Source organism: Pongo abelii, chromosome 17 (genome assembly GCF_028885655.2).
Source record: "Pongo abelii isolate AG06213 chromosome 17, NHGRI_mPonAbe1-v2.0_pri, whole genome shotgun sequence".
NCBI classification, from domain to species: Eukaryota; Metazoa; Chordata; class Mammalia; order Primates; family Hominidae; genus Pongo; species Pongo abelii.
In genome coordinates, this window is record NC_072002.2 from 46,100,303 (window position 1) to 46,302,470 (window position 202,168).

The 202,168-nt window shown below is 40.4% G+C and overlaps 1 protein-coding gene and 3 pseudogenes across 9 annotated transcripts; 3 read left to right on the forward strand and 1 right to left on the reverse strand.

The window, feature by feature from the left end:
• Positions 1-8,160: 8,160 nt before the first annotated feature.
• Positions 8,161-129,233, reverse strand: TRAPPC8 (trafficking protein particle complex subunit 8). 9 transcript variants are annotated; one of them, XM_054537765.2, is made up of 30 exons: positions 127,699-129,233; positions 116,553-116,747; positions 103,086-103,175; positions 101,783-101,957; positions 99,131-99,284; positions 95,417-95,510; positions 94,497-94,753; positions 94,049-94,164; positions 93,206-93,356; positions 86,491-86,591; positions 83,330-83,435; positions 76,311-76,442; positions 60,125-60,349; positions 59,079-59,187; positions 56,584-56,778; positions 56,030-56,160; positions 53,070-53,144; positions 52,517-52,643; positions 50,274-50,428; positions 43,178-43,620; positions 41,336-41,483; positions 39,522-39,618; positions 38,262-38,330; positions 38,113-38,171; positions 35,228-35,401; positions 32,379-32,480; positions 25,008-25,153; positions 17,756-17,845; positions 16,555-16,673; positions 8,161-8,294 (listed from the first exon to the last, which is right to left on the reverse strand). In XM_054537765.2, exons 1-30 carry the CDS (start codon positions 127,853-127,855, stop codon positions 8,284-8,286), a joined length of 4,203 nt encoding a protein of 1,400 aa, XP_054393740.2. In that variant the 5' UTR covers positions 127,856-129,233; the 3' UTR covers positions 8,161-8,283. The 9 variants fall into 9 exon arrangements, with proteins under 9 accessions (XP_054393740.2, XP_054393739.2, XP_054393742.2 ...); XM_054537764.2 differs by having other exon boundaries at positions 94,497-94,756; XM_054537767.2 differs by lacking the exon at positions 16,555-16,673.
• Positions 122,625-122,717, forward strand: LOC112129976 (U6 spliceosomal RNA; annotated as a pseudogene).
• Positions 129,234-143,435: 14,202 nt separating the features above from the next.
• LOC100458864 (6-phosphogluconate dehydrogenase, decarboxylating-like) lies at positions 143,436-144,941 on the forward strand (annotated as a pseudogene).
• A 3,349-nt stretch (positions 144,942-148,290) lies between these two features.
• On the forward strand, positions 148,291-157,728 carry LOC100459227 (epsin-2-like; annotated as a pseudogene).
• The last annotated feature ends 44,440 nt before the right edge of the window (positions 157,729-202,168 follow it).

Below are 202,168 nucleotides of genomic sequence, written 5' to 3' on the forward strand. Positions count from 1 at the left end.
AGCTCTTTTTGTGGATCACTAACTAAATATACACATATGTGTATTTTAATGTTATAAACTAGGAAGTACCACACACACATGACATTTTCTAATGCACAAATGGAGAACATGTAATTTTAAATCCCACCCCTACAATCACTTAAAAGTCAATATAAATCAGAGTTTAATTTTTTCAATTAAGATCAGCTTTTCTTTCTTTTTAAAAATGGTATGTTTCCTATCATACCATTCCATCCCAGAAAAAGATAAAAGAAATAATTAAAAATACTAAAAAATAAGAGAGTTGTGATATCCCTGTCATAAATAAGGGACTAAAGGTAAAACTGATTTTCCTGCAAAGAGTTAAAAATCCTTTATAATATCACACCATCTCATAAGGGGGAAGGGTTACACTAAATATAGAACATCTTGAATGCCTGCAAAGCCAAAATGGCGAATAATAAAAAGGAAATAAGCTGTGAATCAGGTGTCAGCCTCCTCAAAGAGAAAAGTTTGTGTGAATATTGGGAACCCTAGAATTGCTTTATCAGTCATCTGAGGACATCCAGACTTCAGAACAATTGTCTTGATCTGCAAAGAATTTCTGCTTATCATCAGACAGTTGTGGTGTAACACCAAGAAATAAATGTCTAGCACAGACTTTCTGTTTATGATGTTACAGTAGAGGATGTATATAAAAATGGTTTCTAAGGCTATCCTTACTCCTTGGTCGTTGGCTAGCAATCTTAACAATTTCTTGATATGCACTTTTTTTCCTTTAAGATTTTACTCTAAGGATAATTTTCCAAGTGGGTTGCATTTTGAAATTGTTTTGCTACTCTTAACATTACTCAAAAAAAAGCTTCTCAGATGTGCAAAGGTATTTTCAAGGGATATAATGGCTGCTTTCTGTTGGGAGATAATTCTCCATGAATCTCTTGCATTTCTGCATCTCTTGTGAGCCAAAGCATTAACTTCCATTTTGTTTCAGACTACCTTTTCCTGGATGTTTGTGTCAGCCTTGGAGGATTGAGATCTGTCTCTGTCTAAAACTGAGAGTTGGTTGCTTCCTGTCCAGTATAACAAAGCTAATATATCCCCCTACAGTGAAGGTCAGGCAGGTTTGCTTGCAGCTGTCTATAATAGATATTTTATAAATATTTTAGAAACCAAAGTTTGAATCTATGTTGCCCCACAATCAACCAGTGAAAGCCCATTGAGACAAATGGAACAATGAAGACTGAAATTTAAACTTTTGTTTCAATGTGGAAATTTTGCTATTTGGGCAATTTCATTCGTTTAGAAAACAGACTGTAGTTGGTGTCCTTGTTAACCCTAAGTCTTCACTTAATTCTTATTCAGTACTGCAGCTTATAGTATTAGCTGTGCTTTGGGGCCTTAAGGAATTGGCCACAGTCGGGACAAAGCAGCATGAAAAAAGCTGTGGCCAAAGAGAAGCCTGTTACCTGCCAATGGCCAGGGGTGACCCTAGAAGCCAGCACAGCCACTGCCCAGACAAGAACAACCAGGACGGCTGTGAGTATCCTGGTGGATGATGAGGGGAACCTGGTCAAAGACTAGACTTCTTTTTTTTTTTTTTTTGAGACGAAGTCTCACTCTCTTGCCCAGGCTGGAGTGCAGTGGCACGATCTCGGCTCACTGCAATCTCTGCCTCCCGCATTCAAGCAATTCTTCCGCCTCAGCATCCTGAGTACCTAGGACTACAGGCACGCACCACCACGCCTGGCTAATTTTTTGTATTTTTAGTAGAGATGGGGTGTCACTGTGTTAGCCAGGATGGTCTCGATCTCCTGACCTTGTGATCCACCCACCTCGGCCTCTCAAAGTGCTAGGATTACAGGGGTGAGCCACTGTGCCCGGCCCAAAGACTAGACATCTAAAAAATCCTCTGGACCGGGTGTGGTGGCTCACTCTTGTAATCCCAGCACTTTGGGAGGCCAAGGTGGGCAGATCACTAGGTCAGGAGTTCGAGACCAGCCTGAACAACATGGTGAAACCCCATCTCTACTAAAAATACAAAAATTAGCCAGGTGTGGTGACGCACACCTCTAGTTCCAGATACTCGGGAGGCTGAGGCAGGAGAATCGCTTGAACCCAGGAAGGGGAGGTTGCAGTGAGCTGAGATCACACCACTGCACTCCAGCCAGGGTGACAGAGTGAGACTCTGTCTCAAAAAAAAAAAAAAAAAAAAAAAAAAACACTCTGGGACAAATGCCCATCAACGATAGACTGGATAAAGAAAATGTGGCATATATACACCATGGAATACTATACAGCCATAAAAACGAATGAGTTCGTGTCCTTTGCAGGGATATAGATGAAGCTGAAAACCATCATTCTCAGCAAACTAACACAGGAACAGAAAACCAAACACTGCATGTTCTCACTCATAAGTGGGAGTTGAACAATGAGAACACATGGACACAGGGAGGGGAACAAATCCCTGTGTAGACTCCACAATCATCGGGACCATGGGCTTCTACTAAATTGTTGCTCTGTCATCAACACATGGCTTCCACCTTGTGGAAGATTCCCAGTAATGGGAGGTCTCTCAAGAACTCACAAAACATTCCCTGGTGCCCAGAGACCATCAATGCCAGGTTATCACAGTACCGGTGAGGTAAGGTATTCCTACACCCTTGCTACTCCTACTTAGGTACTTTTACCAAATTCTGGAAGATTCAGAGTCAGCCAAGTATATTGAGACAGGAAGGAGAAGCACACAGTAGAAAAATGGAGAAGTTGGCCATCTTCCTCCCAAACTGAAAGCTTCCCAGGAGAGAAGCCAATGTTAGCTTTATGAAATTGAGAATGCTGGTTATTAAACCTTCTTGGAAAATTTAATTACTGAAATTGAGGCTGTTCTTGAGATTTAAAGTGACCAGAGGGCATTGGTCAAAAGAGTTATGGTACCCGATATTTCGTTCATCAGTTCATTTCTTCTATTCAATTCAACAAGAATTTCTAGTATGTGTCCTGCATTGTTCTAAGTATTAAGGAATGATATGAAAGAAACAAATCTCACAGTTGATGTGCACAAGCCCCAAGTTTACAATCAAAATAAAGCCTAGAATCTTGAACAGAATTGGTAACTTAAAATAGTGCAGTGGTTGCTGTAGAGTGTTGACCTTAAACAAAGAGATTCAAGAAATATGGTTAAATGTAGCGTTTAGTCAAGCACAAATTTTAAGGATAGCCATCCAGGAACACAGATTCCAAAGAATGGAAGCCAGTGCTCCAAAGTGGAAAAGTTTTGGGGGTCATTTATATAAATAAGGTCTGGGAAGCTTAACAATGTTTCGACATTTTCCACACAAGGCTGGCACACAGTTACAGTCATCTGATTAATTGAGGTGGTGTTCTTTTTGGGAAAGGTATATTTAACATTCCACATTGAGGATATAACAGTCATGGAGTCTTCTGCACCATCTGATCTGAGTTAGATGCAAAATAATAAAGCAGGAAAGGCTAGCCATCATCAGGAGGGGAAGGTCTTATGTCTGTCGCCATTTAGTCTTTCCTAATTTATTTGCAGAACAAGAACAACGAGAAAGAATGAATCTCTAATCTGAGAAGCAGAAATTGCAGCCAATGCATGTGCTCAGACCACACAGTCACATTTCCTTTAAGGCTCAACATAATTTTTAGGCTTCTAAAAATTATAGTTAAGTTTGAATTATTCAGGTTTCATACAGCCATTTGAAACCACATCTATTAGAGGGACTTACAGAGGGACTTACAGAGTGCAAATGGAATTTAAGTAAATCATGTTTTAAAATGATACATTTTTTGAGAACTTATTACTGTCAGTCACTGAGCTAAGAAATTTATGGAATTAGGTCAGCCGATCGTCAAAATGACCCATTGAAATAGGAATTATTGTTGCTACACTATACAGATGAAAAAACTCAGATGGCTGGTTAAGTTACTGTCCCAAAGTCTTATATTTGGTAAGGAGTAAAACCATGGATTGAAAGCCGGGTAGTGTGATTTAGGAACCTTTCAATACTAGCTCTTCCAAGGCAGTCTTGTTTGCAGCGATGACAGCCCGTATTAGTCTGTTTTCACACTGCTGTAAAGAAATACCCAAGACTGGGTAAATTATAAAGGAAAGAGGTTTAATTGACTCACAGTTCTTCATGGCTGGGGAGGCCTCAGGAAACTTACAGTCATGGTGGAAGGTGAAGGGGAAGCAAGGCAACTTCTTCACAAGGCAACAGGAGGGAGAATGAACACAGGAGGAACTACCGAACACTTATAAAACCATCAGATCTTATGGGAACTCACTCACTATCACAAGAACAGCATGGGGGAAACTGCCCCTGTGATTCAATCACCTCCACCTGCTCTCTCCCTTGACACATGGGGATTATGGGGGTTACAATTCAAGATGAGATTTTAGGTGGGGACACAGCCAAACTATATTACAGCCTGTTATACGCAAGTAAACTCATACATCCAAAAACGTATCATTGTTTAGAAAAATTACAACCTACCTTTAAATACTTAAAATATTCAAATACTTTCTATAAACTTGATACATCAATCTTGATATCGATTTTGAAATTTAAAGGTACCAGAATATGCCCCACAAAAAATATACCACTTTGACAAGAATTATTTTGAGTTACAGGCAACTGAGAACCAGTAGATGCAGGAAAGGCTTTTTACTTCCCCCTATCTAAAAGGAAAGTATAAAATTTTCCTTTTTATAAAGGATATTTATATTTATAAAGGAAATTTCCATTGTAAAGATGTCTCCATACCAAGAAGAGAGGCTCCTGGAGACAACTCTTACCACCTGATATGGTTTGGCTGTGTCCCCACACAAATCTCATCTTGAATTGTAGTTCCCATAATCCCTGTGTGTCATGGGAGGGACGAGGTGGGAGGCAGTCTAATCATGGGGGTGGTTCCTCTCATGCTCTTCTCCTGATAGTGAGTGAGTTCACGGGAGACCTGATGGTTGTATAAGGGGCTTTCCCCCCTTTTGCTCAGCACTTCTCCTGCTGCCGCCATGTGAAGAACGACGTGTTTCCTTCCCCTACCACCATGATTGTAAGTTTCCTGAGGCCTCCCCAGCCACGCTGAACTGTGAGTCAATTAGACCTCTTTCCTTTATTAATTACCCAGTCTCAGGTATGTCTTTGTTAGCAGCAGGAGAACGAACTAATACACCACCTGAGAGGCTCTTCTCAGCATGACAAAACAACTTTTAGTTACCATGCATTTCCTTCACTCTCCTTCCCAGAACTTGCACCTAACTCCAGCCCAAATCCCCCTTTCTTTTGTTTAGCCTAAAATGGTATAAAAGTTTCAATCATCTGGCCACCTCCTCAGGCCACATTTTTTCTTTGTGAACTCCTCCAAACTCTGCTATGTGTTACCTCATATAATGCTAATTTCAACATTTTAAAGGCAAAGGGTATGGACAACATTGATGCAAACTTGCACTCCTAGTGCCCTCTAGTGGATATAGTTGGTTTCAGGTATCACTTGCTAGGTTTTAGTAAAACTTTCCATAAAAAGGAAAGCTCTGTCACTATACTCTGTCCTCTCTCCTTTCTCTTCCTCTATTTTTTGGTCTTGTCCATGTTCCCAAGATACACTGACAATGTTACTCAGTGTTAATGCTAATAAAACTCTATTTACAAAACAGGTGTTTACTTAGAAAAATAGCCGTACCCATTTATTTGTGTCTGGTGGTTTTTGTGCTGAAACAAAAGAGCTGAGTAGTTGCAACAAAGACTGTATGACCTGCAAGCCCTAAAATATGTATTATCTGTCATTTTACAAAAAAAGTTCACTAACCTCTAATCGTGGGACATATCACTAGTTCTGAAAGATGCTTTGGCTAGGAAAGGCTATTCCCTAGTTGAATATGTTTGGGAAATCCTCCATTAACATATTAAGCAGTAAAGAAACCTCTTTAATTTTAATTCTATATTTATTTACTTAGTTTACTCTGGGAATTCTTTTTTTCACCTAAGACCTATTAATATCGTATTCAATGAAACATATTTTGGGAAATATTACTTTATAATATTGTGTTTTCTTGGAGTCAACAATTCTGTTTTTCACAATAGAAGAATTGCTTTCTAAAGAATAGCACTACGCTTAGCCTTCATTTATTATATAACAATATTTTAAAAATTCATTTTCAGCCGGGCACGGTGGCTCACACCTGTAATCCCAGCACTTTGGGAGGCTGAGGCAGGCGGATCACCTGAGGCCAGGAGTTTGAGACCAGCCTGGCCAACATGGTGAAACTGTCTGTACTAAAAACACAAAAATTAACCAGGTGTGGTAGCTCACGCTTGTAATCCCAGCTACTTGGGAGGCTGAGGCAAGAGAATAGCTTGAACCCTGGAGGCAGAAGTTGCAGTGAGCCGAGATCACACCACTGCACTCCAGCCTGGGCAACAAGAGTAAAACTCTGCTTGAAAAAAAAAAAAGAAAAAAAAAATTCATTTAATCATGTAACTCTGGAATTTTTTTTTCTATTACACTGCTGTTTCTTTGTTGTCTTCCACTTTTTTTTTTTTTTTTTTTGGAGACAGTCTTGCCCTGTTGCCCAGGCTGGAGTGCAGTGGCATGATCTCAGCTCACTGCAGCCTCTGCCTCCCGAGTTCCAGTGATTCTCCTGCCTCAGCCTCCTGGGCAGCTGGGATTACAGGCGCATGCCACCACGCCCAGCTAATTTTTGTATTTTTAGTAGAGACGGGGTTTCACCATGTTGGCCAGACTGGTCTCAAACTACTGACCTCAGATGATCCACCTGCCTTGGCCTCCCAAAGCACTGGGATTACAGGCATGAGCCACCATGACTGGCCTTTTGTCTTCTTTATTCATTCATTTAGTTTTTCAGCATAGTGAATTTTTAAATGCTTAATTATGCACCTCAAATATTCAGAAGAAAATGCACTTTTAAAATGATTTTCCATGATTTTTAACGCAGGATTCCACAAAATATGGAAATTAAAAAAGAGTAGGAGTAGAAACTAGCCCTCCTTTTTAATGGAAATTTCATACTGTGCCAAAACTAGCCAGTTCACCTTTTAACAAATAATTAGGCCTGTTGAGGGTTGAGTAAAGCAAAGTGAGTTTACAAAGGAGACTGAGGTAGGGCACGATGGCTCATGCCTGTAATCCCAACACTTTGGGAGTCTGAGGTGGGTGTATTATTTGAGGCCAGGAGTTCGAAACCAGCCTGGCCTAAATGGTGAAACCCCATCTCCACCAAAAATGCAAAAATTAGCCGACGTGGTGGCACATGCCTGTGAGAGAGGAGGTAAAAAGAAACTAGTTAGGCAGATAGGGCAAAGAGTCCTCAGCAGAACTTCCCTTCTAACAAAAAGCAGCCCAAGAAATCACTTCTCTTCTAACAAAGAGCAGCCTGGAAGATTGGGCTGCAAATAAAGATAAGGAAGCAGCTCCGGCAAAGAAGGGGAGCTTCCTGGGTAATCAGCAAGCTTCACTTACATACGGTGGGTCCCAGTAAGCACATTCCTTTCCTTTTTTGGACATACTCAGATAAGAAAGCTGGAAGTTTGCATGGAGTATGCCTGCCCCCTGCACTGATAGGTAGGGGTACCTGGTGCCAGGCATGTCAACCATGGGGGCTTCACCTCCCCCTTTTTTTTAAGCACATGCACAGTAGGAAAGAGATAAGCAACATGGAGTAGCTCAGGCCAAGGACCCACCTACATAATAAAAGGTTAGGGTGGAGCTACCAGAAATTCATGCCTTATGCAAATGAGATGCCCAGCTCTCATCAGTTTCTTATACAAGCTTTTACATTCAACTGTAGAAGCAGCAACAATTTTCGGGACTCCTCTCTGCAGCAGAGAGCTGTTCTCTTTCTTTTGCATATTAAACTTCTGCTCTAACCTCACCCTTGGTTTGTCCATGTCCTTGATTTCCTCAGCCATGAGACCAAGAACTTCGGGTGCCACCCCAGGCAATGAGGCCATTTCACCTGTAGTCCCAGCTACTCTGGAAGCTGAGGTGGGAGGATTGCTTGAGCCCGGGAGGTTGAGGTTGCAGTGAGCCAAGATCATGCCACTACACTCCAGCCTCAGCACAAGAGCAAAACCCTATCTTGAAAAAAAAAAAAGGAGACTGAAAGGAGTATCAGGAATGTTAGAGGAAAACCAGAAGTGTGTCCATCACACTTTTATTTCCATGCTTCCATAGAATCTTCAGTTAACAATCATGGAAAATCATCTTCAAAGTGCCTTTTCTGTGTCTGTTGTGACAGCCAAGATCAGAGTGTCCCTTTTTTCATTTGGAATCTGGAGAAAAACAGAGAAGGCAGGGCTGAACAATTTTACTGGCAACTCATTTTTGTAAGAAAAAAATAATCTTGCAATAAAGCAGGGTGGAGGTAAATATTCAGCATCAATTTCTATATCTGCTAATCTTGGTTGGCTGAAAAGTAGCGAAGGCTAAAATTAGTTGTATATATAAGTTTTGATCATAAGATAAATTACTAGAACACAGTATTACTACAGTACCATCTTGCAAATAGTTGGTCAAGAAACTCCTTTTAAAAATCAGTTTAACCAGGCATGGTGGTGCATGCCTGTAGTCCTAGCTACTTGGGAGGCTAAAGTGGGATGATCACTTGAGCCCAGTAGTTGAAGACCAGCCTTGCAATGTAACAAGACCCTGTCTTAATATATTTTTAAAAATAAGTTTAGAAACCAGACTAGGTATGTATAGAAAATAATACAAGAAAAAAAGGAAGAAAGAAGAAAAATTGTCTGAATCATGTTATGGAGCAGACAAAATATGTAACCAAAGATATACCCATAAAAATTTTAAAACTGATACTTAAGGAAGCAATTCGCTTTACATAACAAGAGTACAAGGCAGAGATATAAGATCACAGAGACAAGATGATAATAATGACATGAAAAAAGTGAAAAATAAAAATATAACCAGTGTACATAACCCTGGGTGGTTATTTAGGCTTTGAAAAACACAGGTCAGGCCATATTCTAGAAGTGGCTACCAAAAGACTTTCAAATATCAGCTGTCTCAATAGCATTAGTGAGTTTATTAATCAACATTGTTGACAAAAAGAAAAGCAAACTCTGTAAAATATTTAAAGCAGTTTATTTCCAGCTAATATGCGTGACTGTGGCCTAGGGAATAGTCTCGGGAGGTCCTGAGAAAGGGTGCCGGAGGCAGTAGGGTTACAGTTTGGTTTTATACATTTTGGGGAGACAGAAGTTACAGGCAAAGACATAAATCAATACATGGAATACATAAATTATATATACATTGATTCAGCCCAGAAAGGCAGAACATCTTGAAGTGGGGGCCTCACAGGTTATAGGTGGATTCAAAGATTTTCTGATTGACAATTGGTTGAAGGAGTTAAGCTTTGTCTAAAGATTTGAAGTCAGTAGGAAGAAATAGTTAAGATAAGGAGGACTGTGGAAGCCAACGTTCTTTTATGTAGATAGAGCCTCCAGGCAGCTGACTTCAGACAGAATAGATGATAAATGTCTCTTTTCAGACCTTAAAATGTGTCAGGCTCTTAGTTAATCTCTCCTATATCTGAGAAAGGCCTGGCTGTAATAATGAAGATTTTCTATGGATGCAAACTTCCCCTACAAAAGACACCATTGCAGGGCCATTTAAAAATATGTCAAAGAAATATATTTTGAAGTAAAATGTTTTTATTTCCCTCATGGTCTGCTGTCATGGGATGCTATACCAGTCAGATTGCAATTTGGTATCGTATCGCCAGAGGCTGTTTTGTCAGTCTTGTGATATCTAATTTAATGTTAATGCTGGTCAGCTTTGTCTGAACTCCAAAAGAGAGGAGGTATAACAAGGTGTGTTTGACTTCCCTTCCTGTCATGGCTTGGAATTTAGTTTTTCAGGATTTTGTGGGATCCCCTTGGCCAAGCCTAGAAGTCTGTTCAGTCGGTTGGGGGCTCAGGATTTTATTTTTGATTTACAACTTTAAGGAGATTTGAGTGGTGTTCAAACTAGGTGTTTTGACTAGAGATATTGTACAAACCCCTACATGCTTGGATGAAGTGGCTTAAGAATCTAGTTAGGGGCCAGGTGCAGTGGCTCATGCCTGTAATTCCAGCACTTAGGGAGGCTGAGGCAGATGGATCAATTGAGGCCAGGAGTTTGAGACCAACCTGGCCAACATGGTGAAACCCTGTCTCTATTAAAAATGCAAAAATTAGCCAGGCTTGGTGGTACGCACCTGTAGTCCCAGCTACTTGGGAGGCTAAGGTGGGAGGACCTCGTGAGCCCAGGAGGCGAAGGATGCAGTGAGGCAAGATCACGGCACTGCACTCCTCTGGGTGACACAGTGAGACCCTGTCTTTAAAAAAAAAAAATCTAGTTAGGCCAGTAGCCCATACCTGTCAGAGGAACTCCAACCAGAGAGACTCCATTTTGAGTGAGGGCTAGGAAAATGAGGCTGAGACTGGCTAGGACGCATTCTCAGAAAAAATAGGCATTCCTAGCCTCTAGATATTTACAGCTAAGGGAGCAAATTAATAATGTTTACTAAAACAGACCCAGACTTGGGAATGTCCCGATATCCTGATGTCTGGAGAACAAAGACATTCCTAATTTTGCTTTAAAGATGATAATATTGATTCTTGCAAAATATAGTAATTAAGAAAATTAATTCTTTAACACAAACCCTTGTAGCAGAATACATCTCCCCATATATACAAGCATTGTACCTAGGGTGGATGTGTTCCTCCTCTTACTTTCGGGAACATCCTACTCTATCTATGTATGGAGTAGCTGTCCTTTCACTTTACTTTCTTAACAAACTCCCTTTTGCTTTGCACTGTGGACTTGCCCTGAATTCTTTCTTGGGTGAGATCCAAGAATCCTCTCTTGGGGTCTGGATCGGAACCCTTTTCCTGTAACATACCCATTGGAATGGCATGCTCCACCCAAGGCTAAAATTCAGTCCTGGTTCTGGTCACTAAGCTATCAGAGGGTTCTGTCCCTTGATTCCTTGTTGTCCATCATATCCGAATTGAGTGACCCCTTCTGCCAAAAGGTAGGGAATTGGAACTTCCCCAAGCATCTAAGTAATCATATGATTGCCTTGTTAATATGAAATAGTTGTATATGTGGCCAAATTCATCGTGACATACTAGTGGGTAGACGGCCTGAGAGGAGGAGAGCTGTAGTGGATGTGAATACACATCCCAGTGTTAGTGATACAGCTCTTATGAGTGGAGGAACACCAGGGTTCTTGTCTCATGCGAATTAGATGAAATGACACAGACACACGTGGTTTTTAAGGATTGAAGAGTTTAATTGGCAAGAAAGAAGGGAGAAGACAGAGGGAAGAAGCTCCCCCGTGTAGAGACAGAGGGAGGGGGACTCCAAAGCTGAGAGAGGAGACCCCAAGTGTGGTGGATACCAGCCAGTTATATGAGGAGGCTGGAGGAGGCAGTGTCTGATTTGCATAGGGCTCAAGGGATTGGTTTGACCAGGCATGTCATTCATGTAGCCCACAAAAACTGGCCCTCCCACCCTAGCCTTTTAATATGCAATTGAAGGGTGCCATGATGTTCTACACACATGGGGATATGTGGGGGTGGCCATATTGCCAGGCATATGTGGGAGCAAGGGCAAGAGAACAATGGTGGGAATCACCATGTTTGGGTGGATCCAGTTTCTAATGGACTGCATTTGCATATCAAAGGTTGGCAGCCCAGCTGTAAGGCCTGGGGCTTTCCGGCTAGACGAGAAACGTTTCTGGAGCTACCGCTTTCCGGCTAGACGAGAAACGTTTCTGGAGCTACTTTAAAAGAAACAACTTTTGGGGCTGGGGGAGGGATAGCATTAGGAGAAATACCTAATGTAAATGATGAGTTGATGGGTGCAGTTAACCAACATGGTACATGTATGCCTATGTAACAAACCTGCACATTGTGCACATGTACCTTAGAACTTAAAGTATAATAATAAAAAAAGAAATAACTTTCCAAGGACCCCTTTTCCTATCTGCCTAAAATAATTTCTTAATAACTCCTACCGCATGAGGCTCAGAATATGATACCCCGAAATATGGCGCTTTGACATGTTGAACTAAAGAAGCAGCCTCAAGGTCTTTCTACCTCCCACCTCCACACTGACTCTACCTCAACCCTATTTCTCCTAAAGCACAGGATAAGGTTTTTCTGATAGTCCTTTATCTACCTTAAGACTGGACTCACCAGAGGGATTGCCCCCTCTTCCCTCTCTGAAATCTCATTTTCTGTCTCAGAAAAGACTGAGGAATGAAACCACACCTGGAAAGACTTTTTCACAAGATAATGTTTGTCACGCGCGTCCGTGTGAAGAGATCACCAAACAGGTTTTGTGTGAAGCAACAAGGCTGTTTATTTCACCTGGGTGCAGGCGGGCTGAGTCCGAAAAAGGAGTCAGTGAAGGGAGATGGTGGGGGGGCAGTTTTAAGGGATTTGGAAAATTACAGTCAAAGGGGTTGAGAGTTAAAGTTGTTCTCTGGCAGGCAAGGGTGGGGGTCACAAGGCGCTCAGTGGCGGACCTTTTGAGCCAGGATGAGCCAGGAGAAGGAATTTCACAAGGTAATGTCGTCAGTTAAGGCAGGAACCAGCCATTTTCACTTCTTTTGTGATTCTTCAGTTGCTTCAGGCCACCTGGATGTATATGTGCAGGTCACAGGGGACATGATGGCTTAGCTTGGGCTCAGAGGCCTGAAAATGTTTGCCTCTTGGGCTCATTGAAATTCCAGAGAATCATTTACAAGTTACTGCCTCCAGGTCCATTCATTCCCACTAATAATCATTTACTACTCCTTAAAATCGCCACAACTCCATCTCCCTTTCCTCTATGAAGAAGTGTATAGTAGCATCTGCATCTCACTGGGTTACTGGGAAATCGTTCTCATGTGACTCCCCTGTGCTTAAGCAGGTTAAATAAGTTTCACATGCCTTCTTCTATGATCAGCTTATTGTCAGTTTATTTTCAGTGAACCTTTTGAAGGCAGAGGGGAAGCTTTCCCTTGGCCCCTACATTTTGGTGCCCAGAACAGACCCAGTTTATCCCATTGTCCCCATAATTGTAATTGTTAATATTGCCCTCTTTTACTCTCAAAATGTCTCTTTTGGGATGAAAACTTATGTGGTCATCCTCTCTATAACTCTCATCTACCTATACCTAGTAGAGACTACATGTATCTGCCCAAAAGAACCTAGTAATTGTGAATGGCAAAACAGGCCAACCAACACCAAAAGCTTGGTAAGAAAGAGTTCATAGTTCTGATCAAAAGCCAAGAAACAGTAAAACTGATAGGCAGGCTGGGATTGTCAGCCCTAGCCGTATCAAGTGTTTAACCTAACTGAACAAATGCGCTACTAGAAACTCAATTTTCATTTCAATATCCCTGAAGTAGAAAAGCAGTCTTTGAACAAATCGCCATATCTTAGGGGCATGTGTTTAAAACACTGGCCTAGCTACCGAGAACTTTTAAAGATTGACATTTCCATGATGTGCCTGACAATTTAATCGACCTTATAAAGTGCTTCTCAGGCTTCCTGGGACAATGTTTCCCAAAGTGTACTATGCAGATCCTTTCTTCAGAACCGGGGCTTGTTAAAATCCCAAGATTTAAAAACAACAAACGAAAACAAAAGGAAATTACAACAAAAACAAAGTTTCATCCCCAAACCAGACCAACAAAATTGGGTTCAGAAGGTAGAACCTCTGGTATTATACATTTTTAGTAACTACCTAATGATTATGCTCCTCCTACATTTTGAGAACCACTGCTCCACTAGGTTCTAAAAGCTGGAAGATTCCATAAGATACCTTAGTTCTTGACCAGCTGCAACGTAGATGTCGGAACATTTCTCATGGTCTACGCCCAGAGGTATCCTGATGAATGTTTATCAAATTATTCTCCAGGGGAAAAAAATCTTTTAAACTGCTAAAGTTTGTGTAGCATACGCTTTACAAGTAACAATAAAATATGCAATACTCTTTATTGTAAATTCCAAAAAGCCAATTGATTCTGAGTAGTTTCTTTTTATTTATTTTTTTTTTTTGAGGCAGAGTCTCGCTCTTTCGCCCAGGCTGGAGTGCAGTGGCGCGATCTCGGCTCACTGCAAGCTCCGCCTCCTGGGTTCACGCCATTCTCCTGCCTCAGCCTCCCGAGTAGCTGGGACTACAGGTGCCCGCCACCGCGTCTGGCTAATTTTTTTGCATTTTTGGTAGAGACGGGGTTTCACCGTGTTAGCCAGGATGGTCTCAATCTCCTGACCTCGTGATCTGCCCGCCTCGGCCTCCCAAAGTGCTGGGATTACAGGCGTGAGCCACCGCACCCGGCCTCTCAGAGTAGTTTCTTTGATTTTTGCTGAGCTCTTGTATAGAAAACCAACCTATGTTGCAATTGATAAGCGAGAATAATTTTAGTATGAATGCTGGTTGATATTTTTGTTTACATTAACAAGGAAGAGGAAGTGAGAAAACACATGTTGGATCTTCACTAGTTCATCAGTGATACAGGCAACTTCTTTGTTGAACTGGGTAACACTTTTCAGATACTGCAGGAATGTTTTCCTAAACTATTTGTGCTACTCGTTACAGCTACAAATATGCAACATTTTAAATATGCATCACTAACATTTGCTCCATCACTTTCTTAGGTCTAGCGTAGACAACAAAAATAAGTAAGTCAAGCCCTGGTGTGTAGCATTTGCCAGTTTTCCTGAGGTAAACATTCTACTATCATTGATTTCAAGCTACCAGCAAGTCACTGAATGCAGGGTTGGCAAGAGATGAGCAGAAACACCATTATGTAGTATTTCCAGGATACAGATGCAATAGACATAAATAATCCTGAGTAATATTTAGGAAGTAATTTTGAGTGCTTTATTACCTTTATTTTTAATATATTGTTGTAGGTTTATATGGTTTCATTTTTTTATTAGTGTCTAACAATCGGTTCAATTTAATATTCAGCTGAGTGGTTTAAATATGAGATACCACTGTGATTATGCCTCCTTCTCATGCTTGTCTTTCCTCCTCAGACTTTTTTATAAGCTCATGGCCCTAAACTCTCAAGAAGGAAATGAGTGTCCTTAGAATGTGACCTTCCTCTCCAACTTGTCCCACACCTGCTAAGACACAGAGTGGAAGGAGCTGAGAAGCCAGAGACCCACTTAAGATCCAGAAGCATAAGCAGCAGTTGCAGAGAGGCACACAGACTAGCCAGCCCTCTCTCAAGAAGAGTTGTTCCAAGTGCAGGTTTGGAATCTTCAGTCTGAAAACGGGCTCTTTTGATCTCTCCCCACTTTGGTGCAGTCTGCTCTGATTAGTGCGGAGATTGAGACTGGAACAATCCATGGTAGCTGTCAACGGCACAAGGACCCCATCTGCTCCAGACTTGGCTGAGCTGGCTCTTGTACTCCCTGCCACTCACTCCTACACCCTGTCTTCCCTCCTTCTCCAATGACAAGAGATATTCATTTGAAACACCCTTGCTCCCATTTCTCTATCTGCAGCAGGGCTGAATTGAAATTTCTTATGTCCAAATGCCCATTCTCTGAATAAAAAGATATTTTGAAACCAGACTTTCTAATCAGCAGATACTAATACGCTATACAGTGAATAGCATGTCTTTATTCTATTTACAGTACATTTGTTATAAATATAATACATTTTTGAAAAGCTTATTTTTAATTAACTTGAGATTTATATTTTAAACAGATCAACTCAATTGTTAACGTTATATAATAAAGAATATGGTAATTTTAATGACAAAAATCGTATTGTGAAATAGTGCACTCTATACTGAGATGAATCAGGGGAAAAAAGTCAAAACTCCTTTCAAAACTATATTCAAAGCATCAGAAAAAAATTTTTTTCTTTTTACAAAGTTATGTATAAGTCATAGGGACCACCAGATACTGAAATATGAAGACTCTATGACCAAAGTTCAAAACTGATTTTAAGGAACTGTGTGAAGCAAGACAGGAAAATTTGTATTTAACACTCTATGGAACTTCACAGTAAAGCTGGAATTTAGAGACTAATGGCTTAACAGAAGTACTGCCAACAAGGCCTTTCCTTTCTCAGAATCATCTAATATTCATATACCATTGACAAGTTGTAACAGCAGACTTAGACTTTGTGTTTTCTTAAGATGGGGCTTAATAAGGTGCACAGATATGCTGATATCCTGTATTATGAGCATGTAAATTATTCTCAGGGTTTAAAGAAATACAGAAAAAGAATATAAGTATTCTCAGTCCAACGTGCTTTGCATCATCAACAAAATGACAAGTCAAAGTATTTTGCAGGGATCAGATATCAATCAACCTCCATAACAAGTTAGGTATATCAAATACTGCTGTAAAACCCATCCAGCAAAAACTGATTATTGTGGATTTCAGTACAAATTTCCAAGTTGTCACACATTATTGATGATGATCAGGGCAGGCATGGAATTCTGCTGACTTGTTTCAAACACTGTTACTTGGTCCGATAACTTGGCAAATACCCTAGGAGTTCCAAGGTTATAAACACCTGTATGAACAAAGCACGCTTTCAGCTGCAGACTGTGAATCTCCTGGCTTTTAAGTTGAAGTTTATACTGTGTTTGTCCAAGCCACGTGAATGATCCATGGATTTCCAGTGCTTCTGGACTAAGGGAGGAGGAAAATGTAAGTTGCAGGATTTTTTTCTTTTTAATTTTTTTCCCAAAGTCACATTAACATATCCCTTTCAGCTGGGTGCGGTGGCTCACGCCTGTAATCCCAGCACTTTGGGAGGCCGAGGCAGGTGGATCACCTGAGGTCAGGAGTTCAAGACCAGCCTACCAACATAATGAAGCCCCATCTCTACTAAAAATACAAAATTAGCCAGGTGTGGTGGTGCATGCCTGTAATCCCAGCTACTCAGGAGGCTGCGGCAGGAGAATCGCTTGAACCTGGGAGGCGGAGGTTGCAGTGAGCTGAGATTGCACCATTGCACTCCAGCCCATGAGAGAGCAAGACTCCATCTCAAGAAGAAAACAAACATCCCTTTCATCTAACAATTCTATTTCTAAAAATTATTTTATGAAGCCAACTGTTTATTAATAATAGCAACATCATTACTATAACAGCTAACATTTATTATTTAATAGTTACTATTTTCTAGGCACAATGCTAAGAGTGGATTATTTCATTTAATGCCCATAAGAGTTAGTATATGTTGGAACTTGATTTCAAACTCCTTAGCCATATATAAGTGTCTGTACATGAATGCTTTATAATATTGAAACTGTTTATAATATTGAAAAATGGAAAACAACCCAGTACCCAATAAAGTCTTAATAAATTTATGATACACAAAATCACATATATAGGTGTGTGTTTGGATTTCAGAGAACTGTCCCAGATCCTGTTTGGGGTGTTATACAAAAATATTAAGTATACGCTTTATAGTATTTTTCCAAAAATTCTAAAATTTCTGAATTCCCAAAAGCATCTGGCTCTAGGAGTATCTGATGTGGGATTGTGGATCTGGATTTTTTTTGTTGTTAAGTACTATTTTATAATCAAGAAAAAAAAAATCTTTAATATTTAAAACCTCTGTAACACATCTGTAAGCCTTCTATATTACCAAACAAAAAAACAGGACAAGCTTGGGTAACTTTCTTATCCATGTTAGGTAATTATTTGCATAATTTCAAAATATTAAATTGCTCCCAAATCAAATAACCTTGCACTAAACAAATCTTTACCTTGTTGTTTTATGCCGAAGATCAACTATGACATCTACATCAGCCTTAGAACAATTGGAAAGTAAAAGAGTGACTGGTACTAAACAAAGGCTATGGAAGAAACATAAACAAAAAAGTTATATATTTTTTTCTTCTTAAAAGCAATTTTCCTGAAAATAACACTTAAGAATATGTAACAGAGCATAAGCTCCTTAAAAACAATCAGATTCAAGAAGGAAAAAGCTCAAGTTCCAAAATCACTCAAGACAAATTATATTGTAAATAAAAAATATATTAATACAATGACAATATTAAATATCAGAATATATACATTCACAGAACTATTTTATTTTCATTACAGTTCATCTTCTAAAAACAACTAAAATGTTTCTAGATATTTCACAAAATGAAAAACAAAATCTCAACTTAGATCAATGAAGAAAAAGTAAACCATGAAAATGCCAACAACTAATACTGTTGTCTTTGTGCTTATTAAAAATTACTTAATTTTGAGAACTTGGCCTAGACTGACATTTGTTTTTCTATCAAATTTGCACAACATCATGTTTTGAAGAATATGATAATGATTTCTATATAGTTATGAGGAAATTCCTTTCGAGTGGATACATTTTGCTCAAGTAGCCTAGTTTCTGATACCATGTTATAACTAATAAATTACTAAAGCATAGGAAAAAAGACAGGCAGTGATAGAAGAGGACATGTGAATAGAGTGGTACAGATTTCAAATCAAGAATGCAAGAAATAAATATAACATATGTACAAATGAAGCAGGGTTATATACTATTATCTACCTTTTACTCTATAAACACAAAGATAGTAAAGAAGAAAAAATAGTAACCGTATAAGTTCATACACATTAACTTTTAAATTCTGCCCAAATAATATATTTTATACTTTCAGAAACTTTATATCTTCTTACTGAGAAATACTTTTTAAACAATACTTAAACGTCACAGGTTTCCCTAAACAAAAACTAAGATGATTTAAAAAACATACCAGGTTGTACTGGTGCTATGCCCTAACTTCCCCCACAAACTTCTCATGTGGCAAGAAGGGCAACAAAGACTACTGGGTAGGTGTCCAGTCAGTCTGAAGCATCTCATTAAATTAAGTTCCAACTGCATAATTTGTAGCCCAAAGTAAAAATTCAGGAACTTATGCTATTCTGTTCCCATTTGATCCTCAAATGTCAAATTCTTTGTACCTTATCCAAATGCTTCTAGTAGAGGAAGAAATGTGAACATCTGGATATCTCCTGGTCCAAAGTGAAACTCATCATCTTCATTCCAGTGAAGAGCACCCCCATCTACCCCAGCAAACTGTAAGTTATCATACTGATTCCTCCTAACACTCACTAACCTCCACTCCCAATGTTCTTCACAAATTCCTGCCAATTCTCTCACCCACACATCTCTGGAACCTGGTTACTTCACTATATCTCATTTTTCTTACAAGTTCAAGTCTCATGTCTCATTTTACTGCAAGAGCCTCTTAATTAGCACCACGATGCAATCTATTATTTAATCATGTTTCTCACACTTGAGTATGCACCAGAAATACCTGGCAAGCTTGTTAAAAAAAACCTGCTGGGCCTAATCTCAGAGATTCTGATTCCATAGGTCTTCGGTGTGGCCCAAAAATTGCATTTCTAGGCTGGGCATGGGGGCTTGTGCTTGTAATCCCAGCATTTTGGGAGACCGAGGCGGGCGGATCACGAGGTCAGGAGATCGAGATAATCCTGGCTAACATGGTGAAACCCCATCTTTACTAAGAATACAAAAATTAGCCGGGCGTGGTGGCAGATGCCTATAGTCCCAGTTACTCGGGAGGCTGAGGCAGAAGAATGGCACGAACCCGGGAGGTGGAGCTTGCACTCGAGCCTGGGCGACAGAGCGAGACTCCATCTCAATTTAAAAAAAAAAAAAGAAAAAAAAAGAAAAAGAAAAAGAAGAAATTACATTTCTAAGTTCCCAGATGATACTAATACTAATACTCCTGGTCTGGGACCACATTTTGGTTGTTGTTGTTGTTGTTTATTTATTTATTCTTTGAGATGGAGTTTTGCTCTTGTTGCCCAGGCTGGAGTGCAGTGGCACGATCTTGGCTCACTGTACCCTCTGCTTCCCAGGTTCAAGCTATTCTGCCTCAGCCTCCCAAGTCGCTGGGATTACAGGCGCTCGCCACCACACCCAGCTAATTTTTTTTATTGTTTAGTAGAGATGGGGTTTCACCATGTTGACTAGGCTGGTCTTGAACTCCTGGTCTCAGGTGATCCGCCCGCCTTGGCCTCCCAAAGTGCTGGGATTACAGGTGTGTGCCACTGGGTCCGGTCTTGGGACCACATTTTGAAAACTGCTTTACACAATAGTTTTTCTAAAATGCTAATCTAATGAACCACAAACAGGGCTGAGAAATCAAAGTTCTGACAACTATTCTCCCACCACTGCACCCAATGAAAAAGCTGGGCTCTAGAGTCAGACTGCTACCTGTACCTCAGTTTTCTCAACTGTGAACTCCAAAGAATAATAATTGATTCTACCTCTTGGGTTTGTTGTGATGATTAGGTAAAACATGTTAAGTGCTGAGAATGGTGACTAGTACATGTTCAAAAGCTCCATAAACATTATTTAATATAACAATTTATGCTCATGGCAGCTAAACATAGTATGATTTTATCTTTGTTATCTCCTGTCACCTATTCTTTCTTCTATTCTCATACCTCTACTGCTCTGTGTCCCACTACCATGACCAAACCTCCTACTGTCCCATTTCCTCACATTTCTACTTGTTTTCTGAAACCCCCATTAAATTAAGAATGCTTCCCTGTATCCTCCATCTCTTCTCTTTGTGTTTCTACATCTACCTTTAACTGTATCGTCCTCTCAACAATAGATGCTGTATTTCTTCCAACATCTTCCATACCTTGGGGTGGCTGATGTAGTTCTTAATGATTTCTTCCTACTACCCCTCCTGTAAAGATGCCTCCACTCTTTCATCATAAACTACCTTAAGGTTTGTATTCTTTTTTCTGTTCCCATTCTAACAAACTAACACAGTGACAGTAACTCGGTACAGTGAGAATTCTTTGGGGAAAGGGGAAGAAATGGATATTTTGAAATATTTGAGGTAAAGATGAAGCACGTGTAGTTTGAACATCTGCTTCACCTCCCATTAGTGAATTCATCTGCTGTATCAATCAAGCAGAAGCATACACCTAGTAAGACACTACTCTCTGGCTACCCTCTTCTGTACTATCTGTTGGCATAATTTTAAAAATGTCAGGGAAGTTTGTTTTCTTCCTTCAACTCCAAGTCTTGTCATCATTTTGGACAACTTCACTGTCTAGGTATATGACCTATTCAACACCTTCCCAAATCCTGGACCTATCATCTCCATAATCTTCAGTACTATTCACAACTCAGCCACACAACTTCCATGACCAAACCATGAAATTTTTTCCCATCACATTAGACAACTATCCCTAACATAATACTCGGTCACCCCACTCTGACCACCATCTCCCATCTCTCTAGCTTTCTCAATTATACTCTCTCATCTGTTTTTGAGTTTTACACGGACACCCAATCACTTGATCCTTCATTTCAATGGTTCTCAACCTTGGTTACTGTGGTAACTGTGAGTACTGCTTAGCAGTTATTCACTCCCACTGTGGGACTGTGAATCATCCTTGTTGATTATGGAAGTGAGGCTATTTGGTCAATGAAATATTAACATCTTCTGATGCAAGCAAAAGTCTTAAATGTGCTTTTGCAATTTGGCTCACTTGTTATACTCCGGAGACATGCCACCAGAACATATTCTAGGTAGCAGCTGCTCCTTTGGACTGGGCCCAAAATATATGTGGCACAGACGGGAACCCAAGTTTCTTCAGGTGCCAAATCCAAACAGCACACAGACCAAAGCACAGCTTCAGCCAAATTATCAACTGGCAGACCCATGAGTATGGAAATAAATGCTTTGTTATAAGCTACTGATTTCTGAAATGGTCTGTTATGAAGCATTATTGTGGCAACAATGACTAATAGAGATGGACATGGGTATTATCTGAAGACATTGTAAAACTAGAGATGCCTGTACCCTGCTTCCAGAGAATCTGATTGAATCAGCCCAAGCATTGGAAATTTCAGAAATTCCCAAGTGATTCTAACGTGCAGCCAAGGAGAAAACTGCCACATTTTATCCTTGAACCTGCCTTGTTTTCACATACTTCCATGCCGAGTTTTCATTTTGGAATGCTTCATTTAACCCACTCTTCTACTTTAGTTTGATCAAAAGTTTCCTGTTACACATAGATTCTATAGGGTTTTTAACCCCTAAGTAGAATGATGTAGAGAACTCCTAAACATCCTAGCCTCTAAATGCGGCAAAGGTTTAACCACTAAGGTTAAAAAGAAGCACCAAGGATATTCAGAAAGTACATGAAGCAGAACAGGTTTAATAAACAGAGCTGAAGTAGAAGATTGGGTTAAAATGAATCACAGAATCAAAAGTTTCAATAAGGATAAAACACAAACATTTTTATTTTCACTTATGGTTGCATATTAGGATCACCTGGAGAATTTAAGAAAATCCAGATGCCAACCCCTACTCTGGGCCAATCGAACTGGAACCTCTGGGGGTAGGACTGAATGAAGCATCTTTCAGTATTTTTTTTTTTTTTTTTTTTTTGAGACAGAGTCTCGCTCTGTTGCCCAGGCTGGAGTGCAGTGGCACGATCTCAGCTCACTGCAAGCTCCACCTCCTGGATTCATGCCATTCTCCTGCCTCAGCCTCCCAAGTAGCTGCGACTACAGGTGCCCACCACCACGCCTGGCTAATTTTTTTGTATTTTTAGTAGAGATGGGGTTTCACCGTGTTAGCCAGGATGGTCTTGATCTCCTGACCTCGTGATCCGCCCGCCTCGGCCTCCCAAAGTGTTGGGATTACGGGCGTGAGCCACCACGCCCAGCCTATCCTTGAGTATTTCTTACATTTCCCCAGGTGAACCCTGCACACATCTGTATCAGAGAAAGGAACAAAGAATGAGTACTGGGCAACATTAAGACCATGACAAAGACTTAAGACCACAAGTATTTAAAAAATAACTTAGTATAAAATTTTTTAAAGATCCAACAAGAGTAAGTGCTGGTGAAGGTATCAAGCAGAAGGAATTCGCATATGCTGCTATTGGAATATGCAAATTAGTAAAACCACTTTGGAAAAGTTCCTATGTAAAAAAAAAAAAAAAAAAAAAAAGGCAAGCACATATGTACAAGGAAAGGTGTAGAATATTCACAGCAGAATTCAAAATAGTTCAAATCAGAAACTATTCTACAGATGAGCGTGGTGGCTCACGCCTGTGATCCCAGCACTTTGGGAGGCTGAGGCAATCTGCCTGAGCCCAGGAATTTGAGACCAGCCTGGCCAACATGGTGAAACCTCATCTCTACTAAAAATACCAAATTTGGCTGAGCTGATGGTACATGGTGCATGCCTGTAATCCCAGCTACTCAAAGGCTGAGGCACGAGAATCACTTGAACCTGGGAGGCAGAGTTTGCAGTGAGCCAAGATCGTATCACTGCACTCCAGCCTGGGTGACAGTGTGTGACTCTGTCTCAGAAAAATTTAAAAAAAGAAAAAGAAGAAGAAGAAAAAAATAAATAAAATATTTTAAAAGTCCATTAACACTTAAGTAGGTAAACTAATTTTGGTATATCCAAACATACTCACAAGCAATGAAAATCAATTCTACAGGTTCCTGCAATGGTTGACTCTTACTAACATAGTATTAAATGAAAGAAGCTAGACATACAAATATACTCTATAATTCTACTTATACAAAGATTATAGAGATAATTATTTAGGTGTTACCTTTGTTAAAAAAAAAAAATCACTTTAAAAAAAAAAAAAGAGAGACAGGGTCTTGCTGTTTTGCCCAGGCTAGAGTGCAATGGTGCAAACATAGCTGACTGTAGCCTCAAACTAATGGGCTCAAGCGATCCTCCTGCCTCAGCCTCCCAAGTAGCTGGAACTACAGGTGGGTACCACCATGCCCAGCTCTAAGTTACTTTTTAAAATATTTTTTCTCTTAAAGTCACTGTCAAGGTCTTAATTTTGCCCAGTACTCCTTCTATGCATCCTCAGCTAGCATCTTCTCAGTAGCTATCCTAAAATTTCACTTTTTTCAAATTCTCTACCCTTTACTCTTATCTCCTAGATTAATTAGCTAACCTTGCTCTTATAACTACCCCCTAAAATGGAGGCCCTACATAACGTGTAAGAAGGTCCCTTCTTTAGCGCAAAGCAAATCCTGTCATTCTTCAGTGCATGTATCTTATCTTTCCATCTACTAAGGATTTTGTTACTTTCCCTGTATCTCATCATTTTCTTCAAGATCACAAACATGCCTATATCTTAACTAGTAAGAACAGATACTCCCTGATCCCTTTCCATAGCCCAGTTTCTTGAAAGGATGGTCAATGCAGTATCTTTACTTTCTTACCTCCTATTCGCTTCTCAACCTATGATGTCATACTGTTCTACCCCCTATACAGTGGCATTTTTCTCAAAAATCATGAATGATCTCCTTACTGTCAGATCCAATGACCTTTTGGCCCATTTACTATTTGAACTTTCTGTAGCATCTTAAACTATTAACCACTTCTCTTGAACTATTCTCACTCAACCTTTGAGATAGTTTCTTTTTATTGGTCTTTTCTTCCTAATTTTTTAATTAGTTCTTTTTCTTCAGTTTTCTTCATAGGCTTCTTTTTCCTTAGCTTCTTTCTCAGATGTCACTGTTCCACAGGTCACCATCCTCTTTCTGTCCTATTCCATCCTATCCCCATCCCCATCCCCATCCAGGGTGTTTTCACCAAAATTCATACCTTCAATTATTACTTAGATTGTTTCTAATAGGCTTCTCTCCATCTTTTATTTGCAAAACTGGCAACCTTTTGAAGTGTTGCCTGATTCAGGACTTCTTATTTTTAGAATTTTAGAGGTTTATATATTCCAGCTATTTACCAAAATTACAAATGTATCACATTTGCCATGAAGTTTACTTAATAAATCTTAAATAACTGATATTGTCTAAACTTGAACTGTTTAGTTCAAGTATTCTATAGACTCAAAAACATTCTAAATTTCCTCTTCAGTATTTGGGTTAATGTCGCTGCCAAAAGAAAAGAAAGAAACAAATACATGTGCCAGTGTGTTGTAGAAAATTTTGGTAACCAATAGAGCTCAAACCTTTTTTGATGAAATGGATGATTAAATGATTCTGGGTAGTGAAGACTCGTTTTAATGAGACTAGAAAGCTGCTCTACTGATGGCCTTGAGGAAACTGTAATGTTTTCTGGCCTGAAAAATTTCAATAGTTCCATTTCTGGTGGCTCCTGAGAAAAGAAAGAAAAAACATATGACAATAAAAACACTGCCTTGTTTAAAAAAAAAAAAAAAGCATAGTGTATACATACAAAAGTTAAAATCAGCAGAGATAACATAATGCATGAACAGTACTCTTCTGCTGTTAAGCTAATAGCTGCTATCATTTGCAGTATAATCTAGGATAAAAAAATCAGTATCTGGAATCATTTATTCATTCCTCACTTATTACCTGTTGGAGTTAGACTTGAATCTCAGTAGCTTTACGTATTAGCTCTGTGATCTTGGATAAGTTACTTAATACTTTAATAATTTCTTCATATGTAAAAAGAAGTTCATGACAATAATAACTTCAAAGGTTGTTGTGATTCCCATCTGATAATACTGCACAGGACTTAGGACTGCAGACATTCGATTGCATAGCACCTGTTTTAATAGCTGAAAATCTAAAACTGTTTAATATTTCATTCTGAAAATATCCTGCTGCATTGTATAGATTATAGTGCTTCAACTATACTAGCTAAAGGTTAAAATGCACGTAAAAAGTATTAACATAGCTATTTGTCAGGCACATTATGACTATTTCAATAATCATTATCACCTAATGAAAACAGAGGTCAGGCAGGGTGGCTCACGCCTGTAATCCCAGCACTTTGGGAGGCTGAGGCGGGCAGATCACTTGAGGCCAGGAGTTGGAGACTAGCCTGGCCAACATGGTGAAACCCTGTCTACTAAAACTATACAAATTAGCCAGGCGTGGGGGTACACACCTGTAATCCTAGCTACTCAGGAGGCTGAGGCAGGAGAATCACTTGAACCCAGGAGGCGGAGGTTGTAGTGAGCCCAGATTGCACCACTGCACTCCAACCTGGGCAACAGAATGAGGCTCTGCCTCAAAATAAATAGAGAGACAGAGGGAGGGAGGGAGGCAGGGAGTAGGGGAGGGTGAGAGAGAGAGAAAGATGAACGTAGAGAAACATCCCCATTTCTACTATTATTTTCTTTCTTGGTTATTTTTTTTTTCTCTATTTTCCCTCACCACCCAGGAGAATATTTGATTTATAATTTTCTGATAGCCGAGTTTGATTCTGATCTATACCAGCAATTGGCAAACCATAGCCCATGGGCTAAATCCAGCCTGCATCCTGTTTTTGTAAAGTTTTATTGAAACGCAGCCACATCCATTTGTTAACATACTGTCTATGGCTGCTTCTGGACTTCAATGACAGAAATGAGGAGTATTATGACACAGTCAATCTGGTGAGCAAATCCTAAAATACTTCCTGGCCTTTTTCAGTATAAGTTTGCTGACCCCTTATCCACACAGTTGCAAAAGCAAGAGCTAAATTTGCTGGAAATATAATAAAAGCTGGCACTGGTTCCAGATTCACCCCATTAACAAGTAACAAATTAACCATATTATATTCAAGTAACACCCCATGGCTACTGGTAAAACAAAAAAAAAAAGACAAATTTTAAAAAACACAAACAAAAAAAGATTATAACCTAGTCAGCGGTAATAGACAAGCATATAATCATATGGCCAGAAATTTCATTTCCAGAAATCTATCCCACAAAATATGTAAAAAGCAAAATATTTGAAACTGGTATGATATACAAATGTATGAAAATTGACCAAAAATATCATATAGTCAAATAAAGTTCAACAGCATGTTAAAAATACATATATTCCAATGCTTATATTTGCATAAGCATGGAACATTTCTGGAATAGAAAAGGAACTTGATTATGGGTAACTTCAAAAAGTAGCCCTGAGGAGAGAAAAGAAAATCAGAATTTGCTTTCTCATTTGTATATTTGATTTTTTGTTTTAAATTTTTTATCTTTCCAATTGACAGCTTGTGGATATTTTACTTTTTGCAATAAAAATTACTACTTTTATAATAAAAATTTTAAAAAATCAGATAAACCAGAGCATATAAAAGGGAACAGAAATGTGATTAAGGGGAAACCAGAGAAAGAAACTATCTGATACAATGTAATAGCCTTCACATGTGGGATGTAGGTGGAAGTATTTGCATGTTTAAAAAGAGGAAAATTAATTCAGAAACGTTAAAAAAAACTGAAGATCTTTTTTAAGTGGCAGAGATTATATACAAATACAGTTCTATTTTGAACTACTGTGCTATACTGCTTTGGCAATTAAATTTTCCTTCTTCTAATCATATGACTTAAAATTATAATTTTATATGCCTGCTGTTGCCTAAACAGAGGATTCAGATCATGAGGACTTCTACCTATACCTCACAAGTTTGTAATTTTAAGTACTGATGTGAACCAACACTTGACAAATACCAAATACCTTATGAATGGTATCTATTATTGTTACTTACCTATGTGGATTACTTTATCCCCCAGTATCAGATAACTTTCTCTAGCTGAATGTTTTTAAAATTTATTTAAAAAAATAAACTATCTCAGACTTGTTTTCTTTAAGAGACAGGGTCTTGCTATGTTGCCCAAGCTGGTCTTGAACTCCTGGCCTCAAGCAATCCTCCCACCTCAGTCTTCTATGCAGCTGGGACTAAAGGCATGTACCACCACACTCAGCTTCTTTCAGACTTTAGGGAAATTTAGATTGGCCAATTAGAGATTCAAATACAAGACTAGTATACCCTTGGTACACAATCATCTTGGTGTATGTATGGGCTAGCTGCCAGCTTTTCACAGGATTCAAAATATAACACTTATATTGGTGATTTTACCTTTGTCCAAGGTCTGTCATTTGGCCTTATAGACTCAGGTATTTAATCTCACTATTTTCTCAGAGTTAAGTAATGGTGAGATGTTAATCACTACAACACAGTTAATGTGGATGAATGCCAATGTATAGTGATAAATATAATTTGCTACCAACTGACCAATGTGCACAGGGTGTCTGTTGGTAGCTTACTCAGGAAGCAAAGTTTCAGAACACTGATTGTGAGGCATGAAATCAGACAAGGGATATTAGTGAGGTAACATAAATGTTGACTGGCATCAGGCTGATCACCTGCACAATGAAGATGTAACTACAGAGACACCAAATACTAATGTGGGTAAGCAGAACCTACTTATCCCATGACAATGGTTGGATGAATATTGGCAATGTCTTTTTTTATTCTATAATTTTGTAACTGACTGACTCCCCTACTGATGGACAGTTTCTTTCTTTACTTATACAGGATGAGCAGCCCAAATCCAAAGATACAAAATCTGAAACGCTCTGAAATCAGAAATGCTGCAAAATCCAAAAAATTTTGAGTGTTGACATGACACTCACAGGAAATGCTCTTTAGACCATTTTGGATTTCAGATTTTCAGACTAGGGATGCTCACCTAGCAGGTATATGATGCAAATATTCCAAAATCCAAAACACTCTGGGTCCCAGCATTTCAGAGAAGGGATACTCAATCTCTTATTTTCTCTCAGGCTGAATTCAGTTTGTGTATGACTAGGAATGCTCTTTCAAATCTTGCATATTTCTGCTCTGATCCATTACATAGATTTTTTTTTTTATGTGAATGAATCATTTTATGAAAAGAAAAAGATCTAAAGGTGCAATATATTTTCAAGGCAAAAAAATTCATGTACAAAATAGTAAGATAAAAAGTAGAAAGATTTTCCTTTTATAAATTCTTAAGGAAAAATGTTTCTAAAACACTTTAAACTTATGGGTTGTATATTAATCTGCAACATAATCAATTTAGCAGGCTCTTATATTTAAAAATAACAAGAGAAATTATAATTCCTTTCTTTTTATAATTATAACAACCATTCAATGAAACCTGTAGTTTATTAAACAATATCACCTCTTCTTTTTTCTTTTTCTGTTAAAATTTTACCATTCATTATGTGAGCTGAATGAATGTTCACATGAACTTCCTATGTAGTAAATGCATAACGTAAGCACACATGTAAGTTCTGGAAATAGAATATTTGCTAAAGGAAATAGATTTTGTTGTTACATTGGTAAAATAATTTTGTGCATAGCATTCCTTATATTTATCCTTTGTAAGGCAGAACAAAAATTAAAAGATGCTGATTATAGAACTGCAATGTTGAAAGTTGCAATCTTAAAACTTACTGTGTACTATCTATTTGTGTGCAAACTATTAGTATGATTGAGCCACTCATATCTGGTTAAAATATTTTTGGTTTCTTAATGCAGTGGAATGAATTTGGTAACTCAGCATTCTTTATTCATTTATTTAATAATTACCAAGTACTTATTATGTGGTAGCACTATCCCAAGAGGTTGTAGTAAAATAGTAAATAAAGCAAACAAATTCAACCTCAATAAATAAGTCTACCTGGGGGATAGATGGAACAATGTGAAAACTGATAAATTACAAATCCTCAATCAACAGATTTCTATTTTCTCTCAGACAATTTTAAAACTGAAAATTATTATGAAATATTATATCTGTACTTATTTCACAGAGTTTCATTTGTAAAATGGGTGTAATTCTACCTGCCTTGCTTACAGAGTATGAGGACCAAAGGAGAATAAAAGCCACTTTGTAACCTGCAAGAAACACAAATTCAATATGCTCTCAATCAGTTTGGGTACATTTCCTTACTTTCTGGCACCATAAAATCTTCTGGCTCATCTTGCATTTTCTCTGCCCCAGCCCTAAAAACAACCATTTTTCCAAGGAACCCTGGCTCCTTTTATTGGAGAATAATAAGTTTTAAGGTGAAATTTTTGTTGCGAATAAAAAAACCTACAAGTATACCAAACAATATGGATAAATTTCACAAACATAGAAGTTGAATAAAAGAAGCCGAGGTATATACTGTATGACTATTTACATAAATTCAAAAGAAGTAGTTATGCTTTTGACTTGTAAGTCAGAAAGAAGTGACTATAAGTTTGGTCTGGAAGAGAAAGATTTCTGATTGGAAAGGAACAAACGCAGAACTTCTGGGGTGCTGGTTAGGTTCTATTTCTTGATCTGGGTCCTGGTTTGGAGTGTTCCTCAGTTTATGAAAATCAAATAAGCTATTTACTTTTCTGTACTTATAGTACACTTCAGTAAAAAGTTCAAAAATGTATTATTGTTTAATATATTCAAGTCACCAAAAAAATACAAGCTATTTATTTGAGACTTCTAAATTATACTGAATACATTTCTATATACCACCTGTCAGGAGGAAAGCACGTGAACAATGGCCTTAAAAGAATACCTGCAACCTTGCAGTGAGCCGAGATTGTGCCACTGCACTCAAGCCTGGTGACAGAGTGAGACTCTGTCTCAAAAAAAAAAAAAAGAAAGAAACCATTTATACCACCTCAAATTATCTCCGCACAAATTGCTTACTATTATGAAAGGAAAAACAGTAACTTGACTGTGAAGAAACATGGCACCACCTTAAATGATCCAACACTGATAATGAGGCAAATTAACATCATGCACTTTCTTATGCAACACATCACTTAGTATAAACTTAATCTAATCATGAGGAGACATGAGAAAAACCCAAAGAGGTATTATTCTAGAAAACAGGCCAGGCGCGGTGGCTCACGCCTGTAATCCCAGCACTTTGGGAGGCTGAGGCGGGCGGATCACGAGGTCAGGAGATCGAGACCATCCTGGCTAACATGGTAAAACCCCGTTTCTACTAAAAATACAAAAAAAATTAGCCGGGTGAGGTGGTGGGTGGCCACTGCACTCCAGCCTGGCAACAGCGAGACTCCATCTCAAAAAAAAAAAAAAAAAAAAACAACTGGCCCAAGCTCTTCAAAAATGTCAATGTCATAATCAACAAATAAAGGCTAAGAAACTGTTTCAGATTAAAAGAGACTGAAGAGATATAACAACTGAATGCAAAGCATGATCCTGAACTGGATCCTGGCTAGAAAAGAGCAAATAGTTACATGGATGGAATTAAAACCTTTGACAGCATTTGAATATGGATTGTATATAAGAGTACTGCATCAATGTTAAATTTCCTGAATGTGATAATGTTGTAGTTTTTTTTTTTTTTTAAATGTAAGAGATTTGTCTTTCTTCTTAGGAATACTCAATGAAGTATTATATTTAGGAACAGAGTGACAGGATGCCTGCAATTTACTTGGGAGTAATTAAGAATGATTAAGGGAAAAAAATTAATACATATGTAAATAACAACAAAGCAAATAATACAAAATGTCAACCACTAGTAACCTTAATGAATGTTATAAGGGAGTCTTTTACACTATTCTTGAAAGTTTTCTGTAAGTTTGAAAATTATTTCAAAATAAAAAGTTGTCAAAACTAATGGGAGGGGTTGCCTTCAGGTCCACAGTGAAATAAAAAAAAATAATGGAGGTGGGGCCCTGAAAATTAAGATCTGTTATTTAAAAACAAAATACAGGGCCATTGTTTGAATTACTAGACTAAATGTGCTTATATTTTATTCATATTTACTATGAAAATTTTTCAGTAAGATTAAGTATTATTTTAGGAAAAATAAGAAAGCACACTCAATGCTATCAGCAGCTGCTACACAACTCCAGAGGCCACCTTTTACATATTACAATATACCCTTGGAGCTCTGCAATGATATCCTGTTATAACAAATAAGAAAATATAGAGATATAGTTTCTCTACTCTTAAGAAAATCAATTCTTTTCATACCTATGAATTCTGGATTCAATATGGAATGTATGTGAGGAAACCCCAAAAACCATAACTGCATCTTAATACTCTGATAAAGGTGCTAATGAATTTTAAAATCAATTTATGTTCACTTTTAACTTTAATCATTCTTCTGTCACCAACACCCAACCCAAATACCAATATAAAAACCTGAACATGGCGGTGCATGGTAGCTCACACCTATAATCTCAGCACTTTGGGAGGCCAAGGCAGGAGGATCACTTGAGCCCAGGAGTTCGAGACAAGCCTGGGCAACATGGTGAAACTCCATCTTTACAAAAAAACACAAAAATTAGCCAGGTGTGGTGGCACACACCTATAGTCTCAGCTACTCAAGAGGCTGAGGCCAGAGGATCACCTGAGCCCGGGGAGATCAAGGCTACAGTGAGCCATGATTGTGCCACTGCACACCAGCCTGGGTGACAGAATGAGATCCAGTCTCAAAAAACAACAACAACAACAACAACAAAAAAAACAAAAAACAAAACCTGAACAAACCAGACCCCTTCAAAAACACAAAAGCCAACCAACCAAACAACAAAAAAACCCCACAAGTTCACCAGAAAGCTCCAAAGCAAACTATGTTATCACCTGTTTCTGAGGATATGAAAAGGCTTCTTTTCCTATAGTGCGAAGAATAACATGATGTTGACCTTCCAAAATAAGCTGTTTACTGTCTTCCACAACGTATGCCTAAAAAATGCAAAGTACAAAAACGTTACCGTGCTTGACAGTAACCTCTAAAGTAACCAACCCAATACTTGATAGAAAGTGGAAATATTATGGCCAATGTCTATCAATTATTGACACTCCTGGCAATGTCACCATTTCTACTTTTAGTTATTCATTCAATCAATAAAATATCTGTCCAAAAAACAAATCTTTTCACCTCAATATAACACAGTTGGCCTGGATATTTGAGAGCGATACATCATGAAATCCTTTCCAACATTCTTTAGAATTCTTAAGAAACTACTTTAAAAGAACTGTGCTATAACACAAGCTGTTTTCTTTACTGAACTACCAATATACAGCTAAAAGGCTTATTCTTACAGTCTAGCTTCTGAAATGTCCTAGGGTTTATCACATAGCTGAGCAAAATCACTGAGTACAATCATAAATCCTGTAAGTGGAAATGTTATGTTTGTAAATATAAATATATATGCTTTAAAAAAGGCTTTTTTCTTCCAATATAGTGAGCTGACTTTATCTATATTAAAATACTTGTTCCAGTTTATAACTCTTCTCTCTCTTGAGTTGCTTCTGTGCTGGGGAAAATATAATCTATAAATGGCTCTGATCTACTGTCATTATCACATTATGTGCAAACACAAAGGCTTAATTTTCTTGACAGGCCCAATATTTTTACTATAAGGTTCAAAAAACATAAAATTACTCAGTCAAAATGCTATCAAAGTTTCTTCTTATTTACTTTCAATTTCTGTACTTATAATGGACTACTGACAGTTTGCCATCCACAGAACAAACTTTGAGTAGTGCTGCAGTAAGGCATAGGATGGCGCAGGACCTGCTCAGCATCTATATTTGCAAAACCCAGAAAGTCAGGAGAAGTTAAACACCTGATAGGGTAATGTTTAATCAAGAAGGAATAAGAGCTGACAGATAAGGGTCTGAGACTTGTCAGGTGTCTTTTCTGATGATGTTACGGCATTGAGCGACAGTCACCCATAGCCATGGCTAATTCTACAATGCATCCTCCTGCTTGCGCAAAACCTTAGATTTTTAAAACTAACCTTTATTTTTTGATTAAAATTGTTTAGGAGTTGTATTATGTCCCTTTTTCAACTACTTTTTTTTTCACAAAAATGTTCAAGCTCTTGGTTTTCTCCTGAATCATATTTTATCCAAGAGTCCTATGCTTCCTGTGCATCTTACTCTACAACTTTAATGACTTTTCAAGTTTTCTTTAATCTAATGAATCATTTTTACATTATCCAGAACTCTAACTAAAACAAACAAATCTACCACTTTCTCCATTGAGTAAATTATAAACTTACCAAGGTACTAGCCGCTACCAAACTTAATAATCCATTATTTAATGTATTCAAACTTCCATTTCCCAGCCAAGGAGCATCACAATCTTAGATAACTTTCTTCTTTATGGGATTAGTGATACTAGCAGTGGGCCTTAGGTTCAAGGCCATTTCTTAAAAGATAACACTTTTCCCCTCATCAAAGAATACCACGCACTTAACAATGAGTACAAAATACATTACACAAAACCTTGTCTCAGAAATATTATGGATTGCTACATGGCATAAACCTGTTGAATGAAGACACAAATGCCAAAGATCTTTACACACTTATATAATATGATTCTAAAGTTCAGAAGAATTTGATTTTGCCAATAACGTATAACTGATCTTTTTAACATAAAATGACTTCTATAATCAACAAAAGTATCAATTTACTTAGTAGATTTCATTTGAAACATGCAAAGTCAGCTTGGTTTCAAAAAAATGTTTATTTAAAAACATGCTTAAAAAAAAAACACTTCATAAAAACTTCTGAGTCAATTTAAAATACATGTATTGATCACCTAGTATGAACATGTCTCTTGTATCAAACAACACAAAATCAAAACCTTGTCACAAAGTTCAGGTGATTATTCTTGGACAAGATCCTTAATTTTACTGCAGAATCATTTTTAAAAATAGGTAGTACATGCATATGATACAAAAGGGTGTAATGTAAGAATTAAGACTCCTTTGCAGTATAGCTCAGTTAACTTTAGGGAATACTAATGTCTAAATAATCTCATTCTGTTCGCCATGTGTGAACTTTATTTGGATCTGATTTTTTTTTTTAACAGGGTAAAATAGTATATTTAAATAAGCTGGAAAAAACTGAACACAGACCATCAATTAGATAATTAAGAATTATTAATTTGGTGGGGAAAGATAATACTGTGCAGTTATATTAAACAAAAAAGTCTTCATCTGTTAAAAGTACATACAGAAGCATTTACAGATGAAATATGTCATTTTAAAAATACTACAGCAAAAAAATTAACAATAAAAGAGAAGAGAAGGTAAATGGATTATATGAAATATGAATAACAAAAAATTAATGGTTTTTGGAGCCAAGGTAGTGGATTTCCAGAGGTTCATGGTGCTATTTTTCCCTCTGTAGAATGTTTGGAAATGCCCCAAACAGTTTAATAACACCTGCTTTCAGAGCTTATCATGTCTACAATATTCTCAGTAACACACAGAAATAACAGTAACACAGAAGAATGTTATCTAATTTGAATGAATTCTTTTTTTAGGCCAAAAAAAAAAATGTAACTGTTAAAGTTTCAATATTGAAACTAGAAAAGATAAGCATAAAAAATATAAATAGTAATATACGTTTGTGCTTCAGCTTAAGACTCAAGTATCTACAAGTGAGGCTTGCTGAAATAATTTAGTAGCACATACCTTCCATAATATGACAATATTCAAATCTACCTCACTGCATTTTTGAATCAATCTCACAGCATCCTCTGTTGACTGTTTTTCTGTATGCACAGGCAAGTGAGCTTGTGGTTTTTTCAATTCAGAAGATAAACTTCGATAAAAGAAATCTGCACATGGGCTTGCTGAACTTATTATCTGTTAAAAGAAAATCACTTGTGTTCATAAATGCTTTTAATTATGTTGTCAAAATTTATTTTGTATAACTCAGTTTTAATTAAATATATCCTGCCAAAATTTATATTTCTATACCTTATATATACCCAAAATACTTATTCAATAATTCTTGTCAATGTAATTGAATACAGGGAGGCCACTTGAACATTCAAAGATTTGGTACAAATTACCCTAAATCTTTTTTTTTTTTTTTTTTTTTTTGATACAGGGTCTTACTCTGTCATCCAGGCTGGAGTGCAGTGGTGCAATCTCAGCTCACTGCAACCTCTACCTCCTGGGCCCAAGCAATGTTCCCAGCTCAGCCTCCCGAGTAGCTAGGTTACAGGTGCGTGCCACCACTCCCACCCAATTTTTGTAGAGACAGGGTTTTGCCAGTTTTGCCATGTTACCCAGGGTGGTCTTGAACTACTGAGCTCAAGCGTTCGCCTGCCTCGGCCTCCCAAAATGCTGGGATTGCAGGTGTGAGACACTGCACCCAGCTGCAAGTTACCCTGAATCTTAAAGCCGTCACCCCAAAATAATTAAACTACGCTCCCATAACATTAGCTTCGACCTTCCAAGTATCTAGGGAGAATGAATGGGTATCACCAAGAAAATAAAAATAAAATGTTGAAAATCCGTATTTTAAAATGACAGAAATATTTCTCATTTAAATCCCAGGCAATATCCAATGAAGCAGAATGCAAATAGAATTATTAGCATTAACTTGGCTTTCATGCTTAAACAATTAAAGTATGAGATAAGAATTTTAAATGGACTCAATTACAGGATTTCCCTTAACTAATGAATATTATGCCACATAATAACATCTTTATATTTACAGTTTCCTGTATTACAGGCTATGTATATATCATGTAGATGTTAAACTTCAAGTTAATTATTAAATAAGTATTAAATATGAATAAATGTATACATTTTCTCCTTATGAGTGAACTTCTTGTAAAACACTGTCCCCGTAGTTTTCTCATTAATCTGCAGTGCTTGGCAAGTTCTATTTATTCAACCAGGTTCATCAAAATGAAAAATGTGTTTCTTTCTGCTTTCACCAGTGCTCTTACACTAAATTATTTAACAACAAATACAATAAAAATTACAATACAAGAGTCCTGCTGATGTTTCTGGGATTTTAAGTTTTTAAAGAAATTTAAAAAAAAATAACTAAAGTCTTGAAAACTAAATTTAACCATTCAGGAAGCACAGTATCTCTGAAAGTAATGCATATTTTGAAATTACTGAGCTTTTGAAACTTGGAGATATTTCTAAATAGCTGTTTCCTCAAATGGTAAAAAGATAATGATGAGTCAGATGAAAGCAAATGATAAAAGAAGTACAAAAATATAAGGATGTTTAGAATTATGGAGGAGACAAGCAGAAAGAATAAATCATCCCACTAATAGCACACAATTATATGAACTTTTACACCCCAGATTCAGCATTTTTCAAAGCAGGTCACTACTTCAGATTATCTTCAGGGATAGCTTAAAATGCATACTCCCAAAGTCCACCCAAGATATAATCAGAGCTTTAGAGGTAGGGGAGGTAAAGCCTGTATTTTTACAAAACCTAGGTCCAATTATGGTCTGCAGGCTAACAATGTCAACCTCACCTAGGAGCTTATAACAATTTAGAACCTCAGGTTCTACCCAAGACCTGTGGAATCAGAATTTGCATATTAACAAGATTTCTGATAATTTACATGGACACATTTTGAAACTTTGAATACCACTGTTCTAGGAGGCTCTTTTTTTTTTTTTTTTTTTTTAAAGAGACAGGGTCTTGTCTTGGTCTCTGACACCCAGTCTGGTCTTGAACTCCTGGCCTCAAGCAATCCTCCTGCCTCAGCCTCCCAAAGTGCTGGAATTACAGGCATGAGCCACCACATCTGGCCCTCTACGTAACTCTTATACATAATTAGGATGGAATATCACTGCCCTAGAGAGTAATAGCTTTAAAATCACAAGGAGTCTTATGTATCTACCTTATTATCTGGGTCTCAGAATATGATATGATATGATACAGTATACCAAAATTCAGAGGGTTATTGTCTATATATCCCATTGTGACCACTTTCCCTAATAGAAAAGCTCCCTCATATAATCTTGCTTTTTTAAAAAAAAATCCCAAGAACTATACTTATTTCATATGATATTTTCAAAAGAAAGTTAATGTTAAATAACTACTTAAAATGGTATAGTCCATAAGCATTTTTGGTTTGTTTTGGGGACTGAAGGCAGGTTGCAAAACTCAATAAAGTTCAGATGTTTATCCTCCAAAGAGTCTGAGGAGGCTGGGTGCAGTGACTCACACCTGTAATTCTAGCACTTTGGGAGGTCGAGGCAGGCAGATCACTTGAGCTCAGGAGCTGGAGACAAGCCTGGGCAACACAGTGAGACCCTGGTCTCTATAAAAAATAAAAAAAAACTAGCCAGGTGTGATGGTTGATGCCTGTAGTCCCAGCTACTCGGGAGGCTGAAGTGGGAGGATCACTTGATCCTGGGAGGTCGAGGCTGCAGTTAGCTGTGATCACGCCACCGTACTCCTGGGTGACAGAGCAAGACCTTGTCTCCCCCCAAAAAAAAGTTTGGGAATTACTGCAATAAGCCTTGACAAAAATACCCAGATATGCCATAACTATGACTTAACATCAAACACTACTATGCTTACTTGCATACCTGTTCATTTCCAAAGATGATATCTGCAAAGGTATATTTTTCAGAGGATTGTGTGGCCGCTAAAAAACAGGGGAAAACAAACTAATCATATCATTGGCATAAAATATAAAATGACAATTTAGTAAAGTGTAAAAGTAAAGTGAATTTACCTTCTTTTTTCTCACATCTTACTGCCTTAACGCAAAATTTTCCCTTCTCCCTACTGGCAAGTTTGGCTTCTAGGAAGAAAAAGGGAAATTTCAAAGATGTTTCTCAGTTCATCACATGATAAAACCCAATTCATTATTTAGACTTCCTTGGTCAAAATGGAAAATAATTCATAATTATAAATAATGTTTAATGAAGAACATCTTTGTTTTTACCTCAATGAAGTGACCTCTTAAAAAGGATAAATTTCAATTTTCTCAAAATACATATCCATGTGTGCACATGTATATATATATGTATTCATATATGCGACATTTCAGATAAACAGAAAGTTTGAAAGATCAGAACACAGGGACTGGAAAGCCTGTAATCCTGCCACTCTACCATTTCTTCATTTCTTTTCAGTATGTTTCATATGCATGATTTATACCAATATTACTATATGAACACACTCTGCTATGTTTTCCCACAATTGCAGGCACTTTTAAAATGGTACTTTAAGTACATTTCTGGTACACATTCTTTTGTTTGAATGTTATATAAACATGACAATTCACAGAAAAGCCAGTCAGTACGTAGGTATGGCTATTCACAGATAAACTCACCAGTGGTAAAGGAAACAAAGAGAAAATTCCATATTCTAGTCTATTTATTTTTGTACCAGTTAAGTTTTTTTTTTGTTTGTTTTGTTTTGTTTTTTGAGACAGAGTCTTACTCTGTTGCCCAGGCTGGATGCAGTGGCATGATCTCAGCTCACTGCACCCTCTGCCTCCCAGTTTCAGGCAATTCTCCTGCCTCAGCCTCCTGAGTAGCTGGGATTACAGGCGCCTGCCACCACGCCCAGCTAATTTTTGTAACTTTAGTAGACACAGGGTTTCACCATGTTGGCCAGGCTGGTTTCAAACTGCTGACCTCAAGTGATCCGCCCGCCTCAGCCTCCCAAAGTGCAGGAATTACAGGCGTGAGCCACCACGCCCAGTCCTGGTTGAATTTTTGACAGTAATCATGTACCCAAGCACTGATTTTACAATAAAAAACAAAAAGAAGAAAATATAAGTATAAAAGATGTGGGAGGGAATTAAAAAAATGGGAAAGACTGGATCAAGATAGGTAATTTGATTTACAGTTACGTAAACTAATGAAATCACAATTTAATGCTTAAAAAAGTTAATCCTAATAATCTTAAGACATTCTGGTACTATTCTGGAAAACCAAGTAATGAAGTTTCAACATTTATTATGTAGCAGGAAAAACATACAAACCTTTGTTTTCAGAAAGATTTACAGATTTCTGTAACTTCCAGTGTTTGCTACTACTTGATACTTGCACTATATGGAATTCCTTAACGCCTGCTTCACTCTGTCAAAAAAAAAAAAAAGATAGGAGAGTCATTCAGGATTTAGAAGCACTAAATCAGAATGTTCCGATGAGAACAAAATTCAGACACTGCTACCAAAGTCAATGTCAATTAACATAAGATGCAATTACAATATACATTTCCAAAAACTTAACTTATTTAAATCCCTTTCTAAACACTTTCAGAGACATCAACATTTTGTCCAAGAAGTATTTTTGACTATAATGCATACTCAGTGGTAAATTTTAAAATACTGAAAGCCACTGAGTTATTAAAGCCTATCACAATGAGCTATTAGTAGTATTTAAAAGATAAAAAATTGTCAATTTTTAATCAAAATTATGGCATTTTCTTTTTATTTCTCTACTCTTTCTGAGATATCTCATCCTTATGAGGCAAAAAAACAAGCAACAAAAACTCACATAACAGAATCCTAATATATGGTCAGTACACATGAAATTATTTAAGTAGCATGTATTTTTTTAATTCTCCTGAATAAAAGCTAATCTGAAATTATTAAAATATTCTCTCTTACTATAAAAATATTGATTTTTGGGGGGAGATCACCAAAGTACAGCACATTAGCCCTAAATATCCTAGAAAGCAGACACCTTACAAATTTATGAAGTTAAAAGTAAAGAACATTACAGAATTAAGTAACATTTCAAATAAGTACATGAACTGAATCAATCTAATGCTAAGAGTCCTATTTCAAACATGAGAGATCACACTCTCATCTTTGAGAATATTCATTTTTGGCCAGACACGGTGGCTCATGTCTGTAATCCCAGCACTTGGGGAGGACGAGGTGGGCGGATGACGAGGTCAGGAGATCGAGACCATCCTGGCTAACACGGTGAAACCCTGTCTCTACTAAAAATACAAAAAAATTAGCCAGGCGTGGTGGGCGCCTGTGGTCCCAGCTACTGGGGAGGCTGAGGCAGGAGAATGGCATGAACCCGGGAGGTGGAGCTTGCAGTGAGCAGAGATCGTGCCACTGCACTCCAGTCTGGGCAACAGAGCAAGACTCCATCTCAAAAAAAAAAAAAAGAATATTCATTTTTACAGCCTGGCCAACATGGCGAAACCGTCTCTACTAAAAATACAAAAAATGAGCCAGGCGTGGTGGCATGTGCCTGTAATCCCAGCTACTTGGGAGGCTGAGGCACAAGAACCACTTGAACCCAGGAGGTGGAGGTTGCAGTGAGCAACCCGGGTGACAGAATGAGAACCTGTCTATAAAGAAAAAAGAAAAAAAAATATTCATTTTTATATTAGAGTGCATAAACAGGAATAGCAATATTTCAGAAATTTACTATATAAAGGAAATGGCACCGCTAGAAATGTGCAAGTGAAGATTACCAAGTTAATATTGAATGTGATATATTAACAGAACCTCACAATTTAGTAACACCAATGGATCTCAATGGTGAGACCTAGAAAGCATTTTATGAGATCTTTTAGAATGAATTAATGGAACTATATAGCATATCAGTGTGTACCATATTAATATCAGAAGATCTTTTTATTTGAAGAGAGACTAAGGGATAAAATCACAAATCTAATGAAGAATTAAGATGATTTCATACTATTCTACATGAACATTCCTAAAATCCCTAGCTTATGCTGTCTTGTAAAGGAAAACAAAAACCACTACTAAAAACAAGGGAAACACTTCAAATATAATTAAAAACAAAATTCAGTTTTAAACCAACTTACAGTATTGGTATTTTCCACATCCACAAAGACTAGTATATTGCCTCCTCTGCCTTCTTCATTTTCAAGAGAATTACTTCTGCAGACAGTGGCCCGTACATTTAAAGACCGACTGGTACAAATAATTGCAGTGTGTCTTAATATTCTGTGCCTGAAGTTAAAAAAAAAAAAAAAGCACATTTAATCTCAGAGTCTCTATGTTATAATTATCTAATTCCAAATAAAGATTTTAAAAACTGATCACTCTCAGGACCATTTATACTCTAAAAATCCACAGAATACATTAAGTAAAATTACATAGTTAGCCTAACTTCAGTTCAATTCTTTCTATCCAATTTGGAAGGAAACTACTAGTCTCCCTAAGTTTTTGCCCTGCTTATCAAATTCATCTGTGTAACACATAAAAATAATCTTCATATGGTAATGTTCTGATTGTGCTTCTTTTTTTTTTTGAGACGGAGTCTTGCTTTGTCACCCAGGTGGGAGTGCAGTGGGGTGATCTCAGCTCACTGCAACCTCTGCCTCCCAGATCAAGCAATTCTTATGCCTCAGTCTCCTGAGTAGCTAGGATTACAGGCGTGTACCACCACACCCTATAATTTTTGTATTTTTAGTAGAGATGGGGTTTCACCATATTCATCATCTTCATCATATGGTGTCTGCTTTCTAGGATATTTAGGGTTAATGTGCTGTACTTTGGTGGTCTCCCCCCAAAAATCAATCATATTCACCATCTTCATCAGCCATATTGGTCAGGCTGGTCTCGAACTCCTGACCTTAAGTGATCCGCCCACCTCAGCCTCCCAAAGTGCTGGGATTATAGGTGTGAGCCACTGCGCCCAGCCTTGCTTCTAATAGTGGTTCTGAAGCTACTGAATGACTACCAAATAAAGTTCAAACTTTAACCTGGTATTCAAAACTCCTCACCATATATAAGCTTTACATTTCAAAGGTTTCTTCCTCTTTACTTCTTTTACAAAAATTTTACAGTGTGGCTGAACTAACTACATTCAGTTTATGTTCTCTAATCTGTAAATCTTTACAAATTAAATATATACAGCCACTCTCTGGAATAATACCCACTACTCTCTTGCATATCCCTCCCTTGATATTCAAATGCTAAAATCTTTTTTTTTTTTTTTTTGTTTGAGACAGAGCCTTGCTCTGTTACCCAAGCTGGAGGACAACGGTATAATCATGCCTCTCTGAAGCCTTGACTTCCTGGGCTCAAGATAATCTCCTGCCTCAGCCTCCCAAGTTATTCCTAGTTAATTTTGTAAAAATGACAATGGAGGTATCAAAAGAAAATATTCTGTTGAACAAAATATAGGTCATAGATCCGGGATGAGCCAGTTAGCTTTGATTTCTTCAGTGATCATCTATTGTAACACCATCATAATCATCTCTTCTGTAAATATGTACTGTTTTTCATACATTCTTGTGGGGCAAGGTGGAACACTAGGGAAAAGGTGAAACAAAACAATTTTCTTAAAAAAGGATGACTGAGACATCCAGGCAGGTTGTCTTCATACACAAATGACGCCCTATTTTAATACATGGTACCTGTTAATTTCATTATCATGTGATAGCTCTGTCCACAGTACTTAATCGTATCAAACAATTGAGAAGTTTACAGAGAGAAGCAACCAAAAAATGTGTGCCATTAAATTTTATTTTTCCATTTTTGGGTACCTAGAACTTACAGTTCTATTTGAGACAATTTCAGATATAAATATCCTGCGTAATCTGGAAAGGAGTAATTTCTTAACGTTAGTAAATATCAAAATGTTTATCTGAATATGTGCATATACATTGAACATAGATGTTAAATTTTATAATACTAACCGTATTTTTGGCTGCTTTTTCACACTTTCATAGTAAAACAAAAAGTTAATTTCATGGACACCTTCTTCATCAGGCCCACGTAACCACATTGGCAGCTGCACTGAGGCTCCGGGTAGAAGAACAGTGTCAGGAAGGGGAACAGGAATCACCTCTGGTTGACTTCCTGTGCCAATCCCAAAGTCTACAGAAGAAGCTGATGATATGAGTGCTGTACACACAGAGGTAGCATCTGTCACAACAGTCTTGTAAGCACTACAATTCTCAGAAGCTGAGGGACTTAGTGGTGTTAGAACAGCAGTATTACCACCAAAAGTAAAGAACTCTGGACGTTTAGAAACAACCTTCAATCCAGTAAGTGGACATTTGCTGACATTGACAAATTCTACATATGCTTTTCGGATTTCTCCACAGAGAAGCCCTGTAGGAAAATGTATAAAGAACACCTGCATTGGAGGGAAAAAATATTATTATTTGTCTGTGAAAAGTTTTGAACCTCAAATGAATAACACTTTAAGATGCTTTTTTTTTTTTTTTTTTTTTTACTAAAGGTTTACAAGTATTTCATTAATTCTTTGGTATCTCCCTGAATATGTGGCAGTTAATGACTCCATTTTAGAAAATATGATGAGACAGAAGAATGTTACTCTGCCATTCAGTAGTGATTCTAGACTTATGAATTAAAGGTATACCATCAGTACACAAGAGGGCTAACACGTCAAAACTTTCACAACTTGGTAGATTATGGACCAGAAAAGTTGAAAATAATTTAACATGGCTATATGAAGTAAATATCAGTTTTATAACCCTTATAACTGTCAACTAAAGAAGCAGCTCAACTACTTATGTCTATATCATCAAGATGAAAAGATATGCTAGATTTACCACGGGTTTTAAAGTGAAAGAATGGGCAGATCTATGATTCCATATCCATAATTTTAAAATCCAAAAAACTCCAACCTCAGGCTTTTAGTAACTCATGTGGGGGCAAAACCTGACCTAATAGAGGCTTTTTATAGTCTTTCCCATTTAGTGTGATATTAATATAGTTCATGCAAGAAATATTAATGTGTTTGATTACTAGGTGCTGCCACAAAGCAATGGGGTTTACATAACTTCACACACACACTTCTAAAAAAAATTTTTAAATTGATTTCCAACACACATGTGGCCTCAATATTTCAGATGAGGGATTGTGGACTTGTGCTTAAAGAGATGGAAATTTGGGCTAATGAAATCATACAGTAAGTTATCTGCATTTAAAAGATCTTTAAGTATACTGGCTGGGCACAGTGGCTGATGCCTGTAATCCCAACACTTTGGGAGGCCAGAGTTGGTGGATCCCAGAGTTGGTGGATCCCTTGAGCTCAGGAGTTCAAAACCAGCCTGGGCAACATGGTGAAACCCTGTTTCTACCAAAACTACAAAAAATGAGCCACACATCTGTGGTTCCAGCTATTGGGGAGGCTGTGGTGGGAGGACTGCTTGAGCCCAGGAAGCAGAGGTTGCAGTGAGCCAAGATCGTGCCACTGCACTCCAGCCTGGGTGACAGAGTGAGACCACATCTCAAAAAACAAACAAACAAACAAAAAACAGATATTTAAATGTCACAACTACACTAACATCTAAGCAAGCAGGAAGATAAAGGTAACAATATGAGTGAAATGTTCTAATAAAGTTATAGCTGGCAGTCACTTCATGAAATTCCAGTGAAAATATGTTTTTGAATCTAAATGTGAGTGGGACTTCATTATGGCCATATTCTTAAAAAGAAAAAAAATCAGATGAAATTTGGGGACATTAGAAGCTTTAAAAATAAATGAGAAAACAAGGGATTAATGTAGAAATCCCGCACATAGATTTAATAGGATAAAAAAATAAGCTAGACATAGCATTATACTGAAGACACTGACTCTCTGTACTGATTAGTCAGTGTCAAGCTTATAGTCGAGCTAAAACTTGTGGAGGAATTATTAATTTTGTTATTACATCCAACACAGCTGCATTAATAAAAAGTGAAATAGAGTATTTAGTGTGTAAAAACACACTAAAATACATACAGACACCTAGATACCATCAAGAAGGTTACAGCATTGGTAAAATGGTAACAGTGATAGAACACATAAAAAGACCAGTGGTACCAACTATGTATAGGATCACATGTACCTTCAGAACACAGGTTTACTAAATATACTATTTTGACTCTTTAAGAAGAACAAGGCTGGGGGCAGTGGCTCACGCCTGTAATCCCAGCACTTTGGGAGGTGGGCAGATCACGAGGTCAGGAGTTTGAGACCAGCCTGACCAACATGGTGAAGCCCCGTCTCTACTAAAAATGCAAAAATTAGCCAGGCATGGTGGTGCGCACCTGTAATCCCAGCTACTCAGGAGGCTGAGGCAAGAGAATTACTTGAACCTGGGAGGTGGAGGTTGCAGTGAGCCAAGGTTGCGCCACTGCACTCCAGCCTGGGTGACAGAGCAAGACTCCGTCTCAAAAAAAAAAAAAAAAAAGAACAAGTACATTTAGCCTTTACTTCAAATGCTCAGTTGCTGAAAGTCCTTTTAAATCGTTGATATTTGTGATAGCGTCAAATATAAATGGAAAACAAGACCAAGAACTCACTACCTCACTTCTAATTTATCCTAAAGATATACATGTATGAGTACAAAATGACATGCTTAGGATTATTCATTGTGGCTTTGCCTGTAACAGAAAATGACTAGACACAAATCAAATGGTCTAGTTGAATGATACATACATATAATAGTGCTTGTACAGTAAGAAATTAAAGGAGTTTGCTCTTTTCTCTGCTTCTCTACATGTTAAAATTATTCCTAACAGAAACAATTGTATTTAAAAAAAGATTTAGGGGGAAAGATTTCTAATCCACATAGCTCACTGTTTTGAGTTCAGTATGCTATACACACAGTAGTATGCAAATGACTCTTATTTTTATCTTCTCTCAATGAGCTACAGTAACTTTCATTCTCACCCTTGTTTGATAAATATATATTGTTACAGATTATTTCATCATACAGTATAGATGGGTAACTACTTCTACTATTCCCTTAAACATCTCAAATTCCATAAAATATTTCTGACATATTAGGCACAGGAATATTCTATTAATTTTTTCACTAGTTTTCATGTCTTCCATTGTCTGTCCAAATATAATAAGTGGTCTATTAGCTGACTTCCATCATAATCATACTACCTTGTTGAACTAACCAACTTCCCTATTCTCTTACTAGAAAATACTGAGTGATGTTTATGGAACTGAACATCAGTGGCTTTAGGCTTTCTATAATGCCCATCATATTCTCCTTTCAAGAGTCACTATCTATTCCCAAACTTGTTCACATAAATTAAGTATTGTGTAAACTGCTTTCATCTGTAGCTGAAAGTATAGCTTTTATCTGTAGATTAAAATCTAGACATACATAGTGTTTAGATTACTTGACAAACTGTCTAGATTCTCACTCTGAAGAAACCAAAACTGGAAACTTAAAGTGCAACTTATGGATGTAGTTTAATGCATGAAACAAGATGAAACTCCTACCAGGAAACCCATACCAGCACTCATAGAAAAGGTCTCTGCTATAAACCTACCCCCCTAGAAATGGTGAATAAATGTACATCAGTATGTTTTAAATTAAGGTAAAATGTTTAGGGTATGGATCTACTGATTTTTTTGTTTTTCACTTTACAAATTTTGTTTCATCAACCAAACACCATTTTTGTTATGTAGAATAAGAGGCCCTCTGCTCTAAAATACCCTCTTCAAGAACTGCCTCTATAACAAAATTTTTCTAAAATTGTGATATGCAAGAAGCAAAGTTAAATACAGACCTAGCAATATCAAAAACCAGATGAATGTAAATATAAAGACTGTTAAGTTCAACAGAGTTAAAAATCCAAGAAGATATCTGGTTTAAGCTTCCTTCCTAAGTGAAAAAACTTTCACTTAGAAAATGAAGGCCAGATAATTAGGGATGAGGCTTAAACAATGTAAAAGTAAACCTCTATTCATAGGAATATGTTATTTGAGAAGCACTGCATTTAAAAACCATCTGTACATTTAACAATCTTAATAACTGAAGAATATTTAAATGATATGGCTTATTGAAAATCATAGGTGCTGGGCACGGTTGCTCATGCCTATAATCGCAGCACTTTGGGAAGCAGAGGTGGGTGGATCGCTTGAGCTTAGGAGTTTGAGACCAGCCTGGGCATCGTAGTGAAACCCGTCCCTACAAAAAAACACAAAAAAATTAGCGAGGTGTGGTGGCATCCACCTGTAGTCCCAGCTATTCAGGAAGAACACTTGAGTCCAGGAAGCCAAGGCTGCAGTGATCAGAGATCATACCACACACTTCAGCCTGGGTGACAGAGCGATCCTGTCTCCAGAAAAAAAAAAAGGGGGGGGGGGGTGGGGGAGGAGAGAAAAAAATCATAAGCTAGCAGCTAGCAGAATCATTAAAAACAGTATATTTTGGTGTCTTACACTGATTTATTTTGACTACATAGATCAGAATCTTCCCATCTGAAAGTAAGCTCTAACAAATTTTTACATATGTAATTCCAAACAAAATGTTCATTTGTTCAAGACTTTTAAACAATAATGGTGAATAGCCCTAAAATAACATTTGAATCCTGACTCATTTCAATTCATCATCAGCTTTTTAACTCCTAGGCTTTACCAATGCAATTCTAATCAAAATTATTATTGTGGGAACTTGAAAAGCTTGGACGAAAATGCCACAAGCATTAAGAAAAATGAAGAAAAATTAAAGATTATAAAAGGGACTTGGCTTGCCAGATTTAAAAAAAAATGATAAAGCAACAGTATAGTACTGACACAGAAAGAAATAAGGAAATATTATCAAACATATAGGCTGCATCTAAAAGAGAACCTGGTATGGATACTTTCAGAATATTAATATAATAGAAAGATGGCATAATGAGTTGCCCACATTCTATTAATGGTACTGGAACTAAAAAACAAAGTTTGAGCCTTATCTCTTGACAACCAGAAACTGGCACATGGGTAAGTCCATAAGTTTTTTTTATTGCCCTACAAAATTCTTTACAGGCATCACAATTAAGCAAGGGTTAAATGCGGACAGAATATGGGTAGTTCAGCAATACCCACCTCTCAGCACACACCACCCATCACCATTTTCATGAGTATGTTACCTATGTCACCACTACACGTATAGGATTACTACCATAAAAATCATCCAGTAAGAAGAAAGGAAATAACATCCAATTAAAAGAGTTCCCAGCACTTTGGGAGGCCAAGGTGGGCGGATTACAAGGTCAGGAGATTGAGACCATCCTGGCTAACACAGTGAAACCCCGTCTCTACTAAAAATACAAAAAATTAGCCGGTGCATGCTGGCACCTGTAGTCCCAGCTACTCAGGAGAATGAGGCAGGAGAATTGCTTGAACCTGGGAGACAGAGGTTGCAGTGAGCCGAGATCCTGCCACTGCACTTCAGCCTGGGTGACAGAGCAAGACTAGGTCTCAAAAAAAAAAAAAAAGAGTATAAGCAGGCAATCATATGGACACATGGAGGGGAAAAAAATCATACGGACAAAAAACACTGATCAACCCTATCAGTTATCAGAGAAATGTAAATAAAAACATCATTTTTCAATCTGATTTGCAAACATTAAAAAACAAAAACTGATGTTATCCAGAATGGCACAGATGTGAGGCAACAGGCACTCTCACGCTGAAGAAAAGTGCAATTTACTATAGCTTTGCTGAAGGTTATTTTGTAGTGTATTGCAAAATTTAAAATTTATATATCTCTCCACCCAGTAATTCCATTTTTAAAGTTTAGTCAAATCTAGAACATGGACCAAATATATACATGATATTTACTGCAGAATTGTCTGTATTGATGAAAAACTAGAAGTAAACCCATTAAGAGCAAGAAAATATATTACAGTATATCCAAATAAAAGAATACCATATGTAACGGTTAAAAAGAAGACTGAGTTAAGCCGTTAAGGACAAAAAGCAAGTACAGGATAAAACATGTGTAGTATGATTGCATCTATAATTATTAAAACTATATATAAGTGCACAATGCAAAGTCTGGAAAGATAAACAGCAATTTGGTATCACTGGCACTTTTGGAGGTATGTTGCTATCCTTGTAAACCCTCTACTAGAATAACTTGAGGATGTGGGAGGAAGGGCCTTTTTCACCCTTACATTACAATGACCCTACCACCTTTGCCCTGCTCCTCAGGTATAAGCCTGATCCAAAGTGGAACACATCTTTCTTCTAGAAACTTGAAATCTGAAGTGGCTCAAAGACTGAAAGTTGCTGGACTAGGGTTATATCAAAAGCAATGCTTTCTAGAGGCTTAAAAACATTTGCTCTTAAACTCCCTGGAGCTTCTGCCACTTCTTGTTCTATAATACTTTAGTATTATACTAAAGTATTACAGAACATATTATAATACTTTATTATAATGTTATTATAATATGTTCTATAAAATATAAAAATATATATTTATATTATATATTATACAATATATATGTTCTATAAAATATTATAATACTTTAGTATTACAGAACAAGATCCTTCAACTAAATAATACATTTCTCTTTCTCTGGCTATACTACCTAGCAACAGTTTCTATCTTTTGCAACTTTTAATTTGTATGGTATAAAAGTAGGATAGGAAGAAGGTAAAAATAAGAAGGTGAAGAAATACTGCTTTTTATTCAGATGCTTCTATATTGCTTAAGTTTTTTTATAAGCATTCATTCACAAATTATTTTTTATAACTTATGAAAAAGAGTCACTCATTTTTAAAATCCAGAGTGGTTTTTTTTAGAAGTATTTTTCCCAATTTCTATTAATATTTTGAGGGTTATATTTTATAGCCTGGCTATGACTTAATGGCAATTTGCATGATTGCCTTACATTGTGAATTAAATATATTTAACACTAGCTTAATAATAATTTAAAAGTATAGTTCAATGTAATATCAAAAACCTCAGAGCCTAAAATTAATTTACCCGAAATATTTGCTCATATAGATAAATTAAGTCCATGAAATTTTAAAAAGTGAAATACCTCCAACAGTGGCATTTCTTCTGTGATTATGGGATCTAAACGTCGATCAGGGCCATATTTAACAGATGTTTTCTCTTCTTTTGTGTTGTTAAGTCGAGGACCTTGAATTTCTAAATCCTGCTTCCCTCGAACTGACATACTCAAGGAATATTTTCCTGAAATAAAAAATAATCAATGCCCTAAAATAATTTGGTATGTTAACTGACATCAATTTAACTTGAATATGTGAATATTGTAAGTTTCAGATTATTTCTAGAAAAATCCTAGACAATTTTGATTAACATGATTAATCAAAGAATTTAGTATATTTTCATTCCACGTTTAACACCAACTAAGGTATGCTACTTAATTTCTCACTTGGTTTTAGATTTACTTTGCAAAAAAAGACTACACATTACTCAATAGGAAGCCCTCTGAAATCTGTATTTAACCATGTGCCTATTAACTAACAAAACCTGAGAGAGTAACTATCTTAGGTCCAACAATTTAATTTAGGCCATGAGAACGGGTATCTATTCACAAAGAAAAGAAGTGGAAAACAATGAAAAGGTCAACTTTTTACTTTTACTGATATTCAAATATATACACTAATTTGAATTATGTCTGGAATATAAATAACTGAATCTTCTCAAGAGACTGCACAAAGAAAATTAAATAGTTTTCTCAAAATTAAACTTATTTAATATTCATGTGAAATTTTTCCCAAAAGCCTCCATGTAGTGCATGTATGTGTGAAAAAATAGTGCATGTATGTGTGAAAAAAGCTAGAGTATACAACTATCTTTCTTGCAGGACTACTTAAAGCCTTTAATGTGCTGAAGGTCACTGTAATAATCTCAAGCCAGATATAAAATGTATTGATTCCCACACTTCATGTGACCCAAATCCTTATTAGCATTTTACATAATAATGAGCTACACTAAATCACGAAAACTCTGCTTAGAAGATAGGATTTTAACAGTTAATTCAGAGTCTCTTCCCATTAATATTATACAATAACATATAAAGTATTTTAATGCATATATTTGGTGCCTTAAATAAAACAACTACCTATATTTTACTGACAACCATAAATTTGTGTACTAGATTAAGATCCTGGTTACATACAAGTGGGAAAAGAAAGGAGATTCAAAAAGCTCTTAATATCCAGTTATCTTGCTTTAAAAATGCAATAAATTAGCATTTTAAAATTATAAATAATTTAAATTATAAATGATATAAATTATAAATAAACCTTGTCTGGTACTTGTCAACCAAAAAATACAAATACAGTACTAAAATGCAGAATACCTTACTCAATTTTAGTGCAAATTTTTTTCTTTAGTAAAATGTTTTTAGTTTCTATGGATTCATTTCACTTATTTTTCTTAAATGGTGTACTGAATTATCCTAGATACTCAGGCAAGTATATTTAATTGAAAGTTAAAAGAACCAACAAATTTTCCAAGTGTTTCCACTTTCTCAATGTTAATAATCAGCTTTTGTAAATGTTAAATTCATGTTTGTCAAGACTATTCAACTTAATTTGTTGTAAAATAAGACATATCTATTTAAATGAGCCAGAAGTAGGAAGTTTCATGGTAAACTCCCTCTCCTAGCATCTTTTTAACTTAAACTCAAATAACTACATACAGTAATTACATGGTAATGTTAAATCTTGAAGGGTTCCCTGAGTTTAAAAAACAAAGAAAACTATGTTAAATGCACATATCGTGTAGTTTTACTCTTCAAAAATGTGTAGAATATACTGTATAGTGGACCAAGAATATCAGATTAACACTAAAGCCCTACTCTTTCTTTCAAGACAGAATATACAACTTAAGGTATTTAATATCCAGTGATGTGAAAACATAGGTCTTTAATTTGTTCCATGTTTTATAAAAAGGAAATATTCAAAAAATAGAACATATTAAGATGGTTTTTATATTGGCAGCAGACAATCAATGGTTAGAATTTATTTGGTTAGAATTTACTAAATTTGGATCAGTAACAGAAAAAAATACATACAGTCTAAAAATTAACAAAAGAAAATATATCAGAAGGGAATCAAGTTGTTTATTTTTGATGCTAGAGATGATGTTAGAGGTTAAAATAATCTAAATTTGTCATTCTTACATCTGGCTAAATGTCTTTACTTAACAATACATTAAACCTATTTAGAAAATACCTCATTTTTGTTCATTTTATTCTATGGAATGATTTAAGAAAGTTTTCTAATTGTTTACCAATGCTATAGCCTTTACCTGTGTGACATCCGGGAAGAACACCAATGCCATCTACTGTCATAGAGCCCTGAATAGTGCCAAGATTATAAACAACTCCCAGAATATGCAGCTCCCCTATGTGATGGGGAAAGAGCTTTAGTCTTGCCTGTGGAGATATTTAAGTCACTCTTATTATGCTTTCATAATATCTTAAATAGCACAATACCTAATTCCATAATGTTGCAAAAACATAAACTCATGACCTGAACTTTTAAAATGCCAATTAATTTATGAAAAGCATCTTCTTCAAAAGAAAATCTCTAAATTTAACAATTATAGGCCTAAACCCTCAATAATAACTTTTCATAAAAAGCATATCAAGAAGAAAGCAACAGGCTTCTCAGGAAACTAACAAATCAAAGACCACTGCAAACCACCAATTTCCTCCTGAGCAATTCCTATTTCCTAATCTTCCAAATTTTAGTTCTTAAGAAAACTAGAATATAAAATAAACTGAATAAAGATTATTTAAAAATTTGTTTTCACCTTACTTTCAGAAAGGCATAAAGCAGAGAAATAATAAAATAATTACCACTTTTGATTCTTCGCCATTAATTAAGAATTCTGAAATAACTTCAGTTCCAATCATTTCAGGTTCACTTGTAATCTAAAAAATAAATTTCATAAATTATACATTCTAATGAACAAAGTATCAGATTACTAACACTCCTATATATCAATACTTCAAAACAATAACACTAAAGTCTGCATTTACTTGGTTTTTACCACATGCTAAGCTCTACACAAAGTGTTTTTATTTCCACACCTAGAGTAGACCCAGGCTGCAGTAGGCACTCAATATATATTTTTTTCATTTTGTTCAGTCCAACTCAACTGAGAAGGATAAGCAATCGGTTCAAAGATGCCACTATCCACACGCCTGTAATCCAAGCTACTCAAGAGGCTGAGGCAGGAGAACCGCTTGAACCCGGGAGGTGGAGGTTGCAGTGAGTCAAGATGGTGCCACTGCACTCCAGCCTGGGTGACAGAGCGAGACTCTGTTTCAAAACAGGGGAGCATATCAAAGATGCCGCCACCAAGATAATAAAACCCTGAGAGAAAATACCTAGCTGCTCATAGTCAACAATGGCCAAATGGTCATTTAATTTAATCTTACAATAACAGCAAATTTCTTCTTTTGCTCTGACCAGCCTCTTTTTCAAAATTGGTCAATCACATAGAAAAGGTAATGGTGGGCTAAGCATGATAAAGAAAGACAGGTAGACAATAAGAGCAGTGGGAGAGAGGGGAAAAAGGCCTGTTTCCCCCAAAGCAATGACATTTCTCTGGTCATGTAGCAAAGCAGAGCTAATTGGCTCATACTGGAGATAAACCTGATCCTCATAAACACTATTATATACTTTTACCATGACATTATTTAGCACAAGAAACAAAAAACTCCCTACATTCCAGTTCAGTATCTTAGTCCATCACCATCTTAGTCCATTTTCTTCATTTCTTAGTCATGAAAAAATCCAAAGAGTTTGAAATTTATAGAAAAATATTATTTTAAGAAATACTTCATCATACAAATGAAAATATTTACTTAACTTTAAACCTCCTTTAAAATCTCCCATATTGAACAGACTAATACACTTAAAAAGCTAATAAATCTTTTTAAAAAACGTTTCCAAGTTTAACTGCTCATACTCTTCTAATGAGTATTCCAGGCACCCAAAAGACTAGAAAAATTGCAGAAGTTGCTAAAATTCAAGTCAGAATACAGCCTGGGAAATCTTATTCAAATTATTAACAATGAATATAAATAATACAAAATATCTTCAACAAATTTAACCAGCAAGACTTATTTATTTAATTTTATTGTTTGTTTACTTGTTTTATGGTTTTTTTTGAGACAAGATCTTGCTCTGTCTCCCAGGCTGGAGTACAATGGCATGACCTCAGCTCACTGCAGCATGTTCCCAGACTCAAGCAATCCTCCCACCTCAGCCTCCCAGGTAGCTGGGACTATAGATGTGTACCACCACATCTGGCTAATTTTTAAATTTTTGTAGAGATGGGGGTTTCACTGTGTTGCCTAAGCTAGAGCAAGACTTAAAATAAGGCAATCTTGAAAAAATCAAAACACTTGAGCACCAAAATGCTGGGGTATTTCCCAGTTCCAAAATCCTTTTTTTTTTTTTTTTTTTGCCACATTATTAAAGCATTTAGCAAGGGAGTATAAAAAAAGCAAGTTATATAATAGATACTGGTGAATAAACTAATAAATTAAAGTTATTTCATTTATAGTCAGGTGGGTATTAATAAAGAAACTATTTGGCCACATCATTTCTGCTTCAAAATTAAGTATCTTAGATACATAAAGGACTTATTAGACATGGAAATGAAAAGAAAAAAATATAAATGAAGTTTCGAATAGGCAATTCACAAAAGAGGAAAAACAAAGAGTTTCAACTTTACCAGCAATCAATGACATGGAAAATAAAACAGTTAAGATGGCATTTTAAAAATATCAAATCAACAAAGTTTTTAAGTAATACTGCTTACTGTCATAAAGATGAGACACCCAAACCCATATGCTGCTTAGTAAGAAGCTCATTGGTATGAACTTTTATGAAACCAGCAGGGCACTACAATACTTTTCCCTAAAATCTTCACTTCATGCCCTAGAATCTTCCCCACAAAAATAATCTAAAGGTAAAAAGCCATGCACAAAAAAGTGCACCGCGTATTGCCGTGACAGTCAACAAATGGAAACTTGCCAAAAAAACTATCAAAGATAGTAAAATAGCTTATGAATCACCCATGTGATGGCATATTATGCAAAAATAAAATATTAAGACACTTTGATATCAGAATATGCCTATAAAACAACACAGAATATAAAAAGCAACATACACAGTATGAAGGAATCCCAAATATGTGGGAAAAACATACAAATGAAAATAACTGGAAGGCCGGGCACGGTGGCTCATGCCTGTAATCCCAGTACTTTGGGAGGCTGAGGCGGGAGGATCACGAGGTCAGGGCAGGAGTTCAAGACCAGCTTGGACAACATGGCGAAACCCCGTCCCTACCAAAAATACAAAAATTAGCTGGGCATGGTGGGTAAGCCTGTAATCCCAGCTACTCAGGAAGCTGAGGCAGGAGAATCGCTTGAACCTGGGAGGCAGACGTTGCAGTGAGCCGAGATTGTGCCATTGCACTCCAGCCTGGGCAACAGCGCGAGACTCTGTCTCAAAAAAAAAAAAAAAAAAAAAAAAAAGAAAAACAAAATGACTGGAAAGATACACAGCAAAATGTTAAAGTGGTTATTTCTAAATATTATGAAGACAGATGGTTTCACTTCTATTCCTTATGTTTTTCTGTATTTTCAATTTTCAAAAATAAGTACATATCATAATTTTTATAACTAAGGAAAAATAAACCAAAAAGAAGTATAGCTCACTGAACAGAGTACACTGAAATGTTACTACAGCATTTGTTAGGCTGTAACTGAAACATAATTACAAATACCTTTTAATAACTTACTAGTTGTTTAACTTCTTCATTATCCTTTCCACTGAAATCTTTAGGATGAAACTTCCAAAGCAATGACAAATCAGTCAACAAAAGTGGAACTTTCAAAGGGTTTCTAAAAGCCACTTCCACTGTAATTGGTTCTATTAAAAAAAAGGCCTAAATTAATAACTTTAATAAATATCACACCTCATTCTCAGCTTCGATTTTCTAAGTGCATCTTGCTTTCATAGCTCTGCATTTCTGCCTAGACTGTCCTTTATTACCTTATAAATGTTCACGTATTCAGGATTCAGTTGTAATACTACATTACCTCCTTGAAAAGACTTCCCCAATTTCTCTGTACTAAAGAATGCCATTCCCTCTTCTATATTCCAACATCACATTGCAAATAGTTGTAGAAGAGTCCCCCTTGTCTGGTTTTATAAATGCAGCTCAGTAAATTATGAGTTCCTAATTTATTTTTGCCTCCCCAGCACTAATTATGTGTGCCAAACAACAAATTATCTTCATCATGCTGTAAGCAAAACAAATAAAAAAAAGAAATAAAAATCCAAGTATATCACCTGCTACAACTGCAAGTGGAAATCTTGAATTATCTGAGTAACTGTTCAAACAGTATTGTGTGGGATGAAAATTGGATGGAATTACTCCTTTGTTAACCACAGAAACAACTTGTTCCTCAAGTTCTCGCCACTGCTGAGAGGATTCAGAATCATATTCTTGATCAAGACTTACATGAGTAGCTGCTTGTTTTTCACCTAAAAAAAATTTGTAACAACACGTTTATGAAGACTTGCCCTCAAATAAAACATATTTTAAATAGATATAAGGTACAGAAATAAAAAAATATATATATACATTCACTCTTGCCTATTTCTAATTCTGAGTGAAAAATATCCTCTCATTAATCCTAGCTTATCTGGATTTTGCTTATAATAATGATGTTCTTTTCCTCCTGACTCTGAAAGAATGTATTTTCCCTAGTGTCCACAAGCAATTTTTATATAAAACATTTCAAATATACAGAAAAGGCATGGAGACTAATATAACAAATATTTGTATACTAAAATTTAACAAATGTCAACTTTCGCCTATGATCCCAAATATTTTTTATAAAACAAACATCACAGGTAGAGTCAATGTCCTCTCTGCACCACCCTCAATCTTATTACTCTCCTTCGCCCCGACTGGCATCACTTCTTCTCAGAGGTATTCCAAAGTTAAAGTGTATCATTTTCATCCACGATCTTACCACATAAGTATATTTTAAAAATGCATAAAATTAGTTTTTATGTTTGAAACTTGTACTGTAATTGACTCTTCACTCAGCATCAAGTTGTGGGAAATGTAGAATTAGCATGAATTCTCATGTACTGCAGCATGAATCCATTACGTGAATATACAAAAGTATATCAATTAATCCTCTATTAGGAACTCTATTTCTTTCACTCTTGCTATTACAAACAATGCTACTATGAATATGACAATTTTTTAAAAAAAATACTAAATCATATCTCAAGGAGAAACATATTGATTAAATTCAAATAAAAGAATGTTTAGAATGACAAAGTTTAACAGCCATCAAGAGCTTTAAAATATATGCATTTATATAAAATATATTTGTATAGATTTAGGGGGTACAAGTAATGTTTTGTTATATAGACATATTTTCCTGGTGGCAAAGTCTGGGCTTTTAGTGTAGCCATAACCCAAATAGTATACATTGTACCCATAAGTAATTTCTCATCCTTCACTCCCTACCCTCCCAAGTCTCAATGTCTATGTGTACACATTATTTAGCTCCAACCCCAGTTATCAATGGGAGCATGTAGTATTTGACTGTTTCTGAGTTATTTAATGTAAGATAATGAAGAGCTTAATATATTTATACTTTTGTTCCATTATTGCCATCCTAGGGCTCAATCCTAAAGAAATCATCCTGCATTCTAAAGAAAGTCTTACAAGAACAGCAGAACATTGGTAACTGTTCTCTACCTCTATGTACATTTGAAAATTTCCATAAGACATTTAAAAAACAAATTTTATCTACAAAGATGTCCATCACAATACGTTTTGTTTTTTGTTTTTTTGTTTTTTTTTTTTTGAGACAGTCTTGCTGGAGTGCAGTGGCGAGATCTCGGCTACTGCAACCTCCGCCTCCTGGGTTCAAGTGATTCTCCTGATTCAGCCTCCTGAGTAGCTGGGACTACAGGCCCGTGCCACCACACCCAGCTAGTTTTTTGTATTTTTAGTAGAGACAGGGTTTCACCATGTTGGCCAGGATGGTCTCAATCTCTTGACCTCATGATCTGCCCGTCTCGGCCTCCCAAAGTGCTGGGATTACAGGTGTGAGCCACCACACCCGGCCACAATATAATTTTATATAAGCAAAAGATGGAAACAGTATATATATATCAAGTGGATGTTAAAGTACTTTATAAGCACTGAATAGAATATCTTACTAACATTAAAAGTTTATGAAGATTATATAATAACAAAAGCATTCTTTATGTGAGAAAAGCTGTCGTAATTACAACTGTTTTGTTTTCATTCTTTTTAGTTTTTAAAGCTGGAAAGAAAAACACCAAAATAGTAGTTATCTTCAGGTGCAGGACAGAAGAAGTAATAGAGAGCTATTCATTTTCTCTCTTTTTTTTTTTGAGACAAAAGTTTCACTCTGTCGCCCAGGCTGGAGTTCGGTGTCATGCATGATCTCAGCTCACTGCAACCTCCACCTCCCGGGTTCACGCCATTCTCTTATCTCACCCTCTTGAGTTGCTGGGACTACAAGCATGTGCCACCATGCCCAGCTAATTTTTTGTATTTTTAGTACAGACGGGGTTTCACCATGTGAGCCAGGATGGTCTCGATCTCCTGACCTCGTGATCTGCCGGTCTCAGCCTCCCAAAGTGCTGGGATTACAGGCACGAGCCAACCGCGCCCAGCTGAGCTATTAATTTTCAAATATTCAACCACACATCGTTTTTTAAATGGAGAAAGGAAAAGAAGTTCTTTAAAGTTGTCATTAGGTAATTAGGCTAAATAAAACTTTACTAACCGTCTGCTGGTCGTCTGTCATGGCCAAAAAAAACCCGTGTTGCTGAACTGTTAATATATGGTAAAGGAAGCTGTGGCAAAGGACCATCTGGTGACAGCTGACTTACACTCTGAGAGAAATATAAAAGGGAAAAAAAGAAGCAGTTTTTGTGAAAATTGTATTTTTATTTGTTTCCTCGTTTCTTAATACACAAGGCATTAAAAATATGTTAAGCAAGAATATTAAGATATACAATTACTAGTTTTATTTCACATATCGGTCATAAAATTTTACAACTCAGAAGCACTTCAGATATTTATTTTGTCTCAAAAGAATCTTACTGAAGTTACTCAGCTAATTACCTGGATGTTAAATATGCAAAACTTATTTTAGTAAGCGTTTTACTTCTTATGACTCATTATAGCATCCTATCTGCCAAAATTCTAACCCATATAATTTCAAATTAATAAAGTCTAGACCCTAAGGGTAGTTATTTTCTGCACGACAGATATAATATGCACTATTCATAGACCTTGGGAAAAAATTTACAACTTCCCATTTTTTCCATAAAACAATGCTTTACATGTTTATCTGCTTGCCTCAGTGAAACAGTCCTTCTTCCTGTTAATTTTTCTCCATTGCACCATAATAGCCTACTTTCCACAGATCCATACCCCCTCATCTTTCACAAGGAAAAGAACATAGAATGTCCATCTCCAAAGGATGGTAAAGAGAACCCACTTAAAACCAACTGTAAAATCAGTTGTTGAGTCTATAAAAGCATGATGAATAAAGAATCCAGAAAACCCATGGAATCCTTTTTTTTTTTAAGATTCTAAGACCAGCCACAAATCAAGTGTTCATTGTAATATTAAAATTCTCTTTTCAAGAACTGTGGAAGGGGCGATGTAACCAAGATCTATAGCCAAGAAGCCTAGCCTGCCACAGCTTTTTTATGACTGATAACTACATATATTCTAATAAAACTATCCTAAGATATGGTAATAAATACTTTCACACTAAAATACAGTTTTAATATCTACTCATGAATGAAAATAAGCATTCACCTTGTAAACATAAAGATATTCTCTGAGGAAAGCCCCCTGTTGAGCAGCAGATTGTTTACTTTCATTGATTAAAATATGCCTAAAAGCAGACACAGCATTATCCAGCTGTCTAAGAGTATAGGACTGGCGCCCAATAGTGAAATTAATGTGATCCTCTGCAAGAGACCAGCCTTTTCCTTTGTAAACTTGCATAGCTTGACAATAACAGCGTAAAGCATGCTTTTTCTGTAAGAAAATAAACAAAATAATGTATTATACTCCAAATTTGTTTGAACTAGAAAAAACAAATGCAAACACACACATAGAAACAATTAAGTAACTGGTTCTACCTCTAAGGGAGACTGGGATAATGAAAAAAATAAAACTAACATTTATGATAATCCCTTCGCAATTATATATGGAATGATATAGATTAAGTTACCTGAGCCAGTGTGTGTGTGTGTGTGTGCGTGTGTTAGAGAGGAGTAGGGTACCTAAAGGAGGAAAAGGGAGACCAGACTGCTTTGACATTTACCCACTACTTCTCTGAGCCACAATTTCAAAACGTCAACTTCAGAGGAAAGAGCTTACTTCTCAACTTGACTGTATCTACCTTAAATTTCTTTCTGGAAAAAGGCAAGGAATATGTAAACAAACTTCAACATCTAAAATGGTCAGATTTCACTAATATTATGATGAAAAAAATGTTCTCATACTTTAACTAGAAGCATGCTATGTCTCCAAAGAGTTTCTCCATATTAAGTAAAACAACAAACACATTTATCAAAGTTTTTTCTTGCCTACGATCAGAGACCTACATTGAATGTATGTGGCCACATATGCCAGAGTACACATATGCCACAGTATTCCACAGTACAAAGTCTAATAATATATAAACTTTTTTTTCTATATTAAAAATTCACATACTGGACCAACCATGCTGATCCCAGCCTGCCTGCCTGCCTGCCAGAACTCACTGGCCAGTGTTGTGACCACTGAAAGGTTATGCCTCACGCAGTTCAAATAAAGCAGTGGGCTAGGACAGCAGCACAGTAAACACTGCCTGGGCAAGACATGACGGGGTTCTCTGCCAGCATCAGGTGCTACCACAGACTCCTTTTCAAGGTGCTGTTGGCAAGTGTCGGGGCATGCTTCCTGGTATTCAGTGCATTTACTGCAGGACTTAAGAAGAGCAAGAGATTAATAATATACCAGAATGATATACAAGATGTGTGTTCAAAATAGAAAATTGCAAGGAATGCCAAAATCTTATGAGTATTGCAGTAAGAATGCAATATTTGTGGCAATAAACATCATCAATGTAAAAAATCAAAAGAGGTACACAGAAAGACAGATCCTGCATGTTCTCACTCATACGTGGGAGCTAAAAAAGTGGATTTCATGAAAATAGAGAGTGGACTGGTGGTTACCAAAGGCCAGGGAGAGTGGGTGATGGAGAATGAAGTTGATTAATGGGTACAAATACATGGTTTGATAGAAGAAATAAGACCTAGTGTTAGACAGATCAGCAGGGTGACTATAGTTTACAACAATCTATTCTACATTTCAAAATAGAGAATTTGAATGGCTCTAAGGTGATGGATATCCCAAGTTCATTGATTTGATCTTTATAAATTATATGAATGTACGAAATTATCACGTATACCCCGAACTATGTATGTTTATTATGTATCAATTTTTTTAAAAGGAGAGTATTTTCTTCAAGATCGCTTACAGCTGGGAGGGGTGGCTCACGCCTGTAATCCCAGCACTTTGGGAGGCTGAGGCGGGCAGATCATGAGGTCAGGAGATCGAGACCATCCTGGCTAACATGGTGAAACCTCATCTCTACTAAAAATAGAAAAAATTAGCCGGGCATGGTGGCGGGCGCCTGAAGTCCCAGCTACTCAGGAGGCTGAGGCAAGAGAATGGCGTAAACCTAGGAGGCGGAGGTTGCAGTAAGCCAAGACTGTGCCACTGCACTCCAGCCTGGGTGACAGGGCGAGACTCCATCTCAAAAAAAAAAAAAAAAAAGATCACTTACTAGGGACCTCAGATGCCAGTTCTCCTCAGAAAGATCAAAGTAACTAATGATCCAAACAGAAAACTAAGAAAAGACAGCCAGGATCTGATGAAGAACCCATGGAAAGAAACTAGAGTGCAGGAAAGAAAAACAACAAGAGTTTAGCAGGGATCGAGTGCTGAGGAACACAAAACCCCATGGAAAGGGTAAGTGGGAGTAATTCTCTGCTGCCCTCACCCCTCTAACCATCTATTCACCATCCAACTGATGTGAGTCCCTCTGCCCTCATGATCCAGGACAACACTAACAGTGGCAGTTTGAGAAAGTCCCAGGGACAAGGATGTGGGTGGCCAGCTCACACAGGCATGCCCGCCCTCCTTTCAGGCCTGAACTGAGACAGGACATACCACTGCCCTGCCCAGGAAATCTCTGCTCTTGACTCACCACTGCACCACCAGATCCCTAACATATTCACAACTGCTGTGACATTAGCAAGTTTAGGAGACCAGTGGGTCCCCAGAGAAGGTGTGAGACCCATGGAGATGTAACCCTTAATTTAGGCTGCCCCTAAGGGAAGGGGGGACTGCAGCCTGCCAAAGCCCCACCTTGAGACAAAGGTAATGCAAGCAAGCAACAATCGCTGAAGTGGGCAGCCCCAGCGGCTGGAAATGAACATGAAGAGGGGCTCATTTCCCACCCACCCCATCCACTGTGTGGACAAAGGAGAGGTTCTCTCTGCTGGGAGCTGGCAGATGTCTTCTTGGGGAAAGCACTTTTCATGCTTTTTGTGGTGGCTCCATCCCAGCTAAAAGTGAGCCTGGCCGGGCGCGGTGGCTCACGCCTGTAATCCCAGCACTTTGGGAGGCCAAGGCGGGCGGATCACAGGGTCAGGAGATCGAGACCATACTGGCTAACACGGTGAAACCCCGTCTCTACTAAAAATACAAAAAATTAGCCGGGTGAGGTGGCGGGCACCTGTGGTCCCAGCTACTCAGGAGGCTGAGGCAGGAGAATGGCGTGAACCCCGGGGGGCGGAGCCTGCAGTGAGCCAAGATCGCGCCACTGCACTCCAGCCTGGGAAACAGCGAGACTCCGTCTCAAAAAAAAAAAAAAAAAAAAAAGAAAGAGGCCACGGCCAGGCGTGGTGGCTCACACCTATAATCCCAGGCACTTTGGGAGGCCGAGGCGGGTGGATCACCTGAGGTTGGGAGTTCAAAACCAGCCTGACCAACATGGTGAAACCCTGTCTCTACTAAAAACACAAAATTAGCCAGGCGTGGTGGCGCATGCCTGTAATCCCAGCTACTCGGGAGGCTGAGGCAGGAGAATCGCTTGAATCCAGGAGGCAGAGGTCGCAGTGAGCCGAGATCGCACCATTGCACTCCAGCCTGGGTAACAAGTGGAAAACTCTGTCTCAAAAAAAAAAAAAGTGACCCCATGCCAACTGGGCTTGCAGGAAGGGCAAGGCCCAATTCCCCTTCCCTATAGAGAAGCATCCGGGCAACAGAAGGTGGACAAGCTGCAATGTTGTTTACTCTGTACTAGAAGAAGAAGTTCCGCCCTGAGCCCATTTTGGTGGCACTGCCCATTTTGGTGGAAGTGTACTCTGGCCAAGCCTAATGGACAAAGTCTACATGAACTGATGGTTGTGAGCCCTCTGACAGGGGCGTGATAAGGAAGCTTCTGCCTGCTCAGGATGAGTAACTGGTGCACCCCCTCCCAAAAACGATCAAATAATCTACAAAGTAAATATTATCAGACTAACAACAGACTTCTCAGAAGAAACCTTACAAACAAAAAGAGATTTGGGGCCTGTTTTTACCCTTTTTAATGACAAACAAAAACAAAAACAAAAAAACTGCTAGCCAAGAACTTTACAGCCTGCCAAACTAAGCTTCATAATTGAAGGAAAAAATAGTCTTTCCCAGACAAGAAAAGGCTAAAGAAATTTGTCACCACCCGACCAGCTCTACAAGAAATGCTCAAAGGAGTTCTAAACATGGAAACAAAAGGATGATATCTGCTACCATAAAGATACATGTAAGTACAAAGTTCAAAGATCCTATAAGGCAGTTATACAATTGGGACTACAAAGCAACTAACAACATTATGACAAGTACAAAACCTCACTTATCAATATTAACTTTGAACAAAAATAGCTTAATTGTTCCACTCAAAACACAAGATCCAAGCATATGCTATCTACAAGAGACCTATCTTCTGTAATGAGACCCATAGGCTCCAAGTAAACAGGTGGAGAAAGATCAATCACGCAAATGGAAAACAAAAAAGAGCAGGGCTTGTTATTCTTGTTATCAAATAAAATGGACTTTAAACCAACGACAGAAAAAAAAAGACAAGAGTTCAATTCTACAAGAAGATTTAACTAGCCTAAACATATACACACTCAATACCAGAGCATCCAAATTTATAAACAAATACTACTAGACTGAAGAAAAGACAAATAGCCATACAGTAATACTGGGGAACTTCAACACCCCACTGACAACACTAGACAGATCATCGAGGAAGAAAACAAAGGAACTCTGGAATTAAATTGGACTCTTGACCAAATGGACCTAATAGACATCTATGGAACATTCCAACTGACGACCACAGAATATACATTTTTCTTATCTGTGCATGGAACATTCTCTGAAGTTGACCATACACTGGGTCACAAAGCAAGTCTCAAAAAATTTTAAAAAGTCAAAATCATTATCAAGGATCTTCTCAGACCGTAGTGGAATAAAATTAGAAGCCAATACCAGGAAGAACTCTCAAAACCATACGAGTACATGGAAACTAAACAACTTGGTATTGAATGACTTTAGGGTAAACAATGAAATGAAGGCAGAAATTCAAAAAAATTTTGAAACAAATGAACATAGAGACACAACATATCGATACCTCTCGGATACAGCAAAAGCAGTGTGAAGAGGAAAGTTTACAGCACTAAATGCTTACATCAAAAAGACAGATCTCAAATTAATAATGTCACACCTAAAGGAAACAGAAACAAGAACAAACCAAGCCCAAGCTGGCAAAAGAAAAGAAATAAAGATCAGAGCAGATCTTTATTCTTTAAATGAAATTGAGACCAAAGAAATCATACAAAGAATCAACAAAATAAAAAGTTATTTGAAAACACAAACAAAATTGATGAGACTACTAGGCAAGATTCAGCAAGAAAAAGAAGAGATGATTTTAATAAGCACAATCAGATATGACAAAGGTGACATCACAACTGATACCACAGAAATACAAAAGATCCTCAGAGACTACTATGAACCCCTATACACACAAACTAGAAAACCTAGAGGAAATGGGTTAATTCCCAGAATCATACAATCTCCCAAGACTGAACCAGGAAGCAATTCTTGAATAGGTCATTAAGTAGTTACAAAATTCCATCAGTAATTAAAAAAAAAAAATCAACAACCAAATGAAGCCCAAGATCAGCTGGATTCAAAGCCAAATTCTACCATAAGCACAAAGAAGAGCTGATACCAATTTTACTGAAACTACTCAAAAAAAATTTTATATATATATATATATATATATATATATATATATAAAGGAAGAAAGATTCCTCCTTAACTAATATCATCCTGATATCAAAATCTGGGAAGGACATACACACAAAAAGAAAACAAGTCAATACCCATGATGAACACAGATGCAAAAATCATCAATAAAATACTAGCAAACCAAATCCAGCTGGACATCAAAAAGTCAAATTAATTGCAATCCAATGGGTTTTATTCCAGAAATACAAGGATGGTTCAATATTTGCAAATCAATAAATGTTACTCACCACACAAAGAGAATTAAAAACCATACGATCATCTCAATAGATACAGAAAAAGCATTCAATAAAGTCCAAAATCCCTTCATGATAAAAACCCTTAACAAACTAAGCACTGTAAGAAACATACCTAAAAATAATAAGACCCATATATGACAAACTCACAGCCAACATCATATTGAATGGGGAAAAGTTGAAAGCATTCCCCCTAAGAAGTGGAACAAGACAAGGATGTACACTCTGCACTCACACCACTTCTATTCAACATAGTACTAGAAGTCCTAGCCATAGCAATCAGGCAAGAGAAAGAAGAAAAAGCATCCAAATAGGAAAAGAGGAAGTGAAATGATCTTTGTTCAATGATGACAAGATCCTATACCTAGAAAACCTAAAGATTCCTCCTAAAGACAGTAGTCTTTAGGATAAGTGACTTCAGTAGTTTCATGATACAAATTTAATGCACAAAAATCAGTTGTGTTTCTATACAGTAATAAAACTCAAGATGAGAACCAAATAAGAACTCAATCCCATTTACAACTGCCACACACACACAAAATAAAATACCTGGAATACATTTAACCAAGGAGGTAAAAGAGAACCACAAAACACTGATAAAAGAAAGTACAGACACAAACAAACGAACAAAAAAAATCCCATGCTCACAGATAAGGAAAAATCAATATAGTTAAAATAACTATATTGCCCAAAGCAATCTACAGATTCAACAAACTACCTATCAAATAAATAATGTCATTTTCCACAGAATTAGAAAAAACTATTCTAAAATTCATATGGAACCAAAAAAGAGCCTGAGTAGCCAACAAAGTCCTAAGCAAAAACAAAGCCCAAGGCACCACATTCCCCAACTTTAAACAACACTACAAGGCTGTAGTAACCAAAACAGCATAGTACTGGTACAAAAAATAGACACATGAACAATGGAACAGAATACAGAACTCAGAAATAAAGCAGCATACCTGCAACCAAAAGATCTTTAACAAAGTCTGCAAAACTAAGCAATGGGGAAAAGGACTCACTATTCAATAAATGGTGCTGGGATAACTAGGCTAACCATATTCAGAAGAATGAAACTAGACCCCTACCTATTACCATATACAAAAACTTAACTGGAGATGGATTAAAGACTTAAAGATAAGACCTCAAAGTATAAAAAAATCCTAGAAGAAAACCCAGGAAATACCCTTCTGGACATCAGCCTTGGCAAAAAATTTATGAGCAAGTCCTCAAAAGCAATGGCAACAAAAACAAAAATTGACAACTGGTACCTAATTAAACTAAAAAGCTTCTGCACAGCAAAAGAAACTATTAGCAGAATAAATAACCTCCAAAATGTGAGAAAATACTTGCAAACTACACGTCCAACAAAGGACTAATATCCAGAATCTAAAAGTAACTTAAATCAAGAAAAAAACCAAAATAATCCCGTTAAAAAGTGGGCAAAGGACATAAGGTACTTCTCAAAAGATACACAAGCGGCCATGAAAAATATGAAAAAATACTGAACATCACTAATCATTAGAGAAATGTAAATCGAAACAATGAGATACCATCTCATACCAGTTTAGAATGGCTATTTTAAAAGGCTATGGAGAAAAGAGAACAGTTATACACTGTTGGTGGGAATGTAAGTTAGTTCAGCCAGTGTGGAAAGCAATTTGGAGGTTTCTCCAACAGATAAAAGAGAACTACCATTCAACTCAGTAATCCCATTACTAGGTATGTACCCAAAGAAAAGTAAATTGTTCTACCAAAAAGACACCTCTATTCTTATGTTCATCACAGCACTATTCACAGTAGTAAAAACATGGAATCAACCTATGGTGCCCATCAATGGTGGACTGTATAAAGAAAAAGTGGTACATACACACCATGGAATATGACACGGCCATAAAAAAGAATGGTATCATATCCTTTGCAGCAACATGGATGGAGCTAGAGGCCATTATCATAAGTGAAATAAATCAGAAATAGAGAATCAAATAGGCATGCTCTCACTTATAAGTGAGAGCTAAACAATGGGCATGCATGGACATAAAGAGGAAATAATAGACACTGGGCACACCAAAAGGGGAGAAAGAGGAAGGGAAGGAAGTGAGGGTTGAAAAACAATCTACTGGATAATATATTCACTATCTGGGTGATGGGTTAGTTCTCTGAAGCCCAAATCACAGCATTACACAATATACTCATGCAGCAAACCCAGACTTGGACCTCCTGAATTTGTAATTATTTTTATTTTTATTTTTTTCGAGACAGAGTCTCGCTCTGTCACCCAGGTTGGAGTGAAGTGGCACAATCTCGGCCTACTGCAACCTCTGCCTCCTGGGTTCAAGCGATTCTCCTGCCTCAGCCTCCCAAGTAGCTGGGATTACAGGTGCACGCTATCACACCTGGCTAATTTTTGTATTTTTAATAGAGATGGTGTTTCACCATGTTGGCCAGGTTGGTCTCGAACTCCTGAACTCGTGATCCACCCACCTCAGCCTCCCAAAGTGCTGGGATTACAGGCATGAGCCACCGTGCCTGGCCTCTGTAATTATTGTTTTAAAAGAGAGGTACAGCCGGGCGCAGTGGCTCACACCTGTAATCCCAGTACTTTGGGAGGCTAAGGTGGGTGGATCACGGGTTCAGGAGTTTGAGACCAGCCTGGCCAACATGGTGAAACCCCATCTCTATTAAAAATACAAAAATTAGCCAGGCGTGGTAGCGTGCGCCTGTAATCTCAGCCACTTGGGAGGCTGAGGCAGGAGAATCGCTTGAACCCAGGAGACGGAGGTTGAAGTGAGCTGAGATCATGCCACTGCACTCCAGCCTGGGCGACAGAGCAAGAATCCGTCTCAGAAAAAAAAAAAAAAAAGAGAGAGGTACAGACCACCTCTTAGTGCCAGCAGCAGTATGTCTGACAGAAAAGATGACCAAAAAAGAAGGGATGGGAAATTGATGCTGACCGAACACACTATAAAAGTACACCCTGTAGAAAACCAAAAAAGCAGCAAAAACACCAAAGCAGTTATCCAATGTCAGCCACCACAAAAAGAAGACAGACAGTAGGGTGGGTAGCACCCACTGTAACAGCTAGAAGACTTCCCACATCTCTACATCAAAATAAATTTCCAAAGAAAAAGGTCCAAGTTCCAGTTCAGTCAATCACAATTCATGGAGATAGCTTTCCTCCAGATCTGGCTCTGAACTCACCAGTTGGCCATCACTGCCCAACTAATGAAAGAAGTGAACACTGAAGAAGACGCTACATCAAAAGGATCAAATGTTTTCAAAAAAGAAAAGAGGACTGCAAAGTTGAAGGCTGATTTTTAATAACAGGTATCTCAAATAGAGACAAATTAACCAGACAGAAGAAACCCAAAAGTGGTAACAGTTCTAAAAACCTAAAAGTTTTTAGAGCTGCAGTTTAAAAACCAAGAGGAACTCCTGAAACAAGCAAGCACCTGCTTTGTTCAAAGGCAAGAAGTATATGAACTCAGTAATAATAATGACTGTAAAAACCAGTTGGGAGGTCAAGTGTGGTGACTTACACCTGTAATCCGAGCACTTTGGGAGGCTGAGGCAGGTGGATCGCCTGAGGTCAGGAGTTCAAGACCAGCCTGGCCAACATGGTGAAACCCCATCTCTATTAAAAATACAAAAATTAGCTGGGCTTGGTGGCAGACACCTGTAATCCCAGCTACTCGAGAGGCTGAGGCAGGAGAATCGCTTGAACCTGGGAGGCGGAGGTTGCAGTGAGCCAAGATGGAGCCACTTCACTGCAGCCTGGGCAAAAGAGAGAAACTCTGCCAAAAAAACAAAAACAAAAAACAAAACCAGATGGGAGTTTCCAGAGCATTCGCATATGGAGTCATGGATAGAGTTAGAGGCTTTGTTATTATCTTGTAACTAGAAGCTATTTTATGAAATTTAATTTCGATGCGGTCATCCCTCTTTATACCACTGCACTGGCCTGAATGGAAATACCAGCGTGTGCTAAAACTGCATGTGAGCATATAATGAATGTATGTGTATTTATGTGTGTGTATATATTTATGATGTATGCACAGTTTTACACAACTGGTTTGTTCTGTAGTGATACAGTTTGGTATTCTCTTCTTCTGGCTATTGCTGCACCCTATCACAAGCATAAGCAGCTATTTGGCATAAATTACTTATCACTGCCACTCTCTGAACTCAGACAACTTCCATCCTAAAAAATGGGATTTGGTACCAAGTAAAGGCTTTTTTCTTCACTCATCTTTTGTTTCAAAATGTACTAGTTTCCACTGTCCTCCATACGTGCCTTATAGTATTGTCAGAATTGTCTTTGAGGGGTTTTTTTAAAGAAATATTTTCTTGGCTGGGTGTTGTAGCTCATGGTTGCAATCCTAGCACTTTGGGGGGCCAAGGTGGGATGATCTCTTGAAGCCACGAGTTTGAGACCAGTCTGGGCAACACAGTGAGACTCCATTTCTTAAAAGAATTAAGTTTTTTTGTTTTGTTTGTTTGTTTTTTTTGAGATGAGCCTCACTGTGTAGCCCAGGCTGGAGTGCAGTGGCGCAATCTCAGCTCACTGCTGCAAGCTCCGCCTCCCAGGTTCACGCCATTCTCCTGCCTCAGCCTCCCGAGTAGCTGGGACTATAGGCACCCACCACCACGCCCGGCTAACTTTTTTTTTTTGTATTTTTAGTAGAGACGGGGTTTCACTGTGTTAGCCAGGATGGTCTCGATCTCCTGACCTCGTGATCCGCCTGCCTCAGCCTCCCAAAGTGCTGGGATTACAGGTGTGAGCCACCACACCCAGCCAAAATTAAATAAGTTTTTTTAAAAAAGAAATACTTTATTAAGTGATAAATAAAAATAGTCTGCCACTGGACGGCACAAAATGAGAACACAGGATGTCTTCTGTATATTCCTACAAACATACCGAATTTGAATCTCATCATGAAAATAGCAGAGACATGTAACTTGGGACAATCTACAAAAATAATTGGACTGTAACCTTCATGAGTGTTTAAGTCATGAAGTCAAACGATCCTTTGACTAAAAAAGAACAAAACATCCTATGCCCTTTGATAAAGGACATGCATGGGATGACTGTCAAAATCTGAATGGGGTCTGAGGATTACACAGTAGCTCTGTATCAATGCCAATTTTTTTTACTTTGATGGTTATGCTATGGTTATGTAAGGGAAAGTTCTTGTTTCTAGAAAATAAGAAATACGGGCCAGGCACGGTGGCTCACGCCTATAATCCCAGCACTTTGGGAGGCTGAGGTGGGCAGATCACCTGAGGTCAGGAGTTTGAGACCAACCTGGCCAACATGGAGAAACCCTGTCTCTACTAAAAATACAAAAAAAATTAGCCAGGTGTAGGTGGTAATCCCAGCTACTCGGGAGGCTAAGGCGGAAGAATTGCTTGAACCTGGGAGGCGGAGGTTGCAGTGAGCTGAGATCGCACCATTGCACTCCAGCCTGGGCAACAGGAGCAAAACTCCGTCTCAAAAAAAAGAAAAATAAGAAAATAAGAAATATGTCCTAAGGTATTTGAGGATAATACAGCAAGAGATAAACCACTTAACACTCAAATGGCAAAAAGAAAAATTTCTGAACAGTGCTTGCAACTTTTCTATAAACTTGAGATAGTTTCCAAATTATTATTATTATTATTATTATTATTTTGAGATGGAGTTTTGCTCTTGTTGCCCAGGCTGCATTGCAATGGTGCAATCTTGGGTCACCGCAACCTCTACCTCCTGGGTTCAAGTAATTCTCCTGCCTCAGCCTCCCGAGTAACTGGGATTACAGGCATGCGCCACCATGCCTGGCTCATTTTTTTTGTATTTTTAGTAGAGACAGGGTTTCTCCATGTTGGTCAGACTGGTCTCGAACTCCTGACCTCAGGTGATCAGCCCACCTTGGCCTCCCAAAGTGCTGGGATTACAGGTGTGAGCCAATACACCCGGCATGTTTCCAAATTAATTTTTAAGTGATGTTTCTTGGGGGGGGAAAGAAAAAAAAAAAGCAACCCTATTTTAGCATTTAGTAAAGGAACACAGTATTAAAAACTGATAGATATAGAAAAAGAGTTGAATGTGTGTGTCTGTGTGTTCAAGTGGATTTTCGAATGTGTTCAAGTGGATTTTTGAAGATCTTTTTGGAAAAGAAATTTAAATGAGGTAAAAAGGTTTGAGTCAGCTTTTTATAGTAAGAACAGAAAGAAAGGTTGTCTAATCACATACACTCTTCCCCAGCGTTTTTTGTTTTTTTTGTTTTTTACTGACTAAACTTTCATGCCACTTCTTTTTAAAATGCACTTTACTTTCTGATATTCTTAATGAAAAATAATTGAACTATAAACAACTTCTGGGGTGCTGAGTGCAATGGCTCACGCCTGTAATCTCAGTACTTTGGGAGGCTGAGGCGAGTGGATCACGAGGTCAGGAGTTTGAGACCAGCTTGGCCAACATGGTGAAACCACGTCTCTACTAAAAATACAAAAAGTAGCCAGGAGTGGTGGCATGTACCTGTAGTCCCAGCTACTCAGGAGGCCGAGGCAGGAGAATCACTTGAACCTGGGAGGTGGAGGTTGCAGTGAGCCAAGATTGCACCACTGCACTCCAGCCTGGGTGACACACACACACACATACAGACACACTTCTAGGGCAAGATAAACAATTCAGCATGAATTCTCAAATAGAGGACTAAGAGAAACAGCATTACTCTATAACTTCTTCTGTCATTCTCACTCATCCCTACCAATACAACCCTGTTTTGAATTCAAATGTCATGAAAAGGCGGTGCTTGTCATCAAAAAGCTTATCCACCACAATCAAGCTGGCTTCATCCCTAGGATGCAAGGCTGGTTCAACATATGCAAATCAATAAAGGTAATGTATCACATAAACAGAACTAAAGAGAAAAACCACATGATTATCTCAATAGATGCAGAAACATTTTTGATAAAATTCAACATCTCTTCATGTTAAAAACTCTCAATAAACTGGGTATCGAAGGAACATACCTCAAAATAGTAAGAGCTGGCTGGGCGTGGTGACTCACGCCTGTAATCCCAGCACTTTGGGAGGCCAAGGCGGACGGATCACCTGAGGTCAGGAGTTCAAGACCAGCCTGGCCAACGTGGTGAAACCCCATCTCTACTAAAAATACAAAAAATTACCCGGGTGTGATGGCAGGTGCCCGTAACCCCAGCTACTTGGAAGGCTGAGGCAGGACAACTGCTTGAACCCGGAAGGCGGAGGTTGCGGTGAGCTGAGATCACGCCATTGCACTCCAGCCTGGGCAACAGGAACGAAACTCCATCTCAAAAAAAAAAATAGTAAGAGCCATTTACGACAAACCCACAGCCAGTATCATACTGCATGGACAAAAGGTGGAAGTATTCCCCCTGAAAACCAGCACAAGACAAGGATGCCCTCTCTCACCACTGCTATTCAACATAGTATTGGAAGTTCTGGCCAGGGCAATCAAGCAAGAGAAAGAAATAAACTGTATTCAAATATGAAGAGAGGAAGTCAAATTGTCTTTGTCTGCAAATGACACGATCCTATGTCTAGAAAACCCCATTGTCTCAGCCCAAAACCTTCTTAAGCTGATAAGCAACTTCAGCAAAATCTCAGGATACAAAATCAATGTGCAAAAATCACAAGCATTCCTACGCACCAACAACAGACAAGCAGAGAGCCAACCAAAAAGTGGGCAAAGAACATGAACAGACACTTCTCAAAAGAAGACATTTATGTAGCCAAAAAACATGAAAAAAAGAAAGCTCAACATCACTGATCATTAGAGAAATGCAAATCAAAACCACAATGAGACAACATTTCATGGCAGTCAGAATGGTGATTATCAAAAGGTCAAAGCTGGGTGCGGTGGCTCACGCCTGTAATCTCAGCACTTTGGGAGGCCGAGGAAGGTGGACCACCTGAGGTTGGGAATTCAAGACTAGCTTGACTAACATGGAGAAACCTCATCTCTACTAAAAATACAATATTAGCCAGGCGTGGTGATGCATGCCTGTAATCCCAGCTACTCGGGAGGCTGAGGCAGGAGAATTCTGTTTTATGGTACACGTATGTTCACTGCAGCACTATTCACAATAGCAGAGACATGGAATCAACCCAAATGCCCATCAATGATAGACTGAATAAAGAAAACGTGGTACATACATACACACCATGGAATACTATGCAGCCATAAAAAGGAAAGAGATCATGTCCTTTGCAGGGACATGGAGGAAGCTGGAAGCCATCCCAGCAAACTAACACAGGAAGAGAAAACCGAACACTGCATGTTCTCACTTGTAAGTGGGAGCTAAACAATGAGAACACATGGACACAGTCCAACACACACTGGGGCCTGTTGAGGGGTAGGGTGGGGAGAGGGAAAGCATCAGGAAAAAGAGTTAATGAATGCTGGGCTTAATACCTAGGTGATGCGTTGATGGGTGCAGCAAACCACCATGGCACACGTTTACCTATGTAACAAACCTGCACATCCTGCACATGTACACTGGAACTTAAACATTTTTAAAAAACAATAAAAAATTGGTGCTTCTCAGAAACAACTAGGCCTCAGTCAGAATTATATGTGTTCTATGCACCCTAACTTCCAAGGAAGAGACTGTTCTCGACGAACTTCAATTAGATATATATTGTATTGGCTTATCTAGTAGATCTTAATTTATAGTCATATTCTCAGATTTCCACAAACTGGACTGTTTTGTGAAAGAGCTATCTTGGGTTCAGAGTGTACAGAGTGGTCATGGAATAGCAAACCCAGCTACCTTGAATCATTAACTTCACAGGGTTATGTACTACAGTAAGAGATGGTTATGAAGCCAGATAGCAAATGTATCTCAACCTACCACAAAGGTAGGTAGCATTTTTAACTTGTTAAGTATTTCCTAGAAGCAATATGCTCTATAATTTGGGAAGGCAGATACAAGTAGCTGTTTCTAGTTCCAATGACATTACCATTCTCACAAATGAAACCATTCACAAAAGTGGACAAAGATGTAGAAAAATGATGACTTATTTTCAATAGGAGACAATAGACTATTCCTAATGGGACATATATTTTCTTTCAAGCAAAGGAAACCTCCTGCTTAATACATTTTGTCGTTTTTTGAACAGAAACCTTTTAACCAGAGATACACAGTGCTGTAACATGTTTCAGATGCACTTGCATTTACCATTGAAGAAAAGCCATGAAAAGTAGTAATAGTTATTTATTTAAGTTTTTCCCATGTTAGAGCCTGAGAAATTCGAATTCATGGAGTGTATCAATTATTATAAAGACGTTTAATTTTATATTAAGATTTGAAAGGTTTTTTAATGAACATTAAGCAAGTCCACATATTTTCTAACTTTCCACAGGTTCCAAAAACAGAGGAAGGAACCCAATTTTGAAATGTTGGTTTTAAAAAATTACAATATTTTTACATGAAATTGAGAGTAATTTCTGAATATCTTTACTTCTTTGTACCTTTGAAATAATGTACATTGTGTAAAACACTGGGATGCTTTGGTTAGCACAGACTTACAAAAATTAAGGATGTTCATAGTTACATTTCATACTTAGTAAATTCATATTAACTAAATTTTTAAAAGATCCTCATATGCCCCTAATAGATCAAAAGCTCCTTAAGAGGTAAGACCATGTTGACTTTATGGGTGTATGTTCAGCTCCTAGTACAGTCTCTGAAATATAGAGATGGTTTAATGGTTGTTTAATCCAAGTTTCCATTTATATTTATGGTAAATCACCATCTCCCTACTGCTATCCTCAGCCTCCAAGAAAGCTAGCTCTCTCCGACTAATGGTTCTAGGACAACTGGGGCCGGATAAATCTCTCTAAATCAGTAAACATCCCAGCAACTCAACTGCTTCAAGAGACAACAGACAGAAGATGTCTATACATTAAGTATTTAGTCAATAGCATGATAAAGCACTCTGAAACAGAAAAAGCAGGATTTTTTTAAAAAGTACTTTGAAAGAGAACAGAAGATCAGAGCTGAAATAGGGAGAATTCATTACTGCTTGAATGCATACAATCTATCCGGCCTTTCACAAATGTGATTTAGTTTAACCTAACCAAAATTTGGATAAAATTACAAATTTTATAAATAAAAAAACCCCAAGGCTCAGAGAAGTAGCTTGACCAAAGTTGTGAGTAGAAGATCAAAATTTATAGCCAGATTTGTCTAAATCCAAATCTCATGCCCTTACCAATATATTACCTCAGAACAAAATTTAGTTTTTAAGATCCTTTTGAAATAATAAAAATGGACAAACGACACACATTTCTAAAATAAATAGCAACTTTTCATAGTAAAGCAAATGCACTCACCTGCCCTGCTTTACTAAATCGATGGCCTGCCAATATCATATGAAATGCGTATTTTCTAACCATGGGACTTTTCATGTTTATAAAGCAATGTGCTGCCTGTTCCAAAAGAAGTGCACTTCGAAGATCAGAATCCTAGTGAATGTTTAAAAGAGAAAAAGGTTAGTTTCACCAAGTTAAAAGTAAATAGATAACTAGTGGAAAAAACATTTAATTTCTTAATATATAGCATATCCAATGTTTAACTTAAGAGTATATGGGGGCAAAGATCAAGGGGCAAACCAATCTTGATTTTTCCAATAAACACAAAATTCTTTTAAGCTTTGAAAACATCTTCTACCATGAAATACTTAGCTTTTCATAAAAGCCAAACGTCTGGTTATGATATGTGCCATGTACAAAATCTGTGAATAATTGCAATCCTTTCTCAAATGGCAAAAAAGTATGTAAACTACAAATTTAATACAGGTATACCAATAAAAAATAAACCAGAAAACATTTACACCAATCGAATTTCCTCTGAAAATTGACTTGTTAGCATATTTTCATCCACCCAAGAAAACATGTACATAGATTATGAAATATTCTAATCTACTACTTCATTCTCTGTGAAATTTTACTGTATTTAAAGGAATCCTCAACTTTTGCTATAATTCCAGAGGGCCAAATCGACTGCATTTCATTAAAAAGTTCAGAAGGCTTCAAAGATTTTCTTTTCACCTGTTATTATTACATTAATAAAGAATACAACTCAAGTAAGTTTCCACTTCAACTGAACCTTACAGTACAGCACCTACAAAACCACATGCTACATTACGTCACTGCCCTTAAGATAAATCTTTTGACTGAAAGAGTCATCACTTTACAGATAACTGAGAAAGTACTGAAGGTTGCTGATTAAATATCAACAACATTTTCACCAAAACTTTCTCCAGGTTTTTAGCTGTTCTCAAGCTGAACTTACCATGCCCTTCCATGTGTTCTGCTGCCATTATTTTCCCCAGGGAAAGTTGAAAACAGAAAACATTGACTTTAAATGCGATAATTTCAACAAATTATAGTTACATCAAAAGTGTTCACAGACCATTGATTATCATAAACTATCTCTGCGTCAATCATAGAATTATACTAGAGCTGAAACAGACTCGAGGAAATCATCTAGAAAGCATTCAGTAAATGGCAGCTATTATCTATTTCACCCTCCTCCTGACAAAAACTAAATGATTAGATGATTGCTCTAGTAATTAAGATCCAAAAGCTAGTAAGTAAAAAAGTCAGAAATATGTAATTAATGAGTGGTTCTTAAAAACGGGTTTGTGTCAGAAATACTTAGGGGAGCTTGGGAGCCTATTTTATTTTTTAGAAAAATGTTTTCTTTTTAAAAATTATTAATACAAACTGATTTTTTTAAAAAGAATATGTGTTTGAAGAAAAAAGTGAACATCTTTCTTTCCTAGCCCATGCTTCATGTCATTTGCCAGAGTAATTATTCTTTACAGCTTAGTAGTATTGTCATTTGTCACCCCTCCTGTATATGTATGTGCATGTGTTTACATGCCTAATACATATGGATTTTTAAAAATACACATATATTTTGATACATAAGTGGTATTTATATGGAGTACCTTGCTTTTTTCATGTATGTAATGGACATCTTTCTAAGACATCTACATCTATCTCATTTATTTTAAAGCTACACTGTATTCCATTATATAAATGTACCCTAACTTACCAATTGATTGTTTCATATTTTGTTACTACATAAAATGATTTGATAACTATCTTTATAGAAACATTTGAATAATTGTTCAAATATTTTTAATAGAGAAATTTCTGGAAGTAGAACTGTGGAGTTAATGAAAGCTATGCACATACTACTTCAGATTCTAATCAATATAGCCAAACTGCTACAAAAAAAGTAGCAACAATACACACTCCCATCAACAAAGAATAAGAGTATATGTGTTCCACTCTACTCAGCCAAAAATCTTTAAAATTTTTAGCTAATAAAATAAAAATGACACCCAGGAGCTCACACCTGTAATTCCAGAACTTTGGGAGGTGAAGGTGGGGGATCGTCTGAGCCAAAGCGTTCAAGACCAGCCTGGGCAACAAAACGAGACCCCCGTCTCTACAAAAATTAGCTGGGCATGATGGTGAGTGTGGTCCTAGCTACTTGGGAGGCTGAGGCAGGAGAATCACCTGAACCTGGGAGGCTGCGGCTGCAGTGAGCCATGAATGCACCACTGCACTCCAGCCTTGGTGAACAAATGACGCCCTGTCTCAAAATAGGGGAAAAAAAAAAACACAACAGCTTGTTCCTTAACATACATTTCATAGTAGGGCTGTTAATCTTTTCATATGTTTAGGGGATTTTGTAATTTTCCTGTGAATTGCCTGTTTATGCTCTTTTGTGAATGGTTCGTTGCGATTTTCTGCTTTGTAAGAGCCCTTTGTATACTCTTAATATTGGTCCTTTGTGATATATTTTGCAAATAGTATTTTCCAGTTTTGAGATGAAAGAGTTTATTCTTTTGCAGGGAAGCACACTCTTTGCCTTTATAGTGTCCAGATATTACATCAAACTAAGAAATGATGTTATCATTCCACGACTTTAAAAAGTGCTCTCCTAGTATTTGCTTCTAGGGGGGTGTGTGTGTGTGTGTGCGCGTGTGCGCCTGTGTGTGTGTTACTCTGGTTTCATTTTTTATTATAGTTTAATCAAGCCATAATATATTAAAACACAATGAAGAAGCTAAGATTCCAACCCAAACAACTGGTTAGATATCACAATACCATTTTGTGAATAAGTTAGCTTTCTCCACTGATTTTAAATGATACCTTAATCATATGCAGTATTTAAATTCTCATTCCAGCCCATTAATATGTCTATTCTTATCACTGTATAGAGTTTTACTTTCTGTAGCCTTATATTTTAATATCCATATATTTTAAGATCTAAAATAGGTAATTCTCCCTAATGATTGTTTCTATTTCAGAATTTCACTTAGGCCTCAACAGAGTTCAGTTTTTTAAGTGCTGTAATTTCTTAAGTCTATTCTTAGCACAACACGCATATGCATGCATACATACACACACATGAAAAAATAAAATATAATATACACACACACACTTTTTTATTGCCTATGAAGCTTCACTAAACTGCAAAACCTGGATGGGCAGCAATCCTGGACATTCTAATAAGCTAAGAATATCCCCTGAGAATATTTAATGGTTTGCAAATGATTCTAACGCACAATCCAGTTAAAAACCAAAATGAGAAACCCTTAGCATTCCCAAATTTAACACTCAAGAACTGACCAACTGAAGGCAGATGTGGAAGTCCATGGCCTGTATTAATTTGGCTGAAACAAAATTTTGACTCTTGCATGTGGAGAATCAGTTTCTAGACTGACTGAGAATCAGTTTCTAGAGCTGAATACCGTGTTTTCATATCTTAGTCCAGCTTTATTCTTCATTGGACCCTGATTCTTATTGTGACACCCAAAGTGGTAAAAACATTGTTTTGAGAGGAGGAAAATTGCCCTGAAAAGAATGACAACTGGTATCAGTGTTGATGGAAGAGAAATAAAAGGATTTTTACAAAGTGATGGTTTTATCCAGAAAGCAAAGGCTTTAAATGAATTGAAAGATAAAATTTTAATACAGTGGTGTATTTCATACTATCAAATAACAAGTTTTGTTTATGTTCTGTAAGAAACTAAGAAAAAAAAATCTGTTGATAGCACTTCAACAAGAACTCCGGCCTATGAAAATTCTCCACAACCAAGAGATAATTTTAACAAAAGATAAAAAGACAACAATAACTTAAAATATGAGGGTATGTACAGGAAAAAAAAAATCACCTGAGGTAGAGGCCTCAATAAACATTTCAATAAAAACACACTTGATAAAGCCACCAGTTGCAGCTAATTAACTGAATCAAACATCAAACAAAAGATGGCTCTAAGCTTTTAAGATTTCATCTCTGCATAATTGTGAAGTTAACAGGAAAGGTGCTATCAGCTGATAAATTTCCCATAAGACCAGTTACTCCCAAGCTGAAGAAACTTACAAAAAACTGTATTAGCATCCCTAGAAACTGATTTTTCATATTTAAAATAGTAACAGAAAAAATGGGTTATAAGACCAGAATAAGTGTTCAACACAGAAACAGACACAAGCAGGTATGTCTTAAGCACCAAATTCATATATATCCTATGTGGTGATAAATGTTGCATGTTTTATCATTAAACTGGGTTTGCTCTGCCATTCTGAGAATCCCAGGGCATAAAACAAAAAATATGATCCACTTGACCAAAAATTTGCAGTACACAAAGTCAAAGCAAAGCTCCTCCTTTTGCCTAGGCCTCATTAACTATCTTTTGCTATGACGGTATTAGCAAAAATCTAGGGAACACAGTTCAGGAATGTCAAGAGTATGTAACTCAAATCTCCAGCTTCAAAACCAGTGTACATCTCTTGATATTATACAGCCTTTCTAGTTAACAAAGTACATACAATAAATTCAAATTGTTGGTAAAGATTTAACATAATTTATAAACATTATGCCTAATAATCATTAGTTTCCAAGTTATCTCAAAGAAATTTATGAACGGTATAGCAGAAAAGGCCATTAAGAATCACAATTTCTGGGTATGCGCAGCACCACCTGCCCCCTCTCCCCACCACATGGCAGCAAATAACAATGATACATTTTCTAGACTTTCATGATAAAACAAATCATCCAGATTTGAGAAAGAAAAGTGAAAACAAAGAGTTGGAAAGAAGAGAAAAATGACAAAAAATAACACAGTTATAATGCAGACAGGAGAACTTGCTCTGAAGAAATTTTATTCACATATGTGGCTAGGATGGCATATTGAAATCATTTAAGCAAGGAAGAAAAAAAGGAATTTTATTGAAGCTCCTGAACCATAAATTCTTTTTACATTCACTGATAATCCTTAGGTTGAAAAACACAGCAACACATTCAAATCCAAGTTAAGATTATTTATTATAATAGAGAACATCAAAATACTCAAAAGCCTATATTCAGCTCTACAAATAGTTTGTCTGTTATCTGTTCATATTTATTAGTCAATGTCCATGCAATAACAATTATTAAACATTTTAAATATCACTTCTGAACCTGACTAGTTAGACCTTACAGAAACTTTTGTAGAAGAATTAATGGTTCAGTTACAACAAACACTTGTAGAGCATCTAATCCATGTGCCAAGGCCAGTGTTAGGCAACAGGAATAAAAACAGAAGGCAACACGGTTTCCTGCCCTCAAGAAGCTAACAGCTTAAGAAGCTTAAACATAATTTCCAATATACTATAATATGACAAGTCAGGTTTTACAGCATTGTATGAGAGAGCAGAACAGAGACACTTAGGACAAACAGGTGTATTAGGAAAGACTATCTGAAGTACACAACTGATATCATGACTAGTAAATTAGGCGAAGCAAGAGGAAAAAGGCCGCAGTCCCAAAGAAAAAATATTAAGAATGAGAACTAGAACAGTAGGAGAAGTTTAAGAAAAACCAACAACAAAAGAAAGAGAGAGAAGTAAACTATTTGGAGATACAAAAAGAAAATATATTTTTAAAGATTAAAATTTTTTAAATTAAATAAATAATGTTTAAGAGCTTGAAAACAAAAATTACTCCCACTCCCACCCCCAGCTCCATTCTGCACTGGATTACAGACAGGATACTAGAATACAGGAATATCTCAAGCCATTTCTGCCTTGAGCAAATAGAGGGCTAGTTAGTGATAACATAATTTAAGATCATGATATATCAGGTAAAAAATTTTATGGGTTTATTTATATGTTAATTTAAGACGCCTTGGAAACACGCAAGTAGATAAATCTTTGTTGTTGTTGTTGAGACAGAGTCTCGCTCTGTCGCCCAGGCTGGAGTGCAGTGGCGTAATCTCAGCTCACTGCAACCTCCACCTGGTGTTCAAGCAATTCTCCTGCCTCAGCCTCCTGAGTAGCTGAGATTACAGGTGTGCACCACCATGCCTGGCTAATTTTTGTATTTTTAGTAGAGACGGGATTACACTATGTTGGCCAGGCTGGTCTCAAACTCCTGACCTCAGGTGATCTGCCCGCCTCGGCCTCCCAGAATGCTAGGATTACAGGCATGAGCCATCATGCCTGGCCGCAAGTAGATAAATCTTAAAGACAGTTGGCCATACAAATCTAAAGCTCAAGGAAAGGTCAGGGTTGAAGACAGATTTGAAAGTGAAAAAGCATGGCTGTGAACAAGATCATCCCCAAAATGTAAAGAGTTAAAAAGTGCACTGGTGCAAGGATTAAAATCCTAGGATAATTTAACATTTAAGGAGCAAACAAAGGAGGTGTTTGATTTTGTTCCTTCGTTCTTCAGTATTCATCTAAAAAATGTGTTATTAACAGTAATTATAAAGGAATTACTACCGTTCTGCAATGTTAACTCAATAATGTTTGTTGTAAAATCTTCAACAACTATAAATGAATTACTTTTTTCTCTTTTAAAATATTCACAATATAGGTTTTTTAAATGTTTAAGATGATTTTCTTAAAAAGTTCATGCTAGTTGAAAGTAAAACTAAAAATTCCTCAGTGATTAATCTTTTAAAATCAGCTTTATCTCCCTAGCAAGCAGACTCAGATAACAAAATATGAATAAAAAATAAACTATCATTTTATATTAGGAAAAATGCACATGCATATTGTTTTCAATATTCTTATTCAAAGGACAAAACGTACTAAGTCACAGAGTATGCTCAATACATGTCTGTAGTTAATAATGAAATGTAGGCTTAAAATATGTAAATAAATTTAATTTATAAAACATTACATTTAAAATTAACTCAACAAAAAACTAAAATAGCCATGTTGCAAATTCCCAAACACAGATTTCCCTAGCTAATTTTATGTTTTGTAAAGCCTTTCAAGAAAAAAGATACGTCTTTTTAAAAAAAAGAACAATGCTAATTAAAGCAAATACTACACAGTTTCAGTACCTCACTGGTCAACCGTATTAGGAGAGCTGCAGCCTCTGAATATTTGCTTTGGCTTTTTAAAAGTTCAGCACTAAGCAACACACATCTTTCAGCCAACACCATATTCCTATAGAAAAAAGGACAAGAAGATAAAATCAGCACAATAATACCTTAGCACATCAAAGTAAATGTGTTCAGCAAAAGATTCCAATTACAGTTTTAGAGGATAGTTGCAGGGAGATGGTTCCAGGACCCTCCAGGATACTAAAATCCAAGGTTTATGAAGTTCCTTATATAAAATTGCATAGCATTTGCATATTAAGCCATACACATCCTCTCATATAATTCAAATAATCTCTACATTACTTATAATACCTACTACAATGTAAATACTATGTAAATCATTGTTAGTTTATTTTTTATTTGTATTTTTAATTTTTGTATTATTATTTATTGTTGGTTTTTTCCCAAATATTTTTAATCTGCAATTAGTTGAATCTGCAGATGCAGAACCTGCAGATACATAGGGCTGACTGTAAAAAGAAGAAAAGAAATCTATGTCCTTGTTTTGCACCTACCAAAAAGGTTTTTTAAAAAAATCTTCAAAGACTTCTTATAACTCATCAAAACTTTTCATTATCATGTAATTTGGCAGTAAGAATACAATGCAAAGTCATATCTCCTGCATGCAAAAAAGCTAGACCTGGTTCCAGAACCTATTTAACAAAGTCTGCTTTGAACAGAAAAATATAAACATGTCACACATTATTTCTTTCTCCTTCCTTATGCAAATTCTGGTTGTGTTTCATTTTGCTGGCTACTTTGAGAAATATTTAGGTATTTTCCCCCTGGTAGTACCATTAAGATATTTCTGCTGGAGATGGCATACAGCCAGTGTTGTCTAATTGATTCCTGATCCAATTTTATTTTTGTAAAAACACAATCAGTTGATTTTGTGGACTACTATATCAGTAATCTAGAATTAGATTATCCATTTTAGAAAAGAATAAAAACAAATGAAAACATTCTTACTATGAAATTACAAGATGGAATCCTATTGCTGGCAAACAGCAGCACAAGTTTTTCTTTTTACTTTCTAATCCTTATAGAATCAAAAATATCACTTGGCTTTAAAATTATTAATATAGCTAAAGCTTGCTAACTTGAACTTACTTTGGAAACCCATTCTAAACAATGAATAGTATTTATTTTAGAAACACAATTTACTCCTTTCAAAAATTCAAAAATTACTACACTGACTTGTCATAAACTTTCTACAAATCATACCTTTTCTTGGAGGTTAGATATTTATGAATACCTAAGACTGTTTTGATGAACACAGAAGACTAACTCCTAAATACTAGCAACTACTTACATAACAGGTTCAGTTCTTAAAGATTTGTCTTTGGTAAATTTTATAAACTTCCTTAAATCTTAACACTTATTTTACTTATTTATGTTTGATTCCTAAACCATTTATCCCATATGGTCAATTACTTCAGTTTCCTCATCTGTAAAATGAGGATAACAATAGCATGCATGATTTCAGAGGTTTGTTGTTAAGACTAAATGAGCATATAGATTTCTTCCGCATGGTGGCGAATGCTGAACACTCAAAAAATGTTTATTATTATCTTATTAATGATGTTGTTCTGTTCTAACCATGTTACCATTATGATGACTACTTTTACTTCAACATTATAGGGGTCTTACAGGGGTCAAAATTGCCTCTATATCTGTGTTCCAGTGCATCTATTCTGAAACAACAGATAAGTCGGATTAATCTTTCCGAAAAATAACTTTTATTATGTCAACTCTCTACTCAAATATTCGGTAATTTTCCATTTACTACTACGTAAGTCTTCACTGCAGCTTAATAAAAATAATACATGGGCCTGGCACGGTGACTCGCACCTGTAATCCCAGCACTTTGGGAGGCCAAGGCAGGCAGATCATGAGGTCAGGAGTTCGAGACCAGCCTGGCCAAAATAGTGAAACACCTTCTCTATTAAAAATACAAAAAATTAGCTGGGCATGGTGGCGGATGCCTGTAATCCCAGCTACCTGGAAGGCCGAGACGGGAGAATCGCTTGAACCCAGCAGGTGGAGGCAGCAATGAGCTGAGATCACACCATTGCACTCCAGCCGGGCAACAGGGCAAGACTCTGCCTCAAAAAAAACAAAACAAAACAAACAAACAAAAAAAACCATGAGCTGGGCATGGTGGCTCATGCCTGTAATACCAGCACTTTGGGAGGCCGAGGTGGGTGAATCTCTTGAGGTCAAGCGTTCGAGACCAGCCTGGCAAACATGGTGAAACCCTGTCTCTACTAAAAATACAAAATAGCCAGGCATGGTGGCGCGCACCTGTAATCCCAGCTACTCCAAAGGCTGACACAGGAGAATCACTCAAACCCAGGAGGCAGAGGTTACAGTGAGCCAAGATTGTGCCACTGCACTCCAGCCTGGGCGACAGAGCAAGACTCCGTCTCAAAAAAAACAAAACCAAAAACAAAAATAATACATGAGAGTAAAGGTTACTCACACAGATTTATCTCAAACCTCCTTTCCAAATTTATCATCCAGTACTTTCCCTATACAGAAACCTTCCAACCTAGCCCGGGCTTTCTTCTCTTTAGCCAATAATGCACATCTAAAACATTATGCCTGCCAATCACAATTCCTGATACGTCTTCATGGTTATCAAGTCCTAACAACCTCTCTTTCAAGGTCTATCCATCAAGTATCCCATGAAATCTCCCCTGACCACTGGGGACCAGCTCATAGTCTCCTTATAGGTGGTGAGTTTTCACTTTTATAGGGTTTCAACAGAAAGCACTATGAATACAATATTGTTTAACTATTTGTGTTTTGCCTATTTAACAAAGAAAATGCAAAATGACTAACTGCTAACTTGACAGCAGTTTAAAGTTAGAAATGTCCCCACAATACAAATTATCTTCAATGTAACGTATAATCTCAACATTACATAACACATTCCTAACCACCAATCCAAACAAAATAGAAAAGAAAAAGGTATAATAAAACATTAACTTTTTAAAAATTACCTCAACTTGTCTCTGACTATATTAACTTGATTTGGGAGTTTAGGAATGGAAAAAAAAAAAAAGAACAAACTGACCTCTAACTGGATACAATATAAATCTTATATAGTCACCTACTTGCAGATATCTCTGTATGTCTGAATTGCTGTATCCATGTAATGAGCAGGATATGGCCTAGGTGCTCCTGGTTGAAGAAAAGCGGACACTGCTGCCATTTCCTAAAATAAAAGACATAGTTTACATATTTCAAAAGAAGAAACAGTCTTACAGTTTAGACGGGAAACTAAAAGTTGGAATGAAATTTTTAACTGGATACACATGTATAAACTTCATAGCCTAATGCAGACTTGAAAAACACATTTATAGCCCGGTCACTCATCAGAGAAGATGGGTGATCTGACTCTGGAAGGACTGAAGTCAGAGAGGTCAAAAGAGCACCTAGAATTCAAGTAAGTAATGAGTAAGAGTCCTATAGAAACCTCCAAGTAGCACTGTTTTACTTGGCTCTTGTGAGCAAAGATTGCAGTACCTTCAATTAAGGCCTTTAAAACATATCCTTAAAGACTAGGGGATCCTTGGCCACCTGGTCTCAGAGAAATCATGAGAGTAACAGCCATTTCTTTATTGTATTTATATTACTCTCTTCCTACTTTCCAATTCCTGAACACCCTCTAATGACCACTGTTTTGGGATATGTTTTTCCTGAAAGAACATGGGGAATACAGAGATCAAAAGGGAGATGCTTCCATTACAGGTAAAGTTAGATCGGATAAGATTTAGCAGTTAAACTCCAGGAATACGAAGAATGAATTCTGGTGTCCAGACAATTACGAAAGGCTCAGGCAAATATAAAGGGCACCATTGGCTACATGGGGAGCAAAGACTGCCTCCTAAGATTTGTTTAGACCCCAGGGAGGTCTTCACTTTTGCCTAAACTCAGATTTGCCATGGAAATTCCAAAGAGAGCAGACATTTGGATTTGTCCTCCTTTGGGCGTCTACCTGAATGTTGTGTGGCAGTGTGAGTGGGTGCACGTACATACAATGTGCTTATGAGTGAATGTTTGGTCAGGCCTAGTGGTTAGGTGTGTTGTCCATCGCTTTTATTTTGTCCAGATTTTTTAATCTTCTGTTTTCTAGAGCTACTCATGTTTCCCCTTCCTCTTTGTCACTGTAGTATTTGACAGTTATCTTTTCCCATCAAAAATATGCTGAACTGGCCAGGTGTGGTGACGCACGCCTGTAATCCCAGCACTTTGGGAGACTGAGGCGGATGGACCACTTGACATCAGGAGTTCAAGAACAGCCTTGCGAACATGGTGAAACACTGTCGCTAATAAAAATACAAAAATTCCTGAACACCCTCAACAGCCGGAAGTGGTGACAGGCGCCTGTAATCCCAGCTACTCAGGAGGCTGAGGCAGGAGAATCACTTGAACCCGGGAAGCGGGGGTTGCATTGAGCCGAGATAGTGCCACTGCACTCTGGCCTGGGTGACAGAGTGAGATTTGGTCTCAAAAAACAAACAAACAAACAACAACAACAACAAAAAAAATATGCTGACCCTACACTGGTCCGAGCAACCTCTTGGTCACAGCAAGAGGTTATTTCTGTTAAGCAGCATCTTACCCCACCGTGTTCTCCCAGATATTCTGCCTAACAGCTTTAAGTGGGAGGTTGAATAGTCAGTTTATCTAAGCCATCTATTTTTCCAAACTAGCTTGAAAGGTATTTCCATTTATGTTTACTCCATGGGCCTCTGATATGCTGAGATGTAACACAGTTTTGGTTGTGGTATCATCTGTTATAGAAACAAAGGGAAAAAAGGTTGGCTAGGCCCAACATAACCAGCATGTTAGGTTGCCACTGGAGATGGGGGAGTCAGTCTCCACTTTGCACAGTTGGGGCTTTTCTCCTCTAACCCATTTGCTGGGTTTTCTGTTTGAAAATAGCCCCTACTGGCCGGGCGCGGTGGCTCATGCCTGTAATCCCAGCACTTTGGGAGGCCGAGGTGGGCGGATCACGATGTCAGGATATCGAGACCATCCTGGCTAACACAGTGAAACCCCATCTCTACTAAAAATACAAAAAATTAGCCGGGCAAGGTGGCGGGCGCCTGTAGTCCCAGCTACTCGGGAGGCTGAGGCAGAAGAATGGCGTGAACCCTGGGGGGCGGAGCCTGCAGTGAGCAGAGATCGTGCCACTGCACTCCAGCCTGGGCGACAGCAAGACTCGTCTCAAAAAACAAAAAAAAGAAAAAAAAGAAAATAGCCCCTACTCCTCTCCAGTGTCCTGCAGAGAGGCAGAGAGAGGGAGAGAGAGGGAGAGAGAGAGAGGGAGAGAGAGAGAGGGAGAGAGGGAGAGAGAGAGAGGGAGAGAGAGAGAGGGAGGGAGGGAGAGAGAGAGAGAGGGAGGGAGGGAGGGAGGGAGGGAGGGAGAGAGAGAGAGAGACAGAGAGAGAGACAGAGAGAGAGAGAGAGAGAGAGAGAGAGAGAAAGAGACAGAGAGAGAGAGTTTTCCCTGTGACACTGGAAGTGGCAACAATTTTCCACCCAGAGAGAGGGTTTGGCCCACAATGCTCCAGGAATGAATTTCCAAGTATTTGCTAGTGGAAAAGGAGCAGAGGCTACGACAAGAATGATTTAGTGTTGTACTTTCAGAAGAATTATCTACTACAGAAATATAAGTAATACATTTATATAAGCTTTCAATCTTAAAATTTTCTAGTCAATATCTGAAGTCTTCCATTCAATATTTACATGAGATTTTCAAAAAAACCTAGTAAACACTTTGGGTTATGGTGTATATATACTACCAGATTAGCCTAGCTTAAGATTTCTACTATCACCCTCCTCCCTGTTCTTCCCTAACCTTCAATAAGTAGAGAACAGAACAATGATGGATCACAAAGAAAAAAAATAAAGTACATCTCTTTCCAATTTATTGGCAACAATATAAAATCAGAGCTCACAACGGCTTGCCTTATCAATATATTCTGCCAATTACAAACTCTAGTTTATATCCACTATCTTATAGAAGGTGCAAAGACCATTTTTCTTAAACCTATTATTACTGTCAATTTCCTAGATCATATTTCATTTTAAAACCTCATTCTGGATGGGCATGGTGGCTCACACCTGTAATCCCAGCACTTTGGGAGGCTGAGGCAGGAGGATTACTTGAGCCCAGGAATTCAAGACCAGCCTGGGCAACATACTGAGATCTGTATTAAAAAAAAAAAAGCCTCATTCTACTGGCAATGCCTAGGACTTTAGTTAATAATTCAAATAATATACGGTGGTTAAAGGATTTAGAAATGAAGATTAAGCACGGTGCCACATGCCTGTAACCCCAGCACTTTGGGAGGCCAAGGCAGGGAGAATGCTTGAGCTCACGAGTTCAAGACAATCCTGGACAACATGGCGAAATGCCATCTCTACAAAAAATATAAAAATTAGCCACACGTGGTGGTGCACGCCTGTAGTCCCAGCTACTGTGGGGGGCTGAGGTAGGAGGATCAGTTGAGCCCAGGAGGTGGAGGCTGCATAAACTGTGATCGCACCACTGCACTCCAGCCTGGGCAACAGAGCAAGACCTTGCCTCCAAAAAAAAAAAAAAAGAACCTAAGTTTTAATGAAAATGGCTCACGCCTGTAATCCCAACACTTTGAGAGACCGAGGTGGGTGGATCACCTGAAGTCTGGAGTTTGAGACCAGCCTGACCAACATGGAGAAACCCTGTCTCTACTAAAAATACAAAATTAGCCAGATGTGGTGGCACATGCCTGTAATGTCAGCTACTCGGGAGGCTGAGACGGGGGAATAGCAGGACGGGAAAGCCATAATTCACTTTTAAGACAAACAAATATACTTCTCTGCAACATTTTTTAAAATAGAAGAAAAAACAAATAATGATTTGAGAACTGAAATATGATTAAAGCCTTTAACCTGATAGTTCCATGAATGACAATATGAACCATATCTATTTTAGAATGCCTCTGTATCCTCAGCACTCAGCAGTATCTGCTCTAAAATTCATTGAAGGAGCTAAATAAAAATACATAATATCCATGTGACAAAATATGGTACAGCTCTAAAACATGTTTTCTTGGCCAGGCCCAGTGGATCACGCCTGTAATTCTATCACTTTGGGAGGCTGAGGCAGGCGGATCCCTTGAGGTCAGGAGCTTGAGATCAGCCTGGCCAACTTGGTGAAACCCCATCTCTACTAAAAATTCAAAAATCAGCTGGCCGTGGTGGCACATGCTTGTAATCCCAGCTACTTTGAAGGCTGAGGCAGGAGGATCACTTGAACCCAGGAGGTGGAGGATGCAGTGAGCTGAGATCAAGCCACTGCACTCCAGCCTGGGCAACAGAGTGAGACTCCATCTCAAAAAAAAAAAGTCTTCAAGCATTCCTATTACTGGTTTTGCTGTGATATTTATTTATTTTGCCTTTGTAGTTACTATGACTAAATATCTTCTACAGTTTTCATCTAAAAAGGCATACGATCTAGTCTATTCTACTACAACACATTTTTATCTTATTAGTTAACGTGAATGGTAAGGGAAGTGATATCAGTTCAAATTAAATTTTTATTTATTCATACATAATTTTTCTTAGGCAAGGGAATCAAAAATAGCAGTATTATAAACTTATATCCTTCAGTAGGAAAGGAAAAAGCCCTGAGCTCAGCTGCTGCACAGAAAGGCGCTCTTTCAGCTGCTAAAAACTGAATGCCTACACTTTGGTGCATATGGACTCTGTCTCCAGAGGAGTACACCACCAGCCTTGCACAGCTCTGGGCTCAGGGCAGGCTGTACTTTCTTCTATGATCAGCTTCATGGCAGCTCCACTGGTTAAGAACTCTTCTTGCTCACCCCCATCTCTATAAAAAAATTATTTTTTATATTCCCTGAGGTATCCTCAGCCATGCTAAGCTGCCTATCTAGATTATTTAGGTAATCTTCCAAAGTACCGTTTAATGTTTTTGTTTGTGCTCTGGTTACAAAGATGAACAGGTTTCAAGAAGACTATCCCAGTCCAACTTTTCTCAGAAGCCCATTATTTTTAGGGTAGCTTTTAAAGGCTACGGTGATTTTCAGGTGCACAAATATCATCTAAGAGTAAATATGCCTTTATTTTCCAGTGCTATATTATTTTCTCTCAAATAGCTACTAATACTTCCAGTTGAATGGCTTAAATGTAGTTTTTATCAAACATTCTACTTGCAGCTACATTAAATAAAATTTTATCATTACAAATGCATACCTAGGTTATAAGGTATTAATAATAACATGAAGTATTTGTGATTCCATATGAGCTTAAATTGGATGACTATAATGAGCCATCAGAGAATATTTAGCCAAGGAAAATTCACTTATGTTTTCAAACACTTCTCATGAACATAGCATATCTTCCATTTCTATGAAAAGTTTTTAAAAACTTGGTTGGCCGGGCACAGTAGATTGCCTGAGGTCAGGAATTCGAGACCAGCCTGGGCAACACAGCAAAATCCTGTCTATACTAAAAATATGGGGGAAAAAAAAAAAATTAGATGGGTATGGTGGGGCGTGCCTGTAATCCCAGCTACTCAGGAGACTTAAGCACAAGAATCGCTTGAACTCGGGAGGTGGAGGTTGCTGTGAGCTGAAACTCTGTCTCCAGAAAAAAAAAAAAAAAAAAAAAAAAAAAAAAGGTGGCTGACTTTTTTCATTAAAAAATTAGAGAACCAGAAAGCAATAGTAATACAATTTTGCTATTCTGGCTTCCATTTTTAAGTTACTAATTTTATATATGCACAGTATTAAAATAAATGCAAAAAAATGCCAGTTATTAAACAAGTATCTGTCAGCCTGTGAATATTTTCCAGTTAAAAAAAGTATCTACACAATTACCAATGAATTATTCTTATACATTTTTTTCTTCACTTTTGTTTATAAGCTTACATGTCTTTTAAAAGATTAAATAAAAAGTAACTGCTAATTTTACTCTTTTCTGAACACATAAAGCAGATAATCTTACACATATATTTGTGGTAACTTTTCAAAAACATTAAAAGGTTTTAGGCAACAAGTATAGAAAATTCTTTGGAAATACCTTGCTTCGTAATCAATTACAAAACTAACACAACCGATACTTACTGACAGCTTATTATATATAAGGCATTATGCTAAGTGCATGCCTTATACCTTATCTGATCCTATACCATTAGGATTTGCATATTTTACAGGTCAGAAAACTGTGGCTTAGAGATATTCAATAACTTGCCTAAGATGAGAGAGTGTCTCACACCAAAGTACATGTTCTTGATGTATGAAGTCATACATCAAGCAACTTAAAAATGTTTGTCAAGGTTTAAAAAAACTTCTTAAAAAATTTTTGTATTTTAAATATATTAGAAAATGAAATTCAATTCTGAAAGCTGATGCAAAAGTTAGAAAGTACTAATCAAGAAAGAAACCCTAATACATGACCATTTTTTAATTACCTAGTTTTTTGGGTTTGTTTTTAAGAAATAAGATTTTTCAATTTATTTTTAAAGACGCAATCTTACTATGTTGCTCAGGCTGCTCTCAAACTCTTGGGCTCAAGCAATTCTACTGCCTCAGCCTCCCAAGCAGCTGGGACTACAGGCATGTGCCACCATACCCAGCTAATCAACTAGTCTGAGGGAAATCCATCAACGCAGCATTAAGGAATTAACAATCTATAAAGCACTATATGCTCTTTGAGTACAACTTTATCCCTAAGGATTCTGTTTGCCACCCAGAGAAATTTCTAAATAATTTATGGTAGCAGAATTAAGGAATTATAATACCATAGAATACCAACCAAGGCACCAGCTGCATAAAGCATTGCTTGATCATTAAGAAAATCTTTCTTTGCAGTATGATAGCAACTGTAAGCCAAATCATAATGCTGCACCAAAAAACATAAGTCAGCCATTTTCCTGATTTGAAGTTCTGGTGCTTCCGGTGGATACCTGTAAATACAAAAGAAAATAATTTATAATTTATTACCCCCAAACCATTAAAATTATAAAATATATTAACAAGCTGCCATGTTCTTCTAGAATATGAAGAAAACTAATGCTGTTTTAAAGAAATTCTACCTCCAACAAGAGTGTCAGTTCTCAAAAATACCTGGAAACAGAAAGTTCCTTGTTTTATTATTTACAGCCCTGAGAATGTCTCAATGGCAGGCAAACATTTTCTCCATGGTCAAATAATGAAGGAAATGGTTAATTCCAAGTGACTCACGTTTATATACAACCAGGAGAAAGATTAAAATCCAAAATGGATTAATTATATTTTTCTCTTAAAATGGTTTTCTGTATAAAGCAAAATTTACTAAATGTGTCCCTTGTCTTAGAATCATCAGGCCATTACATTTTAGATATAGAATGGTTACTAATGAATACCTACTCTAACTTCATTGTTTTACAAATAAGGAAACAGACCAAATGTGACTTTCCCATTTGTTTTTAGATGTCCAATTACTTAGTTTTTAAAAAATTAATATGATTTACTTAAGTCACTCTTCTTATCTACCTGAATTTTCACCAATAAGAAACTAAGAAATTAAAGAGATAGTTATCTTCTGCAGGATATCATACAATCAAATACTAGTCAGAGTTAAACAGAGGAAAAACAAAAATGATAACACTTTACTCACAGCAAGCCAGATGTATTTTTCAGCTCATTAATGCTCTTTTCTGGAACTTTACTGCCACTAAACCATTTTTTAGTTGCAGAAAATAGAGATCGACTCAAACCTTTTCTTGATATTAGCTTTAAAAAAGAGATTAAATATGTTGACAAATATAGAGAATTTAGTATTTTTCTTTTACATAAAAAATTTTTAACTAAAAAGCTTTAATAGCAAATGTTCATTTTAACAAAACTGATTTAAAGAAAACTGTCCAATATGCTGGCAAAATCCTAGTGAAAATGAATAAGCCTCTTCTAGAGTTGAACAGAATTTCATCACCGATAGTAATTTTGGGAAGTCTTAATATTGGCCTATCTTAAAACGAAAATAAAACTTCAAATACGTTTAATAATTCTTAAATTTACTATTTACTTAAATTTTTAAAATACTAATCCAAAAAATCAAAGCTTACCTGATCGTTTAATTGCCTAATTGTTTTCTCTATATGTGGCAAAAGGCCCCGAAATGTGAACTCTTGTATAAACTGTCGAATTCTATCATGATCAGTAAGTGTTAAACATGCACCATGAATTATTCCAGTATTTCCTTTCTTTGTTTCATGTAACGATGAAGCAGATCTTATATGACCTGGGCCATCAATACTGTTAGAAGGGTCACTGGATTGCTCCAACTGAAGTGGGTGAGCTCTAAAGTTATTTGGTAAGCCATCTACTGAAAAAGAGATTATTTCTTTTACTCTCAGAATGCAACAGAAAAGAGTGATAATACTACCATACTGCTAAAGAAAAAAAAAAGCAGAATGTTAAAATCCTTTATCTTTTGGTATAGGTAAATGTCTAAGATAAAACAGCAGTAACATCCCCCAGCCCCAAAATTAATGAGCTTGAGTTAATATTTGTTTTGGTACCTGTATTAGTAATTTTAAAATTGGTATAAACCAGGAAATGAAGAAAAATACTTTATTTTAAATAATATAAAGAATGACTTTGAAATAGTACAACTAAGCCATAAGAAAAAATATAACAAAAAAAATTTGTTATCATTACAAAAACCGTAATTTAAAATCAGAAATAAAGCTCTCAAAATCATGTAAATTTTTAAATAATTAATGCTGTGCATCATGTCTTCTCTTGCTTTCTACAAAATATTTTAAAAGAAATCTATACACTACTCATATAAAACAAATTTTTAAGTGTCAAAAACAATCAAACTCAAGTGGCTCAGTAAAATCTTCAGAAGAAAAACTAACCTGCCCATTATCTTTCTGTATTATGAAAATTTCCCCCATCTTTTATCTATAAAGGCTAGCATGATCTGACAACAGTGCATATTTTCAATCAAAAGAGAAACTTAGAGAAAATATATCAAGACCTTTGACTTCGTTATCTAATCCATCCAATGAAAGCAAGTTATTATCAGAATTCTTATTTGAAGTTATAGTACAAGGGCCATCTTCATATGATTCCTATCAAAATAAAATTTAAAAAGCATTAGCAGTTATACTTAATCATACTATCAAATCCATCAACAACTATGGTTACTCTGCTAACTGTTGGCCTCATTTATTTGCTACAGTGAGCATTTTCTCGTCCTCCAAATTCATAACTTCTTCCATGGATCTTATTCTATCACTCCAACTCACACCTACTATATTCTTAAATCCCCTTTCACACTCAAGCTACTATCCTAATTCTTCTTAATTCAAATTATCTCTCAGGATATCTACTTATATATGATATGTATATACACGAGTGTTCATATAAGCACACACATATGCTTATGCATCTTAAGTAAGGAATAATGGCAAGAGAGATGGACTACTAGAGTCAGACGGGGAAAGAAGAGAGGCACAGATATGAAATTCTTTGGGTCACAGTGTAAGCAGGTTGGAGTGAATTCTGAATATACTGAAGTGTTTTAGAAAAATATCTAACGCAACGTTTATTTGTGCAAAGGAACTGGTTTCTCACTTAACAAAAAAACACTTAAACTAAAAATACCCAGACTACTCTACAAGACCAGTAAATATGACGTATTATTCTGAGTGTCACGCTTTGAGGGAATTTACATAAACTAGAACTCAAGAAGAAAGTGACCAGGACAAGAAAATCCGAAGCCACTCCTTGAGAAAGAGTTGCAGAAACTAGGCATATTTAGACTGGAAAAATATAAAAGAGGACATGAGAATTATCCTTCTATATTTTGAAAGTTGTCTTAATGGAAAACTGACATAGTCACTCCCAAAGGATCAAGCGTACAAGCAAAAGTCAAGAATTTTTGGTTGATCCTCAAGCAAAATGAGAGAATTTTTGAGTGATCAGACATGCAATAGGTCACTTAATAAGAATACAGTGAGTACTGTCAATAGATGCAGTCATTCGTAAGTTTAAAAGAAATTAAAGCATTAGATCAAGCATTGGATGTAAAACCTCTAAACTATTCTCCAACTTAGAGCTTCTAGAATGCTAAGGCATAGATTTCTGATTATTTCTGCCTTCTGTTAAAAGTTCTCATACTGGACAATCTTCTTTATGTTCCCCTTCACAACCTTAGGTGACTGAACTCTAAAGTGAATTTTTTTCAGTACTGTTCTTATTCTTAGAATGGCCCCTAAAAGACCATTTTTAAAAATAAAGTTCCTTCACATCCAACTGGTACTTCTTTGCTTTTCCCCAGAATTATCTTAAAGAATGTCAGTAATTACCTCAATACTAAAATCAGTAAAATACCATGATAGCACTACATCTAGATTTAAAGATTCCATTTATGAGACAGAAAACTAAAGCAAATAAACAGATTAAACAATACTTATATTAGAAGATCGAAAATTACATAAGCTTTATAATTGATTTTTAAAATGTCACACGAAGAGTGCATAATATAGTTTAATTGAACAATATAAATATATTTTCCATTTACTTAAGAATTCCTAGGCCAGGCGCTGTGGCTTACACCTGTAATATCAACACTCTGGGAGGCTGAGGCGTGCAGATCACTTGAGGTCAGGAGTTCAAGACCAGCCTAGCCAACAGGGTGAAACCCCGTCTCGACTAAAAATGAATCGCTTGAACCCAGGAGGTGGAGGTTGCAGTGAGCCGAGATCTTGCCACTGCACTCCAGCCTGGGCAACAGAGTGAGACTCCGTCTCAAAAAAAAAAAAAAAAAAAAAGAATTTCTGGCCGGGTGTGGTGGCTCATGCCTGTAGCCCCAGCACTTTGGGAGGCTGAGGCAGGGAGATAACTTGAGGTCAGGAGTTCGAGAACAGTCTGGACAACATGGTGAAACCCCATCTCTACTAAAAATACAAAAATTAGCCAGGTGTGGTGGCAGGCGCCTGTAATCCCAGCTACTCAGGAAGCTGAGGCATAAGAATCATTTGAATCCGGGAGGCAGAGGTTGCAGTGAGCCAAGATCATGCCACTGCACTCTGGCCTGGGCAACAGAAAAGACTCCATCTCAAAAAAAAAAAAAAAAAAAGAATTTCTTCTAGGCTGGCATGATGGCTCACACCTGTAATCCCAGCACTTTGGGAGACCAAGGCCTGGATGACAGAGCGAGACCCTGTCTCAAAAAAAAAAAAAAAAAAAAAAAAAATTCTTCTAAACAAAAAACAGTGACTCTTGATTATCTGAACTAAGCATAGGAACTTGGCATTTGACTACTACCAAGTGGCATACTATTGTACCTTAGAAGTCTGACAAAACATCAAACGCCCATCAACTTAAGCCAACAGGACAATCAATCTTATTCTAGAACTCGAGGTTAAGAAAGGGGTAATTAAAAAACAGTAACTCCTGAGAGTACATAAAGAAGGGAAATCAACGGAAGGTTGGAGGGAAATGCCCACCCACCTAAAAAGTATGAGTTCCCGAAGGTGGCTATAAAAGCATGTTGAAAAGGTACAAAAGAGGCTGGGCATGGTGGCTCATGCCTATAATCCTAGCACTTTTGGAGTCTGAGGCGGGCAGCTCACCTGAGGTCAAGAGTTCGAGACCAGCCTGACCAATATGGTGAAACCCTCTCTCTACTAAAAATACAAAAATTAGCTGGGCGTGGTGGTGTGCGCCTATAGTCCCACCTACTTGGGAGGCTGAGAGAGCAGAACTGCTTGAACATGGGAAGTGGAGGGTTGCAGTGAGCCAAGATCGCGCCATTGCACCCCAGCCTGGGCAACAGAGCGAGACTCTGTCTCCAAAAAAAAATTAGCCGGGCGTGGTGGTAGGTGGTGGATGCCTTTAATCCCAGTTACTCAGGAGGCTGAGACAGGAGAATCGCTTGAACCCAGGAGGTGGAGGCTGCAGTGAGCTGAGATTGTGCCACTGCACTCCAGCCTTGGAGACAGAGCGAGACTCTGTTTCAAAAAAAAAAAAAAAAAAAAAAAAAAGAAAGAAAAAGAAAAGAAAAATGAGGAAGCAACCCCAGAGCATGTAGATAATAAAGAATTGACTGTAGGCATTCATAATGAATTAAACAGACAAGTCAGAAATTCTATTCTGCACATCTAGCCTATCTAATTCAATTCTTAACGTGTAATTCACTTTTAATCTTTTAAGAAAGAGATCAGGCCAGGCGCGGTGGCTCACACCTGTAACCCTAACACTTTGGGAAGTTAAGGTGGGCAGATCACTTGAGGTCAGGAGTTCGAGATCAGCCTGGCCAATATGGTGAAACCTCACCTCTACTAAAAATACAAAAATTTGCCTGGCATGGTGGCATGTGCCTGTAATCCCATGTACTTGGGAGGCTGAGGCAGGGGAACCACTTAAACCTGAGAGGCGGAGGTTGCAGTGAGCTGAGATCACACCACTGCACTCCAGCCTGGACGACATAGCAAGACTCTGTCTCAAAAAAAAAAAGAAAATGATCAATTCACACTGATAGTACACACCTGAAAAGAGTGCACATAAGGGATCACTGTAGTTAGTTAAAAACAGCTTTTAAACCACTGACCTAAGAGCTCACCTCTGACAGATCAAAACTGACCAGATTCCACACAATTAATATGAATAATTATACTAGTTAAACCAAAATGTAAAAACTGAAGTATAGTTTTTGTGGTTTGCTTCATTTATTTTTTACATATACCTGGTTTTGAATACTATTTTTCTGGAGATACTGACTCCAAGGATCTGGTATCTGTTCATCTGATGCTCGATTAGATGTTCGAGAATTAATTTTAAGTAAATAGCAACCCTGAGTTCCATATTTCTGTTTCATTTCTTCATAAATTGATTCAGCTCTAAAACAGAAAATGGAAAAAAATCTGAAGTAAAAGAGGAGTAGGCCTTAGGCAATAATAGATACTAAAGTAGTACAAAAATAACATTAAAATAATCCCCCAAAAAGGCAGAATAGAAAATTAGGACAGAATAACCTAAAAGCTAAAACAAAAATCATGATGGCAATTGAAATTTAGCTAGCTTAGATACCACCTTAAAGCAGTTACCAAAGAGTGTTCCGTGGAATAAAATTCTGCAAGATAATCCTCTACGTTATTCAAAGAGAGAGCTCTGGTGGTCAAACTAGATCGGGGGGGAACTACAGTAAACAAAACAAGTGTTTTGACCTGGCGTGGTGGCCATAATCCCAGAACTTTGGAAGGCCAAGGTGGGAAGATCACTTCAAGTCAGGAGTTAGAGACCCTCCCAGGCAACATAGGGAAACCCTATCTCTACCAAAATTAAAATTAACCAGAAATGGTGGCACACACCTGTGGTCCCAGCTGCCCAGGAGGCTGAGGTGGGAAGACTGCTTGAGCCCAGGCACTGCACTCTAGCCTAGGCAACAGAGTGAGACCCGCATCTCAAAAAAAAAAAAAAGGAGGAAAAGCAAGAAAAAAAAAAAAAACCTGGAAAACTAACCACATTCAAATGCAAATACTAATACTATGTAAGCAACAAGCCTAGCAAACAACAAACTAATATTGCGCACTAAAAAATTATGGCTGGATAAGTAAAATAGTTATAGAAAATTTGTATAAATGCAGATGCATGTGTGTGTGTACACACACTCAAGGACAATAAAGCAAACTCCTGCTTACCTTACTAATAATACTGCTAAACCTAAGAACCATTCATCTGATACTTGAATTACTACCTTATATATCCTAGTTACAACCGTTCAATACGGAAGACACACTCCAAATTCAACTGACAGAAACTAATTCTAATAGTCATTTCAAATTTTTTCTATTAATATAGTAGTACACTTTATCCAACAGGCTACAGACATTTCAAAATATCCTAAAGATTAGTAATCTTCAAAGTAATTAATTGGATCTACAGAGGACAATTTAATAAAAAGATGGTGGTCCATGCTCAGGACAAGGCGGGTAATGATTATTAAACTACATTTCCTCAGTGGCACTAGCGCATCAGAATAGTTTCAGACAAAACATTAATCTGCTCCACACCTTGAACCAAAAGCCAAAATAAGCTCCAAAGCCATGCAAGTAAAATTAGTCTTTATCCTATTTTTCAAGAATTTGTTTTATTTTTAAAGACAATCTATTCACACATCCCAAATACAAAAGGACTACTGCAAACAACAAATCATGAACATTAAAGGGAACAATTAAAAAATGTTTCAATATTTCTAAGGCTATGAAAAATACCAAGGCTATAAATATGAAGTCACAAGAGAATGGACAGTGAAAAAGTGCCTGTAAGGAAGTCAGGCCATGAAAAGTGAGAGGAAAACTGGGAAGCAGAAAAGAACAAAGAAAGAGAAATAATTTTATATAAAACCAGAAAAAACAGCTAAGATCTACAGTTGTGAAATGACAAGTGTTTTTGTACAGACTGGGTAAGCATATGAAATCGTTAACATAAGGCCAGGCGCGGTGGCTCATGCCTGTAATCCTACCACTTTGGGAGGCCAAGGTGGGCAGATCACCTGAGGTCAGGAGTTCCAGAGCAGCCTGGCCTACATGGTGAAACCCTATCTCTACTAAAAATACAAAAATTAGCCAGGCGTGGTGTCATGTGCCTGTAATCCCAGCTACCCAGGAGGCTGAGGCAGGAGAATCGCTGGAACTCAGGAAGCACAGAGGCTGCAGGGAGCCAAGATCGTGCTACTGCACTCCAGCCCGGGTGACAGAGTGAAACCCCGTCAAAAAAAAAAAAAAGGAGGGGGCCAGGCACAGTGGCTCCCGCCTGTAATCCCAGCACTTTGGGAGGCCGAGGCGGGCGGATTACCTGAGGTCAAGAGTTCAAGACCAGCCTGGACAATATGGTGAAACCCCATCTCTATTAAAAATACAAAAATTAAGCCGGGCACGGTGGCTCACGCCTGTAATCCCAGCGCTTTGGGAGGCCGAGGTGGGCGGATCACGAGGTCAGGAGATCGAGACCATGGTGAGTCTCTACTAAAAAAAACACAAAAAATTAGCCGGGTGCGGTGGCAGGCGACTGTAGTCCCAGCTACTCAGGAGGCTGAGGCAGGAGAATGGCGTGAACCCAGGAAGCAGAGCTTGCAGTGAGCTGAGATCGCGCCACTGCACTCCAGCCTGGGTGACAGGGCAAGACCTCGTCTCACCAAAAAAAAAGAAATCTAACATAAAATAACTTGACTGTTGAATATAATGCCAGGATAAAACATAAATGCTTTATTAATAAAATTCACATTAAACTTTTACATTCTTGTATCAAAAATAAATCCAAAATGTAAACAAGCTATCTCCAAATTAATGTCAAATCATTTAACTAGAAAAAATTTAAAATTAAAATAAAAACTTACCTCTGTTCATCTCCTGCACTTACATCATGTAAAAGTACATAGTATTTAAGTGTATTTGGTATAAACCACTTGGGGTAGGAATAATCACTGTTGTGCTGAATTCGATGCTGTTCTTGTGACAACTTTGAAAACTGTTCCACAGGTTCAGCTTCACTAGATGACGCTACCAACATACCTTGTAAACCATATTATTAAGGTAATTATCGCTTATTACTCAATGATAAATATTGTCCTATTGAGATAAACAGTTTTTTGTTTTTTGTTTTTTTTGTTTTTTTGAGACAAAGTCTCACTCTGTAGCCCAGGCTGGAGAGCAGTGGCGTGATCTCAACTCACCCCAACCTCCGCCTCCCAGGTTCAAGCGATTCTCCTGCCTCAGCCTCCAGAGTAGCTGGGATTACAGGCGCGAGCCACTGCACCCAGCTAACTTTTTATATTTTTAGTAAAGATGGGGTTTCACCATGTTGGCTAGGCTGGTCTTGAACTCCTGACCTCAGGTAATCCGCCCGCCTCAGCCTCCCAAAGTGCTAGGATTATAGGCATGAGCCACCGCGCCCAGCGGTATTTTCACAGCAAAAAAAAAAAAATCCAATTTCATAAGTTTTAATTGCAAGCACAAAATAATTTCTCCAACACTCCAAATAATTCAATACTCCAGATAATTCTAACAGATTTTTTTGTTGAGAGTTTTTTGGGCCATTAATATATATATATAAAAAGGAAACTCATAAAAATAAAAATGGACAACTGTACAACTTCAACAGAATGAATTCTGCTGCATCTTGCTTCTCTCCATTCCATCTCACTGCAGTTACAAATTTCATCCTACCTCTTAACTTTTGTCAGTAACCGCATTAAGAAAAACTAAGCCACAATCATCAAAAAAGAATACCCATTAAAAAATTACTAAAAATATCAAAAATTATTTTTCATGAGTCTTAGGATAAGCAGTCAATTCTGAGGCAATCAGCAAAAGCAGTTAACATTGTTTACATTTTCTTTCTAAAATGGCTAAAAAACTTATTAAGCATGAAATATTCAAGCTAGGGGGCTAAAGAAAAATAAGCAAGCCCTCTGTACTCTTATTTTATAATCAAAAACTAAATTGATTAAAAAATTGTTATAGCAGTCCTGTATCTAGGAGGCCATTTAACAAAATAACAAGACTCCATGTATTGTCAATCAATAAAAAATAATTTCTCTATTCTCTATATCTTCAACAATTTTGCCTTCATTAACTATTTCTGAGATTAATAATTTCCATAATATTTGATTTCAGGAGAACATAAATGTCAAAGGATACATGCTAAATAGTGGTTCAGAAATTCATGATCCGATGCTGGCATCGACTGAAGAAAGGTTTCTCTGTAAGATTCAAACCATGGAGTAGTGGCTAAAATTAACAATATACAAAACAGTTAAAATTATTCAACAGAATCAGTTTACAACAGACAAAATTTCAAGTCCATATTCCTAAAAGGTATTAAAAAAAATTTCTAACAGTAAACAAGCATTTTTCACCTGTGCTTTCAGATGTACGTGTGTGTATATAAAAACTGTGTATAGGGCCTGGCGCGGTGGCTCAGGCCTGTAATCCCAGCACTTTGGGAGGCCAAGGTGGGTGGATCACGTGAGGTCAGGAGTTCGAGACCAGCCTGGTCAACATGGCGAAATCTCGTGTCTCTACTAAAAATACAAAAATTAGCCGGGCATGGTGGCACGTAACTGTAATCCCAGTTACTCAGGAGGCTGAGGCAGTAGAATTGCTTGAACCCGGGAGGTGGGGGTTGCAGTGAGCCGAAATCATACCACTGCACTCCAGCCTGGGTGACAGAATGAGACTCCGTCTCAAAATAATAATAATAATAATAATAAACTGAGTATATATGTACACACACCTTTTAAGCCATTCACAAGAATATATTCACACAAGAATATATTCATATATTCACACAAGAATATATTCATATATTCATGAGTATATATATTTGCAAAAATAAAACCGAATTATTCTCAAACCTAGTGTTCCCACAACCTACTTACCTATTAATGCTCTAAATATTACCTACATGAGTAAAAAGACTATTTCTTTAGAACTCAAGTTCTGTGACCCTGCCACTAGTCACACTGCCATAAGTAGGTCTTTTTCAGAAATAACACTTAGCGTAGAGGTTCTCAACTGAGCATGATTTTGACCCCTAGGAAACAACTGGCAACGTCTCAAGATATTTTTCGTTATCGGTTCTGGGGTAGGTGGCTTATGCTACTGGCATCAAAGAGGTCAGGAATAATGCAAAACATCTCACAAGACAAGACAAGACAGCCCCCACAATAAAGAATTATCTAGTTCAAAATGTAAACGGTGGTATGGTTGATAAATCTTACTTTGTAATTTGATTACTTGAATATGACAGTAACAAAGCCTCTTAAATGAAATTTCGAAGTACACTTACTTTACAATCAAATACAAAGAAGTGTATTTTCATTGTTTGTATAAATGTATATAATGTGATTCTTAAAAAGTCAACTCTCTCTTGTTCCACATCAAGTATTTTGTATCACAACTATTCTTTTTATTTGAACTTACGTAAAACTTAGTGGTTTCACTAGGTTTTAAGCAGATTATCTATATCACAGTTTTACTAAAAGGACTCCATTCCTATGCTCATTTATGCTGACATATCAAATCTTATATTCCTTTTGCTTTCATCTTAACCACTGAAAACAGCAAATATATTATTTCTGCTTATATTATAATACTATATTAAACAACTGGAAGGGCTGAAAACAAACCCATTCATCTTAACCAAATAGCATTCTAACCTGGTGCCAAATATACAGGTATTTTAACTCCAGCAAATGCCTCATGAGAATGACCCATATATTACATATAGTCTGATTAGGAGAGCAACTACTATCACGATTTCATGTTCATTGTTATAAAAAAGGAAACGGGCAGGGCATGGTGTTTCACACCTATAATCCTAACACTTTGGAGGCTGGGTGCGGTGGCTCACGCCTGTAGTCCCAGCACTATGGGAGGTCAAGGCAGGCGGATCACTTAAGGTCAGGAGTTCGAGACCAGCCTGGCCAACATGGTGAAACCCCATCTCTACTAAAAACACAAAAATTAGCCAGGCATGGTGGCACCCTCGTGTAATCCCAGCTACTTGCGGGGCTGAGGCAGGAGAATCACTTGAACCCAGGAGGTGGAGGTTGCTGTGAGCTGAGATGGTGTCACTGTACTCCAGCCTGGGCGATAGAGTGAGACTCAGTCTCAAAATAAATAAATAAATAAATAATAATAATAATAATAATAATAATAATCCTAACACTTTGGGAGGCTGAGGTGAGTGGACTGCTTGAGCCCAGGAGTTTGAGACCAGCCTGGGATACATGGCGAAACCCCATCTCTACTAAAAAAAATACAAAAAATTAGCCAGGTATTGTGATGCATGCGTGTAGTCCCAGCTACTAGAGAGGCTGAGGTGGGAGGATCACCTGAGCCCAGGAAGTCAAGGCTGCAGTTAGATGAGAACGTGCCACTGCACTCCAGCCTGGGTGACAGGAGTGAGACCCTGTCTCAAAAAATATAAAATAAAATCAAAATAAAAGAGGAAAACATTCCCATAAAACATTACAATCTACATTTAAAAAAAAGGCAAAATTGGAGAATAAATGAAACACACTAGTATCTGTTACAATAGGAAACTAATCTTGTCGCCCACCACGAACACCTACCCTTCTCCCCAACTCAGTCAAAATAAGTCTACCTGGAAATTTAATGTATATTTAGTACCAATGATAAGAAAATAAGAAATACATAATGAAAATTTTGGTTAAATAGAAAGGGATCTCCACATATACAAGGAAATTACTATCTCCACCTTTTAAAATTATTTTTTCTATTTACTTTGTTGCTTCAATGTTTCCTGAATTAAACAAATGACAGATAAATTATAGTCATATGAAATTGGGTTTGTTTCATGGTGGAGGTGGAAAGTTCTGAACAAAGCAGATCTTCCAAAATAGCTCTTCTTAGCAACACTATCTGTAATGACACTGAAAGACTAGAAAACACACGCGCTCATCAGGAGAAAACTGATGAACAACAGTTCATGATGGACAACAAATGTCTCATGAGAATGACCCATATATTCTACACAGTCTAATTATTAGAAGAGTTACTACTGTAACAATTTCTTGTTCATGTAATCCCAGCTGCTTCATGTTCATTCTTATAAAAGAGGAACTAGGACTGAGGCAGTGGCTCATGCCTGTAATCCTAGCACTTTGGGAGGCTAAGGCAGGCAGATCGATTGAGCTCAGGAATTTGAGACTAGCTAGGCAACATGGTGAAACCCCATCTCTACTAAAAAAAATAGAAAAAAATGGCTGGGCACAGTGGCTCACACCTGTAATCCCAACACTTTGGGAGGCCGAGGCAGGCGGATCACCTGACGTCAGGAGTTCGAAACCAGCCTTGACCAACATGGTAGAACCCTGTCTCTACTAAAAATGCAAAAATTAGCTGGGCATCGTGGCATCTGCCTGTAATCCCAGCTACTAGGGAGACTGAGGCAGGAGAATCGCTTGAACCCAGGAGACGGAGATTGCAGTGAGCCGAGATTGCGCCACTGCACTCCAGCCTGGGCAACATGTTAGAGCGAAACTCCGTCTCAAAAAAAAAAAAAAAAAAATTAGCTGGGCATTGTGGTGCACGTCTTTAGTCCCAGCATTCTCTTGAGGTGTAGTTAAATAAATTATGGCCCATCCATTAAAAAGATACATTAGCAGCTGTAAAAGAAAGGGGAAAAATCTCTACATATTACAATGAAGTGCTCTTCCAGATATATTAAGTGAAAAAAGCGACAGCAGAAAAGTATGCATTTTTGTGCAAGAAAAGGAAAATATGAAGAGCCATACCTATATTTGCTTATAGTTTCAAAGAGAAGTAAAAGAATAAATCTACTACATTTAATTATCTATACAAGAGAGAAGAGAAAGAAAGGAGATAAGAAAGGAGAGGGATCTACCAAGTCCTGTGAATAAAGAGATCTTTAGGCCAGGCGCAGTGGCTCACGCCTGTAATCCCAACACTTTGGGAGGCCGAGGCAGGCGGATTACCTGAGGTGGGGAGTTCCAGACCAGCCTGACCAACGTGGAGAAACTCTGTCTCTACTAAAAATACAAAATTATCTGGGTGGGCGGGGTGACGCATGCCTCTAATCCCAGCTACTTGGGAGGCTGAGGCAAGAAAATCACTTGAACTCGGGAGGTGGAGGTTGCAGTGAGCTGAGATCGCGCCATTGCACTACTCCAGCCTGGATGACACAGTGAGACTCCGTCTCAAAAAGAAAAAAGTTATCTTTCAGATTTGATTTGGCCAGAAAAGCCTCTAGTCCGCATTGTCAGCCTCGGAGGCTTCTGCAATGTATAATGTAGCTTTCTCATCTCACCTTCTGGAAAACAGAATGTGATTAAATATTTCATTTATTACGCTTCGATTTTCTTGTATCTGGGTTCTACTCTTAGGATGAGATTATCCAATTACATATATATTTAGAGGAAGAAATGAAGGGGAAATTCAAAATGTTTATGGTGCTTTCTTACTGTCTGAAAATTGAATAAAATCAAATTTATCAGCTGTTCCCCCTAATTACACAAAAGATCTTTTGAGAACTATATTACATGAGTGCTTCTGCCTCTTTAAGACAAAAGAAGAATGTAACCCAAAACTGTCATTTTTTCTTAAAGTTCATCATAAAAGTACTAAAAGAGTAACTGTAATTAGATTTTTATTGCATTTAAGTAAAGTAAGGTCTATGTGTTTGAGGGGAAAAAAAAGAAGGGACATGAATAGAGGACAAGCCTTCTCTGTATCTTGCTTTATATAGTTTTGAGTTTGAAACTATGTGAATGTACACATAATTAAAAATAAATTAAAAAGCAAAATACATACACATTCAGACATACACAGACATACTCTTAAATTTAAATAACTTTCTAAATACTAGTAGTAACTGGTAGCTTGTGGCTGGGTGTGGTGGCTCATGCCTGTAATCCCAGCACTTTCGGAGGCTGAGGTGGAGGGATCACTTGAGCCCAGGAGTTGGAGACCAGCCTGGGAAACATAGCAAACCCTGTCTCTACAAAAAGTACAAAAATTAGTCGGGAGTGGGACATGAGGCTATAGTGCTGGCTACTCGAGAGGCTGAGGTGGGAAGATCGCTTGAACCCAGGAGGTCAAAGCTGCAGTGAGCCAAGATGGTGCCACTGCACTCCAGCCTGGGCGACGACAGAGCAAGACCCTGTCTCAAAACGAATAAACAAAAAACAAAAAATTTTCTTGCACTTATCTTGGATAAAAATCACTATTTTCCTCATACCCCTTTCCATCTCTACATGTTCTTTGTTTGGAATTGAAATAGCAACCATGTTTTCCTAAAGTTTTCTGGCCATGTTCAGGGGCTCACGCCTGTAATCCCAGCACTTTGGGAGGCCGAGGCAGGCAGATCACTTGAGCCCAGGAGTTCGAGATCAGCCTGGGCAACATGAGAAAACCTCATCTCTACAAAAAATGCAAAATTAACCGGGCATGGTAGCCCACACCTGTAGTCCCTGCTACTCGGGAGGCTGAGGTAGGAGGATCGCTTGAGCCCAGGAGGCAGAGGTTGCAGTAAGCCAAGACAGAGCCACTGAACTCCAGCATGGGTGACATAATGAGACCCTGCCTCAAAACAAAACAAAACAAAAACATGCAGAATGTACTGTTTTGGTAAGGAAGGGTAATATGGTCTTCCTTTCTTTTAAAATAAGATGCAGCCCAAAATATACCATTCAAAGACTATGCTTGGATTTAACAGATAATGCTGTAAGAGTAGACAGGATAATGGATGATAAAATAGATAACAAAAGTTGAAAAAGCATCATTAGACCTTCCTCATTTTAGAAAAATTAGACATGTCAATTGGGACAAATACAAAACAGTACCTAAGTAGGAAAAAAAGACAATAGATACGAAGTAGGTGAGAAAAATCTAGAAAACTGAAACCATCACAAGAAATCCCTGTATATAACAAAGACTTTCAGCTCCATCAATGTGTCTTTCCAATTACTGTACCAAGGAATAGTAGCTTTAAATGACCGATCTGAAGAAAACACGGCACTGTTAAGCTTATGAGGTAAATATCTAACGTCTATGTCTTTAACAGAATGAATGACAAGTATGCTGACTCACATTAATGGTGAAAATTAGAAGCATACATCTGAATATATAAGAATTAATACCTTATTAAAATGGATAAAATCACTTTTCTATGATCTCCAAAGAGTATTATTCTGTTATAATGAAATTTTACTAAAATTAACATAGTACTTCATCATATCTCATTCTCAGTCTTCATGGCCAACATAAAAATAAAGCTGAAAGGAAGTGCCTTTCAGTAAAAGGGAAAGAAGCTAAAAAAAAAAAAAAAAAACTGTTTTCTTCTGGTGTGTAGTTTAACCTACTTAAGCCCAGGAGTTCGAGACCAGCCTGGGCAACCTAGTGAGACCCTATCTCTAGTTCTAAAAATAATAAGGCCGGGTGTGGTGGCTCATGCCTGTAATCCCAGCACTTTAGGAGGCTGAGGTGGGTAGATCACCTGATGTCAGGAGTTTGAGACCAGCCTGGCCAACATGGTGAAACCTCATCTCTACTATAAATACAAAAAATTAGCCAGGCGTGGTGGCGGGTGCTTGTAATCCCAGCTACTTGGGAGGCTGAGGCAGGAGAATTGCTTGAACTTGGGAGGCGGAGGTTGCAGTGAGCTGAGGTCGCACCATTGCACTCCAGCCTGGGCAACAAGAGCGAGAATCCGTCTCAAAAAAAAAAAAATACAAAAATTAGCTGGGCGTCGTGGTGGGCACCTGTAATCCCAGCTACTTGGGAGGCTGAGGTAGGGAGAACTGCTTGAACTAGGAGGCAGAGGTTGCAGTGAGCCAAGATCGTGCCAGTGCACTCCAGCCTGGGCGAAAGAGCAAGACTCTGTCCCTCCCCACCGGAAAAAAAAAAAAAAAGCTGGGAGTGGTGGCTCACACCTGTAATCCCAGCACTTTGGGAGGCCAAGGCAGGTGGATCACTTGAGTCCAGGAGTTCAAGACCAGCCTGGCCAACATCATGAAACTCTGTCTCCACTAAAAATACAAATAATAATAATAATTTTTTTTAATATGCCTGAAGCAGGAGAATCGCTTGAACCCGGGACGTGGAGGTTGCAGTGAGCCAAGATCGCACCACTGCACTCCAGCCTGGGCAACAAGAGCGAAACTCCGTCTCAAAAAAAAAAATCTGCCTGAAGAGTTAAGCTATAGTAATTGCCTCCACCTGCTTTTAAATGCAAATAGCAATCAATCCTCCCATATGAGGAGATGTTGAGAATGCAAGTAATATAATTAGATAAAACCATTTCCCACAACCAAATAACTATGTTGTTCCTATAAATGATCTGCCAAACCACTTTAATAGAAAAAAAAGGCCCAGGACACAGCCAGAGAGCAGATTTCAGAATCCTTCTCTGGATAAACTAAATGGCCTCAAAGAAAAAAACTATAAGTAATAAAAATTGGGCAACCCTTAAACCTATTCTTAGCCTTACCACCCAATAAAGAAGTCTACTAACTGATAAGCTTTCTTATACTCAGTTGGGGTTTTAATGCCTCAATTTGAAATAGAAAATAATGCATGGTCTAATCAAACATTTGAGGTTAAGTGTCCAACATGAAAAAAATCAAAACAAATAAAAATAATACGAATGAAAAAAAAGGCACAGGATAGAAGAAAACTTAAAAAAAAGCCAACAACAATTTATTAATATCTTCAGAGTTAAGATACTATAAAACCTTAATAGCATGGCATAATAAAGGAAAATCTAGAGAAGAAAATAGCTCCAAAAAAACCCCAAAAAGACACCAAACATTAAAACTTCAATAGAAGGATCAGAAGATAAAGTCAAGGATATTCATACCCAGAAAAATAAAACAAAAAGACAGAGATGGACAATTTTAGAAAAAAAGAACATTAGAGGATCAACTAAGGAAGTTCTACATCCAACTAACAGTAGTTTCAGAAAGAACAGAGGAAAACAATAGGGGAGAAATTAACAAAGAAAGAATACAAGACAGTTTCTCAGGGCTAAAAAGTGCATAACCAGACTGTCAAAAGAAGCTGCTCAGTAAAATAAGTGAAAAAGGAGTTATAAACCCCAACATGAAATTTCAAAATAGCAGAGATAGAGACCTTCAAAAACTTCTAAAAGCTGGAGGGCTGGGGGTAATACATATAATGGCTTCTAGCTTTTTTAAGAGCAATGCTTGAAGCTAAAAGAAAGTGGATCAATTCTGAGGGAAATGATTTATAACTAACAATGTACACAGTCAAACCATCAATCAAGTATATAAAATAAGAACATTTTCCAACACTCATTCCTCAAAAATTTTATTTTCCATGTACCCTTTCTCAGGAAGCTACTAGAGATGTCCTTCACCATATTAAGGAAATACACAAAAAATATATATAAAGGAAATACTACAGAGAAGTGAAGGGAAGGAAATCCTCAGGATGACAGCTGTGGAGTGGGCCTTGGACAGCAACCAGTCCAACATAAAATTGAACACCATTTCCCAGTTTTTATTTCATTATAGTCTCTGTGTTTTAGAGCTTTTTTCTAATCAATCCTTTCCCCCGATTAAAGTATTTTTTAAAATAACACCACAATTGTATTGTGTATCTATTTATGCATGGAGACCCTTTGGAGAGCCACAGACCATTGTAATAGCTAAGATTTTTTTGTCCCCCAAGGACCAATTTTTACCACATAGGAATATCATCCTTAATGAGAATGTATGCAGTAACAATAGAGATTTCTTGAAGGAGCTATTGATAAATGGGTTATTTGACAAATTAATCTCTCGAGTAGAAAATACAATTTAAAAAGTCTGAGAAAATAGCAATAGACACAAAGAACTGAGCAAGACTTTTGTTTTGGTTTTTTTTTTTGAGACAGAGTTTCGCTCCTGTTGTCCAAGCAGGAATGCAATGGCGGGATCTCGGCTTACTGCAACCTCCGCCTCCCAGGTTCAAGCAGCTGGGATTACAGGAGCGTGCCACCACACCCAGCTGATTTTTTGTATTTTTAGTAGAAACAGGGTTTCACCATTTTAGCCAGGCTGGTTTCGAACTCCTGACCTCAGGTGATTCAGCCTCCCAAAGTGCTGGGATTACAGGCGTGAGCCACCACAAGATGTTTTTAAAAAGACAATTACTAACTCCTGAAAACACAAAATACTGTATCAGAAAGCCCAATAATTGGCTAAGCAGTGAAGAAGTGAATGACATTTAGTCATATTATAAGCAGTGAATATTAACCAAAAACTATGAGATGGAGTGGAAAGGACGAAGAGTAATTAAGCCAAATCCTTATCAATGATAATGAGAAGTCAATAAATAAAATTTATTTAAATTTAAAACTTATTACACCATAGACAGCCATATAAAAATATTACTTAGAAGCACATAATCAATACCTGAGGAAAAGACTACAGAAATTGGTGGGGCAAGGTACAGATCACTGTTGTTTTTTCCTTTAAGTCTTTTTATCATTATGTCTATGTACACGTATCATTTTGATAAATTTATTTTTCTTTTGAGGCAGGGTCTTGCTCTGTCACCCAGGTTGGAGTGCAGTTGCGCAATCACAGCTTTTTGCACCCTTGACCTCGCAAGCTCAAGCAATCTTCTCACCTCAGCCTCCTGAGCAGCTGGGACTACAGGCATACACCACCACACCCAACTAATTTTTTTTTTGAGACTCACTCTGTTGCCCAGGCTGGAGGGCAGTGGCGTGATCTCAGCTGACTGCAACCTCTGCCTCCCAGGTTCAAGCGATTCTCCTGCCACAGCCTTCCGAGTAGCTGGGACTACAGGTGCCCGCTGCTGGCTAATTTTTGTATTTTTAGTAGAGACAGGGTTTCACTGTGTTGGCCAGGCTGATATGGAACTCCTGACCCCAAGTGATCCACCCTTCTCAGCCTCCCAAAGTGCTGGGATTACAGGCGTGAGCCACCATGCCCAGCCACCAGCTGATTTTTAAAAAAAAAATTTCCTTCAGATGGGGTCTGAATATGTTACCCAGGCTGGTCTTGAACTCCTGGCCTCAAGTGATCCTCCCACCTCAGCTTCCCAAAGTGCTGGGATTACAGGCCTGAGCGACTATGCCTGGCCTTAATAAATTGAAAGTAACAGGTATATGGGCTTTGGAGGTTAGCAAAATATTTGCAATATGAAAAAGATACTTTTGGTCAGCATCTGAACTCATTCCTGTCATCTCAGCACTCTGAGGGGCGGGAGAACTGCTTGAGGCCAGGGGTTTGAGACCAGCCTAGGCAACATAGCAAATGAATGGACCTGGTCACTCATGCCTGTAATCCCAGCACTCTGGGAGGCCAAAGCAGGCAGATCACTTGAGGTCAGGAGTTTCAGACGAGCGTGGCCAACATGGTGAAACCCTGTCTCTTATTAAAAATACAAAAATTAGCCGGGTGTGGTGGTGCACACCTGCAGTCCCAGAAACTCAGGAGGCTGAGGCAGAAGAATCGTGTGAACCCAGGAGGAAGAGACTGCAGTGAGCCAAGATCGTGCCACTACACTCCAGCCTGGGCAACAGAGTAAGACTCTGACTCAAAAAATAAAATAAAATTAAATTAAAATTAAATAAAATAAAAAACATACAGGCCAGGCACAGTGGCTCACAACTGTAATCCCAGCACTTTGGGAGGCCAAGGTAGGAGGATCGCTTGAGGCCAGAAGTTCAAGACCAGCCTGCTAATAAACACAGCGAGACCTTATCTCTACACACACACACACACACAAAAATTTTAATCAACCAAGCATAGTAGACACCTATAGTCCCAGCTACTCAGGAGGCTGAGATGGGATGACCCCTTGAGCTCAAGAGTTCAAGGTTATAGTGGGCTATGATCATACTACTGCACACCAGCCTTAGACAGGGTGATAGAGTAAGACCCTATCTCTTAAAAATAAGAAAAAATAAATAAAAGAAATAAATATAAGATAAAAAGATATTTTTGTTTTTTAAATATGATAGGTAATCCCTCTCTGTGCCCCTTTAGCACTTTTGGCATACCAGATATGCCACAGCTCTATTACAATGTATTGTGATATTAACGTATTATAAATCAGACCATACTATGATTACCGATTAACACATTTGTCTCCCTACCAGATTATAAACTTTAAAGCATGTCTTGTTCATCTCTGTATCTCAATACAAAGCATATAGCAGAAATCAATAAATATTTGTTGCATGGCTAACAAAATTGTTAAGATCCTGCAAAACAGAATCACATATAAAGGTCTACGAGAGGCCTTAAGAAAGAATCCAGCCAGGCCAGGAGTGGTGGCTCACGCCTGTAATCCCAGCACTTTGGGAAGCTGAGGCAGGCGGATCACTTGAGGTCAGGAGCTCGAAACCAGCCTGGCCAACATGGTGAAACTCCATCACCTCTAAAAATACAAAAAATTAGCTGGCGTGGTGGTGGGCACCTGTAATCCCAGATACTCAGGAGGCTGAGGCAGGAGAATCTCTCGAACCCGGGAGGTGGAGGTTTCAGTGAGCCGAGATCATGCCACCACACTCCAGCCTGGGTGACAGAGACTCCGTCTCAAAAAAAAGTGAAAAAAAAAAAAAAAGAATCCAGCCAAACTCCTGTTTTCAGAGATGGAAACAGAGTCTCAGAAACACTAAGTGACCTGGCTGGGCATGGTGGCTCATGCCTGTAATCTCAACACTTTGAGAGGCCAAGGTGAGAGGATCACTTGAACATAGTGAGACCCTGTCTCTACAAAAAAATTTAAAAATTAGCCAAGCACGGTGGTGTGCAGCTATAATCCTAATTACTTGGGAGGCTGAGGTGAGAAGATTGCATAAGTCCAGGAATTCAAGGCTGCAATGAGCAATGATTACACCACTACACTCCAGCCTGTGTAACAGAGAGAGATCTTGTCTCTTTTAAAAAAAACATACTAGCCTGGCATAGTTGGTAGGCTGAGGTGAGAGGATCACCTGAGCCCAGGGAAGTTGAGGCTACAGTGAACTGTGATAGCACCACTGCACTCCAGGCTGGTCGACAGAGTGAGACCCTGTCACAAAAAATACTATGAATAAAAATAAAAAGAAACACTAAATGACTTATTCAGGTTATCTAATTAACTAATGACTATGGTAGTATAAAAACTTGGACACTCTGGCATTTGATTCATTGCCCTTCACACTACAACACTGATGAGAGAAAAATAACAGTTCAAATTCTATTCCTTTCTCCAAGAAATACCCAAATTTTTGCTTCATATTGAAAACATGCTAGGAACTGTTAAGAAATTCAGATTTTTTTGACTGGTAAAGATAACCATAATATTCTCAACTTAAAATTATCAAGTTGACTCATCTTGCTGGAACTAAAACTAAAGGCAAAGAAAAAAGAAAAAAATATAGAACACTTAAAACAAAATAATTCTACAAATATTTTTAACTATACAAGAGCAAACAACTAACTTGGTGACCTAAAATATGCCTGTTTCAAATTCTCTGCATATGTTTAGGAAAAAAAAATTTTTTTTTTTTTTAAACAGTCTCGCTCTGTTGCCCAGGCTGGAGTGCCGTGGTGCCATCTTGGCTCACTGCAATCTCTGCCTCCCGGGTTCAAGCGATTCTCCTGCCTTGGCCTCCCAAGTAGCTGGGATTACAGGCACCTGCCACCACACCCAGCTAATTTTTGTATTTTTAGTAGAGACGGGGTTTCACTATGTTGGCCAGGCTGGTCTTGAACTCCTGACCTCAAGTGATCCGCCTGCCTTGGCCTCCCAAAGTGCTGGGATTACAGGCGTAAGCCACCACGCCTGGCTGCAGGAAAATCTTTAAACATGAAATTAGGAAATATTAAAGTATTAAACTATCCTGGCCTAAAAAGATTATTTTATTAGACTGCTGAAATATGCTAATTTGATGATGTACTTTGAATATTTTCCCTCTAAAATATCTACCCCATGTCATTTAAGACTTTTTAATATTGGAAAACAGACCAAATACTTCTAATTCACTTTACATATTAACATATAATTTCAGGCTGGGAACAGTGGCTCACACCTGTAATCTCAGCACTTTGGAAGCTAAGCAGGAGGATCACTTGAGGTCAGGAGTTTAAGACCAGCCTGGGGAACATAATGAGACCCCCCCCATCTCTATAAAAATTTAATTTAAAAAATAAAATACATATGTACATATATGATTTTACCTACCAATCTTGTTATGAAAACATTTACCATTCAAGTTAAAGACGTACTCACAACAGATTACATATTTACGCATTTTATAAACACTTCCTCCACTTAACACCAAGCAAGATAAAAATACAATAAACTTAATGCTTTTTATTTAATTATAATATTACTTATGTCACAAAAGAATTTTTTTAATTTACTGTTAGTTCTTTCATTCAACAAATATTTATTACGCATATGTTCTAGATACTACTTTAGGTCCTAAAATAATAAATAGGCAAAGTTCCTAGGACTGTTTTCAACATTGCATTTTCAGGCCCTAGCACTTAGTAAGCTCTTAAATATATGTTGATCATCTCCCAAGTCATAGAATCGCTTTTTCTAACAAAAGGAAATTTCATTCAAAAAATAACAATAAACCTTGTTACATACCACTGATGTTAAGGTCATAATCTCCTGCTGTAATCACATTAGCTACTAATCCTTCTGCAGGTTGACTGCCAGAAACAACATCATTCAAAAGCTTCCGGATGGCTCCAGGCTGAGGTGGCTGGGTGACAATGTTGCTTACTGCTATCTTCAAATTTTTAATTACGTGAAGTTGATTATTAGGATCTCTCATGTGAACTTTAAAGAAAAAAAGAAAAAAACTTGAAATTAATTCTATACAATGCATAATAACCCAAAATTGGGCTAATGGTTTACAAACAAAAAGGATGTACAAAGCAGAAGCCAGCAATTCCAAGTGGAACATTCTTCCAGAAATATAAATGGTTGACAACATTCCCTCATATACCAAAAGGGCTAGCTAGACAGTTTATAAACCGCAGGATTCCTTCCCCTCTCACTACTGCTCAGCTTTCCTACTGTAGGTCCTCTCCTTTCCTATGTTCGGAGTTGCCAGAAACCAACCACTATCCACACCACTTCCCTAATTCTCACCTCACACTAAAGCTGGTCCAAGGCAGCGTAAGGTCTGTGGTATTAACACTAAAAACAGTAAAAGGAAAAAGAAAAGGGAGTTAAATGTTGCACTTGGGCTTCCTTCTTCTTTCCCTAGTCGGCCTGCATTCTTAGCCTCTTTTTCACTCTCATAAAAATCAATGCCCACTCCAGTGCACGATGCTGTGGTGGAGGCTGTGCATGTGCAGGGCCAAGAGGTACGTAGAAACTCTCTGTACTTTCTGCTCAGATTTGCCATTCATCTAAAACTGGTCTTAAAAATAGAGTCTACTTAAAAAAAAACTCTGGCCAGGCACGGTGGCTCACGCCTATAATCACAGCACTTTGGGGGGCCGAGATGGACAGCTTGAAGTCAGGAGTTGGAGACCAGCCTGGCCAACATGGCAAAACCTTGTCTCTAGTAAAAATACAAAAAACTAGCTGGGTGTGGTGGTAGGCGCCTGTAATCGCAGCTACTCAGGAGGCTGAGGCAGGAGAATTGCTTGAACCCAGGAGGCGGAGGTTGCAGTGAGCCGAGATTGCACTGCTGCACTCTAGCTTGGGTGACAGAGTGAGACCTGGTCTCGAAACAAAACAAAACAAAACAACAAAAAAAACAATGTCCAGATCCCTTTTACCACCCTAATACTTCCTGCCTCCACCGTGCTATAGTCCTTGTTTCAGCCTATACAATTTATAACCAGTAAGTAGTTCAGAGCTTCAGGACAGGGAATAGGTTCTGAGGCAATTATAGCAAGAAGACAGTGTCCACAGTCCACAGAACAAAATGTGAGCATATTTTTTCGCATAATCAGACAAAATGTTCCACAGTAGCATTAAAAGCAGTCCATTACAGGGCTGGGCACAGTGGCTCACACCTGTAATCCCAGCACTTTGGTAGGTCTAGGTGGGTGGATCACCTGAGGTCAGGAGTTCAAGACCAGCCTGGCCAACATAGTGAAACCTCGTCTCTACTAAAAATACAAAAAGTAGCCAGGCATGGTGGCGGGCGCCTGTAATCCCAGCTACTGGGGAGGCTGAGACAGGAGAATCACTTGAACGTGGAGGTTGCAGTAAGCCAAGATTGCACCACTGCATTCCAGCCTGGGTGACAGAGTGAGACTCCGTCTCAAAAAAAAAAAAAGCCAGGTGCAGTGAGTGGCTCACACCTGTAATCCCAGCACTTTGGGAGGCCAAGGCAGGCGGATCACGAGGTCAGGAGATCGAGACCATCCTGGCAAACACGGTGAAACCCTGTCTCTACTAAAAACATAAAAAATTAGCCAGGCGTGGTGGTGGGCAACTGTGGTCCCAGATACTCGGGAGGTTGAAGCAGGAGAATGGTGTGAACTCGGCAGGCGGAGCTTGCATTGAGCTGAGATCGCGCCACTGCACTCCAGCCTGGGCAACAGAGCGAGACTCCGTCTCAAAACAAACAAACAAAAAGGAGTCCATTATAATGATTGAGGACCCAGCTTTTGGAGTTGGACCTTAATTTAAATCCCAACCCATTACTTATCAACTGGGTTACCCTGAACAACTTAACCCTTCTGTGCTTCAAATTCCTCATCTGCACATGTGATTACTATCTACTTCACAGGATCATTTTAGGGATTTAGGTGAGCTGTTGTTAGACAGTAATTGCAAAGCACCGAGCACCATGCTCAACAATACGTAATGAAGGTGGTATAGCAGCAGGCATCACCTACTTCAACTGCACCATGGGTTATCATCACATACAAATAAGAGGCAACTTTGGGTAAGTGGTCTGGGTACCTACAAATAAAGAATGACACTTTCTTCTCAATGGAAAATGCCTTATACCAAAATCGAGGCCTGCCTATATTTTAAATAAAGTTATATCCATACAGACTTTTCTACATTTCCTATGTGTTCTATTGATCTCTAATATTTTTTACTAAAAAAAAAAAAAAGGCTCAAAAACGTTTTTAAAATACTGTATGTGGTACAAATGTGTATTTATATTGTAAATATAAATATATATATACAAAATGTATACATGCAGCCAGGCATGTTGGCTCACTGTTGTAATCCCAGCACTTTTGGGAGGCTTAAGTGGGCGGATCACTTGAGGTCAGGAGTTCGAGACCAGCCTGGCCAACAAGGTGAAACCCCCATCTCTACTAAAATACAAAAATTAGCCAGGCGTGGTGGCAAGCGCCTGTATTCCCAGCTACTTGGAAGGCTGAGGCAAGAGAATCACTTGAACCCAGGAGGCAGAAGTTGCAGTGAGCTGAGATTGAGCCACTGCACTCCAGCCTGGGCGACAGAGTGAGACTCCCTTTCAAAAAAAAAAAAAAGGGCACATGCAAATTCTAAGAAAGTGGTTGCCTATAAAAGGAAGGAAAGAAAAGAGACTAAGGTAGAAAGAAAACTTCAACCTGGGAAGTCTGTCCTATAATGTTTGATTTTTTTTTTTAAAGAAAAGATAAAAAGCAAATATGATGGAGGGTTAATATTTGTTAGTTCTGGGTAGTGGGGAGGTGGATGTTTCTTGTATTCTCTGCATTCTTCTATAACTGTTATGTTTTCTAACTTAAATAAACATACCAGCCTCTCTCCCTAAACTTCCCAGTCGGTTTAATTATGCAGTAGAGAAACAAAAAAAAAAACAAAACAAAAAAAACCAAAAAACTATGGTGCATTTCTGATATCCTTAGGAATACATTGGACAAGTATTTTCCTTAAAATTGCTTCACAGCTGGGCGCAGTGGCTCACACCTGTAATCCCAGCACTTTGGTAGGTCGAGGCGGGCAGATCACCAGAGGTCAGGAGTTCAAGACCAGCCTGGCCAACATGGTGAAACCCCGTCTCTACTAAAAATACAAAATTATTAGCCGGGCATGGTGGCGCACGCCTGTAATCCCAGCTACTCTGGAGGCTGAGGCAGGAGAATCGCTTGAACCCGGGAGGCAGAGGTTGCAGTGAGCCGAGACCACACCATTGTACTCCAGCCTGGGCAACAAGAGCTGAGATCACAGGCTCCGTCTCATAAATAAATAAATAAATAAATAAATAAAATGTATTTTGAAAATAATGACACCTTTTACGCTTTTACCCAGCATATAAAACTGTATAAAGAAAACAGGCTAGGCCGGGCGCGATGGCTCATGCCTGTAATCCCAACACTTTGGGAGGCCTTGGCGGGCGGATCACCTGAGGTCGGGAGTTCGAGACCAGCCTGACCAACATAGAGAAACCCCGTCTCTACCAAAAATACAAAAATTAGCCAGGCGTGGTGGCAAGCGCCTGTATTCCCAGCTACTCGGAAGGCTGAGGCAAGAGAATCACTTGAACCCAGGAGGCAGAAGTTGCAGTGAGCCGAGGTTGCGCCACTGCACTCCAGCCTGGGCAACAAGAGCGAAACTCCATCTCAAAAACAAACAAACAAACAAACAAACCAAAAAAAAAACAGGCTTTATAAATAAGTCTGCAATTACAGGCTGGAGCCGCTGCACCCAGTGGCACCCAGTGGCTCAAGCCAGCTACTGGGGAGGCTGAGGCAGAATTGCTTGAACCTGGGAGGCGGAGGTTGCGGTGAGCCAAGATCGCGCCATTGCACTCCAGCCTGGGCAACAAGAGCGAAACTCCATCTCAAAAAAAAAAAGCAGGCTTTATGAACAAGCCTGCCATTATAGGCTTGAGCCACTGCACCCAGTGAGTGCCTCAAGCCTGTAATCTCAGCACTTTAGGAGGCTAAAGCAGGAGGATCACTTGCACCCAGGAATTCAAGACCAGCCTAGACAACAGAGGGAGAGAGACCCCATTTCTTTTTTTTTTTGAGACAGAGTCTCGCTCTGTCGCCCAGGCTGGAGTGCAATGGCATGATTTCGACTCACTGCACCCTCCGCCTCCCAGGTTCAAGCAATTCCCCTGCCTCAGCCTCCCGAGTAGCTGGGATTACAGGCGCCCGCCACCACACCTGGCTAATTTTTTGTATTTTTTTAGTAGAGATGAGGTTTCGCCATGTTGGCCAGACTGGTCTCGAACTCTTGACCTCATGATCCACCCGCCTCAGTCTCCCAAAGTGCTGGGATTACAGGCGTGAGCCACCACACCCAGCCCAAGACCCCATCTCTATCAAAAAATTTTTTAATTAGCTGGGTGTGATGGCACACACCTGCGTGCTACTCAGGAGGCTAAGGTAGGAGGATGTTGTATACTTTATACATATAAAACTTTACCATATTAAAAAACCCTCTGGCTGGGTGTAGTGGCTCAAGCCTGTAATCTAGGCACTCTGGGAGGCCGAGGCTGGCAGATCGCTTGAGCCTAAGAGTACAAGAACAGCCTGGGCAACATGGCAAAACCCCATCTCTACAAAAAAAAACTTTTTTTTAATTAGCCAAATGTGTGGTCTAAACCTGTAATCCCAGCTACCCAGGAGGCCAATGTGGAATGATCACTTGAGCCCAGGAGGTCGAGGCTGCAGTGAACCATGATCATGCACCCTGTATCCAGCCTAGGTGACAAAGCAAGACCCTGTCTTGAAAAATTAATAAATAAAACAAAATGAAAACAAATTTAGAAAAACTGACTTGAATTTTATTCAAACTTTGGTACTTCCACACCTTGGAGATTAATTACTTCATTATATAAACACGGTAGTCAAGATTGATGAAATATTTCCAACTAAAAGAAATTTAAGAGGCCAGACGCAGTGGCTCATGCCTGTAATCCAGCACTTTGGGAGGCCGAAGGCGGGTGGATCACTTGAGGACAGGAGCTCAAGACCAGTCTGGCCAACACGGCAAAACCCTGTGTCTACTAACAACACAAAAATTAGCTGGGAGTGGTGGCCCATGCTTGTAATGCCAGCTACTTAGGAGGCTGAGGCAGGAGAACTGCTTGAACCTGGGAGGCGGAGGGTGCAGTGAGCTGAGATTGCGCGATGGCACTGCAGTCTGGGTGACAGAGCAAGAAAAGGAGCTGGGCGCGGTGGCTCACGCCTGTAATCCCAGCACTTTGGGAGGCCGAGGCGGGTGGATCACGAGGTCAGGAGATCAAGACCATCCTGGCTAACATGGTGAAATCCCGTCTCTACTAAAAAAATACAAAAAATTAGCCAGGCATGGTGGCGGGCGCCTATAGTTCCAAGCTACTCAGGAGTCTGAGGCAGGAGAATGGCGTGAACCCAGGAGGCGGAGCTTGCAGTGAGCCGGGATGCACCACTGCACTCCAGTCTGGGTGACAGAGCAAGACTCCATCTCAAAAATAAAAATAAAAATAAAAATAAAGGAAAAGGAAAGAAATTTAAGGCCGGTCACAGTGGCTCGCGCCTGTAATCAAAGCACTTTGAGAGTCCAAAGCGGGTAAATTGCTTGAGTCCATGAGTTTGAGACCAGCTGGGCAGCATGGCAAAATCCCATTTCTACAAAAACTACAAAAATTAGCCAGGTGTGGTGGTACACACCCATAACCCCAGCTACTGGTGAGGCTGATGTGGGAGGATATTTTAAGCCCAGAAGGTTGAGGCTGTAGTGAGCCACGGAGTTCGAGACCAGCCTGGGCAACAGAGTGAGGCTCTGTCTCAAAAAAAACTGCTCACTTCAGCAGCACACATACTAAAATTGGAATGATACAGAGAAGATTAACATAGCTCCTGCACAAGGATCACACAATGTTTTTCTTTTCAAGAATTCAAAAAGAAAATAAAAAGAAATTTAAGAAAACTGGAGATATTAAATAGTCTTCAAAAGTTATATCTTAGTCTACTTTTTTTTGTTGTTTTTTTTGAGACACAGTCTCGCTCTGTCACCCAGGCTGGAGTGCAGTGGCAAAATCTTGGCTCACTGCAAACTTCACCTCTCGAGTTCAAGTGATTCTCCTGCCTCAGCCTCCCGAGCAGCTGGGACTACAAGTGCCCACCACCACACCAGGCTAATTTTGTATTTTCAGTAGAGATGGGGTTTCGCCACGTTGGCCACGCTGGTCTCAAACTCCTGACCTCAGGTTATCATCCAACTCAGCCTCCCAAAGTGCTGAGATTACAGGCCTAAGACACTGCACCTGGCCTACTTTTTAATCCCTTTAGTAACCTTAATTTCAAAATAAAATAATGTATAACCCACATACTTCCAAGTTAGTGTTTAAGTGAAATTTTCTTAAAACTTACAGAACATCTAAATGATATATTGCAACATTGTTTAGAACTATCAAAGAACTATCACTAAGCAAAAACAGTAACGCTTAATTTTAATTTTTTGTTGTTTGCTTGATTAATTAATATTAATACCACGACTCTTTGAAACATGGCCAGTGGAAATTCTTTGAGTATTAGCATCTCAAAATTTGTGTCAAACAATGACTACGTTAAGTCTCAAACATACATCAAGCATAACCATCACAGAAAATACATATAATAAATTTAATTATATATTTTTAATATAATTTAATTTTAACATAATTTAATACTCCTCAGGTTTTAAAATGTCTCTAAGGAACCTAAAATGGCTCTCCGTTGTGTGATACATCAAAAGTCTAAACTGTATTTTGAAGGCCCTACACACAAATGTACTCAAATCTCTTCTATCAACCCTCTCTTTGGTATAGCTTTAAACCAAGTGTTTTCTACTAAAATCTAAAAATAAGTCTCCTGACAATACTGGCACTGTACCTGACACTCCTTGATAACTCAGTAGTCAAGGCAAAGTTTTACCCTAAGTAAAGGCATACCTACAGGCCAGAAATTGAGTCTTCTTTTTTAACATTTTTTTTCTCCCTCTAAGGAAATGTTAGCTGGTTTTAGTCAGTTGTATTCTTAAATTACATTGCCTGAAATGATATTCTCATGCCTCACTTGCTGAAGAAAAGCTGTTCCTGGCTCGGTGGCTCATGCCTGTAATCGCAGCACTTTGGGAGGCCAAGGCGGGCAGATCACGAGGTCAAGAGATAGAGACAATCCTGGCCAACATGGTGAAACCCCATCTCTACCAAAAATAGAAAAATTAGCTGAGCATGGTGGTGCGAGCCTGTGGTCCCAGCTACTCAGGAGGCTGAGGCAGGAGAATCACTTGAACCCGGGAGGCGGAGCTTGCAGTGAGCCAAGATCTTGCCACGCACTCCAGCCTGGTGACAGAGTGAGACTCCGTCTCAAAAAAAAAAAAGCGGTCTTTGAAGAATCCCCACACTTGAAACAAAAAGCAGCCTGTTCTAGATGGTAAAGAATTTTAAAATGTATTTACCAGCAAAAAACTAACACCAAGAAAAATTAAGTCCTCTTTGCCAAATTTCTAATGCTACTATCATAGTCCATGTTCATCTCGAAATGTAAAGCTTGTATCTACTTATATCTATCCTTATAAACCACACAACTCACTAATCTCCAAAACTTTCAACTCATTAATGTCCAAATGTTTCAGACCCTCAAGAATCTACTCACATTTACCATTAGACATAAAATCGCAAATCCCTTTCCTAGAATTCAAGGTCCTCCCTTTATCTAAGCATCCTCTTACTACTATGTACCCCAGTAAGAGTTTCCTCCTTGTTTCCCAACCATTGAGTCATAATTTAGACCTTTTGCCCATACCATTATAACCTCATACCACTCCTTCATAGGGAATGACTGCCCTCTTGCTTTCTACCGACTGTCTACCTATCCACTAACGTCGAACTCATTATACTCCTTCACTAGCCTGGGCGCAGTGGTTTGAGACGAGCCTGGGCAACGAGGAGAAACCCCATCTCTACAAAAAATTTAAAAATTAGCCAGGCATGATGGCATGTACCTGCAGTCCCAGCTACTTGGGAGGCTGAGATAAGAAGATAGCTAGAACCTGGGAGGTTGAGGCTGCAGTGGGTGAGGGAGCTATGGTGGTACAATTGCACTCCAGCCCTCCCAGCGTGGGTAACAGAGCAAGACCTTGTCTCAAAACAAAAAACAAACAAACAAAAAAACTCCTTCCCTAATCTCCCCAGTCTCCTGAAGGAAATCAGAAGTGTACTGACAATGAGACTCTATCACGGCACTGTCCAATACAGTAGGCAACAGCTGCATATGGCTACTGAGTACTTGAAATGTGACTAGTACAAATTGAGATGTTAAGTATAAAAGGCACACCAAATTTCAAAGACTAAGCAATAAAAAAGAATGTAAAATATCTCATGAATATTTTTCACATTGATTACACATTGAAATAATAACATTTTGGAAATACTGGGTTAAATAAAATATAGTATTAAAACTAATTTCGGCCAGGCACGGTGGCTCACACCTGTAATCCCAGCACTTTGGGAGGCCGAGGCGGGCGGACCATGAGGTCAGGAGTTCGAGACTAGCCTGGCCAACATGGTGAAACCCTGTCTCTACTAAAAATACAAAAATAAGCCGTGAGCGCCTGTAATCCCAGCCACTCCGGAGGCTGAGGCAGGAAAATCGCTTGAACCCGGAAGGCAGAGGTTGTAGTGAGCCAAGATTGCGCCACTGCACTCCCAGCCTGGGCAACAGGGCAAGACTCCATCTCCAAAAACAACAACAACAACAACAAAACAACAACAACAAACTAATTTCACTTGTTTCTTTTTACTTTTTTAATGTGGCTACTAAAATTGTTTGTTTGTTTGGTTTTGAGATAGAGTCTCACTGTGCCTCCCAGGTTCAAGTGATTCTCCTGCCTCAGCTTCTCGAGTAGCTGGGACTACAGGCGCCCACCACCACGCCCAGCTAATTTTTGTATTTTTAGTAGAAACGGGGTTTCACCATGTTGGCCAGGATGGTCTCGATCTCTTGACCTCGTGATCCACCCGCCTCAGCCTCCCAAAGAGCTGGGATTACAGGCGTGAGCCCCCGAGCCCGGCCAAAAATTTTTAATTATACCTGTGACTCACATTATATTTCAATTAGACAGCACTGCTCTATGGTGTAAATACATGATTCTAAATAGTGTCAGGAGACAAGATGATTAAGAACACAATGTCTTGAGTCACACTGCCTGTTTCAAATCTTTCCCAGATGCAAAACTGTGAACAAATTAACACTTCTATGCTTCAAGGTCCTCAAATTTAAAATTGCAATAACATAGGATTCAATGAGGACTAAAAAAGAAAAGTTACACAAAGCAAGTATCAGGTATTAGCATTATTATTATTTATTAAGAAAGTAGGAAAGAGTACACATATAAAAGTAAATCTAGCTCCAGTGTTTGTGATTTTTTAGGAATTCAAGGCCGGGCTCGGTGGCTCACGCCTATAATCCCAGCACTTCGGGAGGCCGAGGCGGGCAGATCACCTGAGGTCGGGAGTTCGAGACCAACCTGACCAACATGGAGAAACCCCGTCTCTACTAGAAATACAAAAATTATCCGAGTATGGTGGCGCATGCCTGTAATCTCAGCTACTCAGAAGGCTGAGGCAGGAGAATCGCTTGAACCTGGGAGGCGGAGGTAGCGGTGGGCCGAGATCGCGCCACTGCACTCCAGTCCGGGCAACAAGAGCGAAACTCCATCTCAAAATAAATAAATAAGTAAATAAAAAACAAAAAAATAAAAAAAGTAGGGCATTTTGTTGCTCTCGTTAAGTCCAACACTGAAGGAACTGAGACTGATGGCTACGATCCAGGCTAAAGAAAATCCAAAAGTTTCCAAACTTTTTTTTTGGACAGCTCCCTCTCTCCGCTAAAAACAAAAGCTAATTTGTAATGGAACTATTCTCCCAAAAAACACGGTAGCGCAAAAATGGTATAGCACTGATTTTTTTTGTGGATAAGTCATATTAATCTAACAAACATCACAGTCGTTTGCCTGACACAGGCTTATTATGAAACCCTTCAGTTCTTACCGACTTTAACAAAAAAAACTTTACTTGGACTTTGTTGTTTCCAAGATATTGGCTAAAACATCCTTGAAGCTTTACCACATTATTTTCTCCTAATAAAAAAATCCAAAACTGGAGAAAACCGGTAGCACCTTAACGAGACATTCATTAACAAGAGAAGACATTTCCATCCCTATAAGTATAGATAACTCCAAATATCTAGGTTAAATTAACCACAACTTGGGCTTGCTTCCTCTTCCTTCAGGCAAAAAGCTGTTTCCAGTTTTATTCTTCTTATAATACTTTTAATTTTGAGAGGTTAAGCAAAATACCGTATAGCTAAGAATATTTTAGTAAAATAGCTACACAGTAGTTCAGACAGAGATGACCCTCAACGCTACAAGAATGTAATAACATCCACAACTACTTTGAAAGTCCAGTTTAACATCCAAGGGAGGATGACAGGTCTTCCTTACTCAGACCCTGTCGGTCTAAGAGGCAGCATTTTCCTACCTTAGCTGCTTTGCAAGTGCCTAATTCCTTCGCTATGGCCGTGGAGAACAGTCTCAATGCCGTTCTTGAAGACTCACGTTTATGTTTGCACCAATTACTTAACGACCTAGGTTGTCCGAGGAAGAAAGAAAGTGCCCAGAGAAACTGGAGCTTAGGACTGCGCTGTCTTGACAACCTCACGGACCCTCCTCCAGCCGCTCCCGGAGCACCGCGGGGCCACAGCCCCAGACGCCACGGTACCGGCTCCAGGACGTAAACACTGCCCTTCTCTCCCCTGCCCGCCCGCAACTTCCTTCTCCCGACCACGGCTTTGCGAGAGCCCACTGGAAAAGGGAGGATACCACATACCCTCGGAAGTGAGGCGGGAGAAGGGCTTAAGCAGCTCCGCGAAGCTGAGGTGATTGAGACGAGTGAGCCGCTCGGCTTCGTCGCTGCACAGCGCAGCGACACAGGGGACGAAGGAGTCTGGGATTAGCTCCTGCACTGATTGTACACACTGGGCCATCGCCGCGGCAGAGGCAGCGGCGGCGCCCGCCCTCCGGCCCACCCTGAAAGGTTATCCTGCGGCTGCAGCAGCTACCGCCGCCGCCCGCCGGCCTGGCCCGGCCGGGCGGGGCCCCGAACGCACTGGAGCCTAGAGACAAGTGTAGAAGGAACAGACGCCGCCGCTTCGGTTTCTGGGGCACAATCCACTGACCCCCCCTTCCCGTCACCGCCGCTCCTCAGCGTGCTCGCATTCCACCCCGATAGGTGGAGACGCCGACAGTCACCACTTAGTCCTTCGGACGGCAAAACCTTGGTCACTGCCCGGCCGGAACCGCCATGTTGAGGCCGAACCCTGACCAACCGGCAGTACTACTCCCAGCTGCCCCCGCGCGCGCCCCTCACGTGACTGTGTTAAAGGAGACGGTAGGGGCAAGGGAAGAGAGCTGAGGAGAGGGAAGTGAAAAGCGACGGAGGCCGGTTGGGAGGCTGGAGCCGGAAGTGCTGTGACGGAAGCTCCCTGAGCGGGGCGGGGCTAAAAGTGTGGTGGGCGGGGCCGGGGGCGGGGGGAGGTGCGCAACTGTAGGCCGGGTTCTAAAGCTCGCCCCTTGGCAGAGCAGAGCTGAGAGCGACCTGCTAGCGGCAGGCGGAACCTCGAGACAGTTGCTGTCGCAGTGATGAAGGCGCACGCTCGCTTTCCACGCAGGCTTGGCCTTTTTGATGTCCCTAAGGCTGTTTCCCTGGCTGTTGTGGGCAACCGATTTGATTGGTCACGCTGCTTCCTACGCTTGCCGGCGGAGCAGCGAGTTCCACCTGCTCGGGGAGAGGGAGTGGATCTCTCGGAAGTGCTTGGGGTTTCGCCGAAGCAGACCTGAACAGACCATGTGTCCTTTAAATACAGCCATGCTTTTAGAAACGGACTGTCACTTTATGTGGACTCAACCATTGAACAGAATGTGTGCTGTAGTGAGTGCTGCAATTCCCTCGAGTGTAATTGCGCTACTGCATTTTTGTTGGTCGCAGGGAAAGGGTGTGCCTGCAAATGTCCGCGTGGTTCGTCCTCAGCCTCTTCCTTTTTACACTCTGCTAGGATGTTTACTTACTGGTGGTGGAGGTAGGAGAAGCCAGTATTTATGTACTGTGTACTGTCCTGAACCGGCTTTCATTCCTAACTTTTCAAAGATTGCTTTAAGGAGGGGACGGGGCGCGGGTCAAAGATTGTTTTAAAGTGGGGGCGGGGTGAGGTCAATGGTGTGTGCCTTGTAAGTAGAAGTGAATGAAAAGAATTTTAATGATGTGTCACTCAATTGTTTGAACTCCTGTTTTACATGCCAAAAATATAAGGCAAGGAAAAATGTATCATTCTATCATGATTTTATGGTGCTTTAATTAAAGGAGTCTTCCCCAACGTCAATGTCTCAAATTTTTCGACTTCTTGACACCCTCAGGTTTTCACTATGGTAATAATTTATGACAAGTAAGATGTATGCTTCTCATGTAAGTTGATAAATGGGAGATAGGAAGGCACAGTAGGACATATTGATGACATGCCTTGGCTACAGATTAATTTATAAGAGTGTCCATCACTTTAGGAGATTTATTTGCCAAAGTTAAGGACGAGCCCAGGAAACAGGTCTATGCCTTTCTTCGAAGATGATTTTTGAGGGCTCCAAATTTAAAGGGGAAAGGGCGGGATATTGAGAAACACACTATTTTCATGTAAGGGGGCGGTAGGAGAAAATAGTAATTCTTGCCTTTGTCTGGCTCAGTGAATCTGCATTTTTTACATAAGATGACATAAAATGGGCAGAGGAAAAATGTGGGAATCTGCATTTTTCATAAGATAGCAGACAAAATGGGGTAGGGGAACAATCAGATATGCATTTGTGTCTGGCTGGCTGGGGTGGCCACCTGTAAAGATAAGCTATCAATTTGCATTGCCATGAAGTTTTAACAGCACACTAAGAATTTCCTTGTGGGCAAAATATGGGGGAGAGATGTAGCTCTTCATCTTGCAGCGATCTTATTTAGGAACCAAAAGAGGGAGGCAGATTTGCGTGACCAGTCCCAGCTTGACTTTTCCCTTTGGCTAAATCAGTTTGGGGTCCCAAAATTTAATTTCCTTTTGCAAGAAATAACATGTGCAAGTTAAGGGTCTGGAAATTCATTTCCTTAAAACTACGTCTGGAAATTATTATTAAATCCCTAGAGATACACACAATCCCTTTTCAATTCTTCTGATTCACTTCCTTACCCTTTATAATGTGAGAATATCATATAATTTAGTGTTACTCAAGTTATAAGATACATTTTTTATAACAGGACTCCTAAATGCAAACATACTATTTATCTAGCACTCTAAAAAGTTTCAAAGGCCATTTATTTTTATGCTGAAGGTAAAAACAGCTGAATTAGACTCTTTGAAAAGGACTTTCAATGGTAATTTAGCCAAAATAGATTTTCTGAGACATAATTCACATGCCATAATATTTATCTCTTCAAATAAGTGTACAATTCAGTGGTTTTCAGTTTATTCCAAAAGTTGTGCAACCATTACTACTATCTAATTCCAGAACATGTTCATCCCAAAAAGAAGCCTGGTACAGGCTTTTATCATTCTGCACCCTGCCACGCCCTCCAACTCCTGGCAAAAACTAATCTACTTTCTGTCTGTGTAGATTTACCTATTCTGGACATTTCATATAAGTGAAATTATACAATATGTGGCCTTTGTACACATATTACTTCACTCAGCAATATATTTTAAAGGTTCATCCATGTTGTAACGTGAATCATTACTTCATTCCTTTTTATGGCTGAGCCTAAATGGATTTTTGTCTTATGCATTGACTTTGCAGTTGTTGTTTTTTTTTTTTTTTTTAAATATATACAGTTGAGGGCTCACTGTATTGCCCAGGGTGGCCTCAAACTCTAGGCTCTGGTGGTCCTTCTGCCTCAGCCTCCCAAAGTGCTGGGATTGCAGGTGTGAGCCACCACACCCAGCCTGACTTCACAATCTAATTCCATACCCATACACAGTGTTTCCAGTGAGTAACTTCATTGTGTAAATCTCCTTCTTTCATAGTCTATCCTGGTCTCGTCTTTCTTTTGACAAGGTACTGTTTGAACTGTGGAAACACCTTAATGGAGATGATACTGAGAACTAAACTCTGACTTTTTTTCCCCTCTTCCCCGAATTCCTATCTAAGGGGCCTGTGGAGTCACACCCTATAAAACATAAAATGTTATCAAATGGGCCGGGCGCAGTGGCTCATGCCTGTAATCCCAGCACTTTGGGAGGCTGAGGTGGGTGGATCAGGGGTCAGGAGTTCGAGACCAGTCTGGCCAACATAGCAAAACCCCGTCTCTACCAAAAATACACAAAAAATTAGCTGGGCGTGGTGGTGTGCGCCTGTAATCCCAGCTACTCAGGAGGCTGAGGCAGGAGAATCACATGAACCCAGGAGGTGGAGGTTGCAGTGAGCCAATATGGTGCCACTGCACTCCAGCCTGGGCGACAGAATGAGACTCCATCTCAAAAAAAAAAAAAAAGTTGTCAGATGGGTTTTATGTAAACTTATATAACATGGCTTACTTTCCAACTTGACTCTGGCATAACATCACATGACAGATAAAGGAAATCAAAGTATTTTTACCTCAAAACATATTTCTTTGTCGTATTTTGAAATGTCCCTGCAGAGCTATTTTGTGGGGCGAGAGGTAATTGCATCTGTTAAGAATCTCTGTTGGCTGGGCGCAGTGGCTCACACCTGTAGTCCCAGCACTTTGGGAGGCCGAGGTGGGCGGATCACAAGGTCAGGAGTTCAAGACCAGCCTAGCCAACATAGTGAAACCCGGTCTGTACTAAAAATACCAAAACTTTAGCCAGGCATAGTGGCGCGTGCCTGTAGTCCCCTACTCAGGAGGCTGAGGTGGGAGAATCACTTGAACCTGGGAGGCGGAGATTGCAGTGAGCCAAGATCACCCCATTGCACTCCAGTTTGGGCAACAGAGTGAGAGTTTGTCTCAAAAAAAAAAAAAAAAAAAAAAAAAAAAACCTCTTTAAATGTTTTAAAGAGTTTGATACTTTTTGTGGACAATATTTACTATGACCGTAGTAGCAGACCTTTTAGTCAGGATTCTTTCAACGTCAAAACAAAGCAAATTAGGCCAGGCACGTGGTGGCTCATGCCTGTAATCCCAGCACTTTTGGAGGCCGAGGCAGGTGAATCATCTGAGGTCAGGAGTTCGAGACCAGCCTGGCCAACATGGTGAAACCCGTCCCTACGAAAAATACAAAAATTGGCCGGGCATAGTGGCATGTACCTGTAGTCTAAGCTACTTGGGAGGCTGAGGCAGGAGAATCGCTTGAACCTGGGAGGTGGAGGTTGCAGTGAGCCAAGATCACTCCAGCCTGGGCAATACAACAAGACTCCATCTCAAAAACAAAAAAGACAAATTAAATTTATACTAGCTTCAGCAAACTAGAGAATTTAATGGCTCATGTAACTACAGATAGAGGTGGGATAAAGGTCACAGGAAAGAAGGAAGAGCTGCAAAAATAATGGCTTCAAGGACCGAAGGCCAGGACTTGTTACCAGCAAGTCCCTCTATCTCTAATTTCTAATTCTGTTAGGCTTCATTCTTCAGGAAGCCTCTGTCTACATGATAGGGTTTGCCCACATCCCCAGATCATACTGTTGAGGCTCAGAATGTTGACAAAAAGAGTCGAACTCTGTAAAATTTTTGAAGATATTTATTCTGAGCCAAATATGAGCGACCATGAGGTCCTGAGAACATGTGTCCAAGGTGGTCAGGCACAGCTTGGTTTTATACATTTTAAGGAGGCTTGAGACATCAATCAAATACATTTAAGAAATACACTGGTTTTAAGGGAGGAGAGCACCCCTCATATTGTCTTATGCCCAATTTCTACCTCCAAAGAAAGAAGAAGTAAAAACTAAAAGGCAGAAATGAAATCCACCAGCAGACAGCCTGGTGCCGCATCCTGGGCCTGGTTAAAGATCAACCCCTGAACTAACTGGTTATGTTATCTATAGATTCCAGACATTGTATGGAAAAGCATTGTGAAAATCCCTGTCCTGTTCTGTTCCGTTCTGATTACTGGTACATTCAGCCCCCAGTCAGATACCCCCTGCTTGCTCAATCCATCACAACCCTCTCACGCAGACCCCCTTAGAGTTGTAAGCCCTTAAAAGGGACAGGAATTGCTCACTCTGGGAGCTCAGTTTTTGGAGACGTGAGTCTTGCTGAAGCTACTGGCCGAATAAAGCCCTTCCTTCTTTAACTAGGTGTCTGAGGGATTTTGTCCACGGCTTGTCCTGCTACAGTTTGATCCGGAAAGATGGGACAACTCAAAGTGGGGCAGGGCGTTTGGGTTACCAAACACTTTCTGGTTGATAATTGGTTGAGTTTGTCTAACTGGGATTCATCCGCTTAGATCGCACCACTGCACTCCACCCTGGGCAACAGAGCAAGACTCCATCTCAAAACACAAAAAACAGAAAGGGAACATTCAGGTTAAGATAAAAATTGTGGCTGGACGCAGTGGCTGACGCCTGTAATCCCAGCACTTTGGGAGGAGGCTGAGGTGGGCAGATCACCAGGTCAGGAGTTCAAGACCAGCCTGGCCAGCATGTTGAAAACCCATCTCTACTAAAAATACAAAAATCAGCCAGCCAGGCATGGTGGCGTATGCCTGTAATCCCAGCTACTCAGGAGGCTGAAACAGGGTATTCGCTTGAACCCACGAGGCAGAGGTTGCAGTGAGCCGAGATCGTGCCTCTGCACTCCAGCCTGGGCGACAGAGCGAGACCCCATCTCAAAAAAAAAAAAAAGAAAAGAAAAAAAGAGATAAAGATTGTGGAGGTCAAAGTTCTTTCTAAGTCTTATAGTGGCTGCCCTTAGAGACAGTAAACAACAAATGTTTTCCTATTCAGATCTTAGTTAATCTCTTTAGGATTGGGACAGTCTGGAAATGAAAGAACTAGCTATGTTAATAGAGATTTTTTTTTTGGGCAGAATCTCACTCTGTCACCCAGGCTGGAGTAGTGGCGCAATCTTGATTCACTGCAACCTCTGCCTCCTGGGTTCAAGTGATTCTCCAGCCTTAGCCTCCCAAGTAGCTGGGACTACGGGCATGTGCCACCATGCCCGGCTAATTTTTTTATTTTTAGTAGAGACGAGGTGTCACCATGTTAGCCAGGATGGTCTTGATCTCCTGACCTCGCGATCTGCACTCCTTGGCCTCCCAAAGTGCTGGGATTACAGGTGTGAGCCACCGGGCCTGGCCAGAGATTCTTTATAGCTGCAAATTTTCCCCCACAACTAACAGCTTTGCACGGCCATTTCAAAGTATGCCCCCATTCTTTCTGTGCCTCAAGATGGTATATAATTAGCCGGTGTGGTGATTCTGTTGTCCTAGCTACTCAGGAGGCTTGGGTAAGAGAAATACTTGAGCCCAGGAGTTCAAGGCTACACAGTGAGGTGTGATCCTGCTACTGTACTCCAGCCTGAGCAACAGAGCAACCTCATCTCTATTTAAAAAAAAAAAAAAAAAAAGAGATGGTATATAAGCTTCTGTAACTAACTGAGGGGTTGAGTGGTCATGCTGAAGTCTCCACGTATATACGTTAAATACATTTGTATGTTGGCCAAGCCAGTGACTCATGCCTGTAGTGCCAGCATTTTGGGAGGCTGAGACAAGGGCTTCACATGAGCCCAGGAGTTCAAGACCAGCCTGGACAACATAGTGAGATGCTGTCTCTACCAAAAAAAAAAAAAAAAAATTACCTGGATGTGGTTGTGCACACCTATAGTCCCAGCTACTTGGGAGGCTGAGGTGGGAGAATCACTTGAGCCCAGGAGGTTGAGGTTGCAGTGAGCCGTATTCACGCCACTTCACTCCAATCTGGGCAACAGAGCGAGAACTTGTCTCAAATGAATGAATAAATAAATAAATAAATAATAAACTTGTATGCCTTTTCTCCTATTACTCAACCTGCCTCATGTCAGTGATTTTCAGTGAACCTCCAGGGGGTCTGGAAAGGATCAATATATCAATCCCAGGGAATGCCTCTGATTTTCCCTGCTTGTATCACCTGCCTTTCCCTTGAGGACTAACCTCTGATGTTTCTTTATCTTGCCCAAATTCCTAAGGAGTCTGGGAGTCATGCCCTACAAATTCTAAATTATCATCAGATGGGTTTTATTTAACCCTATATATCATAATTTACTTTCCAACCTGACTCTGACATAACATTACGAGACAAAGAAGAAAATCAAAATATTTTACCCCAAAATATGTTTCTTTGCCATACTTTGAAATGGCCCTGCAAAGCTCTTCTTTGTGGGGGAAAACTTGCATCTGTAAAGAATCTCTATTACCTCCTGGCCAACATGGTGAAACCCCGTCTCTACTAAAAATACAAAAATTAGCTGGGCATGGTGGCGCACACCTGTAGTCCCAGCTACTCAGGAGGCTGAGGCAGGAGAATCACTTGAACCCAAGAGGCAGAGGTTACAGTGAGCCAATATCCCACCACTGAACTCCAGCCTGGCAACAGAGCTAGACCCCGTATGGGGGAGTGGGGAGAAGAATCTCTATTAACATAGCTAGATCTTTTTCTTCCAGACCCTCCCAATCTTAAAGAAATAAACTAAAATCTAAATAGGAAACATTTGTCACCTATTGTCTCTAAGGGCAGCCACTATAAGACTTCAAAAGAACTTTGGTCTCCACAATCTTTATCTTAACCTAAACATTCCCTTTCTAGCTATCCCAGATCTTTAGACAAACTCAACCAATTGTTAACCAGAAAATGTTTAAATTCACCTATAGTCTGGAAGCCCCCTGCTTTGAGTTGTTCTGCCTTTCTGGACCAAACCAATGTATTTCTTAAATGTATTTGATTGATGTCTCATGCTTGTCTAAAATGTATAAAACCAAGCTGTGTCTGACCACCTTGGCCACATGCTCTCAGGACTTCCTGAGGGCTGTGTCATGGGCCATGGTCACTCATATTTGGCTCAGAATAAATCTCTTCAAATATCTTACACAGTTTGACTCTTTTTGTTGACACCCTGAACCAATTGATTTCCAGGTAAATGGGCGATATTACTAGCCAGGCATAGGTCATATTTCCATTCCTGTAGGCAGGGAGATAGAAACTATGATGAGTAAAATGGGAATGGGAAAGTTTGCTGGCTAAACAAAAACAATACCCATCATATACCACAAATTACCCATTGGCTTCTCAGCATTCACACATACCCTTCTTCTCATATATATGATTCCAAGAATGCTGCTAACTAGTAATTATCCCCTTTAAAACTGAAAATAGGCTTATCCTGCATCCAAAGGAAAACAAGCAAAAAATCACATCCGGCCAGGCACAGTGGCTCACGCCTGTAATCCCAGCACTTTGGGAGGCCGAGGCAGGCAGATCACAAAGTCAGGAGTTTGAGACCAGACTGACCAACATGGTGAAACCCCATCTCTACTAAAAGTACATCTACATCTCTACTAAAAATACAAAAATTAGACCGGGCTCAGTGGCTCACGCCTGTAATCCCAGCATTTTGGGAGGCCGAGGTGGGCAGATCACGATGTCAGGAATTCGAGACCAGACCAACATGATGAAACCCCATCTGACTAAAAGTACAAAAATTAGGCCGGGCTCGGTGGCTTATGCCTGTAATCCCAGCACTTTGGGAAGCCGAGGCAGGTGGATCATGAGGTCAGGAGTTGGAGACCAGCCTGACCAACATGGCGAAACCCCGTCTCTACTAAAAATACAAAAATTAGCTGGACGTGGTGGTGTGCACCTGTAATCCCAGCTACTTAGGAGGCTGAGGCAGGAGAATCACTTGAACCCAGAAGGCAGAGGTTGAAGTGAGCCCAGATCACACCATTGCACTCCAGCCTGGGCGACAGAGTGAGACTGTCTCAAAAAAAAAAAAAAATCACATCCAGTCACCACACGCAGTTCCAAAGCAAGGGATCTCTTGAGGATGTGTGCTCTTCTTGGTCAGGTCTTCATGGTCCTATTTCAAATGACTAAATTTTAAATAAAAACAACCCCATTTCATCTCAATCTAGACCTTAAAAATAAAAAGTAAAAAAAATTAAAACAACCCTAGTCAACAGTGGAAGAATACAGGACAATCTTTTAATACCATATTTTAAAGGAAAGACAATTTACAATGGCCACTGGACAAGGACAGCAAAAATTCATTCTCCAGTCAGTGGAATGAATCTTGTGGTCTAACTGATCTACTTCCAGTCCTGCTTGCTAGGAGGATATTAGTCAATATCCTCCAAGGCCATTCCTAAGACCTAAGAGAGATGAAAAAGGCAGAAGTAGAATATTCTCTTGATTCTGCAACTACTTCTTGTTTGCAAAACTATAAGGACTTGGGAATGATCATAAGGTATTTTCTAGAGGAGTTGGAGACAAAAGTCAATAAGGAACAAATCTTTCTAGCTTATTGGTCTACCATCTTCTAAGATGTTATCCTCTTCTACAGGATTAAAGCTGAGTCACTGCCCCATCTGCTTTCTGGCCTGTAGGAATAGGGAAAATAGAATGAAAAAGTACATGCCTAATGGTTTAAAGTCAAATCATAGCTGGGCGTGGTAGCTCACACCTGTAATCCTAGCACTTTGGGAGGCCGAGGCAGGCGGATTGCCTGAGCTCAGGAGTTCAAAACCAGTCTGGGCAACACGGTGAAACCCCATCTCTACTAAAAAATACAAAAAAATTAGCCGGGCTTAGTGGCGGGTGCTGGTAGTGCCAGCTACTTGGGAGGCTGAGGCAGGAGAATTGCTTGAACCCAGGAGGCGGAGGTTGCAGTGAGCCGAGATTGTGCTACTGTACTCCAGCCTGGGCGACAGAGTGAGACTCCGTCTCCAAAAAAGAAAAAAAAATTTTTAAATTTAAAAAGTCAAATCATAGAAATGCCATTCAATAACTTCAGTCAATCCCACTGGCCCCAATGAGTCTCATGGACACATCTATCTCAAAAACAGGCTGGAAAACAGGCCCAAGGATTCTGTTGCTAAAGGAAGAAGAGTAGAATGAATGTGGGATAATAGTTAGTGATCTCAACCACACTTTATTAGGAACGAGGTAACCAGCAAGAGGTATTTCCTTGGGGTCTAGGATATCACGTTACTTGTCTGTGTCTCTGAATCATCTGGCATTGGGCCCTGCTTGCATCACATGTCCTTTGGACAATTTATCACGTCCAGTAAAAGTGAGAAGCTATGATTACCCAGGTTTGGTCATGTGCCAGCCTTCAAGGCCAAGAGGACAGGGTCTGTCACTAAAAAAGAGGAAGCTTGCTGGACAAATTAATAACAATAGCACAAGCAATTAAGGACCTCTTTTCCCAGTACTGAAGATGAAACTTGTCAGGCCTCTGAGCCCAAGCCAAGACATTGCATCCCCTGTGACTTGCACGTATGCATCCAGATGGCCTGAAGTAACTGAAGATCCACAAAAGAAGTAAAAATAGCCTTAACTGATGACATTCCACCATTGTGATTTGTTTCTGCCCCAACCTAATTGATCAATGTACTTTGTAATCTCCCCCACCCTTAAGAAGGTACTTTGTAATCTCCCCCACCCTTAAGAGGGTTCTTTGTAATTCTCCCCACCCTTGAGAATGTAGTTTGTGAGATCCACCCCTGCCCACAAAGCATTGCTCTTAACTTCACCACCTATCCCGAAACCTATAAGAACTAATGATAATCCACCACTCTTTGCTGACTCTCTTTTCGGACTCAGCCCACCTGCACCCGGGTGAAATAAACAGCTTTATTGCTCACACAAACCTTGTTTGGTGGTCTCCTCACATGGACGTGAGTGAAAAAACTGTTTCTTTCTCTCCTCAAATGGAAGAATCCTATCAACTGTATGCTATGCCAGTATATAGTTTAATATATATATATATTTTTTTGAGATGGAGTTTTGCTCTTGTCACCCAGGCTGGAGTACAATGGGGCGATCTCGGCTCACTGCACCTCCACCTCCTGGGTTCAAGCGATTCTCCTGCCTCAGCCTCCCCAGTAGCTGGGATTATAGGCACATGCCTTGCCGGCTAATTTTTTTATTTTTAGTAGAGACAGGTTTCACCATGTTGGCCAGGCTGGTCTCAAACGCCTGAGCTCAGGCAATCTGCCTGCCTCGGCCACCCAAAGTGCTAGGATTACAGGTGTGAGCCACTGCGCCTGGCCTGAGACTAGCATTCTTTATCTTTAGGCTTAGAAAGTTGGGACTCGATTTCTTGTATTCATTTACATGTGAAGCTCTGAGTCTGTCATTCTTTTCTTAAAAAAAAAATTATCTTCTTCCTAGAGATCAACACCAACCAGATATTATTCCGGCTATTTTTTTTTTTTTTTTTGAGACAGAGTTTTGCTCTTGTTGCCCAGGCTGGAGTGCAATAGTGTGATTTCGGCTCACTGCAAACTCCGCCTCCCGGGTTCAAGCGATTCTCCTGCCTCAGCCTCCCGAGTAGCTGGGATTACAGGTATGCGCCACCACGCCTGGCTAATTTTGCATTTTTAGTAGAGGCGGAGTTTCTCCATGTTGGTCAGGCTGGTCTTGAACTCCTAACCTCAAGTGATCCGTCCACCTCAGCCCCCCAAAGTGCTGGGATTACAGGTGTGAGCCACTGCGCCCAGCCCGGCTAACTTTTTGTATTTTTATTACAGATGGGGGTTTCTCCATGTTGGGCAGGCTGGTCTCAAACTCCTGACCTCAGGTGATCCGCCAGCCTCTGCCTCCCAAAGTGCTGGGATTACAGGCATGAGCCACCGCGCCGGCCAATAACTGTACATTTTAAACTAAAGAGTGTAGCCTGGGCACGGTGGCTCATGCCTGTAATCCCAGCACTTTGGGAGGCTTACATGGGTGGATCACCTGAGGTCAGGAGTTCGAGACCAGCCTGGCCAATATGGTGAAACCCCTCCTCTACCAAAAATATAAAAAATTAGCCAGATATGGTGGCAAGTGCCTGTAATCCCAGCTACTTGGGAGCCTGAGGCAGGAGAATTCGCTTGAACCCAGGAGGCTGAGGTTGCAGTGAGCCGAGATGGTGCTACTTCACTGCAGCCTAGGTAACAGAGCGAGACTTTGTCTCTAAATAAATAAATAAAATAGTATAATTGGTTTGTTTGAGGGAATGGATACCCCATTCTTCATGATGTGCTTATTTCACATTGCATGTCAGTATCAAAACATCTCATGTATTCCATAAATATATACACTTAGTACCCACAAAAATAAAAACTAATCAATAGAAAAAAGAATGCATGATGAAGTCAATGGACAAGGAAATGAAGATGTATTCTCATGCTGATCACATTTCTCTGTGGGGATCTTCAAACTACTTGCTGGAAGTCAGGGTGTGAAAAACATCTTAAGTTATTTATTTATTTATTTATTTTGTAGACAGAGTTTTACTCTGTCACTCAGGCTGGAGTTCAGTGGCACAATCTCGGCTCACTGCAACCTTCACCTCCTGGATTCAAGGGATTCTGGTGCCTCAGCCTGCCGAGTAGCTGTGATTACAGGCATGTGCCACCATGCCTGGCTAATTTTTGTATTTTTAGTAGAGACCAGGATTTCACCATGTTGGCTAGGCTGGTCTCGAACTCCTGACCTCAGGTGATCTGCCCGCTTGGGCCTCCCAAAGTGCTGGGCTTATGGGAGTAAGCCATCACTCAAGGTGTTAAGTGATTCTTTTTTTTTAGACGGAGTTTTGCTCTTGTTGCCCAGGCTGTAGTGCAATGGCGCCATCTAGGCTCACTGAAACCTCAGCCTCCCAATTAGTCGGGATTGCAGGCATCTGCCACCATGCCCACCTAATTTTGTATTTTTAGTAGAGAGGGGATTTCATCAAGTTGGTCAGGCTGGTCTCGAACTCCTGACCTCAAGTGATCCACCCGCCTCGGCCTCCCAAAGTGCTGGGATAACAGGCGTGAGCTGCTGCACCTAACAAGTGACTTTTTTTTGTTGTTGTTGTTTTTGAGATGGAGTTTCACTCTTATTGCCCAGACTGAAGTACAGTGGCACAATCTCGGTTCACTACAACTTCTGCCTCCTGGGTTCAAGTGATTCTCCTGCCTCAGCCTCCCAAGTAGCTGAGATTACACAGGCATGTGCCACCACACCTTGCTAAATGTTTGTATTTAGTAGAGACGGGGTTTCACCATGTTGGTCAGGGTGGTCTCGATCTCCTGACCTCGTGATCCACTTGCCTCAGCTTCTCAAAGTGCTAGAATTACAGGCATGAGCCACTGTGCCCAGACTACAAGTGATTCTTAAACAAAAGTCTTATGATTCCAATGTCAGAGAACCTGTCTGTAGGAACAAAGGGGATGCAAATCAATTCTTTTATTTATTTTTTCTTTTTTTCTTTAAATTTCCTTCCTCAGGTTAAAGCAAATCAATTCTTAAACAGTCTTACAACCCTAACTTCAGAAATCCTATCTATAGGAACAATGGGAATGCAAATGGTCAGTACCTGGTGCTACCTGACTTTTAGCAACAAGGAAGTGGGCCAAAGTACAGCCTGATTAATACTTAGTTATAACTACATATCTGTCCAGAACCCTACATGCAATTCTTGTCAATCCTGTGGGGGTGGTTTCGTATATATATGTATGTGTATATATATATTTATATATATAATCCTTTAATATGTTGTTGGATTAAATTTACTAATATTTTGTAAAGAATTTTTGAGTATGAGGGATATTAGCATATTATATAATTTATGAGGGATAGTAGCATATTATTTTATTTATTTAATTTTGTAATATATTTGTCTAGTTAGTGGTTATTATGGCCACATAAAACAAATTGAGTAGCCAGGTGCAGTGGCTCACGTGTGTAATCCTAGCCCTTTGGAAGACCGAGGCGAGAGGATTGCTTGAGCCCAGGAGTTTTAGACCAGCCTGGGCAACATGGCAAGACCTAGTCTCTACAAAAAAATTTAAAAAATTAGCCAGGCCTGGTGGTGCACGTCTGTGGTCCCAGCTTCTCAGGAGGTTGAGGCAGGATGATGGCTTGAGCCCAGGAGGTGAAGGCTCCAGTGAGCTGTGTTCACACTACTGCACCCTACCTTGGGCAAGATAGTGAGATTCTGTTTCAAGAAAAGAAAAAAACAGCTGGGTGCAGTGGCTCATGCCTGTAATCCCAGCACTTTGGAAGGCCAAGGCAGGTGGATCACCTGAGGCCAGGAGTTCAAGACCAGCCTGGCTAACATGGTGAAACCCTGTTTCTACTAAAAATACAAAAAAAATTAGCCAGGCGTGGTGGCGGGCGCCTGTAATCCCAGCTACTTGGGAGGCTGAGGCAGGAGAATCGCTTGAACCCGGGAGGCAGAGGTTGCGGTGAGCCTAGATTGCGTCATTGCACTCCAGCCTGGGCAACAAGAGCAAAACGCCGTCTCAAAAAAAAAAAAAAAGAAAGAAAGAAAGAACAAAAAACAAATTGGGGTTGAGCTCAGTGGCTCACTCTTGTAATCCCAGCACTCCAGCACTTTGGGAGGTCAAGACAGGAGGATCACTTGAGCTTAGGAGTTTGAGACCAGTCTGGGCAACAGAGGGAGACCCCATCTCTAAAAATGAGGAGTCGTTCTTTTCTCCTCTATTTTTGAAAGAGTTTATATATGATTGATGTTATTTATTTCCTGAGTATTTAAAAATTTTCAGCACTGAAACTGGGGTTTCTTCATGGAAATATTTTTTTCTTTTTTGAGACAGGGTTTTGTTTTGTTTTGTTTGTTTTGAGACAGGGTTTCACTCTTGTCACTCAGGCTAGAGGGCAATGGCACAATCTCAGCTCACTACAACCTCTACCCCCCAGGCTCAATCTATTCTACTGCCTTAGCCCCCCAAGTAGCTGGGACCACAGGTACACACTGCCACGCCCGGTTAATTTTTGTATTTTCTGTAGAGACGGGGTGTCACTATGTTGCCCAGGCTGGTCTTGAACCCCTGGGCTCAAGCCATTGACCCACCTTGGCCTCCCAAAGTGCTGGGATTACAGGCGTGAGCCTCCGTGCCTGGCCTCTTTATTTATTTTTAATAATGTCAATACTCTTAAAATATAAAAGCTGAATTTAGATAGAAGTTATGCTATCACATGAAATGACAGGAGCTAGGGTTCTTTTTTTTTTTTTTGAAACAGGGTCTCGCTCTGCCACCCAGCCTGGAGTGCAGTGGCACAATCACAGCTTATTGCAGCCTAAACTTCCCAGGCTCAAGTGATCCTCCCACCTTATCCACCTTACCCTCCCAAGTACCTGGAACTACACAGGCACCACCATACCCAGCTAATTTTTCTTCTTTCTTTCTTTTTTTTTTTTTTTTTGAGACACAGGGTCTCCTTGTGTTGTGTGGCCTGGTCTCAAACTCTGGACTCAAGCACTCCTCCCACCTCAGCCTCCCATCATGCTGGAATTACAGGCATGAGTCACCACACTCGGCCTAGGGTTCTTATTTTTGGGTAAAATGCCTTCACAGCATTTCCTATTATCAGTTTTAAAGATCAGACTCTTCCTCCGTGCCTCGTTGCTCTTCGGTTCTGCTCTGTTCACCGCCATGGCCCAAGCTGACATCGCGCTGATCGGATTGGCAGTCATGGGCCAGAACTTAATTCTGACCATGAATGACCATGGATTCGTGGTCTGTGCTTTTAATAGGACTGTCTCCAAAGTGGATGATTTCTTGGCCAATGAGGCAAAGGGAACCAAAGTGGTGGGTGCCCAGTCCCTGAAAGAGATGGTCTCCAAGCTGAAGAAGCCCCGGCAGATCATCCTCCTGGTGAAGGCTGGGCAAGCTGTGGATGATTTCATCAAAAAACTGGTACCATTGTTGGACATTGGTGACATCATCATTGATGGAGGAAATTCTGAATATAGGGACACCACAAGACAGTGCCAAGACCTCAAGGCCAAGGGAATTTTATCTGTGGGGAGCGGAGACAGTGGTGGAGAGGAAGAGGCCTGGTATGGCTCATTGCTCATGCCAGGAGGGAACAAAGAAGCATGGCCCCACATCAAGACCATCTTCCAAGGCATTGCTGCAAAAGTAGAACTGGAGAACCCTGCTGTGACTGGGTGGGAGATGAGGGAACAGGACACTTTGTGAAGACGGTGCACAATGGGATAGAGTATGGGGACATGCAGCTGATCTGTGAGGCATACCATCTGATGAAAGACATGCTGGGCATGGCGCAGGACAAGATGGCCCAGGCTTTTAAGGATTGGAATAGGACAGAGCTAGACTCATTCCTGATTGAAATCACAGCCAATATTCTCAAGTTCCAAGATGCTGATGGCAAACACTTGCTGCCAAAGATCAGGGACAGTGCAGGGCAGAAGGGCATGGGGAAGTGGACCACCATCTCCGCCCTGGAGTATGGCGTACCCGTCACCCTCATTGGAGAAGCTGTCTTTGCTCGGTGCCTGTCATCTCTGAAGGATGAGAGAATTCAAGCTAGCAAAAAGCTGAAGGGTCCCCAAAAGTTCCAGTGTGATGGTGATAAGAAATCATTCCTGGAGGACATTCAGAAGGTCCCTCTACGCTTCGAAGATCATCTCTTATGCTCAAGGCTTTACGCTGCTAAGGCAGGGGGCCACCAAGTTTGGCTGGACCCTCAATTATGGGTGGCATCGCCCTGATGTGGAGAGGGGGCTGCATTATTAGAAGTGTATTCCTAGGAAAGATAAAGGATGCATTTGATCGAAACCCAGAACCTCAGAACCTCCTACTGGACGACTTCTTAAGTCAGCTGTTGGAAACTGCGAGGACTCTTGTTGGTGGGCAGTCAGCACTGGGGTCCAGGCTGGCATTCCCATGCCCTGTTTTGCCACTGCCCTCTCCTTCTATGACAAGTACAGACACGAGATGCTTCCAGCCAACCTCATCCAGGCTCAGCAGGATTACTTCAGGGCTCACACCTATGAACTCTTGGCCAAACCAGGGCAGTTTATCTACACCAACTGGACAGGCCACAGTGGCAGTGTGTCATCCTCGTCATACAATGCCTGATGATGATGATGCTGCTCCTGTCACCCTCCACGATTCCACAGACCAGGACATTCCATGAGCGCCTCATGGCACTGCCAGCTGGCCCTTTGCCCTATTTTCTGTTCAGAACTTTTTTTTTTTTTTTTTTTAGTCGGAGTCTCACTCTGTCGCCCAGGCTGGAGTGCAGTGGCGTGATCTTGGCTCACTGCAAGCTCCGCCTCCTGGGTTCACGCCATTCTCCTGCCTCAGCCTCCTGAGTAGCTGGGACTACAGGCGCCTGCCACCACACCCGGCTAATTTTTTGTATTTTTAGTGGAGACGGGGTTTCACCATGTTAGCCAGGATGGTCTCGATCTCCTGACCTCGTGATCTGCCCGCCTCGGTCTCCCAGAGTGCTGGGATTACATGCGTGAGCCACGCCTGGCCCAGATCTTTTTAAAAAGTGTTGTAAGAGACTCCTGAGGAAGGCACACAATTTATTCGTAAAGTAGCTCTGTGAGAGCCGCCGTGCCCTCTGCCCTTGCCTCTTGGGACTGACCAGGAGCTGCTCATATGTGTGAGAGTGGGAACCACCTCCTTGCAGCAGTGGCTTCTGCATGCCCCATGTGCTGGTGTGGTTCCCATCATGCAGACGGGAAGGGTGTTTGTGCACTGTGATCAATTGGAACCTCTGTATCATGCGGCTGAATTCCCTTTTTCCTTTACTCAATAAAAGCTACATCAGACTGATAATAAATAAATAAATAAATAAATAAATAAAGATCAACACTGATTCTCCCTGGGTAGCCAATTGAGGTAGTTTGGATAATTTAGTTCTTTATCTACTTTTATTGCCGATCCTCTAGCTTCAAAAATAAGTAAATTTAAAAATAAAACAAAAAAGGCCAGGTGTAGTGGCTCACGCCTGTAATCCCAGCACTTTGGGAGACCAAGGTGGGCGGATCACTTGAGGTCAGGAGTTTGAGACCAGCCTGGCCAACATGGTGAAACCCTGTCTCTACTAAAAAATACAAAAATTAGCCTGGACGTGGTGGCTCACGCCTGTAATCCCGGCACTTTGGGAGGCAAAGATGGGCAGATCACAAGGTCAGGAGTTCGAGACCAGCCTGGCCAATATGGTGAAACCCCGTGTCTACTAAAAATACAAAAATTAGCTGGACATGTGGCAGGCGCATGTAGTCCCAGATACTTGGGAGGCTGAGGCAGGAGAATCGCTTGAACCTGGGATGCGGAGGTTGCAAGTGAGCCGAGATTGCACCACTGCACTCCAGGCTGGGTAACAGATTGAGACTCTGTCTCAAAAAAATTAGGCCAGGTGTGGTGGTTCACACCTGTAATCCCAGCACTTTAGGAGGCCAAGGCAGGGGGATCACCCTAGATTGGGAGTTTGAGACCAGCCTGACCAACATGGAGTAACCCCATCTACTGAAAATACAAAATTAGCCAGGAGTGGTGGCACATGCCTGTAATCCCAGCTACTCGGGAGGCTGAGGCAGGAGAATTGCTTGAACCCAGGAGGCAGAGGTTGCAGTGAGCTGAGATTGCACCATTGCACTCCAGCCTGGGCAACAAGAGTGAAACTCTATCTCAAAAAAAAAAAAATTAACCAGGCATGGTGGCACATGCCTGTAATCCCAGCTTACTCTCAGGAGGCTGAGGCAGGAGAATCGCTTGAACCCAGGAGGCAGAGGTTGCAGTGAGCTGAGATGGCGCCACTGCACTGCAGCCTGGGTGACAGCGAGACTTCCACTCAAAAAAAAAACAAAAACAAAATAAAACAAAACCAATTTAGTCATAGTTATTTGGATAGTTCAGGCCAAAACAGGTCATTTGGCTTGAATTACATGGTTTCCTTTTCCCAGTTTAATTATTCTACCTTGCCTGGGTATGGATCCTGTCTTAAAGTTGCTGGCACGGAAAGGCAAATGAGAGGTAAATGACTCAATTCACTAAGATAAATTCACCTTGGACTTTAACTCACTGTATTAGTCCATTCTCACACTGCTAATAAAGACATACCCTAGACTGGGTAATCTATAAAGGAAAGAAGTTTAATTGACTCACAGTTCCACAGGGCTGGGGAGGCCTCAGGAAACTTAAAATCATGGTGGAAGGGGAAGCAAACATTTCCTTCTTTACATGGCATCAGAAAGGAGAAGAAGAAGAAGGAAGCCACTTATAAAACCATCAGATCTCATGAGAACTGACTTACTGTCATGAGAACAGGATGGGGGAAACCATCCCCATGGGTCATTTATCTCCACCTGGTCCCTCCCACACATGTGGCAATGATGCAAACTATAATTCAAGATGATATTTGAGTTGGAACACATCCAAACCATATCAATCACTTTCCATTTAAAACTATGTTTATAAAGACACCAAAGGGCACAAAAGCATTAGTAATATATGTAACCCAAAATAAGCTCTGGGTATTTATTTACTTTTGCTTGAAGATTATGGTTTACATGTGTAAGCAATGCTCTAGAGATTATCAGACTATCAGAAGATGGAATCCCTATGCCAGTCTTCCTCATTCATTCCCTGGGCAAGTCCCTTAATCTACATATATCTAAATTCTCTATTTTTTTTAAAAAAAAAGATGATACATATCTAAACATTATATTTACTTTTGTCCATTAATGAAAATTCTGAAAACAGAGGCAGACGTGGCGGCCGTGGCTCCATGGGCTCTGGTAGCTCCCACCTCCCCAGTGCTGGCGGCACACCCACGCCAGCCCGGAGGAGCAGAGGATATTGCAAAGGATACAGATGAAGAGATGCATAGACCAGGTATGGGAGGAGTGCAGAGCTTTCATGCCATACCTAGGTGCCACCCTTCAAGAACCTTCATGTGTTCAGCCATCCAGAAGCTTCCTGAACCTGTCCTTTTACGTTTTTCTGGGGGCTTCATTATGGAGACAAGATTGACTAAATGATTGGCCATTGGTGATAAACTTAACCTTCAATCCCCTCCCGGGACTGATCCTGCTTTGGCCTTTCTGGTGACCAACCCCATCCTGAAGCTGCGTAGGGGCTGCCAGCCCTCAGTCAATCATTCACAGGCAAAAAGACATCACTGTGGAGAGTCCAAGGATTTTAGTGTTCATTTCTGTGTCGGGTGCAGTGCTAAGTGCTAGGTGTTCACTGGTGATGAGGCAGATGGAGGTTACCAAACTTGTGGACCGGAGCCTCATAACAGACATGGACCTCACGGTAGCCTAGTCATGGCTTCCAGCTTTTTGGATCTGAGGCTCCAAAGGAGGAAATGATCGTTCAGGGTTCTTGCTCCAGCTTGATTATGGAAACTGAAACTTCACAGGGTGTGCACTTACCAAGGACAGGAAAGTTTCTCTCTTTGAAGGGCTTTAAATGTGTAACAAAGAAAAATGATGACTTTGTCTATGAGATAGCAGATGAAAAACATTGTGAACAATTACTCAGAGGCAGAAATCAAAGTCCAGGAGGCCACCTCCAATGACCCATGGGGCCCATCCAGCTCTCTGATGACCGAGATTGCAGACCTGACCTACAACATGGTGGCCTTCTCGGAGATCATGAGCATGGTGTGGAAGCGGCTCAATGACCATAGCAAGAACTGGCAGCATGTGTACAAGGAGCTGCTGCTGCTGGACTACCTCATCAAGACAGGCTCCGAGTGCGTGGCCCAGCAGTGCCGTGAGATCATCTTTGCCATCCAGACCCTGTAGGACTTCCAGTACATTGACCAAGATGGCAAGGACCAGGGCATCAATGTGCATGAGAAGTCAAAGCAACTGCTGGCCCTCCTCAAAGATGAGGAATGACTGAAGGCTGAGAGGGCCCAGGCTCTCAAAAGTAAAGAGCGCATGGCCCAGGTTGCCACTGGCATGGGCAGCAACCAGATCACCTTGGGCGAGGCTCCAGCCAGCCCAACCTCTCCACCAGCCACTCGGAGCAGGAGTATGGTAAGGCCAGGTGTCCCCGGGCTCCTACCATGGCTGTGAGTAATGGAAGTGCTTCTCACCCTTTGCCAGAGCAGCAGCAATGGGTGACAGGTGGGATGGGTGTCCCCGGGCTTAGGGAGCGGTGGTCCCCGCAGAGCTTGAATCTATCCTCGGTACTGAGCCTTTGGCAGTCCAGGCACATTGTCCTTGGTCTGGATTGAGTTTGGTTATAAAGGGACTTTCAGCCCCTTGGCTGCTCTGGTTCAGGGGTCTCTAAGGCCCTTTGCTGCTCTGTGGGTCTCATTCTGTACATCTGGGCAAAAGGTGGGCAGAGGCAGGTCTTGTCTGCTTCCTCCTCAGAGTGGGTCTGGCAGCAAAGGGTTGTCCTGCTGCATATCCAATGGGGAGTTGACTCTGGTAGCCAGGAGGAAACAAATGCTTTTTCTTGATAATCTTGTTTCTTTTTTTTCTGAGACAGAGTCTTACCCTGTTGCCCAGGCTGGAGTGCAATGGCACAATCTCGGCTCACTGCAAACTCTGATTCTCCTGCCTCAGCCACCCGAGTAGCTGGGATTACAGGCACCCGCCACCACGCCCAGCTATTCTTCATATTTTTAGTAGAGACGGGGTTTCACCATGTTGGCTAGGCTGGTCTTGAACTCCTAACCTCGTGATCTGCCTGCCTTGGCCTCCCAAAGTGCTGGGATTACAGATGTGAGCCACTGCACCTGGCTGATAATCTTGTTTGTTTAATCTCATATTAAATGTCTTTCCACTGACTGAAAAAAGTAATAAATAAAAATAAAATAAAATATTGAAAACAGTAAGAAGCATACTTTCTATAAAGGTCTAAGTTTCTAAAATTCTTTTCCTGTTCTTCAAACTCTGTGGTAAGTTAAGAAAACTTGGTGGGGTGTGGTGGCTCACACCTGTAATCCTAGCACTTTGGGAGGCCGAGGCAAGTGGATCACCTGAGGTCTGGAGTTCGAGACCAGCCTGGCCAACATGGTGAAACCTCGTTTCTACTAAAAATACAAAAATTAGCTGGGTATGGTGGCATGCGCCTATAATCCCAGCTACTTGGGAGGCTGAGGCAGGAGAATTGCTTAACCCAGGAAGCAGAGGATGCAGTGGAGATTGCACCATTGCACTCCAGCCTGGGCAACAGGGCAAAAACTCTGTCTCAAAAAAAAAAAAGAAGACTTTTGCTTAATTCTTAGAACTCCAAGTACACATCCTTGAATAATGATAGCTACCATTTACAGAGTGTTTACCTAAATCCAAGCAACATCAAAGTGTTCTACATGTATTGATTCATTGAAACTTCACAACACTTCTCAGAGGTAGATCTTATTATTCACAACTGAGGAAACAAAGGCACAAAATTAATTGACTTCCCTCAGAAATTCCATGTAGTAAGTGGCAGACTTAGAATTTAAACAGTATGGCTTGACTCCCTACTCTTACTTTTTTTTTTTTTTTTAGATAGGGTCTCACCCTGTCTCCCAGGCTGGAGTACAGTGGCACAATCTCAGCTCGCTGCAGCCTCGACATTCTGGGCTCACACGATGCTCCCACCTCAGCCTTCCAAGTAGCTGGGAATACAGGCACACACCACCACACCCAGCTATTGTATTTTTTAGTAGAGACAGGGTTTCGCCATGTTGCCCAGGCTGTTCTCAAACTCAGGGACTCAAGCAACCTGCCCACCTCAGCCTTTCAGAGTATTGGGATTACAAGTGTGAGCCACAGCACCTGGCCAACTCCATACTCTTATCCATTATATGCTATATCCCTTCTGTTGCCATGATGCTTCATAATGTCATAACTGGAATTTTGGCTGTATCCTCAATAAATACTTGTTAAGTGGGTCTGAATATAATTCTTAATATGTATTTGAGAAATAATAGAGTTGGCATTTTCAGAGAAAGACCTTAAGTTATGACTACTAATTTGTGGCCATTAATATATATTCATTGTGATATATAATGAGAATGCTGTTTCTTTGGATATAGTTGAAGAGAGCTGGCCAGCTTTTGCATGCCCTGATAATCTGCCCTTCTCTTGTCCAAAAATACACATCTTCTTTAGCACATTCCTTTATGTATGATTTTAAACTCCCTCTCCATTTTCCCACTCTTCTATATGAATATTTTTGGGCCGGGCGCAGAGGCTCACGCCTGTAATCCCAGCACTTTGGGAAGCCGAGGTGGGCGGATCACAAGGTCAGGAGCTTGAGACAAGCCTGACCAACATGGTGGAACCCCGTCTCTACTAAAAATACAAAAATTAGCCAGGCCTGGTGGCGGGCGCCTGTAGTCCCAGCTACTTGGGAGGCTGAGGCAGGAGAATCGCTTGAACCTGGGAGGTGGAGATTGCAGTGAGCCAAGACTGTGCCATTGCACTCCAGCCTGGGTGACAAGAACAAAACTCCCTCTGAGACGGAGTCTCACTCTGTCGCCCAGGCTGGAGTGCAGTGGTGCCATCTTGCCATCTGGGATTATAGGCGTGAGCCACCGCACCCGGCCAAAGGCTTTTAGTTATTAATTTCAAAAATAATACTCAACATTTCTGCTTTAGTTTGAGGAATCACTGGCACAAGACCTAAAACTACATTAACATAAAGTTTACTAGAATAAACCAGAATAAATATATAAAATGCATCCTAGACCCTTCATGCTTTTAAGCATTTGAGTGAGTGTCCTGACCAAACTCTCTTTGGACAATATTCTGCACCACATAACTACAAACTCTAACTTTCCAAACTACACAGTAGGCTGGAATGTGAGGTTGGGAACATGATCTTTGTATTAGTTATTGCAGGAGTAAAATGCAGACAACATCACGGACACCCACTAAATTCACTGACCATTAATGACATTTGATACTCTGAATTTGGCAGTCAGCAAGCAGGTTTGGGGCTTCAAAAAATTCAAGAAAATATTAACATTTCTACAATGTTATGTTTGGTCCCATAAAAAATGTGAAAGAATTTTGAAAAATATAAGATAGCATTGAGACATAAAGTAGTATTATTACCATCATCAGAATCTGTTAAGTGTCTCCATTTTCAACATCAATGGATTGAAATCTGATTATACAATTCTCCTTTCACCCATCTAAGTGTCCTTCTGGAAAGGGAAAGACACGTGCTTTTTCCACAGTCTCCTTGCATGCATCTTTGCACAATCTCAGCTGCTCTGCTAAAGGTTCTAACCACCACTTTCTGTGACACCTGCCAGTCCTCCCCCTCTCCTGCTGATCTGCATCCTCCTACTTCTCTCCTCCCTGCCCCACCCCTACATATGCATTGTCTGGATCCTGTGACCCTCACACTCATCCCTCACTCAGAGCAGTGCATCCCTGAGTAATACTTTCTAGGGGCACTCTGCCCATCCACCGGATGCGATATACATAGAATATGATTTCCATTCTCCTTCTGAAAGTCAGAGAGCACTTCCCAGGATGAGTCTCTGAAAACTGATAGCAGGTTTTCTTCCAGAAAATTGCAGGACAGGTTGGACTCTATTTTTAAAAAATACCCTCGAAGTTTCAATTTTTAAAAAGCTGAAAAGCTATATTTCTGGCTCTGTAAGTAATCCATGTCTCTGAACTCTGTCCTTAAGGTCATGAGATATTTTACAGTATTTGTCCTTGGAAATATACATTAGAAATACAAATGAGATCAGGCACAACTTTGCAATTAGTTAAGAGCAGTGAGTAACAGGGTTTCAAAAAAAATACCTAGGTTTATGTCAAATTATATAAGCTAAAGCTTTTCAAATGCATTGTAGAATTACAAATTGTGGCCTAAGTTTTCATCAGATTCTGAGTTTCACATTGACTAAAGATCAAGAAGGAACATAAAATCTAATATTCAAAACAGAATTAAAAGCTACATGCCAGGCCTGGTGGTTCACCCCTGTAATCCCAGCACTTTGGGAGGCTGAGGTCGGTGGATCACTTGAGGTCAGGAGTTTGAGACCAGCCTGGACAATACGGTGAAACCCCGTCTCTACTAAAATTACAAAAATTAGCCGGTGTGGTGGTGGGTGCCTGTAGTCCCAGCTACTTGAGAGGCTGAGGTGGGAGAATCGCTTGAACCCAGGAGGCAAAAGTTGCAGTGAGCTGAGATTGTGCCACTGCACTCCAGCCTAGGCGACAAAGTGAGACTCTGTCTCAAAAAAAGTTACAATATTCCAGCAATGTGGTAGTCTAGTCTAAGCCTGTTTACTGCTGATAATCCAGAAGTCATCAAATACCAAAGCAAAGACCTAATCTAGATCTTAGATTGAGTTGAAACATGACTCCTCATGACTTCTAGCCTTTTTCTGGGTTTTACTTTCCATTGCGATATATAAAGAGAATGCTGTCTCTTTGGACATAGTTGAAGAGAGCTAGCTAGCTTTTTTGTACCCTGATCATCTGCCTTTCTCTTAACACACCGTTTTTTTTTGCGGGGGGTGGTGGGGACGGAGTCTCGTTCTGTTGCCCAGGCTGGAATGCAGTGGTGCGATCTCGGCTCACTGAAACCTCTGCCTCCCGGGTTCAAGCAATTCTCTGTCTCAGCCTCCTGAGTAGCTGGGATTACAGGTGCCTGCCACTACGCCCAGCTAATTTTTGTATTTCTAGTAGAGATGAGGTTTCACTGTCTTGGCCAGGCTGGTCTTGAACTCCTGACCTCGTGATCCACCCGCCTTGGCCTCCCAAAGTGCTGGGATTACAGGGATGAGCCACCGTGCCCAGCCCAGAATAAACACCTTCTTTAGCATGTTCCTTTATGTATGATTTTAAACTCCCTCTCCATTTTCCCCCTCTCTTCTATAAGAATATTTTTATTTGCCTGTGTTGCCCTAAAAATGCAATGCTTGGAATTGAACATGCAGTTCCAGATGAGATCTGACCAGTGTGAAGTACAATGCAATGTTCTCTTCTACCATCTTGACAGTGTACTTCTTCTAATGTCATTTAACAAATAGAAAGTTAAAGAAAAAAAGTTTTACAGCTATTGGAATGTATGTAGCTGGCAATCCAAAAGTATTTCTGAATGTTGTTAAATGAAAAGCCAGGCTGGGAATGGTGGCTCATGCCTGTAATCCCAGCACTTTAGGAGGCCAGTGTGGGAGAATCACATGAGCCCAGGAATCAAGACCAGCCTGAGCAACATAGCAAGACCACTTCTCTACAAAAAAATTAAAAATTAGTCAGGCATGGTGGCATGCACCTGTAGTTCCAGCTACTCAGGAGGCTGAGGTGGGAGGCGTGCTTGAGCCCAGGAAGTCGAGGCTGCAGTGAGGTATAATCATGCCACTGCACTCTAGCCTGGCCAACAGAGTGAGACCAAAAGAAAGAATAAAGAAAAGAGACCGGGCATGGTGTCTCACGCCTGTAATACCAGCACTTTGGGAGTCTGAGGCAAATCACGAAGTCAAGAGATCTAGACCATCCTGGCCAACATGGTGAAACCCCGTCTCCACTAAAAATACAAAAAAATGAGCTGGGCATGGTGGCACATGCCTGTAGTCCCACCTACTCCGGAGGCTGAGGCAGGAGAATCCCTTGAACCCGGGAGGTGGAGGTTGCAGTGAGCCGAGATCATGCCACTACACTCCAGCCTGGCAACAGAATGAGACTCCATCTCAAAAAAAAAAAAAAAAAAAGTAAATAAAATAAAAAAACAAAAATCTAACCAAACAAAACATGCCAGCTTTTCTATATTATTTATTTATTTTTTGAGATGGAATCTCGTTCTGTCGCCCAGGCTAGAGTGCAGTGGCGCAATCTCGGCTCACTGCAACCTCTGCCTCCTGGGTTCAAGCGATTCTTCTGCCTCAGTCTCCCAAGCGGTTGGGACTACTGGCACCTGCCACCGTATGTGGCTAATGTTTGTATTTTTAGTAGAGATGGGGTTTCACCATATTGGCCAGGCTGGTCTCGAACTCCTAACATTGTGATGCACCTGCCTCAGCCTCCCAAAGCGCTGGGATTACAGGCGTGAGCCACCGCAGCCAGCCTATTTTTGTTTTTAAGAAAACGTGCAGAACAAGGCCAGGCACTGTGGCTCACACCTGGAACCCCAGTGCTTTGGAAAGCTGAGACAAGAGGATCACTTGAGGCCCAAAGTCCACCACCAGGATGGGCAACATAGTGAGACCCTGTTTCTGCCAAAAAAAAAAAAAAAAAATTTTAAATTAACCAGTTATGATGGCTTGCACCTGTAGTCCTAGCTACTCATGAGACTAAGATGGGAAGTTTCTTGGGCCCAGGAGTTTGAGGCTGCAATGAGCTATAATGTGCCACTGTACCACAGCCTGAGTGATAGAGTATGACACTGTCTCTTAAACAAACAGGCTGGGCTTGGTGGCTTATGCCTGTAATCCCAGCACTTTGGGAGGCCAAGGTGGGGAGATCACTTGAGGTCAGGAGTTCAAAACCAGCCTTGCCATCATTGTGAAACCCCATCTCTACTAAAAATACAAAAATTCACTGGACATGGTGGCACATGCCTGTAATCCCAGCTACTCAGTGTTGGAAATAAGAGCTCAGAGTTGTAAAGAAAATGAGCATTCAAATAAAAGATTTCTCAGCAAGGCAAATTTACTTCTGTAGAAGGGTGCTGCTCATTCTTGTCACTGCAAGAGCACACTGAACAAAGAAGGGAATGGGTTTTTATCCCTAACACAGTCAGTCCCTACTACTGTGTCCAGTCCCCATTGGCTGGGGTCGGACTGCACAACCTAAGCTGATTCCGATTGGCTACTTCAAAATGGAGCGGGGGTGGGAGCTACAGCAGTGGGAAGAGCAGTTTCGGAACTAAGGCTGCCAAATAATGCACAGATGTGGGTTGTTACAGATTGGGAATGGATGTGGGTTACAGATTGGGAATGGATGTGGGTTACAAATTGGGAATGGCTGGAAATTGTTTACTGTAACTAGGGGCAAGGAGGCAAGGAAGATAGGCTTTGAAAATAGAGGACAATGGATCTTTGAAGAGGAACTCAATGTTTCCTACAACTTCCCCGTCTTGATTTTCGTAATTCTTCCTCTTCAAACTCTTTAGCATGTCTTGACTCTGCTGTTCTGCTTGGTTTTCTAAAAGTAGGAGTTTATCTGAGTAAGGTGGGGGAGAATTAAAGGTTTTGGTGAGAGCTGTTTCTGTAAGTCTCTGCACCAATCCATGAATACAGGGTATGATGCAGCGTCCTACAAGAATAAGTACACCTATAACAATTGCAAGAGGTAAGGCCTTGTAATGCCTTTGTAATTGTTCCATTGGGGGCTATGTTATTAGGGATGGAATAGGGACAGGACAGACTGGTTTCTAAGCTCTTGGAAGGGCTTAAGCTCACTGCATCCCATTACGTCTCCAAGGAATGCTAAGTTTTCCTCCTGTCATGAGAGACAGGAGGTAAAATTGACATCAGGAGACAGAGGCTGGATGGCCCTCGGAGGCTGACCCACAGGGTGTCAGACTTTAGGGAGTAGCAGAGAAAGAGATCAGCAGAATTCATTACCCCAGGCTGTGGGGTCTTGGAAGAGAGTTACAATAAAGCTCATGCCCTGTCGAATGGAAGACCATCCAAGTGGTCATTGGGTGTGGAAGGGATAAAGGAGGTATAGTAGGGTTAAATTGTTATTAGCTTTAGTCTGGTAGGACTCTCCTCTGGAACAATGGCCCATGACTCTGGAAGTGGTGACACCTTCTTGACTCGGGTATGATAGATGAGTCCATCCTCTTTCTGCTGTTTGGACTGCAGTCTCAGTGGTTAGAAGCACTAGGTAGGGTCCTTCCCAAGCTGGTTCTAGTTTTCCTTCTTTCCAACTTTTGATGAGGACATAACATCCAGGCTGATGCTGGTGTGCTGGCAACTCTTAAGGGTGGTACCTGTGCTAAAAGACCTTTAGTTCTGAGAGAAGAGAAAGTGGAAGATAGACCAAGTATATAATTTCTGAGAAACTGATCTTTTGTTTCAAACATAGGAATGTCAGCAGTGGAGTGTAAGTAGGGCAACCCATATAGCATCTCATAAGGAGATAAACCAACATCTTTCTGAGGGGCAGTTCAGATTCTTAACAAGGCAATGAGTAGGCATCTAGTCCATGGCAACCGAGTCTTTAAGACTAATTTGGTTAAGTGACTCTTTATTTTCTCCACTCTTCCCAATGAAGGTGGGTGCCAGGGAGTATGGTATTCCCATGTTATGTCTAGTGCTTGGGTTAATTTCTTAATGACATGCACAGTGAAATGAGTCCCATTATCTGAATCAATATTTTCTGTTAGTCTATACCTGGGTATAATATTTTCAATCAATGCTTTGACTACATTATTAAGTTGCACTTGAAAAGGGAATAGCTTCCACCCAGTGAGTAAGGTGATCTACTATCTCTAATAAGTACTTTAGGCGAATGATTGAGGGCATTTCAGTGTAATCAACTTGGACACTTTGGAATGGTCTTAATCCTGGACTTCTTCCCCAAGGTGTGGTTTTCTCAGGTCTACTTATTAGTCTTTTTGCATATTAGGCAACTATCTGTAACTTGTCTTGCCAGAGTATAAATTCTTATACATCCATAAACCCTGAGAACTGCATCACACATAGCTTGAGGTCCCGTTTTGATGCAGGTGAGATAAGACTTCTCTTACAAGGGGTTTGGATAACATTCATCTTTGGTCTGGTAGCACCCATTTCCCTTCTGATTTTCTTTGGCCCCTATTTTCATTGATTTCTCCCTTACAGTGGAAGAGAAGATGGGGACTGGTCAGGGGAGGAAGACAAGGGATTAGGTGAAAAACGGGTGTTTCAGAGGAAATGGCAGCTTGTTTGGCTATTTGATCTGCAAAGTTATTCCCTCGACTTTCAAAAGAAAGACCTTTTTGGTGTCCTGGGATATGGACAATAGCTGTTTCTTCTGGCAACTGGAGGTTATCTAATACTTGAGTGATTAATTCCTTGTGGACAAGGTCTTGGCCTTTGCTATTGAGACCTCATTCAGTCCAAATTTTCCACAGGTGTGAGCTACCCCGCCTCCAAGGCGTACTTGGAATCAGTATAAATAGTCCCTTCGTGGTTTTGCAAGTGTTTCAAAGCCTGATTTAATGCAAACAATTCACAAGTTTGGGTGGACGAATTATTAGCCAGTCTTCCTGACTATATTTCTGCAAGAGCTTCCCCATCAACTACTGAATATCCATTATGTCTTTTTCCTTCAATTACCCAGGAAGGGCCATCTGTAAATAAATGCTGTCATGTTTTGAAAGGGGTCTCTCTTAAATTGGGCCTGACTTTTGTGTGATAATCAATTAAATCTAAACACTGATGCTCAGGTCCTTTTAGATTTGGATTCCCTGTTAGAAAACCTGCTGAGTTAAGTGAATTATCAGGGGTTAGTGTTAAATCATCTCTTTCTAATAGGATAGCTTCATATGCTAAAATCCTTAAGTCAGTGAGCCACCTTCCTGCTTTCTGGTTTAAAATAGTTCTAACTTGATGGGGTGTGCTTACAACCAAAATTCCCCCCAAAATTAGCTTTCTGCTTTCTTCAGTTAACAAAGCAGTGGCTGCAATAGATTGAACACATTCGGGCCATCCACAGGTTACGGGGTCTAAAACCTTTGATAGAAAGGCTACAGGTTGCCGGTGGCCCCCATGTTCTTGGGTAAGTACCCCTAAAGCTACCCCCTTGTTTACATTAACAAAGAAATAAAATGGCTTTTCTAGGAGTTCCTGCTTAGTTTTAGGCAAAGGTAGGGATACAATTCCTTCAACTCACTCAGGTCCTATCCTTCGTTTGTCCTTACTTATTAAGTGCCCTAAGTATTTAACTTCAGGCTCTACAAATTGGAGTTTTCCCTTTGAAACCTGTAAGCCTTTTTATCCAGAATGGTTAAGGAGGCCAATGGAGAGTAATTTCAGTGGGCCTTATCCTTTGGAGACCCCTGCTGGAAGGTGGATAACATAATACTTGCTTTTTGTTTTTGCCTACGTATACTTTCTGAGCTTCTCTAAGGAGTTCGTTCATGGGACAGTCTTTTCAATTCTCTGTCTTTTGTCTTTAGCATTCCCTGCCCAAGGGGATCTTCATATTTTCCCAGTGAGCTGCATTGTTATTGTCCCACCGGGGGTCTTAGGCGGAGAATTTTTGGTCTGCGGTGGGAACATTTTGACGTGAGAATGTTCATGTTCCCAAATTACCATAGCAGCTCTACAGATTATTCTCCTTTCTTCCCCTGAAAAGAGGATGCCCATGATGGACATTAATTCAGCCCAAGTATATAATTGGGGTCCTAAAAATTGGTCAATTTTATCTGCCACTCCATACGGGTCATCTAACAGTGGCTTGACTTTTTTTTTCAAATTTCAAACTTCTGAGCTGGTTAAGGGGACATTCACAAAGCCAATGGCTCCCCTTCCTATGGGCACCTCTCTTAAGGGGAAGAATGTTGGAGCTGATTCCTTAGAGGTAGAAGGGAAAGGGAAATTCTGAATATCCTTTTTACATTGCTCTACCTCACGTTGAAATCCTTTCAGGGAAGGGTACTTAGGAGCAGGCTCATGGAATGACAGTTCCCAAAAGTCAGGGTTGTAAGAAGGAGGAACAACGTGAGTAAGGGAAGGATCTGGGGCGGCAGTGGCTGTCTGACGGGGAGGGAGGTTAGGGTCAGAGGCATTAAGCAGGGGAAGGTGGTCTACAGGATCCCATACTCTGGTGGACTGTTTGGAGGTAGGGACCCTATTCTTTTCTGAGGAGTAGGTTTCTGACTTACTTCCTGTAGTTTTTAGGGGATAAAGGAGACTTGGGGTTTCCCATCCTGGAGATTTGACCTGAGGCCCAATCCCTTGTCCTAGAGATTTCTTGCCTTTCCTCTCTCTAAAGGCTCAACCCCTCTTACTGGAGATTTCTTGCCTTTCCTTTCTCTAAAGGCTCAACCCCCCCTTACTGGAGATTTCTTGCCTTTATCCCAACCACCAAGGAAATACTTTGTCACCCCCCATGACATTTCTTACCTTGGTCTGTGCACAGTTACCTGGTTGCTGCAGTATGTGAGGATCCTTTCTGCCCACGTTGCTGAGTGTCCAGGTTTATTCATCAAACCGGGTAGGGCCCAATTCCTTACCCTGAGGCCACCACAGCAAGGCAGTGGGATGCTTCTCCTCATGGGAGGGGACTGAAGACCTTTTCCCAGAGGAGAATGGGAATCCCAGACGAGCCCGGGAAATAAGAGCTCGGAGTCACAAAGAAAATGAGCACTCAAATAAAGGATTTCTCAGCAAGGCAAATTTACCTCTGCAGAAGCACTGCTCATTCTTCGGATCACTGCAAGAGTACACCAAACAAACAAGGGAATGGGTTTTTATCCCTAACACAGTCAGTCCCTACTACTGTGTCCAGTCTGCATTGGCTGGAGTGGGACTGCACAATCTAAGCTGATCCCAATTGGCTACTTCAAAATGGAGCAGGGGTGGGAGCTACAGCAGAGGGAAGAGCAGTTTCGGAACTAAGGGTGCCAAATAAGGAACAGATGTGGGTTGTTACAGATTGGGAATGGATGTGGGTTACAGATTGGGAACAGCTGGAAATTGTTTACCATAACTAGCGGCAAGGAGGCAAGGAAATTAGGCTCTGAAAATAGAGGACAAGCAGAACCTTTGAAGAGGAACTCACTGTTTCCAACATCGGGAGGCTGAGGCAGGAGAATCGCTTGAACTCAGGAAGTGGAGGCTGCAGTGAGCTGAGATCGTGCCACTGCACTCCAGCCTGGGTGACAGGGTGAGACTCTGTCTCAAAAAAAAAAAAAAAAAAGCAAACTTGCAGTATATGAGGCTAAAGTTTTATGGGACCTTTAATTTTGTATCCACCTTCTCAGTATATTTGATATACTGGCTTCACATGGATACTTCACCTTTTTCAAGGATCAATTTCATTAGCATCAGTAGCCACTTTCTTTTTTATTTATTTTAACTTTCATTTTAGTGTCAAGGGTACATATGCAGGTTAGTTATATGGGTATATTGCATGTCTCAGGGGTTTGGAGTACAGATTATTTCATCACCCAGGTAATAAGCATGCTATCTGATGGGCACTTTTTCAGTCTTCACCCTCTTCCCACTCTCTGCCCTAAAGCAGGCCCCAGTGTCTGTAGTTCCATTTTTTGTGTCCATGTGTATTCTGTGTTTAGCTCCCACTTACTACTTTCATTTAACTCAACTTTAAAGCAATCCGCCAGCTCAGAAGTGATTCTTGCCTGAACAGAATTCCACTGGATAAGACCTACTCCAAGCATGAATACATAGTGAATGTTGACCAGCTATTGTTGGGTATTGGCAGCAATAAATGATGTCATGTTTTTTCTCCAAGAGGGAAAGGAGAATGTTATTGGAGGAAGCATCCACAACAGGAAACTGGCATGATCTGTTTTCTAACGTCAATATGAGTTATATATTTATTTATTTATTCGTTTATTTATTTTGAGATGGAGTCTTGCTCTGTTGCCCAGGCTAGAGTGCAGTGGTGTGATCTTGGCTCACTGCAACCTCCACCTCCCGGGTTCAAGCAATTCTCCTGCCTCAGCCTTCTGAGTAGCTGGGATTACAGTTGCCTGCCACCATGCCCAGCTAATTTTTGTGTTTTTCACTAGAGATAGGGTTTCGCCATGTTGTCCAGGCTGGTCTTGAACTCCTGACCTCAAATGATCCACCCACCTTGGCCTCCCAAAGTGTTGGGATTATAGGCATGAGCCACTGTGCCTGGCATAGATTTATTTTTTTGAGCAGATTACATGTTTCTCTGAAATGAGGAAATGTTTTCTGTGATAATGATAGTGATCATGTAAAAGAATGGCCTGATCTAAAGGAATCACCATTTTGTCCAAACAGGTGATTACCGGGAACAGAATGTAAAAATAATTTGCTCACTGTTGTATCTCCAGCAATTGATACAATGCTTGGTAAAAAGCAGATCCTCAAAAAACAACAACAACAACAACAAAAACTTTAGAAAGTAAATAAAGAAAGGGGGAAGAGAGGAAAGCCAAGAGAATGAGGAAAGACGTTTCAAGAACATCAGATAAAAGCCCAAATATTGATGCAGGAGAGGATCTCCAAAATCTATGTCCAACTTCCTTATTTTAGATATAGTAATTGCAGACACAGAAGAGTTCACTAACTTCCCAGGATTATAATATCTCAAGCTAGATGGTTACTGTGTCATTCCCAGATGTTAAGACTTTGGACTGGTGTGTGTGTGCGTGCCTGCATGCACGAGAGTGACTGTTGCCCAAGATGGAGTGCAGCCTCGGTAATTTTTATGTTTTTGTAGAGACAAGGTATCCTCCCCCTGTTTCCCAGGCTGGTATTGAACCCCTGGGCTCAAGTCATCCACCAGCCTCGGTCTCCCAAAGTGCTGGGGTTACAGGCATGAGCCACTGCACCTGGCCAGGACTTTGGACTTCAGTCTTCTTAATATAACACTAGTGGAGCTGCAGGAAGTATCATCAAAGGAAGACCCTGGGATCTTGCACTCTGACTCCAGATTAGCATGCTGAGATTGCAGGAAGCTTGAGAAGAAGTCTTAGCCACAGACTTAGAAGAAACTCTGGGATTTAAATGAGAGAGCAAAAGCAAGACATAGTGGAGCAATTTAATTCTAAACACCAGACTAAGATTGAGCAAATCGACAGGTGCTGTTATTTCCTTACTGTCAATGGTCTATACTTCTCTACACACTTGCATCATTGTCCGCTCTTGCTAACAATCTGGGTTAGACTGCAGTAGTTAAAACTCAGGGATAAAAATTAGCTCTCTTAGAGATTATAATTTGCCAGTAGAATTCAGAGACTGTGATGGCACAGATGACAGTGGCTTGTCTCGACATCAGTACTGGGGCATGTGAATAGATGTAATCCTTAGAATACAGCAAAAAGTTCTGCAGCCAATCATTGGAAAAAGTGTAGTTATGCAGATTTCTTCACAGCAAGACTTTATAAGGCCTTTAACATACTAATATGAGTTTTGAATCTCCAAAAGGCAAATTGGTTCTTAGACTTTCTAAACTTATTTGACCCATATACTCCCTACTTTGATTTTGAAGACTTATTTTCCAAGGGAATATACTTGGGGACAATGGTTTTTCTTTTTAAACTGTGATTTCATATCATAAACCAGTACACACACACTTCTAAAGGTAAAACTAAGACAAAGTTTTCATAAAATATTACCTACTTTTTCTTTTTTTGAGATGGAGTCTCGCTCTATTGCCCAGGCTGCAGTGCAATGGTGCGATCTCAGCTCACTGCAACCTCCGCCTCCCAAGTTCAAGTGATTCTCCTCCTGCCTCAGCTTCCCGAGTAGCTGGGACTACAGGTGTGTGCCACCACACCCAGCTAATTTTTTGTATTTTTTTTTTTTTTTTTTTGAAATGGGATTTCGCTCTTGTTGCCCAGGCTGGAGTGCAATGGCACAATCTCGGCTCACCACAACTTCTGCCTCCTGGGTTCAAGTGATTCTTCTGCCTTAGCCTCCTGAATAGCTGGGATTACAGGCATGCGCCACCACACCCAGCTAATTTTTTGTATTTTTTTTAGTAGAGTTGAGGTTTCTCCATCTTGGTCAGGCTGATCTCGAACTCCTGACCTCAGGTGATCCACCCGTCTCGGCCTCCCAAAGTGCTGGGATTACAGGCTTGAGACACCGTGCCCACCCTCCCACAAGGTTTTGAGTGTTTTGAAGGTGAGGACTATGTCTTATTCTTCTTGGTATCACCAGCACCTAGCATAACACTGTGTACAAAGTAGGCCTCAATAAATGCTTGTTGAATTTATTTGAGTTTCCAGAAATGGGGAGGTCATCAGAGAAATGTACAGGCCAGGAAAAAGCGATTGAACTCACTCCAAGGAAGTTTTTTTGTTTGTTTGTTTTGTTTTGTTTTTGAGACGGAGTCTTGCTCAGTTGCCCAGGCTGGAGTGCAGTGGTGCAATCTCAGCTCACTGCAACCTCTGCTTCCCAGCCTCAAGCCATTCTCCTGCTTCATCCTCCCCAGTAGCTGGCATTACAGGTCCCCGCTACCACGTCTGGCTAATTTTTGTATTTTTAGTAGAGACAGAGTTTCACCATGTTGGCCAGGCTGGTCTTGAACTCCTGACCTCAGGTGATCCGCCCATCTCGGCCTCCCAAACTACTGGGATTACAGACATGAGCCACCGCTCCCGGCTAGTGTTTTTAAATAAAGGGAGAATTATAATGACAGGCAGATATGTTTTGGAAAGTATTTTCGTGGCAAGTGCCTAAAAGTAGGAGTCAGAGAAACCCAAGTCCATGAGTTGGCCAAGAGACTGAAAGACCCTCAAGAGAAAAGATGGGATGGGAGGAAGGCAGCTGGAATCACAGTCAAGGCAGCACTACAATGTGCTGGAACTCCCCAGCATTCTGACCCAATACCTACTTCGTGCAAGGTTGGGAGTGCTGTAGATTACAGCAAAGTGTAACAACAGAGCCCTTTAAGTGCAAAATACCCTGTGCCTACGGGCTCTGATTTGAGAACTACTTGTACTTTAACCCGATGATTGGATTAACAGCAGCACTTGCCCTATTGCAGGAAGTGTGACTTTTTTCTCGGAGTAAAACAGGCACTAATTTTGGGACTTGGCCCTGGCTCACATAGGAAGGGGGCGGGAGAGTCTGACTCAACTGACAATGGAAGTCCAGCCAGGAGAGCAAAGAACAATGTCCTCAGGTAAGGCCATTAGTGTCTGGCACATCTGTGGCTTGGTGGTGACTTCCATTCACCAACCAGCCTGGGTTTTGGGGACAGGCTCTCAGGCCCCAAGGAGAGAGTAGGCAAATGCAGGGCAAAGCTCTCATGCCAGAAGAAGTATGGAGAGTGGGCCTGGCAGTAACGTATGATGCCTGCTGTCTTGATATAATGATAAATAACATGCTTTTTTGTCCTCAACGGGTCCTACTTAGGACAATAAATTATATGTCATTTTCCACACAGAATACTTGGAAAAATCCCAGAAAAACAACTTTGCAACAGGAACCAAGGCAAAAGCCAGCTTTATAAATTGGGGCAAGAAAGAATCAAGGTGGGAACTTTGGCCCACCTTGCATAGAAGAAGCAGGCTGTCCTTGTAGTTACTAGAAATCTCAGAGACAGTACTACCCATATCCTGTGCAGAAAGCAACAGGATCTTTGTCCTTATTAACAATGGCGCCTGCAATCCTCCAAAATGCAGGGGGAGAAAGTCTTCCTATATCTGTATTTCTATTATCAGACTCATCATTGAGAATCACTACTATTTATTTAACATTTGAAAGAGTGTTAACTATCCCTGAAGAAGAGAATGTTTTTGCACAGGGTATTCTTTCCAAATATATGGACAAGACACTGTGCTACATCATGCAGAGGTTGCAAGTTGCTTATAATCTAATTGGAAAGTTAAATAATTATAAAAGATTTAAATAGTAGTCCAAGAGAGCAACAGAAGAGTTATTAAAAACTCATGCCTGGTTAATAGTCAAACCAGTTGTGTTAGCTGTAATTTTTATGAGAGTTCAAAGAGAAAGAGTAACCACTTCAGATTAGGAAGATAAAAAAATATTTTGCAGGAAATGGGACATCAAGTCTTTTTTTTTTTCGAGACAGAGTCTCACTCTGTCACCCAGGCTGGAGTGCCATGGCGTGATCTTGGCTCACTGTAACATCTGCCCCCTGGACTCAAGCTATTCTCCTGCCTTAGCCTCCAGAGTAGCTGGGATTACAGGTGCATGCCACCACACCCAGCTAATTTTTGTATTTTTAGTAGAGACGGGGTTTCACCACGTTGGTCAAGCTGGTCTTGAACTCCTGAGCTCAGGTGATCCACCCACCTCAGCCTCCCAAAGTGCTGGGATTACAGGTGTAAGCCATTGTGCCCAGCCGGGACATTAGGTCTTGAAGGACTTCCCATTTATTAAGTACTTACTATTTGTCAAACATTCATTTTCACATATGGATTATTATTTCTCAGAACAATCCTATGAAATAGGCATTGATATCCATAGTCTACAAAGGAGGGAACTGAGACGCTGAGAGTTTAAGCAACTTTTCCTAGGTCACCCAGCCAGTAAAAAGCATAGAGGCTCAGACCCATATGCATGTTACTTCAAAGTTTCTATTTTTTCTGAAGGGGGGAAAAAAAAAGAAAAAGAAAAGAAACCAGAGGTTTCCAGTCAGGTTGAACAATGTGAACAAGCTCACGTAAGTCTAATAATGGAAGATATGTTTGGAGTTCTGCAAATAGCCCTATTTGATAGGAGTAGAAATTTCAGGAAAGTGGAAGGGTGGCATTCCACCTAAAAAGTTAAGGAAGGAGTAGTTTGTGAAAGGCCTTAAACAGCAGTGCAAAGAGTTGTGGGGAACTATTTGTGTTTCAGCTTGGCCCTCTATGCGTGGAGCCAAAGATAGGGCATGGAGCTCAGGGTCCTAGGTTGTACCCATTCAGGTTGAAAGGGCAAGGGCAAGGTTTCTGACATCAAAAGAGAATATAGGCTAAAACTAGAAGGTACAGATAACCTGCAAACTAGAAAGGAAAATAAGAAATGCTAGTGTCGAGCACCCAGATTCATAAAGCAAGTCCTGAGTGACCTACAAAGAGACTTAGACTCCCACACAATAATAATGGGAGACTTTAACACCCCATTGTCAACATTAGACAGATCAATGAGACAGAAAGTTAACAAGGATAACCAGGAATTGAACTCAGCTCTGCACCAAGCGGACCTAATAGACATCTACAGAACTCTCCACCCCAAATCAACAGAATATACATTTTTTTCAGCACCACACCACACCTATTCCAAAACTGACCACATAGTTGGAAGTAAAGCACTCCTCAGCAAATGTAAAAGAACAGAAATTATAACAAACTGTCTCTCAGACCACAGTGCAATCAAACTAGAACTCAGGATTAAGAAACTCACTCAAAACCGCTCAGCTACATGGAAACTGAACAACCTGCTCCTGAATGACTACTGGGTACATAACGAAATGAAGGCAGAAATAAAGATGTTCTTTGAAACCAATGAGAACAAAGACACAACGTACCAGAATCTCTGGGACACATTCAAAGCAGTGTGTAGAGGGAAATTTATAGCACTAAATGCCCACAAGAGAAAGCAGGAAAGATCCAAAATTGACACTCTAACATCACAATTAAAAGAACTAGAAAAGCAAGAGCAAACACATTCAAAAGCTAGCAGAAGGCAAGAAATAACTAAAATCAGAGCAGAACTGAAGGAAATAGGATTAAAAAAACCCTTCAAAAAATTAATGAATCCAGGAGCTGGTGTTTTGAAAGGATCAACAAAATTGATAGACCGCTAGCAAGACTAATAAAGAAAAAAAGAGAGAAGAATCAAATAGACACAATAAAAAATGATAAAGGGGATATCACCACTGATCCCACAGAAATACAAACTACCATCAGAGAATACTACAAACACCTCTACGCAAATAAACTAGAAAATCTAGAAGAAATGGATAAATTCCTCGACATATACACTCTCCCAAGACTAAACCAGGAAGAAGTTGAATCTCTGAACAGACCAATAACAGGATCTGAAATTGTGGCAATAATCAATAGCTTACCAACCAAAAAGAGTCCAGGACCAGATGGGTTCACAGCCGAATTCTACCAGAGGTACAAGGAGGAGCTGGTACCATTCCTTCTGAAACTATTCCAATCAATAGAAAAAGAGGGAATCCTCCCTAACTCATTTTATGAGGCCAGCATCATCCTGATACCAAAGCCTGGCAGAGACACAACCAAAAAAGAGAATTTTAGACCAATATCCTTGATGAACATTGATGCAAAAATCCTCAATAAAATACTGGCAAACCGAACCCAGCAGCACATCAAAAAGCTTATCCACCATGACCAAGTGGGCTTCATCCCTGGGATGCAAGGCTGGTTCAATATATGCAAATCAATAAATGTAATCCAGCATATAAACAGAACCAAAGACAAAAACCATGTGATTATCTCAATAGATGCAGAAAAGGCCTTTGACAAAATTCAACAACGCCTCATGCTAAAAACTCTCAATAAATTAGGTATTGATGGGACGTATCTCAAAATAATAAGAGCTATCTATGACAAACCCACAGCCAATATCATACTGAATGGGCAAAAACTGGAAGCATTCCCTTTGAAAACTGGCACAAGACAGGGATGCCCTCTCTCACCACTCCTATTCAACATAGTGTTGGAAGTTCTGGCCAGGGCAATTAGGCAGGAGAAGGAAATAAAGGGTATTCAATTAGGAAAAGAGGAAATCAAATTGTCCTTGTTTGCAGACGACATGATTGTATATCTAGAAAACCCCATTGTCTCAGCCCAAAATCTCCTTAAGCCGATAAGCAACTTCAGCAAAGTCTCAGGATACAAAATCAATGTACAAAAATCACAAGCATTCTTATACACCAATAACAGAGAGCCAAATCATGAGTGAACTCCCATTCACAATTGCTTCAAAGAGAATAAAATACTTAGGAATCCAACTTACAAGGGACATGAAGGACCTCTTCAAGGAGAACTATAAACCACTGCTCAGTGAAATAAAAGAGGATACAAACAAATGGAAGAATAGTCCATGCTCATGGGTAGGAAGAATCAATATCGTGAAAATGGCCATACTGCCCAAGGTAATTTATAGATTCAGTGCCATCCCCATCAAGCTACCAATGACTTTCTTCACAGAATTGGAAAAAACTACTTTAAAGTTAATATGGAACCAAAAAAGAGCCCGCATCGCCAAGTCAATCCTAAGCCAAAAGAACAAAGCTGGAGGCATCATGCTACTTGACTTCGAACTATACTACAAGGCTGCAGTAACCAAAACAGCGTGGTACTGGTACCAAAACAGAGATATAGATCAATGGAACAGAGCAGAGCCCTCAGAAATAATGCCACATATCTACAACTATCTGATCTTTGACAAACCTGAGAAAAACAAGCAATGGGGAAAGGATCCCTATTTAATAAATGGTGCTGGGAAAACTGGCTAGCCATATGTAAAAAGCTGAAACTAGATCCCTTCCTTACACCTTATACAAAAATTAATTCAAGATGGATTAAAGACTTAAACGTTAGACCTAAAACCATAAAAACCCTACAAGAAAACCTAGGCAGTACCATTCAGGACATAGGCATGGGCAAGGACTTCATGTCTAAAACACCAAAAGCAATGGCAACAAAAGCCACAATTGACAAATGGGATCTAATTAAACTAAAGAGCTTTTGCACAGCAAAAGAAACTACCATCAGAGTGAACAGGCAACCTACAAAATGGGAGAAAGTTTTCTCAACCTACTCATCTGACAAAGGGCTAATATCCAGAATCTACAATGAACTCAAACAAATTTACAAGAAAACAACAAACAACCCCATCAAAAAGTGGGCAAAGGATACGAACAGACACTTCTCAAAAGAAGACATTTATGCAGCCAAAAGACACATGAAAAAATGCTCATCATCACTGGCCATCAGAGAAATGCAAATCAAAACCACAATGAGATACCATCTCACACCAGTTAGAATGGCAATCATTAAAAAGTCAGGAAACAACAGGTGCTGGAGAGGATGTGGAGAAATAGGAACACTTTTACACTGTTGGTGGGACTGTAAACTATTTCAACCATTGTGGAAGTCTGTGTGGTGATTCCTCAGGGATCTAGAACTAGAAATACCATTTGACACAGCCATCTCATTACTGGGTATATACCCAAAGGACTATAAATCATGCTGCTATAAAGACACATGCACACGTATGTTTATTGCGGCACTATTCACAATAGCAAAGACTTGGAACCAACCCAAATGTCCAACAATGATAGACTGGATTAAGAAAATGTGGCACATATACACCATGGAATACTATGCAGCCATAAAAAAGGATGAGTTCATGTCCTTTGTAGGGACATGGATGAAATTGGAAATCATCATTCTCAGTAAACTATCACAAGGACAAAAAACCAAACACCGCATGTTCTCACTCATAGATAGGAATTGAACAATGAGAACACATGGACACAGGAAGGGGAACGTCACACTCTGGGGAGTGTTGTGGGGTGGGGGGAGGGGAGAGGGATAGCATTAGGAGATATACCTAATGCTAAATGGCGAGTTAATGGGTGCAGCACACCAGCATGGCACATGTATACATATGTAACTAACCTGCACATTGTGCACATGTACCCTAAAACTTAAAGTATAATAATAATAAAAAAAAAAAAACAAGAAAGGCTAGTGTCATGTCATATAAGAGCTTTAGAGTCAGTTGAGTTTAGATCTTGGCTTTCCCACTTATTATATGTATGACATTCAGCTGGTCACTCAACATCTTTCAGATTCAGTTTCCTAAATTATGAAATATGCCTACTTTATGTTAGACTTTGTGGTTGACTCCCCCAGATCCTTTCCATCTCAGTTGATCCATCTAAAGCCATCATGATAATCCCATTCTCCTTGCTAATGATTGGTCCAGGGATGGCTAATGAAATATGCAGAAGAATACAATGGACCGAACTGTGTCGTCCCAAAATTCCTATGTTGAAGCTCTAACTCCCAATGTGATGGTATCTGAAGATAGAGCCTTTGGGAGGAAATTAGGTTTGAAAGAGGTCATGAGGGTGGGGCCTTCATGATGGGATTAATGTCCTTGTGAAAAGAGACACCAGAGAACTTGCTTGTACTCTCTCTCTCTGTGCCATGTGAGGACACAATGAGAAGACGGCCATTTCCAAGCCAGAAAGAGAGTCCTCATCTCACCTTACCACGGTGGCACCCTGCTCTTGGACTTCCAGCCTCCAGAACTGTAAGAAAATAAATTTCTGTATTTTGTTATTTCAATCTGAGCTGACTAATAAAAAGGACTTAATGGGCCCGACATGGAGGCTTACGCCTGTAATCCCAGCACTTTGGGAGGCTGATCCAACATGCTCGAGACGAGCCTGATCCAACATGGAGAAACCCTGTCTCTACTAAAAATACAAAATTAGACAGGCATGGTGGCGCATGCCTGTAATCCCAGCTACTCGGGAGGCTGAGAGAGGAGAATCACTTGAACTCAGGAGGCAGAGGTGGCGGTGAGCCGAGATCGCGCCATTAACCTCCAGCCTGGGCAACAAGAATGAAACTCCATCTCAAAAAAAAAAAAAAAAAAAAAAAAAAAGGACTTAATGGAGACTGCTAGGTAAGTAGGTAAGTTTTCCCTTGCTCTTCTAAGGGAAACCATAAGTCTCTTTTTAACTTCATATATGAAAAAACACAGAAATAGTGCCAGCTGCTACCAGTACCCATTCCACCCCACCAGAGAAACAAACTTGAGAACAAAGCTGATGTATATAATTGGGCAGAATTTCAGGGAAATGGAGAGAGAACCCTGATCAAATCATACCTGAAGTCAATAGTGCAATATTATGGCACTTCCTGTTATTTGAGCCAATATAATTTCTTTTTTTTTTTTTTTTTGAGATGGAGTTTCATTCTTGTTGCCTAGGCTGGAGTGCAATGGCACAATCTTGGCTCACTGCAACCTCTGCCTCCCAGGTTCAAGCGATTTCTTCTGCCTCAGCCTCCCGAATAGCTGGGATTACAGGCATGTGCCACCACACCTGGCTAATTTTGTATTTTTAGTAGAGACAGAGTTTCTCCATGTTGGTCAGGCTGGTCTCAAACTCACCACCTCAGGTGATCTGCCTGCCTCAGCCTTCCAAAGTACTGGGATTACAGGCATGAGCCACCATGCCCAGCTGAGCCAATACAATTTCTTATTGTTTAAGTGAATTAGAGTCAGGTTTATGTTACTTGCAGATTATAGCAACCCAGGGTGACTCGGTTTATTAGGATTTATTAGAATAAATCCTAATAATTAAAGATTTTAGTGTAGTATGTAGTACATATATATAAAAATGATAGCTATTAATATTATTTTACGTAGAGACTTAATTTGTAAGTCACTCAATGTAGTGATCATGACTGGGAGACCCATTAGAAGTCACCTATTGGTGCCGGGCATGGTGGTTTATGCCTGTAATCCCAGCACTTTGGGAGGCTGAGGCGGGCAGATCACCTGAGGTCGGGAGTTCGAGACCAGCCTGACCAACATGGAGAAACCCCGTCTCCACTAAAAATACAAAATTAGCCAGGCTTGATGGTGCATGCCTGTAATCCCAGCTACTTGGGAGGCTGAGGCAAGATAATCGCTTGAACCCAGGAGGTGGAGCTTGCCATGAGCCGAGATTGTGCCATTGCACTGCAGCCTGGGCAACAAGAGAGAGACTCCGTCTCAAAAAACAAAACGAAACAAAACAAAACAAAGCAAAACAAAAAAACACCTATTGATAAGGGTTGTGATAAGAAGACTCAGTCTCTGAAAAATAAAGAAGACTGGAATAAGAGGTAGAGAATTGATTTGAGATTTGCCTCTGGCAAACCAGGTTTACACTCTGGTTGACAGGCAAGACACTAGCAGAAGAAACAAAGCAAAACTGATATAAATGTTGAGGATGTAGTACCCTTCCTAATTTCCAGATTTCAGCTAGGAGTTTTTACATGGTCCTAATAACTCAAACAGCCGGCTCTGCTTTAGAAACTTCCTTATGTCCTTTCTTTGCCCTCATTAGAGCTCCCATTATTGGTTTCCCTGGAATGTGCTCTTAGACAAACACTACTTCTGTTTAAATGTTTGCATTATTTAAACAGGTGAAAATAGTAAAATTAAAGGAGCTCATTTCATTCTTATTCAGTTGTACTTTTTTAAAGACTCAAATGGCTTAATTACATATTTTAAGCCAAGCAATAAAAACATCTAAAAATTGTTCCAAAACCACATCGTTTGCTTGATGGTGAACAGTTTCTAAACAAAACCAATGTAGCCAGGAAAATAGTTGTCCTAAGCCACTGGACAGCTCTTCCTTGAATTGTTGTAGCTGGTAATTAAGCTGGTATACATGGTATGATTGTTAATATTTTCTATTTTTATCAAATTGCTCTTCCAAATTCTGAAAACTATTCAGTCCTTCAGGGCATATGAAATCATTTCCTTGTTACTAAGAAACATGTAAAGCAGATTAAATTAGCAGTTATGATCCTAAAGCAAAAATTAAGGAAATGTGCAAGGTTTGACTACCAGGATGTTCATTGAAGCTTTATTTATTTATGATTTATTTTATTATTATTTTTGTTTTGAGATGGAATCTTGCTCTGTCACTCAGGCTGGAGTCCAGTGGTGTAATCTCGGCTCATTGCAACCTCCGCCTCCCAGGTTCAAGCGATTCTCCTGCCTCACCCTCCTGAGTAGCTGTGATTACAGACACATGCCATCACTCCCGGCTAATTTTTGTATTTTTAGTAGAGACAGGGTTTCACCATGTTGGTCAGGCTGGTCTCGAACTCCTGACCTTGTGATCCTCCAGCGTTGGCCTCCCAAATTGCTGGGATTACAGGCGTGAGCCACCGTGCGTGGCCTATTTTTTTTTTTTTTTTTTTTTGGAGATGGAGTCTTGCTCTGTCACCCAGGCTGGAGTGTAATGGTAAGATCTCAGCTCCCTGCAACCTCTGCCTCCCAGGTTCAAATGATTCTCATGCCTCAGCCTCCTGAGTAGCTGGTACTACAGGCATGCACCACAACACTGGACTAATTTTTGTAGTTTTAGTGGATGGGGTTTCACTCTGTTGTCCAGGCTGGTCTCAAACTCCTGACCTCAAGTGATCCTCCCACCTCAACCTCCCAAAGTGCTGGGATTACAGGCATGAGCCACCACGCCTGACCCTGAAAGATGATTATGAATATGTGTGCATGTCTTCTATAGACAGATAAAGCATTGGAAAATTTACTCATTTTCACTTTTCCCAAAAAGAATAATTTTCACTACATAAATACAAATGATATATATTTATACATTTTAGAAAAACAAATTGTTTTCAACCACTTTCAACTAATTTGGAAGACTTATTTTGCTAATGAGGTGATGTTGACATTAATATTAGTAATTTCATTTCTCAAGAACTCACTGTATTTCTGCAGTTTATGCTAGGTTTATAGATAGATGAGAAAAAGTTTCATCCTGAAGAGTTCATTTTTAAAATATTAGTAAATGTAGAATAATTGTGAACAACTAGTTACTAGGAACTTCCATTTGCCATTTAACAATCTTTATTCATGTATGTTTGTGTGTGTGTGTGTTTTTGTTTTTTTTGTTTGTTTGTTTGTTTTTGAGACAGGATCTCACTCTGTTACCCAGGCTGGAGTGGAGTGGCATGATCTCAGCTCACTGCAACCTCCGCCTCCCGAGTTCAAGCGATTCTCATGCCTCAGTCTCCTAAGTAGCTGGGATTTCAGGCACGCGCCACCACGCCCGACTAATTTTTTTGCATTTTTAGTAGGGGTGGTTTTTCACCATGTTGGCCAAGCTGGTCTCAAACTCCTGGCCTCAAGTGATCCGTCTGCTTTGGCCTCCCAATGTGCTGGGATTACAGGCGTGAGCCACCACGTCCGGCCTTTGGTCATGTTTCCACCATGGTTAAGACCTTGTGATAAATTGTCAGATTTATAAAGCTGAATGAGATCAAGTTCCTAATTGGGGAAACAGACACAACACCCTACTTTACTTAACCATGGACATTATGCATTTTTATTGATTTTTTGGCATTTTTACTTCTCCTTTGACAGTAATGATTGCAAAATCATACCATCTAATGTAAAATGAATAATAAGCCACCATTATAAAAGCAATATAAGTAAAACCAAATAAATTAATTTGCTAATTGCCTCTCCTGGCCACTAATAATCACCTGTTAAACATTTATCTCTAAACTATATTCTAGAATAAATTATGTCTCTTTAGCAATTATTTTGGCTGAAAGTACAGTTTCGGATTCTTGAGTACAGTTGAAGGAGATTATACTGCAAAATTTTCCAAATTTATATCTTGCCCATAAAACCAATCAATCCAATTGAGTCACTAATGATGATTCCTCAATATCCATTACTTCATTTACTATTTTTTAAGCCAAATTATTGAGAAACAGGGAACAGTTATAGGGATGTGCCCCAATTAGATAAACCCATTCCATTCCCCAATTATTACTTCAGGATCCCAGGCCTAAATTATTTAGACCATTCTTATTTTGAGACTGTATATAACCTGATTCAGATTAATAAGATAAATATGTTAGGACTTTTTGAAAGTGTCACTTTGGGCCAGGAGCGGTGGCTCACTCCTGTAATCCCAGCACTTTGGGAGGCTGAGGCGGGAGAATCACCTGAGGTCAGGAGTTCGAGACCAGCCTGACCAACATGGAGAAACTCCGTCTCTACTAAAAATACAAAGTTAGCCGGGCGTGGTGGTGCGTGCCTGTAATCCCAGCTACTCGGGAAGCTGAGGCAGGAGAATCGCTTGGCGGGAGGTGGAGGTTGCAGAGAGCCAAGATTGTGCCATTGCACTCCAGCCTGGGCAATAAGATTGAAACTCCATCTCAAAAAAAAGAGAAAGTGTCATTTTGAACATCTTATGACCATTCAGTTCTCAGGTAATCTCCATGACCTGGAAAGTCTATCATCAGGAAAGAAGTTGCTTAATAGATATTGCTGTTAGAAGAGGATCTATGCTGATGTTCAAATATGGACAAGGACATGGGATAAAAGAGAACCTTCTAGAAGACAGAACTAGGGCTCAATAAGGGGAATAGAAAGGGCAATCCTCTCAGGGGTACTGCCTGAGACTGCCAGTGTGGTTAATCAAGAGTCTCAACCCTGTGCATGTCACAGAGCTCTTGCTATTCCTGTCCAACAGGATGTGGTATGTGTTCTGGAACAGTGGACAGTGTGTGTTGTTGCCCAGTCTCTTATTTTCTAACTTTTTTTCTAAGACAGAGTCTCACTCTCTCACCCAGGCTGGAGTGCAGTGGCGTGATCTCAGCTCGCTGCAACTTCTGCCTCCCAGGCTCAAGCAATTCTCCTGCCTCAGCCTCCTGAGTAGCTGGGATTACAGGCACGTGCCACCATGCCTGGCTAATTTTTTTGTTTTTAGTAGGGATGGGTTTTCACCATGTTGGCCAGGCGATCTCAAACTCCTGACCTCAAATGATCCACCCACCTCAGTCTCTCAAAGTGCTGGGATTACAGGCATGTCCCACAGTGCCCGGCCTATTTTCTAACTTTTTAATCAGTAATCTTGTTCTTTGAGTACTGGGGTGTTGGGAGGTAAGTTATCATTCTGAGAAGCTATAGCCAGGACTGATAAACATGACAGCACAATGCCCAGATTGCTCAGCTTGGTGCTGATATCACAATTAGATGGGTCTTTGGGTTGTCTTCTAGGTGAATGCGTCTTATATAAGTGGGGTTATGACCAAAGCACTCATTCCTGCCAGCTGCCAGGAGTGAAGTCAGCTAATGGCCCACAGCCAAGTCCCACTCTAGGAATTGTCATGTTTCCAAAGTATACCTGTCCTCAGGGAAAGCCTACACCCAACATACTCTCAGGGAAATAGGGAAACAGAAGTGTGGAATGATGAGTGGTACAAAGGCCTCAAGTGTCATCCCTGCTGCACCTCTCCCCTGGGGATAGGCTGAGGCCTCTGTGGCATCTGCATCACTGTTCAACCCCTCTCTCTGCCCAATCCTGCTTCTTTCTCTTATTCACAGTGGTTGATCCCAAAAGTACTACCCAATAACTTTACTACACCCAAATCCTATCTCAGGGTCTAACTAGGTGTCATCCCAGCTACCCAGGAGGTTGAGGCAGGAGGATCACTTGAGCCCAAGAGTTTGAGGCTGCAGTGAGCTGTGATCACACCAATGCACTCCAGCCTGGGCAAAACAGCAAGATCCTGTCTCTAATTAAAAAAAAAAAGTTAATATAAAAAAGTCTATCTCAGGCCAGGTGCAGTAGCTCATGACTGTAATTCCAGCACTTTGGGAGGTTGAGGCGGGTGGATCATGAGGTCAAGAGATCGAGACCATTCTGGCCAACACGATGAAACCCTGTCTCTACTAAAAATAAAAAAATTAGCTGGATGTGGTGGTTCACGCCTGTAGTCCCAGCTACTCTGGAGGCTGAGGCAGGAGAATCACTTGAACTCAGGAGGCAGAGGTTGCAGTGAGCCAAGATCACACCACTGCAACTCTAGTCTGGTGACAGAGCGAGACTCCATCTAAGAAAAAAAAAAAGTCTATTTCCTAGGAACGCAACCTAAGATAATACATAATAATGATAATAATGTTAGGAAGCTGGGTGCGGTGGCTCACATCTGTAATCCCAGCACTTTGGGAGACCAAGGCAGGTGGATTACCTGAGGTCAGGAGTTTGAGACCAGCCTCACCAACACGGAGAAACCTCATCTCTACTAAAAATACAAAATTAGCCAGGCATGGTGGCGCATGCCTGTAATCCCAGCTACTCAGGAGGCTGAGGCAGAAGAATCGCTTGAACCTGGGAGGCAGAGGTTGTGGTGAGCCAAGATCATGCCGTTGCACTCCAGCCTGGGCAACAAGAGTGAAACTCCATCTCAAAAAAATAATACTACTACTAATAACAATAATAGTAATAATGTGTTAGGAAATACTTAGGACTTATTATGAGCCAACCACTCTTCAAAATGCTTTACATATATTAACTCACTTAATTCTCACTGCCCTATGTGGTAGATGCTATTATTAATTTTGTTTTATGGATGGAAAGAATGTGGCACGGAAAGGTTCAGTTAACCTGTCCAAGTTCACATGCTGGTAAGTGCCAAAGCTAGGATCCAAGCCTAGGCAATCTGTTTGCAGAGTACTGCACTCTTTACTATCATGGAGACACTTGGATAGTATTCATGACATGCTAACACCTTGCACCCAGCACCACTACAGAGAAATTCAAGGCCAAGAAAAATATCAAGTTGCTGTAAGAAGCAGGTGCAGACCAGATAAAATGTGGCAGTGGGCTCAGCTTGTCCATGGCCAACAGGATCACCAACTCTAGGCGTTCCCCGGCTCACCCCTAGCTTCTTGGGCTGTCCCGGAAGGGGCAGTCATTGGCCATGTAGAGGTTCCGGGGAGCACAGGCTCCTTAACACAGACCAAAGACTCCAGTGTCTACTTTAAACGAAGAATGGGACAGGGGCAGCTGCTGCTGAGAACAGGAAAAAGACCCAGAGGAAAGCAAAGAATCTGAAAAATCTCAGGCACTCTGGCTTCACAGCCCGTGCTATTCATACCATATGTATTGCTTCTCAGTAAGGAAGGGGAAGGGGCATGTGTAAGGCCGATAACAAACCCCTGGCTGAGCCCAAGGTGACATTGTGGTAGAATCTCCGTCATCTATTCTGCCAGGCCCTAGAGTGGCAGCTACATCCTTCCAGAAAGTGACCCTGATGCATCTCCATCCTGCTTACCAGATGCTAGTTCAGGGCCTAACCTCAGCACATGACTGTCCCCTGGTCACAGGAATTGCTACAAGAATTAGGACCAGACTGGGCATGGTGGCTCACACCTGTAATCCCAGCACTTTGGGAGGCCAAGGCTGGTGAATCACCTGAGGTCTGGAGTTCAAGACCAGCCTGGTCAACATAGTGAAACCCTGTCTCTGCTAAAAATACAAACATTAGCCAGGCATGGTGGCAGGTGCCTATAATCCCAGCTACTTGGGAGGCTGAGGCAGGAGAACTGCTTGAACCTAGGAGGTAGAGGTTGCAGTGAGCCAAAATCACACCACTACACTCCAGCCTGGATGACAGAGTGAGACACTGTCTAAAAAAAAAAAAAGAAAAAAAAAAAAGAATTCAGCCCAATGAAAATGTGCTGGGGAACATTGGAAAAGTTTCCTTGCACTCATAGGCAGCAGTTATCTCACCACTTGCCCAAGGATGAGGTGGACATGGAGGAGGCAAATCAGAAGAACAGCAGTGAAATGGTGCTAGAGTCCCTGGATTAAGTCATCCCAGAAACCTGCACTTCCTCCAGACTCGTAGCTTCCTGAACCACTAAGTCTCCTCACCATTTAAGTCAGCGTGACTTGGACTATCTCCCCTTTTGGCGGAGAGAAGGAGCATCTTCAGACTTCACTCCAACCCTTTCCCCTCCAGACCATTGAGAAAATGTTTACAGCATTTAAAAAAGTATTAATTTGGGTGCTTTTGGTTGCAAGTAACAAGAGTAAATTGTAGATAACTTAAGCAAAAGAGAGAACTTTTCTGGAAAATTGGGACATTTCATGGAATCCAAGGACAGAATCACAGCCTGGCCCCTGGAATAAGCCAATTGTAAGGAATTCAAGAGTCCTTTTTCTTCATCTTTTTGCAGTGCCTTTTTCTTACTGACAAAAAGGCTTTCTTTGTTCTTCAGTCCACAATTAAGAACATAACTACACACAGCTTTTGAATTTTCTGTGTTACAGCTAATGCAGAGAGAGACTGATTTATTTTCTCTCCCTCTCTTCCTCCCTTCCTCTCTAACTTTTGAAATCTCTCTGTCTGAATTTTGAAATTCCTACAGAACAAACTTAGCCCAGCTTGGGTGAGGTAGCCATACTTGAACTAATGAACAGGGGCTGGTGACTGATGAAGGGGTGTCGGGTTGAAGGCCACTTCTAGAAAAGTGGGTACTATTGCTGTACCAAACGGATAGAGCGGGAGTGGAGAACAAGAAAGAGAAAAGAAGTTCTTAGCAACATACACTTGAACAACAATGAAAGGGAATATGAGAAAACAAAAGCATTTATCAAAGTTATGAGATTATTTATGAGGTTATTCTTTTAAATTTTGTATTTTAGGACAGAAAACATAATGCAGGTCGGTCGTGGTGGCTCACGTCTGTAATCCCAGCACTTTGGGAGGCCGAGGCGGGCAGATTGCTTGAGGTCAGGAGTTTGAGGCCAGCCTGGCCAACACGGTGAAACACCATCTCTACTAAAAATACAAAAATTGGCCAGGCCTGGTGGCTAATGCCTGTAATCCCAGCACTTTGGGAGGATGAGGTGGGCGGATCACCTGAGGTCGGGAGTTTGAGGCCAGCCTGATCAACATGGAGAAACCCCGTCTCTACTAAAAATACAAAATTAGCTGGGCGTGGTGGTGCATGGTTGTAATCCCAGCTACTCAGGAGGCTGAGGCAGGAGAATCGCTTTAATCCGGGAGGCAGAGGTTGCCGCAAGCCGAGATCATGCCTTTGCACTCCAGCCTGGGCAACAAGAGTGAAACTCCATCTCAAAATAAAAATATACAAAAATTAGCCAGACGTGGTAGAGTGCGCCTGTAATCCCAGCTACTGGGGAGGCTGAGACAGGAGAATCACTTGAACCTGGGAGATAGAGGTTGCAGTGAGCCGAGATGGAACCACTGCACTCCAGCCTGGGCGACAGAGCAAGACACCGTCTCAAAAAAAAAAAAAAGAAAAAAGAAAAAAGAAAAGAAAACATAATGCAGCAGATAGAAAACTAAAACTTTGTTGTCACACTCACCCCCCGCCACCCCATCTGCATTCCAGCTGCACCACCTACAAGCTGCATAGCCTTATGCCATTTATTTAACTGTAAATGAAGATAATACCTGTCCAAAAGGTAAGGATGCAATGAATGAGTCGAAGTAATATTCTCAGCACCATACTGGTACATAATGAGTGCTTTACAAGTAGTAGCTGGTATTATTTATAAATTTTCCTTAATTGGTTAAAATACCATTTAAAAACAAATAAAAGGTGGAAAGGGGGGGATATTTCTGCTGCTTCGCCTGAACCAAGTTATAAATTATTGGTACCATAAGATATAGTTTTTGCTGGGGCCTGTGGGTTGACACTGAGCCGGGTGGTCACCTATGATGGAGGTCAGTGGTTCCTGAGATGGAAAGTCTGTAGAGCTGCATTACTGTATTGATTAACTGTGAGGGAATTTTCTCCACAGGGGGTTTAACAATAGCAGAACCATTAGCAGCATCTCCTTGAGCGCCATCTGGCATTGATTTTTCCACCGTACTTCCTGAGGGAGGACTCTCTGGGGGCCTTAAAGTGAAGGAAACAATGATTCTTCTCTTACCTCTGCAACTGCTGACTTAGAATCATCTGTTTCAGTTTTTTTTTCTTCATTTATTCACTTCGATAACACAGAGACAAGCTAGAAAAAGGGCACTGCTATGCTGTATAAAAAAAAATCACTTCCGAGTTAGGTCTTATGTGTGCCACAAGCCCTGTAGTTGTTGAGTTTTTATTCCGACAAGACTTATGTTTAGGGTAGAATTAACCCATTATTTACTTACAGTGTCAGCACAGGAAGCAATCACATTATTTGAAAGTAAAGTCTGTAGGTGGGCATAGTTGCGGGCACCTGTAGTCCCAGCTACTCGGGAGGCTGAGGCCGGGGGAATAGCTTGAACCCCAGAGGCAGAGATTACAGTGAGCCAAGATGGCACCACTGCACCCTAGCCTGGGCGACAGAGCAAGACTTCATCTCAAAAAAAAAAAAAGAAAGAAAGAAAGTAAAGTCTGAAGCATTGACATTCTTCTGAGACAAAATGACAAAAGATGGTTAGTTGTGTAGGTAATAGAAGAATGTCCAATAGAAAACTATTGATATGATTGTTGGTGTTGTGCAGTAAAAAATAAAAAAATTACAAAAAGGCCGGGCATGGTGGCTCACGCCTCTAATCCCAGCACTTTGGAAGACCAAGGTGGGCGGATCACAAGGTCAAGAGATCAAGACCATCCTGGCCAACATGGTGAAACTCTGTCTCTACTAAAAATACAAAAATTAGCTCGGCATGGTGGTGTGCGTCTGTAGTCCCAGCTACTCGGGAGGCTGAGGCTGGAAAATCGCTTGAATCTGGGAGGCAGAGGTTGCAGTGAGCTAAGATCGTGCCACTGCAGTCCAGCCTGGAGACAGAATGAGACTCTGTCTCAAAAAAAAAAAAAAAAAATTACAAAAAGATCTTATAATTGCCTGCAATTAATCATGCATGGACTGCTTTGTTATATTGCTTCTAATTTTGTTTTATTTATTTATTTATTTATTTATTTATTTATTTATTTATTTTGAGACAGTGTCTCACTCTGTCACCCAGGCTGGAGTAGGGTGGCATGAGCAGGGCTCAATGCAGCCTCATGCTGCAAACTTAGCCCCAACTAATTTTTTTTAAAAAATTTTGTACAAACAGGGTCTCACTCTGTTACCCAGGCTGTTCTCAAACTCCTGGGCTCAAGCGATCCTCCCACCTCAGCTTCCCAAAATGTTGGGATTACAGGCATGAGCCAACACGCCCAGGCTAATTTTGTTTTAAACTACTATTTAAATAGTTTTTTTTTTTAATGTTTTTACCATTTGTGGTTTTACCTTACCAAATAAGTTACATCCCTTCTAAATAGGCTAGTGCTTTCTAAGTACTGTACTTAATGACTTAATTTTTATTTCAAATGTGTTGATCTGGAATGTTGAAGGATGTAATATTCCAGATACAATATGCTTTCACCTCACTGAGAGTCAGTTTGCTTCTCTGCAAAATTAGAGAATTGGGTCAGATGCCCTTTTTGACTTTTCCCATTCTAAATATGCCATGATTTCATGCATATTGAGCTAGAACACCCCAAATGTGGAGTTGATTCAAACATTACCCAGTTTTTTTGTTTTTTGAGTCTCGCTCTTGTTGCCCAGGCTGGAGAGCAACGGCACAATCTCGGCTCACCACAACCTCCCCTTCCCAGGTTCAAGCGATTCTCCTGTCTCAGCTTCCCAAGTAGCTGGGATTATAGGGCATACACCACCACGCCTGGCTAATTCTGTATTTTCAGTAGAGACAGGGTTTCTGCCTGTTGGTCAGGCTGGTCTCAAACTCCCAACCTCAGGTGATCCACCCACCTCAGCCTCCCAAAGTGCTGGGATTACAGGCATGAGCCACCACGCCTGGCAAACATTACCCAGTTTTGTTGCCAACTGACGGCTGCTGAAATATTCACTGAGTTATTCCTGGAAGAAGACAGCATGCTTTGAAGATATGCTGTAATGTGACTGCCCACAGTTGAAGTAAGCTGCAACGGTCAGAATGTCAAGAAGACAGCTGCCCCCAATATGCTATCTGGGGGGCCTAGCAACAAATAGCAATGAGATTGGCTAGCAGAAAAACTGAGGGCAATATGCAAGTTTGAAAATCCAATTGTGCCAAAATCAAGGCAGAAGATTCAGGTTCTTGGCTGTCTTACCTGGGTGAACTCATAAATCCTTCATTCAGCAGAATTTTATTTGTGATTATGTCCTTCTGGCTTTAAGAGATGGTGCCTTGTTTTACCATCAAATGTTGCTTCGGATTGAGGAGGTGTGCTTTTCAAATTCATATCTCAGATGTTTGTATTTCTGTAGAAGAATGTGAAACTTTATTACTCTCAATAGGTTTATAGATAAGAATTTTTTTTAATTATCTTATTAACTGTAGATATATCTATGTTTCAGTGCTAGGATATTTAACCAGTGTAATGTCATCCAGTAGTAAGGAGGCAGAGTTATGGGCAGAAGACATTAGAATAAATGTGAGTAACTCCCTCCTGCCTCCTGACATCCCTCCTGCTGTCAAGGTAACCTGCAGAGTCTGCTATGGTCCATCACGTAGGACCGTATATCTCAAAGAATGGTCTGCTGACCCCTTCAGAATCAGCCAGGCACTGCTAAAAAATGTAGCTTTTGCAGCTCACCCCAACGCACTGAATTGAAATATCTCAGAATGGGGCCATTTTAACAAGCTCCTCAGGTGATTGATGCAAGATAAAGTTTGAGAACCCTTGACTTAAACCGAATGACTTGTCAAAATTGTAGGTATGGCTCTTTCCCTCTTCTATCTAAACCCTTAATTGGCTCCACAAAGCCACAGAAGCACGTTGAAAGTTTTTAACCTGTAAAATACAGCTTTAATGACTTCTCTGCCTAGGTCTCCAGTTTTATTCTCTCCTCACTGTGTGCTGTGTGCTTAAAATTCCAGCAACAACGAACGTTTGCAGTCTCTGAAAACAGATCTTGCTGCTTCTGGGCTCCTTGTCTGGGCTGACCAGGTCCCCTCTATCTGGAATGCACACCCACCCTCCGTCCCTCCCTCCCTTCCTTCTTTCCTCCCTCCCTCTCTCCCTTCCTTTCTTTTCTCTCTCTTTTTTTTTTTTTGAGATGGAGTCTTGCTCTGTCACCCAGGCTGGAGTGCAATGGCACGATCTAGGCTCTGTCACCCAGGCTGAAGTGCCATAGCACAATCTCGGCTTACTGCAACCTCTGCCTCCCGAGTTCAAGCAATTCTCCTGCCTCAGCCTCCCAAATAGCTGGGATTACAGGCACCCACCACCACACCTGGCTAATATTTGTATTTTTAGTAGAGACAGGGTTTCACCATTTTGGCCAGGCTGGTCTCAAACTCCTGACCTCAGGCAATCTACCCATCTCGGCCTCCCAAAGTGCTGGAATTATAGGTGTGAGCCTCCGTGCCTGGCCTCTTCCTTTCTTTTCTTTCCAGGCCCCTCTATCCAGAATGTTCTTTCTTTCTTCCTCCCCTTCATTATATCCCCTGAACTAAGTTAACATGGCTGCTCTTTCTCTTTGTAGATCTGTATCATCAGTCTTATCATATTGAATTACAAATGCTAGGGCTATTTTTCTTTTTTTTTCCTGAGATGGAGTTTCACTCTTGTTGCCCAGGCTGGAGTGCAATGGTGTGTTCTCAGCTCACTAGAAACTCCGCCACCCGGGATCAAGAGATTCTCCTGCCTCAGCCTTCTGAGTAGTTGGGATTACAGGCATGTGCCACCACGCCCGGCTAATTTTGAATTTTTGGTAGAGACGGGGTTTCTGCATGTTGGGCAGGCTAGTCTTGAACTCCTGACCTCAGGTGATCCGCCCACCTCAGTCTCCCAAAGTGCTAGGATTATAGGCGTGAGCCACTGCGCCTGGCCTCAAGGGCTATTTTTCTATACATATCACATAATAGGCCATGAGTCTTGAGGACAGGATAAATGTGTTGGTTAGTTTGGTTGCAGGCAACAGAACTCAAATCTGAAGAAAGAAAGAAGTATTGGTGAGATGCTGCATAGCTAAGAGGTAAAAAAGAAGTATTTGAACTATGCTTAGGAAGGACAGACACTAGGGAAGCTGCAGGTCACAGCAATAGGAACTCCTACTCATGCCAAATGAGGGACATGAAAGATAGAGAGTGGAGACTATCAGTGGCAGCCTCAACAAGTCATCGTTATATCACTGAAACATACACATGCATACATACACATACATTACATTTAACATTGTGTGTGGTTCATGTCAGGCCTCTGAGCCCAAGCTAAGCCATCATATCCTCAGTGACCTGCACGTATACATCCAGATAGCCTGAAGCAACTGAAGATCCACAAAAGAAGTGAAAATAGCCTTAACTGATGACATTCCACTATTGTGATTTGTTTCTGCCCCACCTTAACTGATCAACGTACTTTGTAATCTCCCCCACCCTTAAGAAGTTTCTTTATAATCTCCGCCACCCTTAATAAGGTTCTTTGTAATTCTCCTCACCCTTGAGAATGTACTTTGTGAGATCCACCCCCTGCCCCCAAAACATTGCTCTTAACTCCACCACCTATCCCAAAACCTATAAGAACTAATGATAATTCCACCACCCTTTGCTGACTCTCTTTTCAGACTCAGCCAGCCTGCACCCAGGTTGTTGCTCACACAAAGCCTGTTTGATGGTCTCTTCACATGGACACGTGAGACATTTGGTGCCGAAACCCAGGATGGGGGACTCCTTCAGGAGACTGTTCCCCCGTCCTCGCCCTCACTCCGTGAGGAGATCCACCTATGACCTTGGGTCCTCAGACCAACCAGCCCAAGGAATATCTCACCAATTTCAAATCGGGTAAGCGGTCTTTTCACTCTTCTCCAGCCTCTTTCACTACCCTTCAGTCTTCCTCTCTCACTACCCTTCAATCTCCCCGTCCTTCCAATTCCAGTTCTTTTTCCTGTCTAGTAGAGACAAAGGAGACACATTTTATCTGTGGACCCAAAACTCTGGTGCTGGTCACAGACTTGGGAAGACAGTCTTCTCTTGGTGTTTAATCACTGCAGGGATGCCTGCCTGATTATTCACCCACATTTCATTGGTGTCTGATCACCACAGGGAGGCCTGCCTTCATCATTCACCCATATTCCCTTGGTGGAAAATCAATTGCAGGGACATCTGCTTTGGCTGCTCAGCCACATTGCAGCCCAGGGCTGCTCACCCACCCCCTTCTCCTTGTCTCTACCCTTGTCTTTAAACTTGCTGCCTTCACTATGGGCAACCTTCCACCCTCCATTCCTCCTTCTTCTCCCTTAGCCTGTGTTCGCAAGAACTTAAAACCTCTTCAACTCTCGCCTAACCGAAAATCTAAGCATCTTATTTTCTTCTGCAATACCACTTGGCCCCAGTACAAACTCGACAGTAGTTCCAAGTGGCCAGAGAATGGAACTTTCAATTTGTCTATCCTACAAGACCTAGATAATTTTTGTCGAAAAATGGGCAAATGGTCTGAGGTACCTGACGTCCAGGCATTCTTTTACATGTTGGTCCCTCCCTAGTCTCTGCTCCCAATGTGATTTGTCCCAAATCTTTCATCTTTCTCTCCTGTCTGTTCCTTCAGTCTCCACCCCAAGCTCTGAGTCCTTTGAATCCTTTTCTATGGACTCATCTGACCTCTCCCCTTCTCCCCAGGCTGCTGCTAGGTCCTGGTTCTTCCTCAGCCTCTGTTCCCTAACCCTATAATCCTTCTATCACCTCCCCTCCCAACACCCAGGCCTGGCTTACAGTTTTGTTTTGCGACTAGCCCTCTCACACCTGCCCAATAATTTCCTCTTGGAGAGGTGGCTGGAGCTAAAGGCATAGTCAGGGTACATGTGACTTTTTCTCTGTCAGACCTCTCTCAGATCAGTCAGCGTTTAGGCTCTTTCTCATGAGACCCCACTAAATATATACAGGAATTCTGATATCTAACTCTGTCCTACAATTTAACCTGGAGTGACTTAAATGTCATCCTAACTTCTACCCTCTCCCCAGATGAACGGGAAAGAATTTTTTATCTAGCCCAATTTCACGCTGATAACCGCTGGCTTCATGAGCCAGACCTCCAGGAAGGCATTAGAGAAGTTCCCTGAGAAGATCCCCAAAGGAACTATCAGGCAGATTCCCCAGGTATAGCTAGGCGAGATTACATGGTTTCCTGCCTAGTTGAAGGGCTTAAAAAGGCAGCTTACAAAGCTGTTAATTATGACAAACTTAAAGAAACTACCCAAGGTAAAGAGGAAAACCCAGCCCAGTTCATGGCCCGCTTAGCAGCAACCCTTAGATGCTTTACCACCCTAGACCCAGAGGGGCCAGAAGGCCGCCTTATTCTTAATATGCATTTTATCACCCAGTCAGCTCCTGACTTTAGAAAAAAGCTTCAAAAATTAGATTCTAGCCCTCAAACCCCGCAACAGGACCTAATTAACCTTGCCTTCAAGGTGTACAATAATAGAGTAGAGGCAGCCAAGTTTCGACTATTTCTGAGTTGCAATTACTTGCCTCCACTGTGAGAGAAACCCCAGCCACATCTCCAGCACACAGGAACTTCAAAACGTCTGAACTGCAGTGGCCAGGCATTCCTCCAGGACCGACTTGCCCAGAATCTTGCTTGAAGTGCCGGAAATCTGGCCACTGGGCCAAGGAATGCCCGCAGCCCGGGATTCCTCCTAAGCCGTGTCCCATCTGTGCGGGACCCCACTGGAAATCGGACTGTTCAACTCACCTGGCAGCCACTTCCAGAGCCCCTGAAACTCTGGCCCAAGGCTCTCTGACTGACTCCTTCCCAGATCTTCTCGGCTTAGCAGCTGAAGACTGATGCTGCCCAATCGCCTTGGAAGCCCCCTAGACCATCACTGATGCTTCGGGTAACTCTCACAGTGGAGGGTAAGTCCGTACCCTTCTTAATCAATACGGAGACTACCCACTCCACATTACCTTCTTTTCAAGGGCCTGTTTCCTTTGCCTCCATAACTGTTGTGGGTATTGACGGCCAGGCTTCTAAACCTCTTAAAACTCCCCAACTCTGGTGCCAACTTGGACTGCATTCTTTAATGCACTCCTTTTTAGTTATCCCCACCTGCCCAGCTCCCTTATTAGGTTGAGACATTTTAACAAAATTATCCGCTTCCCTGACTATTCCTGGGCTACAGCTACACCTCATTGCTGCCTTTTCCCCCAGTTCAAAGCCTCCTTCACATCCTCCCTTGTATCTCCCCACCTTAATCCACAAGTATAGGACACCTCTACTCCCTCCTTGGCGATGGATGATGCACCCCTTACCATCCCATTAAAACCTAATCACCCTTACCCTGCTCAATACCAATATCCCATCGCACAGCATGCTTTAAAAGGATTAAAGCCTGTTATCACTTGCCTGTTACAGCATGGCCTTTTAAAGCCTATAAACTCTCCTTACAATTCCCCCATTTTACCTGTCCAAAGACCAGACAAGTCTTACAGGTTAGTTCAGGATCTGTGCCTTATCAACCAAATTGTTTTGCCTATCCACCCCATGGTGCCAAACTCATATACTCTCCTATCCTCAATACCTCCCTCCACAACCCATTCTGTTCTAGATAAACGTAGCTGACCCCATAAATCCTAAATCCTTTCCCCACTCCCCTTTCCATTCCTTAAAAAACAGCCCTAAAAGCTGCTCACATACTAGCTCTCCCTAACTCATCCCAACCCTTTTCATTACACACAGCCAAAGTACAGGGCTGTGTGGCCAGAATTCTTACACAAGAGCCAGGACTGTGCCCTGTAGCCTTTCTGTCCAAACAACTTGACCTTACTGTTTTAGCATAGCCCTCATGTCTGCATGCAGTGGCTGCCACTGCTTTAATACTTTTAGAGGCTCTCAAAATCACAAGCTATGCTCCACTTACTCTCTACAGTTCCCATAACTTTCAAAATCTATTGTCCTCCTCACACTTGACACATATGCTTTCTGCCCCCCAGCTCCTTCAGCTATACTGTCTTTGTTGAGTCTCCCACAATTACCATTATTACTGGCCCAGACTTCAATCTGGCCTCTCACATTATTCCTTATACCACACCTGACCCCTATGACTGTATCTCTCTGATACATCTGACATTCACTCCATTTCCCCATATTTCCTTCTTTCCTGTTCCTTACCCTGATCACACTTGGTTTATTGATGGCAGTTCCACCAGGCCTAATCGCCACTCACCAGCAAGGCAGGCTATGCTATAGTATCTTCCATATCTGTCATTGAGGCTGCCACTCTGCCCCCCTCCACTACCTCTCAGCAAGCCAAATTCATTGCCTTAACTTGGGCTCTCACTCTTGCAAAGGGACTATGCATCAATATTTATACTGACTCTAAATATGCCTCCCATATCCTGCACCACTATGCTATTATATGGGTAGAAAGAAATTTCCTCACTATGCAAGGGTCCTCCATCATTAACACTTCTTTAACAAAAACTCTTCTCAAGGCCACTTTGCTTCCAAAGGAAGCTGGAGTCATTCACTGCAAGGGCCATTAAAAGGCATCAGATCCCATCGCTCAGGGCAACACTTATGCTGATAAGGTAGCTAAAGAAGCAGCTAGCTTTCTAACTTCTGTCCCTCATGGCCAGTTTTTCTCCTTCTCATTGGTCACTCCTATTTACTCTCTTACTGAAGTTTCCACCTATCAATCTCTTCCCACACAAGGCAAATGGTTCTTGGACCAAGGAAAATATCTCCTTCCAGCCTCACAGGCCCATTCTATTCTGTCATCATTTCATAACCTCGTCCATGTAGGTTACAAGCTGTTAGCCTGCCTCTTAAAACCTCTCATTTCCTTTCCATCATGAATATCTATCCCCAATCCTCCACTCTTGACTCCCTCTTTGAGTGGATAAATGATCTTTGCTGACAGGACACACTCCAACACTTTCACCCTGATGAAGTCCTATTCTTTACTTTTATACTCACTCTTATTCTCGTTCCCATTCTTATGCCACCCTCTACCTCTCCCCAGCTATCTCCACCACACTATCAATCTCACTCACTGTTTCCTAGCCATTTCTAATCCTTCTTTAACAAACAATTGCTGGCTTTGCATTTCTCTTTCCTCCAAAATCGCCGAGGCCTCAATTTACTCATTGCTGAAAAAGGAGGACTCTGTATATTTTTAAGTGAAGAGTGTTGTTTTTCCCTATATCAATCTGGCCTGGTATACGACAACATTAAAAAAAAACCTCAAAGATAGAGCCTGAAAACTTGCCAACCAAGCAAGTAATTACGCTAAGCCCCCTTGGACCCCCTTGGACACTCTCTAATTAGATGTCCTAGGTCCTCCCAATTCTTAGTCCTTTAATACCTGTTTCTCTCCTTCTTTTATTCGGATCTTGTGTCTTCCATTTAGTTTCTCAATTCATACAAAACTGCATCCAGGCCATCACCAATAATTCCATATGACAAATGCTCCTTCTAACAACCCCACAATATCACCAGTTACTACAAATTCTTCCTTCAGCTTAATCTCTCCCACTCTAGGTTCCCATGTTGCCCCTAATCACGCTCGAACCAGCCCTGAGAAACATTGCCCATTATCTCTCCATACTACCCCCCAAAATTTTTGCCGCCCCAACACTTTACCACTATTTTGTTTTATTTTTCTTATTAATATAAGAAGACAGGAATGTCAGGCCTCTGAGCCCAAGCTAAGCCATCATATCCGCAGTGACCTACATGTATATATCCAGATGGCCTAAAGCAACTGAAGATCCACAAAAGAAGTGAAAATAGCCTTAACTGATGACATTCCACCATTGTGATTTGTTTCTGCCCCACCCTAGCTGATCAATGTACTTTATAATCTCCCTCACCCTTAAGAAGTTTCTTTGTAATTCTCCCCACCCTTGAGAATGTACTTTGTGAGATCCACCCCCTGCCCCCAAAACATTGCTCTTAACTCTACCGCCTATCCCAAAACCTTGTTGCTCACACAAAGCCTGTTTGGTGGTCTCTTCACAGGGACACGTGAGACAGTTCATAGTAATCAATCAAAATGCTATCTGTTGGATATTGGCTTGATGAAAGAACAATTCCCCCAAAGGAAGGGTGTATGGTGTTGTTACAGAAGAAGGTGAAGAGATGCTTGGCAGCCAAAAACAATAGCTGTTCACTCCATTGGGCCTTGCTCTGGACTGTGCCCCCAATGTCTAATGAGGTGCTTAACACAAATTAGGCTTTTATTGAATATTTTCAGAATGATTGAAGTCAGAGAGAGAGAGAGAATTGATACTTACTTAACACCACCTACCAGGCAATGACTCAAGGATTTACTTGCTATTGCATTTAACCTCTCACAACAATTCTGTAGGTAAACCCTGTGTTTTTTCAGATTGGGAAACTAAGACTAAAGAAAAAACTTGCCAAGGACACTCAGCAAGAGAAAGCTGTGGTCTTGAGTGTGTGGGCATTGACTTCCCTCAGTGAGAAATATAGAATCTTTTTTCTCCATAAGAAGTATATGTGGCCACACACGATGGCTCACTCCTGTAATCTCAGCACTTTGGGAGGCCAAGGCTGATGGATCACCTGAGGTCAGGAGTTCAAGACCAACCTGGCCAACTTGGTGAAATCTGTCTCTACTAAAAATGCAAAAATAGGCTGTGCATGGTGGCGAGTGCCTGTAATCCCAGCTACTAGGGAGGCTGAGGCAGGAGAACAGCTTGAGCCCGAGAGGCAGAGGTTGCAGTGAGTCAAGATTGTGCCACTGCACTCCAGCCTGGGGGGCAGGAGTGAGACCCTATCTCAAAACAAAACAAACAAAAAACTGAAAAATTTGAAAGAGCACTTAAATAGAGAGATATACCTTATTTATGGACTCAGCACTGTAAACATGGCAGTTCTTTCCAAATTAACCTGTAATTTAATGTTAAAGTTAAGAATATAAAGAATTATAAAAGGGACACACTTCCAGGTTTGCCAGGAACAAGTAAAGCCTGCTGTCCACAGTTTGTTTGTTTGTTTGTTTGTTTGTTTGTTTGTTTGTTTTTTCTGAGACGGAGTCTGGCTCTATCGCCCAGACTGGAGTGCCGTGGCGCAATCTCAGCTCACTGCAACCTCCGCCTCCCAGGTTCAAGCAATTCTCCTGCCTCAGCCTCCCTAGTAGCTGGGATCACAGGTGCCCACCACCATGCCCGGCTACTTTTTATAGTTTTAGTAGAGACAGGGTTTCACCGTGTTGGCCAGGTTAGTCTCGAACTCCTGACCTCAGGTGAACTGCCAGCCTCGGCCTCCCAAAGTGCTGGGATTACAGGTGTGAGCCACCACGCCTGGCCTGATTTTTGTGTTCTTCAGTAACGTCTCTTTTTAGTTAACAATGTCTTGGAAAAAATAGAAGAAGGTTAATATTGCGTAGGGGTTAAGTTCATTGACATTTAGAGTCAGAATTCCTGGCTTCAACTCAGCTCTTTTTTTTATCATAAATGTAATCTGAGGCAAGTTTTTAGACTGTCTGTACCTCTGTTTCTCTGTAAAAGGCAGGATGATAATATTAGTTACCTATTTCATAGAGTTATTATGATGATTAAATGAGTTAACACATATAAAACACTTGGAATAATACCTGATACATAGTTAAGTGCTATCAAAAGTTTTGTTTGTTAGGCTAAGCATTGTGGCTCATGCCTGTATTCCCAGCACTTTGGGAGGCTGGGACAAGAGGATAGCTTGAGCCCAGGAGTTTGAGACCGGCCTAGGCAACATAATGAGACCTCGTCTCTACTAAAAATAAAAAACTTAGCCAGGCATGGTGGCAGGCACCTCTAGTCCCAGCTACTCTGAAGGCTGAGGTGGGAGGATTGCTTGAGCCCAGGAGGTTAAAGCTGCAGAAACAGTGAGCCACTGCACTCCAGACTGGATGACAGAGCAAAATCCTGTCCCCACTGCCCCCCCGAAAAGTTCTTTTTAACTGCTGCATTTAATATTTATATTTTAAATATATTACACTGTAATATATTTAATTATCCCTCTAATAAATATTAATTTTGTTGCTTGCATATTTTTGGTACTATAGACTGTGTTTCAAAGAACAACAGGCTGGGGGCAGTGGCTCACGCCTGTAATCCCAGCACTTTGGGAGATTGAGGAGGGGCTGGATCACCTAAGGTCGGGAGTTCGAGACCACCCCGACCAACATGGTGAAACCCCGTCTCTACTAAAAATACAAAAAAAATAAGCCAGGCTTGGTGGCGGGTGCCTGTGATCCCAGGTACTCGGGAGCCTGAGACAGGAGAATCACTTGAATCTGGGAGGTGGAGGTTGCAGTGAGCCGAGATCACACCACTGCACTCCAGCCTGGGCAACATAGTGAGATTCTGTTTCATAAAAGAAAAAAAAAAAAAGAACAACATTTCTGTTCAAACCTCCTTGTGCACATGTTTGCCTACACATTGGTTCAAGAAGTAGAAATGTTCAGTTAAAGGGTACATGTATGTTAAAACTTATTATTAGGCCGGGCGTGGTGGCTCATGTCTGTAATCCCAGCACTTTGGGAGGCCGAGGCGGGTGGATCACGAGGTCAAGAGATCGAGACCATCCTGGCCAACATGGTGAAACCGTGTCTCTACTAAAAATACAAAAATCAGCTGGGCATGGTGGCACGCACCTGTAGTCCCAGCTACTTGGGAGGCTGAGGCAGGAGAATCGCTTGAACCTGGGAAGTGGAGGTTGCGGTGAGCTGAGATTGCACCACTGCACTCCAGCCTGGTGACAGAACAAGACTCCATCTCAAAGAAAAAAAAAAAGTTATTATTATGTTTATTTTATTTTATTTTACTTTAAGTTCTGGGCTACATGTGCTGAATGTGCAGGTTTGTTATATAGGTATACATGTGCCATGGTGGTTTGCTGCATCTATGAACCCGTCATCTAGATTTTAAGCCCCACAGGCATTAGGTATTTGTCCTAATGCTCTCTCTCTCCCCTTTTCCCCAACCCTTCTATTTTTTTTTTTTTTTTTTTGAGATGGAGTCGTGCTATTTTGCTCAGGCTGGTCTCAAACTCCTAGGCTCAAGCAATTCTCCTGAAGCTGAGGGCAAACCTGACGCTGATGTCACTTGCTTTTAGCTGTTTTTTGTTTTTTGTTTTTTTTCCCTAAAGAAAGGGCCCCTTCAGCCTTACTATAAATAACATCTCTGATGTATGGGTCATAAAGGTAATAGTTGCCGAAGTTGTTTTTCAGGAACATAGAATCAGTTTTGGTTCAGCTCAAACCAGGTGGGACCACTGATCCTTCAACTGGGCCTGCGCGCATGTCTGATGGGTGACCTTTGACATCAGAGGGCTGAGAGCTCCACCTCAGATCATGCTAATGCTGCCATGTTTTTCTCTTTCTCTCTTTCTCTGTTTCTTTCTTTCTTTCTTTCCCTCCTTCCTTCCTTCCTTTTCCTTCCTTCCTTCTTTCCTCCCTTCCTCCCTCCTTCCTTCTCTCCCTTCTTCCCTCTCTCCCTTCCTCCCTCTCTCCCTCTCTCTCTTGATTTCTTTCTTTCTCTCTCTCTCTTTCTTTCTTTCTCTTTCTTTCTTTTTTTCTTTCTTTCTTTCTCTTTTTTATAGAGACAGGATCACCCAGGCTGGAGTAGAGTGTTGTGATCATAGCTCACTGCAGCCTCAAACTCCTGGGCTCAAGTCATCCTCCCGCCTCAGCCTCCCAAAGTGCTGGGATTACAAGCCTGAGCCACTTGCCCGGCCAGTGCTGCCATTTTTTGAACATGTGTCCTATGAAGAACCAAAAATCTAGACTACACTTTTACAGAACACTGATTACCTCACTTTTCCTTACGCCTAATTATCTTTCCCCACACCTTAGACCACCCTGCTCTTCTATCCCATAAATGTCCCTAAACTCCACCTTTGGGGAGGCGGATGTGAGACCTGTTCTCCCATCTCCTTGCTTGGCGGCCCGCATAAATAAATTCTTTCTCTGCTACAAAACTCATTATGTTCATGGTTGGCTTACTGTGATGTGGGCAAAACAAGCCTGGTTTTGTAACTGCCCAAAGGGTTCATCCTGCCCTCTGCCTAGACAGAGCCGATTCATCAGGACAGGGGATTTGCAACAGAGAAAGAGTAATTCATGTAGAGCCAGCTGTATGGGAGACCAGAATTTTATTATTACTCAAATCAGTCTCCCTGGGGAGCAGAATTTTTAAGGACAATTTGATGGTGGAGAGGGGAGGCCAGTGAGCCAGGAGTGCTGATTGGTCAGAGATGAAATCATAGCAAGTTGAAGCTGTCTTCTTCCACTGAGTCAGTTCCTGGGTAGGGCCGCAAGATCAGATGAGCCAGTTTATTGATCTGGGTGGTGCCAGCTGATCCATCAAGTGCAGGGTCTGCAAAATGTCTCAAGCACTCATCTTAGGAGCAGTTTAGGGAGGGTCAGAATCTTGTAGCCTCTAGCTGCATGACTCCTAAACCATAATTTCTAAACTTTTGGCTAATGTTAGTGCTACAAAGGCAGTCTAGTCCCCAGGCAAGGAGGTCTGCTTTGAGAATGGGCTGTTACTGTCTTTGTTTTAAACTATAAACTAAGTTTTTCCCAAAGTTAGTTCAGCCTATGCCCAGGAAATGAACAAGGACAGCTTGAAGGTTAGAAGCAAGATGGAGTCAATTAAGTTAGATCTCTTTCGCTGTCTCAGTCATAACTTTGCAAAGGCAGTTTCAGTTCAGTAACACTCTCACCTTAGCCAGCTGAGTGGCTGGGATTACAGGCACATACCACTATGCCTGGCTAAAATTATTAATTTTTATTTGTTCATATTTAACTTGGCACTGCATACAAACAGTACAAATTTCAAGATGCATAAGAGATCTTACAGTAAAAGTCTTTCTTTCATTCCTCTTCCCCAGGAATCAGTTCCCCTCCCTAGCAACAACCACAGTTATTCATTTCTTGTGTATCTTTTCAAAAAATCAATATGCATAAACAGTATATATACATATTGTGCACCTACATATGTTATACATACACACAAACACTTATACCTATGTGTGTGCACATGTATAGTCTTTCAAAAAATCAATGATAGTGTACAATAAATACAGTTGTGTACTTTGCTTTTTTCACTTAATAATACATCTCAGAGGGGTTTCTCTAGGGCAGTTATAAAGCTGCCTCGCTTTTTAATGGCTGCATAGTATTCCATTGTATGGAGATGCCTTTATTTATTTATTTTTGAGACAGAGTCTCGCTCTGTCGCCAGGCTGGAGTGCAGTGGCTCAATCTTGGCTCACAGCAATCTGGAGATGCCATAATTTATTTAACCAGTCACCTATTGGTGGATATTTAAAATGTTTCTAGCTGGCTGCAGTGGCTCATGAGTGTCATCCAAGTGCTTTGGGAGGTGAAGGCAGGAGGATCACTTGAGCCCAGAAGTTCAAAACCAGCCTGTGCAACATAGCGAGACTCTGTCTACAAAAAATTTCAAATGTTTAAATTACCTGAGCATGGTGGCATGTGCCCATTGTCCCAGCTACTCAAGAGGCTGAAGTAGAAGGATCGCTTCAGCCCAGGAGGCCAAGGCTGCAGTGATGTGTGAGCCACTGCTTTCCAGACTGGGTGACAGAATAAGACAGTGTCTCAAAATAAAATAAATACATAAATGAATAAATAAATAAAATGTCTCAAAAATAAAGTGTTTTTAATATTTTGCTATAACAAACAACACTACAATAAATATCCATATGTTATCTTGTCTACGTACTTTTTTTAGTTTATGAAATACTTTCTAATGGACCTAAAAATGGTGGGCCAAACATTTTTAACATTGTTTTATCTATTCATTGAGTGAATTTATCATACTTTACAAAAACATTTCTCTATGATGAACATTTGGGTTTCTTAATGGTTTTGTTAATAAATAAACTTCGAAGAATATAAGAATGTTTTTCTTATTTCTTCAACACTGCTTCAAATTATAAACTAATTTCTTCCATATGTTATCTTGTCTACGTACTTTTTTTAGTTTATGAAATACTTTCTAATGGACCTAAAAATGGTGGGCCAAACATTTTTAACATTGTTTTATCTATTCATTGAGTGAATTTATCATACTTTACAAAAACATTTCTCTATGATGAACATTTGGGTTTCTTAATGGTTTTGTTAATAAATAAACTTCGAAGAATATAAGAATGTTTTTCTTATTTCTTCAACACTGCTTCAAATTATAAACTAATTTCTTTTCATCTCTTCCATGGAAATAAATAAGTGAAGTACGTATTTTTCTAGATGTTTTAAAGAGCTGTAGCTTTGCTTTCCTTTGGGTGGGTTGAGAGATACATTAGTCTTCTTGGTGACAGGATGTTGATTATAGGCCTTTCAAATTTTCTTTGTACTAATCTATACTTTTGATATACTTCGGGGATTAGAAACTGAATTGTGAATTTATTCTCAGGCTGACACCATCACCATCACTGTTATCATCATCACCCTTGTCATCTATAAGTTTAAAGATTGACCAGCCTGGGCAACACGGCGAAACCCCATCTCTACAAAAAATACAAAAAATTAGCTGGGCATGTTTGCGTATGCCTGTAGTTCCAGCTACCTGGGGGGCTGAGATGGGAGGATCACTTGAGCCTAGGAAGTGGACGTTGTAGTGAGCCAAGATCGCGCCACTGCACTCCAGCCTGAATCACAGAGAAAGACCCTGTCTTCAAAAAAATAAAGAAAAAGAGAAAGAAAGAAAGAAAAAGATTTATTAGGAGTCTTATTGGACTGGTGTGGTGGCTCATGCCTACAATCCCAGCACTTCGAAAGGCCAAGGAGAGATTGCTTGCGTCCAGGAGTTCAAGACCAGCCTGGGCAACATGGCAAGACCCTGTTTCTTTTTTTCTTTTTTTTGAGACGGAATCTCATTCTGTCACCCAGGCTGCAGTGCAGTGGCATGATCTCGGCTCACTGCAACCTCCGCCTCCCAAGTTCAAGCGATTCTTCTGCCTTAGCCTCCTGAGTAGCTGGGATTACAGGCATGTACCACCATGCCTGGCTAATTTTTTTGTATTATTAGTAGGGACGAGTTTTCACCATGTTGGCCAGGCTGGTCTCAAACTCCTGACCTCAGGTGAACTGCCCACCCTGGCCTTTCAAAGTTTTGGGATTACAGGCATGAGCCACGGTGCCTGGCGAGACCCCGTTTCTACGAAATAGTCTTATTATATCAGATGCTTTTATCCTCCCATATCCCATTTGCCTGCCTCATTTTGTTTAATACTGTTTTATTATATTCTAAGAATTTTTATGCTTCTCATACCTACAGCAGAGCCTTAGTGAAAAAATGCATAGATTTTTTGAAAATAAAAGACAATCTAGAATTAAAATCTGGTTCTACAACTTATTTCCTATGTGACTTTTGCTAAGTTAAATAATCTGAGCATACAAAATGGGAATAATAATATTCACCTTGTGGGAGCCGGAGGAAGAGAGGCAGAGAATAATTGCTTGGCCAAAAGAAGTTTATTCTCCCTCTCCCTCTCCCTCTCCCTCTCCCTCCTTCGGTCTCCCTCTCCCTCCTTCGGTCTCCCTCTCCCTCTCCCTCTCCGTTCTTCGGTCTCCCTCTCCCTCTCCCTCTCTGTTCTTCGGTCTCCCTCTCCCTGTCCCTCCTTCGGTCTCCCTCTCCCTCTCCCTCTCCCTCTCCCTTCTTTGGTCTCCCTCTCCCTCCTTCGGTCTCCCTCTCCCTCTCCCTCTCCCTCTCCCTTCTTTGGTCTCCCTCTCCCTCCTTCGGTCTCCCTCTCCTTTTTTCAGTCTCCCTCTGTTGCCGAAGCTGGACTGTACTGCGGTGATCTCCGCTTGCTGCAACCTCCCTGCCTCGGGCTCCTGTGATTCTCCTGCCTCGGCCTGCTGAGTGCCTGGGATTGCAGGCGCGCGCCGCCACGCCTGACTGGTTTTTGTGTTTTTGGTGGAGACGGGGTTTCGCCCTGTTGACCGGGCTGGTCTCCAGCTCCTGGCCTGGAGTGATCTGCCAGCCTTGGCCTCCCAACGTGCTGGGATTGCAGATGGAGTCTCGCTGACTCAGTGCTCAATGTTGCTCAGGCTGGAGTGCAGTGGCTTGATCTCGGCTCGCTACAACCTCCACCTCCCAACTGCCTGCCTTGGCCTCCTAAAGTGCTAAGATTACAGCCTCTGCCCCGCCGCCACCCCGTCTAGGAAGTGAGGAGCGTCTCTGCCCGGCCGCCCATCGTCTGGGATGTGAGGAGCCCCTCTGCCCGAAGGCCCCGTCTGGGAAGTGAGGAGCGCCTCTGCCTGGCCGCCATCCCATATAGGAAGTGAGGAACGTCTCTGCCCGGCCGCCCATCGTCTGGGATGTGAGGAGCGCCTCTGCCCGGCCGCCCCATCTGGGAAGTGAGGAGCGCCTCTGCCCAGCCGCCACCCCGTCTGGGAGGAAGTGAGGAGCGCCTCTGCCCGGCCGCCCCCTCTGGGAAGTGAGGAGCGCCTCTGCCCAGCTGCCACCCCGTCTGGGAGGAAGTGAGGAGCGCCTCTGCCCGGCCACTCCGTCTGGAATGTGAGGAGCGCCTCTGCCCGGCCACCCCATCTGGGAGGTGAGGAGGACCTCTGCCTGGCCGCCCCATCTGGAATGTGAAGAGCGCCTCTGCCCGGCCGCCCCATCTGGGAAGTGAGGAGCGCCTCTGCCCGGCCGCCCTGTCTGGGAGGTGAGGAGGACCTCTGCCTGGCCGCCCCATCTGGAATGTGAGGAGCGCCTCTGCCCGGCCGCCCCATCTGGGAAGTGAGGAGCGCCTCTGCCCGGCCACCCTGTCTGGGAGGTGAGGAGGACCTCTGCCTAGCCGCCCCATCTGGAATGTGAGGAGCGCCTCTGCCCGGCCGCCCCGTCTGGGAAGTGAGGAGCGCCTCTGCCCGGCCGCCCTGTCTGGGAGGTGAGGAGCGCCTCTGCCCTGCTGCCCTGTCTGGGAGGTGTACCCAACAGCTCTGAAGAGACAGCGACCATCGGGAGCGGGCCATGAGGACGATGGCGGTTTTGTTGAAGAGAAGAGGGGAAAGTGTGGGGAAAGAAAGGAGAGATCAGATTGTTGCTGTGTTTGTGTAGAAAGAGGTGGGCATAGGAGACTCCATTTTGTTCTGACAAGGAGAAATTCTTCTGCCTTGGGATGCTGTTGATCTATGGCCTTTCCCCCAGCCCCCTGCTCTCTGAAACATGTGCTGTGTCAACTCAGGGTTAAATGGATTAAGGGCGGTGCAAGATGTGCTTTGTTAAACAGATGCTTGAAGGCAGCATGCTCTTTAAGAGTCATCACCACTCCCTAATCTCAAGTACCCAGGGGCACAAACACTGCAGAAGGCCGCAGGGACCTCTGCCTAGGAAAACCAGAGACCTTTCTTAATGTGTTTATCTCCTAACCTTCTCTCCACTATTATCCTATGACCCTGCCATATCCCCCTCTCCGAGAAACACCCAAGAATGATCAATAAATACTTCATAAAAAAAAAATAATAATATTCACCTTGTGAGATAATTATTGAAAGACATGTATAAATATGAATATATTTGTCACCTCTCATATGCCAGGTCCTTTAGCCCTCAGAGTAGCCACAAGCCGGATAAATAGGAAGGCAAATATAGCAGGCTGTGAAAAACTAAGACGATAGTATGAGATGACTGTGATGTGGAAAGTTTTCCAAGGCCAGGCATTGTGGCTCATGCCTATAATCCCAGTACTTTGAGAGACCGAGGCAGGAGGATTGCTTGAGCCCAGGAGTTTAAGACCAGCTTGGGCAGCATATCGGGACACTGTCTCTACAAAAAATTCAGAAGTTAGCTGAGTGTGGTGACACATGACTGTGGTCCCAGGTACAGGAGGCTGAGGTGGGAGGACTGTTTGAGACCATGAGGTTGAGGCTGCAGCAGTGAGCCATGATGGCACCACTGCACTCCAGCCTGGACAGCAGAGCAAGACCCTATCTCAAAAAAAAAAAAAAGAAAAAAAAAAGAAAGAAAGAAAGAAAAGAAAGTTTTCTAAACTAAGACCCAAAATTTGGCCAGGGGCGGTGGCTCATGCCTATAATCCCAGCACTTTGGGAGGCTGAGGTGGGTGGATCATGAGGTCAAAAGAGAAAGACCATCCTGGCCAACATGGTGAAGCCCCATCTCTACTAAAATTACAAAAATTAGTTGGGCGTGGTGGCTCACACCTGTAATCCTAGCTACTCAGGAGGCTGAGGCAGGAGGATTGCTGGAACCCAGGAGGCAGAGGTTGCAGTGAGCTGACATCGTGGCACTGCACTCCAGCCTGGAGGACAGAGCGAGACTTCGTCTCAGGGAAAACAAAGACAAAAACAAAAACACCAAAATTTGAGAAAGTTGAGTTATGAATGGCAGAATGTTGGGTAGGAAGTGTTAAGTCCAAGAGAAAAATAAAAGCATGGATAAAGGCCTTGAGTCAGAGAGAACTTAACACACTTGAGGACTGAAATAAGTAGAGAAATTCAGGAGCCTGAAAAATAGGGAGGAGAGTGAAAGCAGCTAGGACCCCCAAATAGTTACTTTGGGAAAACTTACTGTTGGTCCATCCGATTGTTTCATCTCCTTTCTTGGTATAAGAACCCTATTTATGTTGTTTCAGAGAGCTGAGGTGCCAAGTCCTATGGAATAAATAATGAGTTTAAGCCAACCAGAGTGCTCCCATTCTCTTTTGCTACTGATTGATTTAGGATGGCAAGGGTGCCCAATTTTGACCAATTAGATAGGAAGGGAAGTCTGCAGAGGAAGGCCTCTAGGAAGCATTTTTCTCCCATATAAAAGAGGAGAGAGCTACAAGGGGGAAATCTTACCCTTTCCTTTTTGTTTTTGGAGGTTGTGTATAGAGGTGACTGTTTCAGCCATAAGGGAGACATGCTGAGGATGGCAAGGGGCTGAGGCTGTGAGGACATAATTGAGCTGCTGAGACATCTCTGGAACTGTTTACAGCTGGACTAGTTTACCATATTCGATAATAAATATCTTTTTTTTTTTTGAGACAGATTCTTGCTCTGTTGCCCCAGGCTAGAGTGCAATGGCATGATCTCGGCTCACTGCAACCTCCACCTCCTCGGTTCAAGCGAGTCTCCTGCCTCAGCCTCCTGAGTAGTTGGGCTTACAAGTGTCTGCCACCATGCCCAGCTAACTTTTGTATTGTTAGTAGAGACGAAGTTTCACCACGTTGGCCAGGCTGGTCTCGAACTCCTGACCTTGTGATCAGCCTGCCTCTGCCTCCTAAAGTGCTGGGATTACACGTGTAAGCCACTGAGCTGGGCGATAATAAAT

Excerpts from the sequence above, each read along its gene's own strand:
- TRAPPC8 (XM_024236036.3), bottom strand. The coding sequence starts at position 127,855 with ATGGCCCAGTGTGTACAATCAGTGCAGGAGCTAATCCCAGACTCCTTC. Across the intron at positions 76,443-83,329 it reads TAATACGGTTGACCAGTGAG|GATTCTGATCTTCGAAGTGC; the intron begins GTACTGAAACTG and ends AACATTCACTAG. Across the intron at positions 16,674-17,755 it reads CTTCGGCATAAAACAACAAG|TCCAGAAGCACTGGAAATCC; the intron begins GTAAAGATTTGT and ends CTCCTCCCTTAG.